The sequence below is a fragment of the Schistocerca gregaria genome, chromosome 9, assembly GCF_023897955.1.
Source record: "Schistocerca gregaria isolate iqSchGreg1 chromosome 9, iqSchGreg1.2, whole genome shotgun sequence".
Lineage (NCBI taxonomy): Eukaryota > Metazoa > Arthropoda > Insecta > Orthoptera > Acrididae > Schistocerca > Schistocerca gregaria.
In genome coordinates this window covers 27,000,478-27,288,835 of record NC_064928.1, presented here as the reverse complement: position 1 = coordinate 27,288,835, position 288,358 = coordinate 27,000,478, and the positions used below count along the sequence as shown (strand labels likewise).

The 288,358-nt window shown below is 39.7% G+C and overlaps 1 protein-coding gene across 1 annotated transcript; it reads right to left on the bottom strand.

Moving 5' to 3' along the window:
• Nucleotides 1–67,915: 67,915 nt before the first annotated feature.
• On the bottom strand, nucleotides 67,916–231,203 carry LOC126291553 (collagenase-like). Its single transcript, XM_049985064.1, has 6 exons — nucleotides 231,125–231,203; nucleotides 203,831–203,999; nucleotides 182,659–182,828; nucleotides 150,913–151,011; nucleotides 119,287–119,423; nucleotides 67,916–68,529 (listed from the first exon to the last, which is right to left on the bottom strand). The coding sequence occupies exons 1-6, from the start codon at nucleotides 231,183–231,185 to the stop codon at nucleotides 68,362–68,364; spliced, it is 804 nt and encodes a 267-aa protein (XP_049841021.1). The 5' UTR covers nucleotides 231,186–231,203; the 3' UTR covers nucleotides 67,916–68,361.
• Nucleotides 231,204–288,358: the final 57,155 nt, after the last annotated feature.

Sequence of the window (288,358 nt, the reverse complement as noted above, 5' to 3'; positions counted from 1 at the left end):
CAAACTTAAATATGTTGTTCATTATAGAAATCTTAAACATTATTTATCTCTAGGAATGAAATTAACAGGTTAGGTTAGGTTAGTATTGTTTAATGTCCCATTGACAATGAGGTCATTAGAGATGGAGTGCAAGCTTGGGTTAGGGAAGGAAGGGGAAGGAAATTGGCCATGCCCTTTCAAAGGAACCATCCTGGCATTTGCCTGAAACGATTTATGGAAATCATGGAAAACCTAAATCAAGATGGCTGGAGATGGGATTGAACCATCGTCCTCCAGAATGCGAGTTCAGTGTGCTTGAAATTAACAGAAATACACAGAGTTTAAAAATTTAATCAATCAAATTGCTTGTGAAATATACATATTAGGAACAGATTTGATATAAAATTAGTATAAGATAGAGAAAAATGTGATAAATTAGTAGCAAGGATTAACTGTAAAAGAAGAAATATATTTATTTTAATCTTTTTGTCATCAATACAAATAAGACAAAAATCACATTTAATAAGCCTATCTCTTTGGGAATGAGCATACTCTATTTATCTGAAGTGTTGATGTATGATTTTCACTATAGAACAATGAAACAGAAATATAGAGTAAATATTGAGTTGTATTGTCAAGATAGAGACAGTTACATTTACAATATTGAGACAAAAGATTTTTATGAGGACATGAAATCGGTGATGAATTCCTTTGATACAAGTGATTATCCAATGAATAATACATAAGGAATTCCACATGTAAAGAAGAAAGTCTTAGGTAAAATGAAAGACGAATGTAATGGGAAAATAATTGAAGTATTCTGCATTTTAAGAGCAAAAATGTATGCTCATAAAGTTGGTGATAAAAATAGAGAAAAAATCAAATGGAGTTAAGAAGTGAGTTGTTAAAAATACAATAAGTTTAGAAGATTATAAAGATTGTTCGTTAACAATAGAGAATAGTACAGCATATTTAATATGTTTCAATGTGAGAAAGACGAAATATACATAGTTAAAATAAACAAGAAAGCATTTACTCTCATGATAATAAAATATATGTTTTGGAAAAAAATTCTACTATCACTTCAACAGTGTTAGCCATTTTAGAATTGTTGTTGTTTTCTGAATCTATTTATACTAAATAAAATTCATTAGTGAAAAATAAAAATTATTTCTGTATTAAAATTATTTATAATTAAATGGTGACTCTTATCAGGAAGCTGAACAACACAACTGTCTCTTCATAAAGATCTCATGGCTGCTAGTAAATAATTTTCATTAATGAATTCATTTTATTTATTTCCTTACATTCACCTTGTATAAAAAATAATATTCAATTTATTTTATTACATTCACCATTTATGAAAAATATATGAATTTATTTTTTTACATTCACCTCTTATAAAAGAATATAATAAATTTTTTTCTTACATCTGTCTTTTAAGAAATTAGTGAATTTGATCTAAAAATATTTATTATAGCAATTAAATTCTGCGTTTATGGCTAATTTTTGTGAAACTACCGAACAAACTCGTGAATGAGCTAGTGAGCCAAGGTTAGCCAGGATATACAGAATTTAGCTACTTACACATATATTGAATAATAAAAGTATGACACTTATTGTTTAACTCAGTTGTAATTTTAAAAATAATATAACGTCCTTCTATTCGATAATTGGATAAGCTGCATTTGTGTAGTTACTGTCTACAGACATATGTAGGTAAATGAAAAATAAAACAATCAGGTTTTGATGGAGGACGCAAAGCTTAAGAGGCCGCACACTACGCACTATACCACCAGTTTAGCTGAGATAATGGAGCATATTGAAGCAATATAGAGGTCTATCCTCACAAGCCTTTAAAATAAATGGGAAAGATGGAGGAGAAGGATGAGAATTCTCGATATATATTATGTAAGAGCCAAAAATTACAACAATCAACAAACGGAATTCATTGTTCTGTGTATCAAGCAGCATTTTGTGCTTAATTAGCAGGCATGCAGCTCGTGAAGAAACTGGTGGTGCAGTTGCACTCATTATTCCAGTGTCATTTCAACAGTTTACGATGGAGCTGAACGAGGAGTGTGGAGACCTTTTACATTACTGCAAAGTAGGTTAGTTAAATCTAGGGACATGCCAGAAAATATTTATCAATTTGAAACTCGCTCTTGTTGAATTGCCATTTCAATTGATAGTGATCCTGTGAAAAGGCATATGTAACTGGTTGAGCTTCAAGATAGTTCCTGTTTTAATCACAAATCTTTTTACATTAAATCTGTCCAGAACATCCACATCGATTTCCTCAGGTAGCGTTCCCATGTATCCAGAATGATGTTGCGAAAGTGCTACAGTATTTTGGTCGATGTACTTGGGTGAAAGACCTTTTTCAATTATAAAGCTAAATAATACACAGTTATGTGACAGCCTGTGCAATTTTCTGCGTAAGAGCATATGTGAACAGCTTGTACTACATAAAAATGTATTATGCCTTCAGTACCCCAATATATCTAAATAATAGTGGAAATTTGTTATAGTTGTGGTTTAAATTGTTGTGAAATATAATAACCAATTCGTAGACAGTGCGACTGAAGTAACATTTAATTTCCCTTATTTGTTGTCAGACAGTGTATTGTGGGGGTCAGAGAAGTGTGCAGTGATGCTGAGTGCTGAGGCACTCATACCAGGGCACGTCTGTTGAACTTAATTCTTGGCCACCCATGTATTACACAAACATTCAAGACATGAGTGTGACACAAACACAGTATTATAATTAGTGATCCAGTCAGATCACTTCCTTGTTTGAAGTAAAGTTTAAGTATTAAGGTGTTTTTTATTTCATCCGATTGTTTCACCACCAGCTCGTATGTTTTCATCAAGCCACAGTAACAGTGATGTAATGAGTTTTACTGTTATTGTTTGATTTCTTTTGGAAAATGTATGTGATATACCATGTGAATTACTTGCAGTCATGCTCTATAGCAAATCAGGCACACTATACATTTATAGGTCCATGTATGTATTCATAGAGAACTTAAAGCTGATCGAAAGCAATATGTAAAATCATAATTAAATGAACAAAATTTCCCATTTTTAAGTTTGCAAAACCAGCTGGTGCAACTAACATCTACAGGGTTGTCTATCTGGCATTACACAGACTCAGAGCAGAGGAATTATATTCCCTAAACAACTATTCCCCTGAGATATGGGTCCTACGTGATGAAAAAAAAAACTCAAATTCGCGTCGATGACACTAGACCTGAAATTCTTCAGAGACCTTTGTACAGCGAAGATGCTAGGTATTGACAAAACAGATGTCTACGACCATTGACACAGCCTACTGAGTCGATCTTGTGGAAAGACTTAATGTGTAAAAGATTCTTCAGTTGTTGTTGAGGAAATTCTTCCAAAAATTTGCAACTCTATTGAATAAAACAGAAAATAGAGAGCTATAGTGTATTGAAGTGAACTGTGATTAGAAATGAGGGCTTTCTCCACCCTTGCATCGCAAGTCATGTGTGGAACCACTTTTTTTCCTCAAAAACTCTAGACTTTTTTATTTATTTTTTTATCACACACTTTTCATATTACAAAACAACCTAAAAAAGATCTATTTTCCAAGGCATCTCTGACACTAATAACGAAAATATCTGCACCACTTCAGGCACTGCCCATAAACTACACCTATTCTAAGTTTTCTGCCATCCACTGAGCTAATGGGACCCTGCTGGGATTATTTGTATTATTTGCTGAGCCGGGAAAAATAGAAACAGTTGTTTCTTTTTTTTTGGTCATCAGTCTACTGACTGGTTTGATGCGGCCCACCATGAATTCCTTTCCTGTGCTAACATCTTCATCTCAGACTAGCACTTGCAACCTACGTCAATTATTTGCTTGACGTATTCCAATCTCTGTCTTCCTCTACAGTTTTTGCCCTCTACAGCTCCCTCTAATACTATGGAAGTCATTCCCTCATGTCTTAGCAGATGTCCTATCATCCTGTCCCTTCTCCTTATCAGTGTTTTCCACATATTCCTTTCCTCTCCGATTCTGCGTAGAACCTCCTCATTCCTTACCCTATCAGTCCACCTAATTTTCAACATTCATCTATAGCACCAAATATCAAATGCTTCGATTCTCTTCTGTTCCGGTTTTCCCACAGTCCATGTTTCACTACCAAACAATGCTGTACTCCAGACGTACATTCTCAGAAATTTCTTCCTCAAATTAAGGCCGGTATTTGGTATTAGTAGACTTCTCTTGGCCAGAAATGCCTTTTTGCCATAGCGAGTCTGCTTTTGATGTTCTCCTTGCTCCGTCCGTCATTGGTTATTTTACTGCCTAGGTAGCAGAATTCCTTAACTTCATTGACTTCGTGACCATCAATCGTGATGTTAAGTTTCTCGCTGTTCTCATTTCTACTACTTCTCATTACCTTCGACTTTCTCCGATTTACTCTCAAACCATACTGTGTACTCATTAGACTGTTCATTCCGTTCAGCAGATCATTTAATTCTTCTTCACTTTCACTCAGGATAGCAATGTCATCAGTGAATCGTATCATTGATATCCTTTCTCCCCTTATTTTAATTCCACTCCTGAACCTTTCTTTTATTTCCATCATTGCTTCCTCGATGTACAGATTGAAGAGTAGGGGCGAAAGGCTACAGCCTTGTCGTACTCCCTTCTTAATACGAGCACTTCGTTCTTGATCGTCCTCCCTTATTATTCCCTCTTGATTGTTGTACATATTGTATATGACCCGTCTCTCCCTGTAGCTTACCCCTACTTTTATCAGATTCTTGAAGAGCTTGCACTATTTTATATTGTCGAACGCTTTTTCCAGGTCGACAGATCCTATGAACGTGTCTTGATTTTTCTTTAGCCTTGCTTCCGTTATTGGCCGTAACGTCAGAATTGCCTCTCTCTTGCCTTTACTTTTTCTAAAGCCAAACTGATCGTCTCCTAGCGCATTCTCAATTTTCTTTTCCATTATTCTGTACATTATTCATGTAAGCAGCTTCGATGCATGAGCTGTTAAGCTGATTGTGCGATAATTCTCGCACTTGTCAGCTCTTGCCGTCTTCGGAATTGTGTGGATGATTCTTTTCCGAAAGTCAGATGGTATGTCACCAGACTCATATATTCTACACACCAACGTGAATAGTCGTTTTGTTGCCACTTTCTCTAATGATTTTAAAAATTCTGATGGAATGTTATCTATCCCTTCTGCCTTATTTGACCGTAAGTCCTCCAAAGCTCTTTTAAATTCCGATTCTAATACTGGATCACCTATCTCTTCTTCTATCACACCAGACAAATCTTCACCCTCATAGAGGCTTTCAATGTATTCTTTCCACCTATCTGCTCTCTCCTCTGCATTTAACAGTGGAATTCCTCTTGCACTCTTAATGTTACCACCGTTGCTTTTAATGTCACCAAAAGTTGTTTTGACTTTCCTGTATGCTGAGTCAGTCCTTCTGACAATCATATCTTTTTCGATGTCTTCACATTTTTCCTGCAGCCATTTCGTCTTAGCTTCCCTGCACTTCGTATTTATTTCATTCCTCAGCGACTTGTATTTCTGTATTCCTGATTTTCCCAGAACATGTTTGTACTTCCTCCATTCATCAATCAACTGAAGTATTTCTTCTGTTACCCATGGTTTCTTCGCAGCTGCTATCTTTGTACCTATGTTTTCCTTCCCAACTTCTGTGATGGCCCTTTTTAGAGACGTCCATTCCTTTTCAACTGTGTTGCCTACTGCGCTATTCCTTATTGCTGTATCTATAGAGTTAGAGACCTTCAAACGTATCTCGTCATTCCTTATAACTTCCGTATCCCACTTCTTAGCATATTGATCCTTCCTGACTAATGTCTTGAACTTCAACCTACTCTTCATCACTACTATATTGTGATCTGAGTCTATATCTGCTCCTGCGTACACCTTACAATCCAATATCTGATTTTGGAATCTTTGTCTGACCATGATGTAATCTAAATGAAAACTCCGCATATCTCCCGGCCTTTACCAAGTATAGCTCCTCCTCTTATGATTCTTGAACAGGGTATTCGCTATTACTAGCTGAACTTGTTACAGAACTCAATTAGTCTTTCTCCTCTTTCATTCCTTGTCCCAAGCCCATATTCTCCTGTAACCTTTTCTTCTACTCCTTCCCCTACAACTGCATTCCAGTCGCCCATGACTATTAGATTTTCGTCCCCCTTTACATACTGCATTACCCTTTCAATATCCTCATACACTTTCTCTATCTGTTCATCTTCAGCTTGCGACGTCGGCATGTATACCTGAGCTATCGTTGTCGGTGTTGGTCTGCTGTCGATTCTGATTAGAACAACCCGGCCACTGAACTGTTCACAGTAACACACCCTCTGCCCTACCTTCCTATTCATAACGAATCCTACACCTGTTATACTATTTTCTGCTGCTGTTGATATTACCCGAAACTCATCTGACCAGAAATCCTTGTCTTCCTTCCACTTCACTTCACTGACCCCTACTATATCTAGATTGAGCGTTTGCATTTCCCTTTTCAGATTTTCTAGTTTCCCTACCACGTTCAAGCTTCTGACATTCCACGCCCCGACTCGTAGAACATTATTCTTTTGTTGAGTATTCAATCTTTTTCTCATGGTAACCTCCCCCTTGGCAGTCCCATCCCGGAGATCTGAATGGGGGACTATTCCGGAATCTTTTGCCAATGGAGAGAACATCAGGCCACATGTCCAGTGGATTCATGTTATGTGTCTTTAATGCAGTGGTTTCCATTGCCTTCTGCATCCTCATGTCGTTGATCATTGCTGATTCTTCCGCCTTGAGGGGCAATTTCCCACCCCTAGGACAAGAGAGTGCCCTGAACCTCTATCTGCCCCTCCGCCCTCTTTGACAAGGCCGTTGGCAGAATGAGGCTGACTTCTTATGCCGGAAGTCTTCGGCCGCCAATGCTGATTATTTATCAAAATTTAGGCAGTGGCGGGGATCGAACCTGGGACCGAAGACGTTTTGATTATGAATCAAAGACGCTACCCCTAGACCATGGGTACAGTTGTTACTTATGTAAAATACAGCATTCCTGGAGTCCAAACATAAAATTTTCAATCTCAGTGTCTCATCTTATATGAGGATTATGTAGCATAAGTCATCGATTATGACAATAGGCTAAATCGAACTGGGAATCACAGTGATGTACAGGGGTGTCTCAGACACAGAATATGCCAGAGTACCGTGTCAGCTACAACACCAAGAATAGTTTCTCAGCTTTTGGTAACATCAGTGTATAGTTTTGGGGGATTCAGGTTGTTAATACACAGTTAAATCACCAACAAGTTTTACATTTTCGCATATATCAGTTCATTTACACCATACATAAATAGCTTCATCTTGATTTGAAATTACTACTTTGCCCAAGGAGAAAAATAAAGTGAAGGTGAAAGGTATTGGTTCCCATGGTGTCTTTTATGGTCGTTGTGTTTTTAGAGGTGGTTTTTGAATTTTGCACTTTTTAATAGCGATAAATTTGCTGCAGAATCCTTGAACATTGAAATTACAACTGGTACCAAGGAGGAAAATAAAGTGAAGATGAAAGGCATTGGTTCACATGCTATCCTTGACGGTCCATATGTTTTTATGGGTGGTATTTTGAATTTTGCACTTTTTAATGACGATAAATTTGCTGCAGAGTCCTTGAACATATTCTCAGTTCGAAATTAATCAATTTTCTTGAGACACAGAAGCTGACTTTGATGAAAGCATCACTCATGCGAGATTCAGCTCGCCCTTTTTCACATGATATAGTGTGAACTATGGATGAAGAGTACCAATCAAATGCCTCATTTCTAGATTGCTGGAAAGCCACATTGCAGGTTGTTAAAGAAGTTACCAGCATACGAAAAAGGTTCACAGATATGTGAGTGGCATGAAGACATCTAAAGTTGTGGAACAGAGTATGTTGCCCTGACCGGCGAGTATCCATCAGAGATAAGGGTATTGTCAAGATTGCCTCAGAGAAATGTGACAGGACCACTATTATTCTCCATATACATAAATGATTTGGCGTGCAGGGGTCCAGAGAACTGCAGTTGTTTGCTGACCATGCTGTGGTGTGCTGTAAGGTGTGGACGTTGAGTGACTGTTGGAAGATACAAGATTTCTAGTTGCTGTAATGAATGGCAGATACCTATAAATGTAGAAAAAACGTAAGTTAATGAAGATGAGTAGGGAAAACAAACCGATAATGTTCGGATGCAGTATTATTAGTGCCTTGCTTAACACAGTCACATTGATTAAATATCTGGGCGTAACGTTGGAAACTGATATGAAATGGAAAGAGCATGTGAGGATCATTGTAGCAAAGAAGACCGCATATAAGCCGCTAGTGCGACCTATTCTTTAGTACTACTCTACTCAGATTAAAGGAAAACATTGAGGCAATTCAGAGGCAGGCTGCTAGATTTATAACTGACAGGGTCGCACAACACGCAAGTGTTACAGAGGTCGTTTGGGAACTCGAATGAGAATCTCTGGAAGGAAAGGGACGTTCTTTTCGATGAAATTTATTGATAAAATTTTGATAACCGACTTCTGAAGCTGACTGCATAACTATTATGTTGCCTCCAAAATTCATCCCACTTAAGGACCACAAAGATACGAGAAATTAGGCCTTATACAGAGGCATATAGACAGTCGTTTTCCCCTCATTCCGTTTATTAGGGGAACCGAAAAGCAAATGATTAGTAGTGATTCAAGGTACCCTCCTCTACGCGCCGTAAGGTGTACTGCGGAATATCGATGAAGGTAGGCAGGTAGCAAGCGGAAAAGCAATTCGAAGTGAACGTAACGGAACAATTCAGGAGCACAGGCGAAATTAAATGCACTGACACTGTGTTGCCAAATATTTGCAGCCATGTTGCAAGGTGCTAGCCCTGCCAGAGGCAGCTACGTAGCAAAATGCCTGTCGTGGTCATCTTATAAAAGCTCTCATTGTCAGACGGGAGGTGCCAAAGCATTGGGTTTTTATGGAGCGCCATCTCTTGACAGTTTCTGATGTCGCGGTTTAGACTACCTGTATTTAAGGCAATCAGTTAGATTTAGCCTAAAATTCCTCATTTATGAAGCTTTGAGGAGTGGAATGGGGTGTTAAGGCAGGTGTTATATAATTTCAGCGCAGGGGTGGCAAAACTACTGACGCTAGTTTCCTCTCATCTTAGCACATGGCATGTGAAATATTGAGGTACATAATTTTCCATTACGATTACGAAAATAAGTAAAAATGTACATTAAATATGTTCTATCCTGGAAACCATTAAGAATAGTGCATTTGTCCAAGTAGAGTTTTTTGCTTCAAACGATCGTTCCTGTCATATTCCTGAATATTCACTATTCATCGTGGGACAACCTTCATATTATGTTTTATCTTATTATTTATTAACTTGAGAAGATTAATGACTTCAGGACTTTTTTTACATCAAACCAGAGTTTGTAATGTAACTACAAAACTTATTAAAATCACAGCTACTCAAAAATCATAATATTTTCATTATGATACCTCTTCTTCTTATTTATGCATGTATTAGGCAGTTGCCTGTTAGTCCTTCTTGGTTGAAATTGTTCTTCCCCAACATTCCTAAATATTGTCTTCCTACTGCGTAATAAATATCATTAATTATGACAATATGTCATCTTCCATTCTTGTGACATAATCCTTCTAATTGTGTCTGTATTCCTTTATCTACTCATTTGAGTTTTTCACTCTATTATTTTCTGATGTCTACAGTCACTCTTCCGTCGATATAATGTCACCAGCTACACGTCTTAGCAATCGGATGTCTAGTGCTTGTATTCTGATGGGTACGAGTGTTCTGCAGTGTTGTTCAGGCAAGATCTTCAAGGTGCAGGGAGCACTAGTTATTACGAGCAGTAGTGTGTCAACAATAAACTTGATGATTTGGCCTGCCACGACGTCCTGTACAGTTAATGCTGAGCTGAAGGATTTTTCGACAGAGTTGTCAGCACAAGAAAGAATTTTTGACGATTACTGTCATTTACCTCTTTGAAATAATTAGGCAAGTCTATTTGTTGTTTACAGTTTAATGAAGGTTATCGCTAAAGCCAAGTGCTGGTTTAGTTCCTTAGTTGGGACAAAGGCTTCTAATTTTCCTATACTTCTCTAGATCACACAAGCTTTTCTGTAGAGCATCTGGTCTTTATGTTTTAGAGTAATGTATTGTCATGTCTTAGTTATCGTTTCTCTCAGATTGGTTGACCCTATTCACTATCTGCTTGAAATCAATTTCATTTCCAAGGGTAGGAGGTCATTTGTAAGTCCAATGTGCTGTGCCTCCGAAATTGATGAACTGTTTTAGCTTTTCCGCTAGCCAAGGTGCACACTTTCCCTTCATGTTTTCGGTTTTGGGCAAGCATATTTATTGTGTAATAGAATTTTTTTGTAGCAAATGCGTCCAGGAATTGTATGCAAGACGTCTCACAAATTCTCTCTTCTGCCTCTGCTGCCTACACTGCTACGCTTTAAGTCTCTGCGTGTACTTACAGATTGTTCCTTGCATATTTTAGAGAATAAGTCATGAATATGAAGTTGTGAGCTGATATTACAGGAACGAATTTCCTTGCTTGCGAATTTCATGGCAAATACACTTCTGGAAATGTAAAAAAGAACACATTGACACCGGTGTGTCAGACCCACCATACTTGCTCCGGACACTGCGAGAGGGCTGTACAAGCAATGATCACACGCACGGCACAGCGGACACACCAGGAACCGCGGTGTTGGCCGTCGAATGGCGCTAGCTGCGCAGCATTTGTGCACCGCCGCCGTCGGTGTCAGCCAGTTTGCCGTGGCATACGGAGCTCCATCGCAGTCTTTAACACTGGTAGCATGCCGCGACAGCGTGGACGTGAACCGTATGTGCAGTTGACGGACTCTGAGCGAGGGCGTATAGTGGGCATGCGGGAGGCCTGGTGGACGTACCGCCGAATTGCTCAACACGTGGGGCGTGAGGTCTCCACAGTACATCGATGTTGTCGCCAGTGGTCGGCGGAAGGTGCACGTGCCCGTCGACCTGGGACCGGACCGCAGCGACGCACGGATGCACGCCAAGACTGTAGGATCCTACGCAGTGCCGTAGGGGACCGCACCGCCACTTCCCAGCAAATTAGGGACACTGTTGCTCCTGGGGTATCGGCGAGGACCATTCGCAACCGTCTCCATGAAGCTGGGCTACGGTCCCGCACACCGTTAGGCCGTCTTCAGCTCACGCCCCAACATCGTGCAGCCCGCCTCCAGTGGTGTCGCGACAGGCGTGAATGGAGGGACGAATGGAGACGTGTCGTTTTCAGCGATGAGAGTCGCTTCTGCCTTGGTGCCAATGATGGTCGTATTCGTGTTTGGCGCCGTGCAGGTGAGCGCCACAATTAGGACTGCATACGACCGAGGCACACAGGGCCAACACCCGGCATCATGGTGTGGGGAGCGATCTCCTACAGTGGCCGTACACCTCTGGTGATCGTCGAGGGGACACTGAATAGTGCACGGTACATCCAAACCGTCATCGAACCCATCGTTCTACCATTCATAGACCGGCAAGGGAACTTGCTATTCCAACAGGACAATGCACGTCCGCATGTATCCCGTGCCACCCAACGTGCTGTAGAAGGTGTAAGTCAACTACCCTGGCCAGCAAGATCTCCGGATCTGTCCCCCATTGAGCATGTTTGGGACTGGATGAAGCGTCGTCTCACGCGGTCTGCATGTCCAGCACGAACGCTGGTCCAACTGAGGCGCCAGGTGGAAGTGGCGTGGCAAGCCATTCCACAGGACTACATCCAGCATCTCTACGATCGTCTCCATGGTAGAATAGCAGCCTGCATTGCTGCGAAAGGTGGATATACACTGTACTAGTGCCGACATTGTGCATGCTCTGTTGCCTGTGTCTATGTGCCTGTGGTTCTGTCAGTGTGATCATGTGATGTATCTGACCCCAGGAATGTGTCAATAAAGTTTCCCCTTCCTGGGACAATGAATTCACGGTGTTCTTATTTCAATTTCCAGGAGTGTATATGTATGGAGCCTTGAATATAGGTAGGTACAACCTGAAATGCTGTTACATTTGAAGCAGAAACTACACAACTGAATTTCACAATGAACGAACGGAATATTTATGTTAGCGTCCCTAGCATTATTTATAAGCTCTTAAGTCGAATCGAATTTTGAGTGGTCAGTTTTCTGACAGGCTGTTCCTCCTACTTCTGGAAGTCTGTGGACGAGGCACATTAGGCAAATTTTCTCAAGGGAATTGATATTTAGGAATGTATACTTGACCATGTATGTGACTAGCACGACTCCAACTTTTCATCTGTTACTTCTACGGTGCCTTAGGACAGTGGGATGTACATTTAGGAGAGGACACTTGGCTTGGTCCAGGAGTCACGTTCGTTAGGAGAAAGACGTGGATGTCGATAATTATTCTGCAGTATATGTCGGAGTTCGTCGAAATGAGAAGAAACTGATGGCCAACTATGTTCTACATTAATAATGCAGCCACACTAACGGAACTACTGGCTGCAGGAGTAGGCAAGTTCGTAGCTCCGAAAGCACAGGCTTTTTTTCGTTCTCGATTGTGCTGAGGAGGAACAGTGTTTGATTACTCAAAGGTAGTTTGAACCTGACATTTAAGCCAGATTGCCTTCACGCAAGCTGATTCTTCGATACAAATACCTAAGGGACCTAACTCAATACTGAAAGAGAAATGTATGAACAAAAGTAGGTTATGATAATGGTTATCAAACCTGAGATTGAATATATTAGTAGCCTCCTGAAAACAACCAAAATACCGCTATAAAGAGCAGGCCTGTAACGTAGTTTGCATACAAAGAAGAACATTGCGGTTATTTACAGGAAAGAATAGATAGAAGAAGATTGCATTATAACACATCAATATATTCTGAAATATTCCATATTACTAAGCATGAATAAATAATGCAAGAATATAAAACTTAACATTTAGTATGTCTTTCGCACTTTCCGAGCTACGACAATTTCCTCTCTTGTCAGTCCAATATTTCTTAAAATTAGTTCTCCTGGCATGTGCATTAATATTACATAGCGTCGCTGTGTTTATTGAAGCGTTCGTACGAAAATTTACATTTGCTGGTTCACTAAAATGATATAAATTGTAGCGATGCTACAGTGCACTTCTTAACATGTCAGCAACGAAACAGTAAAAGGTAATCAAGTCTCTATTCATACCAAAAAGACAAATTTCCCTTTTTTTATTCATATGTTCGCATCTTATTAGGATCGAGTGCTGCAGCAATTATTTAAATATCTGCGCTCGGCGCGTCATAGTGTTTATTTTAAGCAGTTAATGCTGGACTCGCGTCTTTGTGTACAGGCACATTACAAAAACAGTTCTTTTCCTAACACTTGATGCGTAACATTCTACCAACTACAGCGCGATGGCTGTTCTTCTGCTTTATGATAAATATTTTATATACAGAGCATCCGAAACCCAATAATACTACAACTGCAAAGAGCGTTGTACGTGTAATCAATCTACATCGAAAACAGTCTGCCGCAGTTAACATCTGTGAACAATAATGATTTTATATTTGGGAACATATACTTGACGAGCACGGTCGGTAATAACGCAAAGAGTTAGTATACTGCTACTCCAGCTCCTCATCTGTTACTTCTGTGGTGTCTTAGGACAGTGGAATCTACATACAATATTGAAACTGTGTATCGATCCTATTATACTATTCTGCATCCATACATTCTTACCTTACCGTGGAGAGGAGCGAATTCTGCGGGATGACTGAGTGCTCGATACGTACAGACTTGTGATAGTCGTGACACATTGCTTGTTGCGAGGTTATGCTTATTTTTTCCGCGAAACACGAATTCAATTATGATTTGTTGTGTGCAATTGCACATTAGGGAACGACTTGCTTCCTAATTTCAATTGGTGGAAACTTGAACATGAACTGTTCGATACGTCAATAAGGCTACATTGACTTCGTCTTCGAAATACTGAAGCAACTAATGGAGTGAAAATAAAAGAGATGAAATTTAGAAAAGGCAACTATTGTAAAAAGATAAGAACAAAAGAATTTAGAACTAGGTATAAAGCTAACGTGCCCATGGAAACACTACTTATGAATAGTAGACACGTTTTTCGTCAGGCCTTGTAGTCACAGAGACTATTTTTCTTTTGTAAGTAATTTCTAGATATAGTATGTATGCAAAAGGTTAATTGTACTTTACAGTAATGAAACAGTTAGTATTTAATGGACACGTGTGAATTGCTGTGTGTGAACTGACTATAGACAAGCAACTAAAGGACACGAGCAAAAATGGTGAGCGTAAACCTTGACGACCAAATACATGTGGATACGAAATTAATAGTGATGTGTGAACTGAAAAGGTGATAACTATATGCACACGTGTGGAATGCCGCGTGTCACGCAATCTGATTCTTCGGTACAAATACCTAAGGGATCTAACTGTATAATGAAAGGGAAATGTATGAACAAAAGTGGGTTATGGTAATGGTTATCAAATCTGAGATTGAATATATTAGTAGCCTCCCAGAAACAACCAAGATACCGCTATAAAGAGCAGGTCTGTAACGTAGTTTGCATACAAAGAAGAACACTGTGGTTATTTACAGGAAAGAATAGATAGAAGAAGATTGCATTATAACACATCAATATATTCTGAAATATTCCATATTACTAAGCATGAATACATAATGCAAGAATACAAAACTTAACATTTAGTATGTCTTTCGCACTTTCCGTGCTACGACAATGTCCTCTCTTGTCAGTTCAATATTTCTTAAAATTAGTTCCCCTGGCATGTGTATGAATATTACATAGCGTCGCACTGTTTATTGAAGCATTCGTACGAAAATTTACATTTGCTGGTTCACTAAATTGATATAAGTTGTAGATATGCTACATTGCACTTCCTAACACGTCAGCAGCGAAACAGTGAAAGGTAGTCAAGTCTCTAGAACTATTCATAACAAAACACAAATTTTCCTTTTTTTCTTCACATGTTTCGCATCTTATTAGGATCGAGCACTGCGGTGGTTATTTAAATATCTGCGCTCGGCGGGTCACAGTGTTTATTTGAAGCAGTTAATGCTGGACCTGCGTCTTTCTGTAGAGGCACATTACAAAAATAGTTCTTTTCCTAACATTTGCGCTGTGATGCGTAACATTCTACCAACTACAGCTCGATGACTCTTCTTCTCTTTTATGATAAATATTTTATGTACAGAGCATTCGAAACCCAATCATATTACACGAGGTGTATCAGCTGTGCGGCGTAACCTGCGTTGGACTCATACAACTGCGTGTTCAGTGTATGGCTGAGAGCACTATCTACTAGCGATCGTTAACAGCGAACTTCTCAATACCACAGTCATCAGAGGAATTCCAGCTCACGTGTGATGATCATGAGGTATGTCTTTCCTGTAACCAGCTCCCTCCTCTAGACGAACGGTGATGCACAGGTATCGACTCAGTCTCACAGCAAAGCGGACAATAAGTGATATCTGGGGATCGTTTGACGTAGTACACGTCATCGTGTCTACCCTGTTGCATACAAGGACAAGGAAGTCTGACACGTTTCTCTTGCCTTAAGCAGACATTGATGAGGTACACATCTGAATTGAAACTGTCGTAGAACGGAAATGATACGTTTCCGGACTAGGGTTTCTATTAAAAATGTTCTATACTGACTACCCTCTACATGTCCTAGAAGTCTGTAACGGGAATTTCCGACCAACCTGTATATGTAAGTGTACAAGTTGATATTGTAACACCATCCATTTCGTAACTCACTGTCAGCACTGCACAAGATGTAATATTCTCCAAGCTTTTGCCAAACTCAAACCCTTCCATTGGATTGCTACAGGGTACAGCGTGATTCATTACTTTTCATCACTCGTTTCACCCATCTACTTCCTGTGGCAGACTCTTTGCAGCACTTCAAGTGTCGGATAGTGCTTAAGTACAGTAGCGTCTGGCGCACAAGGAGCTGCTCAAACGTTGTGCCTCATTCTTTCGAATTCACTGAGCACACTCGTTGTGATAGATGGGCTTATTTTGGAACTCGCTAGTGATCCCATTCCACTGCCTTTTTTGGATATTTTACAACCGTCCTCCACAATACTCGGCTGTCGCTTTCGATAAGTGCATGGGCTCCCCGAGAAACGACTGCGTCCACACTTAAGTGAATTCAACGGGGAATCATTCACGATTTCAGATAGTCGCATGTTGGGAGTGATAAATTCCTCGGGCGTTCGAACTCCTTGAATGCCCGCCACTCTCTACAAGGCAGATAAAGAAGTCCAGAATATCGAGGATGCCCTCCTCCACCTACACAGACTGTGGAAGGGGGTGGTGCCAGAACCCACAGGAATTAAAGGGAACAAAAGGGTGGAGTGGCCAGCCAAGGAGGTGCGTCGTGATCCTCAGATATTTCAGTGTGCCATCCAGCTATGTGCTATCATCTCGTATGGCTTCCTACTCCGGCAAGGGGACCTTGCAGAGTGTGGTACTTGTGACATACTTATCATACTGCGCCACCTTTTACTAGACCGTATTTTATTTCCAGATCAAAAGGCGGCAGCTCATCTGTCGACAGATTTGGCCACTATTTTAATTGACAGTCAAGGGAACGTGGCACGACTTGTAAGGTCTTGTGAATTGTCCGACAGGTTCTCTAAAATTTTAGAGTATGTTTACAGCATGTTATCAGAGTGGCAGGATCATCCATGTTTTTAACAGTGACGAGCTAGCCACATGTTTCTCTGAATCTGTTTCAGTTTTCGTCTCGTTTCACTTAGATTTACTTAACAGTTTTAGAACATCTGAACAACTTTGACACTATCATCCAATGAACTAGGGTGACACCTACTAACTATACGAACTGTGTTCAAAAATATCGGGCATTTTCATGTTTTGGAAATAAGCACATGGTGTAAAAGCAATGTATTGTTTCAAAACAAATCCTGGAGATTTTTTTGGGGTTGTTTTCAACAAATGGCGTTGAACTTCTAGGTAGTACTTCTTGATCGTTTGACCTTTTGACATGAACTCGCGAAGCGCTATGTGGTTAAAATTGAAGAAAACACTGAGCAGATCCTTGTACCTCGACCGCACTTGCCGAGTTTTTTAGGTCTTGGCGGTCGAGAATGACTCCACATAGTCGATTCAGCCTTAGATTCGACGTCATACCCGACAACCATGTTCCGTCACCTGTTATGGCAGTTTTCAGTAGTTCTGCACCGTTGCTGATGTCCTACTATACTTCCATTCGCCGCTATTTTTGCTCTAAATTCAAAACCTTCCGCACAGACTTTACTCTCAAACGTTGGATACCCAACATATTCGAAAAGATTTCATGGCATAATCAAGTTGGTATGCCAACATCATCAGCAACTTCTCTGATTGATATTCGGCGATTGTTCATACGTATTTCTTCCACTTTTTCCACGTTGTCGTCGGTTGTTGATGTGCTGGTTCGCCAAGAACGTTCGTCACATTCAAGTTTCTCATGGCCATCTCGAAAACGCTTTTAACACTCGTATACCTTTGCTTTACTAATAGCAGACTCACCAAAAGCAATATTTCACAAACTATGTTACATTTTATTCCAATTTTATAGCAAAATATAACGCAAATACTATAATTCATTTGGAACTTAAATCAATAATCGTCACTCATACGCCAACACATGTGAACTTCTGACAACTGACCACAGAGTAAACGTTGAATATACTGACAGTGTTCAGATACGTTTCAGGCATATTTCCCAAACCAGCAACGGAACATCGCGCCAATCTGACTAATACAACCCTCGAAGTTAAAAATTCCCGATACGCTTTGAAAAAACCTCGTATACAGAACATAACTGAGGATGCTCTATGTACATTGTGCTCCGAGATTAATAGATTGGCAACAAATAGTAGTAGGCCTTTACAAAGTAATCTGAAGAAGAGAACATAAATTAAACGATGCACAGGTTAAGGGTTGGCAATGAGGACAACATCTGTAAAAAAAGATTGTAGTGAAACAATAGAGTGTTTCACACGTTACGCTGTGAAATATAGCCTTCACTAGAAGTACACTCACTTCTTTCCGCCAGAACCAACAGCAGGGCAGATGTCAGTGCAGACAGGAGGCGTGTAGCCATGGCTCCTGCCGTTGACGCACTGCCTCTGCTGCTGGGATCGCCCGCCAACGCGCCGCCTCGAAGCCTTGTATACACACCTTACGTATATACCGCCACCGCCGCCTGGATGGCGAGCCGCACTCAGTGGCACTGTACGTGTCACTTTGTAGATGCGCTATGAACTCCGTTCCGCTATCCGAGGAGGCATCGCGCCACAACAAGTCGTGTAGTTCCAGCAACTGTAAGTTGATATACACGCTGTCCATAAAGTTCTGCTATCTTTTAGAAAAACCACAGGTTCCAAAATATTAGAGATCATATATTAAATTAGCTTGGAGCATAAGTTCATACCGTTTTTCTATAGGTTTAATAAACAAAACAACTACACATAACAGGGAATTTAGTCATCAATAACAAAGTCTCCTTCACTATTTACAACAGTCTACCATTTAACTTCGGCTACTGTAAAAATCAGGTGGTTTTGAGGGTAAGATCTCGTCCAGCCATATCGCGAGCGTATTTTCATCCGGAAAACAAGTTCCTTAAAGGTCTTCTGACACAGAGCGGAAAAGGTCAAAATCTGAGGGCGCAAGGTCAAGTGAACAAGGTGCGTGAGGAATGACTTTCCAGCCCAGCCCCTCCATACTACTTTTCGACGGTCTAGCGGAGTGCAGTGGGCGTAATCGCGGAGCAGCATCACTTGACGAAGTATTCCTGCCCGTTGACCATGTATTGTGTCTGCGAGACGTCTTGGCTGTTGACAGTAAATGTCAACAGTGCTGGTTACACCAGTAACGAGACAGGATACGAATCGTCGGTGTTGTTCGAGAGCCAACTGACGACTAGCAAACACAGATGCTCATATGGCCACCCACTTGCTGATTTTTGTGATTTTGGCTTAGAGCATGCGGTAGCCATTGCATGCAAATTTCGCATGATGCTGAAATGATCACATTCATCACATTTGCCAGTTCTCGGAGCAATGACGTCGATCGCAATCGATTAATGCTTTTAAATACTCTTCATCAAACGCCTTGCGTCTTCCCTAAATGTGCAGAGTACCTAATATGAAAAACATGCTCCTTAAAACGAGAAAATCATGTTCTTGCCGTGCTCTGTCCAGTGACATTATTCTCGTATACGGCGCAAATGTTTCTGGTTGATTCCGCCGCTATCACACCTCTACTGAACTCGAAGGATATCTCAGAAAAGTTCCGATGTCTCCGTTCGTACCTCATTTTCTGGCGTCCACAGCTCTGCACATTGCCTTCCGATGAAAATCTGACAATATGTACATTCAAACAACAATAATTTACGACGATATAGTGCATTTAGAAAGAATGACCTTATCATCTTAATTATTTCAAATAGTTTCCCTCTTCCCACAAGAGCTCTCGAAAAATTAAAAGAAAGTGAACTTAAAGCTAAAGATAAAAATCTTGATGTTAACAGACACAGTACATTAAAGAAATCAGAGTTAATTATTGCTATTGTATTACAAGAGTTTAAATTTCATCCATATGTATTTGAAAAAACTAGATTAAGACCAAAGAGTGTACCGAATATAAATTACTTTTACAGATTTGATGATGATATTATTGAAAAGCCTTGTCCACCAAGAAAGGAAAAAATAGTAAGGTTAGATCAAATTTACCCATGTAGTGGTAAAATATTCGATAAAGAAAACAAGCTGAGCCATCTGAAACGCATATATTTGAGATTAAAGAAATTAGATCTCGATTTAGTGAAATATTTAAAGCACAGTCTGTTGACTGTAAAATTGTCTTTAACGATGCTAACATTGCTAAACTCGATACTGTTAATGAGAAAACAGATTACATAACGAAAACACTCAATTCCATGGTAAATGTAGCTAAAAAGAGGACTACTTTCAGAAATCGAATAATACTCGAGCGTCTGTTAAAGTTTTGTGCAATAAAACGAGGGATATCTTTACATGAGATGAAACTATTCATATAGCAGAAACATCGTTTAATATTCAGATGTTAGCGATTCCTAGAGGTGGTAAAAGTAAAAAAAAATAATAAATCTAGTTTAAGACAAAAAGACAAACAGATGCGTTACAAGAATTAAAAATGATGATAATCTGTGCTGTCCTAGAGCTCTAATTGTAGCTTTGACATACCAAACAAATAATATTTTAGGAAGAGAACTAACTACAAACTAGATTAAGAAAATTAGAGAAGGAGTTAAATACAAATTACAGAAAGAGTTAACTGATATATTATGTAATCAGTTGGGTGAATACAATGAAGAAGGATTTACTTTAGATGACATTAAAAATGTTGAAGAATTGTTGAATATCCAAATAAATGTTGTATGTGAAGTAAATTTTAATGCTGTTATCTATAGTGGTACTGAGAAAGAAATAAAGACTTATCTGTACAAAGATCACAACCATTTCGATGTAATTAACAGTATGACTCCTTTCTTGGGATCAGTATACATCTGTAATAAATGCAACTAGCCATATAACAACAAGGATGCTCACATATGTAAAATAGAGCGAAAAGTTTGCACATAATGCAAAGGTCCAGAACATGAAAGTGATGAAAATAAGATTTATTGTGAAAAATGCAATAGGTACTGTTATAATGAAGAATGCTTAAACAATCACCAACATGTTTGTGATACAAGTGTGCAGGATGTAAAAAGATTTGTTTAAGATCTAAGGAACATAAATGTGACTTTGAACTTTGTAGAAATTGTAAATCATTAGTGGAAACTGGAAATCATAAATGTTATATGCACCATGTATTGCAAAAAGGTGGTATCTGTGAAAGAAAATTTAGTGAAGAATTTGTAGTGCAAGGCTGCCCAAAGTGTAATAAAGAAGGTTGTTATGTTAATGGAGAATTCAAAGATTTTTAAATTTACCAGTGCTTCATGTGTAATAAATTAGTTAGTGGTAAAGAGTATAAATGTTGTAAGAAAAGCTTTTCAAAGAAAGTGAAATGTACCTATACTGAAAGATACATGTGGTTAGATTTTGAAGCAACCCACGAAACTGGAACACACCTTCGAAATCTTATAATTATCCACAATTTTAAAGGTAATACTGTTTATAAATTTAAGACAAATGATGAATTTTATAGGTGGGTGATATCTAAAAAGAACAGTCATCACACATTCATAGCTCACTATGCAAAAGGTTATGATTCCCAATTTATTTTGCTGTGTTGAAAATACAATAAGGCCATATACCATCTACATGGGAACTAAACTAATGTTATTGGAGATCACACAGTTAGGTATAAAAATTATAGATAGTAGTAAATTTGTACAAGCTCCACTTATTAGTTTACCAAAAACTTTTGATTTGACAGAATTGAAGAAAGGCTACTCTCCATATTTATTCAATAAGCCAGAAAATGAAAACTACATAGGACCAATTCCTGATACTGAATATTACTGTGTTGTCACTATGAAGCCAAAAGATAGAGAAGGATTTCTTCAGGTCTAGAATTAAAGAAAATTATGTATTCACTATGAAAAAAGAAATTAACGAGTACTGTAATTCTGATGTAGTTATATTAAGAACAGGTTGTGTGGAATAAAGAAAACAATTTCTGGAAATTGCTAACACTGATCCATCTGTTATTTAACTATTGCTGGCGTTTGTATAACAATTTACACATCGAAATATTTACCACAAAATACAATTGCAGTATTGGATACAGAATAGAAAGTGCATTATAGTAAAGAATCCATAGCTTGGTTGGATAGTTTAAATAATAGAAACATTCAAAATGCTCTTAATGGTGGAGATGTAAGAATTGCAGGAGGAAAAGTAGTTGGATTTGATAAAGAAATTAATACTATTTATCAGTACCATGGTTGTTACTGGCATGAATGTAAAAAATGTTTCAAAAGTGAAACGATTAACAATAAAAATAAGGAAACGATGGACAATCTTTATCAAAAGACTTTAAAAAGAACTGCAGAAATAAGAAATGCTGGATACAATTTAACAGAAATGTGGGAATGTGATTGGTTGAACTCAACAGAGTATAAAATGCTTAAGATATTAAAGTAGTTATCAGAAGTTATTGAACCACTGAATCCAAGAGGTGCATTTTATGGTGGATGAACAAATGCAATAAAATTAAGAGCTAAAGCAGATGGTATTACCTCAAACATAAAATATATTGATGTACGTAGTCTTTATTGTACTGTGCAATACTATGATTGTTATCATAGAACAACATGAAAGAAAAATATATAGACCAAGACATCATTCTGCAAATTGGTATGGCTTAATAAAATGTCAAGTATTGACTCCTAGGGGATGTATCATCCTGTTGTAACTGTATGCATGCAAATCGATAAAAATGAAAAAAAATGTTTCCTTTGTGTGTCAAATGTGCAGAAGAACAAATAAATAAATGCAGTCACAGTGATGAAGAAAGAAGTTTTATTGGAACTTAGACAATTGACGAAGTGAAGAAAGCTGTAGAAAAATGATATAGAGTTATACATGTGTATGAAGTTTGGGATTTTAAAAATAAAAGCAATATGCTGTTTAAAAATTATGTGAAAGACTTTATGAAAATAAAATTAGAAACTAGTGCACATAATTTTGAAAGTGATAAAGAATATCATAATAGAATAAAGGAAAATCCTGGAAAACTGTTGCTGAGAGGTGTCTTAATTCTTTATGGGGCAAATTTGGACAAAGGCAAAATATGAGTCAAAGAGAATATGTGACAGATTAGCAACGATTTTATATTACTGGATGATCGATTAGATAACTTAGATGTATGTTTTATTACAGAACAAATGGTTCAGATGAGGTACAATTTCAAGGATTATTACATGGAAAATAATGCAGCTACTAATATTTTCATAGCGGCATTCACTATATCAAATGCAAGGTTTAGATTATATGATATGTTAGATAAATTAGAAGAATCTGTTCCATATTTTAATACTAATTCTGTTGTATATACTGATGATGGAAAAAATACTGTAGAAACAGGTTGTATGTTAGGTGAATGGACTAATGAATTAGGAAATAATTGGATTACAGATTGGGCTTCGACAGGTCCCAAAAGTTATTATTATGAGAAAAATGATGGAGAAACAGAAATGGAGGTGAAAGGATTCACAATAAATTACAAGAATATTCAAAAGTTGAATGGTGAATCGATGATAAGGCTGACAGGAAGTGAACTTAAAGAAAAGATACATCTAGAGTACTATCAGATAACAAGAGATGTTGATACTAAAAATCTAGTTAACAAACAGGTTAAGAAATAATTTTCATTTCAGTATGATAAAAGAATTGTTCTAGAAATTATGATACAGTGCTTTATGGTTATTAAAAATTATATATATCTTATAATGTAAATAAAAAATTCATACCACATTCCTTACACAAATAGAATAAATTAGTTAGTTGCATTTTTTGTTTTCTACATTGTATAACTTTTTGGTTATATAGTGATAAACTATTAAGAATAATAAACAGGCTTTAATGTAATTTTGTAGGTAATTATTAATTGGCAAACTAGAATTCAGTATTTGCTTTACAGTTATAGAAAAGAGAGAATCGGAATTTTCTATTTCCTTCCATATTTCTATACCAGTATCCTCACAGTTATCAAAGTACTTTTTGTATTCTTCTCTGTAAATACTCTTTAATGCACTAACACATTTAATGTGATCCTGACTTTTTAAGTGTTCTATAATTAATGATTCTTTAAAATATTCTTTGCAAGTATTATACTCAACTTATTTCTCTCTTTGATTATTACTTCTTTCGACAATGATATAAAACTGAAATTCATGCCATACATTAGTCATATTTATAAAGATTAAAATTTAAAAGATTATTGAAACTTTGTTCTATATAAATGGACACTCTACTGAAGAAGTTCAGTAATGCAAACAGTTCTAATCTGTTTAAAAAGATTAGTGAGCTTGATGTAAATGAATGTTATTACATTAGTGATTGTGAACATTAAAAAACTAGATATGGTGAGACAATTTCTCTTGAGCTCGATAATAAATTTTAAATTATTTTGCCACAAAGGTTCAATAAAGTAATAGATAAGTGGAACTTCCAATTTTTTAATGATGGTGAAATTAAACTAAAATATAAAGGTATGAAAAGAACTAACGAATTTCATGATCTGGAGTTTTATGTGTAGCTGCAGAATTTTAATTGAAAATTTTTATTTTTTATGGCTTGCATCTGTTTATAAAAAATTTAGTAATTAAGTGACGTGTGTGCAGCCTAGCTGTTTATAAGAAAATAACTCTTTACAAGAAATAACTGTTTATAAAAAATAACTGTTTATAAGAAAAGGAAGAACATCATTAAATAATCTGCAACTAAGCTCAACGTACCCAGTTAGTGCATTAATTTGGTTTACACGTGTATAATTGGAAATTAACTCGTACTTTCTTTTACATTGCATTGTTTTCTTTTTTTGCAATGTTGTGTCATGACATTAATTGATTTGAGTCCTGCAGCATTTTTAGAGTATTAACCTCAACAAGCTATGGAAACAATTACATTTCACATTGCAATTTTCGAAACCTTTCGACATCTTAGATGTGGAAAATACTTAATTTACAACTCTGTTGCATTTTTAAGGATGCAGCATTCTATCAGTGGCAGCATTAAGACGTGAATGAAAATCGAGCTTCCCTTCAACTAGTTACGTAACCATCACATTTTTCGCGCTGCTGATGCATTTTCAAGATTTCTAGCATTATTTAAATGTCTTAGATGCACAAAATTATTAATTTACGATGCTGTTCGGTTTTTTTTTTTGTTTGTAGCCGTGGAGCAATCTACTGGTGGCAGTACGAGATCGTGGTACACAGATCAAACTTCCTTGATGTTACAGTGAAACCATTGCTGGTGGAGCTAAGACGCATTCTCTACAGTGCAGCCATATGTTGGTGACTCATTCTAATATTCCATGGCGATTCATACATCAAAGTAACCAATGTGCACACAGCAAGTGATGATGTTTCTTAGCTCACAGTGAGTGACTCATTAGAAACTACTCTTCTACATTTGGAATCTGTTAGTCGTAACCACTCTGTTATCGGATTGGACTGGCACCACCGCCATGACACACATCGCCAGAAGTGTTCACAAAACCGTCACCGTGAGGCCAGCATCTTCTGTCGTGGCTGGACACCCAGAACTGCTGCCACAACATATTCAGCCGCAATCTACACACCAGTGACTGCTACCCGCACAACAATATGAGCACCAACTACTTGTCGAATGTCTGCATGACCCGTTAACAACTCTCCAGCACCGCCAACGACGCTGCCGACCTCCCAGGACACAGCACCATCACCATCACCGCCAAATCTCACCGCACCAGTCATGTAATCGACACCATCGCCAGGAGTAGCTCCAATACTGCCAACAACAACACAAGTTATGACACATGCATCGATACCAGCAGGTAAATATTCCCTATCCCTAGTTATTGAAAAACCTGCATTCCACAACCAACTAAAAGCTAACAAAAGGTCGAGCACAATTGATCAACAGAGGGAAACTAAAAGGACACAGTTAACTCTCCCAGATGCTGACGACATGCAGGCCGAAATCATCTGAAAACAGCAACAACAAAAATGCTCCTGTTCCTTTTTGCTCAGCAGGTGTGACCCCAAATTTATCAGTTCAAAGTCACTCCTAACTCTTATTTATCACCACATACCAACAATGAAAATCCAGCAGCACGTCCCTTGGAGAGATGCCATCATAATTAAGACTAGCAATCCTTATTCCCTCCTGCAAATTATTCTTTCTTTTGGAGGGAACGTTACCATTATAGCTTGAACGAATACGTTGCCTATACATCCCAACTCCAAGGTGACCTCTCACATCTTCTTACTCATACTGTCCATCAACACAAAATCCACGCCTTTCTTCTCAACGAAACCTTTCTCCAACCCCACCATTCCATACAAATGTCTCTTTACATCCTACACTGCACTGATAATGCTTATCCTATAGCCTGTGGTCGAGGAGCCATCGCCCATCCCCGAAGTACCCCTCTACACCCCAACATATCCTAAACGATCCACCTGAGCACCTCATCCTCAGCATCTTTCTCCCAAAACTCACATTAACCCTTGCCAGCATCTAAATCCGCCATAACCATGCCATCGCTTACGATGCTCTGGCTCATGTCACATCCATATTCACAGAAAACCTTAGCCTTCACTCCTGCACACCCTCTGAAAAACGTTGATGGCGTCAGTTGATCAATATATCAACATCCTTAATAGCCAAGATATTCATATCCCTGGCCATACCTGTCCTATCAGAGATGCCACCTCTGATGGCGTTATTATGTCCCCCAACCTTTTGAGGCGCACCATAGTAGAAGTCCTCGATCCAACTAGAAGTAATTAAGTAATTACGTACCTGTCCTTCTCCAGGTCTCACATTGTGTACCAGTCACAGCCCGCACCACAACTATCCACCATTGTGTATCCAGGATTATTCCTGTGCATACTTGAATGCATACCGTGCCCAAATTTATACCATAATAGAAATCCATGATTCCCAACTTCTAAATCCTGACAGCATCCAAAGTGAGGCTGACCTCCTGTAACACACTGTCTTAGATGCCATCTCCCAGCCTATCCCATTCCAAACTCTCTACTACGACAGACCGCTTTCATATACTCTTGCCCCACACCGAGAATACCGTCGCACATGTACTCGTCAGTGGGAGATGCTCACATACCACCAGCAGCTCCAGCAACATTTTCAAAGTTATTTAGAACCTAAACGACTTCAGGACTGGCATATGACATGCACTGAACTAAATGAAGCACCCATAAACTCTACAAACCATTGGAAAGCAGAACAATGCCACTCCCACCTATTCCATCCTGCATAACAAAAGATCACTTTCAACCTCTGCAAAGCCAACCACCTTACATCATACCCAGATAACACATTCACTGTCCCACACTATTGCAATTTTGATTATATGATTTACTTGTATGTGTATGAACGCAACCAACAAAACAACATCACCTCTCGCCCCAAACTTCAAGTACTTCTACAGCACTCTGCGAACTGGACTAGGCGCACCACCAACAGTTGACGACATCACAGACACACTTACTAAAAAACGAAACGCTGCGGTGAGTGACGATAAAATTACCAGCCACCACCTCAAGGAATGTCTGAGCCTGTCACGAAATCCTTGCTATCGTTTGCAATGCTATCTTGTACATGGGCTATTACCCAGGGCAGTGGAAAACATTCAGTTCTCCTCGAAACCTGATAAATCACTCTTACAGTCCTCATTATATGCACCTATCAGTCTCAGATCAGTTCTCAGCAAAATTATTGAAGCCATTCTTACTCAACGAATCCATCAGCACTTTGTAAATCACTTACCCATTCGCAAAACCTAACGTGGCCTTCATTCCAATTATTCCATCAAATACCAACTTTTTTACCGTACCAACGTAATCTCCCATCAGATAAATAAACGTAAGTCCAACATATTTGTCTCTTTTTAGATCCTTCAACCAGGTATGGCGTTCTGGGCTGCTCCTCAAGCTACAGAACAATGCACTCCCAGTTAACTATGTCCAACTTATGATGATGAAGTAAGTGAATTCCTGGCCAGAAGCGTCATTGCACTGAGCCCTACTACTAATTATCAATGGCTATGTTTCTCCCCGAGTAACAAGATGCTTCAGTACCACCTGAAAGACTGTTACATTGTCTGAACGAACTATCATATTTCTTTTCCCATGTAAACATCAAATGTGAGCAAATAGAAATTTGTATAATTACTATAACAACAAAATTAAGTAGTCTCACACGAAAGTTGTGAATAAATCGATGAGGATTTGCAGAAAAGAAATGGAGTAATGACTGGCAGTTATCTCTCAATATTGGTAAGTGTAACCTACTGCTTATATCAAGGCGAAAATCCCCATTAATGTACGAGTACAAAATAAGTGCCCAGTCTTTGGAAGCGGTAACATACGTCAAGTATATGAGTGTGACTATGCGAAAAGATCTCAAATGGAATGATCAGATTAGAGAAGTAACGGGCAAGGCGAACTCTAGATTGCGGTTTATTGGTAGAATCCCGAAGCGATACAGTCCTTCAACAAAGCAAATAGCTTACAATACGTTAGTTCGTCAAGCCTTAGAGTATTGTTCGTCTGTATGGGACCCTTACCGGCTGGGTCTGATTCAAGAGATTCAGAAGCTCCAAAAAAGAGCGGCAAGATTCGTGACTGGTACTTTTAGCCACCGCGAGAGCGTTACAAATCTCATAGAGACTTTGGACACACTTGCACATAGACGGCGAGCTAAACAGAAGGGGCTTCTCACTAAATTCCAAAATCTGATCCTCGCCGAGGCTGTAGAGCATATATTATTACCACCAACTTTCAAATCGCGCAATGATTACCATTTAAAGATAAGAAAAATTAGAGTACTGAGGCGTTCAGACAGTCGTTTTTCCCCCGTACGATCCGCGAGTGGAACAGAGGGGAAGAAATATGACTTTGGCACGAATTGTGCCCTCCGCTACACATAGTTTGGTGGCTAGCGGAGTATATATGCAGATGTAGATGTAGAACTATTGCTCCAGATTTCTATGGATTTTTAGACAAATATTGCCTACAGGAACAAAACCCCCAAAATGACATGAGTTATTCACCAACCGTCAGATATTCCGTAATGGTATATGCCTCTATGTATTTGTGCCGAATATTACGAGTAGCAATCAATAGACAGTTTCAGTCACCTCATAAACACATTAATAATATGTAAATACCGCGCGATACCACTAATTGAGGCAACAGTTGCATAAAATCATCAGCCTGTTTTGTATTTGCCCGTAATTTTCAATGTATTATTCTGCGAAAAGATTTCATGCTAGATCAGTAGTATAGTTGGTTTTTGCTTATCACGTCTGATGAATTGGTCACTCTCCATGGCTGCTTATTTCATTTGATTTTACCGTTCAGACTGTAGTGTTTCTACGTTTGGAATAGTATGACAATGTGTTGCGTAATTTATGTTGGTGTCTGGAAACTAATATTATTATAATTAGTGTTCTTTGAAAAATACTGTAAAATCCTCTGTTTTTGTATTTGTTTCGTTTGAATGAAGGATCTCCTGGTGTGGTGGACCAGGTTAGTGCCAGTTGAACAGCCTTTCCTCGCAACGAGATGGGAGTCCCTCTGTTAAGGTGCCGCTGATCATTATTCAAATTTATAAAAGATGAGAATGGGATAAACGTCAAAGTGACAATGTATCAGTTCTTTTCCAGCCTCATACAATTACAGATCCTTGATTGTGAATATACCATTGTTTAATAAAAGACAGTGACTTATACACAGCTACAGCGCAATAATTTATTGTAAGGTGTGTTTAAAAGAGTACGTGCATAATGAATTTAATTGGAAGTCTGTAACTAAAACGTTTATGATGTGTATAATGGAAGAATTATTTTGAATGGCTCTAAGAGTTTCGAGTTGACCCAGACCGCATTGAAATGTGATGATATATTAATATAAATGACCATAAGAACAGACACATTTTGATCCCGCGGCCATTATGAATCGAGACGCAAAGAAATGGCTGATATCAGCTGATAGTGGGCATTTATTTAAATCAGCAAGGAAAGCTGAAAATTTGGGCCTCATTGTGGTTCGAACCTGGTTCTCTTGGTTACTAGGCAGATACACTGACCACTGTGCCATCCGGTTTCAGTGATCATCGTTGCAGCGCGGCCTACCCTCGCACGCCTTCTGTAAGACCCAAATCCTCAACTCACACCACACACCACTGACGCACCGCCGCTTGTACTCACTACCATTGTACTCACTACCAGCGGCGTCTCTCAAATTCCCGTGAGTACGAGCGTGGTGTGCATCTGCACTGGAGGGATCAGATGGTCGTTCTCGCCTTAATTATGTATGTCGTGTCTATTGTTTCGGGCACATCTCAGGTAGGAGACAATTTCAATCTGGATTTTTGTATTCAGCACACCGGAATGTATAGAAACCATCTAATTTGGTTTATCTAAGAAATCTGCATTGGACCAGTGAGCTATTCAGAAGTTTCAGAGACCAGGAAGTTGTACCTGGCTGGAGAAGAACTCTACTTCCGCCAACGTAAATGTAGCCCGTATTCAGGATGAGGAATTAGGAATCACACACAGGTACATAGACTCGTTTTCCCGGCACTCCATTTGTGAGTGGAATAGGAAAGGATACGATTGTATTTGTACATGGCAGTTCCTCCATAAACTGCATGACGAGTTGTAGAACATTCGTTTGGACGTAAATGAAAAGCATATAGAGGGGGCTACAAAAAGATACGGCCAAACTTTCAGGAAACATTCCTCACACACAAACAAAGAAAAGATGTTATGTGGACAAGTGTCCGGAAACGCGTAATTTCCATGTTAGAGCTCATTTTAGTTCCTTCCACCTACGCTCAATGGAGCACGTTATCATGATTTCATACGGGCTGCTCTACCTGTGCTGCTGGAACATGTGCCTTTACAAGTTCGACACAACATGTGGTTTGTGCACGATGGAGCTCCTACACATTTCAGTCGATGTGTTCGTACGCTTCTCAACAACAGATTCGGTGACTGATGGATTGGCAGAGGCGGACCAATTCCGTGGCCTCCACGCTCTCCTGACCTCAACCCTCTTGACTTTCATTTATGGGGCAATTGCAACCTCTCGTCTACGCAACCCCGGTACCGAATGTAGAGACTCTTCGTGCTCGTATTGTGGACGGCTGTGATACAATACGCTATACTCCAGGGCTGCATCAGCGCATCAGGGATTCCATGCGACGGAGGGTGGATGCATGTATCCTCGCTAACGGAGGACATTTTGAACATTTCCTGTAACAAAGTGTTTGAAGCCACACTGGTATGTTTTGTTGCTGTGTGTTTCCATTCCATGATTAATGTGATTTGAAGAGAAGTAATAAAATGAGCTCTAGCATGGAAAGTAAGCGTTTCCGGACACATGTCCACATAACATATTTTCTTTCTTTGTGTGTGAGGAATGTTTCCTGAAAGCTTGGCCGTACCTTTTTGTAACACCCTGTATAAGTGGCGTTCTGGCCAGCAATGTAGCTGACCACAGCACGTGTGTGAGGACATTTGTAAAATTTCGGATAATGTTTTGGCACCAGCCTAAGCGGTGACACTGGAGCACTTAGTGCAGAGTCTCGGACTTCTGTTTCTAAAATAATGCAGTGGCCAGTCAGTCACGTTTCTGTTGTACCGTTCTCGAGCTTTCAGTTTTGTGTTTTTTATTTTTATTTATTTATTTATATATTTCCTTTTTTGAGACCTTAAGAATTGACTGTAAATATGATTGTAGCATTTCCATGTGTGGGTACAAAGAAGCATTATTTCAATACCTGTCGACTTTGTAGAACGTTCCATACTAATAACTACTCTCGTTATCAGAAGAGATACTACATCTGACGCTAAGAAATGGCTGTCTTCCACCCTAACCAACATGGCATCATCATTAGAGATAACGACAGCGACAGCTTGTCAGGTAAATAAAAGCAGCACAAGAGTCAAGAGTGACGGGGTCCGGAATGTGGTTGTCGTGAGGGTTTCAGAACTAATTAATACAACAGTACAGCACTCGATGCCACAAATGTTGGAAGAGTGCGTACGTTGTTGCAAGTCATCAAATGCTTTCAAGAGTGTAAGTAGGCTGTTTAGGTTTTTTTTATTGGTAACGCCACGTAGCGCTCTGTAGCGTTGCTCAGTTGGAGGTGAGCCGCCAGCAGTGGTGGATGTGGGGAGAGAGATTGCGGAATTTTGAGAGCGGATGATCTGGACAGAGACAGTAAATTCGTAAGACTGGATGTCGACTTTTGAACATTATTAAGGTAAATACATTGTTTGTCCTCTATAAAAATCTTTCATTTGCTAACTGTGCCTATCAGTAGTTAGTGCCTTCAGTAGTTTGAATCTTTTATTTAGCTGGCAGTAGTGGCGCTCGCTGTATTGCAGTAGCTTGAGTAACGAAGATTTTTGTGAGGTAAGTGATTTGTAAAACGTATAGGTTAATGTTAGTCAGGGCCATTCTTTTGTAGGGATTATTAAAAGTCAGATTGCGTTGCGCTAAAAATATTGGCTGTCAGTTTAGTGTTGATCAGAATAGGTAAAGAGCGAAATGTATGAGTACGTTCAGTTCTGCTTAGCTGTTTGAAAAGCAAATAACGTAAGGGGTTTACCAGCACAGTAATTCATAAATTTTTCTAAGGGGACTTTTAAAGAATAATCGACTCCGACCGAGTAATGACGCGACACCTGCAATGGCGCCATTCCGATGGACAGACCAGTTCCTTGAGAGTATGGACGGGGCACCTAAGTGCAAACAGAAGCATTTCTCTTTTATGCCATGCTCTTCTTATACACTGGACAAAGGGTGCTCATTCCTCCAGTCATAACGTTTAGGAGATTCTTTACGGCATTTCTAAAGCAGAATATTACCTTCGTTATTTCTTATCCGCCTGTGCTCGTAACTGCAAGATTCCACAGTGCTATAAAAGAAACGTCCATTTAGCATCAGAATCACATATTCCTCGTATCGTGTGTACTCTTTCTGAACTAATTTCATGGGCGCTTGAGTGCTAGGGAATATCTACTGCTAACCTCTAGAAGCTGCCTGTATCAGTTGGATCGTTCAATGCAGGAGTGGCGTTGGCTCCAAAAGTTGTGGAAATCACGTGGGGCGAAATGTGGACAGCGCGCAAGTTGTGCAGGGCAGCCGAGCTCAGCTACTGCAGCGTACTTGAAACAACCTTGGCAACGAGTGGGAGAGCCCGCATGGCGATCAATTTTGAAATGACAAATAGTGCACATACTTTTTTTGATCTGTCTCGTTTTTATCTCAATGCCATTCGTACATCGCATAACAGTAAAAATTTTATTTCAAGGATTTCGAATTAAATTTTATTGTCCAATCTTGACAACACATCTCCTGAGTCTACGAACAAAATAAGTTTTATTCAACCCATTTTGTTTCAATGAACATAATAAAAAATATAAATGTGAACAAAATTACCACGTCTCAAGTTTCCATGACGAAATTTCAAATTATTGTATCGAATAAATAGTACCATTTTGTGGCGATAAAATCAAAGATTCCAAAGGTATATAATTCTGTAAAAATTAGTGTTTCAATTAGAGAAGTGTTATGATTAGAAAACTACAAATGTCTAGAACATAGGTGCACAAAAACCAAATTATAGAAGGACTTAGAGTGCCCTACTGTTACACAGATAACCTGCACTTCATTTGTCTGCGTCATACGAACGATTTTCGAGTCTTTAAGCAGAGCTCAACTTTTGCCACTTAAATATCAGATTCAGAGATGCGTTCTCAATATGTACATCATTATGAAAAGACATGAACGTCAGTTTTGGGATAACATGCGTTTAGGGACAAAGTACTATTACCCAAGATGTCAGCAATTACGTCATCCAAGATGGCAGCGATGACGTGATTCGAGATGGCGGATTTAGGTGGGAAGTTTGAATTTTGGCTACCTCCAGTAACCTAACTCCCACCACAAGAAAAATGGCGGGAAGTTCAAATTCCAACATGATAATGCGTCACGCCTAGGAACATGGTGGGATTAAGGTACTTGTCTTTATTATTTAATCAATTTCAAGCACGTGTGCCAACCATGAGGTAGAGAGCCCAGCTGGCTTAGTTCACATCATAGCCACCAGAAGACGCCATAGTGACGTTGGTTGATGACACTAGATCGTCCACACTCTCTCGCACAGCGCCACCGGCCCGCGTCCATACAACCACTTACATCAGACACCATTGGTCACGATCTCCACACATGTTACATACAGTCTTCTGTAAATATGCCAACTAAACTAACACCCACATCGCACATCTAACCTATAAATTACCAAAGTACTTGATTCAATTTCAATTTTAATCACAATTCAATAAGTGAATTTAAAATTTCAATATTCAATTAGCAAATGAGAAGGTCGACATTTTCCCAATATCAGCGCCGTGTTCATTCATGACAAAGCAACCCGCCACCCCTACAATGCTGCACTCCTATTGGTTGCTGCATTACTCACATGACTTGACTTCATTGAATCTAGGACGTGGAATAAATTTTTACCAATCGCACACCCACCTGTACTTGGAATCAAATAGTTAAAGTCTCCACCACGATCTCCAACCCAACACCATGCCCCCTTACCACCCCATGTTAACGGGGGAACGTGTACTAACTTGCACTAATGTGTGCTAACGTGCACAGTGCATGACTTCAGCCAAAATGGTGGGGCGAAATGACGGGAAAATAGATCTGAACACAAGTCTTACTTTGCAGGCCTTGTCTCCACCATGATATTTACTATCCAATTGACATGATCGCACTGTCATCCCTCTTATCACCTAATCCAAGATGGTGGTCTGTAGGGGCGAGATTTGTGCTACAATTACTCAGGCTGCACTAGGCTGCTGGAGAGAGTAAGGAAGGACTCCACTCTATTTACTTTCGAACATTTTATTTAGAGATCGAACATTTTTGTGACACTGAGGCAAAACACTCTCCATTCAGCACAGGTATATCTAGACACACCCAGTACTCGTAAGCTGTCCAGATATCGCACAACACAGCTTACACACCTGCTCGCGGAATAACGCAGTCAGCCCCTGTTAACGGGCTAACGTGTACTAACCTGCACTAACGTGTGCTAAGGCACACAGTGCATGACTTCAGTGGACCCCTGTCCAGAGACCCGAAGACGTGGAGCGGCCGTCAGCTGTCAAACCACGCATAGACCCCATGCCAGGGTCCCTCAAGTGGCCACCTCTCATTCATACTTCATTTCTGAGAAATTCCTATCCAAATACGTGTTCACCTAGACACACGTGCTGACGTGATTGGGTGGGAGCGCAACTGCCAGCTGCAGTCGAATGCAGGCGAAAGTCGTATGTAGGCGCCGTTGATGGCCGGGGTCTTATTTACAGACGCGCCCTCCAAGCATGGCCGCGCGCGTGGGGCGTTCCTCGCTACCCTCACTCTAACTGCGGTCCGGCGAAGACGCTGCAGAACTCCGTTCCACAACAGCAGAACCTGCTTTCTCCTTAGCGATTCTGACGGACCGTACGTCACGTTTGACTGACGCTTCACCAGGCGTAGCTACATACCACTGCAAATGCATCCAGCAACATTATCAATCTTATACTCAAGTCACATTGCTATCTAAAATAATAACCAAGTCTAACTCTAGTAAATTCCATTGTTGTTGTTGTTGTGGTCTTCAGTCCTGAGATTGGTTTGACGCAGCTATCCATGCTACTCTATCCTGTGCAAGCTTCTTCATCTCCCAGTACCTACCGCAACCTACATCCTTCTGAATCTGCTTAGTGTATTCATCTCTTGGTCTCCCTCTACGATTTTTTTCCTCCACGCTGCCCTCCAATACTAAATTGGTGATCCCTCGATGTCTCAGTACATGTCCTACCAACCGATCCCTTCTTCTGGTCACGTTGTGCCACAAACGTCTCTTCTCCCCAATCCTATTCAGTACTTCTTCATTAGTTACGTGATCTACCCATATAGTCTTCAGCATTCTTCTGTAACACCACATTTCGAAAGCTTCTATTCTCTTCTTGTCCAAACTATTTATCGTCCATGTTTCACTTGCATACATGTCTACACTCCATACAAATACTTTCAGAAATCACTTCTTGACACTTAAATCTATACTCGATGTTAACAAATTTCTCTTCTTCAGTAACGCTTTCCTTGCCATCGCCAGTCTACATTTTACATCCTCTCTACTTCGACCATCATCAGTTATTTTTCTCCCCAAATAGCAAAACTTCTTTATTACTTTAAGTGTCTCATTTCCTAATCTGATTCCCTGAGTATCACCCGACTTAATTCGACTACATTCCATTATCCTCGTTTTGCTTTTGTTAATGTTCATCTTATATCCTCCTTTCAAGACACTATCCATTCCGTTCAACTGCTCTTCCAAGTCCTTTGCTGTCTCTGACAGAATTACAATGTGATCGGCGAACCTCAACGTTTTTATTTCTTCTCCATAGATTTTAATACCTACTCCGAATTGTTCTTTTGTTTCATTCACTGCTTGCTCAATATACAGACTGAATAACATCGGGGAGAGGCTACAACCCTGTCTCAGTCCCTTCCCAACAACTGCTTCCCTTTCATGTCCCTCGACTCTTATAACTACCATCTGGTTTCTGTACAAATTGTAAATAGCTTTTCGCTCCCTGTATTTTACCCCTGCAACCTACAGAATATGAAAGAGAGCATGCAGTGAACATTAGCCCCCTAGAAATACTTAACATGCTGTGTTGTTCTAATTTTCGTGTTCTCTCAGCTTTTATGCACGGAAATTCATGCCCTAACAGAACCTCGTTACAAAATAACGCACCATAACGTCCAGTGCAGTCTTCCTCGCTGACCTAGCCGCACCACATTATACCAACCCCGCTCTCAACATACGCAAATGTTCGCACAGGAATGTAAAGGGCTCCCATATCCCAGTACATAAGATGGAGCATTCTTATCTGCTCTAGTCCAATTTACTCGCCGAATTACTGGCGCCGCCGGTATCGAAGCACGATCTACATATTCTCTCTGGTGGTTTTAGTCATTATATTACACAGAACGCTAAATTGCATTGACACTTAAACCAACAAAATGCTCTCCCCATTATCAAATACATATCAGAGTCACAAGAATATTGGAAGTCAGGAACATATTTACCACTCTAAGTACAATTAAATATTACTATTTGTGCAACAGTCTGACACCAATCAATGTATACGTAATCTCTCCTCTTGTTGATTGTACTTCAGTATTTATAGCGAATATAGTTTTCCCCTTTAAGGTTCTCCCTCGTACCCTCGTCATTATCAGACTGTTGTCTCTACACATCCGTCACCATAGGACACACCGTCATCGTTTCTAGTCGTTCCATAAGATAAAAACTAACTATCTTTACAATGCAATATATACACAGTTCACACAATGTAAGCCACATTAACTTTACAATACAATCTATTCACATTTTAGAAAAACGCTGCAGTTATCTTTTATATCTGTACAGCACATGACAATTTTTTTTCTACAAATCATGAAATGCATACCAGACTCGCAAGCATATTGGAGTGTGAAACCGATCACCATCCCAGCAATATAGCACCGAGTACCTTGTCGATCTAGAAAACATACAGTTCACGCCCCACATCTTACAAAATCCCCTCATTTACATAAGCAAACGAAGTCACTCTCTGACCTGTTCTAGAAATTAGCGATCGTTTCACTTCGACACAAACGCATTACTCATTTTCCTTCCTTGCCTGCTCCCTTTTCTATGTATAGCTCCAGATTTTGCTATTACAAAAACACGTTTGCCATAGTTTTATAGCATTTTCGCTACACGCCTCGATATCAGGTCCACAGCTCTAGAATCCTGATGGGTAACGCAACGTAATTCCCGACATATGGACTCAAAATCATATCTCTACAAACGAGAAACTTTAGCTACGTATGGCATCCTCTAGACCACTGACTAACTAGAAAGAAACATATGAAAAATCATATTTCAAACCGCGAATACCGATCACACTGATCTAATATACCCCAAATCATCCTTATAATTTACAAACCAACTAAGGTCTTTACCATGTCTAGAGAACAGGCAAACGTATCTTCCACACACCACATCGATCTTCTCTCAACTAAATAATGACCCAAAATGTCCACAAACAGTCAACTGAACAAGGGAAGGGAATAACACTCAATCTCGATCATACTATCTTCTCAAAGTTCCACTTGATCACGAAACCCGCCCAACACATACTAAGTATTAGTTTTCTAACTGGCCATCTAGACAAGGGCAAAGTTAACTCATATACATTCTTACAATCCAACAGGCCTCTTCGTTTTGCATTGTGCGAGATGGATCCATCTCCAAACCCTATCCCGTGCGCAGCATATTGTGGATCCGCATCTCAACACCGATCCGGGTATAACATGCTGTAGATCCACAATCGAATGCTAACTCGGGTCTAGAGTGGGTCCTGTGAGCCGTCTGTCATGCATGAATATACACAGCCACACAAAAGAAACAGAGCAAATGCTCTCTGAATGTGGAGGTGACTGCACACATTCGAGTACAGTGCTATATTACACCCGCTAATCAATGCATTTGGGGTAGCTGTTGGCAGCTGTGCTACATTTACAAGCAATTTTAGAAGACAGAACTGAGTGTTATGTCACGATCGCATGGGGATATCTGACCTAAAATCGATTGAATTGCGAAAAATAAGGAGCTAATAGGTATAATTTGACCGAATATAGACCCAATTGCGGATAAATTGGGGAAGTACATTTCTATCTATTTGTGCATGGGTCCAAGTATGCGGCAACAGGAGGAATCTGGGAAAAATAGGGACATCGAAACAAAGGGAATAAGGGAGGCAGTCATTTTTTCCCCATTTAATCGGCATTATACTTTATGTCTGTTGAGGTACCAGTGATACACGCGAGTTGACTAATGAATTTGATGGTTTTTGGGATGCCAAAGAACGATTCATTTCTAAACTTACTTCCATCTGTGTTAAATGATAACAGAGTGGGTCGGGAGATCAATTGAGATGGACTTGTTAGGAGGTACGATTTAATGGGTGAAAGATTCATTCTAGGGAAGGATAAATTGATAGAGGTCATTTTTTTCCAAATGTTCTGTCCAGTTGCATCAGTCACTTGACGTAGTCTGCATTCTACTTGTATATAGCTACGTGTTTCGTATGTGTTTTAAAGCACTATCTACTTACGATCGTTAACGGTAAGCCTGTTGGTCATCAGAGGACTTCCATCTCATGTGTGACGAAACTTGGCACACTCCTCCAACCGAGCTTTGATTTTTGTGGTCGCCCCTGTCACATCTTGAGTGTAAAATCTAGACTTCAGCCTCATAACTAAGTTAGCGGTATGAGCTTGTGACACGTTGCAATCCCTGAGTACACATATGCCCGACATATGTTGTGTTTACAGAATTAGTGGCGGAATGACTTGCAATTTTCACATGTCGGATGCTGCTGCCATGCATTTATCTCTTTCCTTGTAGGACGTATCCCCTGCTATTAACTACCATTTCATACAGACCTGATGCAGGCATAGTATAATTTCTGAATTGTAATCGGATGTGAACAGTGGACAGTATACGTCTCCACAAAGCTTGTATGATGCAAAGTGAATGTCTTACGGAAGTAGGTTTTTCGTTTTACTATTGGAAAAGATAGTTCAGCGAAGAGAAACTGTGAAGAAGGATGTATGTCTGACAGGCCAGAAAGGCATTCGATCTAATATTATAGCCCGTTTTTAAGTGTAGAACGTTGTAGTGTTAAGAGTGCATGTGTTCATGTTCTCTCTCTTACCAATACCTTCCAGGTACAGATCCTAGACTTTAGAACAATAATTTAGAGTTGATAGCTTCGTTGATTTAGGTACAATGTATCCAACTCAATTGGTCTCGAACTCCATCGCGTATAAAAATAAGTCTTTTCTTATTCTTGTTAGCTGTATGATATGACATTACGGCACTTTGAAATCTGTTGCTATACATTGATAAGGGGTGCTACGCTCATCGACATGGTCGCATCTCAAGAAATATCGTGCACTTGGATGGGTTAGGACTCGGATAGCTCTATTCTTACATGAGACGTTTAGTGTAGCGGTCTTCTTCTAATCCATTGGAGATTAATTCCCTAACGGTGCTGCAGGGCGGGTTGATCAATGTGTGATGATGCTCTTTTACCCTAAGATGAGGACTCTCATACACAGAGAGATGGATCGTAAATTAAGTACTATGCTTGAGGTCTTAGAAATATGCAGAGTGCTGTCTGGCATATTTTGATGATTTAAGTGTTCGAGAATTAACTGTGAATGGGCATACTCAGCAGTCATCTATTCATGTTCGCAATGATTCTCGCAAAGTAGAGAAGGGTGGTTTAGCTATGATACTGAAACTGAGGAAACATGCTTTCACATGATTGGCCCGTGTTGAAGTTAGTGTAAAATTGTTCACGCTATCAAGTTTTATGTTGATTGTTAGCGTACATGGATGGTGTCTTTTTCCATCCCATTCCTGCATTACTTAGATGATAATGACTGACTGACATGGCTTGTTTGAGTTGGAGAAAAAGTTTTCGTGGATGGACGGCAACTTCTGGCGGTTACTAGCAGCGAGTGATCATGTACAGCAACCAGTCGAAATGGGACGCATTTTCGTCCGCTATTCCGTCTCTATGAGAGATGAGTCTAAATGTATAGGTCATCATTCGCTTTCGGACATCAGTTTGGAGACCTACGCCAACGCCATAAAAATCTTCTACTTTCGTTATGTTGTAAGTGGGTTTTTATTTAAAATAAGCAGATGTGTGGTGTGTTACGGTAGTCGCAGTAATAAAATGACTTACACTGCATGATGTCTAGTTTTCTGTGAGAGGTCGTGTATCAGGGCGTCTTAATGTTAGTTTAGAACATGAGACAGGCATGGAACTCATGGCAGAAAAACGCAATGTTTTGCGTTGTACAAAAGAGTGTTAGAAAACGGTGTTTGAGACAACTAACCAGGAGCAGGCGGAGCGTGTCAGACGATAACTGACCTAGCGTATAGGTGATCAAACTTTAAAGTGGCCTCGGCGGTGTCTGTACATTTAATAGAATCGTGTCATACATAGAGCAGCAGTAGGAGTAGCAGTTTGAGGTGAGAGCAGGGGCTGTACCACTAGGAACGCTTGTATGGCTGCACGCTACGCTATTGTGAGAAGTATTGTGAAATCTTGTTTCCCGGCAATGCAGGCAGACTGCTGCTATGTGTCATTGCACCCGTATAGGTGTCTTGGTGACTTCAAATTCGTGGTTTGTCTCTGTTGGGCTGATTGATTTGAGTGGAAGTGGATCTGTATTACTTGTATCTAATGCGGGGACGTACGAAATCGCGTGCATTTCCAACAAATGGTCAAAAGGCAGTCCTGTTGCAGTAATTCAGGTCGTTCTGTTTCTACAGAGGTTGCTGAAGGTGGTGGATATATTGGACCGATCAAATGCGCGTAGCAGTAGAAATGGGATCAGTTGCACGACGTGTAGGGGGTGGCTAAAACCATGTTCTAATTTTACTGTAGAAGCTAGGATCGAGAAAGGTGACTCGTTTCGTGAAATGAGAGTGCGTGAAATATGATAGACTTGTGGGTGTGAGCATATGCAAGTATGTGTTTGAATGGACGTAATTTCTACATTTAGCTTAACGCTATAGATCTGAGAAGTTGGTGTATATTTTTCTTCTTACGAACTCAATCAGCACATCATCTACTACTACTGTCTGTCACCGCCTGTAACTCAGCGGATGTATCGCAGAAGCTCTGATATGGTCTCGAGAAGGAATGTGTTGCAAGAACTAGTGAATTATGTAGTTGGGGAGGGGGGTGAGCGAGTCGCAAATACCGCGTACATACCACGTTCCTTAGCTGAAACATTATCAGTGATTTTATCCCTAGGCCGCATCGTTGGCTGGTAATACGTATTCCTACGATCACCGTCGTGTTATGTGTGTATAAAAAACCACCTCATTGAGAGGTAATGTCGTACCTCGATTCCTAATGCGGGTATACGTTTAAACATCGATACTTGTGTGCACCTGTATAACCGAGACTGGCTGTAACAGCAACATGAGGTAGTTCTTGGGATCGGTTCTTTTCTTTAATATCTAGCCGATTACGTGTCTCTTTCTAGGACAATGGTAGGATTCGAAAGAAGAAGTTAAGAGAGATGCATTCCCAGAGATGATTTTCAATCAGTATTATTTCGTATGGTAGGCAAACAGTTATTAATGAAGTATTATACTTAGTGAGTGGGTGACATGTTGGCATTTGTGCATTAGTTTTATGAAGTATGTGTGTAGTAACCACAACCAACAGCGGGAACGCCTTGGGCTGCGGATCGGAGCCGCCAGGCGGGGAGGCCGCCGGCGGTGGAGCGCGCACCACCGGGTAAACACAGGACGAGTCGGACGACGGACGACAGACCAACGACAACTGACAACAACCGACCAAGACCGGCTATCAGCGACACAACGAGGAAGAGATAAACAACGAAGGCTTGTGGAAACCACAACACCAAACACCAAACGTAAATCCACTCGGAACCAGAGCCAGGCAAATGTCAACAACGAGCAACGACCAGAACGCAGTACCGCCGCGATAGAAACGAAATCCAGAGCGAGTACCAGACTGACTGGACTAGGGCAAAGCGGGTCCCTGTATACGAAACCGGAGGGAGCGGCTACTGGCCGCTGTCTGCACGTGGCGTAGCGGTGGCGCCCTCGATTTGTTCTGCCGCGTCCTCGACTTCCGTGGCGGAAGGTACTAGAATGTGTGTTTGTGGAAAGGAGATGACTATGCCGTGTTGTAGGGAAGGTAATGATTTGACTTGGAGTACTGTGATAGCAATTGGGGGGGGGGGGGGGGAGGAATGTCCAATTGCAAGGAATGTATATTTCCAGAGTAAATGGCGACAAGATGGTGTATTTCCGATACTTCGCTCATTCTCGAATGCTGTTCAGTTGAGAGCGCGATTAAACATTTATTTGTAAGTATAATGATAAACATATATGCGAACGTCTTTCCGGAATGATTCCGTGTATGCAAAGTCGGTGGTGGTAATGTTTCACGTTTCATGTTAACAGCAACATCCGTGCCAATGCAGAGGCCTGTTGGAGTGTAGGAATGTATTTGAGTTAACTTCGCCCTTGTCTAGACGGCCAGATAGGAAACTAATACTTAGTATGTGTTGGATGGCTTTCGTGATCGAGTGGAACTTTGAGAAGATAGTATGATTGCGATTGAGTGTTATTCCCTCCAATGCAAATTGTTGGGTTGACGGTTTCTGGACATTTCAGGTCTTTATTTAGTTGAGAGAAGATCGAATGTGGTGTGCGGAAGATACGTTTGCCTGTTCTCTAGACGTGGGAAAGACCTTACTTGGCTTGTAAATTATATGGATGATTTGGAGTATGTTAGATCAGCGTTATCAGGAGAAAGAAAACGGGCATTCTACGGATCGGAGCATGAAATGTCAGATCCCTTAAGTGGGCAGGCAGGTTAGAAAATTTAAAAAGGGAAATGGATAGGTTCAAGTTAGATATAGTGGGAATTAGTGAAGTTCGGTGGCAGGAGGAACAAGAATTCTGGTCAGGTGAATACAGGGTTATAAATACAGAATCAAATAGGGATAATGCAGGAGTAGGATTAAAAATTAATAAAAAATAGGAGTGCGGGTAAGCTACTACAAACAGAATACTGAACGTATCATAGTGGTCAACATAGACACGAAGCCCATGCCTACCACAGTAGTACAAGTTTATATGACAACTAGCTCTGCAGATGACGAAGAAATTGAAGAAATGTATGATGAGATGTAAGAAATTATTCAGGTAGTGAAGGGAGATGAAAATTTAATAGTCATGGGTGACTGGAATTCGACAGTAGGAAAAGGGAGAGAAGGAAACATAGTAGGTGAATATCGATTGGGGCTAAGAAATGAAAGAGGAAGCCATCTGGTAGAATTTTGCACAGAGCATAAGTTAATCATAGCTAACACTTGGTTCATGAATCATAAAAGAAGGTTGTATTTTTTTTGGTCATCAGTCTACTGACTGGTTTGATGCGGCCTGCCACGAATTCCTCCCCTGTGCTAACCTCTTCATCTCAGAGTAGCACTTGCAACCTACGTCCTCAATTATTTGCTTGACCTATTCCAATCTCTGTCTACCTCTACAGTTTTTGCCCTCTACAGCTCCCTCTAATACTATGGAAGTCATTCCCTCATGTCTTAGCAGATGTCCTATCATCCTGTCCCTTCTCCTTATCAGTGTTTTCCACATATTCCTTTCCTCTCCGATTCTGCGTAGAACCTCCTCATTCCTTACCCTATCAGTCCACCTAATTTTCAACATTCGTCTATAGCACCAAATATCAAATGCTTCGATTCTCTTCTGTTCCGGTTTTCCCACAGTCCATGTTTCACTACCAAACAATGCTGTACTCCAGACGTACATCCTCAGAAATTTCTTCCTCAAATTAAGGCCGGTATTTGATATTAGTAGACTTCTCTTGGCCAGAAATGCCTTTTTGCCATAGCGAGTCTGCTTTTGATGTTCTCCTTGCTCCGTCCGTCATTGGTTATTTTACTGCCTAGGTAGCAGAATTCCTTAACTTCATTGACTTCGTGACCATCAATCGTGATGTTAAGTTTCTCGCTGTTCTCATTTCTACTACTTCTCATTACCTTCGTCTTTCTCCGATTTACTCTCAAACCATACTGTGTACTCATTAGACTGTTCATTCCGTTCAGCAGATCATTTAATTCTTCTTCACTTTCACTCAGGATAGCAATGTCATCAGCGAATCGTATCATTGATACCCTTTCACCTTGTATTTTAATTCCACTCCTGAACCTTTCTTTTATTTCCATCATTGCTTCCTCGATGTACAGATTGAAGAGTAGGGGCGAAAGGCTGCAGCCTTGCCTTACACCCTTCTTAATACGAGCACTTTGTTCTTGATCGTCCACTCTTATTATTCCCTCTTGGTTGTTGTACATATTGTATATGACCCGTCTCTCCCTATAGCTTACCCCTACTTTTTTCAGTATCTCGAACAGCTTGCACCATTTTATATTGTCAAACGCTTTTTCCAGATCGACAAATTCTATGAACGTGTCTTGATTTTCCTTTAGCCTTGCTTCCATTATTAGCGGTAACGTCAGAATTGCCTCCCTCGTGCCTTTACTTTTCCTAAAGCCAAACTGATCGTCACCTAGCGCATTCTCAATTTTCTTTTCCATTCTTCTGTATATTATTCTTGTAAGCAGCTTCGATGCATGAGCTGTTAAGCTGATTGTGCGACAATTCTCGCACTTGTCAGCTCTTGCCGTCTTTGGAATTGTGTGGATGATGCTTTTCCGAAAGTCAGATGGTATATCGCCAGACTCATATATTCTACACACCAACGTGAATAGTCGTTTTGTTGCCACTTCCCCTAATGATTTTAGAAATTCTGATGGAATGTTATCTATCCCTTCTGCCTTATTTGACCGTAAGTCCTCCAAAGCCCTTTTAAATTCCGATTCTAATACTGGATCGCCTATCTCTTCTAAATTGACTCTTGTTTCTTCTATCACATCAGACAAATTTTCACCCTCATAGAGGCTTTCAATGTATTCTTTACATCTATCTGCCCTCTCCTCTGCACTCTTAATGTTACCACCGTTGCTTTTAATGTCACCAAAGGTTGTTTTGACTTTCCTGTATGCTGAGTCTGTCCTTCCGACAATCATACCTTTTTCGATGTCTTCACATTTTTCCTGCAGCCATTTCGTCTTAGCTTCCCTGAACTTCCTATTTATTTCATTCCTCAGCGACTTGTATTTCTGTATTCCTGATTTTCCCAGTACATGTTTGTACTTCCTCCTTTCATCAATCAACTGAAGTATTTCTTCTGTTACCCATGGGTTCTTCGCAGCTACCTTCTTTGTACCTATGTTTTCCTTCTCAACTTCTGTATACATGGAAGAATCCTGAAGATACTAAAAGGTATCAGATAGATTGTATAATGGTAAGACAGAGATCTAGGAACCAGGTTTTAAATTGTAGGACATTTCCAGGTGCAGATGTGGACTTCGACCACAATCTATTGGTTATGAATTGCAGATTAAAACTGAAGAAATTGCGAAAAGGTGGGAATTTAAGGAGATGAGACCTGGATAAACTGACTAAACCAGAGGTTGTACAGAGTATCAGGGACAGCTAAAGGGAACAATTCAGAGGAATGGAGGACAGAAATACAGTAGAAGACGAATGGGTAGCTCTGAGGGATGTAGTAGTGAAGGCAGCAGAGGATCAAGTAGGTAAAAAGATGAGGGCTAGTAGAAATCCTTGAGTAACAGAAGAAATATTGAATTTAATCGATGAAACGAGAAAATATAAAAATGCAGTAAATGAAGCAGGCAGAAAGGAATACAAACGTCTCAAAAATGAGATCAACAGGAAATGCAAAGTAGATAATCACGCAAGGCTAGAGAACAAGGATGTGGAGGCTTATCTCACTAGGGATCAGATATATACTACCTACAGGAAAATTAAAGAGACCTTTCGAGAAAAGAGAACCACTTGTATTAATATAAAGGGCTCAGGTGGGATGCCAGTTCTAAGCAAAGAAGGGAAAGCACAAAGGTGGAAAGAGTATATAGAGGGTCTATACAAGGGCGATGTACTTGAGGACAATATTATGAAAATGGAAGAGGATGAAGATCAAGATGAAATGGGAGATATGATACTGTGTGAAGAGTTTGACAGAGCACTGAAAGACCTGAGTCGAAACAAGGCCCCAGGAGTAGACAACATCCCATTAGAACTACTGACAGCCTTGGGAGAGCCAGTCCTGACAAAACTCTACCATCTGGTGAACAAGATGTATGAGACAGACGAAATACCCTCAGACTTGAAGAAGAATATAATAATTCCAATCCCAAAGAAAGCAGGTGTTGACAGATGTGAAAATTACCGAACTATCAAATTAATAAGCCACAGCTGCAAAATACTAACGCGAATTATTAACAGACGAAAGGAAAAACTAGTAGAAGCTGACCTCGGGGAAGATCAGTTTGGATTCCGTAGAAATGCTGGAAAACGTGAGGCAATACTGACCTTACGACTAATCTTAGTAGAAAGATTAAGGAAAGCCTAACCTACGTTTCTAGCATTTGTAGACTTAGAGAAAGCTTTTGACAACGTTCACTGGAATACTCTCTTTCAAATTCTAAAGGTGGCAGGGGTAAAATACAGGGAGCGAAAAGCTATTTACAATTTGTACAGAAACCAGATGGTAGTTATAAGAGTCGAGGGACATGAAAGGGAAGCAGTTGTTGGGAAGGGAGTGAGACAGGGTTGTAGCCTCTCCCCGATGTTATTCATTCTGTATATTGAGCAAGCAGTAAAGGAAAGGAAAGAAAAATTCGGAGTAGGTAATAAAATCCAGGGTGAAGAAATAAAAACTTTGAGGTTCGCCAATAACATTGTAATTCTGTCATAGGCAGCAAAGGACTTGGAAGAGCAGTTGAACGGAATGGCTAGTGTCTTGAAAGGAGGATATAAGATGAACATCAACAAAAGTAAAACGAGGATAATGGAATGTAGTCGAATTAAATCGGGTGATGCTGAGGGAATCAGATTAGGAAATGAGACACTTAAAGTAGTAAAGAAGTTTTGCTATTTGGGGAGAAAAATAACTGATGATGGTCGAAGTAGAGAGGATATAAAATGTAGACTGGCGATGGCAAGGAAAGCGTTACTGAAGAAGAGAAATTTGTTAACGTCGAGTATAGATTTAAGTGTCAGGAAGTCGTTTCTGAAAGTATTTGTATGGAGTGTAGACATGTATGCAAGTGAAACATGGACGATAAATAGTTTGAACGAGAAGAGAATAGAAGCTATTGAAATGTCGTGCTACAAAAGAATGCTGAAGACTATATGGGTAGATCACGTAACTAATGAAGAAGTACTGAATAGGATTGGGGAGAAGAGACGTTTGTGGCACAACGTGACCAGAAGAAGGGATCGGTTGGTAGGACATGTACTGAGACATCGAGGGATCACCAATTTAGTATTGGAGGGCAGCGTGGAGGAAAAAAATCGTAGAGGGAGACCAAGAGATGAATACGCTAAGCAGATTCAGAAGGATGTAGGTTGCGGTAGGTACTGGGAGATGAAGAAGCTTGCACAGGATAGAGTAGCATGGATAGCTGCGTCAAACCAATCTCAGGACTGAAGACCACAACAACAACAACAATGGAATTTACTAGAGTTAGACTTGGTTATTATTTTAGATAGCAATGTGACTTGAGTATAAGATTGATAATGTTGCTGGATGCATTTGCAGTGGTATGTAGCTACGCCTGGTGAAGCGTCAGTCAAACGTGACGTACGGTCCGTCAGAATCGCTAAGGAGAAAGCAGGTTCTGCTGTTGTGGAACGGAGTTCTGCAGCGTCTTCGCCGGACCGCAGTTAGAGTGAGGGTAGCGAGGAACGCCCAACGCGCGCGGCCATGCTTGGAGGGCGCGTCTGTAAATAAGACCCCGGCCATCAACGGCGCCTACATACGACTTTCGCCTGCATTCGACTGCAGCTGGCAGTTGCGCTCCCGCCCAATCACGTCAGCACGTGTGTCTAGGTGAACACGTATTTGGATAGGAATTTCTCAGAAATGAAGTATGAATGAGAGGTGGCCACTTGAGGGACCCTGGCATGGGGTCTATGCGTGGTTTGACAGCTGACGGCCGCTCCACGTCTTCGGGTCTCTGGACAGGGGTCCACTGAAGTCATGCACTGTGTGCCTTAGCACACGTTAGTGCAGGTTAGTACACGTTAGCCCGTTAACAGGGGCTGACTGCGTTATTCCGCGAGCAGGTGTGTAAGCTGTGTTGTGCGATATCTGGACAGCTTACGAGTACTGGGTGTGTCTAGATATACCTGTGCTGAATGGAGAGTGTTTTGCCTCAGTGTCACAAAAATGTTCGATCTCTAAATAAAATGTTCGAAAGTAAATAGAGTGGAGTCCTTCCTTACTCTCTCCAGCAGCCTAGTGCAGCCTGAGTAATTGTAGCATAAATCTCGCCCCTCCAGACCACCATCTGGTATTAGGTGATAAGAGGGATGACAGTGCAATCATGTCAATTGGATAGTAAATCTCATGGTGGAGACAAGGCCTGCAAAGTAAGACTTGTGTTCAGATCTGTTTTCCCGTCATTTCGCCCCACCATTTTGGCTGAAGTCATGCGCTGTGCACGTTAGCACACATTAGTGCAAGTTAGTACACGTTCCCCCGTTAACATGAGGTGGTAAAGGGGCATGGTGTTGGGCTGGAGATCGTGCTGGAGACTTTAACTATTTGATTCCAAGTACAGGTGGGTGAGCGATTGGTAAAAATTTATTCCACGTCCTAGATTCAATGAAGTCAAGTCATGTGAGTAATGCAGCAGTCAATAGGAGTGCAGCATTGCAGGGGTGGCGGGTTGCTTTGTCATGAATGAACACGGCGCTGATACTAGGAAAATGTCGAACTTCTCATTTGCTAATTGATTATTGAAATTTTAAATTCACTTATTGAATGTGATTAAAATTGAAATGGAATTAAGTACTTGGCTAATTTATAGGTTAGATGTGCAATGTGGGTGTTAGTTTAGTTGGCATATTTACAGAAGACTGTATGTAACATGTATGGAGATCGTGACCAATGGTGTCTGATGTAAGCGGTTGTATGGACGCAGGCCGGTGGCGCTGTGCGAGAGAGTGTGGACGATCTAGCGTCATCAACCAACGTCACTATAGAGTCCTCTGGTGGCGATGATGTGAACTAAGCTAGCTGGGCTCTGGATCTCATGGTTGGCACATGTACTTGAAATTGATTAAATAATGAAGACAAGTACCTCATTTCCACCATGTTCCTAGGTGTGTTGCATTATCATGTTGGAATATGAACTTCCCGCCATTTTATTTGTGGTGGGGGTGAGGTTAGTGGAGGTAGGGCAAGTGTCCTGTCTTCCTTCGATTTTTTTTGCGTAGTAGAGGTAAGCGGGGTGTGATGCATTATCCTGTTGAAATTAGAACTTCCCACCATTTTATTGGGGGGGGGGGTTAGGTTAGTGAAAGTTACCTCAATTGACCTTTTCGCCAAAATCCGACATCTTGTATGACATCATATGCCGCCATGTTTGATGATGTCATTGCCGCCATCTTAGATAACAGTACTTTGTTCCCGCATGCAGGCTGTGCTAATTCTAAAGTCTGCCAGTCATATTATTATTTTTGGAAGATTAAATATAATCTTGTTCGCCCACATTAAAAGAATGACTTTTGGAAAAAAGTAACACTTAGTAAATACGCAAAAATGGAGTTTCTGTCCCATAAATACAAGACCCACTCCACATAGCCACTGATGTCGATGGTGTGCAACATACAATATGCAACAGCCCAACAAAAGATACATATTACTTTCAAAAACGTCTTAGTATTACTACCCCACATTATTTTCAGTGCCGATTTGTAGTTTCTCTCCCTCCTTTACTTCGCTAAGACTGAATTAATTTTATGTACCATAATTTTGGAAGGATATTTATAATTATGTTTGCTCAGCTGTGACATTTAGAACACTAAAATACCATGTGGAATAAGAAATACCAATAATATGAAGTGTACACAATATAGTCTTGTGTATAGTATATTAGTAATAATATAAGAACATAAGATGAAACACACTTAAGAAAACTAGGAATAAAATATTGCCATGTTTTTGCTAAAAATTCCAATAAAATGCCATGGTTTGATGAATTACGCGTGTCTGAGTCAACTCTATAACAAAAGTGTAATAGGAGCAGTCAAAATTTGCGTCCTGCTCATGTGATGGTCCACATATGAAAAGGAAATTACTCGATGCGAGTAACTGGAGCATTGGAAAATATAACGATAGGCGATGGACTAACATCATCGATATAATACTTATAGTATTTTCAGTGAGTACTGTACTGAACAAAATACGTACATTCACATTAAGAATAATAAATATTGATATTAAAACTACAGACACGATTTTGACCAGCACTGAAAACGAGAACCACATCTTATCAAAACCATGCTCTGATATCCTTCCTGCAGGTCTCAGATGCCAGTGCAGGACTACACCTAGTCAACACTGTGGTTCAACTTCTTCCGAAATTAAATCCATCTTACTGTAAAGCTCCCTTCTTATATTTATGGAGGAACACTCCTGGTAGTTCGCCCTTCATTTGTGGGTGTAGTAGGAAAGGAAGCCTAGTAAAGACACGAACAATGTTCTGCCATGTAGTCTATATTAACTTGTGGCGTGTGTGTGTGTGTGTGTCCAACATTGGGTATAAGACCTGTGAGTTATAGAAAAAAATCCAGATACTTTAAGTGAAGAAATTATTTTCAAATTGGTGTTGCTCTTATATTGCACATTTTAAATTTTTGTGTAATTTTTCTTGTGCTACGACAATTTAGTTCCATTTCATGTTAAAATGTAATTCGTTAAGTTTGAGCATTTGGGATAAAGGAAAGTGGTACCTCTTGGGCCTTAAATCTGCAAATGCAAAAATTTACTTCCAGACAAAACAAATTACACCCTGAAGAAATGGTTGGATGTCGATGGAACCTCGGAGATGTACATGCAGTCTACTGGTATGTAAATTATTTGAACTGCAGATCTCTTTGACGGGTGGAACGGCCACTGAAGTGTATTACTTGTATCCGTGTTTAGTGGTGTTACCAAGCCTAGTGGGATGTACACATGGGTCCAGAAAAATGTAAGCACTCTCTGATAGTCGATGTTAATGGGAAAAAATCACATAAAGTTACAATTCTTGCGCGGTGGTAGGTTAGTTTACGTGTTCAAAGTGACCACCATTAGCAGCGAAACAACGTCGATGCTGCTGAACTGTTGACCCAACTACGTCTGTCATTATCGCTGGTGTGACAGCTGCACAGGACGCCTCGGTGGTTTCTCGCAGCTCTTCAGTGTTACTTGCTGCTGTTATAAGCTTAGCTTTTCAAGGTCGCCCATAGATAGAAATCAAGATGTGTAACGTCTGCAAACTGTAATGGGTACTCAACAACTCTCCTTGACCTATGCATTGTCCAGGTAGATATTCATCGAAATGGGCTCTGACATCTCTGTGGCAGTGAGGCAGAGCACAATCTTGTTATAGTGAAATCGTTCATTTCCAAACGTCATCCGATTGGTACCTTTAAAGAAGACTGGACTGATAAAACCGCCGATGAGTGCTCTGCAAACCATTCATCCTCGCGAAGCATGCCTTCAAACCACTTGCAGTACTCCACCCTTCGACCCACGTTGTCCTCCTTCATAGTGTGCAGCGCTCTTGGAATGTGTACGTTCCACTTTGCAACCTTCAGAATTCGTCATGCGTGTCACTGGCATACCCCACTTTCACGTGCAGCCGGCTTCACAGACTTCTGAGGTGACCTGGTAAAATGTTGAAAAACAGGAGCGCTGGACTCTGGACTTGCTGATGGTTATGTTGAGGAAATCTTTCTTATGTTCTCGGCTTCAAATTTATCCCGAATACGATAAATTGTTGTATGTCTTGGTAGCAGAGTTCTATTCACACTGCACCACTGCCGTTGTATGTCCATCATGTTTCCGTGTTATCTGTACCTCTTCAATTCAGCCTTGCGTAACTCAAACAACAACCTTACTTGTTTCATTGCTGCACTGTCGTCTGCTGGAAAACGAACGCCAATATCTGTTGAGAAAACAATGGACTGTGCCACCGCGTAAAATTGCAACATATGTCACTTTTTCCGTAGATATTAGCTATTAAAGAATGTCTATTTTTTCTGAATCCATATGTAGAAGGAGCGTGAACAGAGCATGGTGTTGACTGACCAGTGTCAAGGTAACGGAAGTACCACGCCCTCGTGGAAGATAGCGTTATCAACATCCTACTGAATTTGAATTTATTATGCGTCTTCATTTAGCCTGTTGACCGAATTGTGCTTTATACACATTTGTGGGATGTTCAGATATGACAGTAGACAGATGTTGGACATGCAGTGGAATGGGGAAGGCGTACTCATCATAAAAGCTTTGGTCTACAACTGCTGAGCACCGCAAGGGAAGATCGCCGTTTGATACAATAACCAGTTCGTTACTTCAGATCTCTGCCTGTCATCCAGTAACAACATTCTGTGAATCATCCCCTCTGATGTTAGACTGCCATCACTTGAACTAGAGAATTACCGTCCCACATATAGGCCACCAACAACACCACAAAGCTACAAAGGACTTATGAAGAAATACATCTCAACAATATGCTCTGTGATGAACCATGGATTTGCACCCTCAAGATAATTACCATCGGGAAGTATGGCCCTGCCTGGGAAGAAGTCCCACATTTACAATGTTTGGGAGAGGCTCATCAGGCTACTGCTGGAGTCTTGCCATGAGCAGCCATCAAATGTAAGGTAGCAAGATTTTGGCACCATACATTTAATATTCTTCTATATTCATTTTTACATTATATCACTCTTTACTAGTCGTTTCATTGGCTGATACTGGCTAGCCACCATGTACAAATAATATCTGCAGTACTGCATATCACTGTCAGAGAATTAATTAATGCTGAGCACTGACAGGAAATCGCAGGGAACCACATCTTCCTCAGAAGCCACTACTGGCTGAAGAAAGGCTGGGAAGAGACTTGCAGTACTCAGCACAGGTGCGACATTTCTGGCCTCAGAGAGACCACAGCACGGCCATTTTACGACGGACAGAATAGTTGGGTGGTTGCTCTCTGGTGGGATCTAAGAAAGGTCACAATAGCATACCAGGAGAAAGGGTGTTGGACGTGGAAGAATTCGAAACGACATCCTTTCAGTGTGAAGGAGTGCGCAGGGTCACAACCATTGGTCGTGACCTGACTTCAGAGGAATCTTCTCACAGGAAGAGACACGTTTTTGATTGTCGGAGTGCTAAGGGCCGGCCAGGGTGGCCGAGCGGTTCTAGGCGCTACAGTCTGGAACGGCGCTACCACTACGGTCCTAGGTTCGAATCCTGCCATGGGCATGGATGTGTGTGCTGTCCTTAGGTTAGTTAGGTTAAGTAGTTCTAAGTCTATGGGACTGCTGACCTCAGATGTTAAGTCTCATAGTGCTCAGAGCCATATGGAGCGCTAAGGATGTAGAAGGATAAATGCAACCTTCCAGAAAACCTTTCGTGAGGTAATGTTTAGTAATGGCCACAGGGATTCGCTGCCTAAGCACAATGTAGACGCCACATGTCCAAGAGGGTGTCTGTACAGCAAGAGTGAGGGCTTCCCAGTGGGGACTGATCAGAGACCTTCCCTGCGGGATCGATCAAAGACATTTACCTCCATGGACTGAAACGTAGTGAAGAATCTGGTGGTTGTACATAAAGAGACAGTTCAGAGGCTTCCTCTACTAGGATACAGACTAGTTGGCTGTTTTTCAAGTAGTTCCTTGTGGAGGGGGGGAATGGCTATGTACATAAAAAGAAGTATTCCATTTGAGTCCATAGACATATCACAGCACAGCACTGAAGAGATATTTGGATGTTGTGCAAGGTAGTTGCAATCAGTGAAACTTTTAATTATTGTTGTTTATAAGTCCCCTAAGTCTGACTTCACAGCATTTCTGCTCAAGCTACAGAGAGTTCTTGATTCACTTTGTAGGAAGTACCAGAAATGCGGTGACTTCAATATAATTTTTTTATATGATGATACAAGGAAAAATATGTTGGTAGATCTCCTAAATTCATATGATCTGATGCAGACTGTGTTTTTTTCCAACAAGGGTGCAGGGGAACAGACAATATTTTTATTCATTCTTCGTCGCTAGATAGACATTCTGTTAGTAAATTGCCTTTCAGGTCATATGCACAAATTTTAACACTAAAAGGCTTTCGTAGTCAAACAAATGTCACATATAATTGCAAACTATGTAGGAAAGTTAATACAACAGCAATAGAGAGTTTTTTAAACCTTGTCGAGGAACAAGAGTGGCAGGATGTTTATAGTGCTTATAATATAGATGATAAATATAATGCTTTCCTTAACAAATTTTTCATGCTCTTTGAGAGTGGCTTTCCTCTAGAACGTTCTAAATGGGGTACAATAAGTAATAGGCAACCTAGGTGGCTTACTAGTGGGGTAAGGATATCATGTAGAACAAAGTGGGAATTATTTAAAAATGTTAGAAGTAGTCACAATCAAGCTACAGTATCGCATTACAGGCAGTATTGTAAGGTATGTAAAAATGTTTTTAGGAAGGCAAAGAGTATGTGGTATGCAAATAGAATAGTTAACTCACAGAATAAAATTAAAACCTCATGGTCATCTGTGAAGGACATGTCTGGCCACCACCACAAGGTCGTCGACATAAACTCAGTCTGTAGTGAAAATATTTCTGTAACTGATAAATCAGATATATGAACAGTATTTAATAACATTTTCTAAGCATTGTTGGTGAATTAAATAAAAATTCAGTTTCTACAGCGAATCACATAACATTCTTGGTAAATGCCTTTTCGAGATTGATGTCTGAATACTCCTCTATGATACAGACAAGGGGTAGATTGAGTCAATAATTAAATCACTCTCATGGATATGATGGTGTACCTAGCAGAAGTACTGTGTTGCACATGGTAGCCCTGTATTTAACCAAATTTGTAATTTTTGCTTTAGGACTGGTCAGTTTCCTGAACTATTCAAGTACTCATTAGTAATGCTGCTTTATAGACAGAGAGAAAAGGATAAGGTAGACAATTTTAGACCTATTTCTATGCTATCAGCGTTGGCTTATGTTATCGAAGAGGTTGTGTATATAATGGTAATTGATCATTTTATATCATACGATTTGTTGTTAAGTATACAGTTCGGCTTTAGAAGTCGTTTAATAACTGAAAATGCTATATTCTCTTTTCTCTCTGAGGTACTGGATTGGTTAAACGAAAGGTTTCAAACGCTAGGCATATTTTTTGTTTAACTAAGGCATGTGATTGTGTTGATCAGAACTAGGACCATTATGGAATATGGGGAGTAGTTCACAATTGGTTCACCTCTTACTTCAGAAACAGGCAAAAAATGTCGTTATTCACAATGTTGAGAATGGCTGTGATGTGGGGTCTGATTGGGGGGGGGGGGTGCACCAGGGATCAGTATTGGGGTCACTCCTGCTCCTTATTTATATAAATGATGTTTCCTGTATATAATGGGTAATTGTAAAATATTTATGTTTGCTGATGACACTAGCTTGGTAGTAAAGAATGTTTCGTGCAACGTTTGCCAGGTTTCAAATAGTGCCATTCATTACTGAAGTTCATGGCTTGTAGAAAATAAACTAATGGTAAATCACAGTAACACTCAGTTTTTACAGTTCCTAACACACATTTCAACTAAACCTGACGTTTTAACTTCACACAATGGACATATGATTAGTGAAACTGAACAGTTCAAATTTCTAGGTGTTCAGAGAGATAGTAAGCTGTCGTAGAAAGCCAATGTTCAGGATCTTGTTCAAAGATTTAATGCTGCCATTTTTGCTAGTCGAATGGTATCGCAAGTGAAACGGTATCTCAAATGAGTGATCGTTCGACACCAAAATTAGTCTAATTTGTATATTTCTATTCTCTTATGTCATATGGTATGTTTTGAGGTACCTCTTCCCCATTCTAACAGGATATTCTTGGCTCAGAAATGGGTGGTTTGGGCAATAAGTGGTGAAAGTTCACAAACCTCTTGTCGACCCTTGTTCATGAGTCACAATATTTTGACATTGGCCTCTCTCTCTCTCTCTCTCTCTCTCTCTCTCTCTCTCTCTCTATATATATATATATATATATATATATATATATATATATATATATATATATTAGCTTATTCACATGAAATGTGTCTATACATTTCTACATTAGTCTTTCACCTGCTGCCACCTGCCAGAGTCTCTACTTTTTAGTGTAATCTACTTTCATGTTAATTCAGTCTACATTGAAGAAGTATATCAAAAGATATTGCAGATTTCTCCATTGCATGAAATGACAATGGGAATGCAAAATTTTTCCATTCTGTATCAGATGACATTGCAACACCTAAACTGTAATTTTTCTGTTATCATAATTACTGATTTCACAGAAAAAATTGCAAAAAGTATCTTTTTACAGAGAAGTATTAACTTTTATCAGAATTCATTATTATTACTGATGCAGATTAATCGAACATATGAATCTCTGTTTTATAATTAATTAACCAACCAAAGAAAATACAGTATAAGATTAAATGAATAAATGATGAAGGAACTTGTTACCCTACATCTTTGTTATTATTTTCAAAATCCTAAATTATAATTTTTTACAATGTGATTTAGTATATAAAGCATGCGAGACACTTTCTTTAGTTTTCATTTGTTTTAAAAGATGAGTGTTATTTAGAAGGTATTGTTTACAGGTGAGTACAACAGGGTTCATATACTGATCAGTTGGGGTTTTACATGATGATATGCACTTGTAGGTTTCTGGGAATAAGTAACGCCTGATCACTGCTGTTTCGTAACATGCATAGAAGCTATGTGTAAATTTATATCACCTGTGCTTAAAGGAGACCATAGACATTTTATATGGATGAAGTTGTGAGCTGAATAAAAATAGATCCTCATAACATTAACTGTGTCAGCTGATGGTAGGTGAAAACAACGTAAAATCAGGGTTGTGAGCTGAATAAAAATAGATCCTCATAACATTAATTGTGTCAGCTGATGGTAGGTGAAAACAACGTAAAATCAGGGTGAAGTCATTATTAAACAGTGAATTTGTTTTAACTTATTACCCAACTTGAAAGCAATCCAGGATTTTCTGAAGCAGATACATTATTTTGTCCATTTCCATACTTCTTCTTGAGATTCTGCATGGATTGGCACCTTTATCATTCGAAGTCTCACATAACTGCATATGTTTAGATACCATGCATCCACATAGTCTTCTTGGAGCATTTGACATAGACGATAGTGTCTGTGAGATCGAAGATTAGAAATAATATCACCACATCCTTGTAAGATATGTCAGGATCATTACAGTGAATTGCATGGAAAAATGTATTTAACCATAATTACGTTGTACATGTTTTGCCACACTTTATACTTCACATCCCTGAGAGTTTTCAGCGATGCTGTATTTGCTGAGAACGTCAAGATTACACATCCACAGTTTTTGTAAAAGCAATGAAGGCGATATGTTTAACTACAAACTGTCTGCATTCAATAGAAAAGCATTGAACATTTACAGGCACACTTCGACCTCCCATCATGAAATGGTTTGGACATGACACAACACTTATTCATCTATAAGACTCGTTGCACAATTCCTGTGAGGTGTGAAAAGTTAATCAACCAATCATGCAGAGGTACATAAGGGGAGAAATTTAACAGTATTGTTCTCTTTTGAACAATGTATAACGAAGTGGTGCCAGCAGCTTAAATGTCTACAGGGTTAGCAGACATCCATCTACTTTAACGTCCTCATAATACAAACGGCGAAATCTTGCATACTTATCAAATCTTAGATTGTGGGTATATAATTTCTACTCCACTCATAGATTGTGATGTGCACAATAAAATGAATTCATATTGCTGTATAATAGATCTTGGTGTTCCTTATTGAATGGACGTTTTAACATTCTATGTGTGCTTGGATGCCGTCGGTAAAATAGGATAGACAAAGTGCTCCCATCAATGGAAAGCTAATGACAGATTCAAATGTTCCTCATCTGTTACAGTGATATGGGACATCTTACACCTTATTTTATGAACAATAATCTCATTTACATCACCATATCCTGATGGAATGTATGAGTTACAAGCCATTGCATTTCTTACCAAAACAAGTTCCTGCTTCAAACTCATAATTATATGCTTCATGTCCTTGAAGTATCCCATCAACATCTTGAGAGTTATAGATTCATTAAACTGACAACTATTTTACTGCTCTATTCCACCGTTCATTTTGGAAACATCTTACATTTTCTAAACAATTCAAATCTCATGCTTTAAGAGTTAATGCCTAAGAGTTAATTTTATACTCACATATCGTGTGTTGTCAGTCTTGACCATGTTCTGTTTGTAACTTAATTCCTGAAACACAAATGTTGAAGTATCACATGTAACATTTGATCCAACTGAAGCATTATCATAACTTTTCCTAAATTTCCCATTGAAATATATAAACTATTATTAATCTTATCCGGCAAAGAAAAATTATCAGAATGATGCTACACCTGAATCCTTGAGAAACCTAGTAGTGATGCTATTGAGCAGTCTTGGATGAAGTCTATTGTCTTTTCCATTGTCATTTCTGAGATAAGCTTATTCATGTTTGCCTGTAACACTCCCTCTTTCAGGCTATTTAAAAACCTCCTTTTAAAATCAGTATCATATTACCAGGTCGTATTTACCTAACTTCACCACCTGTTAGATGTAGCTTATTGTTTACCTTTGTTACACTGGGAGTACTGCTGTATATCTCTAAACCAATCAGTGCAATCAGTTTGATGCTCCAGCGTCCTCTGCTTAAATCAGCTTTTGGAAGGAAATGTACACATAATACGGAGGATCCCTGTTTTAAGGCCAGATTTTACAATATCACGTTTAAATCTCAGATGATGAATGGATGGGTAACATTGATCATTATAGACTCTCCTACTTCATAAATTTCAGGCAAAGGAAATGCACAGATGGGCATACAAGTATGTAACACTGTTTTGATAGTATCGAAAAATGTAGAACACTTGGTTACTGGGAAGGTAGTGATATAATTCTACTGGTGGACATGGATCACTGAACAATCAAAATAATAGACACTATTCATTTCAACATACACCACCCAGTCAGTTCCAGGTACCACTGCTACATCTAAATTCACAATCCTGCAACCATTAATTTTTCATATAGCCTTAGGCAACGTGTTCCATGCAAATGCTCAGTAAAATCTAGGAACATCGAACTTTTGGGCAAATTGAAGAAGATCAGTAAGTGGTCAGTTGGGTGGTATATCTAGGAGCTTTTCCTATTACAGACAGCCAATACCTTTCCTATGTTGTTTTGAATACAACCCTTTCCCAATAGCCATAGATCCCACCATCCTATTAAATCGTTTCGCCTGAACAAGCCACGCCTGGAGACTTTTAGAATTTTTCATTGTTCAGGCGATGACTGTCACATCTCTAGCTAATGAGCCAGTTGCTGAAGCGTCTGCCAGTGTAGAAACTAGAAATGGAAAATTTCACATATGGTCTGATTATTGGTAAGACTTTAAGCAATTTTAATTCCTTCTTCTTGTTCTTCTTCATCTTCTTGTTCTTTGCACTACAGTGTGCTTTTTATTGCTGATACCACTGAATGGAAACAGTTTTATGAACACTCTTGGGTTGTCTTTTTATTTTTGGTGTATGAAGAGCTGTGCTCGTAACACACTGCAAACTTACTTCCAAACCCTGTTTATGCTAGGTGCTTATCGTTTTGTAAGCTAGAAATGCCGTTATGGATTGTTTGGTAAATATCTCTGTTTTTCGCACCTATTGTCTTCGCTTTATCAGCCAATATTTGATATGATGCATGAAATTCTGTCAGACACAGATTTGTAGCATATGCAATATTTTGCTTAATCCAACAGATTAGTTCCCATATCATCATTTTCTAACTCCAGATATATGTTTGGCAGAGGAGGCTGTGAGATGACGTCATTCAGTAGCCCTCTGGCAAGGACCGCAACACGACAGAACTGGCCTATCCACGAAGAGAATACAAGCGCAGCTCCTGCCAGCCACAGCTGCACAGCTCTAGACCGGCACTCGCAGAACTGTCGTTAGTGACCCACAAGTTGTGTGACGAACTTGCATGAACATTATATACAGGAGAAAACTTTGAGGATTTATGTGTCACCCATCGCTTGCGACTATTCAGTGTAATTATAATGTTAAGTATCGTATCTTCTTTAATGTAATAAGAACTATTAATGTGATTTGCTTGAATTGTTGTATAGCATTCCGAGAATGCACCCTATACGAGGAGAGTGGGCAGGACACCACATTGGCAATGAGGAATTACAAACAAACCCCGCGCCTGATGCTCACAGAATATCCTTTTTTTTTTATTTGCGCGTTTATTCTCTCTTGTCTTTACCTTTTGGGGGCGTTTATTTGCTTTAATAGTTTATTGTTGCTTTTGCTAATCAGTGTTTTTCATGTGGGCGTTGCAGAAATTTTCTTGGTTCTTGTCCTTCTTTTGCTTGCTTGCTTTCTCTGTTTGCTGCATTTGTCTCTTCCAACATGCCCACCTGTCCCATCCCCTGCAGGGTCTCCGCAGCCGCAAACGCCAGGTGCCACACTGCTGGTGCAGATGCTTCAGTTACAGACGCAACAGATATCTACTTCACTCAACATGGCGCAGCAGCTGCTGGCCTGGTCAATGCGGCACATGCGACGGAACGAGCAGCACGTACAGCAACACCTGCTGCTATAACGCCTCTTCGACAGTTTTGTGGAGAAAAAGAGGAATGGCTCGAGTGGTTGTCCTAGTTCGAGACGAACTTACTAGCTCACAGCTTACCAGGTACTGTGAAACTTTCCTACCTACTATCAATGGTAGGAAGTGCAGTCTTCAGACTTATTCAGAAGTAGTATCCTAACGCGACTCCGAATAAACCGTCTTATGCCCAGATAATCGCTACGCTACTAATTATTATGACCAACGAGTGATTGTGGTCGCAGTTAGGTATGAATTCTTTCACTGCAAGAAAAGGCCAGAACACACTCATCGCAAGTGGGTAACAGATTTGCACGGTATGACGAGGAAAAGCAAATTCACATATGCTTGCGGTGCTTTATACTGAGACGTGATGTGATCACATACAATGCGCCTGATGTCTAACGCAGAGAACATATTCTGAAACTGTCTAATACATAATTTCAGCAGGCAGTGCAAACACTCGATCAGTACGACTCTGGCGCCCTGTCGAATGTTACCCTTGCTCTCGACCGGCCCATTCGGTGGCGGCTGCAGCTCACCACTCCGAGTAAACAACCTTCCACACTGCGTAATCAGTTCGCTAGACAGGCTACACAGACGAACAGAATTATGTCTTGCCCTTTGTGTTTTATACAGCACAAACGCCAACACTGCCCCACCCAACAGGCTCAGTGTTACGCTTGGAGTAGGAAAGGACATATACAAGCCATATGTTTGTTACGGAACAAACATAAGAATTCGGTCCACTCACAAAAACCTCGTCACTGGACCGATGTCATTAATGCAGTATATTCAAAGTCTGCAGAAGGCATATGCAAACCTAGTAAGTGTGCAGTTTCTTCAGTGATACGCCAGTCAAACAAATTTTTTGTTCATTTAGTTATTTGTGGTATACGTGTGAAATTTCCGTTGGACATTGGTCCCTCTATCACATTTCTCAATCGTCACACATATCAACTGTTAGGCTCCATACGCCAGCTAAAATTAGCATGCAACTGACCGCTTATAATGAACGAGACCTCCCCATTCTCGGAACATATACTTTGCCTGCCATGTATTCCTCGCATAAGTGAGCAGTGAGTTTTACAGCGCTACACTCACGTGATGGTGAAAACATATTTTATCTTGACTCTTTTGATTTGTTTGACTTTACCATTCAGGCCAATGTGTTATCGATGTCTGTATTCAATGCGAAAGACAGTAAACCTAGCTAGCTCACTAAAAGAATTCCCAGAACTCTCATCTGAAGGGTTAGGCATAGCAAACAATTTAGTTGCGCATATTACTCTGAAAGACAACGCTCAGCCTAAATTTTACCGGGACAGAACTGTTGCCATTGCATTACGGGACAACGTTGCTGCTGAACTTCAAGAATTACAAGATAGCGGAGTTATTGCGCCCATATTAGCTGGTCAATGGGCAATGGGCAAGTCCAATCATTTTGCTCCCCAAAGCATCTCATCGCATTCGCCTGTGTTTACTTAAAGTCTACAGTCAACCCACAAACTGTCATTGACACTTATCCATTGCCATGGCCAGACGATCTCATGGACAGATTAACGCTGGATGTTACTTTTCTAAAATTGACTTGTGTGCAAGTATCTTCAAATACCACTTGACGAAGAATCTCAAAAATTCTGTGTAGTAAATACCAGTAGTTGAACTAAGTTCGTTGTGGTCCATTTTGTTAGTGTGGGTTGCCTACATCAGGAGAAGATATGCACTCAGGGGCAAACCTATTGTTCTCCTTTGATTGACAAGCACTTAACCTATTGTCCTTCTTTGACTGACAGCTACTTAACCTATTCTGGTGTTAAGTAGTTTTCCATCTCATCTCCATTTCCTTTTAATTGATAGGCACTTATCCTATCCCAGAATGAGATTTTCACTCTGCAGCGGAGTGTGAGCAGTTATGAAACTTCCTGGAAGATTAAAACTGTGTGCCAGACCGAGACTCGAACTCGGGACCATTGCCTTACGCGGGCAAGTGCTCTACCAACTGAGCTACCCAAGCACAACTCATACCCCTTCCTGACAGCTTTACTTCTGCCAGTACCTCGTCTCCTACCTTCCAAACTTTACAGAAGCTCTCCTGCAAACCTGTGGCTAAGCCATGTCTCCACAATATCCTTTCTTTCAGGAGTGTTAGTTCTGCAAGGTTTGCAGGAGAGCTTCTGTAAAATTATGGTACACTCATACCGTCTATACATATGGGCCTAGCAAATTATCTGTCAAAGTGATCGAATCAGTGCTACATCCTGCCAGGATTGTTTCAAACAAGTGTTATGAAGACAAGCATCCGGCACTATGTGTGATAATGAATATGTGAAAATAACAGTGCACTTTCTTTCCCGCCATTTTTTTTAGGTTAGAGGAGGTAGCCATGGTGTGTTCGCATTGTCCTGGTAGAATTTAAACTTACCACCACTTTTTTGGGGGGGAGGGGAGTTAACTAGTGGGTGAAAGGTTAATTAATTGATCTATTTAATTTAGTAGTCAGTCAAACTGATGACAGTGAGAGGAGCTATTCCAGTAACTCAGACCTGAAACTGTACCTGCAGCAATGAGGGGGGAAGGGGTTGGTTGAGGGGGAGGGGTTTGATTGAGAGGGGAGGGTGGGACTATAGGACAATAGGATAAGTGCCTCTCAATCAAAAGGAAATGGGATTGACATTGAAAACCACTTAACAGAACAATAGGTTCATTACCTATAAATCAAAGGAAAGCAATAAGTAAAGTACCTGTCAGTCAAAGGAGAACAGTAGGTTTGCCCCTGAGTGATACCTGCCTCTGACGTAGACAACCCTCACCAACAAAATGGACCACAACAAACTTAGTTCTACTACTAATACTGATGTGGGCTTGCTCCAATTTTTGCATTTGCCTTTTTGCAGTGCTTCCCCACCTGCCATTTTCCAATGGTATTTGGAGCAGCTTACTGCACAAGTGCCAAACTGTTCAAACTGTATCGATGAAATTGTCATAGCAGGTCGTACACGTGAAGAACATGTTGCAAATTTATGTGATTTGTTTCGTGTGTTATCTGATGCAGGACTAATGTGTAGACAGGACAAGTGTGATTTTGTAAACCTGAGTTGCATTATCTTGGTCATGGCATAAATAGTCAGTGTACATGCTCTCCAGTCGCATTTGTTAGCTACACAAGGCTTGCCAATTTCTCGCAATGTCACAGAATTGCAGTCAGTCTTAGGGAAAATGATCTTTTACATTCGTTTCATACCGAATGCTGCACAAATCACCGCTCCATTGCATTACTTGTGTCGCAAGAATGTCCCTTTTGTTTGGGCAGATGAGTTGCATTTGTCAGTGATCGATGCTTAGTTCACTTTGATTCTGACAAACCAGTCGTACTACAAGTTGATGCTTCCTCTTCCAGTCCCGCGATGCGCCCACACTCCAACTTCCTCCGCAGGGGCGGAATATTCCGGAGTAACCACAAGCTCCGGCATGAAGACGAAGAAAGAGAAGGCTGTGAGACGATGTCAGCCGATAGGTTGGTGACATGGACTGCACCACGACAGGAGCGGCCTCTACCTGAAGATAATATAAGCGCTGCTCCTGCCAGTCTCGGCCACACTGTACCTGACCGTCACTCGCGGAACAGTTAGTAGTGATCCACAAACTCTGTCACAAACTCGTATGAGCATTGTATACAGCAGAGGACTTTGAATATTTGCACGTCACCCATCGTTTGCGATTACTCGTTGTAATTATAAAGTTATGTATTGTCGATCTTCTTTATTGTAATAAAAATCATTAATGCTATTTGCTTGAATTGTTGTATGGCATTCTGAGAATGCAGCATCCTTTAGGCACCCTATACGAGACGAGTGGGCAGGACCCCACATATAGTTCGATCAGTAGTTTGTCTATAGCGCTACCACCACCTCTGGTGCACTTCCTAACACACCAGGGATATTTCTCAGGTTGCGTCAAAATCTTGTTCGCCGAGGTTGTCCTTGCATTTAGGTTGATTGGCCATTGGAGTGTTTTACAAGATACAGTGAAAATGGTACGTTTGTTGTGTCAGTGATTGTATTTGCAGTTAACTATAACTAATGTAAATAAAAAAGTACATTACACTGTGATTTTATTCCTATTATCTCCTTAAGCTGGCTTCTCCAGCCCCATATTCCCTACCTCAAATTGTTCAATGGAGCATCCACTATCACTATGTCCTATTGGATTTTTGCATGCTCTTGCAGAAACGCACTGTATAGCAAATCACAGACATCCAGCCAGCTGTATCTAATGATGGGAAACCAACCTACTTAACTAATGATCTAATCCTAGATGTGTTATGAACCACTCCACGAGAAACACAAGTGGTTCAGAGCTCTTCTCCAATTCTTCTGTGTAAAAAGCCCAGAAATTTCTTCACCTTTGCCATCTTTTAAGATATTCATTACTGGTTCTGCCGCATATTACATGTTTAATAATGTTTCTGTGCTACCTAATGTTAGGGCTTTTTGTTCGACTGTTTGTGCCAACGCAATATTTCAGCACACGTTTTTAGATCTTTGGGTACATAGCTCCCAGGCATTGAAGGTTTTAGGAATATTAGATTCATTAGACCGAGCTTTCTTTCAGAACCCTTATTCTCAACAAATAGGATGTGCTTGGTGAAGCTTACAGGCTGCGGAGCCTACATATGTGGTACCTCCCCACTGCTCCAGTATATCGAGTTTGTTCAACTGTCTCTGTGGCAGCTAACGAAATCAGGAGCAGCATATCCTTCTTCTTCTTCTTTGGCCCCATGTAACTTACTAGGAATGTATGAGAGTCGCTCTATAGATATATTTGGATTAAACTTTTCTGTGAGAGAGTGAACTCATTCTGAGTGTCCTAACCTTAGAAAACCGTAATGTATGTAGAATGGCCTTCCGTGCATCAATGACTTTACGTTTTGTCAACATGCTGTTACATACTAAACTGATTTCGACGCAATATGCTACTTTTGTGGTCTCTGTAGACTTATTTTTACTGTATTTCTAAAATTCGTTCATTTTCATCAACCTTTACATTTAATATAACAAATAACTTCACTAGGGTTATGATATTTACTTCTTGTTGTGTCCCCTTAATATCTTCAAGTTATTTTGTTCATATCTTGTAGTGTTTATTCAGTTAATATGGCCCTTGCAGTTTGCATGTTAATTGTCTTCAGCATGTTCTTGTTCTAGAATTTTACATCAGTGTGCTGATTAACCATCAAAGACTTCATGATGACCTATTTTGTCGATCTTCTGCTGATGGATTTTTTCTACTACATCTTCTGCTGATGTTTTTTATACAATTTTGCACTAAGATGTAATAGATAGATTCAGTTTGTGCATACACATGGACAAATGTTCTGTGTATTCATACACCTATTCTCAGACTGGATACATGACCTTCATGTGAATATAATCATAATGTATTGTATACTGAAATATTGAACTCCTTCATAGCTATATGTAGAGAAGTTGCTGGAAATTCCACTTTTATTGGGTGTCATACAATTTTCCTGTTTAATCATTTACCAGACACCTGTACTTTGTGTAATACCAACACACTCCACGTACCTTCATAAATGCATTCCTATTGCCTACATGTAGTTGATAAAAGTGTTTTAAATTCATATTGTCTTGTTTAAAAACGATAATAAGATTTGAATTATCCCTTACCAATTACCCTAGAATATATCAGACTCGTGTAAAAGATATCAACTCCTATATGGTGAAAGATATAGAAACATTCCAGTAGTTGGACCTAGTTTTCCAGTGCAACATCATTGCCTCCACTCTTTGTGTCGGTGGGATGTTGTGTAAGTTACTCCATTGATGCTGGGCAAATCTACTGTGATAACTGTTATTTAGGCTGCAATTGCGTTTTGAAAACTATGTACGCATGTTCTAATAGATTTCATCTGGATGTGTTAGCAATGACATTACAACATTCATGTTGCCACGGTCAAATAGACCTACAATTATTACTCATGGATTATCAGGGAATAGTGTTCTTTCTTCTTCTTCTTCTTCTTCTTCTTCTTCTCTTTCCAGTCTTCGCAGTATTGCATGACGTATCAGTAACTGAGAGATCCTGAAGAGCTGTGAAACAAGACTTTAGCCCTCAGTGTCACATTACATACAGTGTCACTGTCGACCACTGAACACTCAGTCTTCAAAGTCTGTCCTTTGCTGACAGACCTAAGTGTGGTGATGTAAGCTAAATACGAGTCCTGACTTAGATTTTGTGAATGAAGAATTTGTACTGGTGATCGATGCAAGGTTCTACAGCAAAAAACACGAAAATGGGAAACTTAAAAAAATTAATTAACTGAAGTTCTAGGGCATGTTCAAACTGTTAAGTATTTTTGTTCGAAAATAAGTGTAATCTTTGAAATATACAGAAAAATCAATGTCCAATGCAAAAAAAAATGTGAAAACATTTCCGCTGGAATTGTTAGTACAGGCCGTTACCGAATGTAGACCCAGTGGTACATGGAAAAAATATACCATTACTTTGCTGTTATGAAACAAATGACAATTATTAGATAGGTTTGAGTACATTAAAATATTAAAACACTCTCTAAATTCATTCTACCCATAAATTACTAAAAAGCAACATAGTTACATATTAATTTTATTCCTTGAATCCACGTTGACACAGAGATAAATAGTTTTCTTCAGTCACATATTGTCCCTTGCTGGGAACATCCAGAGAGGAAAACAGCTGATCCACAGAAAGTACATGGTGTATGCTGCAATCAAGCGCAGTTTAATCTACTCACTGACTCAGTTGTGATCTGAGAACATATTTTCTGGCCCATTATTAAGTGTCATGTGCTGATTTTTTTCAGTTTCACTAAAATACATATTGAATGTGATCTAGTAATGGAACAGTATAACTATCAATGCCAACTTCTCAGTCAACAGTAATTTCAGCAGTTTTCGTGATCCAGTCGAGGAAGTAGGTTACCCTGGAGAAGCCACCAGGTATAGGTACGTCGCACTTATCATACATAAAGCTGGCAATGCCGATCTGCTTGTAGCCTTCTTTGGTCTTGAGAACAAGGGCTCCGCCATGGTCATTCTGCAATGTAGAAAATTATTACCTTACAATATCTAGTAGACTTCTGCTGCTGATATTAAAAGTTTATGAACGATATTATACCTTGACCTATACAAAGGATGCACCAGAGGTATGAAGGCCTCTTCAGAATCTGTTTGTTTACCGATGACACAAGTAAGCTAATGGAAGGCATAAACAAACCAGTACCAGGAACAGTCTGGATAATAATGTAACAGCTTTATTGCTGATTCCCAACAAACAACTTCCCTTCTCACAAAAAAAAGCTGTATTGTTAGAATTTAAGTTTCACATGTTGACATCAATGGGGTCCACACTGGATGGGATTCCATATGAGACGTTCTTTTACATCGAGGTGCACAACAGACTGATGTTGTACCAGCATGTGGATATGTTTGGCAAGAAAGATTAAGTGAAGTTGCTGTTTCAGCATTTTCAAAAGTCATTTCAATGACCTTGGCATTATTAAACTTAAGTAGCATTACTTATAGTCACTAATAGTACCTGAAGTTATTAGCAGGAACGTATGTACAATAGACAGTGGAAATCACAGTGATACTGCCACTGGAGTACTCCTGAAAATATATCTGACCATATCTGCTTTTAAGCCCTAAATCCAGTCTCGAATCTGGGCCGATCCTCAGAAAGCTCTGACTATATTCTTCATTCGAAAATGTGAAACTGAATCGAATGCCTTAAGGAATCCAGGAAGCAAGTAGTGTTCTACACTAAAAATATCTGAATAAAAAAGGACGAGGTTATACAGTCAATATGAATTATATTCTACCGATAGCGATTTTCCTGTAAAATTGCACAATAGACAAAAACGAAATTTGTCCACCAGAGTAAAATTGCACTGGTACGAAAATTATGAGAGTAATCACAACTTTGTGGCTTTAAAAATATAAACGCACAGCGAGTCTTATATATATTAGCCAGCAAATTTATATTTCTGCTAGTAAATAATCAGGTACGTATATCTCTAAATTAAAATCCCTAATTCTCAAGCCATTTTGTTCGCTTCAAATTGATACTGTCTCTCCACAGTTATCTTTGTCAGCAATTTTGTGCGGTCTCTGTACTTGAGCTTAATCCTATCATTTTTTCCACGTAGAGATTTGTTTGCGTTCCATACAAGGGTGCAGCATGCGAAGGCTTCTGCGACATGTCTATGAGAACTATCGTTTGCCTCAACTTCTCTTAACTATAGATGTGACGATCTGAAGAATATTTGTAGCTTCTGCCCAAAAAGACAGTTCTTGAGATTTTCTTACAAGTTTCTCGCAATAAGTACGCGATATCTTTCTCGGAGTGTCCCCAGTCAATATTTTCCCACATATCTCCAGGCAGTCAAATAAGCCTGCGACCATTCGCACTGCCCTTCATGGCATGCTCTTGGTGATTCGTGTTGTTCAAATTCTCCATCCAAGATTCTACGGATTTCTCTGTGTGCTTCCTACCAACAAATTCTCAATGCAGTCAAAAATATGTCTTTGACAGACCATATGAACGTGCTGTCGATGATAATATTATGTATGTTGTTGAATCAAATAACTCTTGCGAGTAAAGAAACACTACATACATCTGAGTGCCTTGATCCATGGCTCTCAGAGATTCATGTGGAAAAAGAGCGAGTTCGACATCAGACGTCGATGTTTATAGAATCCGTGATGGCCGGCATGGAGGAGGTCTCTGAACTTAGAGTATGTTCTGAGATTCTACAACAAATAGCTGCCAATGTGCATCAGTTCAGATGTCCTTCATGGACACCTGTATGACCTGTGCATTCTTCCCACCAAACGGCATATAGTTCTATTAGGGTGATTTTCGGTGTATATCGGTTAAAATTGGTTCTAACTGAGCCGCAAATCTTGTATAGAAGCCGACAGGGATTCCGTAATGCCTTGGAGCTTTAGTCAAATGTAACGACTTCAGCTGTTCCTCAACGCCACTGACGCTAATGTCGATATCAGTCGTCTTTGCACTGGCACGAGAATAAAATTGGGGCAGTACTTGTGAGTTTGCCTTTGTAAAGGAACACTTGAAACCCAAAGTTTCAGTTCCTGTGTTGTCCATGTGTGTCTGAGCACTAACTCTGATGCCACTAACAGCCTTTACATATGACCAATATTTCTTCGTGTTATGTGAAACATCTTTGGATAATATTCTACTATGGTACTCACCAAAGGCGTCACGCATTGTCTACTTTAAAGCCAAATGAGCATTCCGCTATGTACATCGGTATTCTACGTTTTAGATATAATATGCGGTTGTCTCTGTTTCCTTAGAAACTTCTTCACAGTGACGATATACCAAGGAACGTCCCATCGACCACGAGCTGTTCTGCCAGGTACATACTTATCCAAGGTATGGCCAACTATTCCTTTGAATTTGAGTCACAGTTGCTCTACATTCTCCTGTCCTGAGCAGAATGAAACAATTTCTTCATCTTAATCTATTTTACTGAACATATAAATCCATGTAATTGTTTTTGTTGCCCTTTTTACACTGGTAATCGTTGTTGTTACAGCTACCTCATAGTCATTGATACAAGTTTCACTCTAGACATTCTCAGACAGACCAGGTGTATTTGCCTCATTAGATCCAATATAAACTACTTCCGCCATGACTGGAATTCTGAACTGAATGTTGTTGATAGTTATCAGAGAAGGCATTTATTGATGTTTCGCATGATGTCTTGTCACGTCTGCAACTAACAAAACTGTAATTATCCCCACCAGTTGTTGAACTAAAGTCTCATCCAGTGATTACAGTATGATTGAGAAACTTACTAATGATCTAATGGTTCTCTCTCAAGTTTTCAGTAACATTAGGAAGTGAGTTTTGTTCTCAATACAAGAATCCAGTTATAATTTATGACCAGTCGTGCTATTGAGTCTTGCCCAAACAGTCTTGCATGCAGCTGCAATTACTTCCTCAATGGATTTGAGTTTCTTGTCTACTACACAGAATGCACAATAGTTTCTATAAGCAAATTAATAGTTTTGTTATCCTTGCTTTTAATAAAATAATTGTCATTAATTTGATATGTTTGTGTAAAGTATTTCACATTGAAAAGCTATTTAGTTAGAAACATCTGATTGTGAATATATTGTAGCCGCTGATAAATTGCTCAGTTTCGGTAGAACAAACTTGCATTATATAATTAAATTGTGAGAGACAGAGTAGGCAGACAGAGGAAGCATAGACCTCAGGGGAAGTTGGCAAGGCGTGGTGGGCATGCAGGGGGCCGACAGCTAGGAGTCAGCCGGTGGTGCGTGACTGAGGCGGATGTGTGTGGGGCTCCCAGTGCACCAAAGTTCTTGTGATGAAAGTTATGGAGTGGATGAATATGGAAACCGAACAGACCATCAGCAGGTGGAACGATGTTGCCATTATAACATGTTGGCTTTGCCAACTGTATCTGTGTGTGTGTGAATGGCAGACGCTACAAATACGTCTCGGCATCGGAGGACGCGTAGGACAGCCTTCGGCACATCGCCATAGCCAACAGTACTGCAGCTTCCTTAGTTTTGTAAAAGAGCAGGAGCAGTGACCGTTATTCTGTGAGAATATAATAATGACTCTTAATCTGTGGTAATGTAACGGTACCTCTTCAAATCAATTTTTAACCAGAGTGGTATTACCTGTATGAGTTTTCCTATTTGGTCCTTTAATGAACTGGCAAACTATCAAGGTGTCATGTTGTAACTACAATCGAGACAAAACCTCAAAACAAAGCCATCAGTCTACAACAACACTTACAATCGAAAGCATGTTTGTTACAACCACGAACATACAGAAGCAAGACAAGTGATTCCTGAATCGATAATGCTGCCGTTTTTACAGACATCGAATATTCCATATTATACCAACATTTCAAATTTCAGGAACTTTGTAGAAGTGAAAACCACTCAATGGCAAATAGATGTTGGTGGTTGGGTTTGAATGGGCGATCGGCAGTCATTTAACTTATGCATTTCAGAACCTGTAAGAGACTTCCTCCCAGTATATGTCTAACATTTGAACACATACAGATAGAAGAGGTTGACATTGTTACATTTCTGGCATTCAAATCCGACAATAAGTTCACTTGGGAAGGGCATATCACAGAATTGATAAAGCGCCTAAGCAAGACTACATTTGCAATGCTAATGACGTCAGATGTAAAAGATACAAATGTAAAAAATGCATACTTTGCTTACTGTCATTCTGTAATCTCATGTGTGAACATATTTTGGTATAACTCGTCAAATCGAGATAAAGTTTTTACTGTTCAAAAGAGTATAATGAGACTCATTTGTGGAGTAAATTCAGGAACATCATGTAGAAATCATCGAACTCGGTATCATAAACTTTGCTTCTTAGTATCTTCATTTCTTAATGAAATTTGTTGCAAATAATATGCCTCTTTTTCAACCAATAGCTCAATACGCAGTGTCAGTACCAGGAAGATAACAATGTACATAAAGACCTAAAATGGCTCATCTTGGTGCATAATTGATCCAATAGTCATGAACACACATTTTCAATAAATTGTTGGCACCATTAAAACTTTCTGGGACAATGAATTCATGGTGTTCTTATTTCAATTTCCAGGAGTGTATATGTATATGACCCGTCTCTCCCTATAGCTTACCCCTACTTTTTTCAGAATCTTGAACAGCTTACACCATTTTATAGTGTCGAACGCTTTTTCCAGGTCGACAAATCCTATGAACGTGCCTTGATTTTTCTTTAGCCTTGCTTCCATTATTAGCCGTAACGTCAGAATTGCCTCTCTCGTGCCTTTACTTTTCCTAAATCCAAACTGATCGTCACCTAGCGCATTCTCAATTTTCTTTTCCATTCTTCTGTATATTATTCTTGTAAGCAGCTTCGATGCATGAGCTGTTAAGCTGATTGTGCGATAATTCTCGCACTAGTCAGCTCTTGTCGTCTTCGAAATTGTGTGGATGATGCTTTTCCGAAAGTCAGGTGGTATGTCACCAGACTCATATACTCTACACACCAACGTGAATAGTCGTTTTGTTGCCACTTCCCCTAATGATTCTAGAAATTCTGATGGAATGTTATCTATCCCTTCTGCCTTATTTGACCGTAAGTCCTCCAAAGCCCTTTTAAATTCAGATTCTAATACTGGATCGCCTATCTCTTCTAAATCGACTCCTGTTTCTTCTTCTATCACATGAGACAAATCTTCACCCTCATAGAGGCTTTCAATGTATTCTTTCCACCTATCTGCTCTCTCCTCTGCATTTAACAGTGGAATTCCCGTTGCACTCTTAATGTTACCACCGTTGCTTTTAATGTCACCAAAAGTTGTTTTGACTTTCCTGTATGCTGAGTCTGTCCTTCCGACAATCATATCTTTTTCGACGTCTTCACATTTTTCCTGCAGCCATTTCGTCTTAGCTTCAATGCACTTCCTCTTTATTTCATTCCTCAGCGACTTGTATTTCTGTATTCCTGATTTTCCCGGAACATGTTTGTAGTTCCTCCTTTCATCAATCAACTTAAGTATTTCTTCTGTTACCCATGGTTTCTTCGCAGCTACCTTCTTTGTACCTATGTTTTCCTTCCGAACTTCTGTGATGGCCCTTTTTAGAGACGTCCATTCCTCTTCAACTGTGTTGCCTACTGCGCTTTTCGTTATTGCTTTATCTATAGCGTTAGAGAACTTCAAACGTATCTCGTCATTCCTTATAACTTCCGTATCCTACTTATTAGCGCATTGATTCTTCCTGACAAATGTCTTGAACTTCAGCCTACTCTTCATCACTACTATATTGTGATCTGAGTCTATATCTGCTCCTGGGTACGCCTTACAATCCAGTATCTGATATCGGAATCTCTGTCTGACCATGATGTAATCTAATTGAAATCTTCCTGTATCTCCCGGCCTTTTCCAAGTACACCTCCTCCTCTTGTGATTCTTGAACAGGGTATTCGCTATTAGTAGCTGAAACTTTTACAGAACTCAATTAGTCTTTCTCCTCTTTAATTCCTTGTCCCAAGCCCATATTCTCCTGCAACCTTTTCTTCTACTCCTTCCCCTACAACTGCATTCCAGTCGCCCATGACTATTAGATTTTCGTCCCCCTTTACATACTGCAGTACCCTTTCAATATCCTCATACACTTTCTCTATCTGTTCATCTTCAGCTTGCGACGTCGGCATGTATACCTCAAGTATCGTTGTCAGTGTTGGTCTGCTGTCGATTCTGATTAGAACAACCCGGTCACTGAACTGTTCACAGTAACACACCCTCTGCCCTACCTTCCTATTCATAACGAATCCTACACCTGTTATACCATTTTCTGCTGCTGTTGATATTACCCGATACTCATCTAACCAGAAATCCTTGTCTTCCTTCCACTTCACTTCACTGACCCCTACTATATCTAGATTGAGCCATTGCATTTCCTTTTTCAGATTTTCTAGTTTCCCTACCACGTTCAAGCTTCTGACATTCCACGCCACGACTCGTAGAGCATTATCCTTTCGATGATTATTCAATCTTTTTCTCATGGTAACCTCCCCCTTGGCAGTCCCCTCCCAGAGATCCGAATGGGGGACTATTCCGGAATCTTTTGCCAATGGAGAGATCATCATGACACTTCTTCAACTACAGGCCACATGTCCTGTGGATACACGTTGCGTGTCTTTAATGCAGTGGTTTCCATTGCCTTCTGCATCCTCATGTCGTTGATCATTGCTGATTCTTCCGCCTTGAGGGGCAATTTCCCACCCCTAGGACAAGAGAGTGCCCTTAACCTCTATCCGCTCCTCCGCCCTCCTTGACAAGGCCGTTGGCAGATTGAGGCTGACTTCTTATGCCGGAAGTCTTCGGCCGCCAATGCTGATTATTTATCAAAATTTAGGCAGTGGCTGGGACCGAACCCGGGACCGAAGACGTTTTGATTATGAATCAAAGACGCTACCTCTAGACCACGGGTACAGTCCTGTTTTGACTATCTCTTGACAAATTATATGGGAAGTGAGTTTTATACTCAAATGATAGGGGAAGTGAGTTTAATACTCAAATGTTCTATGCTCTCTATGTTATAATTTCTGACTTGTTTCACACCCACGGGAATCATCTCATCCTTGGGTCTATGGAACGTAACTGGAATCTAGTCTAATCTAATCGGCATGCCTCTCAATGACGGCTGTTACACCACATTGCATACAGTGCAGTCCACGGCATTTCTCCCTCTCCTGGAGAAACAGCGACTTGCTGTTTCTGATGTTTTCACTGGAGCCGACTACACTGAAGGTAGTCGCTCTGACAAAGCTTCACAGTCGTCGAGGGGGTCTTCAGTTTCCTTGAATGAGGAGCTTCCAGAGCTGACCTGCTCCTCAGGACTCTAGTACGTCGTCACATGAAGTGCACGGACGACATCTCTGCACATTGGTCCTCTTGATGAAGGGGTCACAATCCTCGACTTTGTAAGTGGCATCTGAGAACCGACAAAGGATACGATTCAGCACAAAGTAGATCTGGTTTAGTATCTTTTCCTGGAGTCCACCTTCCCACACAGCTATAAATGTCCATACGAAATCCGCCTGGCTGTATCGCACAGGATGGCCTTAGGCATTGTAGTGCTCCCGCTCTTTTTCGTGGGTGTGTTTAAGGTCTGTACATGAGTCAGCTATCTTGCTTCTTTCGTCCTGGTGATGTGTTTCATGCAGCTGTACTGAGTATTGTTGCAATGAAACGGGCGCTGTGTATCTGTTTTCATTTCTGTCTCACGACTGTGGAACAGAATGAATGTCGTGAAGTCTGTTTTCTGCTATGTTCAAGAATGTTACACAGGGAATTTTGTATTCCACTCCTGTTTGACATCAGTCTGCATCTCCAATAGATCTGCCAAGGTCTCATTAAAGTGTTCTGTGAGGCCAATCGTCTGTGCCTGGACAGGAGTCGCCATCCTGTGGGTGATATCACAACATGAAGTTACCTCACATTCTAACCTCAACAGGGAAACCCTTCTATGACTAGTGTATTTCAAAATTATGTATAGTACAAGGTTCATAGCAACTTCCGAAGCTTTGCCAAGTGACACTGCTTTGATGAAAATATAAAATGTGAGGCATTCAGCCAAAATACACTCCTGGAAATGGAAAAAATAACACATTGACACCGGTGTGTCAGACCCACCATACTTGCTCCGGACACTGCGAGAGGGCTGTACAAGCAATGATCACACGCACGGCACAGCGGACACACCAGGAACCGCGGTGTTGGCCGTCGAATGGCGCTAGCTGCGCAGCATTTGTGCATCGCCGCCGTTAGTGTCAGCCAGTTTGCCGTGGCATACGGAACTCCATCGCAGTCTTTAACACTGGTAGCATGCCGCGACAGCGTGGACGTGAACCGTATGTGCAGTTGACGGACTTTGAGCGAGGGCGTATAGTGGGCATGCGGGAGGCCGGGTGGACGTACCGCCGAATTGCTCAACACGTGGGGCGTGAGGTCTCCACAGTACATCGATGTTGTCGCCAGTGGTCGGCGGAAGGTGCATGTGCCCGTCGACCTGGGACCGGACCGCAGCGACGCACGGATGCACGCCAAGACCGTAGGATCCTACGCAGTGCCAACACCCGGCATCATGGTGTGGGGAGCGATCTCCTACACTGGCCGTACACCTCTGGTGATCGTCGAGGGGACACTGAATAGTGCACGGTACATCCAAACCGTCATCGAACCCATCGTTCTACCATTCCTAGACCGGCAAGGGAACTTGCTGTTCCAACAGGACAATGCACGTCCGCGTGTATTCCGTGCCACCCAACGTGCTCTAGAAGGTGTAAGTCAACTTCCCTGGCCAGGAAGATCTCCGGATCTGTCCCCCATTGAGCATGTTTGGGACTGGATGAAGCGTCGTCTCACGCGGTCTGCACGTCCAGCACGAACGCTGGTCCAACTGAGGCGCCAGGTAGAAATGGCATGGCAAGCCGTCCCACAGGACTACATCCAGCATCTCTATGATCGTCTCCATGGGAGAATACAGCCTGCATCGCTGCGAAAGGTGGATATACACTGTAGTAGTGCCGACATTGTGCATGCTCTGTTGCCTGTGTCTATGTGCCTGTGGTTCTGTCAGTGTGATCATGTGATGTATCTGACCCCAGGAATGTGTCAATAAAGTTTCCCCTTCCTGGGACAATGAATTCACGGTGTTGTTATTTCAATTTCCAGGAGTGTAATTATATGTCAACTTAGGGAACCTCCTCTAGACGTCAGGACTAGTTGGGTGCTATGGTGCTGCTGCGGGCAGAATTGGTATCAGACGTTCCGGAGGTAGCTGTGGCATGTGCTTCCATCGCTGGCATTCGTTACAGTAGCTCAGATAGTGTCTAACAGATAGGTAGAGTCCTGCCCAGAGATAACTGAGACTAAGGCAGGCTTTACGAATTCTAGGTGATCAGATTTTGGAGTTCATGGAAAAATAGGAAAATAGCTGACTGTATATGTGTCGGGATGATAACCAACCTTTTCTGCCCCATCAGGTTACAGTAATTCTAATACGACGTTCCCTTTTTATTTGTAATCCTCCTTTGATCAGTACCTCCTTTTTCACTGTTGTTATGGTCCATCCCACTGGTGAATGATTAGCCAAATAAATATGCCAAGAATATTTTAATGATTCAGCTAACTGAGAGACATACTTTCTCAGTTGCAGGTAGTTCATCTCGAATGTGGAGAGTACGGCGGAAGCACCTTCCTGAATACTAGAACTGAACCCAGTCCACAAATGCTAGCGTCAGGGAAACGTTCTGTCTCGGCTTTCTCGTTGTGCAACGCTAGTACTGCAGGAGATGTCAAGACACCTTAAGTGCAAGGAAACGTGCTTGTGGCTCTCGTTGGAGGAAGACTTTAAGTCTCCCTGAAATACGCGCAAATAAAGTGCATTGGTGCAGAAAACAGGAGTTCCTTATAAATCGCAAGTAGTATGAGCACATTTTGAGAGAACTTCTCCACCGATCGAGGTGGCGCACTGGCTAGCACACTGGGCTCGCATTCGGGAGGACGACGGTTCAATCCCGCGTCCGGCCATCCTGATTTAGGTTTTCCGTGATTTCCCAAAATCGCTCCAGGCAGATGTCTGGATGGTTCCTGTGAAAGGACACGGCCGGCTTCCTTCCCTGTCCTTCCCTAACCCGATGAGACATGTGACCTCGCAGTCTGATCTCGTCCCCCAAAAACAACAACAACCAGAACTTCTCACATCATGAATGTGTCGAGGATCGTTACGGCAATTATTTTCACTGGATCAGGAAGGACTTCTTCGGTGCGAACTAAATACTCAAAGCTTCTTATTTTCTACGTGGTGAAGGTGCACCTTCTCGGAATCGGAAATCAGTCTGAACAGATCCCATAAAGATTGTCAGGCAGTTTAGATGTTATTCAGATGTGCTCCAAAAGCGACAGTTGATTAATGGTAACTAAGCAGGTTACCCACCATACGCCAAAGGTCCGGTCACGCTCCTCAACTTCATTTTGCTAATCATTACTAGAGATACACTTTGCCACTTTCAAGCACTTTAGAATGTCATCAGTACGCGGCAATGTGTAGACATGTTATTCAAGATTTTGTTCAGTCGATGCAGGAACGCCATATTCTGTACTCACTCACAGGGAGCCCAAGAGAGAACCAAGAACTGTCTGAAGCTTGAATGACCATGCAGCATATTCAACCACAACTACGTGTCTTCCGACTGGCGACATCCTAGACTCATAGAATATCTAGCTAACTGGTGAACGATGTCCAGTGTTGATACGGTGCTTTACTATTGACCACTTAGTCTGCTCTTTCTTCACCTCAGATACGAAAGCATCCAAATATTGTCCCAGAACGGCTAACACTCACCGCCCTTGATCCGCAGTCAGCCAGATGCAGTCAGCATTTCGCTAATAGCTTCCTCACATTCAGTTTCTGTAGTGGTAGCGGGGTACAATTTGTCGTTGTTGGTATTGAGCTGCCAATCCTGGACTGGTTGGGCTCTTTCTGTGCACATGCCTTCAGGGATGTGTTGTGGCTGCTCGTCGTAATTAGTGACCAAAAGATCTCCTTGTGAGCCTCTAATCCTTATGATCGTCGCTAATATGTAGATTTCATTTATGAACCGTGCAGCGTTTTGCAATCTAAGGAAACCTTCACAGTTTAATCAGCATCTAGACTGACGAATAATACTAATACGTTGATGATGGCAGGATAACAATGCTTGAACGGCCAACAACAATCCAGAGCAGTATCCGTTACTGACGAATTTTTCTCAGTAAGTACTGTAAGGTTTAACGCCAATGATTCGCAAAATGAAGGTCTGCAAGCTTCTGAATTGAGTCACCATAAACACAGTCTTGAGGAATTTCTTTCCGCTATTTGCAGCGCGGTTCCAAACAGAGCACCAAACATACCTGTAATAAAATTCTTTGTTCTCTCCCACAGGTATTCAGTGGATATTTGCTGTTTTCGATTTAAAATTTTTTTAAAACATTTCTCATTTAATTCTGTGTTGTCAAAATTTTCATCACACCGAGGCACAACTATGGCACCTGCGATAGCGCCTTGACCTAGACCAGTGGCGGAGACCGCATTCCAAGTGCCCTGCTTGCATGACAAAACCGTTACATGAGCTGTGCTCGCAGAATCGAAGCTCGGTCTCCTCCAGTTCATGCCACAGCACGGCGCCAGTCAGGGAAATAAGTCAGGGCGTGGGAGACTCACCCTCCCGGTGTCTCAGCGTACAGTCACGACTTTACCTTATAGGGTGGCGGCACAGAGATGTGTGCAGCTCTGTGATGTGGCTTATGTTACTGTCGTCCATTCCATGCAAAAGTTGCTGGTCAATTTTGCAAGCCTAGTGCCTCAACCTCCCTTTTACTTCATACTCAAAATCACTGAGCTCTAAGGCCAAACTTGTCAGCCTACTGGATAGGGGCTTCAAACCTAGTTACCATTCAAAAGCAGCATGATCTGTCACCACATTGATCATCTTTCCAGACAGGTAACACAGGCTGTACGTTACTTACAGCAGACTATTCATCTCTCTCTCTGTCATTGCATAATTTCTCTCCGCTACACTAAGGGGAGCAGGAACGATGAAAATGGAAATTAACGTTTTTTGGGGGTTTTTCTTTATAAAATTATTTAGAGTTTCTCAGTAAAGCAAGTCAGTCCTCACACCAACCTTAGTAATTATGTCACCCAAATAATCTTGCAACACAAAGTGGCATTTCTCCCTACATAATGTTAGGCATGCAGCTCGTAATCTCTTGAATATTTCTGTTACTGAACACCTAATGCAAAAACAAATATGTCATCCTGATAGACTTGGCATCGACAAGACTTCAATACTTTCAACACTTCATCTAACAAACTTTGGAATGTCGCTGCTGCATTCTTGCAACCAAACAAATAATTTCTCCAAGTAAATAGCAATAATTTCCCCAAGGTGCTGAAGACAAAGTCTTCGTTCTATCCTCTGCAGCCACTTATAACTGATGACAGCCACTCTTCAATGCCACTGATGAGAAGTCCCAACAGTGCCAAAGATTATCAATGGTCTCTGCGACGTTTGGAGTTGGGTAGGCATCTATCGTAGTTTTACTATTTAAATGGCGATAATCCCAACAGAATCGATATTGCCTCAAACCACCCATAGCCTTCTTTGGTACAATTGCAATTCCCACCTCTCTCAGGAACCGCTAATTTTTCTAATATGCTGTCAGCCAACTGCTGATGAATAACATGTTGTAAAATCAGCTGCAGAGACTGACGTATTCCACATGACCTCCAGTACGCCAGTAGTTGGTTCCCAGTCTCAGCAGCATGCTGTGCCCCCTCACCTCTCATATCCTACACCTCCTATACAGCTGACTCGTTCCCCACCAACAAAGTTCTCTTTAACAACATAACCTCCTAAGCACAAAAATTATCCACATTGATGAGTATTACTCTACCACCGTCCTTCTTCTGTGTGCGTATGATGCTTCACTTTACTAATCAAGAAGCGGCTTCAAATATGTCACTATCTCCCAGTGGTTCCACTACACTCAACGTACCTGTTAGTAACTCAGGCTCCAAATTCATCCATAGCGACTTCCCGGTCCCACTCAGCACCCAATCATATGAATTAAGCCCTGATGTCGTTGTTGGCAGATTAACTGAGTTTCCTTTTGCAACGGACGCCATTTGACGACAGTTTTCTCTAGCCGTAATGTTTTCCCACTAAGCTCCACCACATGTTATCGAAGGTCGACTATGGCATGATGCTGATACAGAAACTCTTACGCTACGATCATGCTATAGCCATCGCTTACATCAAAGTCCAGTTGCACACGGTGCCTGAACTTGGTTGCCTGCAACTGAAATTTCTTCACCATCTACTCCAGGGTCGTACATCACTGTCCTCTACCCAGCTCAGCCTATAATGCATTGGTTTCATTGCCTCTTATCGACCCTAGTGACTGAGCTTCACTGTCCCCTGCCCAACTCGACCTATAATGCAGTTGTTTCCATTGCCTCTCACCTACTAATTCTCTCGAGGGTACCGAAACATGCACCCATGTTTCGGTACCCTTCACCAGCTGTTGTACCCACTATTGCACATACCGCTACTGCGTTCGTTTTTGCTGTGTTTATCTTTACCGGGAACAGAGTCCGACTGATCTTGGGTTCCTTCTTACATTCAGCGTGTGCTTGTCTAACAAAAGCGCGTACCCTTTACCAGCTCTTACACCCACTATTGCACACTGTGCTTCTGCATTCGTTTTTCGTGTGTTTATTTTTACCGGGGCAGGGTTCGGTGGTTCTGGGGTTCCTTCTTGTCTTTAGCAGGTGTTTTTTTGTACCCAGTCCATCCCTACCGTTACTCTTAAACTGCACGATAAAATTAAGGCATGACTTCTTCGACAATCCGTGATTGTCTCCCACTGCGACTCGGCGACTTGGATTCGGCGACGCTTCAGGCAGCAAGATGTCGACAACAGCGGGAAAAAACCACAGCACAGAAGTTCAAATGAGTTGCTGGGTGGATTAATGATTTCACAATGGCAGAAGATTTCACAGCAGTGTTGCCCAATGTCACCCCGGACGTGTCACACAATGCGAACGTTGCATGTCATCCCTTCTTTTGAGGCCTTTTTGGTGGAGGCTAGACTACAATACCCACCATTGACGTGAGGTTTTCTAATGGGTTTTCAAGGAAAACATTTGACACACATACGAAAAGTTCTCTGGGGATGGCAGAAAGGGCGTCAGTGAAACCAGCCCTTCCCTCGGGGAGTTGATTCACACACGTTTCGTACTACTGCCGCCCCCTGGGCGTTTCAATCCTACTTAGCACCTACATCTACATCTATATGATTACTCTGGAAGACACCATTACGTTTCTGACAGAGGAACATCCTTAGGCTGCAGCAACACATAAAGGGATCTTTTTGCTCTGGCATACAGAGTGGAACCGTAAGGGACTCGTCAAACCACTTGACGAAATTTCTACGTGATCCGTAGCAGCCAAGGGGGTTTCTGCTTTTTCAGTCCACCTTTTTTTGCTCCCTCCTGTGGCATGATCATTTAGGGGTACAACTTTAACATGTGCGTGAATGAAACAGGAAGATACGCCCTCCCACTCCATTTCGTCAACGGTGCCACATTTCTTGAGCATTCTACAAATGTACCTGGCAGAAATCTAGAAATTTCGACACTGATTCAGCATTGCAGCTACTAACCTGAGGGTTAGGCAACCCCTTCGACATATTTTAAGAGTGGTTTGCTTCCCTTTAGTGTTTAGAGGACCCACCATTGGTATCGAAGTTTCTGGCAGTTACGTTGGTAAAGTCCTCAACAAAGGTGTGCGGGTGGCACCGAAGGTGTTGCCCAACAGGGGAATATTAGAGGAGCCCTTTGGAGTTTTATTTACGCACATATTAATGATGCACCCTCCCTCCCCTGCCATGTGACGATAACGCAGCAGGACGGCTGAGAAATCAGTGACACCATCCATTGCTTCGTATCAGGTTCAGATTTTGTCCACTGAGTTTCAGCGGTCCCTAGTGATTCCACCCTGTGTACCGTAGCAAAAATAGCTGCTGTAGCACTACACTCCAAAGGGGTCAGACCATAAGCTCCAGCCCCACAACGTCCTTAGATTAGGGCTGAAACGCCCAGAGGGTGCCTCCAGACTCGAACGTTGTCACGCGAGTCGTCCTATTACTCATCTCGCTGCCAACTGTCGTTTTCGGCTGTGGCAAATGTGTGTGTGTGTCAATCGACGCTCTGGGGGAAGGTTTGGTTTCATGGACGCCATTTATACCACCCCATGAGTCCTCTTGGTATCGATTCGGAGCGATGGTGTGTCTAAAGTGTTTCCCTCGAAGGGTCAGTGTAGCGGTTTTAGGCTCTATCGCAGAGGCGTCAATAGAAGGCCTGAAATGCGAGTTGGAGAGGTGCTACGACCTCCCCATCGAGTGACATGTCCGTGGTAGCGTTGAGCAGAAATCTGGTGAAATTTGGCGGGTGCCAATGTGACATCATTAACCCACCTTATAACTCACATGACCTTCTGAACTGTGGCCTATGTCTCACATGTGTCTACACCTTGCTGTTTGAAGCGCCGTCGACACCGAGGGTGACGTCACAGGATGCCAAGCTTTTGCTCCGTTACAGAGGAAGGTTGTAGGCAGTTTTGAGTTGAATTTAAAACCTACACGTCGCAATGGTAGGCAATTAGATGGTTTCGAAAAAGTGAATGTTTAATTGTGTTGCGCGGTGTGTGACACTGTTGGTGGTCTATACCGTCTCTACAGCAACTCCCAACAAACCACTGATAGTCCATACCTCCCCTGTTGTTATGTGACTGGCAGCACTACCTCTGCACCTGCCCTGTGTGTCCACAGTTAAAACTACTTATACTTGCTGCGAATAAACTTCGACGATCTCATATCTCTGTCGCAACATGCTCCAATGTCAACGTAACTGCTGCACAACAGTATGTACTCTCCTAGAGATCTCTGGCACCAAATCCCTCAGGGAAGCAGCAAGTGCCCTTTTCTCGGTTTGCAGCAGTAACACCTTGCTTATGTCTTTATGGGTATGTACATTAAGCTTTCTAGTTTTATTTCCAAAACCCTGCACTGCTTCGTTAGGCCTCTATAGCATACCACTCAAATTTTCACGAAGTAACCACGCGCAATTTTGATTTCTATACTTCAGCACCAGTCCCTGCATTAGCTGCTCAAAAGCTTCTGCTCTGTCCAATGCCTCCGTGCAATGTACAAATGTCTTTCCTTGCTCTGGTATGCGTAATCGAGCTATCTGTAATAAATGTTTGTCAGGCCAATTTCCTATGTCACCCGATGACAGGAAAGCCACTACAAATTCTAACACATCCTCAGAAGACTTAGCGAGAAAGTGAGTAACAGGGTTCACTACAACTTTATCCAGCTGTAGACTCTGTGCCTTCAACAACAGCAACTCTTCTGCCTATTCCGTTACGTTATCAGTGATGCACTTTTCTTTGCCTTCAACTGCACCCCCTGATTAACCAATTATTGTAGAGCTCTCTCAGAAGTGACACCTTTTGTCCCTCATTTCGCCACTGCATCACCGTTACTCATTTTTACGGACTCAGCCACAACAACATTACAATAAAACAGAGAGCTCCTTAGCTACTCCCATTACCACACTTATTACTTGTGTCTAATCGTGAGCCCCTTGGACTCCCTACTTTACCTAGGGTTCCGCAACTGTTAAGTCATTTGCGTAGCCAAGTAAAATAAAGCAGATTCAGCACAAGGGGCAGAATGCCCATTTAAATGACACTACTGTTACTGCCCAGCAGTAACTTGACATATGGGTACTCTTCGGCTCCTTACACAGTATTCAAGTTCTACTCAAATTAGGTAGTGACACTAAAGTTTGTATGCCACATCTACAGACCTCCATTCATCTTCAAATGATTTGTGAACTGCGATGTTCACACAGGCTCCAGCCTTTCATCCCTAGAATTACGTTTAACCTGAGATATTCTCACTGCTTCTTCAATCCTTAAAAAAACAGCTCTACAGTTACTATGACGTTTAATTCGTGACCCATGATCGTTACCACATACAAAAACAACAGTCTCGCCAACCCCAGAGTGAAGACATCATAGGCTGTGGTTTGGACAATGCCCTGTGCAGGGTAGTACACCATCCACTGTTTGATGCAGTCGCACCAACTCTCTGGACACCACTTACAACTTACACAAGCACTGTAGGATGAGTGCTTCGATCATAGACTGGTTCGGACCAGTAGACATACTGGCGACTGAGACACAATACTTTATTAGTTTCAGATACACATTACATCATTAGCAACATAGCCCACTACAACGACCTAGGTCGGCAAAGGCTTACATTTGTTGGCGTCCACCCTGATGAAAAGGAACCGCCTAAGAATGGGCCTCGGCCTTGACGTCAGTGGCGCTCCAAGTTGTGCTGTGACAGCATTCTGTAGTGGCATGGTGGCATCCACCATGATGGCGAATGACACCTGCCATGCATGGGACACGACCCACTGCCCTGTGGCAGGTGTTGACGGCAGGTTGGTGTTGCTGTGGCACTAAGTCCAGCAAGGAGACTCAAGTGTTGGAGGCAGCAGGGCTGACCCAGTCTCGAGTCTGCAGCTGTGGCTGGTGATGCCCAGTCGTCTCGCCATCTAGGTTGGCACTGATGTCATGTTGGTGCTGCTGGACTGCAACTATGTCTGGTCTGAGATGCATTCTTTACACTATAACACCTCACGAAGCACGCAGATCATAACAGTTGTCTTGCCCTGGTGCATCTGTGTGGCTAGGCCAGCAGTCCCACCTGCAGGCAGCATAATAGCCTGGTGCAAGTCTCGTTAGTTGAGGGCCCTTTGGTGACTTGCATGTTGATGGGGATTAAATGATGATGAGGAAAACACAACACCGAAACCCCAGGCGAAGAAAAAATCTCCAACCAGACTGGGAATCAAACCCAGGCCCTGTGCATGACAACCTGCTGCACTGACTACTCAGCTATGTTGGTGGACGCCCTGATGTGATGACACCATGCCACCTGCTCCTACTATTACCACTGAAGGGTCCAGCCGCATTTGATGCCAGATTACATACACTGCCCAGCTGTAGCTTGATACAGTGGCACACTGCAGCTTCTTACAAATTATTCACATTCTTCCAATACTAGGTAGTGACGCCATAATATGCATATCTGTCCAGTTTCTATGACTGCCATATCTACAGACCTCTGTCTTCAACTGTTGTGCATATTGTGTTATTCGTTATCAAAGACCATTCATCCTTAACGACTTTCAAATGCTTCTCATCATACTTCAGCATACCACTTCTTTCCACATTTTATGTTTGTACATAGTGGTCTTAACCATTTGAATTTGAGCAGGCCAGGGCTGTGCTGCCCCTGCTGCAGTACTAGCTGTTCTTCGTGTTGACACACATCGGTGAAACGAGTATCACACTAGACTGATTTGCAACTGGTCTGCGGAAAGTTCCACTTTAAATACAATTATTTTTTTGTAATGAGAAAGAAACCGACGCTTTCCATCGACGCTGGGCGTCTCATGAAAGACGCGATGTGCAATATTTGTATGGACTGACTCCAGCTACAATTTTCAAAAACGGAATTGCAAATATCTGTCGACACACCAGATAAAAACGCCTGGCGGCTCTTAGGAGAGACACCATGTGTATACAGTGTGGCTCCTCTTTATGAACCACTTAGTATTTTAAGAAAGAGTTCGGTTTTTTAAGTAATTCTATGTGCATACTATGCAAATGGATGTAACTTATCCAGATACGATTTATGTACAGTGTCATGTTCATGTAGGAATAACACCATAAGGCTCAGCACTATCATTTTGCTTCGTTTTTCATGTTTCATATAACTAGTTATGTTGTTGCTTTTGTTCTGGTTGAGATTACATATGATGTTCTAATTGGATTACATATGACAGTCTAATTGGAAAAATAATTGTCGAAAGAGAACATTTAAGTTTCTTTATGGAATTTCCTACCCTTTTAGTATTGTTAAGAACTAAAGTTAAATGTGGCCACTGTAATTGTTTTAGTGAGGGACGCCCAAGACATCGGCTCGCAGGCCGTGCCTGGGCCCGAGTGCCAAAGCGCTCAGCCTCGTTTCGCAGGTCCCCCACCGTCACGCGGCGCGGTCTGACTTGTGACGATGAGGAAGAGGTGAAAACAGCGAACACACCATATACTAATGTCAGTACATTAGTACTGCACACGACGTACAGTTATATTTTACATTTCTCAACAACGTAGATCACAAACAAAACACGTTTTCAGTACTAAATAATTATATTTGGCCCGCTTAAGATATGATATAACTTTTATCCGGTACAAATTGTTGCCATATGGAGAAAACTTCACCGAGTTTCACATTCAAGTTGCCATGTAATCGTGACTTGTTCATATTCGTAAAAAAGTCTTTCACACAAATAAGTCGATCGAAGTTTAGTGACCTCATTCTGGAGACTTGGAAAATCTATCTGAGAAAAGCAATCTAGACGTTCTGGGCAGTTTCACTGTGAAAAGATTTGTAAATAAAACTGGAATTTATATATTCACATGCACAGGGGCGCCCTCAACTGATGCAGCAAATGGTCTCGAAAACAATTGTAAGATTGACAGAGTCCTCAAAACCTTTATAAATGTATCGTTGTAATTCTTGTAAGGCCACAATCAAATTTTCAAACCTTGTTCTTTCTTTAACACTAGTGAGCTTACGGAACTAAACTCTCTTTGTCAGAATGTGACCCTTCTACAACGCGAAATTCTTTTTAAATGAAACCTGTCCTATCAAAGAGAAGTTACCTCGCAAAGTCGTACAGCTGGCAGCGTGCAGTCAAGTGCACTTAAAATGTGCAGCCTATAATCCATCGCAAATGCTCGAACTTTCGTTCCCACACTCCTTTTCCTTCACAAATTCAACAAGAGTGAGACTTCAATCGAAAAACCGTTCCAGGCTTGCATCCTAACTGAATAAACTAACTCTGCTCTAGTGTAAGACGTCCCCAAACTCTCTCTTCATTTCCACTGAGAGCTGTTGCAGTGAAAATGGAATAATGGGTGGGACCACCAAAATTTCACTATTCATATCACCAGTTTCAAGTGCCCCACACTTGTAAATTTAACGCAAAGTGTTTCTTGATGTATAAAATAATAAATACAGTGTGTTGATCATTGTAATTTTTCGTTCTTTCATTGTTATCTACAAGTTTAAATTCTTTCTGCATGGCACTGTAATGTAGTTTCACAGCGAGTAAACAATGTCCGTTGCTTATCCGAATTGAGAATTCTCATCCTTCTCTTTTCCCATTCACATTCATTTTAAAGGACTGTGACGATAGATCGGGAGACTGTCTCTTTCTGCGCAAACAGCCACTGGATCTGTGAACGTCCTTCACACCGCAAACAATCCGTGAATGGGAAACAGCACTGGCACAACGGTTTTGCTGAGTTCAGAGAGTTGTGCCGACCACAAAATGGCGCACCCACCACAATGCTAAATGTGACGTCACGCTGTTCCGAGTACTTCGGAGAAGGACAAAACAAAGCCGAGTGACAAGCTGGGCCTTGGCTCTCTCGCGGCCCACACACGCTGAACAAATAACGTTTGGCACACCTTGGCTCTCTCTGTGCTACTGGAAGCTAGAGTGTATTTGCGTATTACAGTGAAATTATTTCCATTCTTAATATCAATTTCTTGTATCTACCATTTACCAGAACCTGCACATAGTTTTGTCGGTTTGGAGTACGACGCTTTCCTTAGGTCACTTGGCCTAGATTAACTTTTAATAAATTTATGCAACCACTTAAGCCAAAGCTACTCAGTAACTTTGGGTTGAGCAGAAAATCAGTGCCTGTTAAGACAGAGAGAGATTAAATCGATACAAGCGAAAAAAGTTTCTTACAAGAAATCTTTTCTCACAATTCAGTCGTTAAGTCAGAGATATCACTTAATTCAGATAATCATTTTCTCGCCTGCGACGAATTTTTAAGTGATCTTTAGTAAATATTATGGTAACAAAATGAAACATAGAGGTCAGATGTAATACATAAAATTGAATGTGCTATGCACAATGCTACAAAGGCAGTTGATTGAAAACTTTCAGCCTAGACATTGCAAATGAATATCACGTCACATTAGTATCCACACAGTGCAATGCAGTTGACACTGTCAGGGTGGTAGCCATTATGCCTGAGCCATTTTATAGAGAAGTTGAAATGCCGTACAACTCTTGCAAACAATTTGAATCGACCATTGATAAACTCTCGTCATTTTCTACAATAAACAAACATCGTTTTTCTGTGTGGGCTTCTATCAAGCAAACCGAAGTTGTTAGGCAGTAAAATAACTATAACAGCTAACGTTACAAGGAAACAAAGAAAATGTTATTGAATAGGTACTAAGATATCAGTTGCATTATACAGGTGCACATTGTTTCAGATACCCCATATAGTGAGCAGCATCACCCGAAACACTGTACAGTACACTCCTGGAATGTAACCGTCATATTCAAACACTGCATGCCCTAGGAAAAGCCGACGTAGCACGTTGTAAAAACTCTCGCTCCGAAAATTCTCTGATCGTTTCGTGCTGAAACAGGTTATTCGTGACAGAAGAAGTGGAATATCAGAACGAGATTTTTCAAGTTACTGAACTTTGTGGAAGGAGGAGTTCATGGTGCTCTTACTGCACAAAAATTCGTTCAGAATATCTTGTCATCTAACTTCACATACACTGCAGTGATACTTCACATAGATTCAAAGCAAGCTAAAAACTCGCTAAAACCTCATCGTGTATTTTGTTAATTCACACTCATTTGGCGTAAGTCTGCAGGTTAGTAAATGACAGCCAACAAAATTAAATAAATTAAATCTAGATAATTGTTTTTTTATGTGTCTAAACCCGTTTTATAATGCTAGAAACCGCAGTAAAACAACAAATTCTCGTGCTGTGGGTGCAGTGAACACCATCACAAAGCTGTGTCCACTGACACTTTTTCAGCTACTTCAGTGGGGAAAATCGACGTAACCTCAGCAGATTTTACTTGTCTCTAGACAGCTCGTGTTTGTATCAGTGAGCCCAGAAGATTAAGCAGATTTACTCACTGTGTTCTGGGTATTGGTAGTGAGCCAATATTCATTTATAAGCTTCTCATTGATTAGTTGTGTTTAAGAACTACAGAACATATTGAAATACGTATCAACATCTCTGACGTGATAGCTACTACTTCAAAGAGTTGCAGGATTCTCCCTGAAGGGGATCTGGAGAAATTGCTCAAAAGACGAAAGGCCGCGGGACCTGATGGGATACCAGTTCTATTTTACACAGAGTACGCGAAGGAACTTGCCCCCCTTCTTGCAGCGGTGTACCGTAGGTCTCTAGAAGAACGAAGCGTTCCAAAGGATTGGAAAAGGGCACAGTTCATGCCCGTTTTCAAGAAGGGACATCGAACAGATGTGCAGAACTATAGACCTATATCTCTAAAGTCGATCAGTTGTAGGATTTTGGAACACGTATCGTGTTCGAGTATAATGACTTTTCTGGAGACTAGAAATCTACTCTGTAGGAATCAGCACGGGTTTCGAAAAAGACGGTCGTGTGAAAGCTAGCTCGCGCTATTCGTCCACGAGACTCAGAGGGCCATAGAGACGGGTTCACGGGTAGATGCCGTGTTTGTTGACTTCCGTAAGGCGTTTGACACAGTTCCCCACAGTCGTTTAATGAACAAAGTAAGAGCATACGGACTATCAGACCAATTGTGTGATTGGATTGAGAAGTTCCAAGATAACAGAACGCAGCATGTCATTCTCAATGGAGAGAAGTCTTCCGAAGTAAGGGAGTGCCATAGGACCGTTGCTATTCACAATATCCGTAAATGGCCTGGTGGATGACATTGGAAGTTCACTGAGGCTTTTTGATGCAGTGGTGTATCGAGAGGTTGCAACAATGAAAAATTGTACTGAAATGCAGGAGGATCTGCAACGAATTGACGCATGGTGCAGGGAATGGCAATTGAATCTCAATGTAGACAAATATCATGTGCTGCGAATACATAGAAAGATAGGTCCATTATCATTTAGCTACAAAATAGCAGGTCAGCAACTGGAAGCAGTTAATTCCATAAATTACCTGGGAGTACACATTAGGAGTGATTTAAAATGGAATGATCATATAAAGTTGATCGTCAGTAAAGCGGATGCCAGATTGAGATTCATTGGAAGAATCCTAAGGAAATGCAATCCGAAAACAAAGGAAGTAGGTTACAGCACGGTTGTTCGCCCACTGCTTGAATACTGCTCAACAGTGTGGGATCCGTACCAGATAGGGTTGATAGAAGAGATAGAGAAGATCCAACGGAGAGCAGCGCGTTTCGTTACAGGATCATTTAGTTATCGCGAAAGCGTTACGGAGATGATAGATAAACTCCAGTGGAAGACTCTGCAGGAGAGACGCTCAGTAGCTCGGTATGAGCTTTTGTTAAAGTTTCGAGAACACACCTTCACCGAAGAGTCAAGCAGTATATTGCTCCCTCCTACGTATATTTCGCGAAGAGACCATGAGGATAAAATCAGAGAGATTAGACACCACACAGAAGCATACCGACAATCCTTCTTTCCACCAACAATACGAGACTGGAATAGAAGGGAGAACCGATAGAGGTACTCAGGGTACCCTCCGCCACACACCGTCAGGTGGCTTGCGGAGTATGGATGTAGATGTAGATGTAGAAGTCTGTGATGCATTTGGAAGCACATACTCATTTGCAGGCTCCCGACTGCACCTTCCAATACAGAGGGTATAGTTAGTGGTCCCAAGGGAATGTCGAGACCCTTGTCGGAGCAAATTATAATCGGAAAGCCGTTAAAATTTCTCTCCCCATCCCTCTCTCCTGATTCGGCTAACATTGTTGTGATACCTTCAACTATAGGGTGGATTCTTATCTAGAGCAAATGAAGCACTATTTCAAACCTTGTGATGGCAAACGACGGCGAGAAGTGATGGCGATCGCAGGGGAACAAACAAGAAATCCTAATCCGGAATCTGAAGGACTTGGCCTAAGACTTTTCAAAACCCTACTGCGTCGAAGACAAAAGAAAAATGGTTTCTTTCTCCAGAAAACCCAGTATTATGGTGCCTAGTATTATTCTGCAAGCAGGGAAAGCATTTATTTCACTGGAGGAAAAATTTACATAGGACATTAAGCAAGAAGAGATTTTTGAGGCGGAAACAATACACTGCGACAAAGAGACATGTGTGTGGAAGTTCCCTGTTCGGGACAGATTGCGTGATACATTTTACATGCCACATCATGAAGTGAAAGAAGAAAATCTGTGTGTCATCAAACGGAGAATTGTATTCGGCACTTTGTCATACAAGAAGGACTATTCGTTGAATTACCGTTTAGAAATGGGCCCCACTTTACTCCTTGGAATCCATTCACTATTACTGAGATTCTGTCTATGTCCTGTAGCCTTAATTATCAACATGAAACAAGCATTTCTACAGTTAGTTCTTCATAGGAAGGACAGAAATCTCATGAGGTTTGTCCGGTTCAGAGTAATTATAGATCAATGAGGAAACTATATTACACGTGACGAAATAGTTACATATCACTTCATCCAGCTACCTTTGGGAATTAGCTGTAGCCCATTTCTTCTTGCATCCACCTGTAAGAACTTGCTAAGACGCACAAAACGAATTTTTGCCGATCTGCTTCACATATTGAAGTTAAAGTGAATATAGATGATTTTTTGGCAGACACTGAACATGACACGCTGTGATTAACATAAATGCACCAATAAAAGGTTTGCATCACCCCAGTTCCTACAACTTCTAAACACAGATATTGACTGGATATTGCACTACAGATGGAGTCCCTGGACTGTTCAGAGATGTCATTAAACCCGCCCAAAAACAACCATGCATGAGCAGTGCGTACTTGACGGAGGGGGTCTGACAGCCGATCAGTTCCAGTCATTCCACCAGAAAGGAGGTACATGGCTCATGTTATCTGTAGGTCAACCATGCCTAGACGGACAATACCGCGGTTTGATCGCGTCCCCATTGTTACTTTGTGCCAGGAAGGGCTCTCAACAAGGGAAGTGTACTGGTGTCTCGGAGTGAACCAAATCAATGTTGATCGGGCATGGAGGAGATACAGAGAGACATGAACTGTCGATGACGTGCCTCATTCAGGCAGTCCAAGGGCTACTACTGCAGTGGATGACCGCTGCCTACGGATTATGGCTCGGAGGAACACTGACAGCAAAGCCACCATGTTGAACGATGCTTTTTGTGGAGCCACAGGACATCGTGTTACGACTCAAACTGTGTGCAGTAGGTTGCATGATCCACAACTTCACTCCCGACGTCCATGGCGAGGCCTATCTTTGTAACCATGGCACCACGCAGCGTGGTACAGATGGGCCCAACAACATGCCGAATGGACCGCTCAAGATTGGCATCACGTTCTCTTCACTGATGAGGGTCGCGTATGCCTTAACCAGACAATAGTCGGACACGTGTTTGCAACCCAGTCACGCTGAACGCCTTAGACACACTGTACAGCGAGTGCAGCAAGGTGGAAATACCCTGATGTTTTGCAGTTGCATTATGTGGGGCCGTCGTACACCAATGGTGTTCATGAAAGACGCTGTGACGGCTGTACGATATATGAATGCGATTCTCGAACTGATAGTGCAATCATATCGGCATCATATTGGCGAGGCATTCGTCTTCATGGATAAAAATTCGCGCCGCCTATCGAACATGCCTGGGATAAGTTGAAAGCAGCGGTGTATGGACGACGTGACCCATCAAAAGCTCTAAGGGATATACGCCGAATCGGAGTTGAGGAATGGGACAATATGGACCAACAGCGCCTTGATGAAATTGAGGATAGTATGCCATGAGGAATACAGGCATGCATCAGTGGAGGAGGACGTGCTACTGGGTATTACAGGTGCCGATGTGTACAGCAATCTGGACAACCACCTCTGAAGGTCTCACTTTTTCTAATGTGTGTGTATTAGGAGCTTACAACACCCATGTAGCAGATCAGACTACTACTGGTGATGTGGACCATAAATGCAAGCCAATGTACAGAAATATGGAAGGAAGAAGATGTCGTAAACAGCTCAGATGTTGAGGCACTAGCGGTCAACTGGAACATGTGGTACCATGTATCAATACCATCCTACTGGTGCAATTAAATTGGCAATGGAAATGTCAAGGAATCACATAAATCAGCAAGCCAGCGAAGAGTTGTTTGCACCAGAAACAGAGCAAGACACTGAAGTGGATAACCTAAGTGGACATACTGAGGACGATATTCGTCAAGGAACCCGAATAATTGGCGAACTGAGTGCGCCTTCTTTTACAGAAAGCACTATGATGGTAGGTACAGGTGCTGAGCCACTGGAAAACAAGATGTGGAAAGGGGTATGGATGGGTTACAGAATAGGCCTATCTGTTTGCCTATACTAGACCCATTCGCTTTACTTCCACATGAGTTAAAGATTGTGACAAAGAACATGATCACTTACAAGGAGAATGTGGGAAGGAAAGCGACGCCTTGCAAGCAGAGTGCGAGAGAGAACGTTATAGGAAATAGTCGCTGAAAAGAAAGAAATAAAGCATGGAACTCCAGAATTGAACAGGTCATGCAAAAGTTTACAATAACTGGATACAGTCCTTCTCCATGCTACTAGAAACTTTACAAGCTGGGCGCTTGGCTGTAGAGGAAGATGTAGCGTTGACTGAACGCTTTGATAATCTTACAGTAGATACAGATAAAAATATAGAGCAAAACTTTATTGAAGAAGCAAAGAACAGAGAACCTGAATTCAGTAAATGGTTAGATAGCAAAGATAATTATATTGCCGTCTTGGTAGTGTGTAGGTACACAAGGAAAAGCACCGACAAGCTATGACAACAATTTAAAACCGATGGTAATAATCACTAGCGCGATCGCTGTAAGCGTTGGAAAAGATGTATTTTGCTATGCTGGTAGGCGAGCGACAAATGATGGAAACTCCATTAAATTTTTTTGTCTATGATTTAGAAGACTCTGTCTTTAGTTCTTGTGGGGAGAAGATGTATTCTTGTGAGAAGTGTGTAGTAGACATTGTGTTACCTGAATAATATTTTTTATGAAAGATTGAAGTGTGAGAGTTCTTTTTAGTGCAAAACCACGAAAGTTTTCTTTTCTACCGTGCACTATGCTAATGTCATGTCACTGTAGCTGCCTGCATTTGAAGAGGAAGTCCGATAAAAATCAGTATTTTATTCACAGTCAAAAATGAGAAGTAGTAATGGTGGAAGAAGAAGCATATAACCAAATTCCGTCAATCTCAATGGCATAAAGCAAGCCAAATTGACGTACGTTTACGCCAGTATTTTATTCACAGTCAAAAATGAGAAGTAGTCATGGCGGAAGAAGAAGCATATAACCAAATTCCGTAACTTCTCAGTGGCATAAAGCAAGCCAAATTGATGTACGTTTACGCCAGTATTTTATTCACAGTCAAAAATGAGAAGTAGTCATGGTGGAAGAAGAAGTATATAACCAAATTCCATAAATCTCAATGGCTAAGTTTTTAGTATTTACATTTCTGCTCATTTGACTGTACTCCAGCTGTATTTTATTCTTTACTTGATAATCAGTTACTCCTATCATAGATTTGCCATTCCATTTTTTAATTTATATAGTTTAAAGTGAACCCCAACTGCCTTACAATATGTTTTGCCATCATTATTCACATAATAATAACTTTTTGGTCGAGCTGATGTCAGTCTGTAATCCTTTTATTATTTCCTAATTCATCAGCCCACTTACCTAACAAGCAGCCTATTCCACAGTATTTTTGCTATTATCATCATGTCAATATATGCTGTACTGTCCATAGCAAAATATACATCTCCTAGTTCATCTAACGTATACTGTACCGTCCATAACAAAATATACAAAGCATGTCCTAGTTTATCTTACATATCATATAACCTGAGTCTTGCATTTGATTTAGTGAATGCTACTACAAAAATATTATTTTGCACAGAATTATCTTTGAAATGCTACATCATCTGCACAATATTTTCATTAATAAAATTATATTTATCTTATCTAATCAGTCATCTAGTAGTATTAAATAAAATTCTTGTAAGTCTGTGACTCTTATTTTCACATTGTCCAAATGATCTACATAATGGATTTAGACATTTTAGAACAGAATTTTTTCTTCAATTTTCTTCTACATTATTAGATTCCAAATCAGGATCCAATTTTCCTTTGACAGCTACTGTATATATATAATTTTTAAATCATTATTCCTGGTTTTAATTTAATTATATAAAATCTTTCAAGTAATTTTTAAACAAAATGTTGCTTTTTCCTCAAAATTACACATTTATTATACATCTAAAATTTCATGTTCTTTTTCTGTTACTTTATTTACTTCATCAGTTATCCAAGTTTCAATACAGCTTCTTTCATTATTATTATGATTACATTTTTATTTCTCTTCTGCACATTTGACACATAAAGAAAGCATCAGTTTTTAATTTTTATGAATCTTTATTCATTTTGGTCAACAATTCCTGGTAATTCTATTAATTTTTAAGTATCTCATGTATTGTTGAGTTAATCCAATTACATTCCCACACTTCTACTAATTACACTGAGCATTCCATATTCTATATTTCTCATTCATGTTTTCTAATGTAAATCATCCAACAATTCATTACTGTTAATGTTAATCATTTCAGTTTGAAAACATTTTATACAACCATGCCAAAAACAGCCATGGCATTCATAAAAGCTATTTGTTGCTTTAAAAAAATATGTCAACTTTTGTTCCAGCTATTTTTACTTTACTACTATAATCACCATTAAAAATTAGTTTATAGTCAACATATCAAGCTTTAAATTTTTAGTTAAATTTTAATCTTATGCCTTTAATCTCAAATAAATCATTTTTAGTGGCATGTCCTCTTTTTCTTCTTCAAAACGTTTATTACTGAATGGATAAATCTGCTCAAGTCTCACTGTTTTTTCCTCTTTCCATAGCTGAGTTTTTTCAATAATGCAATCATCATGTAAGTATAAATAATTAATATTGAGTACAGGGTTTGGTCTTGGTGTAGACCTTTGGATTAATTCAGGATGATAAGGAAAATATTGTAAAACAATTGAATTAATTAAATCTGATTTCTTTAATTTACTGCAGCCTCAAATATCAAGAATTGTAGCTCCAGCCCTGAGTTCAGCTACTCTCATATTACTGAGAATCCTTGGAGGGATAGGTAGATTATTTGATATAACTAATTTAATAATTATTTCATCTTTTTAATCTGTTGTAATTACTTATATCATTCATTCTAGAATACTCACAAAGTTGGGCACTTGTCAATTGCTCAATTTGATAGAAATATAATTTAATAGTTTTACCAAAAACTAAGTTTGAGCATGCTGAGATTTCTTATTTTTGGTAATTTAATAGGTTTTTCAAAAACTAAGTTTGAGAGATTATATTTGCAGTAATTTAATAGTAATAAGTATTATCACATGGAAGAATTGGACATATCAAAGATGTGGGATCTTTCTGGCCACAAGCCTAAGCCTGCTTCAGCTGCCACAGAGATTTCTTATTTCTGGTATATTCTATGAAAAAATTTTCTTACATTTAATATTAAGATTATCTTTATGTGATGGGTTTGCATGAAAGCATCTTAAGTCTTTAATTTATTGACAAACATCACATTTTTAGAGGTGGGATCCATTTTTTCATCTTTTTTCATTGAGATTAATATCTTCAAATGTTCATCACTTGGAATCCATTGTAAGTGATTTTTATAATAATATCTATAAATATTTTTTCCACACACCCAAGGAAATCGTTTTTCACTGTACAAGTCTATAAGTGTGTTTTGCTTATCTCCATGAAGTAAAATTATCAGTTGACTTGGCAGTATTTACAAAATTGGGAATTGATACTGTCTGGCAACTGTTGCAGCATCTTCTAGATGCCATCTCCTTACATAAAAAATTACTAGATATTTGTAAAGTTTCTATTGAATTATTACAACCAATACCGAATAAAGATAAATCAGTTGTAGAAGATCTAACTGTTTTTGTGGTCTCATCATATTTATAGAAAATATCAATCTTGATAAAACATAACAATCCATTAATATACCTAAAAGCAGAATTTATTCCTGTAAGAAATCTAGAAAGTTGTCTGTTTATGGTAAAATACATTTTATTTTTAAAGCTACATTCATCTCTCTCAGCATAGAAAAAGTTTATATGTTTTACTGAAACCTTTGTTGACTACACCATTTAATTTAAAATTTTGACAGAATCCTATACTAGAAAGTGCATGCTTGTATCTGGAAGTATTGAAATTTATCATATATATTATACTCTCAACCAATAAAAGAATTTCACAGCTTGGTCAATGATATATTCTGTCTAATTTTTGTAAATTTTGTGCCACAAATGTTATCCAATTAGTTATTAGCTGGCTGGCACCCAAAGGCTGCTTCATATCACTACCCACCCACACCACTTTTGATAAAAAAAGTATCCAAAATTCCATTCACAAATAATAAGGGGTCCAACTTATTGATTAAAACGAACATTCCATTGGTTGGGATGAAACAACTGAAATTTTTTCAACTTTGCCAATATAGGTTTACCATACAAGTTTTGATCAGCATAGATATTCTGAGACAATTCTGAATATGATCCACTATAGCAAGATATATTACTGTTCCATCAATATCTGTGTGTTCCAAGTATAACGTGTGACCAATTTTATGAAACAGAACTTCAAATAGATTTGTTCTCTTTTGGTGTATTTCCATCAATTTGAAAGTACTACAACTCTTCATCATCCATAAGCATTTCCAAAGGATCATTGATCATACTTGGAAAAACACATTGCTCTTTCCATCTAGATTCTTCGGACAACAGAGCCCATATTTCATAATTCTGTACTTGTTGGCCAGCTGCAGAGTTCCGATGGCGTCAGGATGCGCCAGTTTCTAACTCAGCTGTTCCCATCCTCGTTGCCTTAGCGCCACTCCAAGGAGCCGCCGAATGGCCCACTGACAACTGCAAGATGGTCCATCCCATGTTCCCTCGCCGGCGTGGCTTAGGACAACAAGCGCCTACGATACGCACCCGGATCTGTGACCCTCGCCCTGGTTGTCAGTAGTGCATGCAGGAGCGAGGACGCCTGGGCCGCGGTAGCGAGCTATGGAGTGGGCCGCCGCTGGCTAGCTATGGACTCCGTGTTGGCCTCAGAGGGCTGAACCGCCGACCAACTATGGACCGGAACGCTGTCGCTCCATCTGCTGCTGCTTGTAGCTGGTGGTGTGACACGCCCCGCCGCACCTCTTTATACATGGCTGTGCGCCTCTGGTTTGCCATTCGCGCCACTTCGCATCATGTACTCATAAAACACTGTGTTGGCCAGTGGCACTACACCTGTGATTTGTGACATGCAAAACCGCGATATACACTCTTTCAGCACTCTCACAGCCTTGTGGACTCTATTCTACTTCGCAACTGTTGGCATGCGTAACTCACTGCAATCTGGCCTGCACCTGGCTGTAACTTATGCTCAGAGTATTGCACAAAATTAACTTTCCCTATCCTAAATGGTGGTGCTGCTATGTGAAACACCATTAATGCTTTACTAAATACATCATCAGTTTTGTATCATCCTGGCAACTGCCTAAGCATTCTTCAGACTGTATGTGAATATCTCACAATGGTCGGTCACAATGATGGGATCACAAATTTACTTCAAACTTTGTAACTTATGCTCAGAGTATTGCACAAAACTAACTTTCCCTATCCTAAACGGTTGTGCCGCTATGTGAAACACCATTAATGCTTTACTAAATACATCATCAGTTTTGTATCATCCTGGCAACTGCCTAAGCATTCTTCAGACTGTATGTGAATATCTCACAATGGTCGCTCACAATGTTGGGATCACAGATTTACTTCAAACTTTGTACATCTTTAGTAGGCCATTAAAACGATATAACGTGCAAATAGTAAGTTGCACTACTCTAGCAATTCCAGGAAAATTGCAAGAGAAGTTTTACATAGCTATCTTCAGACTATATGTGAATATCTCGCAATGGGAGGTCACAACGTTGGGATCAAAGAGTTACTTCAAACTTCGTACATCTTCAGTTGGCCATTCACTTGATATAATGTGCAAGTAGTAGGGTGCACTACTCTGCTAATTCTAAGAAAACTGGCAGAGAGGTTTTACATAGTCATTATGTAACTGGTGTATCTGTGCATAGGGGCCTAACTTCCGAGTTCATGGTGACCCAGTGGTTAGTGTTTGAACTTCTTAACACGAACTTGTTGTTGTTGTTGTGGTCTTCAGTCCTGAGACTGGTTTGATGCAGCTCTCCATGCTACACTACCCTATGCAAGCTTCTTCATCTCCCAGTACCTACTGCAGCCTACATACTTCTGAATCTGCTTAGTGCATTCATCTCTTGGTCTCCATCTACGATTTTTACCCTCCACACTGCTCTCCAATTGGTGATCCCTAGATGTCTTACAACATGTCCCACCAACCGATCCCTTCTTCTACTCACGTTGTGCCACAAGCTCCTCTTCTCCACAATTCTAATCAATACTTGCTCATTAGTTATGTGATCTATCCATCTAATCTTCAGTATTCTTCTGTAGCACCACATTTCGAAAGCTTCTATTCTCTTCTTGTCTAAATTATTTATTGTCCACGTTTCACTTTCATATATGGCTACACTCCATACAAATACTTACAGAAACGACTTCCCGACGCTTAAATCTATACTCGATGTTAACAAATTTTTCTTCTGTAGAAACGCTTTCCTTGCCATTGCCAGTCTACATTTTACATCCTCTCTACTTCGACCATCATCAGTGTTTTTGCTCCCCAAATAGAAAAACTCCTTTACTACTTTTGGTGTCTCATATCCTAATATAATTCCCTCAGCATCACCCGAATTAATTCGACTACATTCCATTATCCTAGTTTTGCTTTTGTTGATGTTCATCTTATACCCTCCTTTCAAGACACTGTCCACTCCGTTCAACTGCTCTTCCAAGTCCATTGCTGTCTCTGACACAATTACAATGTCATTGGCGAACCTCAAAGATTTATTTCTACTCCATGAATTTTAATACGTACTCCGAACTTTCCTTTTGTTTCCTTTATTGCTTGGTCAATACAGATTAAATAACATCGGGGAGAGGCTACAACCCTGCCTCACACCCTTCCCAACTACTGCTTCCCTTTCATACCCCTCGACTCTTATAACTGCCATCTGCTTTCTGTACAAATTGTAAATAGCCTTTCGCTCCCTGTATTTTACCCCTGCCACCTTCAGAATGTGAAAGAGAGTATTCCATTCAACATTGTCAAAAGCTTTCTCTAAGTTTACAAATGCTAGAAACGTAGGTTTGCTTTTCCTTAATCTTCTAAGATTAATCTACTAAGATCAGTCGTTAGGTCAGTTTGCCTCACGTGTTCTAACATTTCTACGGTATCCAAACTGATCTTCCGCGAGGTACGCTTCTATCAGTTTTTCCATTCGTCTGCAAAGAATTCGCGTTAGTATTTTGCAGCTGTGACTTATTAAACTGACAGTTCGGTAATTTTCACATCTGTCAACACCTGCTTTCTTTGAAATTGGAATTATTATATTCTTCTTGAGGTGTGAAGGTATTTGCCTTTCTCATGCATCTTGCTCACCAGATGGTAGAGTTATGTCAGGAGTGGCTCTCCCAAGGCTGTCAGTAGTTCTAATGGGATGTTGTCTACACCGGGGGCCTTGTTTCGACTCAGGTTTTTCAGTGCTTTGTCAAACTCTTCACGTAGTATCGTATCTCCCATTTCATCTTCATCTACATCCTCTTCCATTTCCATAATATTGTCCTCAAGTACATCGCCCTTGTATAGACCCTCTACATACTCCTTCCACCTTTCTGCTTTCCCCTCTTTGCTTAAAACTGGGTTTCCATCAAAGCTCTTTATATTCATGCAAGTGGTTCTATCTTGGCCACAATAATGCGTTCAATATGCCGTCTGTAGTAGCTTACCCGTACTCCTATTTTTTTATTCAGTATTAAACCTACTCCTATTTCATTTTGTATTTATAACCCTGTAGTCACCTGACCAAAAGTCTTGTTCCTCCTGCCACCGAACTTCACTAATTCCCACTATATCTAACTTTAACCTACCCATTTCCCTTTTTAAATGTTCTAACCTACCTGCCCGATTAAGGGATCTGACATTCCACGCTCCAATCTGTAGAACGCTAGTTTTCTTTCACCTGATAAGAACGTCCTCCTGAGTAGTCCCCGCCAGGAGATCCGAATTGGGGACTATTTTACCTATTTTTACCTATTTTACCCAAGAGGACAAATTCATCATTTAATCGTACAGTAAAGCTGCATGCCCTCGGGAAAAATTACGGCTGTAGTTTCCTCTTGCTTTCAGCCATTCGCAGTACCAGAACAGCAAGGCTATTTTGATTAGTGTTACAAGGCCAGATCAGTCAATCATCCAGACTGTTGCCCCTGCAACTACGGAAAAGCCTGCTGCCCCTCTTCAGGAACCACACGTTTGTCTGGGCTCTCAACAGATACCCCTCCATTGTGGTTGCACCTACGGTATGGCTATCTGTATCATTGATGCACGCAAGCCTCCCCACCAACGACAAGGTCCATGGTTCATGGGGGGAACGAACTTGTATGAGGCACCTATCCGAGTCTGACTCAAACCTTTGTTTTTGTAGTGAAGTTTACATTCTGTCACATTCAAAAATTGGCGCCTACACCATTCGTCTTTTCTATATTAGCAACATCTCACAGCTGTGTATATTAACTACGAAATGTGGCCTGCCTCTGTGTCAGCAGATCCAGTCGTCAAGGTGAATAGTAGATCCGGATACGACAGCAGATTGCACATACAAGGGATTTTGCAAATCACAACAGTCACATATTTTAAGTAAAACTCTATTAAATTTAATTAAAATAGTAAGTAGTCACATATCATTGAATTCACTAAAGCATCATTTAAATACATGTGTTTTTTAACTATGTTACCTCTCAAATCCCATATGCATGTAATAAAATGTCAAGTTACTACAGATTAAAAATTAAGTTTGAGTGGGAGTCAAACCATCGCCTCTTTAATGTCCATCCTACTTAACTTAAATGGTAACCTCTTGGTCACCAAGATCTCTAAAGTCAGGCCCCTATGCAAAGATACATCATTTATATAACAAATGTGTAAAACTTGTCTTGCAATTTTCTCGTAATTGCTAGATTAGTGCACATTCCCACTTGCACATTATGTTGTCTACTAAAGGTGTACAAAGTTTGGAGTGTACCTCTGATCCCAGTGTTGTGCCCTCCTCTAATAAGTAACCAGAGTCATCCAAATATTTAGTGACTGTTCTAGCAGTCTCCAGACCAGTGACTGATGAAGTGGTCTTCAGACTGTGTCGGTATCTCATTGCTTAATTTTTCTTTTCTGCAACTACTATTTTCACAAACTGGAATAGAAGAAGTAACTTCATTTATATACTTAGAACGTTATAAGATTAATTGAACTCCTCCACTCTGGAGGTACTGAAAGGAAGTGAAAAATCGTCTACATTTATTAGTAAATCCAAATAATTGTTTCATTATAATAAAATAAAAATTGTTATAAAAGAGTTTTTATTAAATGGAGCCAATAATAAATCTCGTGCAGTCTAAAAGCAGCTTAAGCAGCTTCATAGCGAACAACAAGCTTACATATAATAATAATAATAATAATAATAATAATAATAATAATAATAATAATAATAATAATAATAATAATAATACCATGTTTATGATTATTGATGACCAGACTAAACCATGGCTTTACACAAATCAATTTGATGGTCTTTTAGGAAAGCTATAAAAGGCCATATTAAACAAAAATATTGTAAAATGTATAAACATTTTAGTAGTCCTATTTTGGTGCTACCTATGTCAACAAAATTCAACAAAATTTTTCAGTGTACCTCCTCTATGTTCTTTAGTTATGAGTTCCAAGACGCCTTTTGGAGAGAATTATCAAGACTGGGTTTGTGAAGCAGTTTTCCGATCAATTCATAAAAATGGTAAATATGAGATTAAAGATTAAGTGAAAAAAATGTATAAAGTTCACTAACTAACTTTGAAAATTTAAATGAAGTTCTAGAAGATCACATTCGAATCTTAAATGGATAACTCGATAATGCTTCAGAAATAATACAAGAAAGGAACACAGAAATAGATAAATTATTACCTCGCATCCAACCTCAAGCAGATAACGAAAATTTAAGGACTACTTTTATTCCTTTGAAATTATTTCATGAAAACTGTGAATCTAATTATTATGTCATTAAAGAAGAATGAAAAAATTTAAAAAAGCAATTATATAGCCAGAAGATAGACATCTAAATTGTGAAGAAATTTTGACTTGATTATAAAAGATGTTCTCTTATAATATTTTTCAGATAATTTTTGCTGTGCTGATATATATCTCTTATTTTATCTCAGAATTCTCTAATTAAGTCTTCAGACAGTTCTCACCTAAATGGTATGTTATCCCTGTCAATTTTACTGTGAAATTCGCTTATGAAATTTTTACTCAGGTTACAAGATACTGATGTATTTTCCCAATTTATTTTAATTTTAGATTTTTCTAATAACCTATTTAGGTAATTTTTGATACAATGATAAACTATCCCTATCTTCTTTATCTTGAAATACTCTAATAAATTTTCAGATAAATTTTGTGTTGTTAATATACACCCAAAATTTAATTTTCTTTAAATTCTCATTATGATGTTCCCAGAAAAGTTACAATATTTTGGGATACCTTGCCAATTTAATTAACACTAAAATTCTCTAATACAATCTTCAGAGAGTTTTGAATAATATGATAGATAAGTAAATTCAGATTCATTGTATGGGTATTCCTTTTACATTTAATCAATAATTATATAATGATATGTATCATTTGTAAATAACTCATAATGTAATTATCTCAAATTTAAAATGTGAAACATAATGCAAATAATTTGAATATTTTGCAGTTGTTTACCTTTTAGTTCATTCACCTTATTATTATTGTTAATAGTATTCCTAATAAGATCAACATAATCCTGTTTCTGTACTCTTGAATATCGCTTTATTCATAGTTGTTTTGCTGTAGCTTTTAATTTGTTGAGTTTCAGGGCTTGCAGGGTCTCCATTTATAAGAATTATTTTTATAAGAAAAATAAAAAAACTGGCTATTTCCAGATGCCTATAATAAGAAACGTTTTATGCTTTATTCTTTATTGAATTTCAGAATATGTGAGATTAAAAGATGCAGGGCTACTGACCTTCTGACCTGGAAAACTAAGCAAAATAAAAAGGTTTTGTCAAATACCTTAAAGACAATAATTATAAAAAATAACTTTTCTTGATAAAAATAATTTTCATTAAATGTCAGCTATCTAACTAGATATAATGCTGTTTACAATTCAGAATTACGTATGATGAATGCTTCTGAATTTTTTCAGAAAAACGATTATCAACTATATTTAGGAAATTAACTTAAAGATAATTCGTTTCCATTATTTGAAAAGAAAGAAGTACTGATCACAAATGATATTTTGTCTTTTTTAAAATGATATTACTGAATCCCAGTATTTGCATGTGACAACTTTAAGGACAAGTAAAGATCATTATCTCGATATCCCCAAACATAATTAAAATTCTTTCAAAGGATTACATTATGAAAACACAGTAACTTACAACATGAGTATATTCGAAATGAAATGAAAAATTTTAAACCTAGTAATGTAGTTCAAAAGAAATTAATTTTATTAATAATTGACAATGTTAAAGAATCGATTGTCATGGTGACTAATAAAAGCTTAGTTGTTACTCTGTAAGGATTATCTGTGCCAGTAAATTTTTTACCATTCAAACAGTAGACATGATCATATATAATTGAAAAATTTTATTTTTTAAAATTGTTGTTCCACTCTAATGATCATAAGTTGATTCTGAAATCAGATCGCCTGACATGAGTAATTCACCAGAAGGAGGTCCATTTTTAACATATTGATTTAGAGATATAAATAGTGTATCTTTCATTTTCATTTCAAAGGATGGATTACTGAACTATGTTAGAAACAAAATTTGTACTTCATTAACATTATATCTTTTGATTTCTGTTTCTAAATTTATAGATACCACATCGCCATTTACATTGTCTGTAAATAAAATAATTCTCTTGATTTGTACATGATACTCAAATATGTAATTTAATGCTGCATCACCACTAAATAATTTGAATATGAGTTTATGTTTGCCACGAATTCTATTTTGAAGAGCATTTCAGTGACATAGTGATGGTGTTAAACCTGTCTTTGATAAATATTTTGTAAAAGCTTTTCCTACTTCCTTTTTTGTAAAGTAATTTGTAAAAACGTTATAGTTCCACTATGAAGTTGATTAGACTGTTTATTAAAGTATGTTTTAGTGTAATAGTTATCAAATTGTATTAGAATACTTGCATATTCATGATTTGTAACAAGATTTGCTGTTAGAATACCTGCACATTCTGGCTTTCTAACAAGATAAGCTAAGCCATTTTCTGAATATTTTTGATAACTATATCATAAGCGCTTAGTAGATCTTTTAAACCTACTGAAAAATCAATATATAATTCAGTTACTTTAAAAATGTCTCATTGTACTTAAAGAAACTGTATGATTAATTCTTCTATTTTTGTGTCTCATTTTGCTTCAAATTCATGTATATTTTTTTATTGCTGTCTGTGCCTGCAGCTTATCCCCAAAATGTTCATACATTAAACTCAATATATTATTAAATTTCTTATTATCAGATAATAGCTTGAACACAAATGAACACAAATGGCCACAAATTACATCATTAAAATTTTGTATTCATTGCCAATTAGAGTACAGTTCATTTGAGACAAGATATTTAACCACTTCTTTAGGAATATTTCCTCCAAATGAATTAAGCTGATTACCTCGAAAACACGAGACTCATAATACCTTACTAGCAGCCAACAAGTCGAATTTGGTCAGCTTCTATGTAAATAGTTCGAGGTCTTTCCTGACAAACCAGTATCATCAAGGGACACAAGTACAATACCTCATAACACTTTTGTCATGCCAGTTACCCTGTACTGTGGACCAAGAAGGAGCCAGTCACCAAGAAAATAAGGAAAAAGCCGAATGGGGAATAATAGAACCTTCCTGGTCACCATATAGTAGTTACTGTAGCTAAAACCAGTGGGAATATCTATGTGGTTTTAGACTATATAGACATAAATAAGATAACTGTACTGCTTTGCACCAAACTGGAGAATCTGAAAGAGCAGGTACAAATATTGTTTTTCATTAGATATCTAACATCAGTAGATTTAAACTCATTTTGATGGCAGATTACATTAACTAAAACTTGTAAGAGTGTACATCACTCATATTTTGTAGTAGACGCTACCACTTTAGAGTACTACCATTGAGTCTGAACGTTAGATCAGATGTATTTATAACAGCTCTTGATACAAACCTTGGCCCAATAGAGTAACATCATACTTAGATAACTTACTTATTGCCACCCCAACATCACAAGAGCATGTAGATATCTTAGAGAAGGTACTGCAAAACTGTCTGGAGCAGGTGTGACTACAAGCCTCGATAATAGAGATCTGGGAGGCACCAAATCAAATTCCTTGGACATGATATTTTGACCTTAGGCATCATTGCTGCTCCTAAGAAAATGCAAGTGACTGAGGAATTTTCTCAGCCAAGAACAAAGAAGCAGTTAAAGGTTTTCATTGGCGTTGTGTTTTTTACCTGGCATTTTGTGCCCAATCAGAATTTGAATAGTCAACAGCTGCTGGGATTTCTAAGGAAAAACGCACCGTGGATGTGTTCAGCAGAAAGCTACAGAGCGTTTGCAACAATAAAACAAGCCTTGTTGGAAGCAAACCTGCTGTACCACCCAAACATGCCAAACTAGTTCTGTATTGCAGCAGACCTTGTTCACATGGGCTAGGATGTTGTCTGTTCCAAATATATAAAATGAACAGTTGATAAGAAATACAAGCCATCGGTTTTTCAAGTCGAGTGCTCACAAGTTGTGAGAAATCTTAATCAATAATGGAGTTGGAGCCTTAGCGGTTGTTTGGACCATTAAAGGATTCCATTTTTACATCTACAGTAAACCAATGATAGCACACTGTGATCATCAAACTCTGAGCTTTTTGTTTACATGCAAAATTGTGCATGACACGTTGTCCCAGTAGGCTCTATCCTTACAAGCGTGAGAACAAAGAACAACATGTATCAAAGCATATGACAACATGGTAGCAAATCCTTTACCACACCTACGGCGCGGTATGGATGACCTTACTGATCTAACAGGCTTCTAGATACTTAGGGGTCAGATACATAGGTAAAAGTCTTTGCAGATGTGTAAAGACATGGCCGAATTGCAAAACTCAGATCCGGCTTGGAATTAGGTAAGATCATTCTTGTCCCAGGACCCTGTGTGAGCCCTAAGCGAGCGATGTAAAATAGAAAATTCAGTCCTATTCCATAGGAAGGATGTAAACACAGATGTGAGATGCATGCGTATACCACAGTCGTGCATGAAATATTTCATCTGGCACATACACATGACTTGGGGGATATACGAGATGATAAGTGTGTGACAATCATAAAAAGGTACTATCATGCCAATGACCTCAAAAGACAAGTAGAAAGCATAAAATGAACATGTGAAATATGACAGAAGACGAAGCCCATGAACAGATCAAAAGCACTGAACGTTTGTACCCGCGAGCGTCTGCACTCTATGAATTTACCAACGATAGGAAAGTTATGCGACAACGGTGCGTTTACATATAAAAAAATTTGCGTAGTGCAAACCGAGATATGTTCAGTAAATGTGGAAGATGTGTGAGAATACAGCGGCAAGCCAAAATCTTCAGAACTGTTCCTGAACAGACAATAATAACTTATAAGTTAATTAGAGTGTAGTGATGTACTTTAAGCATTTTTCATGGACACACATGCCGGAGCATCACAGTCGAAAGCAGTCGAGGCAGCGACAAGTTGGCCGCATCTGCTACACAATCGTCGCCCAGGGGTTCGAGTTTGACCCTGTACTCTTACCGGGCGTTTCTCAACATCTACACCGAGACTACAACTTCGAGGTAGCAAAACATCGCCTACATCGTTGGAAACTTCACACGAAGGGAAAGATCTCCGAAAAATAGAAAACATTTCCATTGTATAGTCGGAGAGGCAAACTCTTCGGAGAAAAATATTAATGCTTGTAGCCAAAAATAATTATGCAGTCATGTTTGACCTGTATATATAAATCAAATGTTACCATAATAGCTCTCATTGAATGTAATGTTTTACAAATGCTACACAAAAGTAAAATCTGAGCAAACTGGGAGTAGAGATAGGCTCTTTCCTGTTTTTTCGAGCCGTTTTTCCTGTATACTGCGCCCTAATAAGAGGACCACAAACTTTCTAACGACTCACTCTAATAAATCTCCAGTCCAAACAAGTGTCGTTTATAGGAACAACTGCAAAACAGTGTACTGTCAAGTAACCTTAAAAATGGGCTGCAATAGTATACACTATCAAAAGTAGCAGAAAATACTAGTTTATAAGTTTCAAAATTGCAACGTGTAAGAAGGTAGGTATGATGAAATTACACGCAATTTTTTATAAGACGAACACTAACCAGCGAACTATATAGATGTTACGTGTAAAAATCTGTGAACAATGATCGTACCATGAATTGTTATTGACTAAGGATCATGAAATATTATTTATGTGTGTGTGTGTGTGTGTGTTTTATAAAAAAACAGGGACTCTAATGGAATGCCTTTTATAGGTTATATTCAGATGTACATATGGCTATTCCAGGTAGCCATATAGCATCCCCATGTGAATTTGCTACGAACATTCTTGTATTTGTGACGAATTAATGAACTGAGGAACTTTAATAAAACAAACTCTGTACAGTGTAATAACTAGTGGAAAAGAAAATCAGTGAACATGTGGCATAAGATTGTTAATTCTACGACTGATATTAAATGCTTTCATTTCCCAGTTTTAATGGCACTGTGTCAAATAACGGAACATTTACAGCAATTCTAGCAAGCTAGGAGTTCTAGCAATACACATTTTACACACATAGTGCAGTTATCCTCTATATCTGCAGAGCGCCCGAAAAAATTATGGTATGCCAGCACTCACACAGGCTATATGTCTCGATTCTACTCAGTCCTAGCGTCGATGTAGTAAACACACAAATCGCATCATGCGGCATACAGAATCGTCCCATTTACATCATCTGTGCATATACCACGAAGACAGACAGCACCGTCTACACTCCTCGCAGCATCAGATATTTCCCTGCGAGGTTCGGTGGCCATCCTCTCCCGACGGGTGAGCAGAGCGCCCTCAGCGGACCGAAGTCACTTTCAGAACTCTTCTACAAATTCGGGCTCGTTCCCCCTCGGTACAAACGCGTTACTGGTTTTGGTCCGGACCTGCTTGCTTGCTTGCTTTTCTACATCCATCTCCAGACTCTGGAATACATGTATTTTCACGTGGTTTGCCATAATATTACGCCATTTTCGCGGTACTTCTCTATATGAAGCACACAGCAGTATCCTACCGATCGCTCGCGTCAACATATTTCCGAAGATACACACTGGAAATTATTTCTCTACGAACCCGAATCTTTATGGAGGTGGAGCGTGCTGTAAATCACTAGTAACTAGAAACTTATACCGTCTGTGAAGACCTTTACGTGAGAATTGGAAAAAAATAGAGGAAACTGATATTTACATTCATGAATACCGATACTGTTGATGTGTCAGATTCCAAATCACCCCTATAATTAACAAAGTGAAGTAAGGGCTATCTAGAGAACCAGCAAATGTGTCTTTCACCTGCTAGATGCACACACCACAACCGATGTTCCCTCAAGTAAATTAAGGCGCAAAATGTTCAGAAGCAGTTAAGTGGACAATATACATGGAAGGGAATAACGGCCCAGCGCATACACACGACCATACTGAATCTTGTCACGTTTACACGCGATCACGAATGCTGCCCAACAGATACTAAGTATTAGTTAGCTACTCAGTCGTCTACAACAATATTGTTAAGTTAACTATATTACTACACGCCAACAGGCCTCTGCATTCGGACGGCTCCTACAGTTAATGGGAAATGTGAATCATTCCTGCCAAAGGCGACCATCGCTGCATGCCGAGGACTCATACATAGAAGCGTCCTCCTATATTTTATCCCTATACTTACAACTAAATGGTACGATTGCGGTCTCAAAAAATGGCTCTGAGCACTATGGGACTTAACTTCTATGGTCATCAGTCCCCTAGAACTTAGAACTACTTAAACCTAACTAACCTAAGGACAGCACACAACATCCAGTCATCACGAGGCAGAGAAAATCGCTAACTCCGCCGGGAATCGAACCCGGGAATCCGGGCGCGGGAAGCGAGAACGCTACCGCACGACCACGAGCTGTGGACTTGCGGTCTCCGATGAATGACATTTGACAATGAGCAAAGTATCGGACAGACAACCTGTTGACAGCTGTGGCTCTGGAAATAGAAATAGCGGTACCATTCTTATGACTTGACATATTCTCCCCTTTGCTATCATAGTGCTCCACGTCAAAACCATACCTTCCGTACGAATGGACATAGTCATTTCCTTTGCACATGTCGGAACACAATCACATACATTATAAGCCTGATGCTCAAGGCGAACCTATCACGCACTCCCTACTACTAAGTACAATACTTGGTCAATAACATATTGCTGCCAATACGAAATAATACTGACCGAAAATCAACGATGGGTGGACGTGTCTCTTAAGTTTTTCTTGCGAGTGTCAGAAGCTCTCCTGTGAACCTCGCAGAAGTTCTGCAAGATTCGCAGGAGAGCTTCTGTAAAGTTTGGAAGGTAGGAGACCAGGTACTGGAAGAAATAAAACTGTGAGGACGGGGCGTGAGTCATGCTTGGGTATGTCAGATGGTACAGCACTTGCCTGTGAAAGACAAAGGTCCCGAGTTTGCGTCTCGGTATGGCACACAGTTTTAATCTGCAAGGAAGTTTCATATCAGTGCACACTCCGCTGTAGAGGGAAAATCTCATTCTGGAAGACTTTTTTAATGATTACAGCCACTAGTGAATATTATTTCTGGCACTCTCATATCTCGAAACGAGTCCCCTTCCTCGAACCCATCTGCTACAGTAAAATTCCTCGTTTTAGATATCCCCTTTAGATCCTGCAACTGCCCCCTCAGACTCAGCGCTACCATCCCTGCAGCTTTGCACACATGATCATTTCCATGTAAGTCAGAACTGAGTAGCGGTCAGAGGAAACTATATCTACCACCTTCTGCACCCTGTGTAGAAACAGGCGAAACTGAGCTACTGGGGCAGAACTATGTTCTGACCATTCGATGGGAGCGAGGCTTGCTCCTGCAACACGTGGTAGTACAGAAGACAGTACGGGAACGGGGGGAAGGACGTGGGTTTTGCTACTGCACTGTAGTGCTTCTCCACACTACACACAGGTAGTGTAGATCCACGTCCATCAGGGTCCATTCACGCCTATGACTCCAATATTCTCTCATTGTTAATCTATTCCATCGACCAGAGAAGAATTACAAACTATAAAAGCTCCACTAACTTCATCCGATAGAGAACTCGATAATTTTTTTACCTCATCTCTTTCCCCCCATATTTCAGAAAAAAAAACGCATGTGTGCATGCATCCTATTAAATATACAGGTATTAATCCACTGCACAGACCAGTTTAAAGTTTCATCACCTGAAATGTAAGAAGATGACCGTACCCCACAGACCACACTGTAAGTCGCAAGAGACGCATCCTGTGATCCTGAGCCGATGTTTGAACATTGTGTTTTTTCTGCTGTAACACTCTTTGTACACTGCCATACATTTTGTTTTTCCAGCACTAATTCGAGGTCATGTCAGGTTCTAAACTGACATTTAAACGTTCTGATGCATTGCCTCCCCCAGAAAATTAGACGTCACATAGTGTAAATCATCTTGTTACTCCAGCTACCATAACACACCACACACACTGGATGATTTGAAATAAAAGACAGCTACAACATAAGGAAGCTGGAAGTGTTTGGCGGCGTTGTGGAGAATTTCCAAACTGACGTCCAAAAGTGATTGAAGAGCTCTACACACTGACTGAGTATCTGATGGCCCTGCGTTCCATTTCGACTGATTCCCCACATTGCAGTCATGTACGTGATCGCTGTTTCGGTGCTTTCCATCCGCAGAAAGTGTTGTCCATCCACAGAAACTCTTTCTCCAACTCAAACAAGCGATGTCAGTCAGTTATTATGTGGGAACCAACAGTGTACCAGTGGATGGATGGGGTGGAAAAGACACCATCAGTGTACTCTAATAATAAGCATCACATTTGATAGTGCAATTTTACAGTAATTACAACACTGGGCAATTCCGCGACAGCATGTTTCCCCAATTTCAACATCATAGCTTTACTGTTGCCCTCTCTACTTCTCGAGTATTTTTGCGAATGTAGATAGCGAGTCGCATATTTAGCTTTCACATTTGTTTTGCAGTTTGATTCGTAATTTTTTCTCGAGTGTTTGTGCTCTTGCATATTTAATTACATAAAATCCTTGCGTATTCTCGTATTTGAGAGGAGTAATATTGCTTATTGATATCCGGATAGTATAAATTCGCGGAGTCGTTAGATATTAGCAGTAGGATGGATGGGGTGTGTGCGGGCGCAAGAGGAGCTGGCCGCGGTTCGCGAGCAGCTGAGCGTGCTGTTGGCCGCGGTCAGTCGCCTTCAGGCTGCTGCCTCGAGGTGCAGCGACGGCGGAGGGTCTGGCGCGTCGCTCGAGACACCCCAGGTGTCGCTTGCTGCGTCCGCTGACCCAGCCTCCGAGGCACCTTCTAGTGTACCTGGCGCGTTATCAAGATATTTGCAGTAAATTTTCAGTGTTCGGAAGAAAGTTCCTGCCCTCCAGAAAGCGTGTGGCGCGCAAATTATTCTCGGGACTGAGACCTGGCAGAACCCTGAGATAGCAAGTTCTGAAATATTTAGTGAGGGTTGGAACGTGTATCGGAAAGACAGATTAGACACCGTAGGGGGTGCTGTCTTCATTGCAGTTGACAAAAATATTGTGTCTACTCAGGTCGAAGTAGAGTGTGAAGTTATCTGGACATGTTTGACAGGGCTAGGGGAAATAAAGTTAATTGTGGGGTGTTATTACCGGCCACCAGGTTCCAATAGAATGTTGTCTACTCCCGGGGCCTTGTTTCGACTCAGGTTTTTCACTGGTCTGTCAAACTCTTCACGCAGTATCGTATCTCCCATTTCTTCTTCATCTACATCCTCTTCCATTTCCAAAATATTGTCCTCAAGTACATCGCCCTTGTATAGATCATCTATATACTACTTCCACCTTTCTGCTTTCCTTTCTTTGCTTACAACTGGGTTTCAATCTGAGCTCTTAATATTCATACAAGTGGTTCTCTTTTCTCCAAAGGTCTCTTTAATTTTCTGGTAAGCAGCCTCTATTTTACCCCTAGTGAGATAAGCCTCTACATCCTTACATTTGTCCTCTAGCCATCCCTGCTTAGCCATTTTGCACTTCCTGTCGATCATATTTTTGAGACGTTTGTATTCCTTTTTCATGATTCATTTACTGCAATTTTATATTTTCTCCTTTCATCAATTAAATTTAATATATCTTCTGTTACCCAAGAATTTCTACTAGCCCTCGTCTTTTTACCTACTTGATCCTCTGCTGCCTTCACTACTTCAGCCCTCAAAGCTACCCATTCTTCTTCTACTGTATTTCTTTCCCCCATTCCTGTCAATTGTTCCCTTATGCTCTCCCTGAAACTCTGTACAACTTCTGGTTTAGTCAGTTTATCCAGGTCCCATCTCGTTAATTCCCACCTTTTTGCAGTTTCTTCAGTTTAAATCTACAGGTCATAACCAATAGATTGTGGTCAGAGTCCACATCTGACCCTGGAAATGTCTTACAATTTAAAACCTAGTTCCTAATTCTTTGTCTTACCATTATACAATCTATCTGATACCTTTTAGAATCGCCAGCGTTCTTCCATGTATACAACTTTCTTTCATGATTCTTAAACCAAGTGTTAGCTATGATTAAGTTGTGCTTTGTGCAAAATTCTACCAGGCGGCTTCCTCTTTCATTTCTTAGCCCCAATCCATATTCACCTACTATGTTTCCTTCTCTCCCTTTTCCTACACTCGAATTCCAGTCACCCATGACTATTAAAATTTCGTCTCGCTTCACTATGTGAATAATTTTTTTTATTTCATCATACATTTCTTCAATTTCTTCTTAATTAATTGATTAATTTAATCATGTAGTCAATCAAATTGATAAGAGTGAGAGGATGGCCTATTCCAATAACTCAGACGTGAAATTGTACCTGTAGCAGCAAAGGGGGAGGGAGGGGATATGGGGAGGGAGGGGGCAGGGGGGCAATGGGTTGATTACCTGTCAATCAAAGAAGAAGAATCAGTTGGCCCCTGACTGCATACCTGCCCCTGATGTAGGCAACCTGCAATAACAAAATGCACTGACATCCTTGTTGCCCCACTACTAACGTCTTGCTGCATGTAAAACCTCTCAATCATTCACATGCTGCTTTGCACAGTGTGCATCATTCACTGGGTCAATCATATGGTCCTTTTTTCTCTTTATGCTTTTATGTTACCGGTAGACGAACCCAGCAAGTACATAGGTTTCAGTACCTCAGCTGGTGGACAAGTGTGTCAGCACTAGCAACATAGACTTCCAGTTAAGTGGAGAGGTGTTTGACTGTGATCCATCAATCAACTCATATGATAGTGTTCAGACATTCCAACACTGGAGGAGATGCAACTGTGTACGACCAGCTGGGACGCAGGAGACCTGACAGGTCTGCACGACCTTGTTGCGATGATGAGAGACGCCTCGCCCATCAACTCACTGTGCTTCTGTTCACTGCCAGTTCTTCAGATATATTCCGCATGCAAGTACGAATCTATGATCTGGTTTGCTGCCAAAAGAAACTCAGTGACAGCTTTATGCTTGGAAAACAGTTCCATTATAGAGATGATTTTGAAGCCTACATATAGTTTCGCTACTCATCAGAACTTTATGAAACTATAGAGACCAAAGTGGGGATATTCTACGATGTCCCACGACAAATTCCACATTTTCTCAATCGAGACTGGCCTAGAAAAAAATTTAATTATTTATTGGACGCCTCTCGTGCGTTACTGGGTGTAGCCAGAGTAGCAGTATCATTGACGAAAGAGGGAGGCAGAGCTAATCACCGTCGATGGTATGGTTCCTTCACATCTGAGCTACAGCCATGTTGTGACTCACGCGATCAGAACTGATGCACTATCAACACAAGAAGGCACCAAGCCAGTTTACATAATGCACCTTTTTTAAATTAAAGGCCGGCCGCGGTGGTCTCGCGGTTCTAGGCGCGCAGTCCGGAACCGTGTGACTGCTACGGTCGCAGGTTCGAATCCTGCCTCGGGCATGGATGTGTGTGATGTCCTTAGGTTAGTTAGGTTTAAGTAGTTCTAAGTTCTAGGGGACTAATGACCACAGCAGTTGAGTCCCATAGTGCTCAGAGCCATTTGAACCATTTAAATTAAAGGTATCGCAGTTAGCCAATTGCCAGTCTCGAGAAGCGACCAATGCTGGCCACCAAGTTTACAAGTCTACAAGTCAATATCACTGTACATGGCTCAATCAGTCACCGACTGTTATGTTGTTAGCTGTGGCACTGCTGTTGGTGCCAAGTCCAGTGATGTGTACTTAATACTTTTCAATCAGTGGGCCACATACAGGGTCTGTTATCTGCTTCTGCCTCTGGTTTCCGACCAGTCCACCAACTCCTGTGTGTGCAAACTTCTTGCTGCTTACCTTTGCCCTGAGCAGACTCTGCTGTTGTGAGCTGTCTCTTCTGCATGGGTAATCAGCGTGATCATCCACGCCTTAACTGCTCCATCTGGGGTGTAATGGCATCAGGTCGGTGGGATCAATGTGACGTCCCCGTCCCGCTGGGTCAGCGCATTTGCACTGCCACTGCCTTCGCCACTAGGCCACCTGCTGGTGGCCGTGCACCACGTGAAGGCTGTGGAGTCTTCTCTGACTTGGTGTGCACTGCTTATGTTCCATGGGCGTTGGTGTCATGGGGCATCGTCACGACGGATGCCTTCTGAGTAATAAATCAATGAGTTTTCACTGTTTCTCTGGCATACCATCCAGAATCTAACAAGCACCCATTCACCACTCTACTGCAACTTGTGATTTTCTGGCAGCGTGACCACGTTATAGCTGGTTACGCTGTCCACCGTAGAGGCATTCAACATAGTCGTTAAAATACAAATCTTCCTCTTTCACCATAATCAACCCCATCTTACAGACTGACCAACAGTCCAACCTCCTGACACAGAGCGAGCCGCATGCCAGGTGTTTACATACTGGAACAATGCCACAGCGACTTGACAATGCCCCCACTGCCAAGAAGTGTGCGTGGCGTACTGAGTATTCGAAAATGTCAGACTCGCTGGCTAGCGTGTGTTAACAAAAGATTATGAGTTTAAAAAGCACGGTACCTCTTACGTGTTGTCGAACACTTTCTGCGGGTTTGCCGATGGTTGGGGGGGGGGGGGGGGGGAGAGTATGTATGTAAGTGGTCTCTGATTGTCAGTCAGGCTCATTACTGGCGGACATAGAGCCACATTCTTGTCTTCGCAACTGCTGCTGAGAAGTTCTGCTGCCTCAGGCGCTTCACATACGAGTATCACAGCGACGATTCATCACTGCTGCAGACCCTAACAATGAAATGAGCAACAGCACAGCATTCTGATGAAAGGTCTGTAACGAATAATATCCAGGAAAGTGGTCCTGAGCTTGTGATAAATGCAACGCGAAAATTACTGTGGTCTGTCTTAACTGTACTGCATGATGGAAAAATATTCTATGAGAATAAGTCTTGTAAGTGTTCACTCCAGTAAATCTTTACGCGAGCCAAGCTGCTGTACCTACATAATTTATCTGTTACTGACTGCAAATGCCGTATTCATGTACAAATGTATTTAAAATTAGTAACGTGTATTAGTTTCACAGCGTCTGACTGCAGTCATTTCCACCGCCATCAATGATATATATTATGGAGAAAAGATACAGCAAACTGTTGCACCTACCTCTAGTTTCAGTCACACTGACATCTGATGACAGTAACAAATTAATAATAGAAAAGCGTAGGAGACCAGGTGTCGTTCGTAGTTACATTAGAAAATAGACCGATTTTTTATCAATGTTCACAAGCAGACAGCACGACTTAGTTATGAAAAGCAAATTCTGTGAAGTCGATGGAATAAATTGCTACAATATTAGTTACTTACAAATTAGCATTGTACAAAGCATTTATGGAAAGTCACAGAATAAGATGTTGATAATAAGTTGTCATGGTAGAATACACTTTTTACTCACGAAGCACATGCCTTTGAACTTGCTTCCGGCACAGAGCGTACTTTCAAGAACGAAACCTGGTCCGTAGCCCTCCTCGCATATTGAATTGGGAACAACCGTCAACTCGGCATACTGAAGAGTGTCAGAAACATTTTTGCCTGCAACGGAAAAATGCAGTCATGTCATACTCGTACATCTTCACTAACATGAGCATCCTGTTACTGTTCCTTTCAGTATCAACATAACATTAGTTAGTAATACCCGTCCAAGATACTCGCAGTTCAACGATCTTTGCAATATTTTTTTGTAATAATTTATAAAAGCTGTCCAATAGTTTACCAAACTCAATTTGGCCAGTTTCTTTTATTATGGCAGAGACTGAATCAGTTTGCATATCATGAATAAATCACATGTTTTGTACATAGCTACATACTGGTTACTCACTAATGTAGGGACACCACAGATGATGATGATGCTTAGTTTCTAGGGCACTCAACTGCACGGTCATCAGCACCCGTACAAACTGCTAAGTTTTACACAGTCCAATTATTTTCGCAGTCAAATCTAGCCACTGCCACGAATGCCTATAATGATGACGAAATGATGAGGACAATACAAACAGCCAGTCCCTGACCAGAGGAAATCCCCATTCCCTCCGGGAATCGAACTCGGGACCCTGTGATCCAGAGGCAGCAACGCTAGGCACTAGACCACGAGCTGCAGACGACACCGCAGTGAAACATACTACATTCTATTATCATGTATATACATATTAGTTCGCAGCAAGTTACATGGCATTTGCAACACTTACCTTAGATGAACTGAGGAACCATGATGTTATTCCGCTTGACACTGTAAGTAATTTACATCTGATCAAAAATACAACAGTGAAAGAAAAGGAGTGTTCCAAAACAAGCAGCTTCAGATAAAATGAAAGTGGTATTTGCTAACCGTAGGCGTTTTCTGTTATTAGAGATGGATTATTGTGACAGTGTGCTGTGCTGCTTGCACGAGTAGGTAGAACTTTTTTGAGTAACAATAAAACAAATATTTTTTGAATATTAAGTTTCTTACTACGATTTAATAAATCCACGATAAATTAGTTACCTATAACCCTTTTTGTTAGTAGTTATATATGCTAGTAAAGGTGCAGCTACGTTTCTCTAACTCTTTACAGAGAAGTCGTTAAAATCATAATGAACGAACACTAATGTTTACCACCGCTGTCCATTTCTACCATACTTTTGTTCATAGATGTGAACTACATAAAAGCCATTTACAAAAGGCCAGAAAAAACGCAGTATGCATTTGTCAGAACATTATGACCACCTACCTAATAAACAGTATGTCCACCTTTGTCAGGGATAACGGCCGCGACGTGTCGTGGCCTGGAAGATGCGAGGCCCAGGTAGCTCGCTGGATGGAGCTGCCACCACACCTGCACACACAAGTCTCCTAATTCCTGTAAATTCTGGGGAGGGGGCGATGAGCTCTTCATCACGTTCAGTCACACCCCAGCTGTGTTTGATCGGGTTCAGATCTGACGAGCCACTGTGTTCCTCGAAGCACTCCATCACTGTCCTGACCTCATGGCATGTCGCATTATATTGCTGAAAAATGCCATCGTCGTGTAGTGCTGTACACGGTCTGCAACTAATGGACGACACTCCTTGGCTGTCAAGGTGCCTCACACGAGCTCCACTGGACCCGTTAGTGCCAACGTGAATGTTCCCCAGAGCATAATAGAGCCTGCTTGCCTCCATCCCGCAGTACAGGTGTCAAGGAGAAGTTGCCCAGGAAGACGACCGATTCGCGCCCTCCAATCGAAATAACACGGAAGCATCGGGATTCATCAGGCCAAGCGACGCTCTACCTCTACGTCAACGTCCAGTGCCGATGGTCACATGCCCATTTCAGTCGTAGTTGCCAATGTCATGGTGTTAACATTGACACATTCACGGATCGACAGTAGTGAAGGCCCCTTGTGAGGAGTGTAAGGTGCACTGTGTGTGTTCAGACACAGTTTTATTCTGAGCAGCGTTAAAGTCTCATGTTAGTTCCACTGGAAGCCTGTACTCTTTAACCAGTCTACCCTGCCTACGACATCCGACATCTATAACGAGGAGTGGCCACCAACCCCACGATGTCTGGAACTGGTTTGTTCTTGGTTTCGCCTGTTGGTAAAGACACACCAGCACTCCTCGAACACTCGAATTTCCTGTAGATTCCGAGTTGTTCGTGCTGACAGTCCAAGCAATTACTATCTGTCCTCAGTCAAACTCAGATACATTGTGTACTTCCTGCATTCTACAGACAGACAGCAAGCTCACTGATACTACATGTACGGTGAGTGTGTCTGACTAGCAGTTATTCATTGCCAGGTGACGCTACTATCGCCTGGATGGGTTCATATTGGTAGTAGGTCGGTGGTCTCAGTGTTCTGGCCGATCATTGTATAGTGATACAATGATTTCTATCCTGGATGAACAATGATGTACTGGGTGAAAATTGCTGTATCAATTACTTAAGGAAGATAAGCAGTATTTATGGAACGTTAAATAACAAAAATCAGATCGATGTGTATTTCTTTAAAGCCTACCATTTTGCCTTTGTCACATTTCTTTATCTTCTACTGTAATATTTGATTTTTATAATTACATACAATGTGCAGATAGGCAAATCAGGTCTTGGTGGAAATACAGGATTTTTATAATTTCTTTTGTATATGCGCTCCGTCTTCAGGCCACTCGTGGCCTACCTGGATCATCAGACACGCCACGAGTGGCCTACCGGGACCATCCGACCGCCATGTCATCCTCGGTGGCGGATGCAGATAGGAGGGGCAGGGGGTCAGCACACCACTCTCCCTGTCATAAGATGGTACTCTTGAGCGAAGCGGCTACTATTCGGTCTAGTAGCTCCTCAATTGGCATCAAGAGGCTGAGTGCACACCGAAAAATGGCCACAGCATATGGCGGCCTGGATGGTCACCAATCGAAGTGCCGACCACACCTTACAGCGCTTAACTTCGGTGATTTCACAGGAACTGGTGTATCCACTGCGGCAAGGCCGTTGTTGTTGTATATGACAAATAAAAATGTAATGTATAGGAAAATTAAAGAAACCTTTGGACAGAAGAGAAACAACTGTATGAACATCAAGAGCTCAGGTAGCAAGCCAGCGATAAGCAAAAAAGTGAAGCTTGAAGGCAGTAGAGGCGAGTAGGGGGGGGCTAGGAGAGCATGAGTGAATCTTTTTAGTGCAGGTTGCCTACATCAGAGGCAGGTATGCACTCAGGGGCAACCTAATGTTCTCCTTTGATTGACAGGTACTAAACATTGTTCTCCTTTGACTGACACGCAATTATCCTGTTGTTCCCCCACTCACTCCCCCTCCCCCAACTCCCCTCCCCCTTCACCATCGCCGCTACAGGTACACTTTTAGGTCTGAGTCATTGGAATAGGTTCCCCTCTCACTCTTATCAATTTGATTTGTTGTTGTTGTGGTCGTCAGTCCTCAGACTGGTTTGATGCAGCTCTCCGTGCTACTCTATCCTGTGCAAGCTGCTTCATCTCCCAGTACCTACTACAACCTGCATCCTCCTTAACCTGTATAGAGTATTCGTCTCTTAGTCTCCCTCTACGATTTTTACCCTCCACACTGCCCACCAATACTAAATTGGTGATCCCTTGATACCTCAGAACATGCCCTACCAACCGATCCCTTCTTCTGGTGAAGTTGTGCCACAAACTTCTCTTCTCCCCAGTCCTATTCAATACTTTCTCATTACTTATGTGATCTACCCATCTAATCTTCAGCATTCTTCTGTAGCACCACATTTCGAAGGATTCTATTCTCTTCTTGTACAAAATATTTATCGTCCATGTTTCACTTCCATACATGGCTACACTTACTAGAAATACTTTTAGAGACGACTTCCTAGCACTTAAATCTATACTCGATGTTAGCAAATTTCTCTTCTTCAAAAACGCTTTCATTGCCATTTCCAGTCTACATGTTATATCCTCTCTACTTCGACCATCGTCAGCTGTTTTGCTCCTTAAAAAGCAAAACTCCTTTACTACTTTAAGTGTCTCATTTCCTTATCTTATTCCCTCAGTATCACCTGACTTAAATCGACTACATTCCATGTCCTCGTTTAGCTTTTGTTGATGTTCATCTTATATCCTCCTTTAAAGACACTATCCATTCCATTCAACTACTCTTCCAAGTCCTTAGTTGTCTCTGACAGAATTACAATGTCATCGGCGAATCTCAAAGTTTTTATTTCTTCTCCATGGATATCAATACCTACTACTAGATTTTCTTTTGTTTCCTTCACTGCTTGCTCAATATACAGAGTGAATAACATCGGGGAGAGGCTACAACACTGTCTCACTCCCTTCTCAACTACTGCTTCCCTTTGATGTCCGTCGACTCTTATAACTGCCATCTGGTTTCTGTACAAATTGTAAATAGCTTTTCGCTCCCTGTATTTTACCCCTGCCACCATCAGAATTTGAAAGAAAGTTTTCCAGTCAACATTGTCAAAAGCTTTCTCTAAGTCTACAAATGCTAGAAACTTAGGTTTTCCTTTCCTTAATCTACCTTCTAAGATAAGTCGCAGGGTAAATATTGCGTCACGTGTTGCGATATTTCTATGGAACCCAAACTGATCTTCCCCGAGGTCTGCTTCTACTAGTTTTTCCATTTGTCTGTAAAGAATTCGAGTTAGTATTTTGGAGCTGTAACTTATTAAAACTGATAATTCGGTAATTTTCACATCTGTCAACACCTGCTTTCTTTGGGATTGGAATTATTATATTCTTCTTGAAGTCTGAGGGTATTTCGCCTGTCTCATACATCTTGCTCACCAGATGGTAGAGTTTTGTCGGGACTGGCTCTCCCAAGATTGTCAGTAGTTCTAATGGAATGTCGTCTACTCCCGGGGCTTTGTTTCGACTCAGGTCTTTCAGTACTCTGTCAAACTCTTCACGCAGTATCATATCTCCCATTTCATCTTCATCTACATCCTCTTCCATTTACATAATATTGTCCTTGTATACACTTCTGGAAATTGAAATAAGAACACTGTGAATTCATTGTCCCAGGAAGGGGAAACTTTACTGACACATTCCTGGGGTCAGATACATCACATGATAACACTGACAGAACCACAGGCACACAGACACAGGCAACAGAGCATGCACAATGACGGCACTAGTACAGTGTATATCCACCTTTCGCAGCAATGCAGGCTGCTATTCTCCCATGGAGACGATCGTAGAGATGCTGGATGTAGTCCTGTGGAACGGCTTGCCATGCCATTTCCACCTGGCGCCTCAGTTGGACCAGCGTTCGTGCTGGACGTGCAGACCGCGTGAGACGACGCTTCATCCAGTCCCAAACATGCTCAATGGGGGACAGATCCGGAGATCTTGCTGGATAGGGTAGTTGACTTACACCTTCTAGAGCACGTTGGGTGGCACGGGATACATGCGGACGTGCATTGTCCTGCTGGAACAGCAAGTTCCCTTGCCGGTCTAGGAATGGGTTCGATGACGGTTTGGATGTACCGCGCACTATTCAGTGTCCCCTCGACGATCACCAGAGGTGTACGGCCAGTGTAGGAGATCGCTCCCCACACCATGATGCCGGGTGTTGGCCCTGTGTGTCTCGGTCGTATGCAGTCCTGATTGTGGCGCTCACCTGCACGGCGCCAAACACGCATACCACCATCATTGGCACCAAGGCAGAAGCGACTCTCATCGCTGAAGATGACACGTCTCCATTCGTCCCTCCATTCACGCCTGTTGCGACACCACTGGAGGCGGGCTGCACGATGTTGGGGCGTGAGCGGAAGACGGCCTAATGGTGTGCGGGACCGTAGCCCAGCTTCATGGAGACGGTTGCGAATGGTCCTCGCCGATACCCCAGGAGCAACAGTGTCCCTAATTTGCTGGCGGTGCGGTCCCCTACGGCACTGCGTAGGATCCTACAGTCTTGGCGTGCATCCGTGCGTCGCTGCGGTCCGGTCCCAGGTCGACGGGCACGTGCAACTTCCGCCGACCACTGGCAACAACATCGATGTACTGTGGAGACCTCACGCCCCACGTGTTGAGCAATTCGGCGGTACGTCCACCCGGCCTCCCGCATGCCCACTATACGCCCTCGCTCAAAGTCCGTCAACTGCACATACGGTTCACGTCCACGCTGTCGCGGCATGCTACCAGTGTTAAAGACTTTGATGGAGTTCCGTATGCCACGGCAAACTGGCTGACACTGACGGCGGCGGTGCACAAATGCTGCGCAGCTAGCGCCATTCGACGGCCAACACCGCGGTTCCTGGTGTGTGCTGTGCCATGCGTGTGATCATTGCTTGTACAGCCCTCTCGCAGAGTCCGGAACAAGTATGGTGGGTCTGACACACCGGTGTCAATGTGTTCTTTTTTCTATTTCCAGGAGTGTAGACCCTCTATATACTCCTTTCACCTTTCTGCTTTCCCTTCTCTGCTTAGAACTGGGTTCCCATCTGAGCCCTATATGTTCATACAAGTGGTTCTCTTTTCTCCAAAGGTCTCTATAATTTTCCTGTAGGTAGTATATATCTGACCCCTAGTGAGATAAGCCTCTACATCCTTACATTGGTCCTCTATTCAACCCTGCACTTCCTGTCGATCTAATTTTTGAGACGTTTGTATTCCTTTTTGTCTGCTTCATTTAGTGCATTTTTTTATTTTCTCCTTTCATCAATTAAATTCAATATTCCTTCTGTTACCCACAGATTTCTACTAGCCTTCCTCTTTTTACCTACTTGATCCTCTGCTGCCTTTACTACTTCATCCCTCAAAGCTACCCATTCTTCTTCTACTGTATTTCTTTCCCCCATTTTTGTCAGTTGTTCCCTTATGCTCTCCCTGAAACTCTCAACAACCTCTGGTGCTTTCAGTTTATGCAGGTCCCATCTCCTTAAATTCTCACCTTTTTGCAGTTTCTTCTGTTTTCATCTACAGTTCATAACCTATAGATTGTGGTCAGAGTCCACATCTGCCCCTGGAAATGTCTTACAATTTAAAACCTGGTTCCTCATTCTCTGTCTTACCATTATGTAACCTATCTCATACCTTCTAGTATCTCCAGGATTCTTCCATGTATACAATCTTCTTTTATGATTCTTGAACCAAGTGTTAGCTATGATTAAGTTGTGCTCTGCGCAAAATTCTACCAGGCGGCTTCCCCTTTCGTTTCTTACCGCCAATCCATATTCACCTACTACATTTCCTTCTGTCCCTCTTTCTACTGAAGAATTCCAGTCACCCATGACTATTGAATTTTCATCTCCCTTCACTACCTGCCATATTCACCTGCTACGTTTCCTTCTCTACCTTTTCCTACTACCGCATTCCAATCACCCAAGACTATTAAATTATCATCACCCTTCACTATCTGAATACTTTCTTTTATTTCATTATACATTTCTTCAATTTCTTCGTCATGTGCAGAGCTAGTTGGCATATCAACTTGTACTACTGTAGTAGGCGTGGGCTTCATATCTATCTGGGCCACAATGATGGATTCACTGTGCTGTTTGTAGTAGCTTACAAGCATTTCTATTTTTCTATTCATTATTAAACCTACTCCTGCATTACCCCTATTTGATTTTGTGTTTATAACCTTGTAGCCACCTGACCAGAAATCTTGTTCCTCCTGCAGGCCAAACTTCACTAACTCCCACTATATCTAACTTTAACCTATCCATTTTCCTTTTTAAATTTCCTAATCTACCTGCCCAATTGAGGGATCTGACATTCCACACTCCGATCCGTAGAACGGCAGTTTTCTTTCTCCTGATAACGACATGGGGGACTATTTTACCTTTGGAATATTTTACCCAAGAGGACGCCATCACCATTTAGCCATACAGTACAGCTGTATGCTCTCGGGAAAAATTACGGCTGTAGTTTCACCTTGCTTTCAGCCGTTCGCAGTACCAGCAGAGCAAGGCTGTTTTGGTTACTGTTACAAGGCCAGATCAGTCAATCATCCAGACTGTTGCCCCTGCAACTACTGAAAAGGCTGCTGCCCCTCTTCAGGAACCTCACGCTTGTCTGGCCTCTCAACAGATACCCCTCCATTGTGGTTGCACCTACAGTATGGCTATTTGTATCTCTGAGGCACACAAGGCTCCCCACCAACGACAAGGTACATGGTTCATGGGGGGGGGGGGGAATTTCATTTACTCTTTATTAAATTGATCGATTAATTAGCCTCTATGGCAGGAAAGTGCCACAACCCCCTGCCACATCCTCTTGGTGGGAAGTTAAAATTCCATAAGGACAATGCTATCTCTACTAACCTAAGAAACTGGAGGGAAAATAGGTCACTTTGGCTACCTCCACTAACCTAAGTCATCTGACAGCCACATCTTGCTAGGGATTGTATGGAAATTTGAATTTTGGTGTTAAAGAAGGGCCACCACTTGGGCTATCTCTACTAACCAAAGAAAAGGCAGGAAAGTGAGGGTACTTGAGCTACGTACACTAACTTAACTCATCCAACCACCACCGCTTCCTAGGAAATTGTGGGAAGAGAACTCGACTGTGCTCAATTTTTCAGTCTTCATTTAAACAATTAAGAGGCAGCACTTCCATCCAGTGTGTTAATCACAAGGCCGGAAGTCCAACTGACCTAGTACACAGCACTGACACCAGAGGGTGCTCTCATTTATTCCATGATGTAATCCAAGATGGTGGTCTGGTGTGGGGGAAAATGGCATGAAACACTGTGTTCGCCAGGAGATCTGTGCCTAGTACACAGTACTACCACCAGAGGGCCCTGTCGTCCCTTCATTATGTAATGCAATATGGCAGTCTGATGGTGGAGAGGAAGAATCTCATAACAGGAACATTTTTATACAAAGTCATCCCTGTTACATCATTCATACATCTGCTGCGAAGTCAGACAGCATAAGCACATGCACTGTAGGTATACTCGCAGTACTAGATATTTACCACGAGGTCGGGTGGGCATCCACCCCCAACGTGTGACAAGAGCATCCTTAGTGGATCGCAACCACTCTCAGAACTGTTCTACGGAGTCGGCCTCATGTCCTCCCTCGGCACAAACACGTTACTGTTTCTGGTCCAGACCTGCTTGCTTGCTTGCTCGCTTTTCTACCACCAGATATACAGAGAAAAATGGCGTACAAAGGCTGAGTCGGGACCCCTCGTACAAAGGCGTCACTGTTTCTGACCCCAACATATTTGCATTCCTCCATCTCCAGACTCTGGGATTACAAGAACATACCTAATTTCGCATGGCTTGCTAGAATATCAAACGATTTTCACGGTAATTCTCTATATCGAGCACACTATAGTAACCTACCGATCGCTCACACGATATAATTCCGAAGATATAAAGCTGGAAGTTATTTCCCTACAAACCAGGTGGATCGTGCAGTAAACCATAGAGTAGCTAGAAACTTACCCCGTCTGTGAAGACCTTTACATGAAAAAACTCGACAAAAGAAAAATGGAGTAAACTGATTTTTCCACTCGCCCGCTTAGTGATCTAAGAATCCAAATGATCCCTATAATTTACAAAGTCAAATAACGCGTTTCTCATGTGTACAGAACCAGCGAATTTGTCTTCCACCTGCTAGTTGCATACACCACAATCGATGTTCTCTCAACTAAATAAAGGCACGAAATGTGAAGAAGCAGACAACTGAACAATTTACATGTGTGGTAATAATGGCCCAGTGCAAACACAAGGTCAAATTGAATCTTCTCAAAATTCCATGAGATCACAAAAGCTGTCCAAAACGTACAAAGTATTAGTTCGCTATTCAGCTGTCTAGAGGACTACCTGGTTGTCATCTACATTCCTACACTCCAACAGGCCCTTCAATTTGGGTAGTTCATACCGTCAATGGGAAACGTGAATAATTCCCGTCACCGGCACTTCATGCAAGTCATGCGTAGGCAGAATCATCCTAGAAAACCAGTCACACATATATTTTGCCATTGTACTTTCAGTTCAATATTACCATTGACGTATCAGCTGAATGACATTCGACAATGAGCGAAGTATAGAAAATACGCCCTTCTGAAGGCGGTGGCTCTGGAAATAGAAATATTGGCACCATTCTTATGACTTGCTATCACAGTACTCCACATCAAATCCAAACTTTCCTTACAACTGGACATAGTCATTTCCTTTGTGCATGTTGTAACACAGACACACACTTTATGCTTGATACTCAAGCCGAACCTATCATGCACCCCCTAATACCAATACAATAGCCAGTTGGTAGTGATAGGAAATGATACTGACGTAAAATAAACGATGGGTGGACATGTCTCATAAATTTTTCTTGTGAGTGCTACCACCATGTCTTACAAAGAGCTAAATGTTTTTTAAAAAAAAGACACAACCACATTACCATAACAAGCAGTCTTGGTTCTACAGGTGTACACAAGTATCCATGTTAAAACCTATACGAGCTTTATAAATCCATGTATGGCATTACCTATGAATGATGTGGTTTTTCCAGACAAATACTGTGACACTAAATACAGGTGGTGACTGCCGGAGTGTATATTATCACACCAGCAGTGTGGTTACACACTGCCAATGGCGCACCCTCCTAATAAAATTACCGAATTTTGAAAACGATTCGATAAGGAGCAATGTATGAAATGGTATCTGCAACCTTCTCATGCTGCCAGTTCTAGATATTTCTCCAGTATTTGTACCGCATTCTGTGTCGATGCCATGTCATAGGGTTGATGATATATCCACTGGGCTATAGGCAATCTTTGATTGAGAAGGATCACAAACAGTAGATGGTATGATAATTGGGGCCATAACAAATGTGTACTAGCTTTTCAGATGTCTAGCGCTGTGCTGTCCGCTAGAAATGCCGTCTGGGATCAGGAGTCCCCCCCCCCCCCCCCCCCATTCAAGCACATACCGGCATTGGATCCTATGGAAAAGTCTTTTAATGATTACAGCCACTAGTGATCCCTATTTCTGGCACTCTCATTTTCGAAATGAGTCATCTTTCTCGAACCTATTTGCTACAGTAGGAGTCCTTCCTCGTTTAAGATAGCCCCTATGCATCCTGCAACTACCCCCTCAGACTCTGCGCTACCATTCCTGCAGCTTTCCACCCATAATCATTCCAATGTAAGTCAGAACTGAGTAGGGGTCAGAGGAAACTATATCTACCCTCTTCAGCAACCCGTGTAGAAACAGGCGAAGCTGAGTTACTGCTACAGAACTGAGTTTTGTCCATTCGACGGAACTGAAGCTTGCTCCTGCAACACTAGATAGTATAAAAGACAGAACGGGAACTGGGGGAAGGACGCGGATTTTGCTACCGCATTCTCCAAAGCACAAGCAGGCTCTGTAGATGCACGTCCCTCAGGGCCCATTCACGTCTATCACCCCAACATCTATCATCATTATTCTATTCCATACACCAGAGAAAAATTACGAACTATTAAAGCTCCACTAACTTTATCTGACAGAGAATTCGATAAGGTTTTTACCGCATCTCTCTCCTCCCATATATAGAAAACGAGTGCCACATGCGTGCTGGCATCGAGCACATACGACAATCCTATTAAATATACAGGTATTGCTCCACTGCACAGACCGCTTTAAAGTTTCATCACCTGTGCTGTAGGAGGATGACTGTATCCCACAGACCAGAGATGCTCCCTGTGACACTGTGGGGTTATTTGAAACATTTCTTTTTTTTCCTTTTGTAACATGTTTTTCCGTCACGACGTCGAGGTCACTATCAGGTTCTAAACTGAGATTATCAATTTCTGATCCATTGCGTCTCCCAGAAAACTTGGTGTTGCATGGTGAAAATCATCTTGTTAATCTGGCTACCATAACACACTACACACACTGGATGATTTAAATAATAGACAGTTTCAACATAAGGAAACTGGAAGAGATTGGCGGCGCTGTGGGGAATTTCCAAACTGAGGTCTGAAAGTGACTGACGATCTCTACATTTAAACTCATCTGTCACAGTGACAGAATAGCTGAATGTTCTGAATTCCGTTTCGACTGATTCCACACATTGCAGTCATGTACACGATCGCTGTTTTGGTGCTATTCATCCACCAAACCTCTATCTCCAACTCAAACAAGCGATGTCAGTCAATCATTATGTGGTAACCAACAGTGCACCAGTAGACGGATGGGGTGAAATAGACATCACCAATGTACTCTAATAATAAGCATTCCAGTTGATTTAGCAATGCTGCGACACACATTCGGGATAACGTTCACATGTGGATCTGCCGCACAATATATATATCCGGACCGATCTGGGCCATCCGCTGATCCACCATGCGTCACATCTAGGATAGGGCTCACACATGGACCAATCACGTGTAACGTCCGAACACGTGCTCTGTTTAGAAGTTTGGTCCACGCCGAATTCGTGCCAGGCCTCACCGACGGACGTAGATACCTGTCTTCAGTGCAGCACTCCGTGAAGAATGGGCTGCTATTCCCCAAGAAACCCTCCAGTACCTGACTGAATGAATACCTGCGAGAGTGGAGGCTATCATCAAGGCTAAGAGTGGGCCAACAATATACTGAGTTCCAGCTTTATCAAGTAAATAAAAGATTGCACTCTAACGTCTTACTCATGCACAACTCGTATGGGAAAAGGAGGAGTTGTTACATATATTAAGGCAGAACACAAGTTCGAAAACGCTGTGCCAATCAGAATTTGTAGTGAATTAATATTGAAAAATAGTTCATTTTTAATTGTAACTATATATAGGTACAAACTGGGCGATTTTTAAACGTTTTTATGGTCCTCCTAAGGGTTTGGCACCTATATCAGCCCTTAGCTAAGACTTACATTACTTCCACTTACGTGTGTGAGGGCGCTTCTGTTTTCCTTTCCATCGGCCTCCCTTGGCCAACTCTTGTCTTTCGACCCGAAAGGTATTTGGTTTCGAGGCATGAAGGTGTCTTTGCTTTCCTTTTCTGTTTATAACGTCGGAGAAGATGGTACGGCGTCGTAGACAGAAGAAGGAAATTTTAGCGTCTGTTCTCAGAGAGGCGGTTACAAGCAAGGTAGCGTTCATATTGAGTGGCCGAAAATAGCTGCACAATCATATGCAATCACATGGCTATATTCTAATGAATGGGACACAACCATATTATTGTCCTTCGTAAACATAGTGTAGCTTTAGTTGTCTAAGAATTCAGAGGCAAAACTTGCCCTCAATCGATTCTCCTGGAGGGGCTTACACTGAGACAAATACAGAAGTATAGGAGGAGGATGAAGAAAGAAAGAAAAGAAGGAGTAGGAACATGGAAGGGACGTTGAGGATTGGAACATGGAATATACTCACACAATTGTACACTGGCAAGCTGGAAAATGCCTAGCAGGAAATAATGAAGAATAGATGGGATGTAATAGGTACATCTCAAATGACATAGAAGAGTAAGGAAGAATTGGCGAGTGGATAGTACGAAATATTTTTCTCAGGCAGCTACAAGACTGGAAACCAGTGGCAATTATGATAGGAAAACAACTGATGAAAAACCTGTTATAAGTGGAGTACATAGGTGAAAGACTGATTACGGTGAGATTAAGACGGGACAAGAGGGATGTCGTATTAATACAAATACATGTACTACTGAGTGAAAACGATGGCGGGGTATTAAAGGACTATTGTGAACAGACTGAAGAAGTACCACATAAAAAAGAAAAAATTGTAATGTGGATCTGAATGCAGTGGCAGGAGAGGAGAACAGTAGGAGGAGTGCTTGGAAGATTTGGATTCGGAAATAGGAATGACAGGGGTGAAGGGCTGGTTAATCTCTCAAGAGAAAATTCTCTTATGATTGGAAACACATTGTTTGAACAATACAGAAAACGAAATATACATCGATAGCTAGGTCAAATGAAAGATACCATAATGCAGATTCGGTGAAAAAGCTACATTAAGAATGCTAGAGCACACACAGATTTGGATCACAGATTGGTGGTGCCAATTTGAAAATAAGATTGAAAATAATAAGGGGACGAAAACAGTGTGAGAAATTTGATCTAGAAAGACTAAAGCAAGAAGGTAAGGATGCTGAGTTAGAAAACACATCTGCTTCGAAATGGGATAGAAGACCCAAGGAAAGAGCGCAAATGAGAAATGGATGAAGATGGAGAGAAGAAACAGAGTAGAAATAGGGAAGGGAAGTTAATGATTGGAACATGAAATGTACTCACACTGTTGTAGGCTACCAAGCTGAAAAATACTAAACAGGAAATGATGAAGAATAGACTAGATGCATGAGGTATTTGCGAAGTCAAACATGGGAGTAAGCAATAACTGGAAAGTGAAGAGTACAAATTGTTTTACTTTGGGAGAAGAGTCACAACTATGGTGTGGCAGTTATGATAGGAAAACAACTGATGAAGAATTGCTGAAACTGGAGTACATGGATAAAACACTGGTGATGATGAGATTAAGAGGTAACAAGACTGATGTCATTTTAATACATACTCATATGCCTACATGTCATCACACTGATGGGAAAGTACAGGACTATTATGCAAATGTTGACAAAATTGTGGTTAAAGAAAAAAAGAAATGCCAAGATCGTCGTAATCGGGGATTTGAACACAGTGGCAGGAGAGGGGAAAGAAGGGAAAGTGACTGGAATATGAGAGGCGGAAGTAAAGAAGAAGTGTATAATGGAGAGTGTAAAATGTTGTACACAAGGAAGGAGAACAGTGGCAGCTATGGTGTGGCAATAATGATAGGGAAACGTCTGATGAAAAATCCTTGGAAGTGGAGTTCGCAGATGAGAGACTAATGATGATGAGATTGTGAGGGGTCCGCTTGTACGTGGAGACCGGTTTTTTAATATAATTCACGAAGAATGACCTGAAACGATTGTCACATGAAGAAGAGATTGTATTTTTCACACCACTGAACCACTCTGTCATAAGTAGGATGTAAGACTTGAAGATAATAGCTAGCTGGGAGAATTTAGTTGTTGGCCTATGGACGCAGCATAATACAGTTTTCATAAAATGAAGTCATGGATGGCTATAAGACCATCAAGAATGGAATTAATACTGTTTGTTAACAACATTGACCACTATCAAATGGTTCAAATGGCTCTGAGCACTATGGGACTCAACTGCTGTGGTCATTAGTCCCCTAGAACTTAGAACTACTTAAACCTAACTAACCTAAGGACATCACACACATCCATGCCCGAGGCAGGATTCGAACCTGCGACCGTAGCAGTCGCACGGCTCCGGACTGCGCGCCTAGAACCGCGAGACCACCGCGGCCGGCCCGACCACTATCATGGGCAATTACAGAAGAGTTATGAATTGATACTGTAACTATTGACCACTGACCATGGAAATTACAGAAGAGTAATGAATTGATACTGTAACTGTTGACCTCCGACCATGGCAATTACAGAAGAGTAATGAACTGATACTGTTACTCAAAGTGAAAGCAACTGGAACAGATTTGTAAGGTAATGAAATTTTGTATATTTAGTTCTAAGTATGTAGCAACGCAGTGTGGATTTAGCTGAATTTTACAATACTGATCCCTGAATGTAGAAGTCAGGTGTTTTCCATCAGGTTTAATGTATAGATTGATTAGGTACACCCGATTTGTAATATTTTGTTTGTTTAGTAATCCTGATACAGAGAAGTTAAATTCTGGAATCTTTTTTGTAAAACAATGTCAGACTTTTTGTCATGTAACAATCCAAGTGCTTTTAACTATGACAGTAAGTGAGAATTGTAGAACAGCTGAGAAGTTCACTCATTCTGAATTTAATATAAAAATGTTTCATTTCAGATTTTGTGAAGGAGAAACTTTGTTTTCAATACAGTTTTCTAAATGAAGCATTTGGTCTTAGGATATCTCCTTATCAGTACCTCTTCCTCTCCTATGTCGCGTTTGTTTGAAACCAATGAATTTTTTTTAAGACAGTCATTTTTCAATCACAGTCAGAGAAATATTCTTCTTATCAGTACCTCTTCCTCTCCTACGTCGCGTTTATTTAAAACCAATGAATAATTTTTAAGAAAATCATTTTTCAATCCGAGTCAGAGAAATATTAATGTGCTAGAGTCAGAAAAGTCTAAATGTTTGTAACAGCTTCAATGCTGGGAGCACTGCACAGCGCTGAGCCAATATCCAATATTTTCACTGAACATTTGCAAGGTTATTCATTTATCAACCAGTCTACCGATATTATTTCTATGATGGTATTTCATGGCTTGCATTGCACTTTGCTGTGCCACGTTTGAATATTTTCTATGCCTCCTGTGGAGAGAACAGTATACCAAGATTACACCTGGTGTGGCTCTAGAGCTGAGGAAACTTTATTTTGTTATCAGCACAAGGAATTTTGTCAGTTTTCTGTACATGGCCTTAGAACTCAGTGCTCCTTAGACTGGGTAAATTTGAGAGGGATTCATTTCATTATAGGCATTGTACACAGATTTTGCAGATTAAGTTGTTCAATTTTTTTGGATTGCAGTAAAACCGATTAGCCACACCATCAGCTTAACAACTCATAATGCAGTAAATTTGCATGACACAAACAAATAAACACAAAATATATATAAAGAACGTTACACTAGGCGACAGCTCTGCCAGTCTTTCACTTTATGAAATCTATAATATTTAAAATAGTCACTCTGTGGCTATAATAGTAGTTTTACTTTTTTATGTGATACTTATAATTGTCTTGCAGAAGTCGTTATTTGCATTACCTGTACATCTCAACTTATGCTTCTTTTAGTTCCACATTCAAGTCTACATACCCATAAAACACAATCTTTTACTTGACAGACTTCCTATGCATATACAAACTCTGCAGGTACATTTTTTCATGTTGCCTCGGTTATTCACCATTTTATTAGGTGCTTATGTGCCCAGTAGAGAGAATCTTTCAGGTCGGTTCTCATACCATAAGTTTCGGCCTTGCACATTTTTCTGTTTCCATATGCATGTTCATGAAAACGACAACTGAAATAGACACCAATTTTTTTGTATGTGTCTAGCAGATTACATCCCTTGCATGGTCTGACCATTGCAAACGTTAATTCAAACATTTTTTTCCTTCATAATAAGAATTTTGTCCTTTGCTGTATAGCCTCTATATACCTTATGTTCATTTATCACTGACGCTATTACGACTTTGCTGATGCCATGTAATGATTTTCTTTTGTGATGCTATCCTACTCCACTTTTCCATTACTGCACACCCTATGCAAGATAGTATTACTACTGGCATTTATGTTTTTGTCTGTTGAATTATTATTACATTTTTGTTACGTTAGTCACTCTTTGCACATTATAATGTTGCCATGTTTCATTTATGCCCAATCTTGTGCTCTAATGTGATATATCTCTTGTACTTGATGATGTCAGTAGTTAACTTCCTTTCTCCTATGTAGACTTTAGTAAGCTTTGTACTCTGTAACACATGTCCCTTGCATATGCTTATCTATTTTCTTTATTTTGCAGAAGAAATGCCCAAACCAGGCATTATGCTCATAAATAGAAGCATATGAAAGCGTGAAATGTATTATATAGAAAGCATGCAATAAGCATCTTATGCAGAATACTAAATGCTATTGACACTTCTCACACTGTTTCCTGGCAGCCCTTTACATATATTTTCCTGTTAGTGCAGTAGGTAAATTAGGCAGATTGCCCATAAGGATTTAGGATTAAGGAAATTTTTCTCTGCCTCTTCTCTTAGATATAAGAGTATTACTAGAATATTTAATGAGTGCACCAACTTTTACAGGATAATGACGGAATTCTGATGTTTAATGAGTGTTCATGCCCTAACTGCACTACAATAATGAGGATTATATTGACATATTGATCATTCTTGTATAATAATATTGTATGATGTTAATATGTCTTTCATGTATGTTGACTTCTTTCTCGGAATACTTGTCTTACCTTGTGCCATATGACCGGAGGTGTTTGTGGGAGAGAGATTGCATGTGCTACTGCCTTCTTATGTTAGCAAGCATGACTGCCTTTCTCTTTCCAGGTTAATAACCACATTTCCCAGTTCCACTATTTCTGCAATACACTTTCATCTTTCCATATTTATCTCATAATTTACTATGATATCTTACATTTACCTAGTCAATAAGCTAAATTGCAGTTAGTACTCCTTTCTTTATGCTTGCATACATCGTAATCATATTTTTCTTTTCTTTGACTCAAGACGAATGACAACTGACTGTTAATCATTTCCTTTAGAGACAAATTGCACTGCCCTTATCAATCTTTCCCATATCTTTCCATACAGCAATGCCCACTGTTAGAGATATAGGTCATTTACTAGACTGAAATTTTTGAAGACCTCAGGGTGCTACACAACCTATAAGTATTGCGTCTTTACAAACAGGATACTATACTTTGATTCTATGGTTCCATTTGTCTGACATGTACTCATCCAGGCCATACAGAGCCATATTTCCATATAATACTGCACATTGTTCTTGTGAAAGCCATATTGAGTTATGTATTTTCATTATGAATCATGCACAGGCCTCTGAATGTCATATGAAGTGATAATTAGAAATATTTTATGACACTTTCTTAGCTTTGATATTTATCCCATGTAAAACTAGGCAACTTGGAGCCCCAAACTTCTGCTAGGTAAGATCAGCATTAATGTGTGTAATAAGGCAATGTGGAGCTTCTGATCGGTATTTTATATTCAGTTGTTTTATATATTAAGATTTGCATGTATTTCATGTAGTAGGCCGCAAGACCAGCCTTTATGCATGTAGAAAGGCAAATTTAAGCCTCTGATAGATATTTTCTATACGATTCTTTTAAAAATTATGATTTGCTTGTATTAAAGATTTAAACATGGCTGCATTGATAGGAACCATTACAAAGTAAAATAAAAGAAATAACGGTCCACAGTCGCAAAAATGACGTCTTTTTGACCTAGTTTTTGGCCTCTACTAAGGATGCCTGCATCAGCAATAAAACATTTAAACTGGTCTATAGCATAAGCGCAAAGACTTGGGAATCATTTTTTAGCTGTAAGCACTTATAATCAGTATAAAAAGAAATGGCATAGTACTACACCTCAAGCATAAAACAAATATCAAGCAATAAAGCTTTACTAACAAAATTTTAAAACAGAAAACATAGAAGGCAAGCCACTATGGGCTGCTGACACATATCGAGCTGCGGTAGCATCAGACTGAGGAACCCACATTAGCAACTGCGGGCATGTGAACATTACACCAAAGGTGCCATTTAGTAGCTGCAAATACATACAGGCTACTCAACATTCAAAATATAGACAGACGAATACTGTGATGAACATTACATGGAGTAAAAAGCAATATTTTATGTTGCAGAAGCAGACATGGTAACAATTTGTCAACATAAGAGCTTAGAAGTATAGTTTAAAGACTGAAAACGCCATTACAGAATTACAAAGGGAGCTGAATGACTCCGTGGGTATTACATGAAATGTGGTTAATACAAAGCATTTAATGAACAAAAAATTATGAATCGACTTAGATAGAAATTTCGGTAACTGCGCGAGGGAACACGAAATCAAATATCAAGTAATGGCTTCATACCGTTGAAGAAGCTTTTATTACGTACTAGTAGCTGCTTATTAAGACTGAGGCCATCAGTTTGAGAGAGGTGTTTAATAATTTCTGATTCTTCGAAAACATCTAATCTACGCCCTTTCTTCTCAGTGTGCAATAGTCACGCCTTAGTCCATAAATTAAAAGATTTAAAATGCAGCCCTGATACCAAGTTGTTTTCACTAGATATCAAAAATCACTATACAAACATTCCAGTACAGGTAACACTTACAATAGTAGAAAAAAATAAACATAATTTCAAAAAAGAACTTTCAGAAGTACAAACCACTGACTTTATGAATCTAATTACAGTCATAGTCAAATACAACTATTCTGAATTTAATGAAAAATTGTATCAGCTATCCGACGATCTCGCTATGGGAAATACGTTAGCTGATATCCTTGCTGCCGTTTTCATTAACTCTCTAGAAGAACAGTTCTTCAACTGTTTTTCAGCTACAGCGCTAGGAACTCTCCCCTATTTCAGATACGTCGATGATATTTTCGTCATCAACAAAGGACCTGTTGATGGCATTGACCGTATTTGCAATCTCTCCAGTGAACTTCACGAGGAAATATCCTTCATCAGAAAACTCGAAAACGAGGCCCGTCAATTGAATTCTCTTGACTAGACGCTTACAGTAGAGAAAAATAATATTCATTGAATGTTTTCCTTAAAGATACATATACCGATCAGATCTTACCTGCATCTTCTATGCACCCACAATATTCATACGAACACTGTTCACAGAGCTACTTGTATTCCTCTCTCGAAAGAAAAATTCGAGGAACAAATTAATTTAATCAGTTAGTAGTTGATAACGAATACGAACCTGCCATAGTGGATAACATCCTTAAAAAGAAAACTGTTAAAAGAGTTACTACACTAGGCACCCTTATCGTTAAGCCCAGCCTGAAGAAGAAGCTTTTTCTATTTATTTCTTACGACTCATCTCCTCTGAAGAAGAAATACAACTGTAATGACTCCTTTTTAAAGAATAATAGTCTGAAACAAAATTTTATTCGTAATTTAAAATCGACCCGTTTCCCTTTGGAAAACTCTGGTGTCTACAAGATTCTTTGCGACACCTGCTGCTGTTACTACATAGGACCAACAGGACGTGACTTTACAGTCAGATAAAAGAACATTTTTTAAGAAAAAATTATACTAGCACCCAAAATTCGTCTTTTGGCGACCATCTTCTGATTACAGGCCACGAGCCTAAAGCTTTTCACGATATCAAAGTTTTGCACACTGAGAAGAAAGGGCATAGAGTAGGTGTTCTCGAAGAATTAGAAACTTTTAAACATCTTTCTCGAAAAGATTCCCTCATTCTTAATGAGCAGCTACAATTACGTAATAAAAGCTTCTTCATTGGTATGAAGCCGTTACTTTATAACGATAACATGGCAATGTAAGTGCTGTTCTATCACTTTAACACATATATAACGATAGTATGTAGATGTAGTAAATGTTCTAGTCCTGTCTAAAGGCCGCTTACAACACTCACGGTTTCTACTCCAGTAATTATGTTTAGTACTTAAGATGTTATTCTAGCGTCGGTAATTGAGGCACTTAAACACAACTACGTCCTTATCAATCGCTAGTGGCCTCAGATGCCACATAATGGTTAAAGCTCGGTCAAATGTGAAGTTATCGTATAGTCTTGGCTGAAGCTTGTCTTTTTCGTCAAACTACATCTTGCGAGTGCTAATAATACTGAAAAACATGGTCGCCGGCCAATATTACGAATCGATTGACGTTATTCAACAAATTCACCAAATTTGGTCTTAACTAAAATTCGGAGTAGGTATTAAAATCTACAGAGGAGAAATAAAAACTTTGAGGTTCACCGATGACAATGTAATTCTATTAGAGAGAGCAAAGGACTTGGAAGAGCGGTTGAACGGAATGGACAGTGCCTTGAAAGGAGGCTATAAGATGAACACGAACAAAAGCAAAACGAGGATAACGGAATGTAGTCGAATTAAGTCGGGTGATGCTGAGGAAAGTAGATTAGGACATGAGACACTTAAAGTAGTAAAGGAGTTTTCCTATATGGGGAGCAAAATAACTGATGATGGTCGAAGTAGAGGTGATATAAAATGTAGACTGGCAATGGCAAGAAATAAGTTTCTGAAGAAGAGAAATTTGTTAACATCTAGTATAGATTTAAGTGTCAGGAAGTCATTTCTGAAAGTATTTGTATGGAAGTGAAATATGGACGATAAATAGTTTGAACAAGAATAGAAGCTTTCGCACTGTGGTGAAGATTAGATAAATAGATCACATAACTATCGCGGAGGTATTGAATAGAATTGGGGAGAAGAGGAGTTTGTGGTACCACTTGACAAGAAGAAGAGACCAGTTGGTAGGACATATTCTGAGGCATCACGGGATTACAAATTTAGCATTGGAGGGCAGTGTGGAGGGTAAAAATCGTAGAAGGAGACCAAGAGATGAATACACCAAGCAGATTCACAACATATATAGTAGTTACCAAGGGGATATTTGATAAGAAGAAGAGACTTCTAGGTGACTGCATGGACACAAAGCTGAGGAAGATACTAGCGAAGTGTTTTATGTGAGTGTGTCATTATACTGAGCTAGGATATGGACACTGAGGAATGAGGATGAAAGAAGATTAGAAGCATTTGAAACGTAAATTTGAAGGATGATGGAAGAGAAAAAAATGAGTAGAAAAAGTGAGAAATGAGGGTGTGTTGAGAAGAGTGGGGGAGGAGAGAGAAATTTTAAACTAAACAGGAGGAGAAAACACAATTGGTTGGAACAGTGGAAAACAAGAGATTGTTTAGTGATGGATCCTGTGGAACCAATGGTGGATCTAAGAAGATGATGAAGAAGAAGACACACAAGATAGAGTATATGAGGGTAGCATATGAGACGACCGCAAAGAGACCTGCGCTAGGCCAGAACACTGATGATGATGATGATGAATCTGGATTCTTTACTATGCTATCTGTCAGACAGAATCAAGCAGTTACTAAACTGTGGTTACTTCAGTATAGATTTTCTAAAGCATTCTGGGATACTAACTGATAATGTTTTCTTTCATGAAACTCAAATCAAGAAAATAACTGATTACCCAAGAACAAATCCTCTCTATGATCATGGTTCACACTTAGTTAGGCTAAATAAGAGAGCACCTGATTTTTATGTCTGAGTCTAAATTAGTTACAATAATTAATGACTACAAGACAAATGTTTTTAAGAATAGTTTACAAGAAAAATCCCATGATGAAATTTATGATTAAATAATTGTTAACATAAAATTTATTCGGTTCCATGATAAAATAAATAACTCAATACAGGAAATTACCCATGTTGAAATTTATGGTGCAATAGTAGTTATTCCCTGATAAAATAAATAACTGATAATAGCTGTCCACATAAGCTAATCAGAAAGGATATTAAACAGCCATATAAAAACACATTTCACTGAATAGGTTAAAGTACCTTGTGTAAGGAAAAAGTAAATATACCCATCTGTGGCGAGGAACAAAGACAGATGCTGCAGTAGTTGCAAACTGCTAAATACTCAAAATTACTAAGAAAAAAGATTAAAAAAGTCAGGAAACATGTACATAATTTCAGAAACCGGTAACTGTGATAACAGACTGAATGCTACATATAACGTAGTGAAATGAGGGACAGGACAACCAGCCATAGATAGGGTAACATCACAACTGAACTGAATGGAAGGGCTGTAAGTGATAAGTGATGACTCACAGGTAACAAATATCTCCAATAATCATATCTTAAATATAGCAGAGACAATAGAGCAAAAACAGTTAAAGTTTAAAATCATAGCAGTCTGTTGAAAAATAAATCATCATATAATTCAGTCATATGAATGTATCACCAGCTTCTCCTTCCAAGATTTAGGAAATTATATATTGCCTCTAAAACTAAATCTCATCTGATTTTGATGGTGTTTCCAACCAAGTGGTAAAGATTTGTTCAAGTATAATAAGTCCTGTCTTACCAGAAACCTGTAATGGATCACAAATTCAAGGCATTTTTCCATAGAGACTGAAATATGATGTTGTTAAACCAATCTTCAAGGAAGGTGATGGGAGAGACGTCAATAATTACCAACCTGTTTCACTGCTGACCGCATTCCCCAAATTTTTAGAGAAGGCGATGTATTCTATAATAGTACCTCATCTGGACAACAATAATATCCTCAGCAAAGTTGCTCAACTCAGTATACCACCTACTCATTCATTCAAATTTACAAAATTTCACAAGAATGAAATAAGGCCTTTGACTGTGAATCACAATATTCTCCTACATAAACTACAGTTTTATGGGATTCATTATCTAGCCAACAAATGGACAACGTTATGTCACACCAAATGAATGCACAAAGTTGTATTTCGAAATTTAAGCAATATTGTCTGGAGACATTATTCTGATGGTTGAGAAATCATGTATGGGACTCCCCAAGAATCAGTCTTTGATCCCCTAGTCTTCATCATATATGAAAATATTCTTCTATCTAATATACATTAAGCCAAATTAATTCCTTTTGCTATGACAATTATATTATAATCAGTCCAAACATACATACAGCAACAGAAGAAGTGGCAAACAGTGTTCTTAAATGTACCATAGACTGGTTTTCTGCGAATGGTCTCAGTTTCAAAGAGACATTATATTCAGTTGTGCATGTGTTGTGGTTGAATATCAATGATAAGCGTAATACATGATGAGGAAATAATAAATCGGGTGGAAACTTCTAAATTTTTTTGTGTCCACTTGATGAGGATCTAAAATGGATAAAGGACTTTTTAAACTCTTAAAACATCTTAGCAGCCACGTTTGCATTTATAATTGTTGGTATTTCAGTCAACTATTACATGTGTAATAATGTTTTAGGGCCACTCATTTTTAATGGAGCAAGTGATCATTGTTCAGAAATGTGCTGCAAACATTATAAGTGGTGCTCACCCATGACCATTTTGTTGCAAGCGATTTGAGGAGGTGGGCTTTCTGACTACTGCTGCACATTGTATTTATATTCTTATCATTATTTTTGTAAATAATCTGGTGCAGTTCAAAAGGAACAATGATGACTTAATTGCAACACCAGAAGGAGAAAGACATTCATTACTCTGAGATAAACGTTTCTTGAGTACAATAAGAGATGCACAATGCTGCAACTAATGTTGTTGATAACCTACTCAGCGCTAGAAAACATCTAAGAGATAGCAAAGTAAAATTAGAAAACAAACTGAAATAGTTTCTTCTTGCAGCTCGGGCTGTTTCATAGAAGAATTTCTACTATTTTAATGTGCAAAAGGAATTATGAACTCACATCTGTATAATTAATAACAATAATGAAAAATGAAAAGCAACTATACATATGCCCATCATGTAGCTATATTTACAAATTAATTTGCTATGTGAAACTTAAATGGACTCATCCAGATCACTATGAGTTACATGCAAATTATCTATGGAACATGAAACAAACTAAGTAACCATCTAAGTAACCAACTCCTCACCACCAATATTCCTGGTATCCCACCCCCCACTGCTGAAGATATCACATATATTTTATTATTAGTGTGCTCCAGAAAATTCCTCTCTTTGAACAGCTACATAACCTCCAACAGCAAGTCTTATCAACTCGATCTGCTTACGTTGTTACCTACTCTCTAAAGCAGTTGCAATTCCTCTTCAGCCATCTTGATATTCTTCTCTGAAATGGTGCCCAACAACACTCCTACCTAACGCACTATGGCACAACTGCAGCTCAAGATCCTAATAAGTGACATCCATTCCCTCTAATTTGCATGCTAGCCCCCAACTTTATCCATTCATTCACCTTTCACTAAACAGTCTGACTACTGCCCAGCATAATTTGCATGTCATCCAACACTGCACACACAAGCACATCATGTATATCACTTACTTCAAGAGTGTGACAGTAACAGGTGTCACCGACTGTATCAGTCTCAAATACTCTGCTTACAAAGCCTTCATTGTACACATTAACCAGATAGCCCCAATACACATTATTCCCATAGCTGTTAACATGAATAGACGCTTCCTTGGCAAACTTGACCAGTGGCGTCTGGTTTCTATCACTCTAAGAGCTGACCAGGTTCCCTTATCCCAGTACATTTGACCTGAAAGCAGTCCCCTCTGACACCATCCTCACCTCAACCAACCACCTAAGATGAATGTCACCAATCCACTTGCAAGTGATTATATTGCCATCCTTTTCTCAATAGCTTACACAACATTCAAAAACACAAGGGCGTACCACTGACCCTCCATCAATGTCACAAAAGTTTACTGCAATACCAAAACCATCTATACCCACATTGAAGGCCACAAAATTACTCTGAAAAACCATCTTGCAGAACTCACATGAGACACCCTTCACTGCCTCTGTCCTCATGACATGTCTCAAGCCACAAGTCGACCAAACACCAAGATAGCAATCCCATGTACTAACTATTCATTTAAACCACCATAGCAGAGTATTACTGCAACTATTAACAGGACATATCTAAATCTACACTTACATGGTGGGGGCCACAAACACTAGAGGAGTACTCAACAATAGGTCACTGTGTTCTTTATGTGGCCTCCTTTATAGATGAGCTACTCTGTAATACGCTTCCAGCAACCTGAAGTCAACCATTCACCTTCCTTAATATCAAACTTACAAGGGCGTTCCATGCTACATTGGTTTGCACAGTTATCCCCATACGTTTAATAGAAATGACTGTGTCAAGTAGGACACAACTAACAGTGCATTCCAGATTTACAGAATAGTTTTCCCTACTTATCTGTATTACCTTGTATTTTTCTCAATTTAGAGCAAGTGAATACATCACACAATTAAGAAGTCATCCTATATCCTCCAACCATTATTCGACGACACTTTCCCATACAGTACAACATCATCAGCGAAAAGTCGCTGCTGACCAACCTATCGGTCGTCGTTTATGCATACAAAGTAATTTGGAACATGTTTTCACATTTGGAGAAACATTAGTTTTCTGAAGTAATTTTTGTAATTTTTGAAAAGCCTGCAGCTCCTAAAGTGAATGGCAACATATAAAAATACATGAAATTTATAGATCTTATAGATTTTTACAGTCATCCATGGAAAATTTCTTCATTATTTTCTTACTATGCAAAGAAGGGCAAGACATTACAGCATCAGTCACTGTTCAAAAGAAGTTCTCTCATGTGTTATAATTCTAATTATTTCTAATTTGTTGCCCATCATCAGTGCAATGCAAAATGATGCTAAATGACTGTTCCTTGTATACTTGGTGGTGAAATCATAATATACTTAGATATCAGTTATCATTCATTGCACACAATATACTTGTAACAAATTTTAATTTTGCTCATAAATTTCTGATCTATTTGGTGGCAAATGTGTTAAATGCATCTAATTGTAAAGATATGAATCTCATGTACACAGTCAGTTCTCAGATTTGCTTAAGCACCAATCACTCCATCGTTAACATAATATGGAAAGATACACAGTTCACGTTGACATAAGAATCTTGGGAAATGACATCTCACTAATCCCTCATACTTGAAATATGATGAATCTGATTCCATCGATTACAGCACATATCAGAGCGAAAACATCTCAGACTATTTAACTACCAGAACATATGTAACTAAATGCAAGGAAAGAACTGTATTTTAATTAATAATGAAGTCACTCTGTATCTTTAAATATGGGAGATACCATAAGGAAGATTTTTAAGAGTTATTGTAACCTATACATACAAAACTAATGTGATTGTACCAGTAAACAGCTTTTACACCTTCATATTCTATTAAGTAATTAGTCATTTTCGTATATTAATGTGCATCATGTTGTAATCTTATTTTATATCAGTTAGGGACAACAAAAGACTTGTATCATAAACTGAATGGAATGGATAGTTTCTTGGAAAAGGTAACAGAATTAAATCTGTTAATAACGAGTACTGCTGCCAATCTGAAAATAGCAGTAATATTATTTCTGAAAATAAGAATTTTATTAACATTGAGTGTGAAATTCATGGTAAGGAGCTCTTTCCTGAAGACATTAGTCACGAATGTTGTCCTCTGTGAAATATCGAAGAAGTGACAAGAATACAATGCAAGTGTAAGGTTGAAGTCCATTTTTTACTACCTTCCATGAGAAACTGAGAAGGTGACAATCCATTTTACCACCTTTCATAGGCTTTTCCTCCACAAGACGATTCGAATAATATGTCACACGCCATACTCTGGGTGTAGGAGACTTAATCTGCAAATCACACGATAATGAAAGTGTACATGGCTGCTTGGAATACGATACCAAATAATCCCTTGCCCCATTCGCGTGTACATATATTTTGTAGCAATTCAGACATGGAACCGAGAGGAGGTGATGAGCTCTGATGCAGTTTTTTCTTTAAAAGACTTTTTTTAGATACTGTGTCACAGGATATGGATGGGTCATAAATATAGCGCCCGCGAGGGACGCAGCAAGGGCCCCTACAGAGCTGTAAAGCTTGTTTCGCCACAGGGAGTCTACAGTGTGTTTACTGACGCAGGTTTCCAAAGGGAGAGGAAACTGTGCGGTTCAGACCAATTGAATGGGCTGTAATTTCGGATGCAAAGAACGGAATACGTAATTAAAACGGCAAGTGGCACTCACATGAGCAGTACATGATCTCTACACATACAAATGAATCTCACAGAACACTCTATAATTGGAGGAACAGTCTAAAGCTTTCGAGTGGAGGGAGATCGCCCTATTTTCGTCATTTATTTATGGAAGTGGAGTTACCAGATATGAGAATTGTCAGTTTTTTTAGTTAATCATATGGGTTGGGGCCCCTCCATCAGCCAGGCCGTTTGCTGGGTGGCGGTCTTTCAATTTGATGGCACTTTCACGACCTGCAGTCGATGAAGATGATAGGATGATGATGAGGACAGCATAACACTAAGTCCCTGAGTGGCGAAAATTCCCTGAGCCGGCCGGGAATTGAACTCGGGCACAGAGGATTGACAATTTGTCACGCTGACCATTCAGCTACCGGGAGCAGACAGCACAATTGACAGTAATGTTTTGAAAGTGGCAGAAATAATTCCTGTAATAGCAGTTTGGTCGACAGACTCCAATTTTGGAGCGTGGCAATGCTGTTCACAGCCAGCAGAGAGGTAGCTCAATACATGCAACTTGCAGACAGGAAAGTACAGTCTCTCTGTCTCTCCAGAATATTGTGTTGATACACAGAGTGCTTTATTCTGTGGTCACTTTGATCACAATGGACTCTAAATAGATCAGCAATAAACAAGCTGAGAGTCTCAAATGTTCTCAAAGTGGAGATGGATGGAAGAGTCATGTCAGTTAATACGTTCTTCCGGGCAACGGCGTCACTGTGCACATCGCCTCACCAACCTGGCTAGTGTACGCAGCCATTGTAGACAGACTGAGGACGAATAGTGTTCTGCTTCACTGAAAAACTCAGTAAGAATATGCGACTGACACTTCAGTCAAGAGTATGCAGTTTAATAGGTTGACAGGCAGTGCAGAGTACATATAGTTATCTAGCCTCCCACACGTTAAATGACACACTGGGAGGCACAGGTAAATTATGCGTTGCTATTGCACAGGATGCACATTACATATAATGTAGTCACAAGGGTGCCTCTTCATCCACTTCCATTTTCAGTCTGGACTACTACACTAAGCCCTCCTTCGTAATGCATTCAGCCAGGCAACAAAGTAATGCTGAATTTCAGTTAGGAATGGTTCTCTAGCTATGTTAACTAATGTTCTTTAAGCATAATATAATTCAGTATACATTTATGTAGAGTTTTCCCCTTTTCTTACTTGTTTGCTTTATCTACAACTATCTGACACTTGTATCAAGACTGACATGTCCTTTTTTAAATTTATTTACCAGTAAACGTTTTGTATGCTGTATCATTTTATAAACAACATGATAACAAAAATAATATAATAACACATGACAGTGGATTGTTTTCATAGAAATAGGCTTCCTACTCTCATTATATTAAAGAACTTGTAGATAAACTCTTTCAGGAACCCACAGATTACCATTCTTCTGATGTCTACCTAATTCCACAATTCGTGCTCCCCACCTGCCAGAGCCCAAACAAAAACACTTCTAGACACACTTATTGCTGTTGTTGCTATTTTTGCGTGGCTAGTAGTGGGGAGAAGACTGTAAGGATCGCTGAAATAGTGAAGAAGCTTTTGAAATGTGGTGCTACAGAAAAATTCTGAAGATTAGGTGGGCAGATTCGATTAAAGAGGAGGCATGGAATCGACTAGGGAAGAAAAGGCATTTGTGGAATAACTTAATTAAGAGGAGGGGTCAGTGATAGCAAACGGTTTGATGCAATGAGGAATTTTGAATCTGTTAATGAAAGAAAGCTTTAGGAGTCACAAGTGCATAAAAGTTGTAGTGAGTTGTAGTAACCTGGTTACTGTAAGCAGTTTCAAATAGGCATGGGTTGCACTAATTATGCAGTGATTGGTAGGCTTACACAGGATACAGTGGTTTTGGAGGGCTCTATGAAACCATTATTCGGACCAGAGTTCACCACAAAGCTGTCTTGTAAATTCAACTCAATTAAATTTCTGTAAACAGTGGTCAAACCCAATAAAAGTCTTATTGTTTAATAATTTCCTCTGTCGCGCCTAGTTTGCGGTTAAATCTGCTTCTTAGACTAAGGTAATGTTCTTCTAACTGACTTGTCAGTCGTGACTGATGTTTGTAGACACGCCAAGCTCTCAAAGGATCTAGATGCGTGTGCTTGTAGATACCTGTTCTTCAATACTTTCAGGCTGATACTGTGTCAGGCATGTCTGGTTGTTATGAAAGGGTAATTACTTTCTTCACCTAAACAGGGTCTTTGGACATTTCGTTATAAAAGTTTGGACGTGTAGAGGGGAGTGAGTTCATAATATTTTGAATGGGATCCCACATCTCGAAACGTACCTTTTCTGTTCTACAACAGTTTCAATTAAGATGCATAACGTGTCAATGTATCCTGATAGATAGAGAAACATTTCAGAGTTTCTTGTCCTGGTTGCAGTGGGGTACATAGGGTGAAATGTAGTCTACTACATCAGACAGTCACCTGATGTGGAGTTGTATGCAAAGCTTAATTTACAAAACTCTTGTAGGGACAGAGTAAGATCTACTAGCACAAGTTCTGGCCTCTGCACTAGAATCTGAAGAGACACCGGGAGGGATGGAGAGTTTGTACAGGAATTTGCTCCAGAGGTAGAATGCCTGTAACAACGTTGGTGGTCGCCACATCAGTCTGTAGTTGTAATGAGTCAGGAGTTTTCTGTACATATAGATGCTTAATTCCTTTTTGTTATGGAATGTGATGTGTGTTAATACAAATACAAGTGTTTCAGTGATAAATGAATATTTCGTTTATGTTTCCTTTCAAACTGTTGCCTAATAATCGTACTGCGTTAGGCCCAATTCAGTTCTTCGAGATGAAGTGGATACTTAAAAATCTGAGTTGAAACCATGGTAGAATAGAAACGGTATGTTTCCAGACATGGGTTCCTATTCGAAATACCATGTACTCACTCCCCTCTACAAGTCATACAAGGCTGTAACGGGAATTTCTGAACACCCTACATATGCAAGTGAAACGAGCAATATATCCTTACACTAGTTATATAATATTTGCTAAACTATCAATTCCATAAAAAGTGTACTTGAGAGTAGTCAACACTGGATAACGCTACTGAAAGAAATGTTAATTTCTTTCTTAATATTCAAATGGTCATTACTGAATTCCAGCTATATTTCGTTGCGCAAATAATAATACATGCCCAACAATGCCATACTTTCTACTAAATGGCAAGGTGTTCTATAGGTTCTAAATGACAGAAACAAACTTAATTCAGTACTACATCACAAATTAAACTTAGCTGGCAACTTACCATCACCTGTTTGTCCCCAGCCGCTGAGCAAGGCAGTTCTTCCTACAAAGGTTTCATTGACCTCGCTGAAGGAAGTTAACATCATCACCTCAATGAAACCTTCAAGACAAAATATTAAATTATTTATACTGACAACATTTTATGTTTGGATTCTCTAAATCTAGAAAGCAGTACTGTCTAACAAAGGACATAGATTGAAATAACACACCTTTGCAATCCTCATGTGAGCTTGACAACAAATCCTGACCAGCCATATTATGAGGTGGTAACACAGGCGGTTACCAGTATAAAAGTGGCACGCCTTGAAAGCAGTTGCCAACTGTTACGCGAGAGTGTCCTTACAAGGAACCATTATTACTAAGTGATGAATATTGGACCATGCTACAACCACCTATGTTCCGTCACCTGTCAGCTCACACTTTCATCTGACATGAGCTTATGTATTCCTTTTTCTCTTTCCTTTCATCGTCTTAGTGGTATAGGGAGATGAATTAAGTCGAAGATAACAATCTATTGATACATAGTCAACTCAGATTTAGGAGACGTCGTTCTCGAGAAATAGAATTAATTCGTTACACAGACGATGTGTTGAGTGCTATCGACAAGGGATTTCAAACTAATGCCGTATTTCTAAACATACAGGCGGCCTTTCACACCCTGCTTCACCCTGCAGCTTGTAATCAAAGTGCGTGCTTATGAAATATCGTCTCAGTTATGCGACTGAATTCGTGATTTCTTGTGTGAGAGGTCACAGTTCATAGTAACTGATGGAAAGTCATTGAGATATCACAAGGTGATTTCTGGCGTTCCCCTAGGTCATGGAGGGGATGTATAAGTTTGTTTCCAGATAATATTGTCGTTTACTGTCTAGTAAAATCAAAAGGTCAAAACAAATTGCAAAACGATTACAGACGATAGCTGTTGTGTGTTGTTCTTGTCTTCAGTCCAACGACTGATTTGATGCTGCTCTCCATGCTATTCCATCCTCTACAAGCTTCTTAACTTCCAAGTACCTACTGCAACCTACATACTTCGGAATCTGCTTAGTTTATTCATGCCTTGGCCTCCCTCCGCGATTTTTACCCTCCACTCTGCCTTCCAATACGAAGTTGGTGTCCTACCAACCGATCCCTTCTTCTAGTCAAGTTGTACCACAAATTCCTCTTCTCCCCAGTTCTATTCAGTACCTCTTCATTAGTTCTGTGAGCTACGCTTTAATACTTGGCATTCTTTCAAAAGCTTCTATTCTTCTCTTGTCTAAACTATTTATAGTCCATGTCTCAATTCCATACATAGTTACATTCAATACACATACTTTCAGAAGGGACTGCCTGAGACTTAAATCTATTGTCTATGTTAACAAATTTCTCTTCTTCAGAAGCTCTTTCCATGTCATTGGCTATCAACCTTTTATTTCCTCTCTACTTCGACCATCATCAGTTACTTACCACCCCAAATAGCAGAACTCATGTACTACTTTACGTATCTCGTTTCCCAATCTAACTCCTTCAGCATCATCTGATTTAATTCGACTACATTCCATTATTCTCGTTTCCCTTTGTTGGTGTGCATCTTATATCCTTCCAAGACACTGTCCATTCTGTTCCCGGTACTTTACTGTCTCTGAGAGACTTACAATGTCATTGGCATCCCTCAAGGTTTTTATTTCTTCTACATGGCCGGCCGTTGTGACCGAGCGGTTCTAGGCGCTTCAAGTCTGGAACCGCGCTGCTGCTATAGTTACAGGTTCGAATCCTGCCTTGGGCATGGATGTGTGTGATATCCTCAAGTTAGTTAGGTTTAAGTACTTGTAAGTGTAGGGGACTGATGACCGCAGATGTTACGTCCCATAGTGCTCAGAGCCATTTGAACCAATTTCTTCTCTGTGGATTTTAATTAATATTTCAAATTTTTGTTTTGTTTCCTTTACTGCTTGCTCAATATGTGGATTAAATAACATCAGGGATAGGCTACAACCCTGTCTCACTCCCTTCCCAACCACTGCTTCCCTTTCATGCTCCTCGGCTCTTACAACTGCCATCTGGTTTCTGTACAAACTGTTAGTAGCCTTTTGCTCCTTGTATTTCACCTCTGCCACCTTCAGAATTTGAAAAGAGTATTCTATTCATTATTGTCAAAGCTTTCTCTAAGTCTACAAATGATAGAAACATAGGTTTCCCTTTCCATAATCTAGCTTTTAAGACAAGTCGTAGGGTCAGTATTGCCTCACGTGTTCCAGCATTTCTATGAAATCCAAAATGATCTTCCCTGAGTTCGGCTTCTACCAGTTTTTCTCTTCATCTGTAAAGAACTAGTGTTAGTATTTTGCAGCTGTGACTTATTAATTTGATAGTTCGGTAATTTTCTCACCTGTTAACAGCTGCTTTCTATGGGATTGGAATTATTATATTCTTCTTGAAGTCTGAGAGTATTTCACCTGTCTCATACATCTTGCTCAGCAGATGATAGAGTTGTGTCATGGCTGGTTCGCACAAGGCTATCTGTAGTTCTAAAGGAATGTTGTCTATTCCCGGGGCTACAATAATGCCTTCACTATGTTGTTCATAGTAGCTTGTGTGCGTGTATTTATAAACAATCCATGACATTCGGCAGTTTAAATGATATGACACGATGAAACAATTTATTTCTTCCTAAAATCGAGGATCTCATTCCTTCCTCCCCTAAAATAAATCGTATTATGTATGTGTTGCTGATGTACTTGATTTTACGCTTATTAAAGACCCATAGGATCTTAGTAAGACTTCTCATCAATTGCATTTTATTCTTATGGTCCATTTTCTTCTGTAAATGGAAAACACGACGTTACTTGATGACAATACACACATTACCAGGTTGAATACATTTTACATACTTATAAGGCGCATCTAGAAAGTAAGTTACCCTAGTGTTTTAAAACAAATACAACACAGTTACATGAAAAACTTTATTGGCAACAGCCATAGCAAATGTTTGAGCTATTTTTCGACACAGTCACCAAAACAATTGAGACATTCGTCATATTGTGATATCAATTTTTGTGTTCCTGTGTTGTAGATGTCTGCTGATTGTTAAGGCAACCAGCATGCAATAGTCGTCTTCAGCTCTTAGTCATTGTGAAAACGCTGGCCAAAGTACAGGAATTTCTTGAGGTTCAAGAAAAGATAGAAGTCGCTGGGAGCAAGATCAGAACTGTATACTGGATGACCAGACAGCTCCCAGCCGAACTTCTGCACAACAGTTGCTGTGCGCCGAGCCATATGTGGCTAAGCAGAACACCCACAGTAAGCATCCCAGTCCTTTTGTTCTGAACAGCACGTCGCAGTTTCCGCATTATTTTTTTTTTGCGGTATTGGTCAGCATTCAGTGTGTTGAATCTGGTCAGAGAGTCTTTGAGCAGAATGCCCTTACTGTCCCAGAAAACCGTGAACATTAGATTCTGCACTAACAGTTGGAATCTCCTCCTGACTGGGAATCTGCAGAGATGCCAGCCAACTGTTGGTTGGTTTCCAGGGCCAAGTTACATACACACATCTCATCACTTGTGGCGGACCTATTAAGGAACTTGTAGCCATCATCATAATACCACTACAGAACACTCAGTGCTGCTCCAAGGTGTTTCATTTTGTAAGTAGTAAGAGAGTACATGCAGTGCACCAGGGGATTATTTAATGATCAAACCCGCACCACCCAACAAAAATAAATATAAAAATTAAATCAGCAAATCATATTTGAAATTGAAAAAGTGGAGAAGTTGCTCAAACTTAGTTTTCGATAATCATTATGATGTTTCTCTTTAGTATACTCAGTAGTAGTAAGTGGGTAGGGTAAGTGCACTAAAGGATTACTCAATGGTTAGACCCAATCAACCCAAAAAAAAATTAAATGTAAAATTTAAATCAATAACGAATAACTCACATAATGAACTCCAAATTGTGACATTCAATATAAGTTTTTAGTTCTCTCCATTCCTCTATATTTTAGTTTAATATTACCATCTTCAAAAATCTAATGTCACAGCTAGTTATTATTTCATTAAAGTTATCTGGCAAAATAATTTTAAATTTATTATCAAGCTCAGTACAAGTTTTCTCCCTGTATCTAGTTTTTAAATATTTACTGTCAATAATGGAACACAATTCATTTACTTCTGGCTCACTAATCTTTTCAAACAAATTTGAATGCTTGCATGGTAAAGCTTCTTCAGTAGAGCATCCATTTATATGGAATAATTCTATGCTTAGAATCAACGTTATTTTTCTTAACACATAGCTATGTAGGCAATTGTATCTTTCGGAATTTTATCATTAAAATGGCAACTAATTTCATTTTAGCCTTCTGTATGGCTAACATATTCATTCTCCTAGATAATTTTCAATAAAACTGAAGGGATTTACAGTGACGTTATCATTCAGTCAAGTGACACTCTTCAAATTTAGGAAACCATCACAATCTTTTAATAAGTATTTAGTGGTTATAGATTCCACATTTCCTGACAAAAACATCGTTTCATCCATTCCTTATTTAGATGTTTGGTAATTTAACTTGATTGAATAAAGAAGAATCAATTAACTGATTATTTTCTGTGTTATTCTGAAACATAACAAAACTGAAATGAGGTATATCAAAGTCTGAGGATTATAATAATTATAAATTTCTTGTTCAAAATTTCTTTTTCCTTCTAATCCAGCTATTTCAGCTGTTTGTGACTCAAAGAAAGAAACTTGAATTTTTATAAATTTTAGCCTTCCTTCTCCTAGCTCTAGTGATTATTCTGGTGCACATTTTGAGACATGAGCACGAATTTCCATGTATTCTGCTATGATTTTACCTTCTTTTGGAAGTGAACCTTCAATATTTCAATTCCAGAATTGTTTCAGCCTGTCTTTGAATAGCATTCTTTGAATAGCATCTCCAGCACGTGAACTCCAAGTAAAAATTACTGTTAACTCCCTTCTCAAGTTACTTCTTTACATCACACGAGGACAGATGAAGAAATGAATGAATGCTACATTCTAGACCAAGTATTGTTTCATTTCATTATTGTGATGTACTTGAACAGCTTTGACACATTGTTATCAATTAAGTTTTATTCAATTTTGCATCATATGATGGAAATGTGGTACCATCAGCTGCAAAACTACTTAAGCTCATGTAAACTGATAATCTCCGATGTTTTAATTAATCTCTATGTCCTTGTTGTGGGGATTGAGATTATTTTTAGCCTTCTCATTCAGTGGGAATGGGTAAACTGATAACTCTCAATTTTGTCCATGATTTAATAAGGATTCAATTTATTAAGTCATTTGTAAAATTACTATTACATAGGCAACATTAAAGTCAATAAAATTATCATTTTCATCAGTTACAGTAATTTGTAAATCTTGAATAGGCTAAAAATATGGAACATTTACAGAATAGTATGGTCTACCAAATGCTGTATATGGTTGATAAGAAATAATATTTGTCTGCATGAGTAAGTGTGCAGGTTGCGTGCACTAGGAGATAATTCAATGAGCAAACATAATGCACCCAAAAAATAAGTATAAAAATTAAAAGAATGAAAATTAAAATAAAAAATTATTCGAGCAATCACCTCTAGATCATAGAATTCGCTATCATTATTTTATTTATCCCAATTCCTTTATACCTTAGTTTAATATTACTTGCTTCAAAAAATTGAAAGTCCCAGTTAGTTTTTAGTTTATTAAACCTGTCTGCCAAAATAATTTTAAATTTACTACCAAGCTCCATACAAATTACTAATACAATTTATTTGTTTACTTCTAGATCACAAATATTCTTCACAAAAATTAGAGTTCATTGTATTATTTAGCTTCTTCAGTAGAATATCCATAGAATAAAAAATATTAATAGTAAAAATTGTCACTCAAATTTCCATGCTGAGCATCAAATCTTAAATTTTTCTTTCTTTATTTCGGAATTTTATCATTAAAAGTAGCAACTAGTTTCATTGCAGTTTTTGTATGGCTAGCATATTCATTCTCCTAGACATACATATAAAAAAGAGGGCAATTTTCAATAAAACTGAAGGAATTTACATTGACATCATCATTCAATTGAGTGACACTCTTAAAATCGGGGGAAAAATCATATGCTCTCAAATAATTATTTGGTGGATCAAGATTGCATAATTCTTGAGGATTCACTTCATTTCTTACTTTTTTCACATAGATATTCTGTAATTTAGCATGACTGAATAAAGAAGAAACCGTTAGGTGATTACTTTTTCTAGTAGTTTGGAAAACAACGAAAATAAGGTATATCTCATACTGCAGAATTATAATTAGTAATATCTAGTTCAAAATTTCTTTTCCCCTCTAATCTGGCCATGTCAACTGTTTGTGATTTAAAGAAATTCTAGTTTGTGCTTTACAATAGGAACACGAATTTTCATATATTTCACTGCATTTTACGTTCTTTTGGTTAGTGTATCTTTTACTTCAATTCCAATGTCATTTTTTTCAGCCCATCTAAAAATAGCATCTCCAGCACATGAACTCTAAGTAAAAATTACTGTTAACTCTCCTTCCCATGCAACTTCTTTATAATTTCTGAAAATCCCAGCAAACAAATCTAGTGGACGAAGCACTTCATTTTTCTTTCTTTTAATCTTACATTATTAAGGACATGACATTCCATTGTTAAATCACTGGCTATAGTCAAAGTTAATCTCACAAAGGCAGATAAAGGAACGAATGGATGTTCCACTCTAGACAAAATATTGTTTCCTTTCTTTATACTGGTGACCTTGAACAACTTTGGCACATAGTTATCAACAAATTTTTATTGGGTTTTGCAACATATGAGGGGTAATCTGTACCATTTTTGCAATAACACTAAAACTCATATAGAATTATGCATGGCTGGGATGAACCAATCCTTTTCCAACATTAATATTAATTTCTTTGTTTCTGTTGGGGAGATTCAGATTATTTTTAGTCTTCTCATTGACTTGGAATGAGTAAAACAGATAACTCCCGTTTTTGTTCATGATTTATTACGAAAAAATTTAGTAAGACATTTTTAAAATTACTGTTACATGATTATCATTAAAGTCAATAAGATTGTCATTGTCATCAGTTCCATAACTGATAATTCTGAATAGGTTCAAAAATTAGAATTATACAGGATAATGTGACTCATGAATTACTGATTCACCAAATGCTGCATTAGAATTAGGGGTGGGACACTGTCCTTAGCCTGCTGCAGCTAGCACTGTCCAACTGATACATGGCTACCAATTGGCAAAACTCAACCAAAACCAATTCAAATAAAATTAAACAATGAAAGACTATGTAGTATTGAACCATTTTTCACTGATGTTAAAGAAAAGAGAAAGAAAGAGAAAACAACTGCTTTAAATTTACTCACTACATTAGTTTTTCCTGTAGTCAAAAAGATTATTGAATATGTAACAAATAAGAAAGAAAGAAAAAGACAACACAACACAAAGCTAGATTTCTTCAATTGCTATTAGCAGCATTACCTTATTTTGCAACAATTGATTCCCTTGCTGGTGGTTCCGCAGCAATTTCAAATGCAGTAATAAACAAGAGAAAAGGAGATACAGAGTTGGAAGAACAGAAAAGACATAATGAAGTAAAGGAAAGGAAAATACACTGGTGATAGAAAAAATTTCAAAGAACAGCTGATTTCTATGCTAATGCATAAGGAATTTCGATATAGAAAAAATTAGTTAAACATTTAAAAAATAAATATTTTGGCAACACTTTTATGATTCCTAGAGTATACAAATCTGGAACAGTTAATTTAGATACATCTGATCATGTTGGTTCTCACTGTTATTATAAGAATAGTGATATATCCACCAATATGACTAGTTAATTGTTTAGGAAAAAATGATCTGTACCACAGTGCTAAGAGAATACAAAATATAAATGAAGTAATTTGTGGTCATTTATGTCTATTTGTGATAAAATTGCTGCCAGATAAATACAAATTTAATGATATTTTGAATATAATAAATAGACATTTTTAAAAATAATGTCAATTACTGAATTAATTTCAAAGTTTAAAGATTTCCAATCAGAAATGAAAAAAGATCCGCAAATAAATAATGTAATTCAACAATTTAAGAAAAAGTTAATGCTATTTTCAAAATTAGTAGAGATTTTATTGGGTTAAAAGTAGAATAATTGTGAATGTTAATGAGCCAATTGATGCAAAGGATGTAATGAATAAACATTATTTACAGAATGAGTTATGAAATGTTACAAATCCTAAATATACAAGTAGTCTAACACAGATGAATAATTATGTCAGTAAAATTAATCTAACTAATTACTTTACAAAAAACCAGAAAAATTCTTTATAGGTTATTTCTCAGAAACAGGTTTAACTCAATGCTAAACTATGTAAGTAACCCTAAAAAAAGTGTATGATAAACAAATCCTTGAATTTACTTTTATGACTGGAGGCATACGAAATATACCCAATTTCGAGTTCAAGTCTATTTACAAAAAAATTGTTGTTGTTGGTCGAAATATAAATAAACTATTATCTTTTAATGACTCGGATACCACACAAAGTCTTTACGATAATCTATGTGAAATGGCTCCTACTCAGTCAATAATAACAAATAGATCAAGCTTTCTCATTATAAGATTAAAAGATTCTGTTAAAACTGTTCCAGTTGATGCAAAGATAATTATATTTGGTGAAATAATTTAAATCTTTTTACATTTTCATTCTATATAAATGAATAATCATGCTCAGTAGTACTGTTTGAAGTATAATAATTCTATTAAAGCACATAATCCTCATAGATTAACAACGAAATATAAATGACAAGGAACTGAAGTTCTTAATACGTATGTACAACTAAAAAGAGTAACTTTGTTAAATAATTTTGTACATGTAGGGGGTCACTAGAACCGATTAATGTTGGTGATCGATTTATTAATGAATTACATAAACAAATGAGAAAATTTTTTAAAAGATGAAGTGTTGTTTCACATGGTATATGTGATTTATGGCAAGCAGATTTAGCTGAATTGGACTCTGGGAAACTCAAATAAATTTCGAAATAAATAAAGGATATAAATATTCATCAACTGTTATAGATGTTTTTTTTTCAAAATTTACTTGGGCAATTCGAGCTACAAATAAAACAGCGAAAAATGTAGCTAATTCTTTCAAAAAAATATTCATTGGTAGAAAACCTAGAAATTTACAAACAGAGAATGGCAAAGAATTTTATAACACAAAATTTCATGAAGTAACGAAAAAATATAACATTAATCATTATTCAGCTTTTAGTGTATTAAAAGCATCTGTTGTTGAACGATTTAAAAGAACATTAAAAGAAAATGTGTGTGGAAAAATGTTCTCTTGAAGGAAATTATAAATGGGTGGAACTAGTTTTTATATCAGTTGACGAATATAACAACACAAATCATACAACTATAAAAATCAAACCAACAGAAGTGAAGGAAAATAATGATATACCCACAACTATTGTGTCTAATGGAAAAGCGTAATTTAAAATAGGTGATATTGTCAGAATTAGTTAACTTAAAGAAATTTGGAAAAAAGTTCTACAGCTAATTCTCAACGGAAATTCTCAGAATTGAGATGTTATTCATTCTAATCCAGTCACATACAAATTGAAAGACATCGAATGATATTTCTATGAACAAGAATTATTGAAAACAAAATATGCAGATGAATATCTTGTTAAAAAGTTTTGGGAAAGAAATGAGGTAATGTTTATGTTAAATGGTTGGGTATTGATAATTCACATAATAGTTGGGTAAATAAAACAAAAGTTATTTTATAAAATATTAATAAATACTCTTATATATGAATTCCTACACTAAGAATGAAAATATTTATACTTTTATTCTTTTTAGCTGTATGTTATTTGATTGAGGAGATCCCTCTATATTCATATATCATTTAAGTTGTGAAATTCTGAATTACTTGTAAATTCTCAAGGAGACAAAATTTGTATTGTTGATGAATACTTTAATAAACAGATTTATATTAATCCAGTCTGATCAAGATTCTCTAAATCATTGATCAATTCTTCTTGTGTATAGTCATTGGAAATATTAAAATAATTGTATTGAGAAACAATCATTAATGTTCTTTCATTCTTTAGTATAAATTTATTAACTTATGATCATATTCAAGTCTCAATGTTTCTTCACAGTCTGTATGTCTATCTATAATTACATATCACTCTTTCAAACATTTCTTCACTCTAACTAAATAATTAGTATATACATATTCATCATCAAATAATATTAAATTTTTATGTCTCAAATTAAAATATTGTGTTGGTGTAACTACATGCAGCTGTATTCTCGTAATTATTTCATTTTCTTCAGTGATTTGTTCTCTTAGGTTTTGAATGGTATGTCTTCTTTCCTTCAGAACACAGGTAGCCATTTCTTTATCAGTAAGACACTGCTGGTCACACTTTAATTCTCTTTATCTTTTAATATTTTTCCCTTAACATTATCATCTAAAGATTTTCTACAGATAGAATATACCAATACGTCACACACATCTTTAGCTTTAAACCATTTCAATCATTTATCAGACAAACTTCTTTACCATCATAAAACTTGTGTTGTTATAAATTCGAATAAATTTTCATAGAAGTGCTTGAGACGACTAAGCCTGCTTCAACTAGCGCTTCTTCACCTGTCGCCATATATTACAAAAAAATTATTACTTTTTTATTTACAGAGGACGATTTTTTTCAGTGGCTGACTCTCTTTAAGATGAATTTTGGTGAAGAAGATTCTATATATCTTTAATCAGTGCTTATTGAGAATGATTATCCAAAGTATTGAAATAATTTCTGTGGCAATTATTTCTTAATGTGTCTTTCATTCAATGATACCAATTTACTGAATTTGATACATAATATAGTTCTTAAAAATTCTTCACAATTTAGGTGTGGTTTTCTGAAAACATCTTTCTATTTTTCACATTTTAAAATTGATCATCGATAATATAATATTCATAATTAAAATCATATCATCATGAAATAACAAAACTAGGTCTCATAATTTCATCATGTAATTGAGGAATAATATCAGGTAAAATGTATTGATTTCTTCATTTCTTGTTTATTACATCAAAAGCCATATCAACACTTTCTCTCAAATTTTCTATTTGGGTTTCATACAATTTATCTATATTCTCTAGTCGTTCTGTACCTTAATTTTTGTATCTATTTGATTTCTATAGGCATGTAACATTTCATTTCTAATCTTGTATTCGCCATGTTCGCGAATTGCTGGTAAATATTCTTGTGTAACCCAGTTTCTGAATGCTTTGCTTCTTGGTTTTGCGATTTAAAAATTAAAAGTTGTAAGCCCCATTCATTAATTAATATTGATGATCTTTCATTACCTCTTAATCTCGAGGTGGCCTTGGTGTATAAATTTTCAAATGTAATTTTATCTTATATATCCCCATGTGGGCTAACTGCATAGTCAGTGTCTTTATATTCTAATACTTCAGCAACAACTTTTGCTTTAAGTCACAGGTTATTATTTTCATCAATAATCACAAATGCTTACTTACCATTATATGCAAGCTTGTTATTAACAAATTCTATGATTGACTCCATGTATAGAGAAAAGAATATATATTACATAAATTAAAATTCTTTAGTGGTCCATTCAAAATTTCATAATAAATATTTTTTTCTTTTCTCATTTATTTCATCAACTATATCATTGGACTGGTCACATTATTTCTAAATGAAATAAGACTGTTGAAGTGAATATTGTACGTTTCTTTGCTTTAATCTGCTGTGTGTACAACAAAATAATTATTAAGCGTATGATCTACTAAATTATAATCTGTGTATTTATATATTTCACCATATATTATTTTACTTTCTTTAGCTCTTCTACTTTTATGACTGGAATATCTTCCTGAAAGATGATTTTTGTACTTTACAGAAACAAAATAATTATTCTTGGCATATTTCTTGGATGTGTCAATGTAAATAAATTGTTCTTTCTTCAGCTCTACTACATCAGAAACTGTATTTCTCAGTTGTAGACATTCTTGGTCTTTTGCGTGTATTTCTATTACCTGTTGTTCAATCATGTTTTACGATTTATCCTTTTCAACAATTGCATTCTACTTCAGATAATCGAGTAATTTTGTTCTAAAGGAATGTAATATTGTACTGCTTTTTTATACTCTTTTGTAACGAGTGTCATTACCAAATTTTTAAAATTTTCAATAGTTCATAAAATACATTTCTTCTGAACAAGATTTTTTGGTCTTAATGTTTTCATTTCGTTTTGAATGTACTCACATTCTAATACTAAAGTACGGTCGTAATTAATTTGTTTCTTTGGTATTTCACTATCTCTAAGAGATTTAAGATAACCTCTTTCTCCAGGTGGGAAACTTTTTCCATCAGGAATTCCATATCGAAAAGTTAAAATATCATTTGTAGTTAACATATTTTTCCCTTTAAACGATGGGTCCCGAATATCTTTAAACTATGTATCTAAATTTAATCTACAATTATTGTTCTGAACAAATTCTAATATATCCATAGTATTGCAAATAAGCCCCCCCCCCTTGAACCATGGACCTTGCCATTCATGGGGAGCCTTGCGTGCCTCAGTGATACAGATAGCTGTACCATAGGTGCAACCACAACAGAGAGGTATCTGTTGAGAGGCCAGACAAATGTGTGGTTCCTGAAAGGGGGCAGCAGCCTTTTCAGTAGTTGCAGGGGCAACAGTCTGGATGACTGACTGATCTGGCCTTGTTACAATAACCAAAACGGCCTTGCTGTGCTGGTACTGCGAAAGGCTGAAAGCAAGGTGAAACTACAGCCATAATTTTTCCCGCGGGCATGCAGCTTTAGAGTATAATTAAATGATGATGGCATCCTCTTGGGTAAAATATTCCGGAGGTAAAATAGTCCCCCATTCGGATCTCCGGGCAGGGCCTACTCAAGAGGAAGTCGTTATCCGAAGAAAGAAAACTGGCGTTCTACGGATCGGAGCGTGGAATGTCAGATCACTTAAGAGGGCAGGTAGGTTAGAAATTTTAAAAAGGGAAATGGATAAGTTAAATTTAGGTATCATGGGAATCAGTGAAGTTCGGTGGCAGGAGGAACAAGACTTTTGGTCAGGTGACTACAGGGTTATAAACACAAAATCAGGGGTAATGGAGGAGTAGAATTAGTAATGAGTAGGAAAATAGGAATGTAGGTAAGCAACTACAAACAGCATAGGGAACGCATTATTGTGGCCAAGATAGATATGAAGCCCACACCTACTACAGTAGTACAAGTTTATATGCCAACTGGCTCTGCAGATGACGAAGAAATTGAAGATATGTATGATGAAATAAAAGAAATTATTCAGATAGTGAAGGGAGACGAAAATTTAATAGTAATGGGTGACTGGAATTCGAGTGTAGGAAAAGGGAGAGAAGGAAACATAGTAGGTGAATATGGATTGGGGCTAAGAAATGAAAGAGAAAGCCGCCTAGTAGAATTTTGCACAGAGCACAAATTAATCATAGCTAACACTTGGTTTAAGAATCATGAAAGAAGGCTGTATACATGGAAGAACCCTGGAGATACTAAAAGGTATCAGATAGATTATATAATGGTAAGACAAAGATTTAGGAACCAGGTTTTAAGGTGTAAGACATTTCCAGGGGCAGATGTGGACTCTGACCACAATCTATTGGTTATGACCTGTAGATTAAAACTGAAGAAACTGCAAAAAGGTGGGAAATTAAGGAGATGGGACCTGGATAAACTGAAAGAACCAGAGGTTGTACAGAGTTTCAGGGAGAGCATAAGGAAACAATTGACAGGAATAGGGGAAAGAAATACAGTAGAAGAAGAATGGGTAGCTCTGAGGGATGAAGTAGTGAAGGCAGCAGAGGATAAAGTAGCTAAAAAGACGAGGGCTGCTAGAAATCCTTTGAGTAACAGAAGAAATATTGAATTTAATTGATGAAAGGAGAAAATATAAAAATGCAGTAAATGAAGCAGGCAAAAAGGAATACAAACGTCTCAAAAATGAGATCGACAAGAAGTGCAAAATGGCTAAGCAGGGATGGCTAGAGGACAAATGTAAGGATGTAGAAGCTTATCTCACTAGGAGTAAGATAGATACTGCCTACAGGAAAATTAAAGAGACCTTTGGAGAGAAGAGAACCACGTGTATGAATATCAAGAGCTCAGATGGCAACCCAGTTCTAAACAAAGAAGGGAAGGCAGAAAGGTGGAAGGAGTATATAGAAGGTTTATACAAGGGCGATGTACTTGAGGACAATATTGTGGAAATGGAAGAAGATGTAGATGAAGACGAAATATGAGTTACGATACTGCGTGAAGAGTTTGACAGAGCACTGAAAGACCTGAGTCGAAACAAGGCCCCCCGGAGTAGACAACATTCCATTAGAACTACTGATGGCCTTGGGAGAGCCAGTCATGACAAAACTCTACCAGTTGGTGAACAAGATGTATGAGACAGGCGAAATACCCTCAGACTTCAAGAAGAATATAATAATTCCAATCCCAAAGAAAACAGGTGTTGACAAGTGCGAAAATTACCGAACTATCAGTTTAATAAGTCACAGCTGCAAAATACTAACACGAATTATGTACAGACGAATGGAAAAACTAGTAGAAGCCGACCTCGGGGAAGATCAGTTTTGGATTCCCTAGAAATGTTGGAACACATGAGGCAATACTGACCCTACGTCTTATCTTAGAAGCTAGATTAAGGAAGGGCATATCTACGTTTCTAGCGTTTGTAGACTTATACAGCTTTTGACAACGTTCACTGGAATACTCTCTTTCAAATTCTAAAGGTGGCAGGGGTAAAATACAGGGAGCGAAAGGCTATTTACAATTTGTACAGAAACCTGATGGCAGTTGTAAAAGTCGAAGGACATGAAAGGGAAGCAGTGGTTGGGAAGGAAGTGAGGTAGGGTTGTAGTCCCTCCCTGATGTTATTCAATCTATATTAAAATCCATGGAGAAGAAATAAAAACTTTGAGGTTTGCCAATGACATCGTAATTCTGCGAAAGACAGCAAAGGACTTGGAAGAGCAATTGAACAGAATGGACAGTGTCTTAAAAGGAGGGTATAAGATGAACATCAACAAAAGCAAAACGAGCATAATGAAATGTAGTCGAATTAAGTTGAGTGATGCTTAGGGAGTTAGTTTAGGAAATGAGACACTTAAAGTGGTAAATGAGTTTTGCTATTTGGGGAGCAAAATAAATGATGATGGTCGAAGTAGAGAGGATACAAAATGTAGACTGGCAATGGCAAGGACAGCATTTCTGAAGAAGAGAAATTTGTTAACATCGAGCATAGACTTAAGTGTCAGGAAGTCGTTTCTGAAAGTATTTGTATGGATTGTAACCATGTATGGAAGTGAAACATGGGCGATAAATAGTTTGGACAAAAAGAGAATAGAAGCTTTCGAAATGTGGTGCTACAGAAGAATGCTGAAGATTAGATGAGTGGATCACATAACTAATGAGGAAGTATTGAATAGGACTGGGGAGAAGTTGGTGGCACAACTTGACCAGAAGAAGGGTTTGGTTGGTAGGACATGTTCTGAGGCATCAAGGGATCACCAATTTAGTATTGGAGGGCAGCGTGGAGGGTAAAAATCGTAGAGGGAGACCAAGAGATGAATACACTAAGCAGATTCAGAAGGATGTAGGTTGCAGTAGGTACTGGGAGATGAAGAAGCTTGCACAGGATAGAGTAGCATGGAGAGCTGCATCAAACCTGTCTCAGGACTGAAGACCACAACAACAACATTGCAAATAACATTAGATGTACTTGAAACCACTTGACCTGGCACTGTATGTGGCACCCTTTATATAGAATAATAGTATATTAGATAAAAGTATTAACAGTAATTTCCTTAAGTGTGTGCACAATTTATTTTTTATAAAAAATGTAATGTACTACAAAATCATAAATAGAATATAAAATACACAGTAGAAATGTTAGTGAAGGTAAAATTAAGAGTGTAAGTATTTTATGTAACAAATATCTAGACCACAGCAACAAAAAAGTGGGTTCATTTATCAAGGATTAATTTTTTATTTAAGTAATGAAAAGTAGTCTTAATAAATGGAAGTCAGGAAATGTGAAGACTGTGAAGTGGAGAAATCAATTGATAACTTTCACTCATATAAACATGTATAGGATAAAAATTCACATATTTGTAAAGAATGTATTAGTAACTACGAAAACAGTAGCTGTAGTAAAGTATTTTTTGTGTGTGGAAACATACTACATCTGATTAATATAAGGAATATATTGAACAAATTTCATGTGAGGAGAATTTTAAAATATTGTTATCCACAGACAATGATGATTGTGATAGTGACCAAAAAACATGTTGGTTCTCAAGAAATTAGAGTTCAGTTATTTTTACCTAATTCCTACATCTACGGAAAACATTTAAGTAAATGTAGGATTTTTCAAATGGAAGATAAGGTAAAAAGATGTACTGTCAGTGAACCATATAAAATTAATGGAAGGTAAAATTTAATTAAGACATCAATTTTTCATTTCTCACTTTTTGAAAACGTTCTCACTTTTTGTAAACGTAATTTTTTATCCATAATAAATGAATCAATTAATTTAATTATTCCATGTAATTTATCTCCACATACAAGAACTCAGGATGATTTGAACGCAAGGTAACTCAAAGATAAAGCAAAAAATCTTAGTATTAGAGTATACAGTAAATTAAAGAAATCAGAGATAATTAATACTATTGGGTTACTAGAGTTTCAATTTTATCCAGAATCTAGTAGAAAAAGACTAGATCAAGATCACAACAAGTACCTAATATAAATTATTTCTTCAAATTTGGTGAGGATATTGAAAAAAATCGACAACATAGAGAAGAAAAAATAATGAGACTACATCAAATTTATCCACTCAGTACCAATCTATATGACCAAGAAAAAGAGGCTGAGCCATCTGAAAAGCATATATTTGAGATTAAAGAAATAAGATTGACATTTAATGAAAAATTCCAAGCTTTCATCTGATGAGTATAAAATTATCTTTAATGATGCTTATATTGCTAAACTCGGTACTGTTCTTCAGAAAAATGATTATATAACGAACAGCTCTCAATTCTATGGCTGAAGTAGCAAAAAAGAACTAATCATAGAAAATGAGATAGGTTGAATATAACCTCCAAAAATGTTTTATCCAGTGGCTGCAGTGTGTAAAGCATCTAAGAATACTTGAGAATCTGTTCAAGTTTTCTGCAATAAAATCAGAGATATATTAATATCTGATGAGAGTAATTACATATCAGATGCCTCATATAATACGCAAATGATTGCGATTCCTATAGGATGAAAATGTAAACATAATAATAAATTTAGCTGATACTAAAAAGACTAAAGATGTATTACTAGAATTAATATTAATGACGATCTGTGTTGTTCTTGAGCAATAATAGTGACATTAACATATCATATAAAAACAAGATTAGAGAAGGAGATAAACAGAGGCTACAAAAAGAGTTAAGTGCAATATCATGTAGTGAGTTGGTTGAATGTAACGAAGAAGGCTTTGCTTTAGATGAGATTAAAAATCTTGAAGAATTGTTGGGCATTGAAATAAATGTTGTATGTGTTAAGAATTTCAGTTCAGTTATCTATAATGGTCCTGATAAAAAAATAAAAATATATGTGAATAAAGATCAATCCATTCTTATGTAATCAGCAGTGTGAATGCTTTCTTAGGATCATCATATTTATGTGATAAATGTGACAAACCAAATAAAAACAAAGATAATTAAAAAAGTAAAATAGACTCTAAAATCTGTATACTACACAATTGTTCAAAACTGTGGAAAACTAGATATATTCTGAAAACTGCAATCTGTACTGTTGTAATGAAGAACGCTTAAGAAATCACAAGAATTTTTGTGAAACAGCTTCAATATGTGAAGGATTTAAAAAGATCTGTTTGAAACTAAACCACAAAACTTCAGCTTTGAACTTTGCAGAAACTGTAATCAAGTAGGGAAAATTGAAAATCATAATTCTTACATATAATATATATTGCAAAAGTGTATTTCTGAAAGAAAATTTGATGACGGTTTTATAGTCCGAGGTTGTCCAGTGATGATGATGTTTGGTATGTGTGGTGTTCAACTGCATGGTCGCCAGCGCCAATAGAAAGTCCCAGTTTGTTCACAGTCCAATTTTCTTCACAGTCCAATCTAAGTACTGTCACTCATGATGAGGATGATGATAAAATGAGGAGGACATCACAAACACCCAGTCCCCAGGCAGAGAAAATCTCCAACCCAGCTGGGAATCGAACCTGGGACCCTGTGATCCAGAGGTAGGAATGCTTGCCTCTAGACCATGAGCTGCGGAAAAGGTTGCCCAAATTATAATAAAAATGGTTGTTATATTAATGGAGTATTCAATGATTTTTATGTTTACCAATGCTGTGAATGTGGAAAGATGGTTGGTGATATACAGTTTGAGTGTTATGAAGATGGATCCCTTAAGACAGCGAATTCCACCAACACAGAGAGATATGTTTGGTTTGATTTTAAAGCTTAATGAGAAACTGGTATACATATTATGAATCTCATAATTGTTCACATATTTTCAAGGAGATAGTGTTTACAAATTTGAGACAAATGATGAGTTTTGTAGTTGCACAATATGTGAAAAAAAAACAAGCATTACACATTCATAGCTCACTATGCTAAAGGATGCAATTCACTATTCATTTTCACGTACAGTAATGAAAAGACAATAAAACAATATATTGTCTAACAGGAAGTAACTTAATGTTATTGGGGATCAAAGGGTTCGGTCTACAAACTATAGATATCACTAATATTATACAAGTTTTACTTAGTAGTTTTCAAACATGTGATTTCAAAGAATTCAAGAAAAGATATTTTCCACATCTATTCAACAGGCAAGAAAATGAAAATTACATTGGACCAGTTCTGGATACTCGATATGATTATGTTTCACTATGAAACTGAAAGCTAGAAAAGCACCTCTCAAGTGGCTTAGCTCCAGAATTAAAGAAAATTATATGTTACATATGAAGAAAGAAATTAATGAGTACAGTAATTATATGTTGCAATATTAAGAAGAGGTTATTTGTAATGAAGAAAACAATTTCTAGAGATAGCTAATATATGTTTGCATGTCTATTTACAGGTTTGAATATTAATGTGACAATACTAATGCTGTATAATATACAGAACAGAAAGAAAACTATAGTAAAGAATCCATATGAAGGTTGAACAGTTTAAACAATAATAATATCTGTCATGCTTTTAGTGGTGGAGAAGTAAGATTAGCTGGAGCAAAAGTAGTTGGATCTGATAGAGAAAGTATTACTGTTTATCCATATCATGGTTTTTATGGCACGATTGTAAATTTTTTTTAAAAGTGAGATGATTAACAATAAATATAAAGAAAAATGGATGAAGTGACTTCTGAAATTTTCCCAGCGTATTTGTTCTTCTAATAATTTCCGGGTATGCAGCCGGATCCCGTCGACATTCTGCCACGATATTTCGGCCCAGAGACGTCCGGCCATCATCAGGTGAGTACACAACTACTGAAGAGCCCAAGTGCAGTCGCGTTATTTATGCCGATTCTCGGCATAGCAGAGTTGTACGTGCTGCCCTCGGTGGTGAAAGTAAAAGATCATCTAGTCACTGAGTATCGAATGACGCTTTCTGTTCCGCTGTGAATGTATAATTTTAATAACAGGATTCCAATTTTTATCCAGTTGAAAGCCGTTGTCAAGATTTATAAGATTATCGGCAAGACGTATTTCCACTGATTCCTTGATTACGGAATCCTAAAATCCGGAAACCGGAGCTAAAATTTTTGTTCCATTGTATTCCATTGAATGTCCCAATGAAATACAGTGCTCTGCTACTGCCGATTTGAACGGTTGTCGCAGACGGGTGTATCTTTCATGTTCTGTACATCGTTCATGGACAGTTCTTGTCGTCTGGCCAATATATGCAGAGCGACATTCTCAGGGAATTTTGTAGACGCCTGCTTTCTTCAGTTGTAAATCGTCTTTAACGGATCCAATCAGGGCCCGGTTCTTTGCTGGTGGACGGAAGATAACCTTGATTTTATTCTTCTTCAGTAATCGGCCTATTTTCGACGACACATTCCCGGCGTATGGAAGAAACGCAGTTGATTTAAAGTCGTCATCAGCGTCCTCAGTGCGCTGCTTCTTGTTATGACAGTTGCGCATGGCTTTTCTTATTTGGCGTGAAGTGTAGCCATTCTCTTTAAAAACCTTCTCCAAGTGTTCTAATTCTGCGTGGAGGTTTTCATCGTCCGATATTACATGCGCTCGATTTATTAAGGTACTGAGAACACCGGCTGTTTGTGCTGGGTGGTGGCAGCTTGACGCCTGGAGATACAGATCTGTGTGAGTCGGTATCCTGTACACAGAATGTCCTAATGATCCATCATTTTTACGGCATACTAGCACGTCTAGAAATGGTAAAGTGCCATCTTTTTCAATCTCCATCGTGAATTTGATGTTCTCATGTAAAGAGTTTAAATGATGAAGGAATTTCTCCAGTTCCTGTCTGCCATGAGGCCATACAACAAAAGTATCATCTACGTACCGCCAGAAGACCGTAGGCTTTAAGACAGCAGACTCAAGTGCTTTCTCCTCAAAGTCCTCCATAAAGAGATTAGCTACCACAGGGGACAAAGGGCTCCCCATGGCGACGCCGTCTGTTTGTTCAAAGAATTCGTCATTGAATAAAAAGTACGTTGAGGAGAGTATATGTTCAAACAAGGCCGTCATTTCTGCACTGAATAAGTTACCAATAAGATGTAACGATTCCATTAAAGGCACTTTGGTAAATAGTGAGACCACATCAAAGCTGACTAATAAATCCGAGCTGCTAAGCTTAACTTCCTTCAAGCGACTGACAAAATCCGCGACTGGAGGGGTCCGTTGAAGCCGAGTCTGGCGGGCGCGGACCACAGATGGAATACTCGACGCGGCGCGGACCGATTAGGGAACGCCCAGCTCCTCCCAGGCATAAATACTGGACTCGATCGACTCAAGGACCAGTCTCAGGTAGCACCTGAAGAAGACAGCGAGGCACGGTGTTGAAATATCGTGCGAGAAATACGCGAACATCCGGCTAGATTCCCGAATATCCAAGATGTCAACAGATCGCCGGAAAAGCATGAAGAATTACATGATGAAAGTAGTTGTTTTGGTACTTGGACGACTGATGAAGTAAAAATTTCTGTAGAAAAGGGATATAAAATTCTACATGTTCATGAAGAGTGAGATTTTAGAAATAAAGGCAAAATCTTGTTAAAAATTTATGTGAAAGATTTTATGAAAATAATATTAGAACCCAGTCCATATGATTATGAAGCTGTTGAAGACTATGTGAAAACAGTTTAAGAGAATTGAGATACTGTCGAAGATCCTGGAAAATCCAGGAAAACGAGCTGTTGCTAAGATATGTCTTAATTCATTATGGGGGAAATTTGGGCAAAAGAAAAAATGAGTCAGTCTACATATGTAATAAATTTATAGCTATTTTACGAGATACTATTGGATGTTTGAGTGGATAATAGACATCAATTTTATTAATGTCAATATAGTTCAGATGAAGTTCAATTTCAAGGATTATTATAAGTAAAATACTACAGCTAAAAATATTTTTATAGCTGCCTTCACTACATCAAATGCTTGGCTTAGATTGTACAATATGTTACATAAACTATGAGCATCTGTTACATATTTTGATACAGATAGTGTAGCATATATTGATTTGGTGAAAGTTCTCTGGAAGCATATTGTATGTTAGGCGAATGGACTGATAAATTAGAAAACAACTGGATTACAGACTGGGTTTCAACTAGCCAAGAAAGTTATTATTATGACAAAATGATGAAAAACAGAGATGAAGGTAAAGGGATCCACATTAAATTATAAGAGTATTCAAAATCTGAATGGAAAAATCTGTGATCAGATTATTTGAGAGAAAGGTGAAGAAAAAGATAATACGGCAATAAAGTCAGATCATTGGAGATGTTTATACCAAAAATTTAGTCAATGTACAGGCAAAAAAGCATTCTTATTTCAATATGTTAAAAGAGTTGTTCTAGATAGTTCTGATACAGTGCAATATGGAAATTAAAATATGTTTATTTTATTGATAAATATTAATAAGATTAAAATATTTCTTCTATTACATGAGTAGCATCCTATAAATTTTTAAACTTATTTTTATAGATTTACTTTTTGTATTTAGTTTTATGAGTGGGTTGTGTTTGGCCATTGAATTATAAGGGTGAGTCAAATGAAATCCATAAATATTTTTTAAAAATATTATTTATTGTGCAGAAGTGGTACAAAGCTGTATTGCTTTTCAACATACTCTCCCCTACGCTCAGTGCAAGTCCCCCAGCGCTTACAAAGTGCATAAATTCCCTTAGAAAAAATTCCCTTGATCATTAAACATCCTAGAGCACTGAATGTACCCTCATACTACTTTTGTACTCGCGTGTCAGGTTTTTTGGCACCGAACTGCCACACAATTTATTCAACAGCAAGTGCATAGTATCAGTTCTGTGCATCAAGGATCGCAAAACCTGCGGAAACTGGCTGTTGAGCTCAGTAATCGTTAAGCAACGGTTCTCCAGGATATTCTGCCACACCACTTGAACCAGGTGATCACTGATGAAGAACTGTTACCCACTGTCCTCTTCATCATGGATATATTGACTACGGTACCTTTCAGAAAAAAAAAACCTTCACCAGCGATGCATCATCTGCTCATGCTGTTCTGCCCACAGACCTGACAAAGGTGACAATGAATTTCGATAGGCGCTAAGTTTTGTGCGCTAAACAACAAGGAACAGTATCACTGCCCGAACCTCGAAGATGTATGTAGAGCAAACAGGAATGGCATTTCGGGGCACTGCAGCCACGGTACTGGCAACAGGCGGGACCTCTCCAGCCATAATTCGTGTGGCACATGATAGAGCTCTAGCGAATGCGCACTTTTCCCAGCTACATACACCTACATTGAAGGAAAGATCATGGATAAAGTTACTTTCTGGACTCGGCTTATAGATTCTGTTGCAACAGCATATTGCTAACACATTTTTAGAATATTGTGGCATCATAGCTGAGGTGAAGTAAATAATTTGACACCTACAAAGATTTGCTTGTACTGAACCTCAACTAGATCCCAATAATTCTGGGCAACTGTTGTTAACGATTGTATTTTTCTAGCAATACTTTATCTTCATTCTCCCCTCCTCCACCTGACTCATACTTCAGATTTCACAATCATTATGAGACATGTTTTGAAAATAATTTTTATTTAAACATAACACATTGCATTTTTTGCACAGTCTGAATACCCTTTACGCATTTAGATATTGCTGCAACATACTAAAAGCAGTTTAGGCGTTTAGATACTGCTGCAACATAATCATTATATTTTCTGATGCATTTAAAAATATTGTGACATCATAGATGAGGCAAAGTAATTAATTTGAGATCCATCTAGTTCTAAAGAAAACTGATGCAAATATTCTACTTTTGCTTATCAGCGAGTTTTTCAGACTTTTGGAATATTGTGATCTCATAGTAGTGCTGAATAATTAACATCCACAAGACTCTGTTGCATCCTAAAAGATGTGTGGTACATAGATATGACTACTCTGCACAGACAACAGTTTTTAATAGTAAGAACACCTCATGGTACAGGCAGTGAACTTTTGTCGCATTTCAACAGTGGACCATCTATTTGTGACAGGAAGCAGCTGGGATGTGAAAGAAGAGTTGATTTCATTTCGCAATTTAAGTGTATACAGAATACTATTTGAAGTAAAACTGTTCGACCACGACATATCTGTGTTACAGGCAAACATCGTTTTTAACGATTTGCATAGTATATGTTACATATCGGTTCCAGTATTGCATGGTGAATGATATATGATATATAGCTTCGAATAGAAATTGCCAATATGATAGGAGGGCCAGTCTGTAGACTTATTTTTGGAAGCCAGTAATGTAAACATAGTTGACAAAATTTTCGATATTTCAGGCAATTTAAATACTTAAACGTATTTATCATATTATAGTTGGGATACTGCTGAGAACAGGATAGATGGAGTTACATTGTAATGGTAATTTTGGCTCTGATTGGAGGAGGCGAGAGACATGTATAATGCAGTTTTTCATAAATAACTCTGTTCGTTTGGCTAGTTTCGGCCACAGACCAGGTGGGACACTACTGTGTAGTTTGCTCTTTTCATTTTAATGGTGACGAAAATTCTGGGATATGATAGAAGGAGATTAGAGACATGTAGTATGTTATGTAGTCTGTCATCAAACAATTCAATGTAAATTTTATGGACAAGGTGTGATTTCTGTGCATTATTTTAATATTCTACTTTAATTGGTTGGAAAAAGGAAAGTGGCAAGTATAAAGTACACAATTGGCCTGTACATAAATTATGTCAGATGGCACCGGACATGGTTTTTAAATTCCCACTAACTTTATTGCACTATTTCTGCAACCTTGTATTTTTGTTTTTCTCCTGCATATTTAATACTGCGCTACAACTACATCTACATCTATACTCTGCAGACCACAATGAGGCGCATGGTAGAGGGTTTTTCTCATTGTTCCAGTTATTACGGTCTGTTCGTGTTCCACATATGGAGAGCAGGAAGAATGATTGGTTGATTGCAACTGTGTGGGCATTAATTATTCTAATACTCTCCTCACAATTCCTATGTGAGCAAAACGTAGGGGGTTGTAGTATGTACGCAGAGTAATAATTTAAAGCCAGTTCTTGAATCTTCATTAGTAGACATTCTCAGGACAGTCTATCTCCAAGAGTATTCCAGTTCATTTCCTACAGTATATCTGTGAGACTCTCCAAAAGGTTAAACAAACCTGTGACCATTTGTGTTCCCGTTCTCCGTACACGTTCAATATCCCATGTTAGCCCTATATGGAACAGGTTCTGTATTCTTGAGCAATATTCTAGAACCAGTCGCATGAGTAACTGCTTGTACTTCCCCGCATTGTACCAATAAACCTAAATCTACCACTTGCTTTATCCATGACTGAACCTATGTCATCATTCCATTTCATATCCCTATGAAGTGTTACATCCAGGTATTTATCTAGGTTGGCCTATTCTAATAGTGACTCGCTGATGTTATAGTCGTTGGCTACTACATTTTTCGTTTTATGAAGTGAACACTTTACGATTCTAAACATTTAAAGCACATCGCCAATCTGTACCACTTTGACACCTTATCAAGATCTCACTGAATATTTACGCAGCTTCTTTTAATCATTATTTCATTATGCACGGAAGCACCTTGGAAACTGGTATAAGCATGCGTATTCAAATACAGAGATATGCAAATTGGCAGAATACGGCTCTGCCGTCGAAAATTCCTATTTAATACAATAAGTATTTGGCGCAGTTATACGGTCGGTTACTGCTTCTACAATGGCAGATTATCAAGATTTAATTGAGTTTGAAACTGGTGTTATAGTCAGCGCATGAGTGATGGGACACAGTGTCTTCGAGGTAGCGATGAAGTGGGGAATTTCCCGTAAGAACATTTCACGAGTTTTCGGTGAATATCAGGAATGCGGTATAACATCATATCTCCTACATCGTTACGGCCGAAAAAAGATCCTGCAAGAACGGTAACAACGACGTCTCAAGAGAATCGTTCAACGTGACAGAAGTGCAACCCTTCCACAAATTGCTGCAAATTTCAATGCTTCAACAAGTGTCAGTGTGTAAACCATTCAACGAAACATCATCGATGTGTGCTTTTGGAGCCAAAGGCCCACTTGTGTACCCTGGATGACTACACAACACAAAACTTTACACCTTGCTTAAAACTGTCAACACCGCCATTGGACTGTTATGACTGGAAACGAGTTGCCTGGTCGTTTCAAACTGTATCGAGTAGATTGATGCGTACGGGTATGCAGACAACCTCATGAATCCCTGGACCCTGCATGTCAGCTGGGGATTGTTCAAGCTATGTAATGGTGTGGGGCGTGTGCAGTTGGAGTGATATCGGACCCCAGATACGTCTAGATACAACTCCGACACTCTGATGGGTGACATGTACATAAGCATCCAGTCTGATCACTTACATCCATTCATGTCCATTGTGCATTCCAACAGACTTGGGCAATTCCAGCAGGACAATGCGACACCATACACGTCCAGAATAGCTACAGCGTGGCTCCAAGAACACGCTTCTGAGTGTAAATACTTCCACTGGCTACCAAACTCCCCAGGCATGAACATTATTGAGCATATCTGAGATGCCGTGCAACATGCTGTTCAGAAGATATGTCCAACCCCTCGTAATCTTAAGGATTTATGTACAGCTCTGCAGGATTCATCATGTCAGTGCCCTCGAGCACTAACTCAGACAGTATTCGAGTCCCTGTCATGTCATATTGTGGCACTTCTGTGTGATCATGGGGGCCCTACACGATATTAGGCAGGTGTACCAGTTTTTTTGGGTCTTCAGTGTTGATAACTGCATCAACTTTAAAAAGAATGATTTTACTGTTGATATAGTCTGCGAGATCATTAGTGTACAACATGAAACGGAAGGGTTCCAACACACTTCCCTTGTCACTCCCAAAGTTGCTTCTACATCTGACAGTGAGTCTCCATCCAAGATAACAAGTTGTGTCCTCCCCACCACAAAGTCTCAACGCAGTCATAAATTTCACATGATGCAGCATATGATCTCTCTTTTGGCAATAAGGGTAGGTGTGGTACTGAGTCAAACGAATGTCGGAAATCAAGAAATACAGTATCTACCTGATTGCCTTCATACAAAGCTTTTAGTATGTCACGCGAGGGAAGCTCGAGTTGGCTTTCACATTGTTTCTGAAGTCCATGCTGGTTGGCAACGAGGAGGTCATTCTGTTCAAGGTATCTCCTTACGTTTAAGTTCAGAATATGTTCTAGGATTCTACAACAAATCTATGTCAATGACACTGGACGGTAGTTTTGTCGATCACTTCTACTACCCTCCTTTTAGACAAGTGCGACCTGTGCCTCTTTTTGTGAACGGGGCATGGTTTTTTGTTCAACGGATCTGTGATAGGTTATAGTCAGATGAGGGGCCAACTTAAGTGCAAATTCAGTGTAGAATCTGACAGGGATTTCATCTAGCCCTGGAGCTTTGTTCCACTTTAACTTTTTCAGCAGTTTCTCAACACCACTGACGCTAATACTTATTTCATTCATCATCTCAGTGGTACAAGGATTAAACTGGGGAAACTCTTCTGAGTTTTCCTTTGTAGAAGAACTCTTTGAAACGAAGTTAAACATTTCAGATTTTGCTTTGCTACCTTCAATTTCAGTTCCTTCTCATTCGCTAGGGACTTGACACTAAGTTTGATGTCATGGACAGCCTTTACATATGACCAGAATTTCCTTGCGTTCTGTGGAAGAGCACTTGACAATATTGTGACAGCGTAGTCACTGTAGGCATCACACGTAGCTCTCTTGACAACCATATGTATTTCACTGAGTATCTCTCGATCTATAGCTCTACACTTTGTTTTACACCCATTACGCAGTAATTTCTATTTTTTTAAAAATTCCTTTACAGTGATTGTATACCAGAGAACGTTCTACTGTTTACTCGTATACCCAGTGCATGTTCCACTATTCGTTTAAATTGTAGCCTGAGTTCCTCTGCATGTTCATGCCTGTGCTGAAAGTTTGAAGTTCCTGATTGAGATACGACATTACTGATTTTTAATGTAGTTTATGGAACATGTATATCTTACTACATGTTTTAGTTGTCCTTTGTACCTTGGTAATTACTGTTACCACAACTGTGCCATGGTTACTGATACCAGTTCCGATGTGTACATGCTCAAAGCGGTCATTATTTGTTGCCATTTGATCCAATATATTTCGATCATGAATGAGGCTACTAACTATCTGTTCTAGGCAGATTTCAGAGAAGGCATTTGGTAATCGCGCCCACAACTAACAGAATTGTCATTTTGCAAATTAATTGTTGGATAATTAAAGTCTCTGCAGCTGATGACAGTGTGACTGACGAATTTATGTGCAAGTGAACTGAGGTTTCCTTTAATGTTTTCGGTTATATCAGGAGATGAATCTGGTGGGTGATAGAAAAATCCAATTATCACTTTATGCCCACACTTGACAATGAGTGTTCTCCAAACAATCTCACTTGCAGCTCCAATTTTTACCTCAGTGGATATGAGTTTGTTGTCTACTGCAACAAATACACCACACATTTACCTATCCTTACACACTTAAATTTTCCCCAAAACTCTCACTGCTATAAATTTGAAGTTTCAAACAGCTTTCTGTACCTAGTATTATGAGAGCTTTACTTCTTTTCATGGGCACTAGAAGCTCTGGTTCATTGTTGCGAATGCTTCATCAGTTTACCATTAGTATTTTAATACTCTCACTTGTGGGTGGCATTGCTTTGGATTTTACACTGATATTTATCTGTTTCCTAAAGCTGTCATTATCTGAATTGGATGGAGAGTCGCCTAATCTCAACAGCCCTGTCTGCAGGTCATACATAGTCAGCTACCTGAGTAGCAGACTCTGATGTGTTGTGCATATGAGACCCTTTTAGAGGGACCCTACAGTTCTGAACCAAATCGTGCAAGTCAAGGAAGTATCAGCCGAGCTTTTCACACAACTGTAGAAGTCTCTGGTTCAGTCCTTCCACTCTGCTCACTACCAAAGTGCCGCGATCAGTTCTGCAGACATTGCTGCAAATTGTGAGCTTCACTTAAAGTCCAGACACAAGGTTGGTCTTCTCAACCTTGTCTGTCATTCGCTGGAATTACCCAAGAATTTATTGTAATGTGTGCCAAAGTCTGCATTTGGTTATACCCTGTTCCGTCAATAGCTGCTGGAATTACCTTTTCAACGTGTTGAATGAGGCCAAGAGGCATTCAGACTGAGTGCATCTGGCATCCTTTCCTGTATGTTCGAGCTGCCGACAGTTAAAAGACCCTACCCTTATGTGTCTGCCCTTTCCTGACACTGAACGAAAACAGATTTCCCCCAAACAGTTGAAGTGTGTCCCACTGACTACGATTCGTTGGAGATTAGGAAGGGTCATGAGTTCCCACTGATAAAGGTGGTGTCATTGTTGATGTCAGTAGTTCAAGATCATCAGTAATGAAATAAGGCCAACAATCGATTTCCACGTCAAGTAGGACGTCTGTGGAAGTACTACCTGTGTCAAAATGCCTATACTTACACTACCACTGTAGCTGATTGGCTGGTAAGTTGGTTTAAGGAGTCAGAGGGACAAAACTGCTTGGTTATCAGTTCCTCTGCAGCTGGAACATTCGTGGCCCTTGCACAAGTTGTCAGCGTGACAACTGAGTGGAAGATTGGCAAACAACGAGAAATCAACGCATTTGGTTCAGAGCTATTTCCGAGGTAGCTCAAGTCAAAGTACACTTTGACTATAATTGAAACACTGGAATTATGTCATGCCACCTTGTCTGGTGCATGCTGTGAGAACCTATGTATGAGGGAAAATGCACCATTATGATCGTCAATTGCAGCCATTAACTCACTGACGCCAGTGCTTGGCGTCAACCATCACAAACTGTAACAGCGAAAAGATGCGACGCAGTTCAGCAAGTCACTCGTGAAAAGAGCTGCAAATAGTGAAAAACTTTACAATTCAGTGCTACAAGTAGTGAACACCTTTACAATTCATATTACTTCCCTGCTCTGGTGTAGAAAGTGTCTTCCCAATCCTTGAAAATGCATCTAGTTCACAAGAATCTTCTCATAGATTGGGAGAAGGGAGTGAGGTTAAAGAATAATATTAGTGGATCTCAAAGGCACAGTGATAGGTCACCTGGACTGGTGGTACACTCCAGTGGCAGCAAACCCACGGAAAACATATTAGGTGCTTTCTTCTGTCTATTAAGTGGGCGCTACCTAGGCTGTAAAGGGAGGTATTAATGTCTGGTAGTTTTATTTGGTTGCACATCGTCTCTCATCAGTGAAATGTTATAAAACCTATTCTATCCTCATGGGAGTTCACTACTTGTGGAATGGTCTGATATATCTGCTGACACACACCCAATCAAGAACGCCTAGGGTTAGAAGAAACTTGCAGTACAATATCACAGGAACTTCCTTCACACACCAGATGACCTCAGGAGAGCCCACATCAAGGAGTGACAGAGGTTTTAACAGCAACTGCTTGACTACCTTGTAGACAGGCCTTGTATATTACAATGCACAACGTAGAATAAGACATTATTGAATGTAGTCCAGCAGCGACGATGATTTCACAGATACAAAACAATGTGCATACCTGTAGATTCTTCCATGATTTACAGTCTTCAGGTATGCACCCGTGTTAGGTGCTGCATTTATTCTAAAGTCATCAAGTCTTCACACATTGCTGAACAATCAGTTAATTTCTATAAAAGAGCTTAAAAATAAACTAAATAAACAAAGAACTGAAAGAAAAGCAACTATGTATCATGTTACACTATGCAGTCACAATAACACGAACACCTGTCAAAATACTGCTGCTTCTTTAGATCACGAACGTAGACTGCGAGCTGTGTGAAATCTTTCATTGCCCTGCTGGTAGCTACCATCGGTTGAGGAAAAAGGAACTGCATGTAGTGGTGGACGTGGCTCCCAAGGATAGAAGCATGATTGTGTTGATCCATTGTGGCTTCCACAATGACGAGATCACCCACGTAATGCCACAAAAACTCCTCTGAGACCGCAACACTCTGTTCTCTGGCGCAAACCCTTCTGCCGATTGTTGAACGGCGTTTACTTTCAGACGTTTCACGCTGTACAGCCCAACTGCCTGATGGAATATAAGGCGAGTTTCATTTGTTTCGGTATTGGCGAACAAATTCTAGCCTGTCACCAATGAATAGCAGGCAGTATGAGTGCATGAACCAGTGGTCTGCTGCAGAGACCCATATATATAGCAACATTCGCTGAATGGTTATTGAGGAGATTCTGATGGCAGCCCCTTGGTTTATCTGGGTGGCCAGTTGCTCAACACATGCACGTCTATTTGCCGCAGTCATCGTTCATATATGGTCCATGGTGCACAGCAGATGCCTTACCACCAGTTTTGCATAGCGCCATTAAGCCATGCATGTTGTACTTTAACAATGGCGGCATATGGACAGTTAAAAAAACTAGCTGTTTGGGAAGCGCTTCCACTATTGTCCCAAAAAGCAATGATCAAGCCCTTTTGGATGTCAGGCAAATCGATCCGTTTCCCCATTATGACACCTGCATTTTTTTCAATCCCTCTCCCCCACCCAACAATTTTTTTATGCCCTCCACTGTTAATGCTGCCACCTGCCATCTGTGACTGGTTATTGTGCTTACGTTGAACATAGGTGATGGCCACATTAATGTGACTGAACTGTTTAAAAAGAAACTATAAGTTTCAGACCGCACACACTGCTTTGCCAGACTTTCGCAGACGACTTTCGTTAATCACTACCGTCTCTCTCTCTCTCTCTCTCTCTCTCTCTCTCTCTCTCTGTCAATTTATCTATGTATATATCTGTATGTATGTCGCTCTCTCTATGAAGTAAGAGCGCTGCTCTACTACTTACTACTGAGAGGAGCTTTCTTGGGCAGGAAAACCACAGCCACATTGTGACTCAAATAGGCCTCCGTTGTGTAGTCCGCGTGGGCCACGGCCCAGTGGGCGGTAATGACCCAGGCTGTGGTCTCGTTCTTAGTCCGATGAACGGTTCCCAGGCGAATGATGAACTTCTCAAATCTGCAAGAATAAATCTATTTTCAACTGCAAAGCCGACAGTCGATGTAAATAATTTTTACCTGTAGCTCATGGTAATCAATGCCACAGACATTACAGAACAGAAGAAAACACAGCTACTCTCTAGTAAAGCTGTACCAGGACCCTTTTTGTGTATCTAAAGACATCCACAAACACAATACGATATCACCTAAGTTAACTTAACAATGTTCTTCTGAGTTTAGTAACAGAATGTGTTATTTGTGTAATGAGTGATTCATCTGTTGAATATTTCAGAAATGGTTTAAATATGTTGAAGTTAAGCCACTACATAAGGAAATGAAGAAAAGCACTCAAATTTCTGCACAAAATCACTGTTGTTAGCATTCTCAAAAATTGTGGATATGTTAGTATAGAAGCTGATCTTATCTACCTGACTACAAATAATATATTGTCTATGACTCAGGATTACAAAATGGTTACAAACTAGATTATGGATATTTAAACATTGTATTTGAAAGAAAATGACAAAGATTTTTGGGCAAGGGTAGGAAGAAAAAGGTGAAAAGAGAATGAAGAAATGTACAATAAGATTAACTCGTTTAATGTAGTACAGAAAGTAAAAGTTGAGCTACTATAATAGGCTTTAGATATTGTGAGGATGGCTAATGGTTCTGTTTCAGAATAATGGTGGTAGCAAGGCCAGAGAGAAAGAGACCTTTGCACAGATTAGGAACAATATGGGACCTTCCATCCAGGTGCACATGACAGGATCTGATGGCCGGGGGGGGGGGGGGGGGGGATTTGTTAAATTGGCGCATGATCGTCAAGGTCCTTCTCGCTCGCTAAACAACAAAATGAGTGCCAGAGGGTTGTAATTAAAATGTAGCTACTCATGGAGGTGTAGTGTGGTCTGTAATTATCATGTGGCAGAGAGACTTGTTAGATAACCTAACGCGTAAATGCGGAACCGATTTACACTGGAAAACAATGTTCCAGTTTCGACAACCACATGCAGATCTGGCACTGGACACGGTTTTTATGACGCTATAACAACCACGGTCACATTTGACAAGCCATGATTGGTGAGTGGACAGTACGACTATCGAGAAGAGAATCCATGTCCTTTGAGTGAAACTGTTTTATGTGAACAACAGCAATTACTGTGCTACATTGAGAGTGTATCACTGACTGAAAGATATGGGGAGCCGCCCAATGTCACTAAATGGTTTAATGACAAGGAAACCGAAATTCAAAAACACAGGTGGTATGGCATCTGAGAAATGAACGTGTCCTTTCTTGGTGGAAGTTATTGACGAGGTTGCTGTTGCTGTAACTGAAAGTACAGCATTTACTCTGGTCAACAGTATGGCACATTTTGCGATACAAACTGTGTAGTAAATGGAACCGCATGATCTGCAGCAACATTCTAAATTGGCTCTTTGCTTTCTGGCATGGAACGAAGTTCATGACATGTTGACAGCAAATACTCTATGGAATGACGAGGCAGATTTTACACAGCAAGATTCAGTGAATGCATAGGACTGTCCAATTTGGGGTACCGTTAAATTGGGTGTTTTGCACGAGTAGACATTGCACTAGCCGTATGTGTCTGTATGGCATGAGCTCACAAGCAACTTTATCCTCGGCCCAGTCTTCTTTGAAGACAATACACCCAGAGGGTCTGTCAGATAAACAACGACGTCTGCAAGTTTTGAAAACCTTCTTGTACAGCATGTCATTGTTGCTTTGAAAGAGCAGAACTGTGTGGACACCCTGTTTTATGGGAAAACCACAGAGCGACGTGGCACAGTGTTAGCACACTGGACTCGCATTTGGGAGGAAGATGGTTGAAACCCGCGTCTGGCCATCCTGACCTCGCTGATTAGTGCCCGTCCCCTGCCCCCGCCGAATTTACCAAGCAGCCATACAAGATGGGGCAACACCTCATTCCACTCGCTAGTGAAATATCTGCTCAATGCAACCTTCGACAAATGTGTTATCTCCAGAATTTTTCCAGTTATTTAGCCTACAAAATCACCTGATATGGATCCATAAGATTTTTAGCTCAAAGGATATCTAAAAGATCGCTATTGCTAGGGATACATCCAGTCTCTGCCTGTCCTGATCGCCAGTATACAGGATCATGTTGTTTTATGGATGCAGCATCTCGTTGTCGTTTCTGGTGCTCGTATTGAACAAATTTTATAAGTGGTGGTTAAAAATAATATCAACATTTGGCCTTTCTCACATGTTTGACTTTTCGAGTCCACGTTCCATTCTGAATACATTACACATGGAAACATTTCTATAAGTTTTTATTGCATTAACAGCGCCTGATTTCACCTGGTAGCCGAAACTGGAACTAATTTTTATCCAGGATAAATGGGTTTTCCTTTAATGCATTATAGTATCTACCATGTTTAACTGCCATGTGATAATTACAGCCCACACTGGACCTCTGTGAGTAGCTGTAGTTTAATTATAACCACTTAGTTTGTAGGCATTTAGCGAGACCTTACTTAGTCAGTGGTGAATAAACTATTGGCTACTGGTAAATTTTATGGTCTTTCAAGGAACAATTTTTTTCACTTTGATGATTTGTGGTTACAATAGCTTAAAATTATCGTATAATCGCATGCTGCTGCAAATGTATGTGTGTCTGACAAGCCTGCTATTACTTTCCAAGTGAAAGTGTGTTTAAGAATTTCTAATTTACTCCCAATCCATGTGGACAATTTCGCTTGGGGCCTGTGTAACAGTCATTATCATATCTCATTTTCATATTAATAATGTATTATTCTTTCCTGATGTGTTCTAACTTCATGAGGATCTCCCGACTATGAATCTGCCGAACGAAAAGTACATTGAATCTAATCAGTTCAGCATACGACAGACCAAAGAACAAAGATGCTGCCATTAAGTTCATAATATTTACTTTCTAAAAAAGCTGAAAAATGTGAGTGTGACCCTTATACTTCAAAAAAGTGTGAGAGCAGCCAACACGTGGTAAGCTAGGGTGAACATTCATCTACATCTACATCTACATCTACATGACTACTCTGCAATTCACATTTAAGTGCTTGGCAGAGGGTTCATCGAACCACAATCATACTATCTCTCTACTATTCCACTCCCGAACAGCGAGCGGGAAAAACGAACACCTAAACCTTTCTGTTCGAGCTCTGATTTCTCTTATTTTATTTTGACGATCATTCCTACCTATGTAGGTTGGGCTCAACAAAATATTTTCGCATTCGGAAGAGAAAGTTGGTGACTGAAATTTCGTAAAAAGCTTTCGCCGCGACGAAAAACGTCTATGCTGTAATGACTTCCATCCCAACTCGTGTATCATATCTGCCACACTCTCTCCTCTATAACGCGATAATACAAAACGAGCTGCCCTTCTTTGCACCCTCTCGATGTCCTCCGTCAATCCCACCTGGTAAGGATCCCACACCGCGCAGCAATATTCTAACAGAGGACGAACGAGTGTAGTGTAAGCTGTCTCTTTAGTGGACTTGTTGCATCTTCTAAGTGTCCTGCCAATGAAACGCAACCTTTGGCTCGCCTTCCCGACAATATTATCTATGTGGTCCTTCCAACTGAAGTTGTTCGTAATTTTAACACCCAGGTACTTAGTTGAATTGACAGCCTTGAGAATTGTACTATTTATCGAGTAATCGAATTCCAACGGATTTCTTTTGGAACTCATGTGGATCATCTCACACTTTTCGTTATTTAGTGTCAACTGCCACCTGACACACCATACAGTAATCATTTCTAAATCGCTTTGCAGCTGATACTGGTCTTCGGATGACCTTACTAGACGGTAAATTACAGCATCATCTGCGAACAGTCTAAGAGAACTGCTCAGATTGTCACCCAGGTCATTTATATAGATCAGGAACAGTAAAGGTCCCAGGACGCTTCCCTGGGGAACACCTGATATCACTTCAGTTTTACTCGATGATTTGCCGTCTATTACTACGAACTGCGACCTTCCTGACAGGAAATCACGAATCCAGTCGCACAACTGAGACGATACCCCATAGCTCCGCAGCTTGATTAGAAGTCGCTTGTGAGGAACGGTGTCAAAAGCTTTCCGGAAATCTAGAAATACGGAATCAACTTGAGATCCCCTGTCGATAGCGGCCATTACTTCGTGCGAATAAAGAGCTAGCTGCGTTGCACAAGAGCGATATTTTCTGAAGCCATGCTGATTACGTGTCAATAGATCGTTCTCTTCGAGGTGATTCATAATGTTTGAATACAGTATATGCTCCAAAACCCTACTGCAAACCGACGTCAATGATATAGGTCTGTAGTTAAATGGATTACTCCTACTACCCTTCTTGAACACTGGTGCGACCTGCGCAATTTTCCAATCTGTAGGTACAGATCTATCGGTGAGCGAGCGGTTGTATATGAGTGCTAAGTAGGGAGCTATAGTATCAGCGTAATCTGAAAGGAACCTAATCGGTATACAATCTGGACCTGAAGACTTGCCCGTATCAAGCGATTTGAGTTGCTTCACAACCCCTAAGGTATCTACTTCTAAGAAACTCATGCTAGCAGATGTTCGTGTTTCAAATTCTGGAATATTCCATTCGTCTTCCCTGGTGAAGGAATTTCGGAAAACTGCGTTCAATAACTCCGCTTTAGCGGCACAGTCGTCGATAACAGTACTATCGGCACTGCGCAGCGAAGGTATTGACTGCGTCTTGCCGCTTGTGTACTTTACATACGACCAGAATTTCTTCGGATTTTCTACCAAATTTCGAGACAATGTTTCGTTGTGGAACCTATTAAAGGCATCTCGCATCGAAGTAGGTGCCAAATTTCGCGCGTCTGTAAATTTTAGCCCATCTTCAGGATTTCGCGTTCTTCTGAACTTCGCATGCTTTTTCCGTTGCCTCTGCAACAGCGTTCGGACCTTTTTTGTGTACCACGGGGGATCCGTTCCATCTCTTACCAATTTATGAGGTATGAATATCTCAATTGCTGTTGCTACTATATCTTTGAATTTGAGCCACATCTCGTCTACATTCGCATAGTCAGTTCGGAAGGAATGGAAATTGTCTTTTAGGAAGGCTTCTAGTGGCACTTTATCCGCTTTTTTAAATAAAATTATTTTGCGTTTGTTTCTGATGGATTTGGAAGAAATGGTATTGAGCCTAGCTACAATGACCTTGTGATCACTAATCCCTGTATCAGTCATGATGCTCTCTATCAGCTCTGGATTGTTTGTGGCCAAGAGGTCAAGTGTGTTTTCGCAACCATTTACAATTCGCGTGGGTTCGTGGACTAACTGCTCTAAATAATTTTCGGAGAATGCATTTAGGACAATCTCGGAAGACGTTTTCTGCCTACCACCGGTTTTGAATAAGTATTTTTGCCAACATACCGAGGGTAGGTTGAAGTCCCCACCAACTATAACCGTATGAGTGGGGTATTTATTTGTTACGAGACTCAAACTTTCTCTGAACTGTTCCGCAACTGTATCATCGGAGTCTGGGGGTCGGTAGAAGGAGCCAATTATTAACTTAATTCGGCTGTTAAGTATAACCTCCACCCACACCAATTCGCACGGAGTATCTACTTCTACTTCACTACAAGATAAACCACTACTGACAGACACCAACACTCCACCACCAATTCTGCCTAATCTATCTTTCCTGAACACCGTCTGAGACTTCGTAAAAATTTCTGCAGAACTTATTTCAGGCTTTAGCCAGCTTTCTGTACCTATAACGATATCAGCTTCAGTGCTTTCTATTAGCGCTTGAAGCTCAGGGACTTTTCCAGCGCAACTACAACAGTTTACAACTATAATTCCGACTGTTCCTTGATCCAAGCACGTCCTGTAATTGCCAAGCACCCTTTGACATTGCAGCCCATCCCGCACTTTCCCGAGGCCTTCTAACCTAAAAAACCGCCCAGTCCATGCCACACAGCCTCCGCTACCCGTGTAGCCGCCAGCTGAGTGTAGTGAACTCCTGACCTATTCAGCGGAACCCGAAAGCCCACCACCCTATGGCGCAAGCCAAGGAATCTGCAGCCAATACGGTCGCAAAACCGTCTGAGCCTCTGATTCAGACCCTCCACCCGGCTCTGCACCAAAGGTCCGCAGTCGGTTCTGTCAACGATGCTGCAGATGGTGAGCTCTGCCTTCATCTCGTAAGCAAGACCGGCAGCCTTCACCAAATAGGATAGCCGCTGGAATCCAGAGAGAATTTCCTCAGATCCAAAGCGACACACGTCATTAGTGCCGACATGTGCCACCACCTGCAGCTGGCTGCACCCTGTGCTCTTCATGGCATCCGGAAGGACCCTTTCCACATCAGGAATGACTCCTCCCGGAATGCACACGGAGTGCACACTGGATTTCTTCCCCTCCTTAGCCGCCGTATCCCTAAGGGGCCCCATTACGCGCCTAACATTGGAGCTCCCAACTACCAGTAAGCCCACCCTCTGCGATTGCCCGGACCTTGAAGGCTGAGAATGATCCTCTGAAACAGGGCAGGCGGCTGCATCTGGCTCAGCCAGAGACAGTGCCTGAAACCGGTTTGTCAGACGCACCGGGGAGGCTTTCTGATCAGCCTCCGGGGACGCCTTTCGCTGCCTGCCACACCTTGGAACGATCTCCCAATCAACCACAGGCGAGGGCTCAGCCCCACTGCGGGCAGCAACCGGGGCAACCACAGCGGCAGACCGATCTGGGGACAGACGGGATGAGGTTGACATCCCCGTGATACCCGAGTCCGGCTCCCCAAAGTGGTGCCCATTGGCAACAGCCTCAAGCTGCGCGACCGAAGCCAGCGCCGATTGCAGCTGTGAGCGAAGGGATGCCAAGTCAGCCCTCATCCGAACACAGCAATCGCAGTCCCTGTCCATTCTAATTGATGTTTAACAACAGTTACTGAAACACGAGTCCGTGCCTAGATAACGCAAGCGGAACACACAAAGAATGTATCAACTAACCTGTACAAATGCCTAACGACTGCGCTACAATCTGCTGAATTTACGATTACAGTAACTAAAACTCGAAATTGCACCTCCTATACGAAACTCACACGCAATTTAAATAAGAATCTACGAAGTAAACACTAAAGCGCGATGCTACAACTGTCAAATACTATAATACGCCCGAAATATATGAATTAAACAATGCAAGTACCCAAAAACCCGCAAAGAAATTAATTAAACTATCTAACAAATAAGTAAGCTAGGATTATACGACTTGCTGCAGCGGCTGCTTATCCAACGGCGGCAGGGAGCACACTGACTGGCCAACCGACACTGGCCGTTCACAACAAAAACAGAAGACAGACGACTACGCGAATTTGCACTATTCAGGTACTAAGGCGGGATGCTACAACCCTCAAATACTATAATACGCCCGAAATATATGAATTAAACAATGCAAGTACCCAAAAACACGCAAAGAAATTAATTAAACTATCTAACAAATAAGTAAGCTAGGGTTATACGACTTGCTGCAGCGGCTGCTTATCCAACGGCGGCAGGGAGCACACTGACTGGCCAACCGACACTGGCCGTTCACAACAAAAACAGAAGACAGACGACTACGCGAATTAGCACTATTCAGGTACTAAGGCGCGATGCTACAACCCTCAAATACTATAATACGCCCGAAATATATGAATTAAACAATGCAAGTACCCAAAAACACGCAAAGAAATTAATTAAACTATCTAACAAATAAGTAAGCTAGGGTTATACGACTTGCTGCAGCGGCTGCTTATCCAATGGCGGCAGGGAGCACACATTCAAAAGAAACGACTAAGAGAGAAATAGAAATTCAGTATCAACATCGATCAACCACAGAATAAACACAGCGAAACGAGCGGTTTAATAGATTTTCAGTGCAGTGCCATGGCACTGACAAGTTTCATCCCTAAATAGTAAACCTCACACTCACTATGTTGGTTCAGCACACAGCGATCTCAGCGGCCATAGCTGACTGCTGCATGCAGAAGTCGACTCCGATGCAGTTATTCTGGTGAACTATGTGTTCGTTTCTCCACTGCTGGTCGCTATACATATGGAAGTGTGCAAGCAAGTTAACGCCATTAATGTTGTAGTTCATGTGCCTCAAAAATGAAAAAAATTCGTAGGCTAGCCTTCAGCTTTCTGTATGGGAACTTGATCATGGGACCCTTGTTACAGCTGATGAGTGTAGCAGGATTAACTGACCACATTGTTGTTAATGCCAGTGGTATTTCTGTTTTAGGATAGTGAAGACTTCAGAGAATAAACTGGAATGGTGATGGAAACCGTATGGTATCGTATAAAGGCAATAAATTAGAAATTGTGATTTATAAGATTGTATACGCCTTGTGGAAGAGGAAATTGTCTTTCAGTGAAACACTATACTGAAAGTCAGACCAAATGCTATACAATATAATGATAGTTGCAGGTTTTTAACTCTACTATTCGATGAACAATGAGTTTCATGAATCATGACGCCATTGGAATGCACCAGAAATAATGCATAAACACAATAGTGTAGGCACTGCCCGACTTCCAATGCAGGTTGTAAGAGCATACTGTAACACAATCTTCACTACGTTTTCAGAACATTTCTCGTGGACAACAGCAGTATTTTTCTTTCTATATTTTTAGTACTTTAAAATGAAGGTAAACAGTGTCGACAAGAAGAAACCTTTATTTTTGTGGTTACCGGTTTTGGTCGGTTTTTGACCATCTGCAGCCCTCATACCATTGCGGTAGGTGATGGTCGTGAATGGAGCAGATAGTTTTACTCGACTTACTTCAATTCCTCAATATTCACTGCATTTGTGAGGATTCGATCTAATATTTGCACTCGTCTTTTTATATCCCTGATAACAAGTGCTAAAAATTAGTTTATGCAATATTTTCAGTAAATCATCATATCGACATTCTGTTTCCTCTATAAAACTCAAATTTAGTCTATTCAATTATGTTAAGCACTCCAAGTAAATTATATGTAAATATTCAAGCATTCACAAATGTAAATACTATAGTACATACTGTTTAAACATTTTTCTGAAAAGAACAAGCACACTACTCGAATATATACGTCGATGTAATACACTGTAAATGTTAGTAAAACTGGAAAAAGTTAATTATTTGATTAAGTAGAACTTAATGTTAACATTTTGTTACAACTTAAAGTTTTACAAATTTTACATGTAACTGTCAAACACTTTATTGTTCTGACTGATCAGTCAGTGTTTACATTTTGTCACATTTGCCACAGTGTGATATAATTGAACTAAAAATTATTTCAGTCATTGTATCTTGTTAACACTGTAATTCTGAAAATTAATGAATTGATTTTTATTGTGAACACCATTTAGATAGTCATCCATCTCAGCCCACAAAGTCTGTACACAAACATATGAGACCATTTCTATGTTATCTGCTGTAGGTTTTATATTTGGAAAAATTACTATGAATTTAATACACTAAAGTAAACATTTGAAATGGTGTGTTCATCTTTCATTGGAAAGCCCTACAAATGTTTAACACAACAACAAGGGTGGAAAATAGCGAAGTCTTACACCTTTGCTTTATTGATGCCTGAACATAAACTAAAAATAATTGTTATAACTTTTACCTTGATGCTACCCAACTCAAAATGTGTTTTATCAGCTTTGAATTAATTATCCAAAAGGGTCATAACATGCAGCTGTAATATTTAATTTTATAAATGAACTAGTAGCAACTAAAGCACTGCAGATGCTGTTAGTCATGGGATACCTGTAATAATAAACTGACATTTTAAAGAATAATGTTACAGTTTAAAACAAAAATTATTTGAAACTAGTCTGTAATTGAAGTGGAAGCAGCGTACACTTATAAGGGGCTTTATACTGCTGTGGGAATAATTTTAAAATGTAATTACTGATATAAAATAGGACTGCAACAACAACTGAGACAATAGATAAGTAGTGTTTTTGTTATTTTATTGAGATTTGACCATTAAGTGTAAGTCTTTGAACATGGTATTTTTGTGATCTGAAAAAATGTAGCAATACGATTAAAGAAGAGCCAAATTCGAACACCCTTGGAGGAACAGTTAAAGTTATTAACAAAATCTCAGAAGTTTACTTTTACAGAATAATTCTTGGATTGAACACTTGCTGAGGGAGATGCAGATTATGAAGAGGTAGCTTGCCAGTCTTATATTCCATATAAAAAGTAGTATATGTTAACTGGACCATCAATTAGTGGTAACAAACAATAAACCAGATGGTTAAATAACAGTACTGAAGATTCAAAATGTCTATTAAAGTGTGAACATGACAGCACACTTTCACAAGTAAGCTGCTAAATCAGAATATCCAGGTGGTTGGAGTCTACGAAAAAATTAATAGATCGAAATACACTGCAGAAGCAGCCCACTGCCCTAGTTGATGTAGTTGAATCTAAAATTGTAAATGTAGAATCAAATCTTACTTTTAGATGCAAATTTTGAAATACTTAAAACTGTCATAATGCAAGATAATGAACTTTTGAAACCAGAAATAACTAGGACTAAACCGAATCTCGAAGAGAGGTTGAAACTTTTCGATTTCTGTTATTAATAGTGAAATGGTGGATGATGAATGAATAGTTGCTAATGAGGTAGATGCATACAAAACCAGTGTGTGACACATTACTTGGAAGCTTGTTGAATTACAAGAAAATCTCTCTACAAAGCATTTTGTTAATAACTGTGGTGGTATTTGGCATAACACACATCTAAAAAAGTTTCCAAGGGATTGTAAATTACATCCTATCGACATTGTATAAAACTCTTGTGACAAAACTGTTTCTTTAGTGACTGATATGGTTAAAATTAAATTTGCAAAATGCTTTTGACAAGCATGTACTTACATAATTGAGTCAGAATGTCTGTTCTCTTATGTTCTATATTGTTATGTATTTCAAAAATGTGTTCCAAACAAATTTTTCTCGGAATCAGAAGCGAGTTTTTGAGTGGGTCTGACTATATAGAGAGAAATGAGAGTACAACAGAACTTTTTGAGAAATGGCATAAAAGAACAAAACATTTGGTGTGATCTTTGGTGAGTTGACTCAAACAAATGTCCTAAAAACAAGACTTCCAGGAAAAGGGTCTTGAGGGATACTTCATGAGCCAGAAGTCTCAAATGAATATTTTCTAAGCTATGTTGACAAGCTGGACAATCTTACAGACAAATGAGAATCAGAAATTTAATCATGGTGCAGTTGGCAATTATGAAGATCGATATGGGATAGTAATTATAATGGAAAATCAGGGAAAGAAAGAAGTAGGATACCACAAGATTGATTGTCAGGGATTTTGAAATCATAAATGATATTTATCTAAATGAGAGAAATAGGAACAGGAAGAGAGAATTTTTAAGATAAAGGTAGGCCATTGGAGGGAAATAATGGATCATAAGATAATGGCGATCAGATAAGGAGGGAACTGTTCAGTGAAACTTATGGTAGTTCCATTGTGAGCTTGTTAGTTTGGAGGAAGAAATATATGGCAAGATATGGGCAGTAATTATGTAATCCAAGTATAGAGGAAAGAAAATCAGACTCGTATATCCAGAACCAAATGGGAGCCTACAAACGGAACATATTATACTCTGATAGGGGCTTCAGGAAAGCAATGCATTTCAATCCAACAAACAACAGAAATCCTAAATGTTCAAGAAATTTCACATAAGAGTGGGCTGCAGAGATGCTCTCAAATGCCCATAGCCTGTAAGTAAATGAAATTTCAAACAAAGAGGAAATGACAAATAATAATAGTTATGATAAATGAGATATACATAACTTAGTTATTATTGAGAAAGCACAAGTGAAACGTTGCTATTTCTGATGTTGTAACTGATGGGTTTGATGATCATGTACAGGGGGTAAAGACATTTAACCATTCAATTGTAATAAGACTGATGATGAAATTGATAATTAAGATACATACAATGCTAATTGTGATGAAGAAACTGGTAGAATGTTTAATATCGAAATTACAGATGAAGCAGTGTCAGTTGATGATATAAACAGTCGAAATGTAAATAGCTGGAGCAGTCAGGTTGCTGATACAGAGCTCGATTTGAATCAAATTTTTGGCACTCAATAGGTCTTTATCAGTAACAGAAATAATAAAGTGCGTGGAAAAATTACATAACGGAATTTGGGGTTTTTGTTCAGAAAAGTTTGTAGTGACAATAACAGAAACCAAAAAAATCAAGTCTAATAAAAAAACGAGTATGTGAACTGATGTATCCAAATGGATGAGAAGAAAATAATAGATTGGATAATAAAGGGGACCTGTACCTGGTAAATATTCTTCCAATAAAAACTGTGGAAAGAGGGGGGAAAATTATATGACTATTAGCACATTACAAGCAGAAAAGAAGGCAACATGAAAAAGGTAGGTCACAAAATGGATTTCAGTGAAACTCAAGATAATCTGTTTCATAATGGAAATGATAAAAATCACTGTGACCCAAGCGGAACTCCTTATATTTACATTCAGGCAGAAAACTGGGAGACTAATAGTTTGAAACATCCTGGCTGATGAGTCTCTAGAAGTTCATGAAACATGAAACATAACTATAACTGTAATGGCGGTTAAAATAAATGCAGTGCAGGAGATATGGTAAAGTAGTGAAAGATTATCGACTGGTGTTCCAAACATAAAATTTTTGCAAGAATGTCTAGTTATAGCGGATTTCAGTTAAACAACCATATTACATATAGAGAAAATTGTAAGAACTGGAGTAAAATTTGACTGACCAATAAAGAACTAATATTGAGTCACCCCCAAAAAATTTTTTTGAAAAAGACAATTAATTAGTCTGACTTATATAACAGAGCATCCAGATTAGGGAACTTACTCTAACTTATGTAAACATAACGTCCAGATTAGGGAACAGGCAACTCAAGACACAAATCAGCACTAGAACAATTAATAGAATAACAGTTTTAGTCTAAGACCATCATCCAGTTCTCATATCAATGCTAAGAAAACAAAAGTGGCTAAAGAAGCTTGAAATACAAAGCATCATATGGACAGTGACAATATAAAATCGTTATCTATAGAAATTTACAAATTATATACCACTCACGCAGAAACGTAAAATCACATTAATTACGAAGCTCTTCAACAATAGCAAAGCATGTAAGGATTGTAGTTATTGTCATGTTCAACAACAACTAACTGACAATTTTATTAGGGCATAACTTGAGTAATCAAAGTATTGTAATCACAAAGATAATACCACAAAGATCGACATGAGCAGTATTACACATGGGTAATTTTTAAAAAAAATTATTTTACTTTGTATCGCATCAAGAATACATTACTGAGTCTGAAGAACATGGTGTTAATGGGTATAACATCCACTTAACGTAGATATAAAACAAACTACATTTGTTCGTGATTAGGAAAGCCTTATACTAAGTCGAAAAGACAATATTATCCACGAGATTAGAAAAAAATAAAAAATCACTTGTGTGAATTATGTATTAAAGAAAAATCTCATAAGCTAATTTTAATGCAAAGAATTCATAAAGTTTAAGATAAGGAAAGACAGGACAGTTTTTTTAAATATTTGCTATCAACATGTTGTAGGTGGCTATCTAAAGTTTCCATCAACGAGGCTGCGTCCTCAGGTACCTAATGTATGCTGAACAGAGTTTCAGCATATTTCCATAGGGTACATTGCATGACTATGAAGTGTATCGTTTGTCACTGCTATCCTCAGGCACACTCAGTACTTTCAGCTGTTCCTTACTTGTACTTCAAGTCCTGCCATCTTCTGCACTTGGTCTGTTGGGACCCTGAAGGAGCTCATGTATGTTCCACACTAAGCCATTTCAAGTTATGATTGGCTGCAAAAAACTACTTCCACGATGATGTTTGTAGATGGAATCCTTCAGAAGTGAACCTCTTTCTGAGTCTACAGGGGGCTTTCCTAGATCTAAGTTGTTGCCTTTGAGTGACATCATGGTCTTGGTGTAGTGGCAGCTCGGGATTTCTGCAACATTTCTCCCATTCCTTTTCCAATGGATCTTGACTTTGTGTCTTCCATGGTTGGACCAGATAGCCATTGTGGAGGTGTGTATTTTATTGTGCCACATATTCTTCTTATGGCCACATACCACATACCAATCACGTCTGTATGAGCACTATTTAGCCGTACTGGGCATCCATAGTCACCAACAGAATAAACAAGTGAGAGGGCGGCTGTCTTCAGAAGTGCTGCCGTAGCTCCCCAACTTCTTCCACATAATTTGTGTTGTGCTTTGCTTTTTTGCTGCACACAAATATATATATATATATATATATATATATATATATATATATATATATATATATTTGTGTGTGTGTGTGTGCCATGTTACATACACATTGCAATGTATTATCTGACTAGTAAAAAACTAAATGAAAATAAGGCAAACTACCACAAATGACACTGAAACATAATTCAAGCCAATGTGTCAAGGGTATTATTATACACTATTTTTGAGTACCATATATCATACAAAACAGTGTGTCACATGACTCAATGCACAATGTCCCTCAAGCAAGGAATACCTATCTGGATAAAAGGGCAAAACTGAGGACCAGAAATTTTACTAATAAACTTCATGATCACAGATACACAAAAAACTAAATAGAATTAAAAATAAACGTTACACAGAGGAGAAAACTCAATGACCTACTGAAGAACGCAGTAAGCACAAGTATTTCGCATTTATTGGGAAAATTAAAATAATCTAGCATACAATATCAAGAGTTACAGCCAACAGCAATAATAGGGAAATATATTTTCCAAAAAATCAGTAAGCAGTATCAAAATGTGCCATACTTGAAGGTAAATTTGGACATGTCTGACTACCTACTAGTGGTTTTTTTTATACTCATTCAGATGTCGGAACTTTGATTCCAGTCAGGTTGCCAAACAAGAAAACTAGAGTACAGGCAAAAAGGCAGACTAGTTGTCACTTGGCTATGAGAAGGCTAGTTATGTGGTTCTTCCTTACTATGATAATATTTAAGAGAAAATTAAACAACTGTTCAGAACAAGGTAATGCTATGATCTCTTTTCAGTCACATTGGCATGAAAGTATAGCACAATATAGAGATTGGACTAATCTGGGGTAAGTAAGACTGAAGGTATTCAGCATGCCAAATTTTTCACAGGTCAGACTGTAAAAAAACTAAGAACAAGTTCTGAAGAGCATTATTCACCTAGCAATACATGTGATCTAGCAGCACTTCTAAAGACTCACAAATACTGTCTCGGTAATATAAATGATCAGATGGAATTGCTACACAAATCTAGAGAAAACTAGGAACGAATTTATTACAAGAGACTGAAATATGTTTTACATAATGAGACATTCTGATGGGATCTAAAATGAACAGGCTGATTTGATAAATAAGAAGTATTTAAATAATTGTATAAGAGTTTTAGATATGTAGTGACAATTATGATTCTTGTGGTGGTTTCTGGTGCACAATTTTCTGTATTTTATGGATGATCAGGCCTTGATAGGTAGTAATTTGGCATTACACTAGTTTCAAAAGACTTTAAAAGTTATAAAATATTTTCACCTCATACTGGTACTACGATGCATTGATATGTCTTTTCTTAAGACAGTGTTTTAAATTTTGATGTTAGCAAGTTTGATTTTTCTTCATATTCAGGATATCAGTTACGTAGCAGTCTGTTACCCATTAATTACCTCCCACTTTCCACTCCGCTTTCTGGCCCATTTCCAAGGCTTCCACCCCTATTCCGTATTGGGAACCATTGCCCACACCGCCTATAATAAGTTTGGTTATGTCTCAACCTTCAAATTTTGATGTACTTATAAAGTTGGATATTACATTTTAAGCCAATTTTAAACTTTCCATGTTAAGTTTTGTCCTTATGTGATTCACTCTTTTGGTCTTTCTGTTAAGATATTTAGATTTCATATTATTATGACAGAACACTACTCTGCATTCTTGTATGTTCTTATCTAAACTGGTTATTATCGGTTACGTCTTCAGATTAAGAAACCTATAATGTTAACATATTAAATTACCTATTTTTATAGTAATTGATAATGCCCCCCTAAATGATGAATTAAACTTCATGCCACTGCACACCCAGCAGCAGAGTGAAAATTTTATTCTGGAAACATCCCCCAGGCAGTGGCTAAGCCATATTTCTGCAGTGGTATTTCTTGTAAAGTGCTAGTCTTGCAAATTTCTCAGGAGCGCTCTGTGAAGTCTGGAAGGTAGGAGATAAGGTACTGGTGAAATTAGAACTGTGAGGACCGATTGTAACTGGTGATTGGGTAGCTTAGTTGGCAGAGCACTTGCTTGGCAAATGCAGAGGTCCCGAGTTAAAGTCTTGGTCTGCCACATAGTTTTAATGTGCCAGAAAGTTTCATATCAGCACACAGTCTGCTGTAGAATGAAAATTTCATTCTATTAAACATGAATACTTCCCTCTATGTACCTTCCGGTTATTTTGTTGCTATGTATTAAATTTGTAGTATTATACAGAGTTTTTTATTAGTAAGTCACATTACACCATATGGTCCATTCTGAGAAATATGTGGTTTAGCACCATAATATTTAGTACGATAACACCTTGTGACATTTTTTATGAGTTGTGAGAGTTGTGTAGATTTACATTTATGCTCTGTTGAGTTTCACATTGTTATTACATGTTACTAGTCGAACAGGTATTTTGATTAACATTATTTGTGGCTGGTAATGGTCGATAATGGTTTATGTTTGTTTTATTTACTATTACTTCCCTAAATTTACTTATTTACTTTTTCATTTATTTTTTTACAGGTTGCACTTCCATTTACTATAGAGTTTAAATGTCTGATCCAGAGTATCCTGTATTCATCTTGATCCCTGACTGACTCTACGAAGCTCACTACTAGTTAGTTCGAGTGTCCACATCTACCTTAATATCTGACACAATTTCATGTTAAGTGCTGATCATTTTGGGAAATGTATTTCCCTATTATACATGTTGGCTATATAGTTGGATAGTTTCAAAACGTGTTGTTATATATATACGAAAAACATTTTTAAGGTATAATACAATTGTGTTATTAGAAATGTTCTGTGCTTGTACGAATTTTTAGGTTATCGAGCTTCTTCTGTTACATTTCAATTGTAGATACAGGCAGCGGACTCCAAGTACACCAACACATGTCGTAATTAAGAAAATTCTCCTTACTTGGTTTCGTTTCACTTGAGCAAAACGTACCTAATACTGGTATCAATCTTCTTATTTCGAAACATGTACGATACACCACATTTGTAGCCTGTCATATTTCCAAACAGCACTTCTTAGCAGAACTTCTACATACAGGAGAGTGAGAAACAAAATCATGTACAAAAAATTAATGATTATTTTTTCATTTGTCCGCACCTTAACACGAATTCATAACTAACGTCTTTGCCAACACTTATGGTCGATCGGTGCTTCATTTCTCGTTTTTAAGAAAACATAGCTCTACGATATCCTGGGGGTCTTCCATCATGCGCCTACACAATTGCCCCCACACTGTACGTTGACATGGCATGGAGACGTATAATGTTTCCTGGTTGTACATATTTATATTTGCTGATAGGAGTTGATGCCCTTTGTTTGCCAGCTTCTCTTTTATTTAATGGAATGGATATGGCAGCTTATCCTATGTATGTTACAGTTCTACAATAAATTGAAAGACTATATACATAATATGATAGTCGATTATATATTTCAATATAGCGCACTGACAATAATGTTCAGTTTGCTTCGGTTTTTCTGCCGGGTTTCGCGCTTGCTCACTGGCAGATTTGGTGCCTAAGAACTAATCACTAACGGTCAAAATGTCAGCTGCTACCGTCACACGTGTGTGCACTCATTTTCTTAATGTTCATTTCAAATTCAGTGTCACACTTTCATCAGAGTATCACATATTAGAGAATTGCTGTGACGTTTGTCTTCATTCTGGGTGCAGTGGGTGTGCGCTTATTGCTCAAAATCCGACGCTGTGGCAGAAGATCTCCATTTTTATGGCCCAGGTGTCATTGTTACCCGTCGTAGTCGCATTTTCAGCAGAGAGAACCGTGACCAAAACATCTGTCGATGAGGTAACTATAGGTTTGAACAACTATAGTTCATTTGTTAATGTGAGCAACGACACTCAGGAATTATTTGGGTGCACAAGGATGTTCATGTTACTCCTCCTGACCATCCACTTGTTCAAAGATACATGTAGCCATCAAAAACATAGTATAAATTTATTATCTTCATAGTTCATTTATTCCTATGGAATTTGGTTTCCAATGAATATTCATACCAGTATTGAGTCACAACAATATACAAAACAAGATAATTTATATCTATGGCTGACACTCCACCAATTTCTTATGCTATGAACATAAATTTCTCAAGTTTTAAAACGTCATAAGATTTTCATTAACTGGGTTCTGTTAGTACAGCTTTTTTTTGTTAGTTTCAACTTCTCTTTGTTCGCATCACATATATAAATTATTTAAATACACATTATCTTAATACAATATAAGCATATGATACATTTATACTTCATTTTACTGATAGGTTTTTATCAGTTATGGGAGTTCACTCCTCCCTTAGATGAAGGAGGGAAAAAGCATTGGAAATAAGACTAAAACATTACGCATTGCTGACCTAACTATGCTTGGCGCCACCTCTTTCGTTTGGGACGAAAGAAAGGAAATACTCATGTACTGGTTCAAGAATTTATGAGGAAATGTTACTCATATAGTCATGAATTAGTTTCGAAGTAACTTTTGTTTCATGGAAATAATGTGTACCGACTAATCATTCACATTATGTCATTTTTTTTTTCATGTGCTACTGTTATTTACTTCAATTCACGTTTAGTGAAGTGTTAAATTCCTGGAAATGTCATTATTCAAGTTTTCATGTGACACAATAAAAATTAATTCGTTTTTGTAAAATCTCATCCTTACATGTTTATTTGTACTCTACAGCGAATAGGTACTGATAACTGTCACGGAGATATACTGCGAGGATGCATATTTCATTTGCCATTTGCCTTATGACCTTTGTATAAATATTCTTATAACTAAACTGTTTATTCGAGGTGCGGCCTGTTTCTTCATTTGGTACCTGATACTCTCTCTTCTTCTGCGCTGTGAAGATGCACTGGTCGCTGAAAGAAAAAAAATCCTTAAAACTAACTTAAAACTAATTCCATTATGGAGCTCAGTGGCAACTGATACATTTGGTCATTACAACCGTCCGCAGATATTTCCCTACTTTGTTTAGATTCATAGACATCTATTATTCTGTTACCCTTAATGATTTACTCTGCAAAGAAAATTATTTGACATTTCTTACGGTATTTTGCCGTTTGTCCTTAGCTTACACATCTCGTATAATTTCTCATCATGCTTCCTTTTGCTTATTAATATATTGCATGTAGCTTGGTACTTAATTAAATTTCTGTGTACATACACTAGCGGCCATTAAAATTGCTACACAACGAAGATGACGTGCTACAGACGAGACATTTAACCGACAGCAAGAAGAAGATGATGTGATACGCAAATGATTAGTTTTTCAGACCATTCACACAAAGTTGGCGCCGATGGCGACACCTACAACTTGCTGACATGAGGAAAGTTTCCAACCAATTTGTCGTACACAAACAGAAGTTGACCGGCGTTGCCAGGTGAAACGTTGTTGTGATGCCTCGTGTAAGGAGCAGAAATACGTACCATCACGTTTCCGACATGGATCGAGGTCGGGATGTAGCCTATCGCGATTGCGGTTTATCGTATCACGACATTGCTGCTCGCGCTGGTCGAGATCCAATGACCGTTAGCAGAATATGGAATCGCTGGGATCAGGAGGTTAATACGGAACGCCGTGCTGGATACCAACGGCCTCGTATCGCTAGCAGTCGAGATGAAAGCCATTTTATCTGCATGGCTGTAACGGATCGTGCAGCCACGTCTCGATCCCTGAGTCAACAGATGGGGACGTTTGCAAGACAACAACCATCTGCACGAACAGTTCGACGACGTTTGCAGCAGCATGGACTATCAGCTCGGAGGCCATGGGTGTGGTTACCCTTGACGCTGCATTACAGACAGGAGCGCCTGAGATAGTGTACTCAACGACGAACCTGGGTGCGCAAATGGCAAAACGTCATTCTTTAGGTAGAATCCAGGTTCTGTTTACAGCATCATGATGGTCGCATCCGTGTTTGGCGACATCGCGGTGAACGCCCATAGGAAAGCGTGTATTCGTCATCGCCATGCTGACGATGTATGGGGTGCCATTGGTCACACATCTCGGTCACCTTTTGTTCGCACTGATGGCACTTTGAACAGTGGACGTTACATTTTAGATGTGCTACGACCTGTGGCTCTACCCTTCTTTCGATCTCTGCGAAACCATACATTTCAGAAGGATAGTGCACGACCGCATGTTATAGGTCCTGTACGGGCCTTTTTGGATACAGAAAATGTTCGACTGCTGTCCTGGCTAGCACATTCTCCAGATTTCTCAGCAATTGAAAACGTCTGGTCAATGGTGGCCGAGCAACTGGCTCGCCAGAATACGCCAGTCACTACTCTTGATGAAATGTGGAATCGTGTTGAAGCTGCATGGGCAGCTGTACCGGTACACGCCATCCAAGCTCAGTTTGACTGAATGCCCAGACGTATCAAGGCCGTTCGTACAGACAGAGGTGGTTGTTCTGGGTATTTCTCAGGATCTATGCACCCAGAATGCGTGAAAATGTAATCACATGTCAGTTCCAGTATAATACATTTGTCTAATGAATACCCGTTTTTCATCTGCATTTCTTCATGGTGTAGCAATTTTAATGGCCAGTTGTGTACATCTGCAGACCCCTAAATGAGACATTACATCATTGAGCAGCGTTGCTTGTTGCGCACTCTAGACAAGTGCTCTCCTAGACCAGCTGCTGCTGCAGCTGCCACTCACTTGACGGTGCAGATGGCAGCGGTGAGGACTGCAGTTCTGCTAATAAGCGACCCGCCGCATATGTGAGTCCCGTCGCCGAGGACGAGGGCCTGGTGGGGGAACTGGCCGAGCCTAGCGGGTTTGCCGTCGGTGATGCGCTCACTCCCCTGTCCGTGCGGCGACTGTGTGCCTGAAACAGGAGGTCAAGTTGTGGTACAGTTCTGCTCAACTCTCTGGGTGTTTTGCTAATCAGAGATCCAATGTCAACACACAACCTACATCTGATTGATAGGTACACACGGAAGGCTCTTTGTTCACTACAATATAAAAAATTCACAAATAAAAATTACTTGTGGTGTAGCACTACAGACGTCTTTTATACCATTCAGTGTGCTTATATTTACTCTGACAGTTCATATAGTGCTATCCCTGTTTTCGCTTTCTCCCTTCGTTTTTAGAAATTGTGTCTAAAATTATCAACATTTGTTAAAAGACAAAAATCTTCTACATCTACATCTACATTTATACTCTGCAAGCCACCCAACGGTGTGTGGAGGAGGGCACTTTACGTGCCACTGTGATTACCTCCCTTTCCTGTTCCAGTCGCGTACGGTTCGCTGGAAGAACGACTGCCGGAAAGCCTCCGTGCGCACTCGAATATCTCCAATTTTACATTCGTGATCTCCTCGGGAGGTAGAAGTAGGGGGAAGAAACGCACCCTCTCGAAACCTGGACAGCAAGCTACACCGCGATGCAGAGGGCCTCTCTTGAAGAGTCTGCCACTTGAGTTTGCTAAACATCTCCGTAACGCTATCATGCTTACCAAATAACCCTGTGACGAAACGCGCCGCTACTCTTTGGATCATCTCTATCTCCCCTGTCAACCCGACATGGTGCGGATCCCCCACTGATGAGCAATACTCAAGTATAGGCCGAACGAGTGTTTTGTAACCCACTTCCTTCGTTGATGGACTACATTTTCTAAGGACTCTCTCAATGAATCTCAACCTGGCACCCACCTTACCAACAATTAATTTTATATGATCATTCCACTTCAAATCGTTCCGTACGCATACTCTCAGATATTTTATAGAAGTAACTGCTACCAGTGTTTGTTCCACTATCATATAATCATACAATAAAGGATCCTTCTTTCTAAGTATTCGCAATATATTACATTTGTCTATGTTAAGGGACAGTTGCCACTCCCTGCAACAAGTGTCTGTCCGCTGCAGATCTTCCTGCATTTCGCTCCAATTTTCTAATGCTGTAACTTCTCTGTATACTACAGCATCATCTGCGAAAAGCCGTATGGAACTTCCGACACTATCTACTAGGTCATTTATATATATTGTGAAAAGCAATAGTCCCATAACACTCCCCTGTGGTATGCCAGAGGTCATTTTAACGTCTGTAGACGTTACTGAGAAAATAATCTACACTAATAAGTGTACAATTACGTGCTGCAACTTTTTGGTGGATTAATACTATTATTTTCTGTGATATTGTGGATTTGAACATTTTTTACAAGCAAACTTTTCAATATATTATCAATCACAGAACTGTGTACAATATCTCGATTACAATTTTGTTCCACTTAAATATTGCTTCAAAGAAAAAGAATAGGTGTGCCAAGTTTCATTGCAACCCTTCCAGTAGTTTCTGATATATGTGTTCCTGAAAGCAGAAAACCTTGAGTTACAGAAAAATCACTTTAAAGTTTAGATGAAACGCAAAAAAAAGAGAAAAAAATCTGCCATACCTCATCTAAAACTGGCATATCCATATTCCATTTCGTCCTCATCATCCTCTACAGCTCTTTCATCTTCTGTGCTCCTTTGCCTAGCAATTTTTTGTATGTTCTGGACTGAAGTCTCCGCCTTCGCGAATCTTTACTTTTCGATGATCTGCAGTATCTGCTCAGTGAAGACTCCAGGTGTAAAGCCCAACTTGCTGAGGATGTGAAGTCTTGCCACATTCCCATCTTTAAACACTGTTGCAGCTTCCAAAGCAGAAATCTTCACAACCAGATTGGAAACAAACAGTCTTTGGACATCTTTTTCAAACAAAAGCATTGAAACTTTCATTTGGGTTCTGTGTTTTCCCATGGAGACATTTTTCTAGCAGTTCTGGTGAAGCCGGTGCTCTAAAAGTTGGTTTAATGGCCATTGAAACCTCATAAGGGAGGTTATTTTTATGGGTATAAGCTTCCCCACTTTCCTTACTTTTCAAAAATTTGCAGCATTCATTAGAACAGAGGCCATGTTGAGGTGTAGTGTCTGTCGACAATTAATGAAACCAAATGGCTCATTCTACTTTCCTCATACTGTCCAAGCTTGTGAGGTTACTTCTATTTGCAGCACCATAATAGATTTGTAGGCTGTCAATTGTATTCTTTGTTAGTCTGTTTTCACCTCCCAGTGGCTTCCCATCCTCTAGTAGCTTGCCTTTATTGTCTGCAACAAGTCTTCAGAGTCGTCCACCCATCCTCTACTTAATGTGGCCTAAGCACTCCAGTTTTTCAATAGTGCAATCTTTTCCATAGGGCTGACTTTCAACTACATTCTTGAAAGCACCTGTCTCCATCTCCTAAATACTGTACATATCTTACTCCATACTTTTGCAAAGATCTATGGAAAATGAATTTCATAGCTGCAGCTTCCATCCCACCACTGGAGCCTGCATAATTTGTGCTACAAACAGCTTTATGGGCTTCTTGCCATTCTGTTTCTTTACCTGCACCAATACATTTCTTTTGCAAGGAACATGCAGAGCAATATTTAGACATCACCTCTAAGTTTAATACTTTTCCAGTGTCGACACTAATGATTGATGAAAGTCCATGCAATGAAGTATGCCCACCTCTTCATCCAGGAACTGTCACAGGAAACTGCCATATCATTGCTATTAGTTGCTTCACAATTTTCTTGAATTGCCCTCAGGACTGCCATTTTCATGCTCTCTTCACTTACTTGCAACTCCATTGAGAAGAGCAGTATTCATTGCAGAAAATCTTAGGGGAGGATTAGGCATATTCATAATACCACATAAAAGGTTTCCACCATCTCTTCCAATCCCTATACATCTTAGTCCATAAGCAAATCTCATATTGGCTTCACAGATTCTATTACTGCCCTTTGATGTCTTGAATGGCCTGTCAGCATTACAGTTTTGACACAAAATGTGCAATGTGCAAACCAGACCTTCTCTCTTTCCATCATCAACCAAATCCACATTTCCTCCACAAACAGAGCACTTACAGGCTTTTCTAAGTGCTTCTGCCACCATTTCCAGATCCACAATTCTGAAACCTGTATTCCTGTCATGATTTGTTTCTTCTGACACAATCCCTGTCCAGAGTTTTATTTTAGATGCACTTGGAGACAAGCTAATGTTTGCATCTGCAGGCCCGACTCTAACCTCAATTTCAGTTTTTCGCTTTATACTGGAAATATGGAACTTACTATATTTTTAAATACTTTACCAGGCCTAGGCATTGTAAAAAATGGATCTACAGATTCAGCCTTTCACAAAGAATGGCACAATAAATCAAGCATCACTCGAATTCCACTAAACAGCACAAAATTTGTTAAAACACTCCACAGCCTTCTATACTACACTGATTGAACCAGAAAATGGCTCCACAACCTTCTTTCCAGCACTGCTGTTATGTATACAAGAAATCAAAGCCTTCTAAAGCAATATTTTCTAGGTTCACAGGCCAAATTCTGCAATAAAATTTTTCCTCCATTTGGTACATTAAAAAGTGGGCTTGGCGCATTACACTGCTTAGGGTTTTAATTTTTTATGCCATTTGTAGTTCGAATTTCTAGGAAAAAATTCGGGACAATAATCTCAATTATATTTACCATCAAATAAGCAAATAAAAATAACTTGTAAATTTTTCATTATTTCTGCCACCGTCTCTTCTTAACGACGTTTCTTTTCTGAGTGAGAATCATACGATCAAATGTCGCTGTGAGAAACCTATCTCGGTGTGACACTCGTTGCGTTCGAAATATTCATGTTTCGAATGTTACTACAGTCGGTATTGTAACACAGCAAGTTTCTGTATTATCAAGGGTGCTGTAAAGTATGGAGCAGTGAGCGCCACCGGTCCAGTGGCTGTAGAATATTCGATTGTCTTTTCTTGTTTCTCCTTTAGCCAGGACGCAGCTGACGCGTCACTGTCAGATGCCGCCTGTGGCAGTGACTCAGCCTAACAGTAAAACGCTACGAATATTTACACTCCATATGAATGTAAGTGAACTACTTGAGTTAGTCTCCGATTTTGTTGGGACTTTACACATTGATTTTTGTTATTGTTAAAATGATACTGTCCAAATTTTATTTCTTTGTTTATCATAGTTTAGAAGACAGAAAATTTAACTTAAATATCACACAAAACCATACTGGTATTTCAAAACTGATCTAGTTACGTCAATATCGTATGGATATAATGAAACGTTCAGCTGCCAATAGTCTGTTAACATAACATTTGTAATTTTTATTTTAAAATTGATATTCATTTATATTTTTTATGTGAGTGAGTGGGAGTGATTGAGAGAGTGAATGACAGACTTACGGAATTGGAAATGTTTTATTTTGTGAAGATCTATTTGAAATTCAAATCTTGGGTCAATTGCAAGGAAGAACCACAAGTCATGTGACATACCTTTGAGTGAGCAAAGTTTTGTAAAAGGCAGCCAGAAGAGAAGTTAACAACACAGTAATTTTGATATTTACTTCCGGATTTACTTCATCCTTTTTTTTGGTCTGTAACTAAAAAGCAATGTAATAAATTGAGGTTCTGTTTACATAAATTTTCTTTCTGAATTGTGTTTGGATAAGACAGGATCTGGCTATGAGAATCATCTAGAAGAAATTTCCCATTGGTGGTTCAGATCAACAGTCAATCAGAATTGAGAGCTTTCCATTTTGAGAGACCGGTGCTATCTGTATGAGCACACTGCATTAGAGAATCGTTTCCGGACAATTGTGCTGAACAGATGATCTTACATCGCTCTTCCCAGATAGTGTGTAAAATGAAGAATTAGACAGGTAAACTCGGTTTGGTGAACGTTTGGTAATTTTATGTGCTTCCGTGTGAAAAATAACCGCGTGTGAAATATTCTGCTGGAACTTACAAAATCCTCGTGGCATACTTCGAATTCGTCACAGAAGAGTGCAGCGAGCACATCTATAAAGGGAGACCACTGAATCGACCGACTGCTTAATCCCTCCTAAAGTTATGGATCGATGACTGTTTATTTCGCAAATAATATTCGGATCGAAATACCAAAATTTCTGACTGCTTTTGTAAAGCTATGTGCAGTAGGTCTTCATAAATGTTAACCTGCAGAGGAGGTATTAGTGCAGATGTAGGTACGGATTTGATAGCCAATTCATGAGTCTTACTGGCAGTACATAGTCAACAGAGCTTTAAATATCTTGCTATAAGAAGGAAAAAACAGAACGCCTGGTATTTATCATGAACTTTCAGGAACTGATTTCCTACTAGGGTTTCGTGGCCTCTGTCTGATAGGTATTAGGTGGTGATTTCTTTAACTCTTCTTTACACATACTAACTGCAATGTGCAGACAAGAAGCCTGTGAGATAGGTGGATTGAACTGTGTGAAAGTGATAACAATAAGAAGAGAACGGAAACCCGCTCCGTCGCATCCAAGGCAATGTACCAAATTTTCCTAAAGAGTAAGCCTACGAATAAAACGAAGGACAATATAATTCTACCTCTTGGTCTTTTACCCACAACGCTTCCCTCCAATACTAAATTGGTAATCCCTTGACGCCACAGAACGTTTACTAGCAACCTATCACTTCTTTTAGTTAGACTGTGCCACAAATTCCTCCTCTCCCCAATTCTATTCAGTACCTCCTCATTAGTTACGTGAACTACCCATCTCATCTTTAGCATTCTTCTATAGCACCACCTTTAGGAAGCTTCTATTCTCTACTTGTCTACACTATTTATCGTCCACGTTTTACTTCCATACATGGCCACACTCCATACAAATACTTTCAGAAAAGGCTTCCTGACACTTAAATCTATACTCGATGTTAACAAATTTCTCTCCTTCAGAACGTTTTCCTTGCCGTAGCTGCTCTACATTTGCTCCCCAAACAGCAAAACTCATCTACTACTATAAGTGTCTCATTTCCTAATCTAATTCCCTCAGCATCACCTGATTTAATTCGAATACATTCCATAATCTACGTTTTGTTTTTGTTGGTGTTCATCTTCCTGTTCATCTTCCTGTCCATTCCGTTCAACTGCCCTTCCAGGTCCTTGGCTGTTTCTGACAGAATTAAAATGTCATCAGCAAACCTGAAAGTTATATTTTCTTCTCCATGGATTTTAATTCCTACTCCAAATTATTCTTTTGTTTTCTTCACTGCTGAGCCGTACTGACACCAGCTTATGCGTTGCTTTTAAACTTGGCTGTTACTCTGCGTTTGGTTTCCCACGGTTATTGCGGATATGCGGTGGTTCTTCCTCTTTCTATGTGTGGCAGCAGTGGTGTATATCGATATTTGCACCGTATACCATCTTTGGTCTGGTGTTTATAGTTGTGGCTTGGCGGCATGCAGCCAGTTGGTCGGTTGGAGCGGATCAGCAAGGAGGTCTACACACGGCGCAGTCATCCAGGGACTACTGGCGGTCTCTATGTAGTGTAGAAGTGTGTGGGACCGTTCCGAGTGCTACGAGGTTCGTGGTTCACCGCCACAGGACATGAAGGTTGATTGGTGATTTAATTCCGGCTCACCGACACAGGACATGAAGGTTGATTTAATTACTGAAGCCAGGTTTGTTCACGTTGTCCCCTTGGTTGGTGGTTCGCTGTTGGCGGTATTCCTGGGACCAGCTGCGAGTGTTCGAGTTGGTGTAGATGTAGCCGCCGTGTAGTGCAATTAACTATATTTGAAATTCAAGTACACCAGCGGAATTTTCTGCTTGTGGCCGTTACCGGTTCGGTTACCTGTCCTTGTCGCTGAACGTAAATTCAGGCAGTGTCCTTTCCGCACCTGTTGTCACTGTCCAACATGACGTGTAGTTTTTGACAGCTTAATGTATTTTCCTTGTGGGCGGCTATGTCTGTAATGTTTTGGCTTTGGAATTCTCGTCTACTGGTCGTTGGCTAGCAAGTCGTCTTGTTGGTGGGTCCCTGACAGTCTCTTGGTTGTGTTGCCGGAGGATCGAGTATAATTGGCCCGACTTCTTGTCTCACCTAAGCGAATGTTAAGATTTCAAGGGACGACCGAGTCCCCTGGAAACTTCTGAGCGCCGTTTTCTATACTGCCTTTCTTCTTGGCGTTTAATTGTGTATTTTTAATGGCTCATAGCCGATGGTTGGAATTTGTATGATTGTAATTGTGTTTTTAAAGGCATACAGCCGTTTCAAAAGTAATCTCTAAATTGGGGCAGTCTTACATTGACTGAAAATTTATTGTATTGTTTTAAAGCATTGGTCATCAGATCCTTTATTTTTTAAGGATCTTACTTATCTTTTGGAAGATAAAGCTGTGGGCTTTCTGCCTGTTGAAAACTTATTGTAACATACTGCTTTTAAAACCATTGGCCTTCAGCCGCTTTAAGTTGTAAGGATCCTACTTATCAAGTAATACCATTTGGAAAATAAAGCTATGGGCTTTCTCCTTGTTGAAAATTTATCATAGTTGTATTGTTCTCAAAATGAGGAGCCTTCAGCCACTTTAAAATGTTGGATTCTTACTTATCTATTCTTACATCACTTGGGATTAAATACTGTTTAAGGTTAAAAGCTTTGGGTCTTCTGCCTTTCAAAAATTGGATGCAGTATTTTTTTATTTTTTTTCTAACAGAGGCCTTCAGACGCTTTACAGTAAGGTTTCTTATTGGTCATAAAGCATGGGACTTCTGCGTATTGAAGGGTTATTACACTTATGTTGTTTTAAATTTATCGTCTTTCAACTGCTTAAAAAAAATCTTAATCTATCTGAGCAGTCAAGTCTTACATCACCTGGCCTTAAATAAAGTGCTATGTTTGGAATGTAACTAACTCATTCTGGCCCCCTTCCACAATTCCTACCACTTGTTCTGTCCTGCAGGTTTAGCAGGGTGTCTCAATATACAGTTTGAATCATCAAGGATAGGCTACAGCTCTCTCTTACTCCCTTCTCAACCACCTCTTCTATTTCGTACCCCTCGACTCATATAACTGCAATCTGCTTTCTGTACAAATTGTAAATAGCCTTTCGTTCCCTGTATTTTAACCCTGCCACCTTCAGAATTTGAAAGGGAGTATTCCAGTCAGCATTGTCAAAAGCTTTCTCTCTGTCTACAGATGTTAGAAACGCGGGTTTGCCTTTCCTTAATATATCTTCTAAGATAAGACGTAGTGTCAGTATTGCCTCGCGTGTTACAACGTTTCTACAGAATCTCAACCGATCTTCCCCGGGGTCGGCTTCTAGCAATTTTTCCACTAGACTACAAAGAATTCCTGTTAATACTGTCCAACCAAGGCTTATTAAACTGATAGTTCGGTAATTTCCACATCTGTCGACACCAGCTTTTTTTGGGACTGCAATTATTATACTCCTCGAAGTCTTAGAGTATTTCGCCTGTCTCATACATCTTGCTCACCAGATCACAGAGTTTGTGAGGGCTTGCTCTCCCAAGGCTATCAGTAGTTCTAATGGAATGTACTCTACGCCTGGGGCCTTTTTCTGACAGGTCTTCCAGTGCTCTGTTAAATTCTTCACATAGTATCATATCTCCCATTTCATCTTCATCTACATACTCTTCCATTTCCATAATATTGCCCTCAAGTATATTGCCCTTGTATAGACCCTCTATATGCTCCTTCTACCTTCCTGCTTTCCCTTCTTTGCTTTCCACTGGTTTCCAATCTGAGCTCTTGATATTAATACTGGTGGTTCCCTTTCTCCAAAGGTCTCTTTCATTTTCCTGTAGGCAGTATCTATCTTACCCCTAGTGATATATGCCTCTAAATCCTTACATCTGTCCTCTAGCCATACTTGATAGGCAATTTTGCACTTCCTGTCGGCCTCATTTTTTAGATATTTGTATTCCTTCTTGCCTGCTCCACTTACTGCGATTTCATATTTTCTCCTTTCATCAATTAAATTCAATATCTCTCCTATTACCCAAGGATATCTACTAGCCCTCGTCATTTTACCTATTTGATCCTCTGCTGTCTTCACTATTTCACCTCTCAAAGCTACTTACTCTCATTCTACTGTATTTTATTCCCCATTGTTGTCAATCGTTCCTGAAAATCCGGTTCTTTAAGTTCATTCATGCCCCATCTCCTTAAATTCCTACCTTTCTGCGGTTCCTTCAGTTTTAATCTACAGTTCATAACCAACAAATTGTGGTCAGAGTGAACATTTGCTCCTAGAAATGTCTTACAGTTTAAAACTTGGTTCCTAAATCTCTGTATTATCATTACATAATCTATCTGGACCCTTCTGCTGTCTCCAGGCCTCTTAAAGCAAGTGTCAGCTATAATTAAGTTATGCTCTGTACAAAATTCTACCAGGCGGCTTCCTTTTTCATTCCTTACCTCCAGTCCACATTCCCCTATTACTTTTCCTTCTCTTCCTTTCCATTTTATTGGCTTCCAATCCCCCATGACTGTTAAATTTTCGTCTCCCTTAACTATCTGAATAATTTCTTTTGTCGCATCATACATTTCTTCAATCTCTTCATCATCTGCAGAGCTAGTTGGCACATCAACTTGTACTACTGTGGTAGGTATGTATTTACTGTGCTGTTTGTAGTAACTTATCCATGCTCCTATTTTTTATTAGGTATTAAACATACTCATACATTACCACTAACTGATTTTGTATTAATAAACCTGCTTTCATCTGACCAGAAGCTTTGTTCTTCCTGACAGCGAATTTCACTAATTCCCACTATATCTAACTTTAACCCATCCATTCTCCTTTTTAAATTTTCGAACCTACCTGCCCAATCTGACATTCCACACTCCGATCAATAGAATGTCAGTTTTATAGCGTCTGATAGAGACATCATCCTAAGTAGTCCCCTCCCAGATATCAGAATGGAGGACTATTTTACCTCCTGAATATTTTTCCCTATGAGGACGCCATGTTTGTTTAACCATACAGTAAAGCTGCATGCCCTCAGGAAAAATTACGGTTGTTGTTTCCCTTGCTTTCAGCTGTTTGCAGCATGAGATTTAAAAAAACCCTGAAAACACCATACACATGTATACCTATTGTAAAATAAATATATGTCACTTATTGTGAAACTCAGCTGTAAGTCTACATTTTTAATATAATGTCCTTTTATTCCCTAATCCGGCAAGGAACATTAGTGTAGTAACCTTCTACAGACACAGATAGGTAAAGGGAAAAAAATCAGGTTTTGAGGTAGGACGGAAAACGTGAGAAGCCGTGCAATAGCTACTGGGCCAGCAGTTGGGCTGAGATTGTACCACTGTGGTATTCTACACTGACGCACGTGATCTAGCAGTAGATAGCATCTCGTGTGCCATCGCTTGCGACATATATGTTGGCAGTCGAGGGACATGCCAGGAACGATTTATCGACTGGAAACTCGCGCCTAAATCACGTGGAAAATTTTGACTGTCCTTTACGCAGAATCAGTCCAGTATCTACAGATAAATTGAGATACGTTTTCACTTATTATGGCTCCTATTCCACACAGCGAAGTTTCTGGGAAATTAAGTTATGGCACTTGCTGTGTTCTCCTCATTAGTCCACCTATCTGCAAAGTGTGGCAACCCTGTAGGCAGCGGCAGTACCTGAAGGACGTCTTATCTCCTGTGGTATTCTACACTGACGCACATGATCTAGCAGCAGATAGCACCTCGTCTGCCATCGCTTGCGACATATATGTTGGCAGTCGAGGGACATGCCAGGAACGATTTATCGACTGGAAACTCGCTATTGTAGAATTAATGGACGAAAATGGAATGGAAGGACGAAAATGATAAGATCCAAAATGTATTTCAGACCTCGCGTTTTAAGTGGACTTGACTGCACTCTGCCCACAGTAAGGCGCTACAAGGTGATAAACAATTTCTGTTTGATTTGTTGGGGATCCATTGAAAAACAGTCCCACTATAGAACGGAAACATTCTGACAAACACAATCCAGTTCCTTAAACTCACTTCTGTTAAAGAAACTTCAAGGTCTGAAGAATTCATTGTGGGTTGAAAAAATTGGAAGGAGAGCTTCCTAAAGGTTTTGAGGAACTGCTAATCTTAACTCTGTTTCAGAGATCGCTTGACATTTCAGTTGAAAGTGGATCTGCGCATGGGAATATGTAACTGGTTGGGCTGCAAGATAGTTCCTCTTCTAACCACAAATCCTTTCACGTTAAATTTAACTGGTGGGGCTGCAAGATAGTTCCTGCTTTAATCACAGATCCTTTCACGTTAAAACTGTCCAAGCTATCTACATTACTTTTCTCAGGTAGCGTTGTCATGTGTCCATAATGATGTTGCAAAAGTGCCACAATATTTCGATCAATGTATTTGGATGAAAGACATTTTTCCATTATGAAGCTAAATAAAGCATAATTATATGGCAGCTTGAATGCAAAAATCTGTGAAATTTTCTGCACAGAGCCACATGTCGACAGCTTGTACTAGATAGAAATTGTATTATGGCTTCATCACGGCAAAATAATTATTGTGGTTGGGGTCTATATTGTTGCAAAAAGCATATATAAAACCAATTCGTATACATTGTGACTGCAGTACCATTTAGTTGAGACACGTTCAGTTTCCCCCTCTTTCCCTTCCTCGTGGTCAGTCAGTGTGGAGTGGTGGTGGGGGAAGTGTGCAGTAATGCTGACCACTGAGGCACCCATGGCAGGGCACGGCTCTTGAACTGAATTCTAGGCCACCCCTGCTTTACAGTAATGTTCAAGACATGGGTGTGGCTCAAAATCAGTTTCATGATTTGTGCTCCAATCAGAATATTTACTTGCTTAAAGTAATTGTTAATCATTTATATCTCTTTTTTATTTCATCCAATTATTTCGCTAGTACCTCGTATGTATTCGTCAAGCACTGTGATGTAATGAGTTTCACTGTCTTTTGTTTGATTTCTTATGGAAAATATAGGCGATAAACTGTGTGAATAGATCAGAATGTATGTTCTACAGCAAAGTAGGAACAATGTACATTTTGAGGTCCACGTACGGATTCGTGGAGAACTTCAAGCTGATCGACAGTAATATTTAAGATAATGAATTAGAATTAAAGGAACAAAATTTCCCGTTTTGTAAGTTACCAAGACTAACTGGTGCACCTAACGTCTACAGGGGTGTGTGATTGATATTACACAGACTCAGTGTAGAGGAACGATATTCGATACATTCTGTTCAGGAATTTCTTCTAAAAATTTTCAACTTATTAAATAATTATTAGTGAGTAGTTCTAAGTCCCCTAGACTTAGAACTGCTTAAACCTAACTAACCTAAGGACATCACAGACATCCATGATCGAGGCAGGATTCGAAACTGTGACCGTAGCAGCAGCGTGGTTCCGGACTGAAACGCCTAGAACCGCTTTTCCACAACGGCTGGCTTCCCTTATACTGAGGACTTCAGCATTCAAACGAAAGGTGCTACCAAACTTTAGGCCAACAAGCGGTTTCTACTACGAGATTGCATTCAGACGACGCCCTGTTTACTGCTAGACCACGGGCATCGGTGTAGTGTAACAAGTCGCACAGAAGACTGAACGTCCTTCAGCAGCTGCTGCTGTCTACAGTGTCACCAGAGTGTGCACGTAGCCGGACGCGACGTATTATCAGTGTGGCCAGGTTATTTGTCGGTACAGACTTGGACTTTGCTGTAGCTGACCTCCAACCATTTTTACTTCAAAGAGTGTACATGAAAACATTCTGTTTATTTTTTATTTCACGGTTATATACTAGGTTTTTGTGCATTTTTATCCCTTTTGATATGAAGTAAACCACATTAAATCAATATGTTATAAACCTGATTCTCAGACAAACTGAGTTTTCAATCTCTCAGGGACTCCAATTTTTAGTTTGATTCCATAAATATTCCAGAAAATTTACTTTCCATGTAGTTTTAAATTATTTAAAAATAGCTTCGTCAGAGAGCACGTTTGTCACTTTCGATCCACTGGTTTTTCATTTTGTATAATGATACACTGACAAATTCCAGAATAAGATTATCACTCTACAGCGGAGTGTGTGCTTATATGAAACTTCCTAGCAGACTAAAACGGTACAGTGGTATTTTATGCCTCTCGATCAGTGCATTTGGGATAGGTGTTGGCATCTGTACTACATTTACAATCAATTTTAGAACACAGAACGAGACGTTATGTCATGATCGCATGGACAGAACTGACATAAAATCGATAGAATTGCGAAAAATGACGGGAGAATAGGTGGTATAAACGGACTGAATATACACCCAAATGTGGGGAAATTGAGGAAGTACTTGCCTATATTCTGGTTGGCGCAGAACAATTCGTACATGGGAACAAGTATGCGGCAACAAGAGAAATCCGAGAAAACGTCGAGATGGAAGCGAAGGGAATCAGGGAAGCAGACAATTTTTTTTCCGTCGTGGCAGCATTATACTGTCTATTGTGGTAGCAGTGATTCACGAGAGTTGACTCCTGTGTTTGACGCTTTTCAGGAAGACAGAGTAGCATCCGCATCTGCGTTAAAGGATAACAGAGAGTGGACAGGGTGATCGACTGAGGTGGAGCTGTAACGAGGCACGACTTAATGGTAGACCGGTGATGCAGTCTAGAGAGGGAGAAGTTGCTGTAAGTCAATTTTGCCACTGTTCTATGAGGATGCATTAGTCGCATGACATAGCCTGCGTTCGACTCATATACAGCGACGTGTTCTGTATGTGATTTAAAGCACGGTCTGTCGGTCATCAGAGGAGTTCCATCTCTTGTGTGATGAAACGGGACACATTCCTCTAAACGGGATATGATTTATGCTATATACACCATCCCCCTGTCGCATCTTGGGTGTAAAATCGAGACTTCAGCTTCATAAATAAGTTAGCGATAAGTGCTTTTGAGGCACTGCAATCCCCGGGTATACAATTGCCGGACAGATGTGCTATTTCAGTGTTTGTGGCGCAATGACTTGTAATTTTCGCATGTTGGACGCAGCTACTATGCGTTTATCTGTTTCCTTGTTCAGAGGTATTCTCCGTCATTTTATAGAGGACTGATTCACGCATAGTATAATTTTTGAACCGTAATCGGGTTTGGACAGTGGACGCTATACATCTCTGAAAAGCTATATTGCGCTTGTATAAAAACAGAGCCCATCTTTTAAGGAAGTAGTTTTTTTCTTTTTACTTTTCGATAACGTAGTTGATCGTAGAAAAACTGGAAAGTAGAACGTATGTCATGTGCTTGAAATATATTTCTCAATTGGAATATTAACAGCGCTACATTCCATACGACTGATAGGTCGAAAACTCAAGCGATCTAACATTACAGCCTGTTTTAAGTGCGGAACGCTGTAGCCTTCGGACTGCATGTGTTATGTTCTCTCTTACGAATACCTTCCAGGTACCGATCCTAGACTAGAACAATAGTTTAGAGTTAATAGCTTGGTTGATTTGCGTAAAAATACTTCGAACTCCATCCATCTGGAGCTACATTGAGCATAAAGATCATTCGTTTCTTGTTCTTCTTTGCCGTCTGCTGTTGCATCACGACACTTTAAAATCTGTTACTATACATCGATATGAAGTGCTAACCTCCTTGACGTGGGCGCATCTCAAGAAATCTTGCGCACTAGGATGGGTGATGACTTGGAAAGCTCCATTCATTCACAAGATCTGGAATGTAGCGGTCTACTTCTCGTCGGTTGCACTTTAAATCGGTAACGGTGCTGCAGGGCAGGTTGGTCAATGACAGTGTGAGGGCGGTCTTTCAATCTCTAATTTTACTCTAAGACTGTGAGAATGCTCTGTGACTCCCATCAGCACAGAGATAGATAGTAAATTTAGCACTTTGCTCGAGGTGTTATAAATATGTAGAGTACTGTCTGATGTAATTTGATCATATATGTGTTCGAGAATTAACAATGAATGGACGTACTGCACAGTCATATACCCACATTCGAAATGATACTCACAAAGTGGATATGGGGTGATATAGCTACGATACTGAAATTGCGAAAAATGCTGTCATATCATTGGTCGGTGTTAAAATTATTGTAAAATTTCTAAAATTGTTCACACTGTCAACTGTGGTGCTTATTACTTCAGTACATCGACGGTGTCTTTTCCATCCCATCCGTCCACAGGCACACTGTTGGTTACCACATATTGATTGACTGACAAAGCTTGTTTGAGTTGGAGTAAGAGTTTTGTGCAGGGGTGACATCTTCTGGGGATGGCTAGCACCGAAACAGTGATCACGTCTGCAATATAAGGAATCAGTCGAAATGGAACGCAGAGCCATCAGCTACTCCGTCATTGTGATAGATTAGTTTCAATGTAGAGCTCGTGAATCACCCCCACAACGCCGCGAAACTCTTCCAATTTCCTTATACTGTAGCTGACTTTTATTTAAAATCATCCAGTGTGTGTGGTCTGTTATGGCAGCAGCAGCAACAACATGATTTACGCTGTGCGACGTCTCGTTTTTCTGTGAGAGGTCGTGGATCAGAATGTGTTAATGCCAGTTTAGAACCTGACGAAAACCTCAAAGTCGTGGCGAAAAAACAAAATGTTTGGGAGTGTACAAAGCACGTTAGAGCAGAAGAAAAACAATGTTTCAAACAACGAGACAGGGTCACAGGGCGCAACTCTTGCGACTTACAGTATAGTCCGCAGGATACGATCATCCTCCTACAGGTGATGTAACTTTCAACTGGTCTGTGGAGTTGACCAGTACCTGTAGATTTAGTGGGATCCTCACATGTGCTCGATGCGGTATTTGTTTTCGATATATGGCGTGAGAGAGACGCGGTAAAAATCGTATCCAATTCTCTATCGTATGAAGTTGGCGGAGCTTTTATAGTTAGTAATTTTTCTCTGTTGGGTGGTACGGAAAAGGAAGATAGCATGATGGAGAGATAGATATGGATGGACGCAGATCTGCAGCACTTGTATGTAGTTTGGGGACGCACGACAGTGCAGTTGCAAAAACCCCTGTCCTTCTCCCAGTTGCCGTTTCCATCGAATGGTCAAAACACAGTCCTGTCGCAGTAATGCAGCTTGGCTGTTTCTACACAGGTTGCAGAAGGTGGTAGCTACAGTTTCCTCCTACTTCTACTGAGCTCCAATTTACATTGGAACGATCAAATGCGCAAAGCTGCAGGGATGGTAGCACAGAGTCTGAGGGGGCAGTTGCAAGATGCATAGGGACTACCTCTAACGAGGCTGCAATTTTACTGCAGCAGATAGATTCGAGAAATATGACTTGTTTAGAGATATGAGAGTGCCATAAATATGATTCACTAGTGGCTATAATCATTAAAGGACTTCTCCACTGGATCCAACGCAAGTATATGCGTGAATGGGAAGACTTGATTCCAAATCCCAGACAGCATTTCTAGCGGATAGCATAGCATTAGAGATCTGAGAAGTTAGTGTACATTTCTTACAATTTCAATCAACACACCATCTACTGTTTGTGATTCTTCTCAATCAACCATTGCCTATAGCACAGTGGATATATCATCGAACCTCTGATGTGGCATCGAGACAGAATGCGTTAACAAAACTGGAGAAATATCTAGCGGTGGTGGCGTGAGGGAGTTGGAAATCGAGGTTTCATATCACGTTCCTTAGCCGAATCACTTTCTAAATTTGGTATTTTCATTACAAGGTTGCACCGTCGCCGACATGTAATTGCACTCCTGGTCTGTTACTACATACTCCAGTGATCACAGTATATATTCAGTTTCACACTATTTGTCTGGACAAAAAACCACCTCATACAGATGGAATGTCATGCTTCGATTAATAAAGTCAGTATAGCGTTTAACATGGATGCTTGTATGCACCCGTAGAACAAAGACCGCTTGTGATGGTAATATGGTTGTATTTTTTAACATCTGAAGTTTTTGTAAGACGATTACGCCTCCATTTCTAAGACACAGTGGTACCACTCACAAGAAAACCTTATGAGACATGCCCATGAAATGTTGATTTTTTGGTCAGAGTTATTTCGTTATTGACGACATATTATACCTAGTAGTAGGGGATGTGTGATAGGTTTATGAAGTATGTGTTTGTGTTCCGAGATGTGCAAAGGAGATGACTATGTCCAGTCGTAAGGGAGGTCTGGATTTGACGGGGAGGACTGTGACAGCAAAGGGGAGGGCACGTCAAGTCATGAGAATGGTACAGGTATTTCTCCTTCCAGACCTGTCAGCACGGTCTATATACGGTACTTCGCTTACAGTCGAACGTCATTCAACAGTAATCGTAACATTTAATTCCAAGTATACCAATAGAATATATATGTGACTGATTTCGTAGGATGATCCTGTCTATGTGTGGCCTGTGGTGGGATGATTCACGCTCCCTGTTAACGTTAGGAGCTGTTCGAATGGAGAGGTCTTTTGGGAGTGTAGGAATGTAGCTGAATTAATCATATCATCCTCTAGACGCCCGAATAGTGAACCAATACTTAGTATGTGTTGGGTAGCTCTCATGATCGCATGGAAATGTGAGAAGATTCTATATGGAGATGTGTTTGCACTGGGCCATTATTCATGCCCATGTAAACTATTTGGTCGACTGTTTCTTTACATTTAGTGTCTTTGTTTAGTTGAGAGAACATCTATTGTGGTGTGTGGATCCAGCAGGTGGAAGACACGTTTGCTGGTTCCCTAGAAATGAGAAACACCTTAGTTGACTTAGTAAATTATAGGGGTGATTTGGAATTTGTTACATCACTGACATCGGTATTCGCGAGTGGAAATAAGCGTTTGCTCTTTTTTTTTAGTTTTTTCACGTAAACCTCTTTGCAGACGTGGTAAGTTTCTAGTTGCTCTGTGGTTTACAACATGCTTCATCTCGCTAAACTTTCGGGTTTCTACAGAAATAATTTCCAGTCTATATCTTCAGAATTATGTCATGCGAGCGATAGTGTTCTGCAAGCGATATTGCTATGTGCTTGATATCGAGAATTACCGCAAGAATAGTATGATATTCTAGCAAACAATGCGAAATTACATATGTTCTTGTAATACCAGAGTTTCGAGATGTGTGTAGAAAAGCAAGGAAGCAAGCAGGTCCAGATCAGAAACTGTAATAAGTTTGTGCCGAGGGGGAAACGAGCCAGTCTTTGCACAACAGCTCTGAGAGAGACTTCGATCCACTGAGGGCGCTCTGGTCATGCATTGGGAGTGGATGACCACACGGCCTCACTGGGAAATATCTAGTGCCACGAGTATACCTACGGTGCCTCGGCTTATGCTGCCTGTAAGCTTATGCTGATGTAAAAGGGGTGATTTTTTATGGCACGGGATATGAATTGTATGCTTACTACATTGGTAATATATTGCTGGGTCGGAGATCGGTCTCACGCTCTAATATTAAATCCCCTGTCCTCAGTGAGAGAGCAGTAATTGATTAAAGAGTCTTTCCGTATTTGATGATATATAGGCTCTTTGCAAGGTTTAATTGTCGGCGCAATATGGCGATCTGTGTCAAATAGTTTTTGTCTCTGAAAGTCACGTCTGCAGGAAAAAAAGAGGTGGCGGTGCTTCCACACCGGTGGCATCAGTAATTCGGCTGGTAAATTCGATAAGAGCCAATCATAATGCCCCATTCACTCATAAGACATCTTTTGTGCTGGGGTGTAGGAGTCTCTACGTAGTGGTGAGAGCGTTTGTGTACGTTGAAGGGTAACACATGATGGATGGAGTGCCACATTAGGACCGCGAGGAAGAATGCATTCGTCATCATTCTGCGCTATTTTCGTAAAGAGGTTCTGTTAGGGCAAGTTTTTCCATGCATACAAGCTGAGACATCACGAAAGGTCCTACAAAAGCGAGTGTTAACTATTTCTGGGACGTTATACAATTTCCAAGAGGGCGACTTGGTTCTTATTTTACATAGCCATGTGCCATCAGTATAACACAGAGAATCTTTTTAGATGCACTTGCGATGGTGTACAGCTACTTGCACGCATTTTGTGGCAATGCGTCGGTCACACTGGGCAGGTAAGCACAGCTGGACACAGCTCGAATGTCCCGTTAGGACCGCAAGGAAGAGAAAGCAGAGTGTTCTATTCTGAGAAGCAACGCGGATTTCTGTAGCATCTGCAAGGGTAAGTCGCTCTGCAAATAGGTCTTAATTCTCGTCCGGTCTTGGCTCCTGTACTCAGTGGCAGAGCAGTGTAATTGGATTAGAGTCTTTTGGACTGGTATTGCGAATTTTTTTTTTTCAAGCAGGATCTTCATCATCATCGCAAGACCAGTCAACAATAACAAAGTCCTTGTGACGAGGGAGCATCACCCAGCCTGCCATGATACATACTGTGTTAGGTACTGACTTGCAATAGGCTTTTGTGTAGGATCATTTTGTCACAAAACGCGAGCATAAACGTGTGTAAACCTGCATTTACGTTCATTTACGTGCGTAAACGTGCATTTACGTCCGTAAGCGTGCATGACACTTCTATGTAAGCTCGTTTTGTCTAGAGAAATAACACAAACACAAATTTGAGATTATGAATAATTTTTTTTTATTCACAGTCTACCGTTATATATGCCAGTATCAACTTCGAAAAAATCACTTGCTTCTTTTTCATTTGGTGTAACAGCAGTACAGTATTTGGAGAACAGCTGAGTCTTATATCCCTCAAATTCTGCACTTATATCTCACAATATTATCCGCACAATGCAATAGTCTGGTATTCCATCAGTGAATTTGAGTTCAACATTTTCCACACGTATTCAGCGAAAAGCACAAGACTTCGGCACTGCACTGATACATGTACTAAAACAATGATCTATATCTTCTATGTGAATGCTGCATGTGTGAAGCCAGTTACTGATAACACTGTATACGGTTTGAACATATGGGAGCCATTTATTTAGTCTCTCCTTCATGGTAGTTATCGCCGAGTCTAGATTGAAAAAGTTAGCAACAGTCGAAAGCTGCATGTAAATAGCATGATCCTCTGCACTTTTAACTCTTAGTGTAGCATCATCATACACAGATATTACACTCACTGTTTGTTAGACTGCCGCAGTAGATGTCCTGGTAGGAGTGGGATGGAGCATATTATGCAGTCATATGCTTCTTGATTTACGTTTTTCCGCGGCAGAGTTCATCCCACTAGTGGTCTGAAAACTGCACTTTAATATTTTTGGCACATTTTCGAGCACTACCACAGTTGAGAAGCTACCATCTTGTGAAACTTCAATTCCTACATGAAGACGTTTAGAATCGCTAACCGTTAACACATGGCATGAGGTGAATAGTAAAGGCGGAGGTGCACTGGACGTTGGTACGCTCTCATCGACAACATACACACCGGTGCGGTTAGCCACCTCTTCTACCACTGCTGCTGGAATGTCTCTTTCGCGTTACTCAATGGAAGGTGCGTACGATGGAGGCCAGTACGATGCGGGACCCTCTAGAGCAGCTTCTCAGCATGCTGGATCAGAGGCAGCTGTCTCTTGAGGGGCGGGAGCTGTGACTTAGGCTAATGGAAGAAGCCCGAGTGCCCTTTTTTCCCACCATTTTCTTTGGTTAGTAGAGGTAGCCCATTTGACCTACCTTCCCTCCAAACTTCGAAATTCCCGCCAGTGGTGGCCGTGGCTCTTTCCCTCCAAAATTCAAACTTCCCGCCAGGGGGGCGTGGCACTTTTCCGCCATATTGGGTGACGGTACTCGCGTCTTCAGCTGACGTCACGGCAACCATCTTGAATGACAACAATCACGTCTTCAACTGACGGCACAGCCGCCATCTCGAATGATGTCAATCGCGTCATTGGCTTACGTCATGGCAGTCATCTTGGATGACGTCACTGCCCCTTAAGGGTAGGCAAACCACAAACGGCCTTTAAAGGGGCGGCAGCCCGTATGTTTGATGTGAGTCCTCTCTCCCCTATGGCTGCAAGACAATCTTTGTGGGCCCCTTGACAAGCTCCTGACTTTTCTTGAGGACTGCTTCAGTTTCCAAATTGAATGCCCCAAAGCTTTGCCGTTAGTAAAGGGAGTAAAAAAGAAAACTGAGCCAGGAACTGCATGACTTGATTTGCCACGTGAAGCCATGCATTGTATTGATGAAGTCGCCACCTAGTTCCAGAAAGTTTTGGTCCTATCCTTGAATTGTGCTTCCTCAGTTTAGCCAATACTGAACATTTCACTGAGATTAAGTTAACCGATGATCCTCAAGGACAATCACAGCTATTGTTTTGATATTAATTTCAGTCACAGTAAGTCCAACTTGCTTAATACAGAAAAGGTTGGGTGATTTGGCCTGGATATGTGCTGCACGAGCGTAGGAGGTTTATGTTGCGCTGTGTTTCTGCTTCTTGCGTCGATGTTATTGGTCAATTTGCAGTCGTGGTAAGAGTGAGGCAGCTCTGCTTGTTGTCCTCAACAACGTCTCGTGAAAGAAGTCCTGCACACATGCCCCAGAAACTGTTTCGATCTCTTTCAAACTGATCTGAGATATTGCGCTATTGTCTCTGATTTTTAAAATTTCAACAGCGAGGGCTGTATATTATATCGAACTTGATGCCTTTTTCGAAATATAGTTTGAAGCAAATGTGGGATGCTTGCCTTCTCATATTTACCTGGCATTTTATCTGTGGGCACATTGGCCTGTGGCTGTAGCGCCATCACAAACATCATACAAATGTTATAGGAATGATACACCCTCCGGAAACCTATGAACTGTTTGTGTCAGACTGAACACTAGATAAGGTACCTCTACACGATTCTAGCAGATTTGTGACGTTTGGCTCCTATTTTGCCTTCGTTCAAGTAGACGTAAAAGTTCAGTTACTAGTTTCATGCATGACACCTGCCACCTTTTAGAAATCCTACGCACACTTCTGATGTTAATTATTTGAAGTGTAATATTTATTTTTTGTAGTGCTGCAAAGAAGGCAACCTTAAATTGATGAAAATGGTACGAAAGAAATGAATTTCGTTTCGTAACGTTATACTTTCGTCTGGACTATATATAAATGTTACGAACCTAACAGAATGTCTATTATTTCGTTTGATATCTATTTATCATGTAATATAAAACTGATCGTACTAGCGGCTTCCATTGCAGATACGCTATTACCGATGTGTGTGCGCGTGTGTTTGTTTGTTGGATAGAATAGGGGAGGATCAGAATTCAGCTCAGACAATTGCGATGTTCAGCTCTCAGGCGCTGACGTTGTTACTGGATTCCAGTGTGTCAGAACCGTACAAGGAGAATGAAAATATACATCAACAGAGAGAGTATCAAACAGTAAACGTTTCACATCTCGCGTTAGAACCTCGCTAAAGTAACGTCACTCCCTGGTTTAGTATGTTTTACGCAAAGTATGACATCAGACGTTTTCCCATTGTACCTCCATATTTGAACCACTGTCTACCTCGCTCATTCTCGCTAAACTTCTAACTCTTGCCCTGGTAATGCAATCGCTGGAATTTCAACACACCTAATGTGTGAATGAGAAATTAATCAACCTAAAATAAAATTTCTCAAGTCTCCTGCACACCCAATGATTGGATTTCTTTCATTGTTCGGCATACGTAGTAGATAGAAAATAAATATACCCCTACTCAAAAGTCCAGTAATGATTCTTCAGCTGGACATTTGTGGACACGTATAACCTCACTTCCGTGAAAGGAATACATAAATAGTGATGTGCAAAAAACTTACATATTAATTATTACTTTTGTGAGTTTAGTGATGCTTTAGATACCGAATGCAATTTCTCCTCTAAATTAGAACTGTCACGGAACTGACCGCAGTGCCACAAGATAGCAACTCAACGAATTATTCATAGTAGTCGCCAAAATTCAAGGGTACACGGGATGTGTTTGACTATAAGAATGGGAGGTGGCCCTGTTGATCCGGCCTGATTAGTTGCTGCCCACTAAAATAATCAATAAGGAATTCGTTATCTATGAAATTAAATAAGAACCACAATGAATTCCGTTTGTGATATTCAAATCTTACAATAAAACCTGTGACAAACTGACAAGTCAAAATTAACACGTTTGCAAGGATGATTGAGGGATCTGTCGTCTGATTCTAATGAACGTGCATCAGTACAAAGCAATTATAATTGTGAAGGTGTGAAGTCATTGCCAGAATGTTAGTATCAAAAGGCAGATAGCTCTACAGAAGGGTATAGGCTTGCATTTGTGGCCAGAGTTTAAATAATACTGATCGAACAATCTTCAAGAAAGTCTTCCAAATGAAGCTTGAGGTTATTAAAACTCAGTAAAAATGATTTTGCTGTCCCTATGGCTCATGCTTGGTGTCCCTAGAACTATCCATCTTAATCTGAAGGTGGAGGCTGTAATGGCAGCGACTTCAGGCATTTGTCACGCCTGCGACTAACAAGGAGGGATCCCCAGTGGTGGCAACAGCTTCTTGTAACCATCTACACGGTGATGCTGGTTAAGATCCCAGTTATCACACCCCGAAGCCATTCAACCTGGTGGGCCCTCTTTTACGACTAATTGGCGAAAAAAGAGTTCCAAGATTTTGCCTGACCCTCAGTAACGTTGAAACATATGTAATGTGTAGTTTTGTTGTGTAGTGTAATGAGAAGGGCTTCAAATATAAAAAAATCGTGGGTTTGTGCTCATCAGGCGCTTCGAATTTTATTATTCTTAAACCTTCATTAAGATGACTCTACTTCTCATTTATAATTAATTAACTGGTTTGAATGTAATATATTAATTTACATTTCTTTGTTACGTTGCTTTAACCACAACTTTTTGAGTTGCTCTGATTTTTTCTTTACATCGTTTTTTTACCATTCGGAATTTTTTGAATGTAAGTGTATTTATATATTATTATATTTAAATATTTAAAAATGCCTATCTATCAGTTAGAAAACAAAAGACGAAATAATCTGTGAAATGCTAGCAAAAATGTATGTTTTGTTACAAGCTGTGCATATTTTTGGTTGGTAATCGTTATGCAAACATTTAAAACATATCGTGCATTATGGACAAAATAACACAGACGAAGATTTAAGGAAAAGAAGAGATTATAAGTAAAACGAAATTCAAGCAAAATGATGAATACAAATAATGAATATAATAACACACAAAATATAGAATTATTGAGTGAAAGAAATTAATACATAAAGGCAATACACAAAGTCAATTGAAATCACATGAACAAAGATTTCAAGCAGAAAAAGAATAATGTGAAGAAGGTGATAGGATGATTAAAATGTAACAAATGGACAAAATAACACAGACGAAGATTTAAGGAAAAGAAGAGATTATAAGTAAAACGAAATTCAAGCAAAATGATGAATACAAATAATGAATGTAATAACACACAAAATATAGAATTATTGAGTGAAAGAAACTAATACATAAAGGCAATACACAAAGTCAATTGAAATCACATGAACAAAGATTTCAAGCAGAAAAAGAATAATGTGAAGAAGGTGATAGGATGATTAAAATGTAACAAAGTAACAGAAATAAAAAATACATTTAAACAAATTAACAGAATAAAATTAATGACCAAATTCATTTAGATATAGATTTAAAATTAAAACAATCTTATAAAACTGGACAAGTTTCGAGTGAACGAACTACTGTACGCAAAGTCCTTACCCTATCTATTACAATACACAAATAGTCCGTTCCATATCAGTTATTTAACGCTGTTAATTGTCACTCAAAATGACAAAATTTTTCTTCGATTACTCGCAAACGAAGACCCACCATGGGGAATCACCACATAGGTCTTTCAAAAAGTCTATTCCACTGCTGGTGACCTTTCCTTGTAACTTCAGCTCATTGGAAAAGTTGTTCAGGTCCCCAGCCCATATGCTCAGAGACACCTTACTGCTCGGTGGATGACGTGCAGAGAAGGACCCCAGTGGAGAAGCGTGGTAGAGAAGAGCCCGGCGGCAAAGAAGTCTGCCAGAGAAGTTACTTTGGTTCATCTGCTCACAAAAAGGAAGAATAGTATCTTTACGTTTTCTTTCTCCATGTCATCTCAAATGGCTCTGAGCACTATGAGACTTAACTGCTTAGGTCATGAGTCCCCTAGAACTTAGAACTACTTAAACCTGACTAACCTAAGGACACCACACACATACATGTTCGAGGCAGGATTCGAACCTGCGACCGTAGTGGTCACGCGGTTCCAGACTGTAGCGCCTATAACCGCTCGGCCACACCGGCCTGCCTAACGAGCAAAACGATGCCTTTAAAGAACCTGGTCCTCTCCTGAATTCTGATTTCAGGCAGTTAACCAGAATCACGCTCCCTAACATTTGGTGGTGAAGAACTGCTGGACACACTGTCTGACATTTCTGTGACCAACGAGGCAAGTCCTCGTTAGCGCAGTCAAGTTTCTGTGTATTAACTTCATGGCTCGTCTCCTGCAGAAAAACTTAATTTGTAATTTGTTTTATCACTCTGATCCATCTCATACATATGTATGTCCGCTTTCTTTATTCTAGCAGTTAAATCCTCTATGCCTTCCACTTGCCTCTTTGTAATATCACTCAAATGTTCTTGGCAGAAACTTGCACTCTTCTGCTTCCTGAACTTCTACAGAAATCTTCATTTTATATGTTCAAACGTCTCCCCCCTTTCTCAGTGCTTCTGTGTATCTACAAAAGTTTTTGCCTCTGTTGCTAGATCTAATTTTGCTACCTGCAACAACTGCTCAACCACCAAGTCTCTGCGTCATTGTCAGGTTCTCCACAAACAACATCACAGCCGCAAAAGACACTGACTAGGCTAATGGCAGATGGATCTGTTAGATGGTTCAGTGTCTGGAACAACACTATTTCCTCATGCTTAGCTACAAGGTTATTCCATAATTCTGTAATATCTGGTCTACCCTGTGTTATTTCATCAATCATTGCTTCAGCTGTCTTCTGGACAGTAGCATACTGTATCTCATTTCAACTCCTTTATACTCATTCACACACAATACGAATACGCAACAATTGCCAAACTGAAGAACGAATAACCCCAGAATCCCTATACTGCCTCACAAGATGACCAAAACTATGTCACATGAAACAAGTTACAGGTACAGATTCAGCGCACAATGCAGAATGCTCAAGTATTTACACTGTAAACATCTAGCAGTCCCAGATTCTGCCCCCTGCTGTTGCCCCAAAACTCAGACACATCAGCCAGTTCCTCTGGCGTATCCAAAGTAATCTCTACGCTTTGGTGACACTTATTCTACATCCATGTGTATCACACATATCAAAAATAACCAACAGTTTCTCCACTCACCCCACTCTGTAAGCACTGTAGGTTGAGGTCCACTCTGCATGCTGCGTGGAAGACGCAAGTTCTGATACCTACTGAAGATGATGCCACTACTTGTGAGGCAATTTACACCCGACTCTGAGTGGCAGGATGGCCATATTTTCAGGTTGTCAAACGACGCACAGCTGAGGTTGGATGAATGCACAGAGAGAAACGGCTGTAAAAACCAATGAATTACTCTCTATTTGTACATCAGCACTGTGTCGAAATGGGGACGTGATCAGTCTGTCTCCCCCGACAAAAGGGCTGGCAGCAAGGCAGGTATTTGCTAGTGATCGGTCAGCTGACTGCAATGTGTGCTCGTGTCCTGTATTGCTGACGACTGCTCTAAGCACCTGGCTTGTGCACCTGTGTCGTAAGCCACAGCACTGGCGTCAGTTGACTGTGGAAACAGCCAGGAATCTTACAGATGTAGTCAACTACGCGATTAACGACCGCCACTCTTAAGCAAACACAACTAACTTACGTGACAACTGAGGACCCACTAAACGTCCAATACAGCGATCAGTGACCACAAAGTTTGATATGTTGGCCGAACCAACAAAGAAAAATCGCAAGAATTGGACTAACACAACCCTCAAAATGAAAACTTTACGATACTCTTTGAAGAGACCTGTATACAGCAAATAACAAAAGTATGGAAATGGTGCCCGAGATTAAGAGATGGGCAGGAAATCATAGAAGGCCATTATAAACTAGTCAGGAGAAAAGAACACAAATTAAATGATGCATTGGTTAACGCTTCATAACAAAGAGAAAATGTGTAAAAACATTGTGTTAAACCAGTTGACTGGAAGGCACTCACTCGTCGCCGCCATCGCCACCAGCAGGGCAGCTGCGAGTGCACAGTGGGAGCTCGTGGCCATAGCTGCCGCCGCCGCCGCCTGCTCTGCTGGCACCGCCTGGCTGCGCGAGCCTCTCGCACTGGAGAGCCGCCTGGCGGCGTCGTCCCGAAACAGGCGTGTGTGAGCAGCTCACGAGGCCGGGGGCACCCGGGCGAACGCAGAGGGCAGATTACTGTAAGGCAGGGCCTGGGAACGAGTACTCGAAAACGGCGAAGCTTGTCGAATGTTCACGTGCTACTGTCGTAAGCATCGACAAAAGAAGCAGGACAGCGAAAATACCACTACTTGCTAAGTGGTTGGACGCCCTTGGCTCTTCATACAAGATACGGTTTGGAGCCTTGTCTGCACTGTCAAGGAGGATAGATTGTGATCCGTGGCATTTCTGTCAAAAGAGCACAACCCTAATGGACGCACAATCGTTTCAGGGAACACCGTTCATCGTACATTGTTCAATATTGAGTTCCACGGTCGACCACCCCTACGTGTTTACGTGTTGACCCAACGACATCGTCAGTTATGATTGCAATGGGCACGGGACCACCGGCTTTTCGGGCGAATCACAATTTTGCCACATTAGGTTACTGGTCGAATGCAGAAACGCCGTTACCAAGATGAACAGCAGTTCGAAATGTGCCGCGCGTCGTAGTTGCAAGCTGCTGGGAGCAGTGTTATGGTACGGGAGACACCCTCCTACGCCTGCATGGGACCTCTGGCGGTAACCGAAGACACGTGACAGCGGCAAACCACGTGCATCCCTTCCTGCTTGATGTCCTCCCCGACGAACTTTTAAGTTCTGTGGGACCCATCACGGTCACTATCGGGCACCATCGCCGCGAATGCAAATCAGCGACCCTTATTGACGAGAATTACATGACCTTCGCGTAGATATCTAATCCCACATACCTCCACGAACCTACCAACTAACTGTCGGATCGCTGACACACAGAATCTATCATACATTTCATTCCAAAGATGGGCACACAAGCTATTAAGCAGGTGTTCATAATGTTTTGGCTCATCAGTGATGGATTCGTTCCAAAGATGGGTAAAAAAGCTATTAAGCAGGTGGTATTAATATTTTGCCTCATTACTGTATGCACTTAATGACGCAGGGGTGGTGTACCGTACTTAAGAACACTACACATGTCAGTAGTAGATGTCTCACGAGCTCGGTGGTGCTATCTCCCACTATCCAAGGACGCACCAAGCCACAACACGTCATGCAGTTCCAGAAAAGTTAACATGCAGGGTTCTCATGAATTTGAACTATCATTTCAAAATAGTCATAACTTTGAAACTATTACAGACAAGTTATGATACTGGGTTGGTGCTCAAATCTGTACCGCGCCGTGGCTCCTCCACCAGATGCATAACATTATCTTCTCTGGATACGAACAGATCTTTGTGTGGGAAGCTGTTGCTTTGTTTAGGCTCAACCACTTCTTTCTTTTCCTTGAGTTAGCATACAAACGCCATTTATCATCATCAGTAACGATAGAGCATACTTATGGTCGGTGTTGTTCAAGACCCAATTGACTACCAGCAAGCAGAGATACCCATATGGGCACCTTCTGATTTGTATGATTTTGGCTTGAAGCGTGCGGTAGCAATATACCTGATTTTTGAACCTTCCCACTGCACGCAAATGTCGCACTGTGGTGGAATGATCACAGTTCGTAACGTCTGATAGTTCTCGAATACACAGCCTTGGATCATTGTGAATTAATGCGTATGACGATGCTCCTTAAAAGGAGAAAACCATTTTCTTGCCATTCTCTGTGTCCAATGGCAGAATCCCCGTACACAGCGCAAATTTTTCTGGCCACCTCCACTGCTGTCACTCGATACTGAACTCAAACAGAAGGATGTTCCGATTTCCCCAGTTGGAACTCCATTTTCTAGCTTCCAGAGCTCCACTTAGTACCTCCAGGTGTTAAAATGACAAAATGTAAACTCAAACAGCAACAATGAACCACAAATGGAAAATCACAATCGATATATAAACCCACATCAACACGCCAAACAACAACGCTACGAACTGATGCACCATTCTTATACATCGAGTACCTCTCAAAATTATTTTAAATTCAGCTCTGCCTTACATTTGACTTGGAATCCATCAAAATGACGATAGACTAGGAGAATGTGCAGTATGAAATCTGGTATTCAGAATTCAAAACTGTGACAATGGTATCACATAATTATAGACGCCATTTTAACAGAACACAACCTGAAAAATTAGCACAGTGAGGTGGATCGTAAACCTTAAAAGGCAGACCTTTCTCTAAACACAGCCCTCACCCTACAACACACACACTCCTCCAGTGCCTCAAGCACGTGTTGTCATCTTGAAAGCTGCCAGAGTGTTGGTGAGTAGCGACTTCACATGGCAGACGGAACGTTAACGACGCGCTTCCTGACAAGTGGCTGGACCGTGACAGCCTGGATGTCACACCATTAGACTTTTGTTTGTTGTGTTCTGTCAAGAATCCCGTGTAGACGAAGCTGATCGATGACATTCCTACCCTTGTTGCTCCTGTCACTGAAGCAATCTGAAGTATTAATACTACAATACTGACCCTCGCGTGGGCAGAATTCGAATTTCGCCTTAATGTGCTATGAGCGACAAGTGGGACACATTGAAAGTCCGACACAACAGAAAAAAATCTCTGAGAGCTCTTTAACTTTTTACAACAAACCATGATGATCTTTTACGAATAGCTTCCCAGTTATAAATTTTTGAAGTCATGCGGGACCTTATGGACTCCCTGTATTTTATTGCAGCTGCGAGGCAAAGCTGAAAAGAACGATAACAGTGTGTTGTTCATCTGTCATCTGATGTTGGTGATACTGTACGTAAAGACGATGATTTAAGTGGAGGGTGTTCAACTTTATACAACGAGCGCTGATGCGGAAGTAAATTTAATGCAAAATGTTGAATATGTAGGATACACCAAAGCTCAGCTCGTAGAAACTGAAGCATGTGATTCTATGTTTCGTAACACTGATGAGCATCAAGTCTTGGCAGGAAAACAGGGGAAGAAATTTCTCTTCAGAAAAAATCTGTTATTGGGGGAAATATACTATTATCACCCATTTGTAGTATTGAAAATTTGATAATGATAAACGAAAACGGTAACTCTGATACTTCAGCTGTTTTAATGTAGTACATTTACATCGACAATACGTATGTTTACTGAAAGCAGGAAGTTGGTTCCATTCCGTGCGTCCATTGTGTAAAGATAGATATAAATTATATTTGCCTTGCCGTTAACGAATATTCTTAACGTGGAAGCAGTTTACTGTTGTTGAGTAAAAGGAAGTTTGTTATTTGAAAAAGCAGCGCTCGGTTGTGTACTAAAATGAAGACAACCACCCGAAAAGTGTGCTTTATGAAATTGGACATGGCTGACAATAAGATACGAGAGTATGATGGAGAAGGCTACTGGAACTGGAAACAGCGAATGGAATGTATCTGAAAATGAAGAAAAGCTATACAGTACCTTCGAGGGCAAAACCAAGCAAGGACAAATCTTCTAATACTTTCGAAGAAGAAAATCTGACTACAATGAACTACACATGTGGAACGATTTCGAAGAAGCAACTGGAATTTATTGGTAATAAGAAAATTACATTTGAAATAATGAAAAAATGTATCTATTTCACTCCAAGGAATCGATAGCACTGCAAAGGGTGTGCAAAAACAAATTAGGGAAACTGAAGTTAAAAGTTACAGTGACACAGCAACAAATTTTATACCTGCTCTTGGTATATTTCTTGATCAGTCCAAGGCATTTGACATGGTCGACAATGAGCTGCTTCTTATGTAACTCGAGAAATGTGGGATTACAGGTGTAGACCACAATTGGTTCCACAAATATCTTATTGATAGAAAGCAATGCACAGAAATAAGAAACTCAAAGACATCCAGGCACTGCAGGTCAGATACACTACATACAAGAAATGGCGTCCGTCAGGGATCCGCTCTTGGCCCTGTTATTTTCATATTGTTCACAAATGATCTCCCAGAACCTGTAATATTAGTAATTTTCGCCTCACAAATGTTAATATACGCTCAATAGTTAAACGCCCTATGGCCTAAAGTTACTGAACAATCATAAAGAAAAGAAATGAACCATCGCATAGCAGCGACAGAGTCTATTACTCTATCTTTGCCGTTCTTGGGCGGTGCCTGTAAATCTCTATGTACATGGATCGATTAATGGTATAAAAAAGAATTCTGTTGTTTCAAGACAAATGAGGCATTGGGCGCCTCACCTTTTACTGTTTGTATTTCATGAAAGGCGGACGCGGACTTGCTGCGTTCCGCAACGGTATTTTATATTTCATGTGAAAATATTGAGTGAATATGCTAATTGTTATTTTTCCATAAGAAAACATGTAATTTCTTGTAACTGATTCCGAACAAACAGCATTAAGAGCACATTTTGACTGCTATGTATAAAGTATTTAACTACAATGGTCACCTATTGTAATTTAATATGAAAAGGTATGTAGCATTAAAAAAAGTGTGTTAAAGATAAGTGTGCTTATCCCAGTAAATTAACCTTGATGATTTCCATCTCCTTACTTACCTAAAGGATAATTATTTTGTGTTACTTCATCACCAGAAATTACGATCACGCTGAGGGGCCGAACGCAGCATGAGGCAGAAGGAATATTATCGTTTTCCTGTTATTTCAGAACCAATTTTTTTTAATTGTGCAGAGTTGCATTTCTTTTAAAGTCTATAAATCTTCTGGTCCCTTAGTGTTGATCTGAGTATGATTACATTGCACTATAAAAATGCACAGAAATGATAATGTTTCTTTCGAACGATTTCAAATACATGTAAATATGCTCCTCTTATTCAGCTATTTAATGCTCAACGTATGTTATTATAATAGAGTAGTCAATCCCTGATTCTGTTGCCAAGTGGCCCACCAAAATATTCAGTTTTTCGACATTAAAAGAAAACAACAATTCTTTTTATTTCCGTCCCCCAAGGCCAACGTTACACTTGGCGCCCAAACAGGGACTTGATCAAAAATCATTTCATGTATTTGTTTAACAATGTTTCTGTGCTTGTTCTAATAATTGTCTCATTTTTTCATGTGGATGCAATTCATCCGAGAAAGAGACGTGGGAAAACCTTTTAATTAATTCAGATGAACGATTGATGAAATTACTAAAAAAAAAAAACGAGTATCCAGCCATATCACCATCAAGACAGCCATAGTAAGTGAAATTTTTATACGCAGTAGCCAAGCTTTCCTAGTGACGTTGCATTTTTCGAGTTGACCGGAATGTAAACCTGTCTCTCCTTGCCTTGAAACAGCTTTATTGTAATTTGTCCATAGTCCGTTCTTATGTAGTTAAATTCAGTGAAAGTGTACCATTGTTGTCAGTGCGTCACAAAAAAATTTTTACAATATTGCCAAAAATTACGCTCAAACCTGGTAAAACGTGTGATATTTCATTTGTTTGAAATTAGTAGGAACCATCTTGTCTTCTTGGCGTACATGAACGTCAGTTGTTACCCAGAGTTAAAATTTCATCTCAGGTCCCAGTAAGCCACAGCAGCGAGTACTGACTTGACCTGGGGTCTAGCCATCTCCTCTCCACACTGTCTGAGCGCTGTAACTAGCGACCAATAAGGAGCCACCAGACGACTACCTATGAAAAAGTGCTGTGCATCAGACGCGCGCGAAATTCTGTCGCGCGCGAAATTCTGTCGCTACTCACTGTTGTGTTTGTATATGTATGCGTCTCCTGCGTCAACGTGTCCTCGTACTGTATTTTTGAAATGATTTCGTTCGAAGATAGTGTCGTGGACGAGCGAAAGGCTGACGTATTTGTAAGTACCATATTTAGCATGAATTTTCTGCACTTTTTTTTTTAGGGTTGAAATTAATTGCTTTCAATGAAATGCTGTCGGCGAACGAAAGGAAGAATGAAATAGTTAATACTATTTCTCAAGTGGGTGTATTCTCTGCTTGCTTTTTGAAGCTATTAATCCAGACTGCTCGCTTGCCAGTTGTTATTGGCAACTTGGTAATGTTGGCTACTTAAGATTATGGAATTAGGGGGATCAAATAAAACATGGAAGACAGGGTATTGCTAGGGTAAAAATGAAATAAGCAGGATCGGGTGAAAATAGCCATTATGAGAGTAAATTATGGAAGAAAATAAGGTGAAGGTTCAGCCAACTTGTTTAACTGATCGGGAATCCTCATTTTAAAATCTTGCTGTGGACTCCAGTAATTTAAATGGTGTGATAGTAAGCAGGAGATTTAATAACTGCATTAAAGAGCGCGCGCAAATCGTAGTATAAAACAGCGGTATACCTATTTTGACAGCTATTTTCATTTCTTGGTACTGGAAAATTACCATTTAATACAGTTTTCTGTACGAATTTGGTTTTTATGTTTCTTGTTAGCAACATAGACTTTTAATGATCCATTAAAAGAAGAATTTTTTCGTAGCCCATTTTTTCCTGATGTTTCACGTATATGTGAAACATGTATATGTGTAAAAAGTTTCAGAATCAGCTAAAACTTATTAACATTGTGTACTGGAATTATAAAACACATTTGTATACTAAACTGTGAGTTGTTTTTTCCACTGGTTGGAAAGGTGGAGGAAAAGTGGAGTAAACAGAAGGCTATCATATCTTGAGCAGCTGACTGCATTCTAAGTTCAGATTTATCACAAATCGTGTTTGCTTTTTTAAAAAAATAATTAGTAACTAGTTTGTTTACTCTCTGTATTTCAATTTGGAAATCATTAGACTATCAGTAGTGTTGAATGCCTAGAAATTACATTAAACTGCAACCTTAAAGAGACAGAGTATGCTGTGATAGTTTAAAATTAATGCCAGGTGTAAATAAAAGCTGTTACTCAACTGTAATTTAAACATACCACTGGTATCTGAGAGTAATACTAAAAAGTTCTGAAAACACAAAAATCTGTTCTCAGTAAAGGTGAGTATACTTGCTTGACTACATGGGCCTTCCCATAACTTCATTCAAGGTAAAACAGATTGTTGCTGAGTTTGTTCAGCTCAGTACTACAGAAAGTATATTTACCAATGGAAAAGAAGTTTTGCCAATAAGTACTGGTTTTCAGATTTTACCAAACACCCAGGTCTAATCACCCAGAAACTTCAGAAATTTTAAATAATCTATAGGAGCACACCAACATGCCCATTTGTCTTTCCCTTAAAAACATTTCACTTACGATTTGGAATTGGAACTATCAGACTGAAGTGTCTAGAAAAATTTGTTTAGGCCAAAACTATTAGTTTAAATACTGTTTTATAACATTAATGGACATAGTTAATATTTCCTCTGTATAAAAATCTATCCTTTTCCTCAAAATTTATACGACATTAATTTGTTTGACATAGAAACGTCTAATAGACGTTATTGTCCTATCACCTGTGTAGGTCCTTTCTTCAATGTTGTCACTAGGCCTTTTTTGTGCCCTCAAGTATTTTTTCTTTTTTCAGTGAAATGTTTGTGTGAATATGAAACATTTTAAACCATATTCTGACGAGTACAAAAGCTTTTCACCGACAATTTCGAAAGTTTAAATATTGTTTTGTTTTTACCCCTCCCTACCCAAGGTAAAATGTGTACTTATTGGTGGTTTTTATGAAATTGAGGTCTTGTCTACCATGTGTCTACATACCTGCTGCACTTCTTATATCAAATGCATGTTACTGAAGGGAGGATAATTCTGAAATAATGTAAATGAAGCCAAGTAAAGAAGTGATAGTAATACATGTTCTTCTCCCTTAACAGGAAATTCTCCCGCAGTGGAAAACACGTGTGTTGGAGCTGCACAGAAATGACTGTAATGTGCAAGAGATAAAATCTTTAAATATCCTTGTTGATGTTAAAACAAGGGAGGAGTTTAGACAGTGGTTGGCACAGTTTGAAAACATAACAAAAACAACTTAGATGCACTGAACCTGCATCAGGTAAGTATGTTGTTTTCAAACAAAGGCTGGTCTGTCACCACAATACTCGCAGTATAAAAGTTCATGGTTCAGTGCAAAGGGCAACAAAAAACACTAACTGTCCATCAAAAATGACAGTGACAATTCACGCTGTGTATGATAGATACAGAGGTAAGTCTGTAGAGAAAGCAATGCTCTGTAAGGAAATGCCGTGTGAGGTTAACTTGGTGTTGGGTCATAACCACAGTGTTGAGAGTGCTGCTGCTTTAAGATTTAGGCAACCATCAAGTGATGTCAAAGAAAAATTAATCTCCCTGTTTGAAAGAGGTCATTCACCAGCCACTGCTCTTGAGTCAATAAAGGTTGAAATTCAGCTGAATTCTTCAGATTACCCTTTAGTCCTTGCAGACAGAAGCACGTGTCCTGATTACAACTTTTGCCACTATTTGTTCAATAAAGTTTTTAAGAAAAAATATGGGCCAACAGATTTCAATAAAGAAGGAAAGCAGCTGTTGCAACAGAGGTTAGAGGAATACAACAGCGAAGTTGGAGCTGTGTGTGCCAAGATGATTCAGAAAGATGATGATTATATAGTATAGTAAGAGTATATTTACAAATTTGTAGTCTGATGAATACTTTATGCATATACGTTTAGCTACTATTAATATTTGTATAATTGTTTTTCAGCATTTGCTCACCACTGATGCAAAAAGTCCATACTCATGTAAAAGCTGCTTCCAAACTTGTATTTATGGATTCCACTGGTTCTCTGGATCATGATAGCCGCAGAGTGTTCGTTTTACTTACTCACAGTGAGTGTGGAGGTTTACCACTAGGAGTTCTGATTATGTCTTCAGAAAGCTGCGGAGTTGTAGAAATGGGACTAGAGTTGCTGAAAGAGATAGTGCGGGAAAATATTTTTGGGGGAAACATCAATGGCCCAAGTGTGTTTCTGACTGACGACAGCCAGTCAGAACAAAATGCAATTAGAAGGTGCTTCCCAAACACAAAAACTTTGTTGTGTATATTTCATGTCCTGCAGGCAGTGTGGCGCTGGCTTCTCAAAGCAAAAAATCTTATACCACAGCAAAAACAGTGTGAGTTCTTCCAGAATTTCAAAAAAATAATGTTTGCGCAAACAAAAAATGAAGCAGTGGTAAACTATAATGTAACAAGAGCGAACATCGGTGAAGATCATCAAAATTTATTGAAATATTTGGAAGGGTATTGAGATAGGAAAGAACTGTGGACCCTTTCACATCAACGAGGTATGCTTATAGAAGGGCACAACACAAATAATATAAGTGAGGCCTTTATGAGAATTTTAAAGGACAGGATTTTAGAGAGGGTGCGTGTCTTCAATGTGGTTCAGATGGTGGACTTTTTTCTCACAAAGGTAAATTTGCATTTTCAGAGGAGGCTTCTTGATGCTGCTAATGGAGCAAGCCCTAAGTATTTCTGTAGGCCTATAAAGGCTCCTTCACAGGTGATCCTAGCAAAAATCAGAAAAGTCAATGAGGATGTTCTGCTTCTTCCCAGGGAAGAAAGGGAGAATCACTATTACATTGTTAATATGGCTGTTCTTGTTTGCACTTGTTGCCAAGGCAATACAGGGAAGATCTGTAAACATATAGACTGGGGCAGTACTGTTTTACCATCAGGAAACTACAGGGAGGTGACGGATAGTGACAGTATACGTAGACTGTATTATTTTATTGTTACAAATGAGGAGCCTCCTGAAGTGTGGCTAGAGCCTCTGTATTGCTCTTCTAATGCAGGGGCTTCAAATTCTTCGGAACGTTTGGAGCAAATGGACAGAGGATTTCTCTGTGAAAGCCAAGAAGAGATGCCAGACACACTTCACATGGAGACAGTTCCAGACAAGAGAAATATAGATTTAATAGACGAGATAACAGCTGGTCTCATAGATTTTTCAAATAAATCCCTCGAGGAAATGAGGAAAGGCCTTGAAGTCGTGTGCGAAAAATTGAGAAAGCTTAAAACACCATCTGCATGTGCATTTTATTTGGCAAATTTTGGTGAAGGTAAGTAAAACATACTTTTATATAAATGTTATGGAAAGTAATTCAATATTGTATGAATTCTAATTTTTATTTTTTTCAGGCTACCTTTCCATCACCAGCTACGCAATCATGCCGGTCAACTGCAGACTTTTGAAGGTGCACGACTGTTTACTGCAGCATAGTGTGTAGGATTTTCTTAATCTGAGATCCAACCTAATGGAAATATTAAGGGAATGAGTGTAGTAATTAAGTTTTTTCTTAAAGCTCAGACCTAGACCGACTGCTGAAATATATAAGTTTTTTTTCTTGTAGCTCGGGTCTAACCCAGTTATTCCCGGCGGGGTCAGGGATTTTTTCTGCGTCATGATGACTGGGTGTGTGTGATGTCCTTAGGTTAGTTAGATTTAATTAGTTCTAAGTTGTAGGGGACTGATGACCATATATGTTAAGTCCCATAGTGCTCAGAGCCATTTTCTAACCCGATTATTGAAATAAATGTTTTCTTAAAGCTCAGACCAAACTTACTATTGAAATATAGATTTTCTTTAAATTAGGATATTCCAACAATGTGGACACTTATTTTGTATGTTGCATACGTTTCTGGGAAATGTGAATTATCTTTTCTTAAAATGTAAACTACATTTTATATTCTGCAGTATGACTTTTTTTTATTTACATCTGTTCCTTCAGGTTACATGTAGCTTCTTTAATTTGTCATATATCTGCTTTCTGAAGTAGTTCTGTCAGTTGATAATGAAAAATGTTTCCTGCATTTTAATATATATTGGCAATAATAAACTGTAATATTGGCAGGAACGAACTGTTATTATCTTATTAATTGGTATTAAAACTCTATTTTAGAAGATTAAGTGAAGATATTTTGCAATGTTAATATAAGCATGACATTTAAATAGGAATAATGAACAGATTGCCCCTATTTACACCAAGGTTGGCATAAAGGAATTGCTTATGATGATAGCTTCCTCTGGCATGTAGAGCCTAAACAAAAATTTTCCATCTCAAATTAACTAAAAAGGAAGTAAATAATTTTTTTGCTGGGAGAACACACTTTCAGGCAACCATCCTAAACTAAACAAAAAATGCATTAATGGTGTAAAAAAACTTAATTGTTTCATTAAATGCCAAGCCAACGAGTCAGACTGCATGTCTTCATATCACAGTTTGTGACTTTAACATTCTGAAAATGAAAGGACAATGAATCTCTTTAAACTTTTATTTGAATAGCAGATAGAAAGCTGAACTAGGTAAGTGTACTCACCATGAGTGTTTATGTCTAGCTTTTGGTGACGGCAATGTTCTGCTTTTGCTAAGTGAAGACATTGGGGAAAAGCAAAGGAGTGTGGAAAAATTGTGAAATATGTGAGAAAGTAATAAGACAGAATCAGGGTTCAAAGAGACCTATGCTTGTGTGGTAAACAACTTGCAGACGAGGGTTGGCATGGGGAGGTGGATGACAGCCAGATTCTTGTAATTTAACTGTGCATTTCAAATCACTGCTTAGTCTACAGAGAGCTATTAACTGGACAGGAGAGAGTAATCATTTGTTTTATTTTGTATATGTATTAATGTCCAACTCCATGCATCGATGACAAATAATAAGAATATAAATATAGCACTGGCACACATTTACTAAATTCAAGAAACCAATTTAAGAAAGGTATTGACTATAATGATTACAATTTGTACACAACTGCCACAAAACAACACTGACAGTAAAACACAGTTTGGTGTTATTCACATTATAGCGTTTTTAAAAAATGATACTGTATTGCTATACAGACTGTTGGGTTATTTAAACTAATTGGGATTTCATATAATGTACTGTAGTGTTTCTGTCCCAACCCATACCAAGCTCACGTAGACCTAGATGTCTGGTGCTCTTAAAACCCCACTCAGTGCTGCCTCCACATAGCCAGCAAGCTTATACATACATCTTTCACTGCCATTTGACTAGTGCAGTTATGTTCAACTTTATTGATATTACCAACAACAAAAACGCAAAATTAAAAATGTTCAGAACGCAATCATATGTCCAAATTAATTTGTGATGTGAATGTATAATGACTCATTGCACATCAGTACAATCTATAATGCAAAGTGATCCCTCAAACATATTACTAACGAACTGACAGGCTATCTAGTTCACAAAATTGTCCTTTAGGACATCAGCATAGTATAATTTTGTTTTAATTGCTCTTTTCGTAAAGAGAGAGAGAGAGAGAGACCACACATTTACGGATTGCATGCTGTTTGTGTGATCCATATCTGAGGAGTGGGTCATGCCTATCCATCACTGCCAGATATCAGCTTTCAGGTAAGTGACACACTGTATTTCCTTTATATATATAAAATAGAAAGAAACTTCCACATGGAAAAAATATATTAAAAACAAAAATTCCAAGACTTACCAAGTGGGAAAGCGCCGGTAGATAGGCACAATGAATAAAACACACAAACACACACACACAGAATTTCGAGCTTTCGCAACCGGCGGCTGCTTCGTCAGGAAAGAGGGAAGGAAAAGGAAAGATGAAAGGATGTGGGTTTTAAGGGAGAGGGTAAGGAGTCATTCCAATCCCGAGAGCAGAAAGACTTACCTTAGGGGGAAAAAAGGATAGGTATATACTCACGCACACACACACACACACACACACACACACACACACACACACACACACACACACACACACGCATATCCATCCATACATACACAGCTTTTCCTGACGAAGCAGCTGCCGGTTGCAAAACCTCGAAATTCTGTGTGTTTGTGTGTTTTATTCATTGTGCCTATCTACCGGCGCTTTCCCGCTTGGTAAGTCTTGGAAAATATATATATATATATATATATATATATATATATATATATATATATATAATCTTTAGTCATTATCTTGTGACATTAAGGTGCACAGGAAACAACAGTATGTATCAGGAAAGAAACTGGAATGAGTTATGACAGGCCAGGTATACTAGCTTGCCCAGGAAAATGCATTAAACATAACTAATATTATATCAACTTCACTTTTAAGACTTACGTCTTAAAGAACAAAGTCTCAGTCACTGTCTTTCTAATGAAACTCCTCCATCACACTTTTCAAACAGGGTGCTTCAAGTTGTTGAGATATCTCACTTCAAAAAAACTTAGTAAAACATTTATCATCACCTACATACGTGTGTGTCACTCAGGTGACCATATTATACAAAGTCTTTTTCTTCATGAATGTTTCCCACAAACTATCATCCATGGAGGATAAATTCTGTTCACTAATGATGGTACTAAGTAATCCCAAATAAAAATCCAAGCCAGCTGACAGAGAAATCAAATAAATGTCTCAAAGATTGTTAAAATTCATCACATAAAGACAAAGCGGCGCTAAACATAAAGAAAACTAACTGCATGAACTTCCATTCGAATAAAAACCACAGTGAGGTTTGACTAATAGTTAACAAAGATCGATTAAAACATGGGACAGAGAAAATTTGTGGGCATTAATGTGTTGCCAGCTGGAACAAGGAGAACATGTGAACATTTTAGTAGAGCACATGTTAGACCACTCTGAGAATTCTCGAAGTGATCTACTTGGTAAATAAACATTCAAACATTAGTTGTGATAATATTTTAGGATACCAGTGCTTGGAATGTGTAGATTGTCTTCAAGGCATACACAAACAGAAAAAAGCACTATTGCCCACAGAAAAATCTTTAACTGTATGGAGTAATACTAGACAAATTTTTCCAGGTAGATGTACTTTTTAAATCTCAGACAATACATGGAACAGGCAACTGAAAGTATATTTCCACATTCTGTTCTTAAAATTATATGTAGTATAATACAGTTAAAACAAATATTAGGGCCCATTTTTAGATTCAAAGTTGAGGTAAAAATAGAAAGTAGTAGACAAAAGATGGACAGATGTAAAACCTCCATATCACATGACAGCAATGGGGCTGTAAAAAAAAAAAACTGACAGCCAACACCTTAATCTGTACTGCACACTCAGTCTGGCACATTTATTTTTAAATCTGAAAGTTGTTACCATTTGAAAAGTCTTCGCCTATTTTGTTTTGCTAAGATCCAAGGTAACTGGTGTTATCGTAACACGTTCTTTACACTTAAACTAATTTAGTAAAATTCTTTAATTTGTATAAAAATTACACAAGTAAGACTTCTGGGCCTGTATGAATGTAGTTTTATGAGCTTAGCCAGAACTATTACATGAGCACGTTATTTTCTGATTCGACTAACAAAATGTATTGAAGGTAAGTACATTTTATGCTTCTTTATAATGATTCCACCACAACACACCTATAGTAAGCATATTTTACTGTGCCTTAAAATTCTTTGAGGTCTGGTACTGGCAATTTCCCTAATGTATCATGGCTGACTGTGCTACAATCAACGAGCAAACATAGATATATTAACAAACTGGAAGATTAATACATTTGTTAATGTGTCCATGTTTCATCCTACGTGCACAAAAACGATGTACAGTCCTAGAAACAATTAAAGAGGAAAGAGTCAGTTAAATAGTAACATTTAAATACTGTAAAAAGGTCATGAAAGAGCAATACACTAATTAGACTGGTTTGGCTTTCTTAATCTACAGAAACTTTGTAACAGTTTTTTGTGTAACAGTTTTTACTCAACTTTGAGAAAAAAAATCAAGTACATAAATGTATGAGTAATAAACCAAAATACTGGTCAGCAGCTGTGAAACTCTAGGTATGGTTTTATTGAGCCTTGGTCAGTCTTTTCTGAAGATATTACTTTTGCACAGTAAAAAGTTAAGTCATAACATCAAAATATCTGCAATATAAACGCAAGTTTGAAAAACACTTTTTTAAACTTTGACCATATTTCATAAATGTCTGACAATAGAATGATGTTCTTATAGATCCAGATGTCTTAGTTTTCTCATAATAAACCAGCTCATAATTCTGTGTCATAATGATGTCACACACCACAACACACTTATGTTGCGAGTCAAGGCGCACAGGTGGGATCGGACACTTGCATTGACCTCTAGTTTCTTACAGTTTTCGATTTTCTGTATTTAGACTGACATTACTGATTAGTACTGATCAATATGTGGTTGTCCACAGGTATTTCAAATGCTCATTTACAGTGAGGTAGCCCAAATGTTAGTTAATAAATTTGTTGTCTATCTTTGACCAAATGTGTGGGAATCATTTACACCAATAATGTTCTGTGGCATACTTCGCACTCTTATAGACTCGAAACTAGTAATCTATGTGCAATTTTAAAAATAAATACGTACCATTAAATGAATATTTCTCTGTGGATACATAAATTTTAAAAATTAATAAAAATACCGCAATAATTTGATTTTATGCGTTAGACATGGCTTGTGAAAGCCAGCGACGACTGTGGAAACAATGGGTTTGTTTATAAATAACTGCTACCACACGATTTTTACTGTTAATTATATTTTTCAGGACGCGTTTCGAGAAATAATTCTCATTTTGAAGTGCATTGTTCTGTATACTATGCCATTTTTTTTCGTGGTGTTTGTGTGAGGTCCTGCTTCTTCTGTTGTCCTTTAATTATTCTGTGGTCCAATTTTCTGAGCCCTATACAGGCATACATAAAAAAATAACAAACGCACATATATGGTTACAAGCGAAAACACCAAGAAAAAATGGCACAGGATGGTGAACAATGCACTTGAAAATGGTTATTATTTAGCACAACACTTTGTGCAAAATATAAAGAACAGAAAAAATTGTGACTGGCAGCTCAGTTATTTATAAAAAAAAACCTTAGCGCAACAAAATTTGTGATTTGTCACATTTTCTTAAGCTGACAGTTTCATTGTTCTATAGTAGAATGATTATTATATTTCACTGTGTTAATACAAAATCAGTAAATTACATTCAAGGTTTATAGTAACAACCACACCAAAAGCTTTACGTTCTACGTAATAAATCCACAGTTCTCCGATCTTACGGCGTATAATCATCACTAAGGCACAACATATTCGTACTTGTAATCTTAGCACACTATTCACAAAGATGCAGGTATAATTTCCGCTAAGAAATATAACTTTCACAGAAAAAACTAGTTTTCACAACTAAATATAAATATCCAGGCCTTTGTGCGTACTTTCCTACTAGGCTAGGGCTGCTACAAACATCAGCTGTTCCCAGCCCGGCAATACAGCTTTATCTGATTGGATACTCGGTTTCGCCCACTTCTGAACACTCATTGGTCGCTAGCTTGGAGCTCAGACGGAATGGAGGGGGTATGGCTAGACCCCGGGTCAAGTCAGTACTCGCGCCACAGCACTACGTCACAGACAAACGACTGACGGCAGTGACAAACAATATCTGTAGTATTTTGACATTTGACAAATAATTCATGAACATGGCTGCCGGTAAACAGCGGACACAAACAAAAGCAGACGACAGCGGTGATGCGGATGGACCTCACTATCCATTACGATCACGCGCGATAGGTGTACGAGCGGACGCAGAAGCAGCCTCGGCCGAAGGTTTGGAAGCCGGTCCTAATGTGCAAACTATTCCCGCTTTTGGAAAAAAAAATTACTTAGACGCAATGATTAGAGCAATAATGGAACGTAAGTTCGAAAGCCAAAAACAGGAAGATTAGATGAAAAAGCCCGCGAAGAAAAAGAGAAGGCCGAAAGACGGCATAATAAAGATTAGGTCCTTACAAGTCTGTGCAATTCAGTAAAAACAGACATAAATTCGGTAAAAACGGACATAAATTCAGTAAAAATAGATCTGCAAACGGAGATAAATGACCTAAAGACACGGTTAAATTCGGTAAAGGCCGAACTAAAGGCAGACATAACAGCTGATTTAAATACCCTGTTGGTTAATGTCCAAAGCCAAATCAGTAGTCAGATCACGACCATGAGGCTAGAAATTGACACACAAGTAGAGTCAAAAACAGAGGATATTTCAAAAAGGTTAGATGAAAAAAGTCGAAGCAGCCAAGGGAGGGATAAATTCAAAACTGAAGGAATATCAAAAACAAGCTGCGACCTTAAAAGAAGATTATACTGCAATCTCTGATGAGGTCAAGGGAGTTAAAACCGCAGTAGACATGATAGAGAATGTTGTTGATGATCTTTCCAAAAGGATTGAGACACTTAACGTAGAGGATCAAATAAAGAATACTGTTAAGGCGCATGCTGAAGCATTGTCTGACCACTACCAAAAGTGGATTAAAAACAAAGACGGATTAATAGAAATCAAGGTCAAGAACGAACTCAGGGAAACTGTCAGAATGTGACCTTTGAAACATTGGCAGCCTCTGGAAAAACGGGAGACACGTTAATGTCAGAATTAGGCCAGATAAGACGAACGTTAGCTCAAGGTTTAGCTGAAGGCGTTAACAGATAGTCGATGAAGTTTGTACATTAAAATGTCAAGTTGAAAGTTCCCCACCTCCCGTGTCACGAGAGTGGAATAATTCAGCACCATGTAATGAACAACAGCAGGTACATTACCGTTCACCATTTGATAACGCTCAAGCTCATAGTTCTATAGAACCACAATTTAACCAGAGCACCAGCCCAACCACTTTTGACAGTTTGATGCAGGAGGAAAGCGTGATCAAACATCGTGTTTTTCCGACCTTTCATCCAAAGAAAAGAGAAATTCATCCTATAGTGTTCCTCCGAAAGTTTTCAGGAATTTTCCAGAATAGCTGGAGTGATCGCCAGCGAATTCAGTTCGTTACTTGATTTATCGTAGGCGATGCTGCCTTATGGGGAACCGAAATGGTTGACTCTTGTAAAAGTTACAATGAGATTGAACAGATTTTTTAGCTAAATTCTGGATTTCTGGTGTGTAGCAGCGCCTGAGAAAAGAGGTTTACAATGCTGAAGTGTTTAACAGTAAGCGTGGTAGTTTCAGAAGATAGTTTGAAAAGTATTTAACGAAAATCAAGTTCTGGGATTCGCCAATCACCGCCAAAGACGTTATTATGATTCTAAAAACTAAGCTACCGATCAGAGAAAAGTTAGTAAACGTGTCTGAGGACGATACGGACACCTTCCTATCTGTGTTAGACTCGTTAGATCTGCTTTACGAGGACGCTAGAGTTGATGTTGGCAACGCCCACTTCAGTGCAGGCGGCCAGCACAATACGGAGTACGCGGGCAACAATGGTGGCAGAGCGAAAGCGCGTCACAGCGACGGCCAGTACCAACCCCACAACCGTTTCACAAAAAAACACACTACGTACTCCAACAGCAAATACAAAAATAAGTACAATAACGGCCAGAAATACAATCCAATATATAATTCGTCAGTACGGAAATACACATTATAATACACAGCCCCAGCAATATGGAAACAACCAACCGATCAACGGTAATTATCAAAACGATCAGTCTTACGATTCAAATCGTCAGTGGAAAGGAAATAATTGGCATAATCAAGGTGGAGACCAACGTACACCTTTCAGTAACGGTTACAATCAACACAAGCCACAGCAAAATACTTTCCAGCCACAAAATATTCACTTCACGCAACAAGCGAACGGACCTTCGGGAAGTCCGAAGCCTAAAGGCCCGCATAATACGCAAATTTATTATACGCAAGCGAATACGCCAGGACAACAAGATCCATTTCCACCCGAGTTCGTACCACAGAACCAACATCAGTTCGAGACGGAAGAAACTTTGAGAAATATAAATCAGCAGGAAAGCAAGCGTCGAGCGGAAAGTTAAAAGCAGCACCTTTGAGCCTCCTAGAGGATGCTGCAGGTTTGAATGGGGGCACCCTGTCCATTAGTTAAAGCAATTAGGCATGACAAAGAGACAAACTTACAGGATGACCTAGTAGCAGACACTGAGACGAAAGACAATGATGACGCGTGGGACGAACGAGTTCAAGCTTCCATAAGAGTATCAATTGCCAACATACCAGTAACAGCCATTGTAGACACAGGACCTAATATAAATGTCTTATCTTTATGTTTATTTAGGCAAATATTCTCTGTATGCAAAGTTTTATCACTTCCAATTCAAGGTTGCACCGCTTAGGGAGCAATTGGTCCACTAACACAACGTGTAAATCTTCAGACTCGGCTTCAAATCCAGATAGAGTCCATTTCAGTAACGTCCTTTTTCTTATTGTTAAAAACCTATCAGTGACATGTATCCTGAATATTGAATTCTTGAGACAGACGAAAACTAAAATTGAAATCGAGTGTGGAATCTGTACACTAGTAGCGAGTCAGCTACAAGCAACTGTAAATTTGTTAAGAAGTAAGGTGAAGACAAACTTTGGGGTGCTTCAAATAGCAGTACGGCCATGGACTAAAAGACAACAGTACAGTCAGACAGAAGACATGACAGATCTTGAAAGTGTTAATGACGATGAGTATACAGACATAATTCCGGGTCAGAATGAATTATACGGAAGAGCTAGTATGTCCACTGAACTATCCAAACAACAGAAGAATGAGCTTTACAATTTGTTAACAGATTGCGTTCACGTGTTTTCTAAGAAACCTTGACTAATAAAAGGCTTTAAATATCGAATGGATGTCCTGCCCTATTCAACCTACTGTAGAACAAGCTATTCCTTTCCATATGCGAGACGCGAAGCTGTCAAGTGCGAGATCACGAAAATTTTACGCTGCAATGTGATAGAAGTATCTCACTCACATTATTCGAGTCTTTTATTGTCTGTACTAAAATCAAATGGTAGCGTAAGGCAAGTCCTAGATGCAAGATTAATCAATAAAATTATAGTACCCATAGAACGAGACCAGAGGCTCTCGAAGAGCATCTGCAGCAGTTTCATGGAGTTAAGTATTTGAGCACCCGTGATTTGAAATGCAGTTACTGGCAAGTAAAACTTGCGCAGGAGTCTAGGAAGTACACTGCGTTTATATTTGTAGGTGGATCTAACCATTTCAAAGTTGTACCGTTCGGACTAAATGTGAGTTGCGGAATTTTTATTTCTGCCCTTGACAATGTACTAGGTCCTGAACTTTTAGACGAGCTAACAGTCTATGTAGATGACGTTCTTGTAGCATCGAAAAATTGGGAAGATCATGTGGCCCTTCTGAAAAAGGTATTTCAACGATTCAGAGAGTATGGTGTTACAGCAAATCTTAAGAAATCCAAGTTCGGAAAAAGTGAAATTAAATTTTTAGGACACATCATCACCCCTGAAGGATTTAAAACTGACCCTGAAAAATTGTCTACTATAAAACACATTCCAACCCTGTTACAAAAAGGCAACTGAAAGGATTTATCGGTGTTACGTCATTTTTCAGACGTTTGGTCTGGAATGCTAAGACGGACTTCAGAAAAGTTTTGCTTAACAGCGACATCCTCCAACATCCTCAGATGGATGAGGAATTTTGCATTACTGTAGAAGCTTCCTTTGTGGGTATCAGCGCTTGTCTTTTCCAGATTCAATTAGTAAATGGACGCGAGCAAATCCAAGTGATTAGCTTTGCGAGTCGAGTGTTATCTAAGTGCGAAAAGTCTTATTCGGCTACGGAGTTGGAGCACTCGCCGTAGCATGGACTTTTAGGCGATTTAACTGTTATATCTATGGAGGAAAAATTAAAGTCTATTCAGACCATCAAGCCTTACCATTCCTCCTTACATGCAAGTTGCAACATCCCCGTCTTACTCGATGGTGCTTATTACTGCAGGAATATGTCTTTGACATTATATATATAAAAGGTAAAAATAATGTTATAGCAGACGCACTTTCTCGCTCACCTGAGGGCTTACCAGAAACCAGCGAACTGGTGGAACAAATGTCTAATTATAAAGTTTTATTAATGAAAGATCCAATTCACAGAAAGTATTTTCTTCAGTTATGTAGGCATATTCAGATTCTTCAAAATACAGATCGAAAATGGAAAAAGGTTAGACAAATTCTTCACGAAAATCCAGGCCACAAGTTGTCAAAGTTTAATAAAGTTCATAACCAAATGCTATTTCATAAGACGTCCGAGTCATCTGAGAGGTGGTGTATTTGCATCCCTCGAAATTTCATTGAACATCTTCTGTGGTGCACTCACATTTGATGGGGTCACTACGTATCAGAAAAATGTATAAGGAAAATCTCGATTTACTGTTATGTTCCGAATCTACATCAGAGAATCCATAAATTATTGAGAAACTGTGTCATCTGTCAAAAGGCAAAATCCTTAAACATTTCCACTTCAATCCCACTAAATCCAATAATTACTGAAAGGTCAAACCAGCTTCTTAGTATTGATTTGGCAGGTTCACTACCCACCGGTAGGGGAGGCGCTAAATACTTAGCAGCAACCCTGGAGAATTTTTCTAGGCACATAAGACTGTACGGAGTGAAATCTTCTTGTGCAAATCCGATAATTCGTCGCATTCAAAATGATTATTTCCTACGATTCGTGGTTCCAGAATCAATCTTGTCCGATAATGCTTCAAATTTCACATCACGCCCGTGGAGTGCATTTCTTTCTCGCCATGGAATCAAACAAATTTTGATATCCCGGTTTCGACCGCAATCGAATAAAGGAGAAAGAATCTTCAAAGAACTTAACAGATTTATAAGGACGTACATTACGAATAAGCAATCAACGTGGGTAGACTTCGTAACACCTTTCGAGCAGATTGTAAACCACCTTCCTCATCTGTCGACCGGATTCACGCCACATGAGTTAATGTCGAGATCAAAAGAAAGGAATGAGTGGATGGACCCCCTTCCAAAGTTACAAGACAACGAATTGGACCTAGACGCAAAAATCAGGCAAGCTCTCATATCATTGACAACGTATGCTAACCTCTGAAAAAAGGCATTTGATAAGAAAGTAAACAGAGTTATCGATTTCAAAGAAGGAGAAAAGGTACTGGTCAGCACTCACTTTAAACCATCCCTGTTGTTAAAGAAGAATCGTAAGTGGCAACACATTTATGAAGGTCCCTTTGTGATTATGAGGAAACCACACATTGGTAGCTATTTGTTATCTGAGCCTGCCACGAATAAAATCTAAGGATTGTTCCACCATCATGATTTAAGAACATTTTATAACGCTAGGAATTAAGTTAGTTTAAGCTGTAAAAAAATTCTAAGGTATTGGAGATCAGGATTAACCAATGAGTGACAAGAACTGAAGTGAACTGACTACGGACGTTAACCGCTGCTAAAAGGAAACTTATGTATTAAAACAACGCGCCTGGAAAATAAAATACAGAATAAGTTGTAAACAAGTATTTATATGAATTTTCTTTATGTAAACAGGAGGACATGTCCTAAGGGCGATTTTCAATTTTAGTTATAAGTTAGTATGTAAGAAAAATGATGTACTCAAAAGGTATTAATTAGCCCCGAGGTACTAAAATGAGGAAAGAGGAAGGAGCGAATAATGCACTTCTCTCGCTAAATAGTAATATGAAAATGATGATTATATGTGCTTAGTATTAGTAAGTGAAATTTAATGGAGGGCAAATTAATTGCCTGTTTTGAAAGAAAATACTCAACGTCCAGACGAACGAGGAAAGTAGTGTGAAAAGATTAGATTCTATGAGATTATTCCCTGTATTCAAAAGTGACTTAAATAAGGCACCATCGGTTAGAGCAAAACAGTCAGTAGATTTAACTTATAAGTTCCAACACAGTTCTGTGCCAGCGATAAAATAACGTCTCTTTGAAGTCAACAGATAACTAGGATTAAGCATGAACAGATAGTTAACGAAGTGCAATTGTTCTAAAAAGACCTGACGTTAACCATAAGTAAAAGCGTGATGGAATAAAAAGGTAGTTTATTATATAACGCAAAGTAAGATGAGTCCGGACAATAAAAAAGCTGAGTAAAAGAACAAATGAGTATCATAGTTTATTATGGCAACTTCATGGTACTGTGGAGCATTAGCGATACTGCTAGCAGAAAATACAACAAGAATCTCGCCCATGCTTCACAGATCGCCACAGCAGTAAACAACAACACACTTCTGGGAGGCTTATAGATACAAATGACAGATAATACCCAAATGCGTAATGCATAAACTTGACTTGGTCTAAGAAATGAACAAAGAGTAGTAAGCCAGCTGCAGCGAGATACATATTAGATATCCATGCTTCAAGTGATAGATTTAAGTGAGCACTGCAATATTTATTGTTTTCTCTGTGATTATTGAATCCCTTTAGTAAGTGCAAATCCTTTAAAATCCTTGATCCTATCCACTCCCCAGGATCAACTTGTAAAGATGCACGTGTACTTGGGAAGTGAGGCACTACGTATAAAAATGAGTAAGTTCGAGACGCGCAAATTGCCTTTGTAATGCGTAATATAAATTAAATTTTCGACCTGGTTGAGGAGTAATTTAAATTCTGTCGCCGATCCGCGAGTAGGCGCGCTTTGCCCACTTTTCTTTTTCGACTGTTTGTATTTCTACACGAAATCCAGAGGCGGATTTGCTATTTTCAAATCTGTCCTCGAACTTTCTTTAAAGACAAGCACATAAGAGAGAAAGTTTGACGTAAATGAAGCTCCAATCACAAGTCACTAAATAAGATGAGCATTAAAAATGTATTAGGCCTACAAAATGAATAAGGAAGCGTGATAAAGATTACTATGAATGAAATTAATTTGTAAAGGAGATTGGAATGAATTTGGTCAAAGAAAAAGGACTTTTAATAGCTTACCTGTACCGTAGGTAAAAATAGTAAAAAAATAGACTAATTAAGAAACAATTGTTCTGATTCAAAGTGGTCAATTACATTATTTCTTGATTTAAATGAACTTTTGTAAATATTAGTATGTAAATCAACTTCTAAACACCGTGTGATGTTATGAAGCGACAATTTCTTTTAATACACCGTTGACGCAGACGCTCACCACCGTGCAAGTGAAGTTTTAAAGTTCGACGATTTTCAGTGGCAGTATTCTATTGTACCATATGTGTGAAAAATTCATTGATGAGTGCAGTGTGTTATAATCAGTGTCATTCCACTCATGCAGTTGCAGCGGTAGCTACCACTTACCTGTGAATCCGTAATTGGATAGTGGACAGGAAGCGATGTGAGGCAGTTTCGGTGGAAGAAGCTCCCTCCAGCAATCTAAAAAGCACAAAGCCACGATCCGCCAAACAAAAGCGACACACGGCACCTCAAACGCGAAATCAACACTCTGCAACTAAGCTCGGATCACGTGCGCGCGCACAGACTGAATTTCAAGACTGCTCGCAACAGTCGAGACTGACAGCTACCATGTGGCGAAATAATGTAAACGTTCAACCGCCAACAGCACTTGCTGTGCGCTACATTCTGTAGCAAAAACATTCACACCCAGTACTGAAAACATTTTTGTATGTATCATAAATCTTCTGAGAGACTCTAAGATAGAGAAGTTAGCGTAATTAGTATAATGACTGATTATGCACAGAGATAAGTCACGAAGTAACCTCTGAACACTGTCGAAATGTAAACTTTAATGAGATGTCACGATACGAATGAAAATAAGCACACAAAAATACGTCAAAGAATCCGATCCTTCCTATATCCCATCCCACATGTATATAAAATTAGTTTTGTAAGCTATTCTAATATAAGATATTTTATCTGTTTCATATCTGAAATAATTCGGAGAGCCACACTCGAGGCCTGAAAGTGAAAGATATGGGCTTCGTTGTCGAAGCCATGACCAGTGGCCACTCTACAATGCAAGTATATAATAAGTAGTGTATGTGCGGCGAAAATAAATGTATAATTAAGTGCGATAACGGACACGGCAATCGATTGACAAGACGACGACAATGTATTGAATACAGTCAAAAAAGAAAGTTGTGTGCCAGTTGTGATACTTTTGCAACGATGAAAAATGAAGTTTGACTCTATTTCCTTATAAATTTTGTAAATATGTGTAATTATAGCCTTAATTTTAGGAATCATCAAGAAAGACTGTATCCATACGAACACTGATAAGACACAGAACAAATTCACAATAATCCACCGTCAGTAATTACAAATTTAAACGTTAATTCTTTTATTACGGAATGAATGTGAAATGAAACTTTTAATAACACCCGAAAATTACAAATATTCCAGTGGGCATGAGGATGAAAGTAATACCTTCGGTATTCCTTCCCTCCTCATGGGAAGCAGTATAATATTAGTAATTTTCGCCTCACAAACATTAATATACACTCAATACTAAACGCCCTATGGCCTAAAGGTATCGAACAATTGTAAAGTAAAAGAAATGAACCATCGCATAGCAGCGACAGAGTCTATTACTCTATCTTTGCCGTTCTTGCGCGGTGCCTGTAGATCTCTATGTACATGTATTACTTAATGGTATAAAAAAATTCTGTTGTGTCAAGACAAATGAGGCATTTGGCGCACACCTTTTACTGTTTGTATTCTATGAAAGGCGGACGCCGACTTGCTGCGTTCCGCAACTGTATTTTATATTTCATGTGAAAATATTGACTGAATATGCTAATTGTAATTTTTTCAATCAGAAAACATGTAGTTTCTTGTAACTGATTTCGAACAGACAGCATCAAGAGGACATTTTGAATATTATGTATAAAGTATTTAACCACAATGGTCACCTATTGTAATTTAATATGAAAAGGTATGTAGCATTAAAAAAAGTGCGTTAAAGATAAGTGTGCTTATCTCAGTAAATTAACCTTGATGATACCCATCTCCTTACTTACCTGAAGGATAATTATTTTGTGTTACTTCTTCACCTGAAATTACGATCACGCTGAGGGGCCGAACGCAGCGTGAGGCAGAAGGAATATTATCGTTTTCCTATTATTTCCAAACAATTTTTTTTAATTGTGTAGTGTTGTATTTCTTTTAAAGTCTATAAATCTTCTGGTCCCTTAGTGTTGATCTGGGTATGACTACATCGCGACTATAAACATGCACAGAAATGATAATGTTTCATCCGAACGATATCAAATATATATAAATATGCTGCTCTTATTCAGATGTTTAATGCTCGACGTATGTTATTATAATAGCGTAATCAGTCCCTGATTCTGTTGCCAAGTAGCCCACCAAAATATTCACTTTCTCGAAATTAAAAAAAAATAACAATTCTTTTTATTTTCGTCCACCAAGGGCAACGTTACAAATCCATACCAAATGCCAGTTCCTTTCTGTATGCCGACAAAACAAATATTCTGATAACCAGTAGAGGAGACACAATGCAAGATGCAATCAATGAAACTACTTGTCAATTACAATCATGGTTTGAAGCAAATTGGCTACTCATAAAAATTAAAAAAATGTAAGCATGAACTTCCACACTAGAAAAAATCTTATTCCCTTCAATGCTGCTATAGTTATTGGCAAAGATGACATCCAAACAGGCAGGACACCTAATTTCTTGTATTACTTTCAGTAACACACTAAATTGGAAACTACATATTGAGGCACTGTCACCAAAGCTTAATAAAATATGTTATTTATTAAGAGCTCTGGCCTAATCTTATGGGAAAATAGCTCTGAATCAGAATTTTCAGGTTACAAAAAGAAATGGTAAGAATAATGAAATGTAAAAAAAAAAGAGCTGAACACTGTAAACCACAGCTTCAACAGCTAAGAATCCTATCACTGCTATGCCTCTGTATAATGGAACTAGCTTATTTTACAGTGCAGCACTTGGAATCCCTCGACAAAAATGCAGACCGCCACACAAGCGACCAGAAACAAAACCCAATTACAAATTATAGCTCACAACACAAAATTATATGCTAATGGATTTAAGTATATCAGCGTTAAAACATACAACCACCTCCCAACAGACATAAAAACAAGCAAAAACCTAAAAATAATGAGAAATTAAATCAGTTACTACTAAATCACTGTTTCTATTGTGTATATGAATTTCTTGAAACAATATTTTATTTACTGATAATAAGGTGTTTATTCACTTGTAGATATTTCTACTTAGTAAGATAATTTAATTACTATATCTTACTAATATTCTGTCTGTATCTCACACATGTATTCTGCTATGTGAAGTATGTACCACAAAATATTAATTAATTGTAATAAGCCGTTTATTCACTTGTAGATATTTCTACATAGTAAGATTAATTAATTCTTGTATGTGATTTATATTCTATCTATATCTCCCCCCATGAACTATGACCTTGCCGTTGGTGGGGAGGCTGGTGTGCCTCAGCGATACAGATGTCCGTATCATAGCTGCAATCACAATGGAGGGGTATCTGTTGAGAGGCCAGACAAACAGGTGGTTCCTGAAGAGGGGCAGCAGCCTTTTCAGTAGTTGCAGGGGCAACAGTATGCACGATTGACTGATCTGGCCTTGTAACTCTAACCAAATCGGCATTGCTGTTGTGGTACTGCGAACTTCTGAAAGCAAGAGGAAACTACAGCCGTAATTTATCTCGAGGTCATGCAGCTTTACTGTATGGTTAAATGATGATCGCGACCTCTTGGGTAAAATATTGCGGAGGTAAAATAGTCCCCCATTCGGATCTCCCGGCGGGGACTACTGAAGAGGACGTCGTTATCAGGAGAAAGAAAACTGGCGTTCTACAGATCGAAGCGTGGAATGTCAGATCCCTTAATTGGGCAGGTAGGTTAGAAAATAAAAAAAGGGAAATGGACAGGTTAAAGTTAGATATAGTGGGAATTGGTGAAGTACGATGGTAGGAGGAACAAGACTTTTGGTCAGGTGAATACAGGGTTATAAATACAAAAGCAATAGGGGTAATGCAGAAGTAGGTTTAATAATGAATAAAAAATAGGAGTGTAGGTAAGTTACTACAAACACCAGATGTGGACTCTGACGACAATATTTTAGTTATGAACTAAAGATTAAAACCGAAGAAACTGCAAAAAGATGAGAATTTAAGTAGGTGGGATCTGGATAAACGGAATAAACCAGAGGTTGTACAGAGTTTCAGGCACAGCACAAGGGAACAATTGACAGGAATGGGGAAAGAAATACAGTAGAAGAAGAATGGGTGGCTCTCAGGGACGAAGTAGTGAAGGCAGCAGAGGATCAAGTAGGTAAAAAGACGAGGGCTAGTAGAAATCCTTGAGTAACAGAAGAAATATTGAATTTAATTTATGAAAGGAGGAAATATAAAAATGCAGTAAATGAAGCAGGCAAGAAGTAATACAAACGTCACAAAAATGAGATCGACAGGAAGTGCAACATGGCTAAGCAGGGATGGCTAGAGGACAAATCTAAGGATGTAGAGGCTTATCTCACTAGGGGTAAGATAGGTACTGCCTACAGGAAAATTAAAGAGAGCTTTGGAGAAAAGAGAACCACTTGTATGAATATCAAGAGGTCAGATGGAAACCCAGTTCTAAGCAAAGAAGGGAAAGCAGAAAGGTGGAAGGAGTATATAGAGGGTCTATACAAAGGCGATGTACTTGAAATGGAAGAGGATGTAGATGAAGATGAAATGGGAGATATGATACTGCGTGAAGTGTTTGACAGAGCACTGAAAGACCTGAGTAGAAATAAGGCCCTTGGAGTAGACAACATACCATTAGAACCATTGACGGCCTTGGGAGTGCCAGTCTTGACAAAACTCTATCATCTGCTGAGCAAGATGTATGAGGCAAGCGAAATACCTTCAGATTCCAAGAAGAATATAATAATTCCAATCCCAAGGAAAGCAGGTGTTGACAGATGTGAAAATTACCAAACTATCAGTAGAAGAAGTCACAGCTACAAAATACTAAATGGAATTCTTTACAGACGAATGGAAAAACTGGTAGAAGCCGACCTCGGGGAAGATCAGTTTGGATTCCGTAGAAATGTTGGAACACGCAATGCTGACCTTACGACTTATCTTAGAAGACAGATTAAGGAAAGCAAACCTACGTTTCTAGCATCTGTAGACTTAGAGAAAGCTTTTGAAAATGTTGACTGGAACACTCTCTTTCAAATTCCGAAGGTGCCAGGGATAAATACAGGGAGTGAAAGGCTATTTAGAATTTGTACAGAAACCAGTGGCAGTTATAAGAGTCGAGGGACATAAAAGTGAAGCAGTGCTTGGGAAAGGAGTGAGACAGGGTTGTAGCCTCTCCCAATGTTATTTAATATGTATATTGAGCAAGCAGTAAAGGAAACAAAAGAAAAATTCGGAGTAGGTATTAAAATCCATGGAGAAGAAATAAAAACTTTGAGGTTCACCGATGACATTGTAATTCTGTCAGAGATAGCGAAGGACTTGGGAGAGCAGTTGAACGGAATGGACACTGTGTTGAAAGGAGGCTATAAGATGAACATCAACAAAAGCAAAATGAGGGTAATTGAATGTAGTCGACTTAAAGTCGGGTCATGCTGAGGGAATTAGATTCGGAAATGAGACAAATTAGTAAAGGAATTTTGCTATTTGGGAAGCAAAATAACTGATGATGGTCGAAGTAGTGATGATATAGAATGTAGACTGGGAATGGCAAGGAATGCGTTTCTGAAGAAGAAAATTTTGTTAACATCAAGTATAGATTTAAGTGTCAGGAAGTCGTTTCTGAACGTATTTGTATGTAGGGTAGCCATGTATGGAAGTGAAACATGGACGATAAATACCTTAGACAAGAAGAGAATAGAAGCATTCGAAACGTGGTGCTACAGAAGAATGCTCAAGATTAGATGGGTAGATCACATAACTAACGAGGAGGTATTGAACAGAATTGGGGAGAAGAGGAGTTTGTGCCACAACTTGACCAGAAGAAGGGACCAGTTGGTAGGACACCTTCTGAGGCATCAAGGGACCACAAATTTAGCATTGGAGGGCAGCGTGGAGAGTAAAAATCATGGAGGGAGACCAAGAGATGTATACACTAAGCAGATTCAGAAGGATGTAGGTTGCAATAAATACTGGGAGATGAAGAAGCTTGCACAGGATAGAGTAGCATGGAAAGCTGCATCAAACCAGTCTCAGGACTGAAGACCACAACAACAACAACTGTATCTCTCATATGTACTCCGCTATGTGAAGTATGTATCACCACTATCATCTCTCATCACACAACACACTTTTTATATATTGTCTGTATATCCCATATGTATTCTGCTATGTGAGTTATGCACCACTACTCTAATCATACACCGTATTAACATAATTTTCAGATTGACATGTCTTGTATCATGATGTGCTTTACTGTACAAAATGTATGATCTAGAGGACTAATAAATAAATAAATAAATAAGTTGTTCAGTCTTTTCTTCCGATTAAATTTCTCCCTGAGGCATTTAAGTCTCATCTTACTTCTCCTTCCGTCATTAAAGCAAATTTTTCAGTTTCTTTGAAAAAAAAAAGTGAACAAATTAAAATTTGGGGGCGCGAAAGTGACGGAAAAGAAACAGCTGAAGTACATGTTGAAAATGTCGCCAGAATATTTCAGCTATGTAGGGCACTTGATCATGTTTAGAAAGAAGGAGATAAGATAGTCAAATTCGTTAAAAGCAAAATTCAGATTATTGATTTAAAAGGCAAGGATGGAACTAAAGCTGTAATATATTGAATGTGTAGAATACACAAGTCATCAGTTCAGAGAAACTGAAGCAAGTGATTCCCCATTTTATAACATTGACGAGGCTCAAGTCATTTTGCAATTAATGCGTTTGACACTGAAAAGAGAACGAGTGAGAGCTACGAGGAATAATTAAGTTGTGGATGAGCAAACAAAGGTACTTTTAGAGGGAATGACGTCAGTCAGAAACAAGCAAAAATTAATGGACTCGTGGCGTACATCATCGGGCAGCCGTCGTGACAGTTGGGCGAAGCGACCTGCGTAGGATGGGTAACAATAACTGGTCGCGTGGTAGAGGTAATCAGCGTGGTTCGTGAGGCGGTCGTCATCCAGAACGCCGAGGCTATCAACGGAACAGAACCGGCGTGGCCATTGTTGTAACGGAGGTACAACCCACGAAAGCATGTAATAATGATAAGTCATGTAGCATAGTCCCGACTCCCTCGTTACTGGATAGTCCTTGTACAGATACTGTTGTTAATTGTGGAAACTATGTATATGTATACATAACTTTAATGCTTTCTGTGAATATCAAAAATCCCGACAGTAAAGTTTAGCACTCTAAAAAAATAGAAAGTATAATTAGATATTTTCCAGTTCATGATGACATGATTCCAACCAATATGTGAAATATAGTTTGTGTCAAAGACATGGATAGAGGTTTGATTATACACTTGTAAGTAACAGAAAAATATTTTATTTGTAGGAAACCTCTGTAATAGATTTGGTAAGCACAATAAGTGACTAGCGATTAGATTGAAAGAAGATAGGCTGTATAACATGACAATTAGAAATTATAAGGAAGAGATTAATGTTAATAGTGTGAACAGTTAGGAAATTATCTCAATAAAGGAGGAATAGATTTGGCAGTAAATTTTTAAGGTTTGAGTATATTGTGTAAACATCAGTTAGCACATATACGTATTCCCAAAAAATTTAGAGTAAGAATTTATGAAGTGAAGCACTGAGAACCATAAGGACCTAAAGTACACTGTCGTTAGATCTTCATGACAGCGAATGCCAGAGAAATCAGTGAGGCAGCTTTTCGTGAACGTTGATCTGTACGGTTTGGACATACAGCACAGATAAATCTGGCTCACCGTAAGACAAACAGATGCCAGAAGCATGCATACATGCTACAGTCACGTCGACGATGGTGTGAAGTTTTCGTGGGGGGAACCACCCTCTCACTTTTATTGATGACAGTAGTAAAGCAGGTAAGTCTACACTGTCAAATTTTAAATTCAGGTTTATAAGTGTTTTGGGAAATACGTTAATGAAACTGGGAATTTAGCTGGTAATAGTATTAAGAAATTCAGGTGCGAACAAGGGGAAGGAACGGTTAAATTTGAATGTTTATCGGTTTACAAGACAACAAGCCGATTATGAATATGTCACGATGCCTATTCACTGAAACAAGAGTAAATAGGGCAGTTTTGCCTGAAGTAGTTTGTGCAGCTGCATACCTTAAAAACAGAAGTTCAGTTAATACTGCTGAAAGAAGAATGGCTTTTTTGGGAAGAAATCTAATGTCAGACATTTAAAGTTATATGGAACTAGTATTTCTGTACATGTACCAGAGTGACTGATAAAATCAAAGTGCGTTCGTAAAGCAGCCTTGAGTACTGAAATAGGCTACAGTGAAGTTGGATACAGAATATTTATTAACAAATGATAACTGTATATTGAATTTTATACAGTCGTGTGAAGTTCCGTTTATGAGGTTTCAGTCAAACTGCTGGTCTCTCAAACAGCAAAACTTATGGCAGACGTTCCATGGCTTTACAGTGTGTATCGAGTTCTTGTAAAAACCTGTCGATACACTCTAACATTGACCTTCTCTGTTCCTGGTGCGATATCAGCGTTTCGTCTGCAGCTATCACTCCACTTATGATTTTCTTATTGCTCATAGTTGTACTTTTTTCCACAGTGGTTGGTATCACCTAAGACAATAGCCCATAAACGTAAAAACCATAAAAATGATAAATCAAACCATTGCAGGCACCAAAGTTTGATCATCTCCTTTGATTTCTGTAGTTTCCATAGAATCAGATAATTCTTCAGTGCCACAAATAATCTTAAAGCACTGAAACACAGGGTTGGTGTTGTAGTTAAGATACTTTCACATACGTGATGGTGTGCTCAGTACAGAGTGAAGATTAGACGGGTAGATCAGTAACTCATGAGGAGGCACTGGGTGGAATAGGAGAGAGTAGGAATTTGTGGCACACCCTGACTAGAAGAAGGGGTAGGGCACATCCTCAGACATCAGGCAATCACCAGCATAGTGCTGGGGGGGGGGGAGGGGGTAAAAATTGTAGAGAGGAAACGAGAGATGAATACAGTAATCAGAGTGAAGAGGATGTAGGTTAAAGTAGTTATTCGTAGCTGCTGAAGAGGGTTGCACAGGGGAAGAGTAGAATGGAGATCTGCATCAAACCAGTCTTTGGACTAAAGACTAGAACAACAACAACAACAACATATTTAGCGGGCAAGAAACAGCTAGTTGCGTGCTGTCACAGTGTTCACTGTGTAAAGATAAATGCCTTGCCTTGTCGTCAATAAATCTTTCTAAAGGTAGTAATTACTTCCTAATTGGAAAAGAAAATTTCGAAGCAATACTCCGAGTCAGAAGCAAGAATACGAGTATATACAACCATAGGTTGAAAATGATGTCAGAGTAGCTGCTGAAGTTAAAGCTGTACACAAAAATTGTTTTAAACGCAAAAATACTATTTTAGAAGTTGCTCAGAAAAAGGAAATCGGATACAATACTGTAAGGTGTCATGCCTAACCGAATAAAAGTGAGGTACGTTGTGTAGACAGAGCCACAATTTTGATAGCACTGCACAGGAAACAGTTGGTGCAGTTGAAGCACAGAGACATGCACCAAATTCTTATGAGATGGAGCAAAAATCGTTCAAAATGTTGTTGATCTGCAATTAGTAACCTATTGACTTACAGTATCAAAACAGACTGAGCTCTCAGTAACAATTTCTCAGCTTTTGCTTGTCGCGACAGCTGACGTCGCAGTCGTAAGATGTAAGTTCAGTCGTTTTAATTCTCAGAGAACTATATGGAATGTGCATGTATCTGTTATTTTGGTGTGTCATTCGATGGGAAAACAACACACTGAAACCGGTAAACGATGTTGGCGTGTTTATAAAGTGTTTTTTGAGGAAATACTGAATCGAATGAAATTCAGCAAAATTTGTTAATTGACATCTGAACCGGAATAAGTATCAGTGAGTAGAGTTTGGGGGTATGCCTGGACCATCTCAGCTATTTGGAGGCATGTATGGGGGCAAAACTTTTTTTATGAATTCTCGTTTAACTTGTGTCGTAGCATGATAGCAGCTAGTGGAAATAATTATGACTAACGTATAAAATTATGTTGAAGTTAACGTTTTGAAGAAAGTTTTTTTTCCGTTTTTGTAGGAAGAATCTGAACCCAGTCTGATGCATAGCTGATTGAAAAGATAATTTACGTTGCTCACTTCTCGTGACGTTGAAAGTTAAGCGGAGTTTCAGATAAAAGGCTGACTTTGTCTTTGGTGGCCACAGCATTAAGACAAAGAAATGACATTCACATTTCCTGTGGGTATTAAAAGATGATTGCTGGTTTTACTTCGAGAATTAATTCTGTTTTGGTGGTAATTGGCTTTACAATCTCTTTTGAAATCCCGTTATTACAGCGAAATACCTCAGTTTGTTTTTGGAGCGTTGCGTTATAAAGCAAATAATACTTCGATCTCCACAAATAATTGTACATATACACTGGGAGATATTGCTTCTGATGAAAGAACCTCAGTAGTATCTCCTGCACTCCACGTGACACCATTTCAATTTCTTATTTGCCTTTTATGTCTTATATTTCACGGAACAATAACTAATTTTTTTTATACATAAGTTCAGTTGTATTGGTACTTTTCTTGCGCCATATTTCTTTTCTTTATTGTCTCTATTTGCTTCTTGAGGACCTCCATTTTTTATTTGAAGCTCATGGGGATGGATTCAGACGTGATTCAGTACTAATTGCTTGGTCATCTTTTCTCTTTTCTCGATGTAATGAATGAAAATTTGCTATGGCACTTTCTTTCAACCCATATCTCGTTTAGTCTCATATTATGATGATGTAAAGTCAAACATAAACAACTAGTATACCAAATGTTGACAAAGAAACATGCGGAATGACAAAAAGAGAAATTTTACTGAGTACCATAGTTAAGAAATTACTTCCTATGTAATCTTCTACAATATAAAAATCCCTATACAGCATTCTGTGTGCTATTTACATAATATTTACATACTTTGTATTAATGATCTGCATTTGGAGTGAATGACCTAGTCAAAGAGGGGTCCACACACGTCATTACTTAAATGACATTATAAGCGACAGTTGCCAAGTAGCGAAATACTTTGATGTTCAATCATACGACGAAAAAAGAATTACCGGCCGGTGTGGCCGTGCGGTTCTAGGCGCGTCAGTCTGGAACCGCGAGACCGCTACGGTCGCAGGTTCGAATGGATGTATGTGATGTCCTTAGGTTAGTTAGGATTAAGTAGTTCTAAGTTCTAGGGGACTGATGACCTCAGCTCAGAGGTATTTGAACGAAAAAGGGATTGCACTATTAGCAATCAACGAAGCTAATGATGAATTTAAATTATCTACATATCCATAGCACTGTCGGCTATCGCTCAGCCAAGACGAACTACTTTACGTTTTTTACCGTGCTAGAGCTCTGTTATCTTTTTGCTAATCAGTCCAGTTCTCACTTGCAGCTGAATTTAATGTCAGTGTTACCGTTTTTTTTTGTTTCTTTTTTTTTTTTTTTTTTTTGCAGTTTGCTGTTCTGATACAGTTTCTAATTGTGAACAAGTCTGTATCACGAAAGAAGAGGAAAAAGGATTTTGTCACTCAAAAAAGTGCACTGCAAGTTGTTACAGGAAATAAGTTGTCCTTGGTAAAGAGTCTTAAAGTCAAATTACCAAGACCCGCATTCAAACGTATAAACTGATGGAGAAACAAAAATATAGTGCACCTGGAGAGACGACGTTGATTTTGATTCGATTACGGAGTACACCACCTGGGGATAGTAGATGCACTGATAATGGTTTCATCGTCGTCCACCAACAGTGGCATAGCTACCAGAGTGCCATCTGTGTTTAACTTTTAATAGGGAACGCCCACAGCCAGAAGGCTCGGCGTGGTGCAAACGTGTGAAACAACCAGGCAACCATGCCTGGAGATGCACTCGTGCCGCCTACAGCCAACTGAGCGGGTTTCAAAGGCGTCAGGTTGTGTCCCTCCGAATGGAGGGATGGTCCTGCCACACAAGTTGATAATTTGGGGTCACTGGTCACGTGTACATTCCCACAGACATAGACGTGCTTCTGGACGTCCACACATCTTCGTCCTGTAAGGGCGGCAGTGACAGATCGTGGGCCCACAGGCACTACGGGCATGGAGACCTCGTGCCCCTCCTCCACTCACGCCACAGCATCGTCTTGCGCGGCTCGCCTGCGTCCCCAGAGGGCCCCTTGGAAGATGGAACGGCGCTCCGGGGTCTTAAGCAATGAAACCAGATTCTGAATCCACGCAGGTACGTCGCAGACCTGATGAGTAATACACGTACCCTTTTATAAGAAACTATTAAAGACATTACCGCAATATATTCTCTGTTTAAGTTCTTAATCTATGTATAACATAAAATTGATGCAAACGTCCACGCACTTTACGTCAGAGCTTATATACAGGATTTCAGAATTTACTTTTTAGACAACATTTCTTGGGTTTACAGGAATACGTCTACAGTATTTCATAATTCTGCCGCTCATAGTTAGTTCTCTTTCCTTCAAAGGCCTCTTTAATTTTCCTGTAGGCGCTATCTGTCTTTCCCCTAGTGAAATATGCTTCTAAATCCTTACATTTGTCCTATAGCCACTCATGTTTGTCCATCTGGCGCTTCCTGTCAATTTTATTTTTTAGATGTTTGTAGTCTCTTTGATCTGCTCCAATCGCTACATATTCATATTTTTTCCTTTCAAAAATTAAGTTCAATATCTCCTTTGTTCTCGAAGGAATTGTACTGGGCCTTGTACTTTTATCTACTTGATTTTTGCTGCCTTGACTATTTCATCTCTGAAAGCTACCTATTCTACTGTATTCCTTACTCCTATTTCTGCTAACTGTTGCCTAATGCTCTCTCTGAAACTCTCAACACAGTCTGCTTCTTTCATCTTACCTAGATCACATCTCCTCAATTTTCTACCTGTTTTACAATGTCTTCTGTTTTAATCTACAACTTATATCCAATAAATTGTAGGCAGAGTCTTAAAAATTAGAATATCTCCCAGAGTTCATATTCACCTACTATTTTCCCTTCTCTGCCTTTTCCTACTATCGAAGTCCAGACTTCGATCACAATTAAATTTTCGTCTCTAGTAATTATCCTACTAACTGATTTTGCCTCATCATATATTTTGTCTCTCTCTTCATAATCTGTCGAGCTAGTTGGCATATAAACTAGTACTAATGTAGTATATGTTGACTTCGTGTATATCTTGGTTACAATAATGCGATCATTGTGCTGTTCATAGTAGCTTAGTCGCACTTCCATTTTCTTATTTACACTCCTGGAAATAGAAATAAGAACAGCGTGAATTCATTGTCCCAGGAAGGGGAAATTTTATTGACACATTCCTGGGGTCAGATACATCACATGATCACACTGACAGAACCACAGGCACATAGACACAGGCAACAGAGCATGCACAATGTCGGCACTAGTACAGTGTATATCCACCTTTCGCAGCAATCCTGGCTGCTATTCTCCCATGGAGACGATCGTAGAGATGCTGGATGTAGTCCTGTGGAACGGCTTGCCATGCCATTTCCACTTGGCGCCTCAGTTGGACCAGCGTTCGTGCTGGACGTGCAGACCGCGTGAGACGACGCTTCATCCAGTCCTAAACATGCTCAATGGGGGACAGATCCGCAGATCTTGCTGGCCAGGGTAGTTGACTTACACCTTCTAGAGCACGTTGGGTGGCACGGGATACATGCGGACGTGCATTGTCCTGTTGGAACAGCAAGTTCCCTTGCCGGTCTAGGAATGGGTTCGATGACGGTTTGGATGTACCGTGCACTATTCAGTGTCCCCTCGACGATCACCAGAGGTGTACGGCCACTGTAGGAGATCGCTCCCCACACCATGCTGCCGGGTGTTGGCCCTGTGTGCCTCGGTCGTATGCAGTCCTGATTGTGGCGCTCACCTGCACGGCGCCAAACACGCATACGACCGTCATTGGCACCAAGGCAGAAGCGACTCTCATCGCTGAAGACGACACGTCTCCATTCGTCCCTCGATTCACGGCTGTCGCGACACCACTGGAGGCGGGCTGCACGATGTTGGGGCGTGAGTGGAAGACGGCCTAACGGTGTGCGGGACCGTAGCCCAGCTTCATGGAGACGGTTGCGAATGGTCCTCGCCGATACCCCAGGAGCAACAGTGTCCCTAATTTGCTGGGAAGTGGCGGTGCGGTCCCCTACGGCACTGCGTAGGATCCTACGGTCTTGGCGTGCATCCGTGGGTCGCTGCGGTCCGGTCCCAGGTCGACGGGCACGTGCACCTTCCGCCGACCACTGGCGACAACATCGATGTACTGTGGAGACCTCACGCCACACGTGTTGAGCAATTCGGCGGTACGCCCACCCGGCCTCCCGCATGCCCACTATACGCCCTCGCTCAAAGTCCGTCAGTTGCACATACGGTTCACGTCCACGCTGTCGCGGCATGCTACCAGTGTTAAAGACTGCGATGGAGCTCCGTATGCCACGGCAAACTGGCTGACACTGACGGCGGCGGTGCACAAATGCTGCGCAGCTAGCGCCATTCGACGGCCAACACCGCGGTTCCTGGTGTGTCCGCTGTGCCGCGCGTGTGATCATTGCCTGTACAGCCCTCTCGCAGTGTCTGGAGCAAGTATGGTGGGTCTGACACACCGGTGTCAATGTGTTCTTTTTTCCATTTCCAGGAGTGTATTATTAAATCTACTCCACCATTTTTTATTTACAACCCTGACCAGAAGTCCTGTTTCTCGTGCCACCGAACTTCACTAATTACCACGATATCCAGCTTCAACCCATCCATTTTCTTTTTGAAATTTTCCAACCTACATGCACGATTTAGCATTGTAGCATTCCACGCTGTGCTATGTAGAAAGTTACTTTACCTCCGAAATATTTTAACCAAAAGGACGCCATCATCATTTAACCATACAGTAGAGCTGCATGGGCTCGAGAAATAGTACGGTTGTGTTTTCCTCTTGCTTTCTGCTGTTCACAGGACCTGCACAAGGCCAAGTCAGTCAATCATGCAAACTGTTGCCCCTGTAACTATTGAAAAGGCTGCTGTCCCTCTTCTGGAACACCACATTTGTCTGGCCTCCCAACAGATATTCCTCCGTTGTGGTTCATCCTGGGGATTGATGCGAGGGGGGGAGGGGGGGGGTTTGGCTGTCGTCTGGAGGGGGCTATAGGATTAAGTCCATAAATTCCTGCTTGAACTCTTAATGCACACCAGGCACCGTAGGGGTAATGTCCTACTCTTGTATTCGGCATGTTGTTACAGCCAGACCACCCTGTTCAGAACATGGAAAATATCCTCCCTTGTGACAACGCATTGTTCCTAGTTTACTGAAAATAACCTAATAGTGGCTCCTTTACTTCTAATTCTATGTTTCCTGTGTTAATGTGACGAAAGATTTCACTGATTTGATCCATGTTAGAGGTGTGTTCTTGGTGTCAACGACGATACAAAGTTATATCGACTTTTTAATGTCACTGAAAATGTTTTCCTAAACAAGCCAACACAAAAGTGAGATGAAATCGTTTTGTATAGTGGGCGTTGGAAGCTTCTAAAACTTTAGCTCGGCTGTTAGAGAATGCAGTGTTCTGCCTTGCTCAAGTGTTCTCATAGTACAGCATTACATTTAAATAGAAGTCTAATAAACTGATGAAAATTTCCTATGTTTTCTGCCAACATGTGCTCTCTGTGGACATGTAATGGAAGATTACGCTTAGCCCGAACCACAGTGACGCATAACAATCTTTCTAAAATATCTCCATTTTCGTTTTTCTGTTTCAGATGCTGCGCAGCATGATCACTCGTTCTGTTGGAAATCAGACTACCTCTTAAGCTTTTCCGTTTTTGGAACAATTCCGAAGTTTTTCAGAGGACTTGTTGGTTATAAACTTTCGGACTACGTTCCAACAATGCTTGAAAACCAGAGACAAATTTAAATAAATTGTTCAGACTTGTGACTGTGCTACGGAGTCTACAGTAGAACCAGTGCAAACTTCGGTTTTCAGTTGAGTATGCCATACAGTTTCTCATACATCTCTCACTATTTGGGTGACTGGTCTAGAACCAATCAGAAGTCAAGTGTCTCTTAAAAGTGCAAGTAATCCAACAGTTTTGAAATGATTCACTACTTATTTTATTTAATATAACCCTTAGATTTGCTGGAACGGGGGAAACCTGCTGAGATACGTCAGAAAACAAAATATTGTTGCTACTTTCAGTTTTATCTTTTTCACTTGCTCCCTGTTGATCCATAAGCTGTCTTTCAATCTATTTTCGTTTATATCACAGTTACCTACAAGATTTTCTACATTCCTATGAGCTCTTCATGTTCTCCGTCCGTGTCTTCCCTAACTTTTACCTCACTTTTGTCGCTGCTGTCAGTTTTTCGCTATCTACTAACTCAGTCTGGTATTGAGATAATTTTACGCCTTCTTTCGTTTGATTTTAGTGAGGTGTGGTCTGAATGGTTGTTGCTGACGCGAAAGGTTTAACAAATTTCACCACTGAGCTGACCACCGACTGGTCACCAGAACTTCGGCTCTCTGCTTTTCTTTGCTTTGCTCCATCTGGACGGTGTCATGTTTAAAAAACTATCACATATTCTTACGGGAGAGAGTACTAGATAAATTTACAAGAAAAGTTCGTATAGAGACATGTCTGGATGGAAACACTTGTTGACATGTGTGCGAATCTCTCCTGTGAGTCACATCTGTCCGTTATGTAAAAGCAGACACTGCGGATATTGTTTCATGTGGTTGTCACGCACCTTACCACACCGTTCATCACTTGTTTGCAGAGCATCTCGCTCTCTTTCAAATACATATGGATCTAGTCGGACTGCATCATATAAATTGGTCACACGCTCCTGTAACGCCTGTACTTTGCCTAAGTGATGGGCATACACCAGTGTCTTCAAATATCCCTAAAGCTAGAAATCTGACGGATTCACGCACATAATGAGGTTAATGAAAATGCTGATAACTAGAATTGTGAAGTGTTGGAATAGGTCGTAAGTGTGTGTGTGTTTTTGTGTGTGTGTGTGTGTGGTGGATTTAGTGTCTGTTCTTTATGTTTCTATTAGGTTTCACACTAATTTTGCTTTACAACTTTAAAGCTTTAAAATGATGCTATTGTCACTGTTTAAATACGAAAATTTTGTGAAATAACATTAATAATATTACATTCTTAAAGATTAATTGATATTTAATACCTTAATTTGGTACATTATTTTTTCATAGAAAGGATAGAATGTTGAAACTTTGTGAAAAGAAATTCAGACCTATGAGACTGGTAGTTTGTCTATAAATTTGATTTTCACAAAGATCTATTTTTCTCAAAACTTTGTGTCTGTGCTTTGGGCCCCTAAGGCTCTCAGTACCTTATTTATTTTAGTCAGTAAGTGGATTTGGTCATCGATAAAAACTAAATAATTGTAAAAAAAATTGTAAATTCCTTAACCACAAGCAACATTTACTTATTACTGTGTAAAATAAAGAATACGTCCGTAAACAGTGTTTCAGAACTATAAAACAAGATGTTTTGTAGTATTAAGCTTCACTCCGCCTAAACATTTCGTGCATAAAGCGTTGGAAGGAATTTTGCACATTATTTCCTTGAATACTAGTTAACTTTTGAGCTAGGGCATATGCAGCATCTCTCCACTTTCTTCAATGTTGGTTGTAACATTATGTGATTGCCTTATCATTTTTAATCATTCACTAATCGAGCAGTCGCTCGGCAACAGCTACAGTTAGCAAATAATGTTGCGAGAATGTAAAAGGTGAACGACCTGTGACGTAACTTGTTTGTTGTCGAAGTGCTGTCAGATATGCAATGAGTTACTGACTTTGAAAACCACGGTGCGAAAAACGGAGAGAAGAAGAACACTTTTACACATTCTTTTGATGTATGAGATATTCTCGATGAAAAGTTACTCATTTTTTTCTCTGTCTCTTGTAACTTGTGTCGGACGCGCATGTCTTGCCCCCGTATTATTATTGTTAAAAATAATATTATTTTAGTGTAAAGTAAAAGTGCAATACTAAAAGTGTAATACTGCATAGCAGTAGATTTATTGTGCTATAAACTCAGAGGTAAATGGAACTGGTGTATGAACTATTTATTTAGTATAGAATCTATGTCTCAATCCTTCATGAAGTTATTTAATTTTCTTTATGTTTCTGCCAAACAGAGAGTTCACAGTCACGAATTTTTTCTTCGAAATCGGACGGTAGTTGCATGCTGCGAAATATTTTCTCCGCGCCATATTCTACTGGTAAATGCATGACAAACTATGGTCCCTTAGGAAATTCATGTTGAGCTATCCAAAAATAATTATATTTTGAATAGGCATTAAATCTCCTCTGCAAAGCAACTTTCGACTGATCAGACGATCCAACAAGAAACAGCCGCACAGGGTCGGCGTTCGCAAATATATTTCTACCGCTGATTATAACTATATGTTACAGCACAAAAGTAAACATATTGTTATAATTAGCGACTACGAACGAGGACATTTATAACTGTATGTTTATGTATACGCATTACGTAAATATATCGTTATAATTGGCGCACCAACAGGGACGCGAATAAATAAAAATCAAACGAATAAAAATGTATATAAGATACGCATTGTGGAAATATTCATAAAGAATTGTAGCTAATCTTGTGCTTTTTATTTGTTACATGGCATCAAACACCATCCAAAAAATTTACATTGAGCGGAAGAAACGAGAAATTCAGAGAAAATTACGGAAAAGAGTTTTTTTCTTGGAACAGAATTTGTGCGAAGATATAGTTGCAACGCCCAAGGCAGTCATCAGCAACGTAAGTTAAAATTTCGTTAGCCGTAGCCAAGATTCCTTAATTTCAGCCGACAGTAATCAATTTGTGACGATCTTTAGTAGTTGCACTAAAAATTTGCTTTGAATTCAGTAGACTGGTAATTTCTTAAAGTATTGTTTAAATTCCATTGTTGTGTATTGCATATCACTTGTTTTTAATTGTACGCTGCCTGTTTACGGAGCTGATCTGCCTTAGTTTTCATTTATTTTGACCAGTGTGCAGCCATACTTTCTTTATGGTCCACAATAGTCTCTAGACCTCGTGACGTGCAACTCCCGAAATTCCGTTGTTGTGACGTAGCACCAAACCGACTCGCACCCGATAAATTACATCTCTGTCGACAGCTGACGGCCTTAGCGCAAACAAACTTCATTGACTTACTGTTTGTAAATAAATGAACTATGGCAGACGATAAAATGTCATCACTAGATTCAAATGAACAGAATGAGACGAGTGAAGTGTCGCGTCGCTTACGGTCCCGCAAGATAATTAGTAGGGCTGAGACATCAATCGAAACAATTGTAGAAAGTGAAGTGGGAAATCTGATGGACGTTGGTGCCTCACACCATAACGTTACCGGTACTGAACTAGACAATGCCAGCATAGTTTCTGCCACTAGTACTCGTAGCCATATACCGGTTGCAAGGGAGGCACGTGAAAGCAACTCAAATGATGCAGGATGTAAATCGCCAAATGGTGAATTCCATTAAAATGATTTGAAAGACGAAAATCGTCAAATGAAGAGGAAAATACACAAATGTTAGCCTCGCTTGAAGACAAACTTTCTACAGTATGCGAAGAAATAAAAACTGTTAGAGAAAACGTAGCCAAAGAATTAACAAAGCAAGTTAAGGATGCTGTTTCTCAGATGCGAAGCGGAATAATTTTCGAACTGAATGGCTCTTTAGCTACGATGCAAAGCGAGACAGCTGACATCCGAAACGCAACCAAGAATCTTGACTCCACCCTAATCACGGTTACTCACAGATTAGACAGAGTAACTAAGTAGGTACAAAAACTAACCCAGGGAATGTCAAATTTGACTCTGGGAACTGAAACGAAAGTAAAGGAGAGGCTAGATAGTCAGAGAATTTAGAGAAAAGTATGAGAAATGGATTGCTGGAAAGGACAACTTTGTCGACAATAGAATTAACAAAGAGCTAGTAGAGACTGTGAACGCAACCACTCTTGGTATCTTGTCAGCTCCTGGAAGCTCCGGAGATACCGTAATGTCTGAACTCGGTAGCATTAGGCGTACCCTTCAGCAAGAATTACCAAATTGGAAGCAAGAGGTAACGGAACAACTAAATATACTGAAGGCACAAGTGAGTAATAGTTCCCGAATACAGAGACCGAATTATCCTAACTCTATAGCCTCAGATGGATGGATGGATGGATATGGTGTTATGGGCGCTCAACAATGTAGTCTTTAGCGCCCGAACGGAAACAACAACGGACGAGTGTCACTAAAATGCAGCAAGTGGAAAAATAGGACTAAAATTAAAGGTGACAGTCTTCATAGGCAGTGTGCACGTCAACAGTAGCAAAGTGGAAAGCAGCACATAAAGAGGAGAACTGCAAGAGAACGTAGGGGAAGGGGTTAAAATGAAACAGACCGCACATGTTTGTAACTGGCCTATTACAAGAAGAAAAAGGAGTGGTCAGCCACTCGGCAACACACTAAAAATTCCAACCTAAAATTTTAGGCTGAATCCCAGAAACATTACAGTACCTTAAAACTTTCTTGACACTCGCCTCGTCATCGGCTAAAATCGAGGGCAGATCCCCACTAATATTAACTTCCGCTCTGACACAATGATATAAATCACACTCAACTAAAATGTGACCGCAGTGATTCGTACGCTATAGGCATCACACTCGCCGTAGTAAGAAGGCATGCGTAAGGGGACAGTGCCCTATGCGAAGACGTGGGAGGGTCACTTCGTCACGCCTATGTGACCGGCAGGAGGAACACCACGGCTGGATGGTGGGTTTCACCACCGCAGTTTATTTTCCCTCACCGCCAGCCATTCCTCCTCCCACAATTGCATATACTTCCGCCGCAGCACAGAAACGACATCTTGCAAAGGAACAGAACATTGTGTCACCTCCGGTAATCTGCAGGCGTCCTTGGCAGCTCGATCAGCTTGTTCATTTCCCCGTATGCCTACATGCCCTGGCACCCAGCAAAAGGACACTTGCTTGCCCTGTCGTCGGAGGATGTACAGTTGGTCGTAATTCAGCTGTTCCAACTTCTCCGCTGAGTACAGGTTCTGCAGTGACTGTAATGCGCTCAGCGAGTCAGAGCAAATTAGAAAGTGTTTGCCCTGAGTACACCGTATCTGCTCCAATGCCTTCAGGATCGCGTGAAGTTCTGCGGAAAAAAACAGTGTATTCCTGGGGAAGGCGAATCCTGATGACACGTTCGGGGAACACTACTGAGCAACTAAGAAAATCCCCCTGTTGGGATCCATCAGTGTAGACTACTGTAAAATCATGATGCCTATCTAAAATGTTAAAAAACAAAGATTTGAAAGTAATATCTGATGTACTGTCTTTCTTAAAATTTGCCAAATCTAAAATTAGTGTGGGCCTCTGGAGGAGCCATGGTGGATATCTGCTCCAACCTCGACGTGAAACATTAAAACCGGCCACACCCATCTCTAAAATGCAATCCCATAGGGCCTTGTTGCTCGTTGCCGGTTGCGAAAAAGCCTTTCCAGTGGAGGCCGAGCAACAGTGTGGTATGCAGGTGTGTACGGTGTGGATAATATTTGATAGGCCTGGCGCACCATTAGTAGACGCCACCGGAGGTCAAGTGGCGGTTCACCTGTTAGCCTCAGAGGAAGAAGATGAATTATTTCGGCAATTCCGAATACCTGTTTAATCTAATGAACACACTTCACCACCACATATTCCAGTTAATCACCGAAACCAAGAATCTGACTCAGTAGTACAAATGATGAAGGAAGAAAGCACGATTAAGCATCGAGTTTTTCAAACCTTTAACGCGGAAAAACGAAGTATCCACCCAATTGTTTTTCATCATGAACTGTCTGGCATTTTTCCAAATTCGTGGACTGATAGACAGCGTATCCAGTTTGTTACCGGGTATATAGGTGGCGAATCGGCAATATGGGGAACCGAAATGGTTTAAAGTGTCGAACTTATGAAGAGTTTGAGCACTGTTTCCTCAACAAATTTTGGAGCGAAGGTGTTCAGAAGCGCCTTCGTAAAGAAGTCTATAATGCAGAACAATTCGACCCCAGGAAAGTACTTCGAAAAATATCTTGGCAAAATCAGGTATTGGGATACTCCTATTAATAGTAAAGATGTAATTATGATTCTCAAGTCTAAATTACCCATATCGATTCGTGAAAAGCTGATAGCCATACCAGATGATGATCCAGATACCTTTCTGTCGATATTAGATTCCCTAGACCTGATCTATGAGGACACGAGAGCTAACAAACCGCGGAATACTCCGCACACTTCTTGGCCACAACATTACGAGAGTAACAGCTATGAAAAGCCAGGGAACAGTCACAAAAATAGTAACGATTGGTAAAACGGAAATAAAGGAAATGGGTATCCGGACAAAAGGAATAGACATAATCAACACAGCCGATTCAATCCCGTGTATAACACGACTAGTAACCAGTACGGCAATCAACCGTACAAGCAGAAGTTTGCAAATGGTTTCAGTTAAATGGGTGACAACAGCACAGTGGATCGCAATGGAATGCACCGTACTCACGCGGTCAACACTCAGATCATTGGCAGCAACAAACAGCTGATAACGCCCACTCATACCAACACAACTCCGCGCCTAGTAAAAATCAAGCGCGGGAAATGTACAGAAACACACAGTTTAACGGCAAGCCACAGTGTGAAGGTGGATTTCACCGTTACAATTCAGGAAATCATAATAGTAATAAAAATCATCATATCCCGCGAAGGCAGTACAATCTCCCTGTATTTTTCGCAAACGCGGAAGACAGCAACACTTATTGGACGCCAGAACAAACGCAACAACATTTTGACACAAGGTTTGTGCATAACAGTAATTTTGTTCCTCAGTGTTCTCATAATGTCAGATTGGTCGAACGTTCTAATGATGAAGGCCAATCAAAACCACACAAACAGGAAAACTAAGTTCAGCAGCTGAAAGCTCCCTAAGTGATGCTGCGAGACAGAATGGGGGCGAACACTTCGACGGAGAGACTAACCATGACGTACTTGTACTGAGATACAATGACGGCATTGACATGCGACAAGAATTATTACAAGAGAAAGAGACGACTGGCGGTGATGAACCGACAGATGACCAAGTGCAAGCTATGACAAAACTTCCTATAACCGGAATTTTGACGACTGTAATCCTAGATACAGGTGCAAATATTAATGCTATGTCCTTATGTTTCTATAAGCAAATTAGTACATTAATTAAAATTCCAACATTACCCGTCCAACGATGTTCAATAATAGGAGCCAGCGGCTCCCAGACACAAAAAGTCAGTATACAGGCTTGGGTACCACTCGTTGTCAAGAATTTGGCAGTGCCATGTCTCTTGGGAATGGATTTTCTACGACGGTATAGAGCCCGAATAGATCTTTATACAGGCATTTGCACACTGTTACTACAGCAGACAGAAGTTGCACTTTAGTTAGTTAAAGAAAGAATAAAAAACTTTGGCACTTGTAATAGCATTAGATTACAAAGGATAGGCTGAAAACGCCCTTGCCGTAATCTTTTCAAATTCAGAATGAGATTTTCACTCTGCAGGGGAGTGTGCACAGATATGAAACTTCCTGGAAGATTAAAACTGTGTGCCCAAGCGAGGATCGAACTCGGGACCTTTGCCTTTCGCGGGGAAGTGTTCTACCAACTGAGCTACCGAAGCACGAGTCACGCCGTGTCCTCACAGCTTTACCTCTACCAATATCCGTTTCTAACCTTCCAAACTTTACAGAAGCCATGTCTCCGCAGTATCCTTTCTTTCAGGAGTGCTGGTTCTGCAAGGTTCGCAGGAGAGCTTCTGTAAAGTTTGGAAGGTAGGAGACGGATACCGGTAGAAGTAAAGCTGTGAGTACCGACCGTGAGTCGTGCTTCGGCAGCTCAGTTGGCAGTCGTCTCTCAGCAGTGGCAGTGTGCGGACGGCCCCGCGCGCCGGCCCCGTGCTCCGCTGCAGGTTTGTTTACTTCCGCGTCGTAGCTTTAAGGCTTGTGTCCGTCCTCCGTGAACAACATGTCGAGCGCTTGCCGCCGTGCGACCCTTAAAGTTTCCTTCCCAGCTGAACATGCGCGACCTCGTGCACATGAAGTTGAAACGTTCCTACGTGAAGCAGTTCGTATAGATCCTAACCACGTTATTGGAATCCATTTTTCGATCACGAGTAGGGTCGTTCATATTAAAATGACAAACACCGAGGTGTGTGAAGATGTTATTCGCCGCCATGCCAATGGACGTAAGTTCAAATACTCTGATGGTCACGTCGGAGCAGTAACACTTGAACTCGCAGAGTACGGTCAACGCACGATTAGGGTGTTTGAACTACCATTATAAGTGCCGAAGGACGTAGCTGTCTCTGCGTTACAACCATACAGTAACGTTATTGTTTACGTAGAGGAAAAATGGCAAAACCTTCACGACCTACCATGTCCTTAAAGGTGTGCGTCAGGTAAAAAATGAACTGACAAAACATATACCATCATACCTGACAACTGGCGGTGCGCGAGCCACTTTCATGTACGACGGCCAACCCCAAACATGTGCGGGTTGTGGACAAGAAGGCCACGTCAGATCCGCCTGCATGCGACGCCACCTGATCCAGACACCGGTCGACGAGGAAGCGTCCCCAGCGGTGATCACTCAGATCCCTGTCACATATGCCAAGATTGCCCAGGAAGGTAGCACCTCTACACAGGGTCTTCCTGCTCTATTGACGTCGTCTGATCAGGCAGATGCAATCGCTACTGAGATTCCTTCTGAGGTGCCACAGACGCCAGATCCTGACCTGCCACATCATCGCAGCACTGTGACTGAAAATGCTAATGAGATGAACGTTGATCCGGGAGTGGTAACTACTTCTGCTTTCCTTCAGACTGGTCCGGAGTCAGACGAAAGCCACCCGCAATCAGACTCAGAACGACCTGTTTGAAAACAAAGGTCGACACGAAAGAGAAAGAAATGTAGCCGTACACCCCCTGATGAATCCATTCTATGGATGGATGCCAGAGACGCAGAACCAAAGATGGACGACAAACCGCTCTATGATGTCCAAAAGTCTGATGCGAACGACCCTCCACAGGTGACCACTTGCAAAGATCACCCCTCCTTACTAGCGCCGTCGCCCCCACAAGTCGACGTTGAAGAAAGTCTATATGCTGAGCCGCAAACTACGTCTCCTCTCCACATGGATGATGTACACAGTCATTACGCTACCGCAGTATCAGTCTCCTGGGCAGACGACGTGAAGATCGAAGGGACTGGGGTGGTCGGTGCTGATGATGGGGCGCCCCCATCGGTTGCGCCCGCGCCCGCCAACTCTCCACAATACCAACCTCTTCAGCGGACCGGCAAGATCGACGACCTCTCGCTCCTCAAGAAGCAGCCCCACCTGTGCATTATCGAGTCGCAACCATTAAGCTCGCGACCATTCGTGCGCCCCACAAACTAGCGCTGCTCTGCGATATGATTTATGATGCGGACATTGATATTGCGTTTTTTCAGGAAATGCATGTCGCCGATTTTTCACCACCACATGGCTTCACGGCGCATCTTTCTCCCGCTTCGGACACCGGTAGTGGTGTTGCCATCATCTTACAAGAAGGTCTTCCTGCCAAAGATGTCCTATACCTCCCCAAAGGCAGAGGTATGGCCCTTACTCCCTTTGGTGTACGCATCGTCAACATTTATTCGCCGTCGGGCTCCAGCTACCGTCGTGAATGTAATGTCTTCTTCGCAGATGAAGTTACACCCCTTTTTATGGGACCACACGATGAATGGGTCATGAGTGGAGACTTCAACTGCACTCAGCGACCTCAGGATCAATTGCCGCATCACTCACCATGCAGCTCTGGAAACAGTCGTGACGCGGCTACAATTTGTCGACACGTGGAGACATGTTCACGGTGATCGTTTGGGCTTTACGTACTACACCTCGCACTCCTCTAGCCAACTGAATCGTATCTACATCTCTCGATCCCTAATTCAACACACACGACAGGCTGAAATCTGGCCTGTTGCTTTCTCAGATCATGAGGCTTACTTCTGTAACGTTGTTCTCACAAGATAGGCAGTATGGCACAGACGTGGTTTATGGGAACTGAACACGGCACTTCTTAATTCACCTGACTGTCGACTTCTAATAGATGACACTTGGATCACATGTAATAGACGCCGTCCTACGTATCCGTCTACCATATCCTGGTTGATCCAGTGTACAAAACCTGCTCTTCGAAAAACTTTGATCCGGTATGGCAAAGATGTTGTCGCCTGGAGGAAGAGCACTATGGACTTTTACTACAGGATCCTACGAGAATGCTCCACGATGCCAGCCTCCCCTGAGTGCCATACAAGGATGAAACATGCTAAGGCTCAAATCTCCAATCTCATGCAAAGGCATTTGGAAGGAGCGATAGTGCGATCTCGTACTGCTGATCGCATGCCTCATGAAGATCCATCTATGTACCATATCATCCAAGAACGCCAACATCGACGCCGAAAATTTATTCCCATCCTAACAGATCAAGAAGGGCGTTGCCACGTAACCCAATCTGCAATAGGGAATGTGCTTCACGCCCACTACCAGCAGCTCTACGCCGCAATTCCACATTCCCCACAGTTGATCGAGGAAGTCTCACTGCTCAACTTCAGTGGTCTCCCAGGAGATGCGGCGATTGACTTGGTGTCAGAGGTGACTGATGATGAAGTCCGCGATGCGATCCGAGCAGGAACCATCAATCGCTCCACAGGACCCGACGGTCTTCCCCTCGAATGTTCTCACACCTTCCGTGATTTGTTAGAGTCCACCTTCATCTCCATCTGTCGGGTACTGATGTCTCCAGAAGTACCTGTGCCGGACGCTTTCATGGAAGGAATTATTATTCCTGTACATAAACCGCATGGTGGCAACAATATCAGTGATTATCGGCCCCTCACCCTCCTTAACAGTGATATGAAAATCTTCACTCGCCTGTTGACGGCACGACTTAAAAACGTTGCCCGATATGTTGTGTCGCCAGACCAAGCATCTTTGGGAGGGGATAATAATATCTGCTCGGCTTTATGCCGCTACAGGGATATGATCGCCGTTACCCAGGCACAACGCCTCTCTGGGGCACTTGCGTCTTTGGAGTCAAGCTTTTGATAGGGTTGACCATTCGTTCCTTACGGCCATTCGCCACCATATGGGTTTCCCAGTCGCCGTTATCACGGTAGTGCTGCGCATTCTGCGGGGTGCCTCTTCCAGGATTATGTACAATGGCAGACTCACTCCTCCGATAAAAAATAGGTCGATCCGTACGTCAAGGTTGCCCTCTATCAGCGATTATGTACGCCTTTTCCTTGGAATCGTTGCTATGTGGACTCAGACAACGTTTCGTAGGGTTGTCCATAGATCGATACCGATTCTGTTGCATGGCCTATGCTGACGATGTAGTCATCTATTTACGTAATGCCGACGAGGTTCGAGCTGTTTTGACGTGGGTAGCGACTTATGGTGAGGCGTCAGGTAGCTCTTTAAACGTACGTAAGTCACAAGTTATGTTCATTGGCACGGGACTCCCTGTGGAGTGTGTTACACCTCTCACCACCGTTGATACCATTCGCTGTTTGGGAATAGACTTTTCATCTGATCTCCTGCGTTCAGCCGCCATCAACTGCCGACGCCTCCTTTTAATGATCAAAGCAGGTTTTATGGACCATCGCCTTCGATCCCTAGATATTCTCCAACGAGCTCGATATGTCAATATACACTCCTGGAAATGGAAAAAAGAACACATTGACACCGGTGTGTCAGACCCACCATACTTGCTCCGGACACTGCGAGAGGGCTGTACAAGCAATGATCACACGCACGGCACAGCGGACACACCAGGAACCGCGGTGTTGGCCGTCGAATGGCGCTAGCTGCGCAGCATTTGTGCACCGCCGCCGTCAGTGTCAGCCAGTTTGCCGTGGCATACGGAGCTCCATCGCAGTCTTTAACACTGGTAGCATGCCGCGACAGCGTGGACGTGAACCTTATGTGCAGTTGACGCACTTTGAGCGAGGGCGTATAGTGGGCATGCGGGAGGCCGGGTGGACGTACCGCCGAATTGCTCAACACGTGGGGCGTGAGGTCTCCACAGTACATCGATGTTTTCGCCAGTGGTCGGCGGAAGGTGCACGTGCCCGTCGACCTAGGACCGGACCGCAGCGACGCACGGATGCACGCCAAGACCGTAGGATCCTAAGCAGTGCCGTAGGGGACCGCACCGCCACTTCCCAGCAAATTAGGGACAGTGTTGCTCCTGGGGTATCGGCGAGGACCATTCGCAACCGTCTCCATGAAGCTGGGCTACGGTCTGCCGCTCACGCCCCAACATCGTGCAGCCCGCCTCCAGTGGTGTCGCGACAGGCGTGAATGGAGGGACGAATGGAGACGCGTCGTCTTCAGCGATGAGAGTCGCTTCTGCCTTGGTGCCAATGATGGTCGTATGCGTGTTTGGCGCCGTGCAGGTGAGCGCCACAATCAGGACTGCATACGACCGAGGCACACAGGGCCAACACCCGGCATCATGGTGTGGGGAGCGATCTCCTACAGTGGCCGTACACCTCTGGTGATCGTCGAGGGGACACTGAATAGTGCACGGTACATCCAAACCGTCATCGAACCCATCGTTCTACCATTCCTAGACCGGCAAGGGAACTTGCTGTTCCAACAGGACAATGCACGTCCGCATGTATCCCGTGCCACCCAACGTGCTCTAGAAGGTGTAAGTCAACTACCCTGGCCAGCAAGATCTCCGGATCTGTCCCCCATTGAGCATGTTTGGGACTGGATGAAGCGTCGTCTCACGCGGTGTGCACGTCCAGCACGAACGCTGGTCCAACTGAGGCGCCAGGTGGAAATGGCATGGCAAGCCGTTCCACAGGACTACATCCAGCATCTCTACGATCGTCTCCATGGGAGAACAGCAGCCTGCATTGCTGCGAAAGGTGGATATACACTGTACTAGTGCCGACATTGTGCATGCTCTGTTGCCTGTGTCTATGAGCCTGTGGTTCTGTCAGTGTGATCATGTGATGTATCTGACCCCAGGAATGTGTCAATAAAGTTTCCCCTTCCTGGGACAATGAATTCACGGTGTTCTTATTTCCAGGAGTGTATTACAAATTGCATAATCAAGTTTACCGCCGAACATCATTGCCATCAGAAAATTGGCTAGTATGCATTCCGCAGGACACTTTGGTGCAGAAAAGTGTAAGCGTAAAATAGCAAAGTACTGCTACATCCTTAATCTTCATATCAGAATTCACAAACTCTTGAAACACTTAATCATTTGTCAAAAGGCAAAACCTCTTAAAGTCTCGAATATACTCTCTTTGAATCCAGTTGTCACAGAGAAACCGAGACAAATCCTAGGCAAAGATTTTGCAGGACCCCTCCCACGAGGTCGTGGACGACTAAGGTACCTTGTAGCTGTCATTGCTCTATTTACCAAACACTTGAGATTGTACGCTATGAGATCTGCAAACACTCAACTAATCACCAATCGTTTAGAACGCGACTATTTTCCAAGATTCGGAAAACCTGAATAAATTCTCTCAGACAATGGGTCTAACTTGTCTGCAAAAGATGGAGACTTTTCGTTGCTAGTCATCAAATTAGGCAAATCCTTATCTCCAAGTTTAGACCGCAGTCGAACCAGACTGGGCGGGTGTTCAAGGAGTTTAATCGTTTTATTCGTACGTATATACCAAATCAGCAGACTCGCTGGGTTGACTTTGTGTCACCTTTCGAGGAAATTGTGAATCATCTACCACACCTGTCTATTGGTTTCACTTCGAGTAAGTTGATGTCTCCTGACCAAGAGAAAAACGAATGGGTCAATTCAATTCCTAAGTGTAACAACACAAGCGCTAGTTTAGACGACAGAATAAGACAAACTCTAACAACGTTGACTACCCAAGACAATTTACGCAAGAAGGAGTATGACAAACATGTTAATAAGGTGTTAACTTATAAAGTAGGCGAAAAGGTCTTGCTAAAAAAACACTTTAAACCATCGTTGCTCTTACGCAAAAATCGAAAATAGCAAAGTCTTTTTGATGGACCTTACGAGATCCTTCGAATACCGCACACAGGTTGTTATCTGATTTCTGATCCCGCAAATGGAAAAATAAAAGGGTTATACCATCACTTTGATCTGACTTCGTTAAAAAAATGCTTAGAATAAATTACACGACAGTGAGTCTATCTTGCTATACAGCAGAGAATTTAAAATATGTTATCTTGAGCCATAATTTAAGTACAGACAAGCTCACAAATAAAAAAAAATTATTGTTTAATAAAGAAAGTGATCAAATTCAAGAACTCTAATTTTAAGCTTTAGTTTTAAGGAGATAATATTTAAGAGAGAAAAATGAAATATAAAGCGAAGGATGTGCCTGACAAACCGGCTTCTGCGATATGAAATGGTAAAAAAAGTGAAAATAAAATATAATATGTAAGAAATTTTTTTTAAGTTCAAGGAGCGATGATCGTGAAACGAAATTTATTTTCGTCAAAGGCAAGGGTCGCTTGACAATTATTGGTTCCTGATCCCACTAAAAAGGAAAACAAGTAACTAGTTTCTAAGTAAGCTATGTCTAGATTAAGTTCTAATGTACATAGAAATCTGGAACAGGTTCAGCTCTACATTAAAATAACGTAATGTTTACGAAGCATATGAGTTACTTGTAATTACCAACATGACCACGAAAGCGCTATCCTTCAGCTAGATAAACAAAGTAGCATTAATTGTAATTGCAATACGCAGGTCAGATACATTCAAAGCCATAAGTGAAATAAATACCAAGTATAAGAGCGCAAGTGACAAGGGCACGGCAAAGCAATTATGACTTAAGGTCATATTTAGTGATCAATGCAGTGTAGCGCAAGCAGGCGTCAAATCGAGAATAAAATGACAATGTAACCGACGGCATCTAGTTCTTACGCAGACGTACGGCGCAAAGGAAAATAAATTTCTAAGTCAGAAGGAACAAGGAGTTGTTTGCTAGATTTCTTCTTCTATGTATTATTATATCTATGTCTTTCTTCTGAATTTGTGTAAATATCCTAACCCGCCTAAACCCGTCCCGTAGACTCGACGTCACACAGATTGAGAAGGGCGACTGACGTGGATGGCTGGTTTGGCATACGATTTGGCTGGTTTGGCATACGATTTCAAAAGGAAACGCGTGAACGAAATCGAAAAAAGCTAGTTTTTAAATGTCTTTATTTTTTCTTTTAAAGTCAATCCGAGACGCAAACCGAGATCGCGATAAGGAATTTGAATATTTTCTTGAATCGTGTTCTGTTCTCATGTGGGAGCGCGATCAAATGTGATTGATTAATCCTCACATCTGGTAGAAAGGAAATTTTTGTTGAAATGACAGTGATAACTTTAATGGATCTAATGAACAGAAAGAACTATACAAATGAATTAAAATAATAATAATAATAATAATAGTAATAATAATAATAATAATAATAATTGCTAACAGATCGGAGAAACTAATGTATTGTGACTGTGAACTAAAAGCATAATTAGTCTTAGAGAAAGATGATGAACACTGTAAAGCAAAATGTTACGGTAGTAACCAACAAAGCAACAGAAACTGAAATGGACATGATAATCGAAGCTCTCAATTAGCAAGCTTCAAAGTGAGACAAACTATTTGATTATAAACTGTAAAAAATTGGTGTACATAATAGTGTATAAGTGAAGGCTTAAAATGCTGTGGAAGTCTGCCACAGATACGAAGCAACGCGTCGTTGTTATAGGTAACAGATAAATTCATTCACGATGAAGATAAAAAGTGATAAACGTGCAGATAGGCCGACGGTCAGTGATAGTCCGGTTGTGTAACCGAAGGCATTGATGTGATTAAGTGCAGTGCATCGGAAATCAAGTGTAAGTGTTAGCTGCTTGCAAAGTGCGAGTGCTATCCTACCTTAAAATCTTCAAAATTGGCTGGAAAATGTGGAGACAGGGATGGTTTCAATGGAGTCTCTGTCCCTGGTAATCCTCGTTCCTCTGCACCAGCTCAGAAATCCAAAATACAACACCATCGACGCAACGTGTTCACTGAACCGTGCTTGTATTAGCTGAAATACCGCGTGGTGGCTGGTGAGCACCTCGAGTTGCATTCAGCTCTAACAATCAGCCTGTGCCAACGTCCATCGACGCAACAAACGCGTTAAATTTAAAGTGCTGTACTAGCACAGCACTCCCGCTGCAGTTCGACCAAACGTACTTTCCATGAAAGCCGCTCCCAAAATAAAAGACACACTTATATGAGTTCACAACATATCACTTACTATGCTAATGTTATAACCCGTGAATGAAATGAGAACAGGCAAGCCACACGCGAAGAGTGCCAAAGCCAAATTTCTATGAATCCCAAGTCTTAAAATTAGATTTAAGCTTAGTTCTTAGACTAATGGGTACATGTAACGTGTGTACCTAACGTGCGAGCAAGACTCGCCGACCAAAGCTGATGAAAAGTTTTCTACTTGGAGAACGCAAAGTAGCGATCCAACTTCTCAAGGGATAAGCTTCACCTGGGGAAGAATCAAATTTTTAACTTACCTTTCAAATACACAATCAATGAAAGTGTAAAAATTATGACAACTAGAGAAAAATGGAAAATGGACACGTATGAGATTCCATGTGTGAGAATTATGTGTATATAAAAGATGAATGTCTAAGTGTTTTCTTTCAGGATCAAAGAGCCTATGAGCTCTGGACAATAACTTGAGGCCACGAAGATGGTCGTTATGAATACTGTAAAAAAAAGTAATGAGCATAATGTATAATCTCCATTGTAAACTTTGTAGATTTATTGTCTTACTTTTTAAATTTTTTTGTGTATCTTTACCTTAAGAATTGTCTTTTTCTATGAATGATAGATCACCATATTTTTGTACTCCTGATAATCAAATGACAGGAATACTGCGTTTGATCCTTGTAAATCTGCGAAGTATTCAATCCCATAATGTTAACGGAGACATGTGAGCCTTGGTAATATTGATTTCCAAGATTCCCATGGAAGGCAATGTAACAATATGTGATTGCCTTAGCATTTTTAATCATTCACTAATCGAGCAGTCGCTCGGCAACAGCTACAGTTAGCAAATGATGTTGCGAGAATGTAAAAGGTGAACGACCTGTGACGTAAGTTGTTTATTGTCGAAGAGCCGTCAAGTATGCAGTGAGTTACTGACTTTGAA

Coding starts and splice junctions, on each gene's coding strand:
- LOC126291553 (XM_049985064.1), bottom strand. CDS start 231,185: ATGGCCACGAGCTCCCACTGTGCACTCGCAGCTGCCCTGCTGGTGGCG. Junction 151,012..182,658: donor CAAGAAAGCTCCTCTCAGTA/GTAAGTAGTAGA, acceptor TTTGTCTTGAAG/GTTTCATTGAGGTGATGATG. Junction 119,424..150,912: donor CTGGGGACAAACAGGTGATG/GTAAGTTGCCAG, acceptor TTTCCGTTGCAG/GCAAAAATGTTTCTGACACT.